This window comes from Pseudopodoces humilis, chromosome 2 (assembly GCF_049639895.1).
Source record: "Pseudopodoces humilis isolate 2021_Gansu_Grassland_sample_001 chromosome 2, ASM4963989v1, whole genome shotgun sequence".
Taxonomy (NCBI): Eukaryota; Metazoa; Chordata; class Aves; order Passeriformes; family Paridae; genus Pseudopodoces; species Pseudopodoces humilis.
The window spans coordinates 93,097,622-93,378,020 of NC_142201.1; the positions used below are offsets into that span (position 1 = coordinate 93,097,622).

General features: G+C 44.9%; 10 protein-coding genes across 15 annotated transcripts; 3 read left to right on the forward strand and 7 right to left on the reverse strand.

Moving 5' to 3' along the window:
- Positions 1-11,853: 11,853 nt before the first annotated feature.
- On the reverse strand, positions 11,854-19,882 carry CLDND1 (claudin domain containing 1). Its single transcript, XM_005523919.3, has 6 exons — positions 19,798-19,882; positions 19,232-19,411; positions 15,022-15,320; positions 13,700-13,807; positions 13,197-13,334; positions 11,854-13,101 (listed from the first exon to the last, which is right to left on the reverse strand). The coding sequence occupies exons 3-6, from the start codon at positions 15,308-15,310 to the stop codon at positions 12,881-12,883; spliced, it is 756 nt and encodes a 251-aa protein (XP_005523976.2). The 5' UTR covers positions 15,311-15,320; positions 19,232-19,411; positions 19,798-19,882; the 3' UTR covers positions 11,854-12,880.
- Positions 19,883-27,146: 7,264 nt separating this feature from the next.
- Positions 27,147-28,311, forward strand: GPR15 (G protein-coupled receptor 15). Its single transcript, XM_005523921.3, has one exon. The coding sequence runs from the start codon at positions 27,147-27,149 to the stop codon at positions 28,245-28,247; it is 1,101 nt and encodes a 366-aa protein (XP_005523978.2). The 3' UTR covers positions 28,248-28,311.
- Positions 28,312-41,344: 13,033 nt separating this feature from the next.
- LOC102112063 (apovitellenin-1-like) lies at positions 41,345-42,659 on the reverse strand. Its single transcript, XM_005523922.3, has 3 exons — positions 42,599-42,659; positions 42,099-42,258; positions 41,345-41,444 (listed from the first exon to the last, which is right to left on the reverse strand). The coding sequence occupies exons 1-3, from the start codon at positions 42,657-42,659 to the stop codon at positions 41,345-41,347; spliced, it is 321 nt and encodes a 106-aa protein (XP_005523979.1).
- A 3,271-nt stretch (positions 42,660-45,930) lies between these two features.
- ILDR1 (immunoglobulin like domain containing receptor 1) lies at positions 45,931-63,773 on the reverse strand. The gene is made up of 8 exons (XM_014253489.2): positions 63,698-63,773; positions 60,632-60,802; positions 58,511-58,660; positions 57,777-57,896; positions 57,488-57,634; positions 53,074-53,205; positions 51,276-52,081; positions 45,931-50,130 (listed from the first exon to the last, which is right to left on the reverse strand). Exons 1-8 carry the CDS (start codon positions 63,750-63,752, stop codon positions 50,089-50,091), a joined length of 1,623 nt encoding a protein of 540 aa, XP_014108964.2. The 5' UTR covers positions 63,753-63,773; the 3' UTR covers positions 45,931-50,088.
- A 5,640-nt stretch (positions 63,774-69,413) lies between these two features.
- CFAP44 (cilia and flagella associated protein 44) lies at positions 69,414-106,804 on the forward strand. The gene is made up of 33 exons (XM_088051245.1): positions 69,414-69,497; positions 71,145-71,322; positions 72,335-72,497; positions 73,447-73,549; positions 73,871-74,087; positions 75,511-75,625; positions 76,130-76,294; positions 77,376-77,531; positions 78,112-78,159; positions 78,958-79,057; positions 80,293-80,387; positions 82,033-82,239; positions 83,160-83,270; positions 84,914-85,066; positions 86,815-87,033; positions 87,460-87,602; positions 88,483-88,753; positions 90,670-90,725; positions 91,149-91,311; positions 91,648-91,778; positions 92,673-92,890; positions 93,268-93,433; positions 94,741-94,918; positions 95,962-96,447; positions 97,927-98,130; positions 98,576-98,771; positions 99,759-99,869; positions 101,338-101,468; positions 102,589-102,705; positions 103,280-103,481; positions 104,157-104,317; positions 105,034-105,168; positions 105,654-106,804. The coding sequence occupies exons 1-33, from the start codon at positions 69,455-69,457 to the stop codon at positions 105,888-105,890; spliced, it is 5,379 nt and encodes a 1,792-aa protein (XP_087907371.1). The 5' UTR covers positions 69,414-69,454; the 3' UTR covers positions 105,891-106,804.
- Positions 106,805-106,977: 173 nt separating this feature from the next.
- BOC (BOC cell adhesion associated, oncogene regulated) lies at positions 106,978-161,340 on the reverse strand. Of its 4 annotated transcripts, none has more exons than XM_088051248.1 (19): positions 161,083-161,340; positions 130,084-130,251; positions 129,438-129,716; positions 121,628-121,774; positions 121,190-121,333; positions 120,484-120,777; positions 119,413-119,685; positions 118,569-118,867; positions 115,721-115,880; positions 115,015-115,125; positions 113,614-113,820; positions 112,599-112,780; positions 111,360-111,465; positions 111,052-111,174; positions 110,179-110,400; positions 109,566-109,792; positions 108,918-108,997; positions 108,098-108,291; positions 106,978-107,764 (listed from the first exon to the last, which is right to left on the reverse strand). In XM_088051248.1, exons 2-19 carry the CDS (start codon positions 130,166-130,168, stop codon positions 107,580-107,582), a joined length of 3,318 nt encoding a protein of 1,105 aa, XP_087907374.1. In that variant the 5' UTR covers positions 130,169-130,251; positions 161,083-161,340; the 3' UTR covers positions 106,978-107,579. The 4 variants fall into 4 exon arrangements, with proteins under 4 accessions (XP_087907374.1, XP_087907372.1, XP_087907373.1 ...); XM_088051246.1 differs by lacking the exon at positions 161,083-161,340 and adding an exon at positions 136,214-136,335 and having other exon boundaries at positions 106,979-107,764; positions 115,721-115,883; XM_088051247.1 differs by lacking the exon at positions 161,083-161,340 and adding an exon at positions 133,584-133,606 and having other exon boundaries at positions 106,979-107,764; positions 115,721-115,883.
- A 64,311-nt stretch (positions 161,341-225,651) lies between these two features.
- Positions 225,652-242,623, reverse strand: LOC102100857 (protein spire homolog 1-like). 2 transcript variants are annotated; one of them, XM_088051702.1, is made up of 16 exons: positions 242,327-242,623; positions 241,469-241,500; positions 240,884-241,048; positions 240,010-240,135; positions 239,663-239,728; positions 236,645-236,806; positions 234,416-234,484; positions 233,815-233,941; positions 233,246-233,370; positions 231,968-232,043; positions 231,268-231,419; positions 230,045-230,176; positions 228,667-228,731; positions 227,792-227,819; positions 227,241-227,383; positions 225,652-226,064 (listed from the first exon to the last, which is right to left on the reverse strand). In XM_088051702.1, exons 1-16 carry the CDS (start codon positions 242,565-242,567, stop codon positions 225,893-225,895), a joined length of 1,881 nt encoding a protein of 626 aa, XP_087907828.1. In that variant the 5' UTR covers positions 242,568-242,623; the 3' UTR covers positions 225,652-225,892. The 2 variants fall into 2 exon arrangements, with proteins under 2 accessions (XP_087907828.1, XP_087907827.1); XM_088051701.1 differs by having other exon boundaries at positions 231,968-232,073.
- Positions 242,624-242,774: 151 nt separating this feature from the next.
- RMP64 (ribonuclease MRP subunit p64) lies at positions 242,775-249,874 on the forward strand. Of its 2 annotated transcripts, none has more exons than XM_088052019.1 (10): positions 242,775-242,816; positions 243,663-243,930; positions 244,163-244,317; positions 245,107-245,183; positions 245,267-245,422; positions 245,766-245,843; positions 246,707-247,068; positions 247,737-247,798; positions 248,221-248,471; positions 248,932-249,874. In XM_088052019.1, exons 2-10 carry the CDS (start codon positions 243,681-243,683, stop codon positions 249,326-249,328), a joined length of 1,788 nt encoding a protein of 595 aa, XP_087908145.1. In that variant the 5' UTR covers positions 242,775-242,816; positions 243,663-243,680; the 3' UTR covers positions 249,329-249,874. The 2 variants fall into 2 exon arrangements, with proteins under 2 accessions (XP_087908145.1, XP_005524090.2); XM_005524033.3 differs by having other exon boundaries at positions 245,291-245,422.
- A 144-nt stretch (positions 249,875-250,018) lies between these two features.
- On the reverse strand, positions 250,019-252,314 carry TAF13 (TATA-box binding protein associated factor 13). Its single transcript, XM_005523924.2, has 4 exons — positions 252,257-252,314; positions 252,023-252,101; positions 251,472-251,569; positions 250,019-250,660 (listed from the first exon to the last, which is right to left on the reverse strand). The coding sequence occupies exons 1-4, from the start codon at positions 252,281-252,283 to the stop codon at positions 250,490-250,492; spliced, it is 375 nt and encodes a 124-aa protein (XP_005523981.1). The 5' UTR covers positions 252,284-252,314; the 3' UTR covers positions 250,019-250,489.
- A 1,431-nt stretch (positions 252,315-253,745) lies between these two features.
- On the reverse strand, positions 253,746-258,583 carry GTPBP8 (GTP binding protein 8). Its single transcript, XM_088052105.1, is given in 7 exon segments — positions 253,746-255,145; positions 255,730-255,853; positions 256,293-256,411; positions 256,821-256,920; positions 257,267-257,397; positions 257,883-257,981; positions 258,290-258,583. Coding segments are annotated over 6 exon segments (828 nt in total). The 3' UTR covers positions 253,746-255,145; positions 255,730-255,768.
- Between the last annotated feature and the right edge of the window lie 21,816 nt (positions 258,584-280,399).

A 280,399-nucleotide genomic window follows, 5' to 3' on the forward strand; every position in this document is an offset into this window, starting at 1 on the left:
AAGCCCCCAGCCCCACAGAGAACTCAATTTTCAGTCAAGCTACCTCTTTTATATTCACCAAATAATTCAGGTGAGGCATTTTGATTATGACTTCACATAGCCTTTTGGTTACAGGTATAGGAAATATTCAACCTGTCTTGCCCTCTTGCCTGTTTCTTATGTCAGACATAGTACTTACAGAAAATTTAGGACTGCACTGAAGGACACAGTGTATTTATAATTTTAAGTGCTAATGTATGATTAGAATGCTGCTGGTTGTGAGGTGGTGGAAAGAGATAACACGCTGTGCCTGATGAAATGTCTTATCACTCCATGGATGCCAGTCATCACTTGGGAGTTCAGGAGTTCACCCAGTTCCCAGCACACCAAGAAACTGCCTGCCATAAGAATGTTTGAATAGTTAGCAGAAAAAAGATCTGCAATGATAAATTGGGTAAATTAATGTAGAGTGTGGCCTTCTAGGCTGGGCAGCAAAGAGTAGGTCAACTCGATAGCCCTAGTTAAAACGGCTATGTTCTACTTCAGTGCATTTTCTCACAGTCTAGACACTCACCCTTCCCACCTCGCTCCACTATATGTTTGGAACTTGCATATTTTGTCTCATTTTGCATCTTGTTCCTATCCATGTATATCCCACTGGACATCAAGTCCCTGATTTCTATCACTGTATATTTGCACAGCAAGCAGCATCCATCGCTGCCTGAAGGCATTCTTGTCATTCTGAACAGCTCTGATATGTGTTGCAATCAGCTCCTGAACTTTCTGACATAAGACATATTGAAGGTTTCATTATCTTCATAAGCAAAACTATATTGGATACTCAGTCCATTTGGGACGTATGAGAAGATGAAGCTTCTCTTTTCTCCAGGCAGAAGAATGAGTGTGAACAATAGTAAAGCTTGTGCCACTTCTTTGCCTACTCATAGTTTCTCTCTGACTTCTGCCTGGAAATTAGGTCAGGGGAAACTTCACTGATATTTACCCCTACTTCTGTTGGATTGAGGATACAGATTTTTTTTTGGTTCTCAAACTCTTCTGCTGGGCAGCCAGTATATTACAGTGACAAGAGCTCCAAACATGCGCTTTTTTTGTGAGGACTTTCTGCCCATTACTCCAACCTGTCAAGGTCTACACAGCCCTCTGGAGTATTGGCCACTCCTGAACTCCTTCCAGCTTTATGTTATCAGTGAGCTTTCTGAGGAGGCCTCTGTCCCTTCACCCAAGTAATTTACGATGAAGTTAAGCAATACTAGGCCCAGTACTGGGGGACACCACTAGTGATCGCCAATTAGACCCTGTGCCACTGATTACAACCCTCTGGATTGTGCTGTTCATCCAGTTCAATCCACCTCACTGTGCCCTCATCCAGTCCACACTCCCTGCGTTTGCCTCTGAGGATCCTGTGAGAGACAGTGTCAAAAGCCTTGCTGAAGTCAAAGTAGACAATATCCCCTGCTCCCCCCTCATCCTCATCTCAATGCTTCACTGTAGAACACAATCAGGTCGGTGAAGCATGATTTACCTTTAGTGAATCCATGTTGACTTCTGATCTTCTTTTCATCCATGCGAATAGAGATATCTCCAGAGTGAGGTGCTCCATTACCTTGCCAGGGATTGAGGCACTGGTCAGCTGGTTCCTTGGCTTTATGTACAAGGATTCTGTCTATTTACCATTTTCTTCTATTACTTTAGAAATACAGCTTATTGTAGGATTTTTTTTCTTCAAATAAAATTCAGTCAAGCTCTGCTGCACTGAATGACACAAGCAGTCTAATTCTTGGAGTAACTTATCCAGAAGATGTTACTTGTTTTGTTTCCAAAACATTAGATTTTTCTGCAGTTTTGCTAGAGTAAAGCCAAAATCACATGCATGCTCTTCCACTAGCAATTGTTTTGTCTGTAGATTTACTGAGGGCATTGCTTGCCACTTGTTCAGCAAGTTTAACTGTAAATATATATATCCATCAATCAAAACATATCTCTCAGTAATTGCTATATATCCTGATATTTTAACCTTTATATTTTCCTTGGCATTGCAGTTTGGCTTTCCCTGGCAGAGTGATAGTTAGGCCACTGTTTAGTTTAAATTTGGCTTGGCAAGTTTGCTATCCTCTCTTGCACAGCGCTGAGCACGTCTTCACACATTCCAACCATTGCCAAGTTATGTGTTTGTTTGGTGCTTTGTTTACTGTTCGTACAGAGAGTATTTTTTCTGAGACTACTGCTGAATTAATTTTTGCTTATCAGCTTATGTTAACGCCAGATATGACCAAAATATTGTTTTCTGAGTCACATCTTATTTTCTTCAAAAGAAAATATTTCTCTCATTTTCGTCTCTGAAGACCTTTTCTGGCTACAGTTACTGTACTTGGCTAGTAAAACAAGATTTCTGGATTTGCATTTTGTACTACCTACGTGTGGTGAGAAGTGCCAAGACTGATATTTTGCCCATGGCTGTAATTGTGTACTTGAGCGTTTATTTTAACTTGTATATTCAAGGCTCAGTTGTGCTATTTGCTCACTTTTCTCTGTAACATCCTACAAAGCTTTAACTGGAAGCCTAATAATAACAGGCTTTCTGAAAAAGTAGGGATTGGAAATGTTCAAGTGGCTGACACTTTCCCTTCACCTTTCACCTAATATTTTTGTAGGTCTTCATAGGATAATGCCTCAGACAAAGTAAATTTGTCGACCTTGAAGCAGTCTGACATTCTACAAAGCAGTATAATTCTAGAGATTAAAAGTGTTGATGCAGTTATCTCTGGGGAGACAGTTCTCTTACTAAGATTTTCTTTGCCTCAAAAACAAAGAAAACCTCAAAGCAAAGCAAACCCCATGTGCTGAAAGCCACAATGTGGTTTCAAAACAAATTCCCTATACCACAGAGTCTAGGCAAGCAACAAAGTCCCAAAGCCTCTCCTTATTTTTTCTGTAAGTGTAGGGCAACATGTTGAAACAAAATCTTAAAATTTTATTTAAAACCCTTAAGTATGTGATCAACTCTGGTTTTACCAGAGTTGAACTCCCAGTATTTTCTCATAAGTTTTGAACACAAAACCTATTACATCAGCGTCACAGACCCAAAGTACCCAACGCTTGTGGCACTGAGATGCTAGAAACTCTCTTCAGATTTGATTATTTCCAGTTGGACCAGCTCTTCTCTCCATGGGCTTACCTGCTCATGATTTTAATGTTTTCCTCTTGTTTGCTAAATTTTGTCACTATGAGAAGATTTGTGCAGCTTTCAACAACAGAGCTGGAAACAGTTCAAAGGACTCATCTGAGTCACACATTAGAAAGAATTTTCATTAAAATATAAAGACACAGAGAACAAAGGGGAGCTCAAGAATGAAGCACACAATGACTTCAGATAGGGCAGAATCTCTGTTAGAAGAACAGTATGATGAGAAACAAGTTATTTCCTATTTGAAAGAGAATTCTGTCTTAGAAATTTGTGAAAAGAAAAATCTGTAACAAAGAAACCTTGCTTAAAAACATAATTTCAGAGGTAAATTCCAAAGAAGTTTGTCTAGAAACTGCTGATGAGTACTTCTGTGTGAACAAGATGAAGAAGAATACTATCTCAGAACAGATATGACTGTGTCACTAGTATGAAGCTGTCTGCTTTCCTGCAAGGCCAGAAGGAATATCAGCTTTATTATTTACAGTTCAGACTTACTTTCCAAATTTTGCTTTTGTTTAGTTCTCTATCACCTCTAATTTCTGATGCTTTCCTTCAATCACTTTCAGTCTGACTCAGCATAATAAATATTAAAAAGATATCTCACTGCATATCAAACATCTGTCTTTATTAATGACAAACTTTTAATGTAACTCCCTATGAACTACTCCAGCAATGCCTAAGAGACAGCACTTTTGGGCTACAAATACTGTGTGGTCTCATTTCAGCCCTACAGGAAATGCCATAAATGGGGCAGGAATATGGTGAAATGTATCATGTAGAGTCAAACAGAGCTGCTTCATTTAAAGCAAATGACAAGATTTCTTAGAATGCTGCACAAAGGTTCCAGACAGTTATATATCAATTACTGTGAATTTTACAGACCAGGTCTGCATGGCATCACTCAAATGTCTGCAAGATTTCAAGGCTAGTCTGTTTGTTCTAAATCCAGGAGAGCAAACCTCAGAGCATTACTTTCATGTTTTGCAAAATCGCCTAAAAAAGTCTAGATACCTAATACCTGTCATCGAATAACGGTGACATCAGGGATTAAAAATGGGTAAAATAACCATGAACTGTCACCTAGACAAAAGATTATTCTGCTTAGAACATCTTAGTATGCACTCAGATGCCACCTTCAATAGAGGCACCAACAGTGTCCCTGTCCTCCATGAAGTTCCTTTGCAAGAAACAGAACCAGTATTTCAGCATCTCTGGCTTGAACGGGACAAGAAATCCTAAAGGGGAAAGAAGGACAACATCATAAATGCATAGATATCATAGTTTCCTCATGTTTGTTTCACTGAGCAACTAAACTAAATAAGACCCAAATTAAACACATCTCAAACAAATACAATCTGAGATTTTAGGAAACACTTATGTGACTTTTTGGAACACATCTTGAGACAGTGTCTCAGGTAAAATAAGTAATTGAATCTTCACCAAATTTCACAACACTCATTTGAGGGCCCATGTTCAATCAGAAGTTTTGGTATTTGTATTTCACAAATAATTCTGTGATAGAATAAAGAAAGTCCCACAGAAATTATGTCTTTCTAACACTCGATAGATGAATTCTTGGGTAGATGATGCATCTTCCTGGAGATGGCTTGGATGAGGAGATATAATCATCTCCACCCAGTACCAAGGATGCTGAGACTGAATTTTTTTCTGTCCATCAGCTTAGTGCTCCTCTACTACAGACTGTTTAACTCCTGTCCTCTCACCACTGGATCTGAACAACTACCAGCAATTGTCTGTATTAGTTTCCTTTGTAAAAAATGTCACCCGGCCCACCCAAAAAGTCATTCCTTCCCTCTCTTGTAGGTTATGGTTTCTAAAAGTTCTAGAGGTGCTGTTCACTCCTCTTAGGATACCCCCAGCTATTGCACCTTCAACACACAATGCCAGTTAAGGCTGAATGTGGTCAAGTGAAGAACAATTATTTCCTGCATCTTTTACACATATCCCAATTTACTATGCCCCAAAATAGGAAACCTAAAGAAAACATCATCTTTGTCTGAAATTCAACTTTCTGAATCTTCATTTTCAGTGACTTTCTCTGTCCACTTCTCATTGATTCAGCTAACCCTCATAATTTTTTATTAAGCTGGGGAGCTTGAAATCTGTGACATCTTTGTTGAAAACATTCCTTGCAAAGATGACTCCTATAATTTCTAGAAATTCTACCGGTAAACCTAAAAAATACCTGCAATAGAGGAAAAACCCAAGCTAAACATATGATACAGCTGCTGAAAAATGGGGGGGAAACAATCCCTACTGTCTTTATCTGTAGACCAGAATCTTTGCATTGTGTATGACACCACCATGCTGATTTTCTCTAAAGCTCCAACAGTTGATCTCTGTTTCCTTAACAGCTTGTTGAACACCACCAATGCCTATGGATCAAGCAGCTATGAGCTGCCTGCTGGCATCTCCTGGGGTGAAGATGACCCAGGGCAAGGAGTGTATCAGAAGCAGAGAGCCCAGACTGTACAATGCAAATATTTTACTGCAAATTAAGCTCTTATTTCTCATTGTGTAAACACAGGATACAGAGAGCTTACACTGTAAACCGAGCACCTGGCAGAGCAGAGCCAACAGCATTCAGGCCATGGTAAATTGAGTGCCAGTGGCTGCAGTTGTCTGCTCTAACATGTGCCTCTGCCTCACATTTCCAATTAGCTGGTTGTAGCCTTCCAGAGGCACCCAGCTGGGTGTGGAATGAGGATGCAGACAGATTTAAGGTCTTCCAAGATGATGCCTCTGAAGTGAGTAGCTAGTTTATTTATTGTGGTGAAAGAGAAAGAACACAGAGGGGACAATCAGTGAGGGGATATACAGGAGCTGGGAGAAGGAAGCAAGGAGACACAGAAGGGGAGTAACAAGTTTGCCACTTGGATGATGGCACTCCTGTCAGGTCACAAAGGCAGCTGAAGGTAAAGCACACTTATCTGCTGCAAAACAGGTTTGGTTTCATCTCCCCACAAAGCTGCACACTTGCTTGTGCTCCCAGCAGAGGACAGCCCTGGCTGCTCCAGCCTCCCCTTCAACCCCTGGCAGGCGCACAAAAGAAATCCCAGAGTGTGGTCCACACTGTCCATCCCTCACATCACTGGTGCAGCTGTCCCAGTGCTGTTCCCAGCAGGTCTGCGGCAGCTCAAGCAGAATGGTGAAGCTGCTCCAGAACCTGGGACACGCTCTCCAGGGCTGCTCATGTCCCACTGCAGCCTGAGCCAATTCAGCAGCTTCTCCTGCCTCACCTCCCAGTTGTGCACTGGGACACTGGGGCCAGCAGCACTGCACTACTGACACTGCTCGTGACATCCTCCTTAGCTGTGGATGGGTAACCACATCCCAGAACTCCAAGACCTTTAGTGAACCCCAGCAGTCCCAGCACTGGGCAGACACCGTGGTTCTACACCACAGCTGTTGTTTTGTGTCAACGTCAAAATGCAAATCAAGGCTAGCTGGTTGAATGGGTCACTTCAGCACAAGACAAAAGAGATCTGTTTGCAAAAGAAACTAGTGCTACAGCCCCAGAAAGCAGATGTGATTTGTGGGCAAGAACCCCACCCCTTTCTTAATCAAAGCAATTTTATGAGGGCTGGAGAAATTACTTGAGTAAAGTCACTGGGACCACAGAACCACCTACACAAGCAGTTTGTTTAAATTAGGAAATTAGCAGTGGGTGAGGGAGCACTGTCCAGTGCAAGGCTGAGACCCAGGTAGGATTTGGAAAGTCTGTGGCACCAGCTCTCCAGCATCTGCTATCTAAATCACCAGCATGCAGGAAAGCCCTGGCAGAGTTGAGGAACCACAGAAAATTAGCACCCAGTCTGCACTGACAGTCCAGCACTCTCCTGCTCTCACCGAGACAGTGTTCCAAAATCCACCAACCCAGTGATTCAATCAACAATGAAATCAACATTAAACACTTCAGGTGGCCACCTTTGGTGCTCTTAGATGTGTTTGCCACAGGCAAATCCTGTGAAAATGAGAAAGGTTCTCAGGGAATTCACATAGAAACCAATTAATGTAAAAAGACATTGTCATGGTCACTTAGCCAACAGTGCCAGCTACCTGGCTCTGTAGAGAAATTTCCCAAAAAAATGAAATCACCTAAAGGTGCAAGCTGTACTTGGCCTCGGAGGATGAAAAAGAGTCCAAAATTCACTGCAGTGCTGACTCTGTAGCTCAGTCCAAGAGCACAAATACTGATGGCACATGGTGGCTGGACACTGCTGGGACAGGCTCTCATCACACTTGCCTGACACAGAGCAAACGACATTCAATACTAACACAACCAATGCAACTCCCCATGGCTGAGCTTCCAAAATATAATATTCAAAAACGTTTTAATGTAAGAGAGACTTTAAAAGAGGCACATGAAAGAAGTGAGGAAGGTGAGGAAAAAAAAGAGTATTAAAAAAAATCCCTAACTTTATTTAAAAAGGATTCTGATTAACAATTCTCATTAAACAAAAGATGCTATCTTGAAGATTTCCAATCTTCACCTCAGGAAGCCCAATGCAAAAAGAGATGCTTGGACGCCCTACAAAAATCAGCCATTATCTTTACCCTTGTCTGTACACAGAAAGCATGGAGCAGAGACATCTGACACTCATGGCTCTTATCTGAGGAATAAATAAAACAATGCCCCTGGCTATTTTTAAAAGGTGTAAATTCAGAAGGAAGGAGGAGACAAAGGAGCGGAATATATTATTACTTTCAGGTTTTTTTTCAGTGCTCATTGGTTTGTACAAAGGCTTGGCATGTATCAGTAGGCACACAAGTGCTTGTTAAGTGTTAATTTTGCATATGGCTGTTATTGCCATAATCCAGACATCTGTACAATCTCCCAGTTATGGAGGATCCACTCTTCCACTTCTACATATCTGACCCATGACCTTAACAAAGGCCTCGTTTGGCACTCTCCAGTCCTGAAAGCTGTAGTTTAAAAACATAGGGCAATATTCTCCAGCAATAGGAAAGTCATGAGCACGCATGCAAACTTTTGATCCTTTCCTATTCAAAACCAGTTTATAAAGTTCTATAGCACAAACTAGCTATTCCTGAGGAAATGAGAAAAAAAAACAGCTTCAAAATGTCATCCTCTCAGCTGAGACACACAATTCACTCAAGCAGGAAATACACACAAATAGGGGTGGATAGTTAGTCTGAGATGTAATGATAACAAGCTGCTGACATTTCAGAATTTTCCTTTCAATGACAGGTGCTGGCTGAGTACACACAATGCTAGAAAGTGGGAGTTTTTCAGAAGTCATTGTCTTGAATCACATGACATTGCAAGAGACTGACTGCAAGCTGGTACACAACTTGGTGCCAGCCCTATGCAGCAAAAATCAGAAAACAAAAAAACCCAACCAAAATCCAAAGACCTTTCTCAAGAAAAAACTTCAGAACATTTTAGATGAGGAGAGAGGAGGCATTCATTATCACCATAGCAAAGACTGCAAAAGACCTGCTTTGAGGAAAGGATCACCAGGCCAGCATGATCCAGAAGGAAAACCAGATCAAGACAAAAGACAGTTTTTGGCATGACAAGATTTAGGAGGTCCTCTTGGGTCATCCCAAACTCTCCTACCACTTGTACCCAAAATACATCATTACTTTTTTATGTGGCAAACTGTCCTCTTTACACAATAAACCAGTATTTTGTGTCTGCTCTATACTCCTTTTTATTTCCTTACTTTTTCATTAAAGTAAGGAAATGGGATTGACTGTTCTGTTTTCAGCCATCTCTAATACCAGCAGGAGCTCTTCTTACAGACACAGTAATAAACCTCTTCTTGGCAGCTTCATTGATCAGTCCCTTCTCAGAACTGCTGGAGCATGGGGAGAGAATGGGGAAAACATTCATTTGAAGAAAAGGAGTAAGAGGCAGCTACCTAGACTAAAAACTTTATTGATGTGCGAAGCTTTCTGCTAGTCTTGCTTTCCCAGAAGTTTCAGAGTTGGCAGGAAAACAAACCCAAGCCTGTGAGGAAGAAACAACATCATACAGTAGCATGTTTGAAATGCAGCTTGCTGAGCTCAGATTTGGGGGACAGAACCTTTAGGAGCTTCTCATAAGCACAAGAGGACAATTCACCCACTTAAGTCACCACTGTGACTGAGCTGTGAGTGGTGCAGGAGCAGCAGCTGGCCTTTGCTATCCTGACTACACAATACCACATGGGGAGTTCATGCTGGAGGCCTGGGAGTTTGCTCCCATGTAGTGCCAAGAGTCCTCAGTTCTTACGCTCATTCCAGATTCCTCCTCTTGTTTTTCCTTTTCCTTTGATATCCCTTCTATTCACTTTCACCAGTCCATACAATAGTGCTGTGCCTTAAGTTGTGCCAAGGGAAATTTAGGTTGGACATTAGGAAAAAGCTCTTCACGGAAAGAGTGATAAAATACTGGAATGGTCTGCCTAAGGAAGTGGTGGAGTCACCATCCCTGGACGTGTTTAAAAAAAGACTGGATAGGGCACTTTGTGCCATGGTTTAGTTGAGGTATTGGTTGGACTCGATGACCTTGAAGGTCTCTTCCAACCCAGTGATTCTGTGATTCTGTGTTAGAGGTATGTGCCATTTTCCCTGGACACACAGACACATAATAGCCACTTTTTTCCACCTCTTTTCATCTGACCATATCTGCCCCATCCCTACCTTCAGCACTGAACCAGTACCAGCAAACATTCCATGATCAGACCACAAAAGACTGAGGAACACAACTATGGCCTTTTATCCTCCTGAGTCAAAGCAATTCTTGCTTTTTTGAGCAAGGGTGTCTGCATTTGCACATATGTATGTGACCACAAACATACACATATGCCTCAAGTTCCTCTTGAATGCAGCCTCTGAATGAGGCATGAGGCTCTGTCAGCGTGAAGGGCCTGTGTTACACTCTGTGTCTCATTGTTAGTGTGCTTAATCACCTTTTTTACAGAATTAACTAATCCTCAGTATCTCCTCTGTTGTTCTGTCCTCCAATGCCATTTACTGGACCCAAGCCAGCAGTCCAAGAATTCTTCTTGTTCCCTTTTGCTCACCTTGAGCAAAACACACAGCAAAATAGCAATACACAGATCCACCACCCCAAACAGGAAGGGCCAGCCCTCTTTCTGGGCCAGATTTGCCTCTCACCAAAATCCACTCTGATGGAGAAATCTTTACACAAGGGCAAAACAGAAAATAACCCCCACCAAATCTGAGAGGTGACCCTCATTTTAGTTAAAATGGTCCAAACTAGGGCCCAATTAAAACCTCTTCATTTCTGGGCAGAGAAAACCAGAAATGCCACAGGCACAGACACAAGCAGGCAATCTTAGTTTTGCTGTTACTTAAAAGAAAGAACTGACAGCACCTCTAACATCCCCTTTTCTCCCTATAACAATTCTTTTGGCAGCAAGAAAGCCAACATTTGAAAACTGAGATTTACACGTCAGAAAAATAAGTGTCCCATACAAGAGGAGAGAGTGAGGGCATGGGATTTCCATTGTTCAGATTAAAATCACACAATACAATTATTCTGCCAGCTCCTGAAAAAAAAAAGAAAGAAACCCCATAAACTGTACTAGATAAAATCAGCAGCAGTGTTTCCTCTCAAACTGCAGAACAGCAACTTCAGTCCTTTTGACCCAAGCTGAGGCTTGCGTGCCCTAGTAATTCTAGCAAATGAGGAACATGACAAGCTGAACAGTTAGGCCTTATCTATCTAAGTCAGGATAATTACTCTGAAAAAGCACCCTATCAGTACAGATCAGGCAGCACAGATTTTCATTTACTCTCAGATACTGCACAAAAGTACCACACCCCCTCTCACGAGGTTACAACTGGCCCCAGACATTGTAGGGAAGGAAAGAGGCTGTTTAAGGATGAAAAATAAAAAATTACTCAACAGCAGGAGAAAGAGGATTATCTTGAATGGCCTGCCACTGCTTTTTCAGTGACTCTGGTTTTCATCATCATCATCTTTGTTTTGTTTTTTTTTTTTTTTTGTAAAGGCTCCAATGATGACAATAGAAGAGCCCTATCACACACTTGAGAAAAAAAACCAAAAGAAATTACACAAGCAGTTATACCTGATCTTCAGGGAAATCATGATTAGGGCTGTTTGCTGACCCAGCAAACATAGCTTGGGTAGAAACACCTATGGAAAAAAAAAAAAGCAAAAAGGCACAATAGAAAAACAGCCATGAGATAAAAATGCCTCTTTCTGTGTCATTCTCATCAACCAGTATCCCACAGAATCCTTGCCATCACTTGTTTTGTCAGGAAGTATTTCTCCTAAGGCATATTTCTTTTATTAAACCTGGAGTAAGGAAACAAGGTGAGTTAAGGCCTCAGAATTAAGCAGTTCAGTCTTGGAACACTGTTTTCTAGATATGACATGTCACCCAGTCTGGCTAGAATTACAGTAATTTAGAATAAATGTAACATTTTTGAACTAATTAGAAATTATGGGATGTTGTGACCACCAATGATGAGGAGAAAATTTAAAATTAGCAGGAGCTCAAGAATTTAGTTTAAAAAATCCAATCTAAGGTCATTGTTTCTGGTGACATTTCCATGAAAACAGAGTGATCTAGACACTGGTTATTCTTTCCCCAAGTAAAATCCACTCTAGATAATTCCCTCACCCTGCCATCAGATTCATGCAATGCTGAAAATTTCCGAGTCTTTATTATTACTATTATTATTATTTAATTTAAACAAGACGGGAAAAGAGCAGCACCATTTAAAAAAACCCTTTTGTGTGATACACAAGTAAAACAAGTGAGGTTTAAAAAAAGTTAAGTTTATATATGTATATATACACACATACACTGAACCAAATTAAAACCAAAAAACTTGTGAGGAGGTCATTTTCAACAAGAGAAAAGAAAGCCTTATTCCACATCAAGCAAAAGCACCACAAATTAAGATTAGAGTGCACAATCACATGTAGTGCAGATACCAAACTAGCCTGGGTCCTGGAAGCAGTGGAGCTACAGCAGGACAGAGCTCCACGACGGCCATCTTATCCCACTCCTTGGCAGAAGCAAATGCAGTGTCCCTTCAGGAGAGTGTGCTTACAGGCACTGCCACAGGGGCCTTCTCTGCCTCCAGCAGTTTTGGGTAGAAAAACCACAAAACACAGCAAACTAGTGAGGATAGGACACCCAGAGCTGAGCTACAGACTGATTTAGCTAACGTGTTTCCAGAACAGAGGTTTCTGAACTCCCCCATCTCTCTTGGGTGCTCCCTGTAGGTACTGCCTGCTTCAGTCACACAGCAGACAGCTCTTGATTAGGTATTATTTGTGCACTGAGGTTCCTATTCCTGCGTACCTGCACCTCTTCTTGTCTCTCTTCCACCCCACTTCTATTTCCTCCAGGCTGACAGGGTAATAAAATTAGGAAGAGGCATGTACACCTAACTAAGGGGAACTGTCAACAACCAAACGTAGCTTAAAAAATAATAACAATTCTTAAAAAAACCCAATTAAAAAACCTGTTCAAGTTCTGCAGACTTCTGGCAGGCTTTGGTCATTTAGCCCAGAGGTCTTTGTCTTCAGGGCCTGCAGGCTAAATTGTCTTGACTGGCAAGAAGCATGCAGTACATGATAAAACTCTGACTAAAAGAAAAAAGTAGTAAGGGCTGGTGGACAAGAGGCTCTAACATGGAAAGCCCAGAGTGCAGTAGCAGCAGTTACGCCACACGGTAGGCTTTCAGGAGGGTGAATTCCTTCCTGTTGGTGCGAGCTGCCCAGATGAAAAGAGCAGCTGCCATGAACTGCAAAGGTGCTGACACACAGGCGAGGCAGAAGGACCAGCCGAATTCACCCCTCACATCCTCCGGCAGAGGCAGCTTCCTATGGAGCAGCTCAATCCCAGCTACATAGCAGCCAACGAGGCCCAGCGTGCACAGCCCTGGGGAAGGAAGCAGCAAAGCAGTGAGCTGACCCACGGAGAGAGTGCTCCAGGGGTACTCCTGAGCTTCTGGAGGAGGATGGCAGGACACTTACCTGCTAGGAAATGCAGGACTCCGGTGGCAATGGCTGGGTAAAGGCTGCGACAGGCACAAGCACAGAGCCCAATCAGAGCCCCAAAGCACATGAGGCCAATGCTGACAAAGGGCAGGAGAAACTGCAATCGCCACAGATCTGCATGTGAAAGAAACAAACAAGTCAAATTTGCTAAAGATTGGCTAGAAAAAGGTCTCCTGCCATCTTACATTCCCTTCTACCCTGCTGTTTCTGTTTCGTCAGACATTCTAGCTTCATAGTCAAAGACTCAATTGAAACAGAAATAACCTAATTTAACTCACACATCCCTATACTGCATTCATAGGCAAAACCCTTGCTAACACATCTATGTCTTCCTTTTAAACTTTGACCTACTGCCAACTGTAATAATAAATGGTGAGCAAGACCAAGAAAGACAGAAGCTTTCCTCACTAGTGACTGAATTTGAGAAACAACTTCTTTTAACTCTACTTGTTATCTGCCAAATAATGAAAGACACTTACAAGTCCGATTCAAATCCGTGCCACTGTTGTGATTTCCAGGCTCTATGTACTTTTCTACAAACTGATCAGAGAGGGAGAAACTGATGCAGTTTGTAGTCATATCAGTTTCTGGGGGTGGAAAATAAGAAAAAAATTGTCGTTAGATGTCTCTCCCCAACCTTCCTTCTCCCCTTTCAAACTCTCCTTTCCCAATTTGAGCTTGGAAGTTCCTCGGAATGCCATTTGTAAAAAAAAATACCTCTCCAAACAGATCTGCAGATGCTTTCCCATGATGTAGTTGGCACTATGTGTCTGTTATGAGGTGCTGCACTAAGGGATAGCATCCCAACAGGCAGAATCTTCAAGCTTCCCTGGATTATCCAAAGCTAATTGTGCCATGTGTAACAGAATAGCAAAGTAATGTGGTGGCATATGATGCTCAACTATGTTGTCACATATTCTTGAGCTCAGGGTTTCCTAACTAAGGTGTGCTTATCTTCATATGCAGAATGTGGTCTTGTACTAACAGTCAAATCAAAAATGGGACAGAAAGGCCTATTTAAAGAACATGAAGGATTTGCTTCTTTACACTAAGCTTCTACCTCAGATTTTACTTTGAGAATACTACTGAGCAGAACTGGTTGAAGTGTCTTCCAAAGTAAATATTTTCATGAGAGGGAAAAAAAAAAAAAAACCTATTTCATGTATGTCTTTTTCTCCACAAAATGTAGTTGAAAGTACATACTTAAGAGGGTTCAAAATTAAGGAGTTCACACATGGAGTAAGTACCCAAAATTGACTTTGAAGCAGTTAAAATAGTTGTTTACCTCACATTTTATCCCCCAACAATTAAAAAAGATAATACAAATATTTCATTCTGTATCTATTCAAAGAAGCCAAGGTGTGCTGATGCAATGATGGGATATTTGTGACATGAACAAAGTGAATGACTAGCTAAAAGGAATGAATGCCTCCTTGATAAAGTAGTGTCTTTATTCCATTGCTGGATCCCAGGATCTATCCTAAAAAGACAGTAACTGGTAGAACAACTATAAATATATCCCCAACTGGACAGCTGAGGCAAAATAAAAATCAAGCTTGTAAGACTAAATTTAGATCAAGTATCATGTCTCAAAACCAGAAACTGCAGCACTGACAGCCACAGACCATTCTGCCCTTTGCTTCTTTAAAAATCTGCACTGTCTTTATTAAAAATCCAACTTACCAAAACAAAAGCTAGAAATAAGCCTTCTGGAGGAACAAAATGGCACGAATCTGTTCTGAGGAAGTTAGCACACAGCACCCCAGGGAATCTAGGGAAATGATAATTGCTCTGGAGGTACCTGGTGGGCTGTACCAGTGAGAGTTTTTGGGTACAGTGATGCACCTCCGCCACAATCCAACCGTGCCGTTGCACCGGAAGAGCGCATCTGTGTACGTCTTCTCATCCGCATCTTTGCTGACAAACTCCTCCCAGATGATTCTACTGGCTTCACTAACGTTCTCGGCTGGGGACAGGGTGTGGTACTCGTACCAGAAGTCGGTGCCAATGGAGGCTGCCATGTAGATGGTGGAGATGAGGCTGAGCACGCAGGCGATCACCAGTGCTGTAGCAAACCGGTTATCCATCATGGCGCCCTTGCTGGGAACACAGGGACAAGTGAGCAACGCTTCTGGAAGTGTTATCCCAGTGGTGCCATACCTGGGACATCAGCCCCCTTCTGCAAGGTCCCCTCAGGATATGCACGCCTTCCTTGTCCTACCTGCTAGAATCAAAGGACCACTGAGCAAATCTACAGGGCTGGCCAGCACTCACAGGATCTGCGAATTCCGAGTAGGGATAATATCCTGGAGTGTGCTCTCCCAGGCACACTGCACTGGCTGCTCGCCCTGAAACAGCAACTGACAGAACAACACCAACTCGTCCCCAAAGATGACACAGCTCGCTGCCATTCGTGATCCTGATTGTAGGGAACGTCAGAGACTCCATCCACAACGCCCAGGAAGAAGACTTAGCTTTCCTTAAGAGATTACCAAGGGTAGAAGTTATTTTTAGCCTGCCACCCCATACGGCTTTCACAGCTTGTGTTTACAGCAAAGATAAGAACCACAGCCATGATGAAAAAGCCCTTCCAAGCTGCTCACAAAGGACAGCCGTGCCAAGGTGCTGGAATGCCTTTAGGGAAGAGAGAAATGTATCTAGGCACTAGAGACAGAACATGAAGGAAGCACTAGAAGACAAGTTTGGAAATCATAATAAATACAACAATAATGCCACAATAATATACCATGGTATTTTTGAAAACCTAGAACAATGCAGGGGGTGCCCTGTTCCATGGGAACAATGTGACAAAACTGAAAGGCCTTCATATGTTCCCGCAAGGATTTGGCTCTGTGTCCCTCTCTTAGAGGTCTTTTATGCCCTCCTTTGTGGGGTTGTGCTCCCAAATGGCATAGATTCAGGGTCAAAGGAGGCATGGGGAAAAGACAAATACCATGACTTTAATGAGTAACCGATTGGTAATATAAGAAATGTTTTGTGGCTGCAATACACCAGAGGACTCCTCTCAGATGCCAGTTGTTCTCATGCACTTTCTGTGCTTGATTAAATGTATGGATGATTATGAATCAGGCTTGAGGCACTTGCCAGAAAAAAAAAAAAAAAGAAACAGGCTCAGCAGCTAAAGGTAGGCTGGTGGCAGGAGCAACTATCTAATCAGCTCTTGTCTAATGCTTACTCTACCTCCCTTCTCCCACACACTTCGATCAAAATATTTTGGTCTACTTTCTTTGCAACTGAAGGAACCGCAACTGGAAACAGCCAGTGCCTTAAACCTCAACATTCACAAGGAAAAAACAGTGAAGTGCCTCAAGTCAGACTTGTCAGCAATAAATTATGAACTAAGAAACAAACTACAAATTCAAGAAGGGAATTTCGAAGGCATCAATGTTTGCTGTTAACAATACCATTCTTATTTCTTTTCCTCTCCATCTGTGCCTCTATTTGTCTGAAACTGGCTAACAAGGAGGAGAAATTATGTGTTCTCATATCATTTCCTATGCTTCATTTCCATGTTAAATGAAGCACACTCTGCAATATCCATCCTTGAACTGCATCCTTTGCGATGAGAAAGAATAGAACTGATTTGTGGTGAACTGACAAAAAACATCCACTTAAAGCACTGCAAAGTTTGCAAACCACAACTGTACTTAAATAATAATCTACAAGCTGTGAACTTGTATAAGATAATAGAAATATTGAGAGGGAGAACACATTGTATCCAGGTTTATTTATATAGAAAACGTAGAAGCAAGCCCAGACTTGGTAGCAAATTCTCTGTGCAGTGTTTAATTCCTGTAATTATGTACTTCCACTCTCCTTCAATATCCCAGCACCTTGCTCCAGGTACACAGGATATGGGATAGAAGAGCAAATTGCTGTATACATCTGACCTCAACATCCAGCCCTACTGAGTTAACTGAGGGATCCCCACCCCTTCACACAGCCCCCGAAGCAAACAGGGCAAGTGGCACTTGCAGGGCCAATGCTCCCACCCAGCTGAGCTCAGAGCTGAGCAGATCACTCAGAGCAAGCAGCAGAACAGGCTGCTGAGCAGGCTGGTCTGGATTTTCCACGATATTGCAATCACATCTAATGCAAGAGGAACCCTTTGCAACAGACTCCTCTCTTTAGAAAGGGCTCTCTCTGGGTGGAAGGATCACAACAACCCACAAGCTCCATCCCCAGAGCAGTGTGAAAAAGAATGTAACCAGAACATCATTGGGCCACTGATCTGCTGTCACTACCTTTCAATATAAATGCTGACAGTGACAAAGCCCTACCAAATTTATAACTAACACAGAGAAAACAAAAGAACTGGCCCAAAAATCTTACTTTCAGCTACATATCCCTGGTGCCACGTGCAGAACACTGGTGCTGGCAGTATCCCTACCAGATCACCATCAAAAAACAACCACACACTTCTGGACCAGCCTTCTGTGTGCTGGCATGCTGTGAACACGGCAGAGTCGACGTCAGCAGGCAACTAAAAACAGTTCATAAGCAAAATGAAGGCTTAATCACCAAACAGCAAATTGCCCAGTCATTATCCACTTGGTAAAAGGGACATGGAAACCTACTGACACTCAATCCTTGTCATGTAACTGCAGGCATAGGCAGAGAGCAGCCAAGGGGGCTAGAGATCCCCAAAATCTATTGTGTGGCTTTGTGTGGCATTTGTCCCAAAATGACTTTCAGTACGGACATGACAGTGACAAGGCAAGAGTGGGCCCCCAATTCCTTACAATAAAGGTTCCCTCAGTGCTTCTGCCTAACACTTCAACTACTTACAGAAAAGATGAAGAACTCTACAACACTTCATGCAAAGCTTGAACCAGTTTTTCCTGCCAGTGGAGTAGATTTGACTACCCTGCCCATCCACTGTGCATATCCACTGCATCTTCATTTACAGGAGACACACTCCCCCTTAAATGAGGTGTCCTTTCCAAAGAGAGAAGCATCCTGCCAGCCCCAGGCTGAGCTCAAAGGGAGCAGTGGGCACAGTCGGTAAGAAATAGCTACCAGAGAAGTCCATGAAGTAACACACTGAGTGTTTATGGGATTCATGCCATGCTCTGCAAAAGATTCTGTGCAGAACAATGTGTAGGAGGTGCTTTAGAATAAACTTACTTATGAAAAAATAACATCAGTACTACTAAAGATTACACTAATTATAAAGACATAAAGATTGACAACAAATAAAAATGCTTTTTATCCACAGGCTGTCAACAAGAGGCTTCATTGTTTTAACAGGTTCGTTCATATAGCTCTGACAGCACGTTTTTGTCTAACAGGAGAAGCTATTTCAGGCAAGTTACAGCTGAAACTAAGCTATGCAACAAATTTAAGATAACACTAGGTGATTGTAAACAGGCAAAAGTGCTTAATGAGATACTGCAGTTTTATTCATTTTTTAAAATAAGTGAGACACATAAAGTTTTTTAAAATTTTCAAAAAAGAAAATCTTTGAAAAAAGCTCAAGAAAGAGAATGTAAAGGCCAAACCGGAAGCAATACTCAACAGAATGACTAGATTGCACGCAGTTCAAAGAAGGGAAAAACAAAGGGGACAAGTCAGTAGAGTCGGGGAAGAAAAAATAGAAACAAAGAACAGAACAAAAACAAGTATTCTGGCAAAACATCAACTCTAGGACTGAAGACTGAACAGTCTTTGTAAGAAGTTACTGTACCATGGTAGAAGGGAATACAAAAACATGCATATTTTTATCTTGTTGCTGCGGTCACCCCTTTCAGCCAGCAGTGGGGTCACCACATTTAAAAAACTCCTTCTACATGACATCACAAAAGAGTCCCTGCTGCATTCGCCAGCATTCTCTCGGCAAATATACTAGCAATCAAAAAGGGATTAGGCAGAAGGCCTACAAGAAAGTGCATATATGGGGAGGGGGCTGGACACAGCACCAAGATGGACTGTCCATTCGATATTCAGGGTAACAAAAGGTTAGGAAAGATTGCTACCAAGCACTTTTTTACCTTCAGAGATGCTCAGAGTCCCTCAGAACACACAGCTCCGATGATTCCAGGTCTCTTCAGAGGCACCGTGCTGTTTGTGTCCTGTGGCCAGCGGGGAGCATGAAAGGCAAACTTCCCTTTTCTGCCCTGACTGTTCCATTCATTCAGCTTTTTCCACACTGCCAGTTCACAACAAGGGATCTACAAGCAAAGAGCAAACCGAATGACTGGACATCATCATTTTACTCTGACATACCTTCACAGACGTCTCCTAGTGCTATCATTAACATTAAAAAAAAAAAAAAATTAAAAAAAGAAAAAAGATAAGATAGAGAGGGGAAATTACTTGAAAAGCCCTCAGGCCACGAGCACCTGTCCCTGCAGGCCAGCCCAGCACAGGGCCGGGCCAGCCGGGCATCCCCACGGAGCGCGACCGCCCCCGGGGGTCTGGTGCCTCCCAGGCGCCAGCCCCAGCGCGGGAGGCCGACAGCAAACCCGAAGGGAGCATCCCGAGCCCTCAGCCCCGTCCCCCGCCTCAGCCCCAAATGCCCTGAGCGCCTGCTCGGCGGGCCCGGCCCGGCACCCACCGCCCATCGCCGCCGCCTCGCACCCGGCCGGGCCCCGCTTCCGCCCGCCGCGCCCGCCGGCGCGGGGCACGCTGGGTGATGTAGTCCTGCCGCCCTTTCCGGAGGCGCCGGCAGCCCCGGGGAGCCCTTTCCAGTGGCTCATCGGCCTGGCTGTGGGGAAATTCCTGCTTGTCCAGCCTCAGCCTCACCGGCACCCTGTCCTCTCCTCCTGTCGCTGTTTGGCTGAGAGAAGAGGCTGATCCCCACCTGGCTACACACTCCTTTCTAGTTCTGTTTCTCTTGGTTGCTTGTGAAAAACGGGGACGTGACAGCCCGGCTGAATGACTCGAGAAAACACCAATTAAGGGGAAAAAAAAAAAAAAAAAATCCAGGAAAAATTGCAAAAATTGGCAACGCTGGCTCCATGCCCCAAACTGGCCGTTTCCCTCCATCCCTGGTACAGAAAACCACGGAAATTACAAGACGACTCTTAAGAGTGGTTAATAACTCCCCTGGCTTAGAGACCAGCCCAGCCAGTCTTGGTTTTTACAAAACTCCAAAGCAAATATTCAGAAGAAAAACCCCAGAAACATCCGAGGCTTTCACATCTCTGAGGACTTCTGGGGAATTATCCCGACCAACTCCTCCAGGAAAAAGCCAGGAAGCATTTTTGCAGTAAGGTCAGAGACTAGGATGTAAAGGTGAAAGCAGTCATAGAAGAAACTTACTGGGTTTGATGCAACATTAATTTTTTAATTAAAAAAATTAGAAATTGCATTTAATTTAAGAAATTTCTGTCTATTTGTCCCACTTTCTGCGTCATGGAGTTTTCTCACCCCCACCTTATAATGTGACTGTCTACAAAGACATAATTTGGGATCTGTGTGGGGTTTATCCTGGACTCTAAAATACTTGACATCTTTATCGATGGCCTGGAAGAAAGCAGAGTATTGCTGATAAACCTCACAGATGACACGAGAGAAGGGTAAATAATGACATGGAGAAGGCACTGGGACAGGGTGACCTGATCATGTCCTAGCTGGGGCAAGCAAACACGCGTTTCAATAAGGTCATCGGTGAGCTCATTAATTTAAAAGCAAGGACTGGAGGCTGTACTTACCTGACATAAGACTTTATCCTGGGAAATGCAAAATGAAAAGGAAAAATGTTGATGAAGTACCAACTGACAAGATGTGGCCCCCCAAAAACCCCTCCAAGTTTCCTGTAACCTCAGATGTACAAACTGAGAAATCACAAGGAGGAAAGAAGTATCACATCTAGAATTGCTGCTGGCTCTGACATAGCATGTCTAGTTTTGATACCTTGACAAAGTAGAGATAAACCTGAAAAGGGATACGAAACTCACCGAGCAATTAGAAAACCTCTCTCAATATCACAGAATGTCAGTCAATCTTATTTATAGAAACTTATTTAAGGGGTTAATTTACTGAACTAATGACTTGCAAGATTATTAAATACATGTATTAGCAATAGGGAAGGGAAAAAAAAATCAGGAACTTCTTTCTGTATACCTGGAAAAGCTATCAAAGGTGGAAGTCAGAAAACATTAAAAGAAAAAAAAGTCAACAAAACCCGTGTGTATCTCAGAATCTGAGTCATTTACTGTAAAGTGCAGCGAATTATTCAACACTGGCATGTCTTCAGTTTTTCTCCTAAAAGATCTAATTTCATAAACATGAAAATCAATTCTGAAAAACTTTGCAGCCATTACTGCTTCCATTATTAAATTAGGCTACAGTGGCCTCTTCTTTTTCCTAATCTGCCCTGATCAATATGAAGTGTGCAGCTGCTCAAAAGCAACCAGAGCGAAGAACTATATTTTCATTTCATTTATTTAAAATCAAATACTCTCTACAGATTTCACCTGGATTTTTTTTTTTTTCTGGAAAAACACCCTTCCATATAGTAAAAGTAACCCAATAAAACATTACAAGTGAACGCACAGGGTGATTCCTTGCCAACAACTCTTTTTTCTCTCCCTTTCGCACCTCCTCAGTGTGCCTCAGCAGAACCACTGGTTGATCAGTTTAGTTACACAACAGGATCAGCTGGGAAGGTCTTAAAAGTAAAAGTTTGCTTTACTGTGCGCAGGAAAGCACAAAGGGAATAATGCTGAGAGCTGTAGAATAAATGCTGTTCCTGCTTTTTGCAAAAGTGAAATTTCTTTGATAGCAGACCTGGATCAAGAAGAGCATTACTAACTTCTCAGGCACTGACAGAGAGTTTAACATCAGAGTGCTGCAAACAAAACAAACAAAACCAAAACCCCAATATGTTGCAAAAATAATTAAATTGTTTAGTACTAAATATCTGTAATTTTAATTCTCACAATCTAAGGAAATAAATAAACATTTGTGGGAGGTGGCACCATCTGCATTAAATGAAGCTGAAAAGGACAAAAAAACAACAAAACCTACTTCATATATCACATTCACATCAGGAGTTACTGATTCAGACCTGAAAAATGTATTCAAAAGTCTGCCCGTTTTTTTCCAAAACTACTAGTTAATTAACAAGATGTCACCTCCCCCAACAAATATTCTCTTTGCAATAGTAAAAAGGGTGGTTTTAGTTTTAGGCACCATCTATGAGCATTTTACACAGCCTGAGTCAGCAGGAAAACCCTTTGACTCACCTCAGACCTCTTTACACAGTTTGCCTGGTTTTATTTCTGCCTTCTTTATTTTTCTTTAATATTTTGTGGCCCAGGACGCAGTAGTATAATTTTCACAGACAGAAAACCTTTTAGATGTGTTCCCAAAGATCATGAATAGCACTGGGGCATTATAATGATTCTCATCATCTATGTCAGTAGTCTCCAAACTTTTTAATCATGTACCTTGTCAGTAAAAACTTTTTGAGCAGGCACCCCTATTAAATGTGTTTTTTTTAGAATTATGTACATGTACTACAGCACCAATATATGATTTGTACATTATAAAACATACACAAAAATATAAATTAAAAAAGGATGAAATAAATGGCAAGAAACAATAATCAATATTTTAAAATTAAATGTACAAAAATATTTTCTTCCTGCACTGCATTTTGTAAGCCACTGCTCTCAGCATGAAACTATTTCAGTCTATCATGATGCATTGTCTCAGTGCCCACAATTGTACCTGAATAAGTTCCACCCTTTCCTCTTTGTTGAGGGATGAAACTTCCATTGGTTAGCATTTATGTGGTTGCCTCTGAGCCTGCCTTCAACTAGCCATAGCACAATAGGGCAGTTTCAGCCAATTTAATGAGGGGTTTTTGATTTTTTTCTTTTTTAATTAGGTCTGTTTTTACATGGATTTTTAAGTAAAATAATTCAGAAACGACTACACTTTATTTTACAGCTGAATGAACCTCTGTCCTCCTCAGCATTTATCACTATTAATAATTTACAGATATGCAGCTTATTTTATCTAGATGCCTGTGCTTATATTAAAGTGCATGTACAAGCTGGAATAAAATGACATTTAAGCTATCAGTAAAAGAGTGTAAAATAACAACAACAAAGAAAAAAGAAAAAAAAATCCCAAAAACCCAAACCCACACCTTGCTACCTGAAATGCTTCAATTGCAGATGTTTTAAGGTGGTGTGTGTAAGAAAGAAAATCAGCAGCACTGCCTACTTCCTGTGCAGATATTTTCCCCACAAATTACGTGACTACCTACCATAATGCATGTATCACAGGCAGGACAGAAGTGTGAACAAAGACATGAAAGCTTTTCCCTTGCTGCTGTTGGAAATACCTCCATGTTCCTACGAGGAAGATTAAGGAATGATGCAAACTCTGACCTGGCGGATCTCACAGGTGCATTTGAGAGAGGCAGAACCATCAGAAAAATGCACAATTTAAAGCAGATCTGGCCAAATGCAGGGCCACCATCACAGTACCTGCTCTGAATGTCTGGTTACAAAAGTTAAGTTGGTTCTCAGGTCCAAAACTACTCAGCACCCAGAAGTGTCATTTTTTCAGAGCTGAGTCAGGGGCTGGACAAGATGGGTGTCCCAAATGGAAGAACATACACCTGAGCCAAAACAGTAGCTGGTTGCTTCAGCAGAAAATTTTTTTGGAGAAAAGGGTTTACATGTATCTGGTGAAGCCTGGGAGGAGCAAAATGCTGTGGAAATAGCAGAGTAGTCTGAGGAGAGGATGGAGTCTGTCCTCCTGAGCTTTCTGGAATATCTGTGCAGGAGTGTTATGAGAGGAATTTCCATGTACTCAGTATTTTTGATAGCTTGGCTCTGTCTCAGGAAAGAGAGCTGTGGGAAGAGTAAGACCCTGCATGATGCCCTAAGTGAATCACTATCACATAAAAACATCCCAGACTACTGACAAACATGCCTGCTGCTGCTCAACTCGGATAATTACAGATCACTTTATTATTCACAGCAGTGCTTTAGATTATCTTCGCAAATCTTCTGCCCGGATAAGGAAGTGTCACATGTGGAATATGGCAACATGCAGTGACATCCCTAAGTCTGCTTAGAGCATTTAAGAAACGCAGAGCAAATTCAGGAGAGCAGAGTTGGTCCCTGTTGGAAAAGGTTTACTATTAAATTTTTTATTTTAGTGAGTAGGGTTATTAATCTAAAGAGAAACGACATAGTCAGGAACCACAAACAGGAATACACAGACATATACTTACCTTTATGATGCCTTTAAGCTTTTTAAAGTTACTCACTTTTTTGTTTGCTCTGAGATGGAGAGGGGAAGGAGTGAATTTCAAGGAGTATGAAGTAGCTTGCAATGGAGGGAAGAGAATCTGTATCTGATTCCGAGATTTGTATCTGATTTCTAAAGCTTGTAAATGCTTGTAAGCAGTTGTTCTCTAGCTGCAGAGGAAAATGACACATAGATCCACCTTTGCAAGAGAGGCAGAAGTAGTGCAGATTTGGCTGTAGGGTTCAGCTGGTCTCCTGCTCTAGTACTAATGGAAAGAGAATGCCTCTGTTTTCCAGTGCTTCTTGGAAAAAAACCCAAACAAAACAAAACTAAAACACATTCCTTGAAGCAACAATAAGCAAAGATCACACAAAATTCACCTCTGCACTGAATTTATCAAACATTGTTTTTGTAAAGAATAAGATACTTGGGCAATTTTACGTAAGTCTTGGCTGAAAACTCAGTATATTCCTTGTTCTCTTCAGATGGTGAGAGGATGATTTTTAGCCTGTGTTTTCTTGCAGGTTTACACTTGATGTCACTTGCATGCAAGTAACAATGTCCTCAACACAACCTGATTTTAGGAGTTTTAAGAGTTTGGTTCTGTGATTCCTTCTCCCAGCTTTGCCAGGGAAGAAATAAGCTGTCACATAAATCCACACTGGCTGACCACTGATGAGTGTCTCACAAAGACAAAGACTTGCAGTAACAGTACCTACTCACTTTAATCACCACAGAAGAGACTTTTACATTTCATTGAAAATAAGAATTGTGTTTTAGGTAATCAGGTGCAGGAGATTACTTCTAGAATAACAACGAGGCATTTTTCAAATCTATGGAGTTTTTTTAACCCTGATTCATGAGTGAACTAGCTAAACAGGGTCACTGCCTCTTACTTAGAAGAGGATATAATAATTTCTAGGATGAGCACTTACAACCCACTTTGAGATGGCAGGAAGATGATTTTTAGCCTGTTATTCATTATAGGTTCACATTTATGTCTGTGGCATACAAATCAATCATCTTAGCCAGGATGTTTTTATACGCCTTGATCCTTTTTCAGAGTTTGTGATGGCTGAATTATACTCACTAAGTTAATGTTTACACATTCCATAAAAGTAGTCAGCTAGAGTCCACTAGTGCCCTACAGATAGGACAGCAGTTGTGTAAAAGTGGGTGCTTATTAGATATCAGCATACCTACACATGAGACAGTGCCCACCTAAATTCCCTCCCATCCAGCAGCCAGTCGTTTTACAGCAGTTTCTGCTTTTCAAGGTGCCTGGAACTCTACCAGGCACCTGCTGCACAGGAGCACATCACCTGAGCACTTGGGAGAGTGAATTTGAGTGCACCCAGACTGCACTGGAGGGACTAACTAGCTGTGCATGCAGTTTGGAGTTGCTCCTTGCATGCGAAGGCATGCACAGATGCAATCTGTCTGCCCAGGGATGGAGCACGCACCAGGAGGCGATTTCCTCAAAGCTTTGAGAATCCTGGAGGCCTGCCTGGTCTGTGAACATGCTGGTGGGAGGGAGAGGAAGGAGAAAATGAGCTTACTTTTAGAAGAGAGGAAGGATGATGAAGACCAATAGTGCAGGTTTCAAATTAGTATGCGCTGACAAAGCTGTAATGAATTCAGTAGTTTTAAAAATGAGAATTTCTGTTTGATTTATGCATTGCTGAAAGGGCTGTCTGTAAGGTAAGTCACAGCTGGAGTAATACTGATACTGCAAACGAAAGATGAAGGAAATCAGAGCTCATTAAGACAAGCGAGTGCTGTATATAAGAACAGCTCAAGAGCCTTATAGGCTGTGCAGCCAGAAGGAAAAGGAACAAACTACTGCTCTGGAGTCCAGGACTGTGGATGATAAGGAATACTGTGTGGGGGATGGAAGCGTCGAGTTTCAAATGCCAGAAGAATATACAACACATTGAAAAACTGTTCTCGAAGTTTCTAATACATTCCTAAAGTTGGATGTGGAGAGTCCAGATCTAGGGGAATTGGTGGGGCTGCAGGGCAGGAGGTGGCACTGGCAGGGCAGCCAAGAACCTGGGCCTGATAAAGAACAACCAGCTACAGGGCGGAATGGATATAGGAGTTCTAAATGCTTCTCCCTATATATATGCATATGAGAGAATTACTTTCAAACAGAAAACAATCATGAATAGTCAAGTAAAGTAAAAACCTCCAAGCCTCAGGAAAGTCAGACTTGCCCTGACAAGCAATTTATATAAAATGTTTTGACTATAGATAAAGGTTGAGGCACCCAAATTCACTGTTCTTGGGGTTCTTATAAGCTGGTACAATCTCAAATTTCTTCAAACTACCAATATACTTTCCTAAAAAAAAGTTCAGAATCTCAAAAAATGCCTTCCCTCCACCTGAAAGAAAAGCAAAACCTGAAGCCGGAAAATGCAAAATGGAGATAGACTCAGTAAAACTAAACCTGATTTTTATAAAAGCCACACACATTTATTCTGAAGGCAGGGTTTTGACTAATCAGATACCCTTGTTGCTTGTTCATTGCCTGTGCAGTTGGTTCAAAGTGTACAAATTACCTCCCCACAAAACCACTTTTCTCCTCCTCCCCCCTCTCCCCCTCCTCCCCGCTCACTGATATAATATTTTTAAAGAAGACCTGGAAGGGCAGGGTAGGGGAAGCTCAGAGCCTCCCTCAGAGAGAGGATGAGGACAGCTGGGTCAGAAATGGAACTCCCTCAGCTGTCATCCACGGCTGCAGTCACCTTCAACTATGATTACTACTACGATGACCAGTGCCAGCACCAGCACCTGCAACATATGTCTGTTTTCCTCCCTATCCTTTATAGTGCCGTGTTCCTGGTGGGCATTGTTGGCAACTCAATCCTGATAGTGGCCTTGGTCTTCAAGCAACGGGTCCAGAGGCTGATTGACATCTTCATCGTCAACCTCGCTGCATCTGACTTCATCTTCCTCATCACTCTTCCTTTCTGGGTGGACATGGAGGTGTCAGACGAGAGCTGGAGGGTAGGATCTTTCCTCTGCAAAGCCAGTTCCTATGTCATCTCAGTCAACATGTACTGCAGCATCCTGCTCCTCACCTGTATGAGTGCTGACCGCTACCTCGCTATCATGCACCCCTCTATCGCACGGCGGATCAGGACAAGAGCCTATTCCAGAGCACTCTGCATCTGTGTCTGGTTATTATCCTGCTGCTTAGGGATGCCAACCCTTTTGTCCAGAGAACTGAGGAAGCAATACGGAAAGACTTACTGCACAGACAAAGCCATGACAGAAGTCAAACTGATCATGTCACTGATGCTTTTAATCCTGGCCTTCTTCTTCCCACTGTTAAGTATCTTAACCTTTTACTGCTCCATCACCAAGAGACTCTGTGTGCACTATCAGAAGGCTGGGAAACGTGATAAGAAACTGAGAAAATCCATCAAGATCGTCTTCATTGTAGTGGCAGCATTTGTTGTCTCCTGGGTTCCTTACAATCTTTTCAAGCTTATGGCCATCCTTTTGCAACTCCTAAAGCAGCCTGACTGTTTTACTGGCACCGTTGCCCAGCTGGGCATAAAGGTGAGCAGCCCTTTTGCTTTTGCCAATAGCTGTGCCAACCCTTTCATTTACTTTTGCTTTGACAACTACATCCGCAGAGCCATGCTCCAGTGCCTGTGCCCATGGGTGAAAATCAGCAGCAACAGCTCTGAAACCCTGGACACCAACTTGAGCCATTCCTTATCCAATTTCGTGGCAGGGGAGTTTGCCACCAGGAAGAGGAAGCGCTCTGTGTCCCTCTAACTTTGAGCTGGGACTGCGGAGGAAGGAACTTTTTCCCCAGAGATGGCAGAAAAAGAAAAAGAGAAACGAGCAACAGAGACAGGTGCTTCAGGTGAGAGGGGTGTTGCTTCCTTTTAAATGCAGATAGATGGAATAGGAAACCTTAACCACAGAATTACTTCACTTGCTGTGACCATGCACAGTGTAAATGTGAAACCGTCATACCAAGAAATAGCTACAAATGCTCGTGCTGGAACCCCAGTACAAGTGCTACAAACTAGAGAAAAGAGCCATCTGATTCAGTCAAGGCCTCTCCGAGACAAGCTTTGAACTAATGTGTATACAGGTTTTTATTCTGTGAAAGAAAAGCAACCTGAGTGTTTCTTTTTGGTTCCTAGCTTGCCCACAAATTATTCACAATGCCCCCAAACCAACCCGATCAATTCTGGGGTTTTGGAGGTTTTTTGAACTTAGAAATCCAATATTTTAATGAATTTGTGTGTTAACATAACTCGAGTCTTGTGCATTTTAAGTCTCAGCTTTTTATTACAGCATTAAATTCTTTAATTTTAATCATAATAATTAAAGTGATTAGCTGCTCAGATTTCAGAAAAAAACAGAACTTGAAGACAGAGAAATCAGGAGACAAGCAAAACTTTGCCTTTAACCTTTCTCTTAAAGAAAAGAAGACCAACAAAAGCACACTTGTGCTTTTTAAGACATTTTTGCGGACCTGACACAATTTCTGATTGCTTGGGTCAGAGCTGAAGAGTCACTGCTTTTTACTACGTGAAAGGACACAGTGAGTTCTGGAGTGAAAGGTTACACACATGCAAACCTGCAAAAAGGCTTCAAAGGGAAGACAGCTATGTCAGCTAACACAGCTCATGAAAAAACTGTCTGGACAGCAGAGAAAAAAAAACCCTGGAGACTGGACAATGGAAGTGGTATCCCTCCGAATGTGTACATTCACTATGGTTTTTCTTTTCGCACCTCTGTATTTTCTAAACATCTGTAAATGGGAATAACTACAGAGCGTTACAAATAAATCCTGGTATTTGCATTTTGTATTGAACCTTGCTGAAGAGTTGAGCTGTTTAATGTCTGTAGAGAAACATGGGCGCACCTCACGCGAGGGCAGCGCAAAGCTAGAAACCAAGGTGTGCATATCTTGCCCAGTTCCCCGGCCAGTTCCACACTGGACCACTGGCTAGCAGAGCAGATGGAGAGCTGGCTCTCCTCTCAGGGGAGGCAGAAGTGTCTTTCAGCAATTGCTGGTGTCAGAATGCTCTCTGGGATACTGAGATACACACCTGAGCTAAAATGGGGGTATCACAGAGACACTCACAGGCTTTTTGCTCTCCCCTCCCTTCACTGCATGTGTTTATTTCCTTCCTCACTACCTCTTCTAAAAGATTTGGTTTTTCTTCCTCCACATGACAGACCTTCCCTCCCACCCCCACCTAACTGCCAAACTCCTTTTTCAGGCTGACAGCTGCACGAAGAGCATCAACTGTTCCCAGACCTGCCAGTGCTTGAGAATGAAACCAGTGTCAGTTCCAATTTTAAAGTTATAAATGTTTAAATTTATTTGCAGTAATATTCAGAAACTGCTGTCTCTTCTCAATCTTTTATCTTCCTTCTACCTTTACAAGTGTATACAAGGGGACCCTTTTTGTTTCCAGAAAAATAAGCCCAAGATTTGCATTTCAACTAAGATATGAATTTTATTATAGAAAAAAATCAGTAAATCAGACTTGCTCATTATTTCCTCAATCCCAGCCCAAAGCACTGCAATATTTGGAATATATCCTATCTGCAAGACTTGAAATAATTCTGGTTAGAGCTGCCTGTTTCTTTCTTTCTTTTTTTTTAATACTTCAAAATACCAGATCAAATTGGAAAAATGACTAAGGAACTCCACCAAGATCTCATGCCTAAAGCTTTAGTTTATGGAAAATAACAAATAAACTTGGTAAGTATTGCCAGGCTTGAGAAGAATCAAATATAAATGGCACAGCAAATGCTCCACATAAACAACGAAATAAAATATACAAGAGGCAACTAATTCAGCAAAGGTAAACTCTCCAGATTAATTCAGACTTCCATCCAAATTAGTGTAACTTATTTTCTTAAGAACTGCAGGTCATTTGACGCTTTCATGACATGGTAAATATTCTTTTCAATCTTTAATTTTTTTTTTAAAGGAAGATGTTTGAACAGCTTTACTTCAGAAACTTTTACTATTCCATCTTAACATTTATTATCTGTTTGTTGGCACTAACATATCTTAGGATGATACCAAAATTATTGTGGTTGAAAGTATTTAATGTGGTAGGCTTGAATAATGTAACACGATGCCTATTTTATCTATGTTAAAAGAATTGAATGACAGTAAGTTGGTTTGCTATGTAAAATGGAAATAGTGCAATTCTGATATGACACCTGCCAAAGACCTTGGCAAGTAATTTCGATTGGGCTTTTTTCCCCAGAACATTTATTATTTTAAAATAAATTCAGTATGACTGCAGCTAATAAATATGGTTTGGCTTTTTGTAATCTAACTTCCACTTTCATTGTCATGAAAAAGTAGTAAGGCATTACTAGAAAGTTTGTCAGAGGGTCTGAATGGAAACATTCATCTGCCGATCCCATAAACCTTTTCATTATTTCAGAGATGCTTTTATATTAGAATTAGAATTAAATCAAGACCTTTTGAGGTTTTTAATGAAAACAGCTACACCACCAGTACTGCTCCCTGGTTGGCACACTTTCTTGAGGTGTGCACAATCAAAGTTGAAGTGCCTTTGCTTCTTGACATAAATCAGGATCCTGTTAGATACATCTCTTGCTCTCCATTTTGGCTTGAATGAATCAGCAATTTTCAGAAATAAAATATTTCATCTCAACACAAATCAAAATTGAACGCAGATCTGATGCTTGCTTAAATAGGCAAAGAATTTTTGCAACCTTAATTCCAGCAGCAGGTGTGCTAACACTGACAACAGCACCACAGCTAAATGCAACTTTGAGCTGCAGAGGACTGAGGAGAAAGTCACACAGGGAATAGCTTCAGACCCAGAATAAGCAGGGCAAACTTGCAGCCCTCAAAACAAGAAAGGTGGTACAGTCACTGTGCAGACTGACCCTCCACAGGTACTGCAGTGAGGATTGGCTCCTGGAAGCCAAGAGGAAAACTTCCACTGACTTAGATGCATCCAGATTTCATCTGCAGCTTGTCATGGCTCCTTCAGACTGGTGGGATGAAAAGCCCCTCTCAGCAGGTCTGTGCCTCAGGTTTCTAACAGGGTAGACTACAAAAAGAACATTTCCTGACTTTGCAACGATGTTGCAATGATATATTTGTCGACTGCTGCACAGGAGCGTGTCATTGGCAAAAGAAGGTTGGGGTTTTTCCCTCGGGTGCTTGCAGGGCATATTGTACAAGGAGAAGTCATCTCCTGGGTGGGGACACTGACATGTACTCCTAACAGATACACAGCTACTGCAGGAATACTTTGTTATCCCTGTGGGATCATGTACATTCATGAGGTCAGCAGGAACTTGTGAGTAGATTTGCAAGCTGTGAGCACAAATCATTTCCATGTCCCAAAATTTCTAACAGGAACACTTGGACTCAATGCCCTTGGAGGTCTTTCCCAATCTAAATTATACTATGATTCTTCTCTGGCTTAAAATGCTTCACCCAGTTAAGGAGCACAGCAAGCGAAGAACAGAAAGCAGAGAGCCACAATCCTGCAATGGAAAATCCATCACCTCAGGCTATTTTCCAAAAATGTCATCATTCTGTATATTGTCAGAGAAAGGAAGACCAGTTCATGAACAGGAACAAAGAAAGAGTTACCTAAATTCACAGTGGATGGAAACATGCACTGGTGATGCATTAAATGGCCTCAGAAGTAATTACAATGCTCCCAAATGTCACACACAGAGGTGGCTGAGAACCCCTAGAAAACCAGAAAGGGCCCATGCTATCTCACCTAACATTTTAGTATTATACCACAAAGCCTGCAATTAGTTCACTCTAGGTCTCAATAACAACCCAAGCAGCTGCTCAGTTTGCCGGTGCAGGTGTTCATTATGCTGCTGGAGTCTTGCTGCAATGACAAGAGGTTTTGGAATAGTCTCACTAAATGACAGAGGGCCCAGACGTCTGGGCAGCTAAGACTTGAGTTCATCATGAAGTAAAAGAATGCAAAATATGGGAGATGGGAGAGCAAGTGGATTGGAAACCAACAGCCTTCAAGAAGAAAGGCAGTCTTCCACCTCTGAGCTGGTAAAAAAATCCTGCCAAAGGCCAGGCTGCTTGTGTTGATACTTTTTTTTTAAATATGAGTTGAAATGCAGGGGTTTTTTTCCCAGTTCACCTCACTTATGTTCCTGTAACATATTGCAGCAGCTTTGGAAATTGAGGCCACTTGTCATGGTTTGAGAGCACCCAGCACTATCAGTAACAATCATCTAAATAATGCATTGTGACCAAAATACATATTTTCAAACTTCAAAACAGTTTCATTATTAGTAAGAGACCACATTCTTAGTCAGAATCTCCCACTAAGTCTAGTAAGTGAACATATATCCTCTGTTGTTTACTTCTCACATTTTCTAGAGTACATGGGATTTCACAAGAGGCATCTCAGCAACAGATCTCAAAAAAGAAAAGGCAAATGTTTCTCTTAAAATTTGGACTGCATTTAGCTGCTTTGGGGACTAGAGTAAGTCACAGGGAAGGTAAGGTGAGAATCCTATCTCAAAGAAAATGCTTCTCACAAGGTTAATTCAGAGGCTTCCATTTGTATTAGCTTCAGACCCTTTGCAAAGCACTGATATCCAGAAAAGGTGAATACTCACTTTCTAAACAGCAAATCCTTCAAAAGTGAAGTGGATTTAATAATACTAGGAAATAACTGGATGCATCCAAATGTTACTAGTCAATGCTGAAAAAACACAAAGCAACAACCTTCTGTCTTTTACTGCGCAATGGAGTCCCCAGAATCTGATGTCCTCTTTCTTTCTACACATATAAAACTAGTTAATATGAATATAAACGAACAGCTGTTTCTCAAAGAATGCCCTTTCTTTAACCCTCATTTTGAGGCAAAGAAAACCAAACTGTGAAACTGTGTGGCATCTGCTCAGAGAATGAAACTTGGTCAGTGGTTTTAAAATCCATTCAGATTTTCAGTCTAGCTTTAAAACTTTTATGCAAAATGTCCAAAAAGTCAGACTTGAAATGCAAAGAGCAACTTTTGCACTGGGAAACACCTTGTATAAATAAATACAGCACAAATGTTTGCCATATGTAGTACTGTGCACCTGATCTGACCACTCATGTGACTTCCCTCTATGCACTGCCTAAACAAGTGTGAGACTACAACCACCATTTCCCCTGCCACCCACTCCTCACCCCCTCTCCTCTGGGAACTGCAGAAACTTCTACCCGTGCCTCACACAGAGAAAATGTGCAAACCATTACAAAAATTAAAATAAAAAATAAAGAGAGAGAGAAAAGAGACGTGCATATTTGGTTTTGCCTCTGTTTGAACCTGTGGGAGTTACTCACCATGGGTACTTTCACACCACCTAAAAGGTGTTGCAAGTAAGAGCAGAAGCTTGGCAGCTTTCAAGAAACACATATACCTACATGAACTTCTGCTCTCCTTGTAACCAGACAGGACACTATGGATAGAGGGGTGCTGAGAAGCAGAGAGGGCAACAAATGCACCGAAAAGTGCAGTGACATACCCAAAACCTCAGCTCTAGATAGGGTGTCAGATACTATAAAATCTAGTCAAAGAACATGGTACTTCCGACCACTTAGGAATACACTCAAGTAATTGAAAAGCTTTTTCAGATATCTCACCAGAAGAGAGAAGAAGGCTTTGGAAAAACCTAGAGTAAACAAAGAGAATAAACCTTGAACAAACCTTATAATCCCCTGGCTTCCAGGACTCGTGTTTTGGCAACTGCATTGATGGTGCTGTGACACACACTTTTGCACAGCCACTTAAGAGGCTTGTGACCTTCCTCAGGCTATTAAAAATGTCTGAAAACCCTGCTGATTCATAAAGGAGAGGTAACCCTCCTACTCTTCTAATTTTTAAGTACTTGTGCAACTAGACTAATGATGCTTATAGGTCCTTACTTCCACTGTTGTCCAGATAAATACTAATTCAAGTCAGTATGGAAACTGCTGGTTTTGTTGAAAATTAACTGGAATTTTCTATTACTAACTTCAAGAAAGCTGGGGTTTGGCTGAATGATGAGACAAAAAGCCTAACTGACAGACTACCTACCCAGTAGTTAACCCAGCTGGATCAGTGTGTCTATTAGAATTCATGATGATGATTCATCTCCAAAAGCTCTGAAGACCCATGAAATTCGTAATTCTGTGGCCTCACATAGAGAGAGGAGCCATCCAAATAAGTGTTCCCAGCTGTGCTGCTGGACTAGGTTTCCTGATGCTGCTGGCTGCACCTTCCTTAAAGTGCCTTTAAGCAACTTGTATCAAGAGCAGGGCAAGGTCACGGTGATTTAGGGATCTCTGTTCTCTGCTTTAGGCATCTCTGTTCACTGCTCTTCTTCTGTGGCTGTAAGGACAGGATAAACTGTAGTGTAAAAATGCAACAGCTGACGTGTCTGCTAACAGCTCTAGGAGAACTACCAGGGTTTGACATGGTATGTCTCACATTCATGGAGAGGACAAATAGTGACATGCATCTTCTTCCTTTTCATCTGAAAAAAGCAAGCCTGTGTTCTGACTCATGCTCTAACAAGTGGCATTACCAGCACAGCTGGAGAAAACTGCAGGAAATCATCTGGTTCACTAAGAACAAACACTTAACAGATTATTTTTCACATGTATCTGTCAAAACATGTAGCCATTCATTATCCTCAGAACTCACAAAATTCACTGAAAATCATGAAATGCCATGCAAATCTATTCAGAGATTCCTTTTACTTGCTTTTGAACTTGTAGGTTTACTCTTTAACCACATGCTTTCCTTGCACACACTGGAAAGGAAACAAACATTGCTTTAAAAGGAAAGCTGAAGAGTTTTGAGGATTTAAAAACCTATTAGCATCACACATAGTCCACTCAGGGAACAGACATGCTGCCACATACCAATTTAGGTGCTTCAAAACCAGGTTTTTTATTTACTCAGTTATTTAAGTCAGGTCTGAGATTTGATTCATCAGGGGAGTCAGTCATAGACCCTGGCACCCTATGGGAGCAAATGCATGTCGAGAACTGAAGTACTTTCTGCATTCAAGCTCCATATTTTGATTTTATGTGTTATGACATGAATCTGCAATGTCTGCATCAGCTGCCAGCCCTCTGTGGTAGATAGCTGCCAATGAGATGCCCAAAAACTTCTAACAGTGCCTACTGTTCTTGTCTTTTGTCTTTTGATACAAGAATTTTTCTCCAGGTTTACAAATGACAATTGCCTGCACCATATTTCTAACACTGTACGTGAGCTGGCAGAAATTACTGACCTATGGTGAGTCAATTCAACAGGGAAATATTCCTTTTCCTCTCTCCTTCACCCCCACAGTGAACCCTCCACAATAATATATGATGGAGCAAAAGGCACTTACAATTGAAGTAGAAAATTTTTAAACCTAACTGCTACTAAGAAGTCCCCAGAAGAAGGATGGAATTTATATGAACAAAGGATGTTTTTAGAAACAAGGATGTTAATCAGATTAATGACTGTTTCAGATGAAGCATTGCTTCTCAATAAATAGTAAAGTATTATGTATATGCATGTTGATTTTATATAATAGATCTTTATTTTTCTGGGGTATGAAAGTACTCTTTGGAAAAATGGGTATCTCCAAATAAAATTATCATTTTCTCCCTCCAGCAAAATCTACCAGTTATTTTTACAAAATAGGACTTCTATCAAGTAAATCTTATCATTAGAATAATAAAAGCTCTTTTGAAATCTAAAAACCACAAGCCTTCTCCTGACCAGAAAAGGCTTAATTAGTTACTTACTTACATAATTGTATGTAGCTCCAACTATTTTTGCCACCCAAAAAGAAGAAATAGGAGACTTCCCACTTTCATGCTGAGCAAAGCAGCTCAGAAATACGGGGTGACCTGAAAGGCTGAATTAGCCAACAGCCACAGTGGCAGTTTAACTGACAAAAGGCAGAATTAAACTAAGGACAAAATAGCCTGTGGCTATTAACAAGGTTTGATTTATGTGGGTTTCCTTCCTTAAAAAAAAAAAACCACCAAAAAAACAAAAACCAAAAAAAACCTAATCAAAAACCACAAAAAAAAAAAAAAACCAACAAAACTTTGGATTTAATTGACCACGACTGAAAACAGATTACTCCTGCAGGTCACACAGCCACGTTGGCTGTTTACAGTTGTGTGCCCTGCAAGAATCAAAGCTGATCTGAGCACGGCATTTGGAAGCTGCTGGTGAAGGGAATGTTACCTGGGAGGGGCTGTGCTCCACTCCAAATGGAGAAATCCTTCACCGGCAGGGCTTGTAACATCAGGCACCCCAGAGAAATGCAAGAGACAATGAGGCCTTTGGAAAGAAGAGAAAATGTTACAATCAGGAGATTATAATCATCTTGAAGTACGTTTTCTAAGCAGTGAACTTAATCCACTTGTTTTCAAACACTGGGTCACTCACACATTTCCCCTCACATCTGACGTTTTTGTTTCTCAAGTGAGCTGAGAATAAAACAGCCCCAAACTCAACATCTGAACCCACTTACCAAGGATGCTACAGTAAACCTGGAGATAGGAAACTGTGAATATAAATGTGAATATGAACGATCTGTGCTCTTCACTGACACGTACAGCAGCTGTACTTGTAAATATTTCTTCTGTTAAGATATTCAGCAATCAGTGCAACTCGGGGTTGATAACAAATGTTCATTAAACCATTTCCAGATACACTCCCATATGGCAGTGAACAGGTTCTTCTTCTCCCACGAGGCACAGGGTGTTCCTGGTGCTGTGGTGGACATTGAACACCACCATGTTACGGCACTGGGAAACTTTATTAAAGCAGTTTTGTCGCAGCTACTGTCAAAACAGTTAGCTTGGAGTTGTGCTGCAATTTTCTAGGTTTTTGAATAGCAAACCCAGAAACACTTTAAGAAACTTTTCACAAAGAAATGCTTTGATAAGTGGCCTGGTCGCATATCACCCCTAAATCTAAACATAAACAAATCTGCAACATAGGATCATATAACGCGGCACACCCTTTCTCCCCCACAAATAATTGTGTCTGCAAAGCACAGCGTGGTCACTACACACCGAGGCTAAAGGAGCCCCCATCTCTGGGGTGAGCACGCAGGTAAGCGAGAAAACACATGCGAAAAACTTTCTGTGTCTTATGGAAACAACATTCGAACCCTCCCCACCCAACCCCGGCCGAGCTGCAGCCTCTCGACCCCAAGCCGAACGCGCTCCCCGTTCCACGGGGTCAGGCGGCCAGCGGGGCGGGATTTACCTGTCCCAGCCTCACCACAGAGTGGGATTATGGCCGTGAAACCTCTCCTCCCTTCCTTCAGCCACTCCTGCCCGACTCCCGCCTCCCCGAGCATCTCCTGCGGGGCTGGGGAGCCCTTGTCCTCCGCAGGACGAGGGAGGGCGCCGGGAGGACGCGGGGGATGAGGGGACCCGGCGGCATCGCGTGCGAAGCGGCGGCGGCGGCGGTGCCGCTCTGAGTCAGCGGAGGCACCGCGGGCGGGGAGCGGAGGGGAGCGGGGGAGAGCCGGGGAGAGCCGGGGAGAGCGGAGGGGAGCGGAGGGGAGCGGGATCTGACTAATCCCGGCCGCCCGCCCGGCACGCAAGGCGTCCCCCGAGCCCCTCCGGAGGGAGCGCTGCCCCGCAGCCACCCGCTGCATCCTTGTGCCTTTTTTTCCTTACGGACTTCTCGTACCCATGCGCACGCCAGGGCCCCGTTTGTGATTTTGGCATTTACGTTTAAAAGCTGGGAAAGCCTCTTTGGCAAAAGTCCTTGGGGGAAGGACAGAACCATCAGAAGGATGAACGTGTCAGCTCTGCGCCTTAGCGCGCGTCCAGCATCTCAGCTCCTTCCCCTCGCTGTGCCTGCCCGCACGGCCCTCACCAGAGGACAAAAACTGCGGTACCCTGAGATGGAATGTCTGTGTGTGTGTGTGGGGGGGTGAGTACCAGCCATTAGTTTCAAATATTTTACAAGACTTTTTCCAGTGCTTGCCTTCTCAAACATCCTGCGCTGGGCTTTCCGCTGCTGGAGGAACTTGGGCTGTCCGTCAAAAAGGACAGCAGCCACTGCTCAAAGCAGCACAGAGCCCGAGGTGTTCATTCCCTTAGCATTAATTAGTGATTTTTCCGAGTGTTGAAGAGGTGAGGGGAGCTAGAAAGTGTAAAAGCTATCAACACTCTGAGACACTGAAAATGGTGTAAAGTACCCCATAATAAATACTCTGCAAGAAACGGTGTTTTTTTGCAGAAATCATGAACACACAAAGGGTTATTCCCCCAGAAACAAGAGAAACCTGACATTTCTTAAGATTTCATTTTAATTGACTCAGTTGAACCAGTGACACCACAAGCTTTTCCAAATCTGCAAAGTGAATGATAATTACTCAACAAGAAAGTTTCTATGACATGAGTCTCACTGAAACGAATGCTTCACTTACATAGCCTCTCCAAGAATCTTGAAACACTCAGTGAACTCTGCAACAGACATCACTTCAGAAGTGATTTCTGTATATATTTTAAAAAGAAATTACAGATTAACTTGTTTATTCCAACTGAAAATTGAGAGTAGGTATGAAATATTTTAACACTGAGAGATAAAATGACGCTCTCATTACATGTCCCATGAATTTGCCCCAGGGTCCTTTCTGGGATAAAAATCTTCTTTTTACCTTTACACAATCCCAGCCTGAATGCTGTCTCAGCTGCTATTTTCTATCTTAAAGGATGCCAGTAACACCAGGGGCAGTGGAAGGTTGCCTACTTTGCTCTTCATAGGTTGCCCCACATTGTAGATTGTACAAGAGATTAACTATCTGGAATGTTTTCTACTTATTTTTTTCAAGTGTGAAAATGCATAGATAACTAACTACATGATCAGGAGATTGAGTACAAACAAACACAGAGATCTGCAGTCTGATTCTGTTTTGCCCATCTGCTAAAATCAGACATCAAACTGCTAAACAGGATTCATCTAGCTTGGGTTTTCTGGAGGTTACATTACAAAGAAGCAAACGGATATAAATAAATGCATTTAACAAAATGTCAACTTATGTTAAGTTTTAGTGCAGAATTCATACCAGCTACTGCACTGCTCCAGCTCTGCAGTGGTACAGTACAGAAATGCCACTGGGTTGCATTGGTGAAGTCACGCAACAGGTTCAAAATGCAACACTTTCCAAACTTTTTCTACTCTTTTTGGCAGTGCATACAAGTAGCTAGAAAAGGCTGAAGCACATTGTTCCAGAACACCAAATTCTTAAGAACACATTCAGGCTCTTTCAAATGACTCATGACTTTCACTCTTTCAGAAAGAAATACTTTTGAAGTGCCAGAAGAACAAAGTCTATTCTGAGAAAATTACTCCTTGGCATAAGAGGGGATTTAAGTCGCAGGGCTTCTCCTTATAAGTGTTATATTTGGGGAAAAAAAACCCAACCACTGAACAGACACATGCAAAGCAAGCAGGAAGGAATTCATCCCTGTACCAAAAGAGCTAGAGGTCCTGGATTTTTCATGTGGTAAATGGTCTTATCAGCCAAAACTTCTGCTTTTCTGAATCTCCTCCTAAATACTGGTGCATTTACATAATACATGTGCATTTACATATGTAATACATATCTCCACCATTCATTGTGGCTGGAGAAGCACAGACTAAGGGAAACAAGCAGCAATGAATAAAACCTGCAAAACAGCTCTGCAGAAGTGGTGAAGCCACTGGAGATGGAAGAACTTGCTGCTCTGCATGGGGTCACTGATCTCAATGTGATTGCACATGGCAAAAAGGAGCTGCTGGGACAAAGAAAATGGAAGATGAGGGGATTTTATACCAGGCAAGTGGTTAAGTACAAGCTCATAGCTCATCTGACTGATAATTAAAGAAACAAAACAAAACAACAAAATAATGGGCTTGCTTTAGTCTCTGCCACGGTCTCCCACTGCGATTTCAGAAAAATTGCCTACTTGTTTCTGCTTGCTTATGAGAAAGAAGATGGATTCCTTTGTCCACTGTGGGCACCTGGGCTGATGCAGTTACACAGGATTGATGAGGACCTGCTAGGTCTTCATGCACAGCACTGGACATAGGTGTTCCTCTCATAAATTGGTCAAGATAGTGAGAAATTTTCCACTCATTTCTCTTTTGGAAAAGCTCATTAGTAGCCTCTCTGGCTGGCCAATGAAACACACTTCCTAAGTCCTGTTTAGGTTGATGGACAGTTTAATTTAGTGGCACTTGTTTTCCCAAATTGTCTGAAATCTTCAGACACGTGATACAGGTGCACCTACTTGCTTCCTACCTAACCAAGGAGCACAGTCACTTGCACAATCAATTGTGGCTGCTCTGGAAGATGCTCAGGTAGTGCCTCCTCCACCCAAGAAGAATCTGAGCTTGGTTAAAAGTGCCTGAACACTCAGGGTTTCTTAGCATTGCCTGCAAAAACTTCTTGTGACTCACAGCTACATTCTCAGCAGAATGGGAGCCAAGGTGAGTCAGATTCCGTAACTGTCAATACAAACAAGAAACTTAAGGAAGTGTAACAACCAACATTTTTTTTATTAGAGGGGCAATGGCCAAGCCATTCAGGAGGAATTAATTTTCAAGATTTGGCTACAGAAGAGCTCTACAATCTCTATATTGCCTTCCCCATGCTCAGCCGCTTGATTTTTTTTTTCTGGGGAAGCTTCAGCAGATGCCTTCAGCAGACGCCTTCCATCTTTTGGTCTTTGAAGGTGGGTTCCCTCTAGTGGCATTAAGAGGAGCATCGATTCTGCCTTACTGACTGATCTTGGTCCGTAGGAGGGGCAGGGGGAAAGAGGACACTGCAGGGTGTTACACACTCACATCAGGAAACACTGACTTGTCTTCATTTGGCTAATAGCCTAGGACTTTTGTGTACCACAGGTTCTTTATTTTTTCAATCAGCTGTTCAAACATTATACTGACTTTAGTTGCTTCTTTGGCGATTCTCTGTCTGCAGGAGACAACAGAGAGTGTGGTAAGATACGTAAGTATGTGAGTAAGTACATAAGTAACATCTGCCGTAGTTACCACCCTGCCTGTCTCTGAGAGTGCAGAGCTCCTCAGCAGTCCTAGAGGGGTTTTCCTCAGAAGACAAGAATAGGCAGTACATGCTTGCCATGAGTTACATGAAACTGTCTCTAGGCTGATCATGCTTTTCCTTTTGTGAGGAAACTCATTCCTCTGCCTTGAGCAAGACCTATGCACAGCTAGAGACTGTTCTGTGATTTGCATCAAGTGATGCTGGCACACTGAATACTCAGCCCCTCACAGCACTGCAGCACCCTTCCAAAGGAGCTGATTCCCCACCAGCCAGCAGCCCCTTCCCTCACTACCCACGGATAAAGAGCAGTACCCGCCATCCCTGTGAACACTGTCACATACAATGCACCTCCCTGGGAAGAGCTTGTGCTTTCACAGGAGACCATATCACCTCACCCCACCTTCCAGCACCTTGCTCCCTTGTTATATCAGGCTTTGGTTGCTGATTAATTCCCCCTCTGATCTGCCCATATAGACAGTTGATTAATCTATTCTTTCCCCCACACCTCCCTCTCCCTTTTCACACATGGCTGTTGGAATGTTAGTACAGAGAAGTTTTCCGTACCTGGCCGCAATAACTGTTGGGCTCTGGACAGTATCCAACAGGAACTGACTGACTTTGGGGGACACTTTGTTCACAGCTTCATAGAAGTAAGATGCAACAGTCTCAGGGATGGCCAGCAAGTCACGACGGTCTCTCTCAAAGATGGACTTTGACTGCACTTCTGAGAAAAAAAAGGCAAAACCCCATGAGGCTTCTCATGCCACTTGTGTCTCTGGTATCTTCCCCTAGGTGCAGGGGAAGAGATTTGAAATTCAGAACTTCTCCCAGAATTCGCTCCAGCAGCATCCAGTATTTAAGTCATAGACCTTCCATGGCAGAGTATTTTCACCAAGTATGGGCAGTTTTCATGCTAGATCTCTACTGACTTGTTCCCCGCTGCCAAGCAGTGTGCATTCGTGGTGTCCAGCTGAATTATTTGGCTTCAGTCCCACTTCATGATATGTGAGAACCTGTAGAGCTGAGTTTTGTCTCAGGGAAACAGTAAAGCTTTTCAGACTTACCAGGGAGAGTGGTGCTAAGGAGCAGAATCAGAGCTATCACCAATGCCCTGGACTGCAGCATGGTTTGAGTACCAGTTCTGCTCTCTACGCAGAGAGACCTGCAGGAATCAGCATACAATGTTTGGGTTGTTTTCAGAGAAATAAAACATGGTGGTTAAACACCAGATTTTTGCCACAAACCTAGCCAATAAACAAAGACAAGAACAGAAAGATCATGGTGCATTTTCTCTGAAGAAGTGAGGAAAAGGCAGTATGAAAATAAAGGTATCCTTTTCTTTGTATAATCGCAAATATCCACAATAATAACTTTCAGAGCTCAAAGAAATATGGGCAGCTAAAGCTAGTTCTTTTATATGACAGCTAAAATCCCGCTTCAGCACATGAACAAACCAGTAAAAGTGCCAGAGGTCAGAATAAGTTTCCTACATGCTTAAGTACAACTGAAATATTCATACTGTGGGATTTCTTCATTTGATTTGTTTTGGTAAATTGCTCTAAAGAACATTGTGCTAGTTAGTACAACACATACGATAATCATCTTCGTGACCCAGTGATCTGAGTACTTTGTCTTGCTTTAGTTGAGGAAAGTCACAAGTAGATAACTAGGTTCCTTTGTCTTTTTCACTCTGGTATTAATGCAGCAGACTGTAGCCTCAGCAGAACAAGTTTCCAAAAGCGAGCGACTGCAAAATTTAGCTTCAGCTGATTTCCCTAATTTTTGTCTTTTAAAAAAGTCAGACTTGGAGAACTGAAAATTTCCTTGGTACTCTGAAAATACCACATTAAATAGAAACAAGCTTTCAAACATGCTGCACTAAAAAAAAGTGTTTAGAAACTAAAATTGATTTATGCTCCCAATTAGAGGGCTGCATCACTCAGAGCAATGTGAAGAAAACATTGAACATAGGAATGCAATGGAAAAATAGGCTGAAAGTCTATTTATATGTGAATGCTTTGCTAAATCCTGTACCAGGTGGTTACAAGTCAATGTTCCTTCTTATCCCACAGTAAGGAGATTTCCATCCATTTTTATTTCCTTCTGTTACAGATTACCTACCACCCAGTTCATTAGATGTTTGCACAGTTGCTCCTTTATTACCTTCCCTTGATTCTTAATCCCAGAGCCAGTTTCTCTCCATGTACACAAAAGGCAGAAATTTGCTTTGCAGGAGCACGGACAGGTGCTCTTACCTGCTTTAGAACCTGCAGTCTTTGTGGTGAAGGCACCTGGGAAAAGGTAATGTATCTCCCAACACTTGAATTCTGCAAGTCCCACCATGGGCTTGACCCTTCTATGAGTGTCTTACGGAGCATCCATCACTCAGCTTCAGAGCAGGTGACCCCAGGTACTGCCACCCTCCTCTATTTCCACACCATTCCTGGCCATGGAGCGTGAGAAGGGCTCACAATTTGGTTTGTAGTAGGAGATGGGGCAAACTAGAAGACTACCTCCACTCAGTTGTCTATGATCTAGGTACACCAGTCACAAAGTCCATGCCACCCAAACAGAGAGTTCAGCTCTTACCTGTCCTGCTTTCTCTCTTTCTCAGGCCCAAGCTGAGGTAGGTGCTCATCTGAGACCCCAGCATTTATGCAGAGCTAATATAGTGGTAGCAAGGGATCAAAGGTCCTGCTTTGTTTCCCCATGTGCTCTTTTGCAAGCACATCCAGCTCAGTGGGACAGACAAGAAGTGGTGGAGGACTCTGGACCTGTTATTGAGATTTGGTAATGGAGGGTCAGTCTGACCTGAGCCCAAGAGATGTGGAAGGCAGCTTCTGGGTCACTGAGACCCCTACTTTTCCAGGCAAACCATGTCATGGAGGCCCCTTTCATAAACTGACCGAACTCCACATTAATAATAGCTAGAGATGGACTAAATTTTGCTCCCACTCTTCCTGTGCTCTAATGCCACTGCTCTGACCATTGGCATTTACCTGCAGCTGTTACAGCAGTTTCCTCTCCATTTACAGCAAATGCATTAACCAAATGGTGCACAGAGGTGTGCACCCCTCTCCCACTTCTTTCCCCATGACCAACTGTTTTTGCACAGGATGACTAGATGAGAATACACCTGAGACAGCTGTCAAAACTTACCAGGAGGAACACCCAGCTACGGGATCCCCAGCCCAAGAAACACAGAGCCGTTAGAGCGGATCCAGACGGGCACAAAAAATGATCGTGGGGTTGGAACACTTCTCCCATGGGGAAAGGCTGAAAGAACTGGGGCTGTTCAGCCTAGAGAGAAGGCTCCAGGGACATCTTATTGCAGCTTTTCAATACTTAAAGGGTTCTTGTAAGAACACAAAGACTTGACCAAAGCTTGTATTGACAGGAGAAAGGGAAACAGGTTTAAATTGAAAGAGGGTAGATTTAGATTGGATGCAAGAAAGAATTCTTTACTGTGAGGGAAGTGAGACAGTGGAACAGGTTGTTCAGAGAAGTTTTGGACGCTGGAAGTATTCAAGGCCAGGTTGGATGCGGCTTTGAGCAACCTGGTGTAGTGGAAGGTATCCCTGCCTAAGGCAGGGGCAGGGTGGATGAGATGACCTTGTAAGGTCCCTTCCAATGCAAACCATTCTTAAGATTCTATGGTAACCTCTTCCGAGGCTCCCCAGTCCCAGTCAGAAAGTGGCTGCGCTGCTGCTGTAGGGAACGTTTTCTCATAGCTTGTGGTCCAAGCGGCCCTTGGGTCTCCAGTAGGTCCTGTCACCTGTTTTTGGCACATGCAGCCAGGGGTAGGAGACAGAAAGGCTGCAACACTGAACTACAAAGGGTGCCAGCTGGGGGAATGGGAGGACAGAAATTGGGCCTACTGTGTGAGACCCAACAGATTTCCATTCTCACGTCAACCACTTGTTTATTGGGTGACTCTTGCATGTGGCAAGTGTGAAAAGCTCAACCAGTACCTTCATTTATCAGCCAAACAAGATTTCTAGAGGACTTTTCCTCTCACAGTGCTCCAAGTGCTTTAGAACCAAACAGTAAGTGTTCTTGTTTTACAGACATGGCAGCCAAGCTACAATGAGTCACATCATTGAAGAGGGCTGACAGTGGTTTCCAAACATTCTTCCACTCTCTAGGTTTTTATCCAAATGATCTTTTTTCTCAGAAAAATAAAGAAAAATAAGTCTCCCAAAATAAGAAGAAAAAAAAATCCCACATACAAGCAAACCATTTTGCATTTTTGTCCAATAAAATAACAGCAGAAGATTCTTACTGATGTGTAAAAAAGTTAACTCAAGAAATAAGAACAGAGACTTTTCAGTTCTACTTCTGGTGCAAACACTAAAAAGCAATTTATGGTCTAGGAAGAATACACTAGAGCAACTGGTTAAAAGTTCTCTTATATTTCAATTACACATTAGACAGTCATTGAAGACAATCTACACATGTATTATCTTCTTTTACAGCTGGAATAACATTCAGAAGACCAGCACAAGGCACATCATAGGCATTAAACTTAGCAGAAACAGGAATGAACAGTCATTACTTGGAGGGGTTAATTTAAGATAACTTCAAGTGTCATTTCTTTCTTATGTCAGGTCAACAAATGGGAGGCTCTAAGATGATGTTTTAAACTGATGTGCTGCAGGAGGTAGTAACAGAAGGGACTTAGCTGCCCTGTGTGGCAATTCATACTGCTAGAGCTTTGCATTGCAGGTGTTACACAAGGCAAGTTCCCAGTCCTGAAGTCAGTCTAACTTTAGGCAGTGCTATCATGAATACAATCCCAGAGATAGCAGCTGGGCGTTTCAGCACTTTCTAGTGCCAAACAGGCACTTGCCAAGACCGCAGATCAATGATTGCACAGAAGCAGCCCTTGCTCCCCGTTCCTGGAATGGCATTCCAGAATGGCAGGGCGCTCTGCAAATAAGCAAGAAAGCCAGATATTGCAAGTACTTTCTTAATCAAAGAAAAAATCACACGATTCTTTATCTCTCTTATGCATCTCTGGTCTGAGGTAGAAAGCAGCTGACTGTAGCATGGGTGACCTTATCTGGCCCTGCATGGCATGGTCACTTACTCATTACATTATTTTAAATCAGGGTAACACTGGTGGCTATGAAAGCTCTTTATCTGCGACAAAAGATTCATTCTTTGGGGGTAAGGTATTTTTCTTGTTCTTCTGGCATGAACGGAAGAACAAAAATCTAGAATAGCAATATCTTCCATATGTGAAATATTCAACTTTTTCCATCACAAATGGGCTGAGATATGAAAATCAGCTCTTTGGAATGGCTAAAAAATTAAGCATGAATAAATTGCAATGTAAAAAGAATGGGGCTAGGATATTTCCTACTGTTATTTCTTTCAGTGTGCTGTATTGGAGCTGTTCACTCTCTCTCTTAAAAAGTCAAAGACCCTGTGATCTTACAGGAAAAGGGTCCACGTTGTATTGTACAATGCTGCCACAATGGGTTTCATTTATAGCCAATTAAAATCAGAAATAAGCATCTAAGGCAGAGCCCATTTCCTTCCCACTTTTCTTTCTGCTTGCAGTTGTAAAGCACAAAAAGATAGATTTCCTCTGTCATTATTTCACAGCCCACCAACTGGTGCTTTATGAACCACAGTGGTCCGCAGACCAGTAAGCCTGGTATAATTTCTGCTTCCCCGCTGGATCACCCAATCTGCTTCTGTCACAATTTAAGAAGTTACAGAATTAACACAGAGATACAATCAATTTTCCCTGAAGAGTTTTGTTTAACGTTTCTATAAACATGAACAAAGTCACTGAAGAGGAAATCGAATATGATATAGATAAAACCCTTCAGACTTCACAATTTGTGAATTGTGTTCAGAAATCTACAATTAGTCACCCTAGCTCAATTATGGGGACTACAGGACCAAAGAAAGATGGAGGGCTCCTTCACAGGATGGATATAAAAAAGCACCACTTCTGCTGTTGGTGTGCTCATACTCCAGCAGCTCCAATACCTACTCCTGTTACAGAGTCATCTTGCAGTGAGTGGCTTCTTGCTCTTGGGAAAACTTGCTGGATACGTGTTGGCTTGTACACATTTGAATGTGAAGGAAAGTGAACTCCTTCCATGCAACTATCTTGGAATCTCACTGTGTGTCTCAAATAGTCTCTACTCTTTGATGGAGAAAGAGGCAGCCCTTTCCTGAAGCCTGGACATTTGGGCTAGGACAGGAAAAAGTTGTCTTGCATAATGTATGAACCTATTGGAGGCACAACGAAGAGTCAAATTCCAAGTTACCAATTCAGCTTCCAAGGGTAGAATCTGCAGGGCCCTGGAAATCTGCTAAAAGTCAGCAGAAGGTAAATATCTAATAACATGTAAACTGGTTGCTAGTTTTGGAAGAAGCAGCCCCATATAATTTTCTGTCATTGCAGTCATCATAAATGCCTCTTAACTAATAAAAATAATCCATCATACAAAAAGGTGGTTCATAAAATCTTAAGCATGTTACAAAATTAGAAAAAAATGATCCACAGACAGTGGCTGATAGATACAAGAGCGATCCTAGCTTTGCAAGTTCTGCAAACACAATTCCCTGTATTTCAAACGTGACTCATGGGTCAATTCACACTGTTCAGTCTGGGCCTAATGCAGACAAGCACAATGCTAATTACAGCCCTCCTTTCTTGAATTAAAACATTGGAGTCAGTCTTTTAGCTCTTTTTTTTTTTAATTTTTGTGATAGCCATCAACAGTAAGAAAGAGACCCTCTGTCTTCAAAAAGTAGGCCTCCAGTGCTGAAACAAAGTCAACCAGAGAAGGTCCTTGGTCCTCCTACTTTATCTCCATAGGCAGGAATTAGAAATAAGCATGTTCAGCCAAGAAACTGTAGGAAGATGAGCACTCTGACTAGCCCTCATTTGACCAGCAACTACACTGGAAGCTAGAACCACTTGTTCAAAGTGTGATGTTTCCCATCATTGTCAAAAGAAAAAAAAAAAAAGAAAAAAAAGGTGGAGAAAGTGAAAGTCTCTCCACGTTTTCCAGGGAAAAGCATAAGCACATCAGTAATTAGGACATTAAAAACCAAACAGTAGCAAGTGTAACAGTAGCAAGTAGCAAGCCATGTGGGACAGGCTAGGAAATAAGATAGGCAAGACAGTCATTGGTACTGGCCAATCTCCAGTGCCTCTGGGTTACAAAAAAATTCACAAGATTCTCCAAAAGCTCCTCACCAACCAGAGTCTCTTACATCCAAGAAGCGCCTCTGGCAAGACAGCTTCCCGTGGAAGCAGCCAGCATCCACAGAACTCCTCTTTCTCCAGCACATTTTAAATTAAAACAGTGGATTAATCTCATCAAGCAGAAATGACAAGTTCTCCTTCACAACTGGTCTCAAAGCATGGAGAAATTCTGTATTGTAGTGTCAGGGTGGGAACTGAGGAAATCCTACAATCCAGCTCCAGATCAGATGCACCACACATGCAGGGTTGGTCAGGGTAAAGATCAAGTAAAAATGGTGACTATAAGACTTCCCTAGAGCCCTTTATCCCATCCCATGTATATGATACATGGCATGGAGAGGAAAGGGAGAATATAAAATATATGGAAAAAAGTACATGGCTTAGGCAAGATATATTCACCAAAACCATGCTTACTTGAGCTGAAGGAAATTCTGCTCCATGGTATAAAGAAGAGTAGTCATACTTTGCTCAGTCCTTGTAGGGAAGGACAAACCTTGATAAATTTAAGTTTACAAATAAATTCAATTCTGGATGAAAGGCTAGAACAAGTATCTTTTAAGGCACTAAGGTCTAGGCTCAAAGAAGAACAGGTTCTTTCAGTCAGTAAAGAGCAGATAAGCTGGCAATTTGCAGACATGCCAGTGAGACATCATTAAGGCACTCAACATTCTTCCAACACTGTGATCCTCCTGTTTGGGAGAGAGGCTTAGTGGGGACAAAAGGACACAACTGTCCCAGCTATGCTGAGCAGCCAGGCAGAAGCAACAAACATTACACATTCTGAGGTACAACAAAGGGCCTTAGAAAGATGTTGTGCCTCCCTCCACAAAGCTCCCAGGGCACTGGATCAGATGACCTCCAGAGGCCGCTTCCAATATAAATTTTTCTACTGTCTTGTGATTTTACAACTCTGTGAACATTGGAACCTTCCTCCGGTAACTGGTGTGCAAAGTACCAGCATTCTACAGGCTGGGCTCCCTGCAGTGCCACGACACTTAACAGAGAGAACTGGTATCTCTCTTTAAAGATTGGGAATACACTGTTTAGTGAACAAATCTGCTGTTTCTACTAAAATGTTTTCAACAAACCTCAGCCCATTAGAACTTAGCCCAACCTAAATTTCCAAATCACAGCAATAAAAATAGGTTATGTATGGCTTTCATGGCACTAGACAAATATTCTTCAGAGTTGTAAGCCTAAGGGGAAGCTGCTTCATCTGTTTTATTGCTGTTTGTCTGTTCAATCAAAAGCAGCCATCCCAACCTAAACAGAAAAACTAGGAGGAGTCCAGTGGGAATCTTAGTTCTTCCAGTATTGACATCAAATGACTATGCTTCTTCCACTGTAGGAACTTCCTCTGTCCTGCAAGAGAAAATAAAAGATTCAGGAATGAGGAATGATGAATGAAAATCCTATGTCTTCCTACCTGCTCTGAGCACCACAACAAAAATCATTCATACATGTACACATTCCATCTGGAACCAGAATTACACTTCCACAACACAGAAGGGAAAATGGTAACGTGCAACATGCAGCCCCTCAAAATACTCCCACCTTGTAAAATTCTGCATATGTGTGATAAGGGACACTTAACATTTTTTGATTTAAAAGAATCTCCATTTTTTCAGGGGGAATACACTGTCTAATTTGGAGATTAGCAATTGGATATGAAGCTTTTCAGACTTAGGTTGCTACCTGAAGTCTAATCCCAGCGTGAACTGACAAGAAGAGCTGTGAACAGTAGCTGTTCACTGCCCACATAATGTATGTTCAGCTCTCAGGAGTCCCAACAAGGGAGTCAGCCTCTTCTACCTGGCCTGGAGAATGTCACATTTTTCATCCATGCCACCCATGACCTTAAAGCCGATTTCATGTAGCTTTAGCCATCGTACCTGGATGTTTTCCCATATGTGCCATCTTAAAAATATTATGCACTTTTTAAAAGAAATCAGAAATAAACCAACACCTGCAGAACAGCTGGTTACAGAGGGATGGATGCTGCTGCCAAGTCTGGAAGTGCTTTCTCCCCAGTCAGTACCAGAACATCTATTTTAACACCAATATATACACAGAATCCCAAAAGCCTCCGGATGTGGACAAGAATATAACATGTCACCCTGTAGGGGACATAACTGATTTCAGAATCACTGAATCACAGCATCATTTGGGTTGGAAGGGACCTTAAAGATCACTTGGTTCCAACTCCCCCACCCTGGACAGGGACACCTGCCACTAAACCAGATTGCTCAGGGCCCCACCCAACTTGGCATTGAACACTTCCAGGGATTTGACTTTTTACTTTGCCCCTGAACACACTACCTCCAGGCAATGCCTGTCAGAAGGCAGGTACTCAGCAGCCTCTTCATAACCATGCTGTGCAGAGCACGCCTTCCTCCTTGGCCTCTTTTTGAAAGACAACAGACTACAGAAGGTAGAAAACACTCCCTCTCAATCCCTGAACCCCACCTTTTCCCTTAGATGGGAAATCACAAAGACAGCTGACTCACCGAGCGGGTCCCTGCACTGCTTTTGTGCTTCTTGTCCTGAGCTGGGATGATTTCTAAGGAGCGGTAACTGGGGGGTTTCTCTTCTGGCCACTCCCGGGACCTGCGGTTCCTCCGCCTGCGGTTTGACACCGGGACACGGACCTGCTCCTCTGAGGAGCTCCACGAGCCCCTGCGAGAAGATGGGGGGGAGTAGCTGTGTCGCCTCTGGCCAGAGTAATTGCTCCTCCCAGCATGGTGCTCATATTCTCGCCTTCCCCCGGGCTCCTGCCTCCCACCACGATGGTGGCTGGAGCGCTCCTTGGTCTCCTCTGGATAGAAACTGCTGCTGCTCTTGCCCCTCTCAGCCTGGCGTGGGGGTGACACATCCCGTCTGGAGTGCTGGGGCCTGCCATTGTAGCCACCTGTCCTCTGCCTCTGAGGATGATCCTCTCTCTGTCTGTCCCAAGGCTCCTGACTGTAGCTGGAATGAGAATCCCCACTGGAAGGCAAGGGCCACCTCCGGTTTTCCCTTCTGTCCTCTGCTGCGGAGTCCCAGGGCCTGGGGGTGCGGGCAGCTCTGTGTGGCCGTGAGGAGCTGCTGCTGCCATGGATGGAGGAGATGTGGTCGGTAAGAGGAGGTGGCAGGATGTCGGAGCCCAGCGAGGACAGCAAGCTGGGCTGCACAGCCTGCCGCTGGTGGGGAGGCGCCCGTGGCTGGGACACATTCAGGTTTTGGATTTCAGACTCCAGATAGTCCAGAACACCGCTCTTATGGGAAAGCTGGGCTTGTGGCTGCACCAGTGCAAGACTGTTCTGTAGAGATACATCTAAGGATAAAAGCACAGGAGAACACAGAAAGTCAAGAGAAAACACTGAAGGCCCTTCTGCACTCATGATCCTGGCTGAGTTGCTTCTCTTCTCTTGCTCCACCTCACTGCAAGAGCTGTCTCAGGCACCACAACCAGACCAAATGAGGTATGGTGCAAAGAGTAGTAACTAAGAAGCTGTAGCATGATCTAACATGTTTTAGGCAGTACAGGGGTAAGCTTCCAGCATACCTGGAAATATAGTCTGTGTATTTAAAGGAACACTTTTTCCTACAGCACTGATATCATATTTTATTTAAAGATAATCAGAGAAAGACCATAATGTTTCCTTTCGCATTTCATTGAACCAGAAGAAATACTGCAAAAGAAAATGAAAATAAAAAAAAAGAAATTTTTATATGTATGCACACATACACACACACACACATCTATGTACAGATATAAACAACAAATGGAGAAGAAAATTCTTCCTGGTTCATTAAAGAGTCCTTCATTTTTTGCTGCACGCAGGCTAGATCTGTTGCACAGAAGGCAGTTTGCCCTTAATCATTTGAAGACTAGACATTTGATAAGAACTCAAACAAACTGCACCTCACTTGTCATGTCAGTTTTGGCTATAAGGAGTTGACCGTGACCAGCACAGCAGAACAAAGAGACAGTACCCTCCTCTGCCACACAAAGCAAGATAAGCTGGGTATATTTACCCTGCAGTCCCTGGGGTGTAGCACAGATACACCTTAGTTAGTGTTAAACTGCTTCACCCAGCACTGAGCCCAGCAAGACAATTAGGATACCAGGCTGTTTTTATGCACCAAGACAAGTTTTTGGTGAGCTGCAGGTATGTCAGAGCTGTTCTTCTAGATTTGCAGTCATGCTAGGAACATCCTTCTCTCCTTTCTGGTAGAGAGGCTAAAGCCTCAATGCTGAACTTCCTTAAGAAGTTACCTGTTTCTCATCTTGACTTCCCTCTGAAATGATGCCCATGGTCTCACCTTGTTGCAGCAGAGGGTTCAGCTGGTAAGAGGAAAGTTTTGAGTTCCTGTCACCAGCTCCGTAGAACATGTTGGGTGATAACCAAGGTGCAAGTGCCTGAGCCCGCTTCATGAACTGGTGCCGTTCCAGTACTGTAAAAGAAAAAGCAAGCTTACAGCACCTGTCCAGAGGGCACAATTTGCAGATCACATACCATTTTGCTTCACAGGCTGTAGCCTTTGGATACAGGAAGCTCAAAAAATTAAAATCTCTCTTCACCCTATAACAAAGGTAAATCAGAGCACAGGAAATTCCAATGCAAAGTTGTACATCTTCAAAAAAGTACCTAAAACAGAAGAAAAGCTTTACTGCCTAGCATTCTGATTCCAGTCCCAACAACTGGGAACAAATTACACTATGATTAAGTATGCAGCACATAACTAAGTTAAGACTTCTACTTGCCCTGTCTTTATGAGTAGAGCTGCAGAAAGGTGAGAAATAATGTTTCATACATCAAGACATGCGACAATTTTCTCTCTCTCAAAGTTCTTTCACCTCATCACTGGTCCTTTTCTCTTCTGGCTTCGATTTCCCACTAAATGAGACCTTTCCTTGCAACCATTATATGGGTTCCGTCCAGATCATATTTTCCACTCTACACTCCATTATTTTTTCTCTGTTTCACAAAGAGGGCACTCAGAGGTGCACTGTTCAGCTTTTCCCTTTCTAGTCTTTTGACCACTCTTCTTGTCACTCCATAATTTATCTCAGAATGACGGCTAAAATTAAATCCCCTTAGACAGTGTGGTCAAAGTGGTGAACAAACTAAATTTCCTGTTCTCAACAGCAATTTCCAGTGTGAAACAGTGGAAATTTCTCTCTTTCACAGGGTTTCCACCACTGCTAACTCCAGACCCCTATTAGTGGGGTCAGACTCCAATTTCACTTCCTTTTTTTCAGCATTTCTATCTCATCCCCTCAACACAGACAAGCTCACTTGTCTTCAATCCATAGCTCATTGCTGCCTCATTTGGGGAAATACCTAAAACATCTTACAGAAACTTAACTTTGTCTACCACAAACAATCAAAACTTAAGTTTAGAAGCAAGTAAATTCTGCAGGTCCCTGACCTGACAAAACCTGGTTTGTCTGTTATTACTAGCTGAAGCTTTTCAGCAACAGTGCCTTTAAAAATTTCTCTTTTATGGCTTTCCTTGAGTTTCAGAAGTCACAGACTTTTACTGCAGCCTCCTGTCTGGTCAGGCATGAACAAAACATTACAGTTCAAGAAACAGATAGGAATATAATTGCCTTTGAGACTTTCACCCCTCTGATCAATCTGGCTGAAGCTGGCTGATGAAATTAAAAGCTATTGGAGGGAAAGAGACAAGGGATAGACAGACAAGTTGACTGCATAAGATTTGCTTCTTTAAGAAACCAGGCTACAGCTAAGCTCCAATTAATTCTGTCCCCTGGGTTCACTGCAGTAGGCAGCATTTAGACTGCATGCCCTGTGGGACTGAGCTCTCCACTTTAGATAGCACTCCAGTTACTAAACATGTCCTCCTTCAGCTGTTTCACTGGATTTATCCAGAGCACCACTTGCAGCAAAAGAGGGACTGACCATGCCTCTTAACACATCCTTCCTTTTCTCCACACTTCGTGAAGCTCCACTTGATTCTTCACTGCAAACTCCCTTCCCCTCCCCAGTCTGGTTTCAACCAGAGGGAACTACAAAGCTGGAAACTTCAGGGGTTTTAATCCTAATAATCTCAGTATCCTCAAAGCTGCGTGGTCTGAGGTAGCAGCTGCCAAGAACTTTATGTCAAACTTGATTCCTTTTTTTTTTTTTTTTTCCCCCAAGGGATATCCTTTCAGTTTACATTTCAAATTTAGAGAATGAGAGAACAGGAATACAAAGAAAAGGAATAAACAGAAGGGGAAGGCCTTATTTCTCCTTCTCCCATTCCTCCAGTTATTACCTTGAGAATGTCCTAGAGCTTGCTGAGTGCATGTCCTAGGGGTTTTGACCTTGGTCTTTGCCTGAGGAGTAAGAGGTCCAGCACCTGTGGGCACACCTGCTTGGCATCCTCTTAAGGTAGGAAGGCTGTCACTAGGACCACAGTCATCCTGTCCCTGTCATCTTCTGATCTCTCCCTACAGCTTAACAAATCCAGAATTAGCCTTGGTCTTCCTTCATTACCATCAGCCCTTCTTCCTTCCCCAGATACTCTGCCTTCCAATTTGAATCCAATATATACTCTGATTTCCCATCTGTCAAACAGAAGTTAGAGATCTTTTTAAAGTGAACATATTTATCTGAGGAAGGTCAGATTCACCCTAATTCCAAAACTCCTACCCCATTTTGCCAGAAAGTTGTGTTGCTCCCTCCAGTTATTCTCTGCTGGAAAAATCTGTTCTTCACCTTTGACAGACTTCAACAGCTGCTGGGCCAATTATAAAAATAAAATATTTTGCAACTTAGTGAGACCCAGGTGCAAGTATATCCTATTTTTCCTTGATTCATTACTGGAAGAAGTCCACAGCAGAAAAGGAACAAATAGGAACAGTAGGAGGTCATATGTATATTTACTCCATTGGGCTTTTTTCAGAGCTTTCCACGGGGAATGTAATTGGCTTGCTCCTGGGGCATGTCTAATATTTCTGTACATCAATCCTGAATTACTCAAACATTGCACTCCTTTTATTGCTCGCTTCAAACCCATGCTCGTTAACGGTGTGATTCACAGCACCAGGGATTATCCTGCCTCACTGGCTCCTGTGATTGTTCAGCAGATCCACGCTGTCCTCTAGTGGCCGACGATGGGGAAGGAAGCACCCACACTCGCCCTGTGATCTACACAGGTGAGGATTTCTGCCTTCTCTTCAGCTGTGTGGAATGTTATTCCTCAGCACTGTTTCAAAGATGTCCCCTGAATCTATCTTCCTGTGTTTTGCAAGGCCTCCAGTTCATTTCTTGGAGTGCCAATAGGATAAGTCAGAGGGAGGTTGTCGTAAAGAGAAGGTGTATTAGTGGAGAGGAACAGGCACATGGATCCCTTACAAAACAGATAAAGAGGGCAGGCATCTTGGATGGAAATTACAGACACAGAATCCAGCATCCAGTCAAGGAGGCTGGACTTGTCTGTACCTTCTCTCATGAACATGGAGAGGTTTAGAGAACCCTACAAGAATCCCTCCTCTTTAACAGGAGGCAGGAAATAACAGCAGCAGTCTGGGGTGAGCTATAATCTGCAGCACAGAAAAACAGAAAGGAGCTCACACAAACTCTGAACCTCTTTTTTGCTGAGAACTAGGAATTCTGGAGGTGTAAGTCTCTCATCTCCATCACCTCTCTCCCCCTTCACAGAAACTGATTTTTCTGCCAGATTTCCACAGCCTCCTCAACACTACACATTTTACATGACAACCTGTAAAGCCTCCAATGTTTAGTTTTGGGTTTAGCAATAAAAGGGATGTTCTGTTCACTCTTTGCAAGGGCTAAGCAAATTCAACTTAAATCTAAAACTCTCACAGCTTACTAACACCCAAGCTAATAACTAAATAGCTGCTTTGAAAGTAAAGGTAAATCTGAAACACAGCTCCTTCTTCATAAATCCTCTCCTTGTAGCACCTGGGGAAGAACCTGGTGATTTCAATGATAAATAAACTTATTTGTTGTATTTTGTTATTGTCAGACTGTGTAAGGTTCAGGGGGACTAGTCTAGTTGTTGCTAACCAAGGTTCAGTTACAGGAATGCAGAGGTTATATGAAATTAACAGCCAAAACTCAAACATTAGCCTTATTAAAAGAACAGGATCTGTAGAAATTTTATTACTGATAAAAGCAAATGCAACAAAGTTTCTTTTTACCCTCAAAACTTCAGAATGCACTTGCAAGGCTGACCAGCAGAGAGACCATCTTTCTCCACTTTCACTTTCTTCCCCAAAGAAAACCAAACAAAACCTTTTCCTAGTAGAAGGAGCAGCTCTGAAGAAAAGGTGCAGATAAAAAAAATCCAATTTTTATGAATTTCTTCTCAGAGCAACATACTAGTTTGGAGACTAGTACCAAGGCATTTGCTTGCCTTTCTCACACACACAGGCATATGAACCACAAGACAGGAAACAAAGTCCTGAGCTACTCAGACAAGGGAACTGATTGTGCCCTGGATGGTGTGAGAGAAGCTGGTAACAAGGTATGAGTGAGGAGAAACTTGACAGCTGGACACAGAGGAGCAAGATAGATTCCATGTATCCAAAATCCCCCCTCTAATTTCAGATTAGCTGGTCATGGAGGTCACACTGGCCAAAGAAATGTCTCAGTTTATATGGATGCTGAACAAAAGAGAGAAAGTGGAGCTCAGCAAGCTCCCAGACAAACTTCTGTCTTGACAGAAGCCAAAAATGGATGCACATTTGCTCAAACCTCACCTTTCTGATTACAGCAGCACCGTGTTGGACAGCAGCCACACTGGATGTGGCAGCAGCAATACTGGGGGCAGCACTGGCACCAGCATATCCCAATCAGCAGAAGGAGGAGAAGGCCACCGAGAATGATGAGGAGTACTGTGAGCCAGTCTGTGGGGAAAAAGGAGAGAGAAAAAGGATTGATCCTAATATATCTGGCCATGGTAGCTTACTGAGCACCTCTCCACTGCTGGAGATGTCTTGGGGTGAAGAACAGGAGGAGATATCTTGGCAACAAAGCACAGGCACTTACGGAGAACAATCAGCTTAACTTCTTTGTCTGCATCACCTGAGGTATCTCCTGGTGCTTCCACAGCGCAGTAGTACATGCCGTGGTCCCACCACATGACCTCACTGATGACAAGATCTGCTCCTATGGGAGAGGGACTGAGAGGTCAGTGGGATATTTGCAGCTGACAGACACCACGTTCAGGCTCCATCTGAAAAGAGCTCTCTGCCTGCAGGAGACACAGAGTACTGCATCTCCCCTCTTCCCAAGCATAGCTATCACCTTCAAACAATCTCACTGGAGTACGCTGACAACTCCTACAAAGAGCATTCACTACCAGTCCATGTTTTCTGTGTTGCTGGAAGCCAACCCTACTGGTTTTGGAACACAGATCACTATCCCTCTTAGGTCAGCAATCCCAATGGCTCTTCTGGCAGGAGCAGTATCTATTGCTCCACGGACAGCAGGGAGCATATAACACACCTGGACAATTATGTAATACTTGGAAGAATGTACTGTTTTCTAGCTTCTGAGCTCCTCAGCTCAGTTATGCTCTTCAGCAAAATGCTCTGGCATCCTCAGCTCGGCCTTAGGTTGTAGTGCCTCCAACACCCTCAGGCCAGCTGGGGACACTGCTCTTATTCCATTACCATGTGCAGTATATAAGCTACAGATTACATTAACCATGCTCTCTTCACTTAGCAGACCCAGATATTGGATAGTTCCTGAGTTCACTGCCTGCCTGGGAGGTCACTCACGGTTCTGAATGGTGATCTTTCGCTGCTGGTAGTCGATGCCCAGCACAGGGTCCTTCTGCCCAAATTTCTGGATGACAATGCGCACCTTCCGCTGGCTGTCATTGCAGTCGTTAGAGGGGTCCTGGCCAAGGGCTAAACCAGCCTGGTATGCTACAAACACATATCATCAGAGATGTCAGAAGTTATTTCAAAAGACCAGTTTCTATCGTCTTGTGAGCAGCAGAGAAATTCTTGAGTACATTGTGTGCAATTGTTTTGGTTTAGTAATACAAACCATGACTTCAAACCAGTAAGTTGCTTTGGAGTACTCAAAAGCAAACAGAGGTAGAGCCACAGGAATGGCAGAGATTTTGAGAATGCATGAGCTGCAGAGGAGATGCCTTTCCATACTCATGACTGAAGTAGAAAGAAGCTAATGATAGTAGACTGGAAGGCAGCTCCTAGTATGAAGCTGAAAGAAAAGTCATAAAACACCCAGGAGTACTAGAACTAAAACAAAAGGGTGTTTATCTACCAAACAAAATCTCCAGACATATGTGAACTGCTCTATGGATTGTATCCCTTTCCCTCCTGTATCCTATTACATGTTGTGGAGCTCATAAAGACAGAAAATAATCCATCATTTGATTCCAGCTAAGGATTAAATGTAAAGACACAAGAGAATTACTGGAGGACTAGAGGCAATTTCTGTACAATACTTTTTTGACAGACTCACATCATAAACCAACATCGACTTTCCAAGTATTTAGCTGAGGTTTGGGGAAATGGCTGATTCAGTCAGCATATTCTGTGAAGAGCTCACAGTGAAGAGAGATGAGGACAAAGCTTGTCAAAGGCTCTTTCACTGCCATACCTAAAATGGAGCATGAAGTCCCTTTTGGGGACTATTAGCTTGAGCCTGGGCTAAAATCACTCACATTTTGCTGGGATCAGCTGAGCCAGGGACCCACCTGCTTGGGGACCAGGCTGTAGAGAACTTGGTAGCATGCCTACCCAACCCATCCAGACTGCACAAAAGAGAGTTTGGCCACCAAGTCCCCACTGTGAGCTTAGTTCTAAGTGTACACTTATGCTATGGCTGGCTACCTAAATATTCTGCAGGGTTTACAAAAAACAGAACAGAGCAGAATAGTTCATCTGGCAGGGACACACAAAGGTTACCAAGTCCAACTGTCCAATCATTTCATGATTATCTAAAATGTAAAGCAGTACACTACTGATGTAGTACTGAGCCATTCCTACACAACCTATCACTGGATACCAGGCAGAGGAAATCAGCACCTCTCTTTTCACTTCCCCTTCTCAAGAAGCTGTAGAGAGCAATGATGTCACCCCTCAGTCTCCTTTTTCCTGAACTAGACAAGCCCAATGTTCTTAGCTGCTCCTCACAGAATGTGTCTTCCAGGCCTTCTATCAATCAGCATTGTTGCCCTCCTCTGGATGCATTCAAGTACCTCAATATCCTTAAATCCTGGGACCCAGAACCACATACAGTACTCCAAGTGGGGCCACACCAACACTAAATGTAGAGGAATAATAACCTTTCTGGACCAAGTGGTTATCCTGGGATGCAGTTTATGTACCATATTGAACACCCCTGAATTAAGGCTGCCCGCAACAGAATGTCAGCACATGAAATGCTCCTGCTCCCACCACTACTAAACATTATTTAGAAGCCTTCATGCCCTTCAAAAAGCATGTGTTTCTTCTATTTCCTAAAATCAGTAACACCTGGTCACAGGTATCCAGCTCCAAGCACAGGTCTCCCATTGAATCCTTAAGCCCACTTGTTGCAGGGCCCTTGCTTTCAAACATGCTGAAGCCTAAGATGGGGCTGCCAAGATTGGCTTGTGTCAACCACAGCTGAACTGCCCTGTATTCTGAGTTGATGACAAGGAGGACAAAATAGCTGCTTTGGATGGGATTTCTACAATCTCATAAGGCCTTGACATTTCAAAGGAAATCACAGACATGACCTGCATTTCCTTGGAGTTCAAGGAAATGTCACCACCTGGTTTTTGCATAGGAAGGGGTCAAAAGCCTGTACTACCCCAGTGAATCTACTTTCCCCTTTCTTCCCACTTGAAGGGGGATTCCTTGGAAGACAAGCCTGACACTTACAGGCTGAGTAGTAGTCAAAGATGGGGTCCTTGCAGAAGGATTTGAAGCGCCAGGTCACCACCACGTCCTGCAGCTGTGCTGAGGTGCTATAGTCACACTTGAGGATGACAGTCGCAAATAAGGTGGTGTAACGCTCAACATCCTGCACTGTCACCAGGAGGGAGAGGCAGCCTGCAAACAAGAACACAGGAAGCCGTCAGCCCACAGACTCCCCAGGCCTCCTATCACACCATCTGCACCACACCAATGGCCCAAGTACATCTCCTTTGGCCCCGTCCAGGACCTGCACCTACAGACCTCCCAGCCCCTCTGGTGAAGTTATCCAGGGTTACAAATCCTGGTTAGAACATGACCACATCTTTCCCTGACACAAGAAAGCTTCATTGGCTCACCTTAATTATTTTCTCCAAAGCATGAGTAACCATTATGAAACGCATCACTCTGTGCTCTCCTTCTGCATGGGGAAAATTGTCCCAGAAGCACATGGGACAGGACACCCTCAGCTTTTAATCCTAATCAGAAAAGTTTTGCAGGGCCATGTGTTTGTATAAACACCAAATGAATTTTATCAAGGTCTTGCTCAGACACTCATCAGAATGTTATCTAGTGGTGACCAGGATTAAGACAATACAACTCTCAGGTTGTAGCACTGTAGTTAATTGTTTATCACCACTTCAGAACAGCACACATCAATTACTACCTTTTATCCTTTTAAATGAAGCTATCATTATGTATTTGTTATATACTCATCATAACAACCTCCACAGCACTTTCCATCCAAGTAGCTGCACACACTCAGGGAGGTTTTACAAAGTTTCCCATAAGCTATACCATAGTTCAGCTATACTCCAGAAACATATTTATCTTATTTAAACCTTGATAGTACAGTAAGTTGTGCTTGTCGTTAACAATAGCAAAGTTATCACCAGTTGCCTTTGATAAGGGAATACAAACAGTGAAGGGCAAGTGTGGGATGCCCTCTTTGGAATATATGCCAGAGAACCAGGCAGGGATTGCAGCACTGTACTAGTTGCTTCTTAACTGCGGAGCATGGCAGCAGAAAAGTCAGGAAGAAAAGTGGGATGCTTGAAGGTACCAACTGTACAGGTCTCCATGAACCAACACTCGATTTTTATCATATATTCAAAGATTTTCCCTCTAGTCCATGTTTTCAGGATGAGAGCAAGAGAACAAGTTGCTACTACTATGTAGTAACATCTGGACCACAACTGCAAACATCATTCTTTGTCAAGCATCATTCAGTGTCCTCTTAGGCTGCCACCTCAACACTACATTCCAGGCAAATACAAGCTCACACAGTTTCCACACTGGAGAAGATGCTGCAGAGGTGCATGCTGCCTCAACAAGTCATTCTGCAGTAGGGTATTGTCAATGTAGTACTTGCTCAGCTTCTGGTTAGAAATGGCACTCCTTGTCAGCCAACTGAATTCACAGGCAGAGCAAACTCATTTGCCTTAAGAATACCACACAAACAGAGAGGGCCAGGGAAACCCCTGAACCCAAGGCTTTTCTGAAAAATAAGATATACGCACATGCACTTAAACACAAAAAAAACTAGCAGCTGTGCAAGCCTCTAGATAAAACAAGTTTATTACAATGCTGTAGCATGGCAAGGTCCAGACCACTGACAGGTAGTTACAGCTGCTCTTATTTAAAAGCACTGTAGTTCAACACATCTTGTTTCAGCTTTCATTGTGAAATAGCTGACTCTAGGGCCTTATTGCAGAAAATCACAAGAAACCAATTCAAACTCTCAAGATCAGCAAAACCTTGATCTCAGTGTCAATTAAATGAGACCCCATATGAATTATGAGTTGTCAAAGCTCATGGGAACAGAATGTTTTCCATGGATTTCCTACAACAGCATCTCTCTGACAAGAATAAAACATCCAAAATCACTGTGTGCTTTTTACTAACAAAACCCACATCTCTTTATGGAAGGGATGCTTACTCACTCTGTTCTTCAAAACAGCCAGAGTTGAAGGGGAAGTTCCTTATTTTCTAAAGAGGTTGAAAACCTACTGTTCCTCCCAGCAAAGAGTAAGATGTTGCTGCATGTCCAGTGTTTCCCATTAACTTCCAAGAAAACTGAAAAGTTGTGAAATTAGGGCTGGACTGCATTACTCCACTGCAGGACACTATCTTTCTTATCTTGATTGGAAAGAACAAATATGGACACCACCAATCTACTAAGTTTTGGCTACATCTATGGCTTCGAAGTGAAGACACGAACCTCTGGACCCCGTGTAGCCAAGTTTTGGCTAGAGCATCTTCCAGGAACACAGCTGTCAAGCAAGACAATAAACAAGCATAGCCTCCATTCTTTTTTGCTTCCTTCACTGGTTCTCCGTGAAAAACCGAACTTCAGTATTTAAAGCCAGATTATCAGCCAAGACCCAGGCATCCAAGAAGCGAAATGATCGCTTTACTTCCAAGAGAAGGTTAGAAGTCAAGCAGCCTGCAAAGCCTGGCAGAGAGAACTCTGCTGGCTGAAGGCTGCCCGTGGGCAGGGAGGCGAGCTCCTGCCCCCCACTCGAGCAGGTGCTCAGCAGGTGCAGCAGCACTGCAGCTACCCCAGAAATCCTCAACAGGTTGTGGCTGCTGAGCCCGCAGCAAAAGCTGGGGTGGGCGCTTGCGAGAGGCCAAGGGGGATCCCCCCGTGTCCGTGCCCAGCGGCCGGGTCCCAGCCGAGCTGGCAGCATGCGACCGATACTGGAGGCTGCCAGGAAGCAGGAGGCCACTTCCTCCTGGGAGAGAGGTCAGCCGCACCTTCGGGGAGCGAAACTCGTCTCCGCACGGCTTCGTACCGAGCTCGGGAGAGCCCCGCGGGCGGGAAAGGGCACCGGGGGGGAACAGCTCCCGCCCGGACCGGGCCGCCCTTTCCCCTCACCGCGGGGCCGCCGCCGCTCTCCAACCCCGCGGCACCTTAACCGAGGGCGAAACCCGAGGGTGCCTCCCAAGTCCCGGCCCCTGCGCCGCGGGGCTGTCCCGGGGCAGGGCGGGCCGGGGGCCCGGAGGGGGCCGTAAGCCCCGGGCCGCACTCACCGGCCGGCAGCCAGGCCAGCAGCAGCGCCCACCGGCAGCGCCCGCGCGGGGCCATGGCGCCCTCTCCTCCTCCTCCTCCTCCTCCTCCTCCTCCTCCTCCGCCCGGGGACGTCGCGCCCACTGTCCCTCCCCTTCCGTGGCACCTGTCCCTGGGCCGGGCGCTGCCGCCGGCTGCAGTCCCCTCCCTCTGTACCTGCACCCTCCGCCCGAACGCCAGACAAAATACCAGCCGGCAGCTTCAAGAACTGCTTTATATACACATGCACATACACATACACATACACATACACATACGCATACGCATACGCATACGCATACGCATACACATACACATACGCATACACATACACATATACACACACACACACATATATTTTTATATATATATGTAAAAAGAAAAAATATATATCTCAAAACATGTATTTATTATATCAATATATTATATATATGTATGTATGTATGTATGTATGTATCTATGTCCTGAGCACACAGGTGCATGGGAAGTTACCCGAGCTGCGCCGCCCGGGGCAGCGCGCCCCAAGCGAAGGGCGCACGGGAGCGCACGACAAAGACTGCGGGCGGGAAGAACGTCTGGGGAATTCACGGAATCACAGAATCGGTTCGGTTGGAAAAGATCTCCGAGACCATCCAGTCCAGCCTGTGACCGAACACCGCTGTGTCAATTGGACCAGGGCACTGAGTGCCTCGTCCAGTCTTAAACACCTCCGGGGACCGTGACCCCATCACCTTCCTGGGCAGCCCACTCCAATATCTAATCATCTCTTCTGTGAAGAAATTCTTCTTGATGTCCAACCTAAACCTCCTCTGGCGCAGCTCAAGACTGTCTCCTCCAGACCCGTCACTAATTTAATTTTCCCGCTGAGGTCTGAAAGGACCTCAACCGTGGCCAAAGCAGAAGTTACTTTAAAGAAAAAACCCGAACAACCCAAAGTAAAACAACCAGCAGCCCCCGCAATTGGCCCGGTAGCGCCGCGGACCCGCCTGCTGGCTCCGCTCCCGGGGCGCTTGCGGTTGCCTGGAGACCGGAGCTCGGCGGCGGAGCGGGCCCAGGTACCGGGGCTGAGGGGAGGCCGCGGCCGCTCCGGGCCCAGGTACCGGGGCTGAGGGGAGGCCGCGGCCGCTCCGGGGACAGCCGCCCCCGGCGGGCCCGCTGGTGCTGTGAGTTGTTCCCGGTAGCCCCTCTCCTCACGCCTCCCGGGGCCTCTCTGTGCCCGCACCCTTCCCATGGCCCCGCTGGGGCTTCCTCTCCCCTGCTCGCCCTGCGGAGCGCCAGGTGTCCCTCGCCTGCCCTCTGCTATCCCCTCTACACAGGAATGAAATGTCCTACAGCAGGGATACACTGTCCCGTACTGCATCTGAAATGTGGGACCTTTTGGGTTTTCTTTGCCATGTGTGAGGCAGTTAACTTTATTGCCTGTTGCATTTGTGGTACTACTCTCATACTCATTTTTATGATTTTTCTTTATGCTGTAAGTTAATAAGTAACTGGTGATGTCACCTGCCCTTATTTCTGTGTAGTAAAAGCCTGGTAACCTTTATTCACAGGGCAGGCTTTAATAGACTTAAAACTTTTGCTTGCATGTTGTAGAGCTAGGATATGTGGATCATACAGAGGGCTACTTTAGGTGTAAGACTGTAAATTAGAGTTAGATTTATTTCTCCTAATGAAATAGGAAAATACTTTGCATTTGTGCAACATAGTAATAATGAGAAGATCAATAGCAGGGCTCTGCTCTACTCTTTTCTCTCTCTGATGAGGGAGAAGAGAGACAATGGGGCTATGATAGAGATAATGTGTCTAGATCCTGCTTTGTAGCTTTATCCTTGCTGTCTCTGTCTCTGACTAGTAAATAATTTATATACTGAACTGCTGTGAGAATTGCTCTCTTCTATTATTCTCCTTGCTCTCAAGTCTTCTAGCTGTTATAAGAGCAGCCATATTCTCTAGTATTTCTTTTTTCTTCCTTGGGATCTTGGGTTGATTGCCTAAACTGACTTTTATTACTAATTTTCTAGTGCTGATGGATAGTGATATACACACAGCACTGCTTTCTATGCCTGATTGACACTCTGCTATTTTTCTTTCTGTATATAAACACTATAAGACTTCATTTTTTTAATGAAAGTGAGTTTTGCAAGACTCTCCTCTTTGCCCGTTTTGCACTCATCAGTGGCCCAGTAAATTGTTGATGTACTTTGATGTGGTCTGAAGGCAGAAAGGAGTGCTGAGAGAGATGTTCAATGGTCTGCTGTTTTTCAAACACAAATGAAAGATTCAGAAAAAAATGCTGAGGAGACCATATTTGAAAGTCAGCTAAAGAAACAGGTCTTGGCAGATGGGAAGAAACCTGAGACATCCAAAGCAGAGCTAGACTTGAGGAAGATGCTGAAGAGATGATAAGTATGGAGTTCCTCATGGCAGACACCTCTCACAATACCCGAATGCTGCACCTGTGTTTTAGACGAGTGCTACCCCCAGGTCAGAAAGAGCAGAGAGTGCAGCGTGGAAGGCTCGCAGTGCAGTGCTAAGAGGAGTCAGGATTGGAAATCCTGGGACAAACTGAGTTCCTTCATGTGGAATGAAAACAATTGAAGGAATAGCACAATCTCTTCTGAAAGAAAGGCCAAATGTCTTTCTTTTCTTTCTTTCTTTCTTTCCTGAATTCCACCAGTGTGTAAAGCTTTTCTACAAAAAAAATTAACACATTTTGGAATGAGCCAAAAAAATAAAATCCTGCAGAAGTAGCACGATATAGACATAATTTTTAATCTCTTGCTTACTGCTGGTACTTTTAGCATTGCAGTTTTATTCTGTGGTAACAGTTCCCTAATTCTACATAAACTGAATTAGCGGTCAGAACCGATGAGCACTCTTGTGTGGATGTAAAATCTGATAGGTGATGTCATTTAAACACATTTAAACAGTTAATGGTGGGGCAGAAACAGCTTAAAATAACTGTTAGATATGTTCTGTTTTCTAAAGTAAAACTGTAGGCTGCATTTTGATCATTATTTGATTTCATGTATTTTATGCAGTTGAAGTGTCAGTCACAGGGTTTATGAAGGCAAGAACTGCATTTATGAGGCTTACACATTTAAACCTCTTTTTTTCTGGAAAGAAGAAAAGTGTAGGATGACAAAATAGAAAGTGGTGTCATCTCACTGAATTTGTTTATATGTTAGCAAATAAACACCCATTTGATTTAATTATGCTGTATTTTGAATAAATGAGACAGTTGTCTGACATGAGAAATCACTTAATGTCCAAATTTACTGAGAATTTTTGAGAGACCTCCATATGTAAAGATTTTGTGTGGCAACAAAATTGACAAAAAAAATTTTAGTTCTGACATAACTGAAGTAATATACCTGAATGAACACATTTCTCCATTCTGTGGCTTTTGAGAACATAGCTAAGAAAAAGGCAATTTGAAAGAAAATGGGACTTTGCTGAAATTCCCAGCTTGTAGCACTGTCCACTGAAATAAGGATAACCTGAATTCAGTCCTGACTTGGAATGAGTTCCTGAGTTCATGGAAATAATGGAACTGATGTGGATCTGGTACAATATTTCAAGTCAGTGTCTTGATTTATTAGGACTAGGAGGAAAATATATTGCCCTGGCCAGGCAGTGGCAGAAAAATGATGACTGCTAACTTGTTTTTTACTTGCTAGACTTGTCACACAAATTCTACTTATCACTCTCTCAGTTTTCAGTATCAAAAGGTTTAAATCTTTCTGATTTAGGAAATCTGTTGCAAAAAGACCTACCAACTCTCCCCAGGAAAATAAAATCAGCATTCAGAGAGATACATGCCTTTGTCATGGTGAGCAGGCGCAAGAGTTTTCTGGATTAGCCAATTCATGAAACCCAGAATCTTCAGCCAAAGTAGACGTGCTACCCCCTTGAGCCTCTTCTGAGTCCTTAAATTCAAAATTTGCTTTGGCACAGTGCTTGAATGCCATCACAAAAGTGTGCGCAGTGGACATTACAGTGTCTTTCTTTAACTAGAACCCAGATATCAGCACAAGCAGAAATGTTCATATCCTCTTTCAGCCTAAAGCATTTTCCAGATAGGAATTAATTTATAATGAAAACTATGATAGTTTTAATTTTTAGAAGATAAATGATTGTTAATTAGTTACAATAATTTGAAATCTTATAGCTCTTTTCTCTGTGGATATCAAAACACTTCGCTAAGATGGGTAAGTATTATTATCTAATTTTTCACAGGAGATAACCGAGACAGCCAGAGGTGAAATGGCTGATACAAATTGTACACGTCATTAGTGGGTTTGGAATTAGAATTCAGGTCTCTGAACACTCCACTATCTATTTATGCAAATAGTCTATAACTATTTCTTCAACTTCAGTGATATCAGTTGTGTTACCCCATTAAAAACTCATGAACTTCATTTAAATATATCGAGATCTATTGCAATTGTTTTATTTTCATTTGTTTTCTCAATGTAAAACTTTCTGCTTGTCTATTTTCAAGTTTTTCTCAGCACTCCTAAGGGATAAAAGCTCATTTGGAATTCATACATAAAATTATGCAGGAAAATCAGATTCTGGCAGATTCTCAGAACTTTTGGATGAAGATTGGCTATATAACAACAAGAATGACGTCTGAAATATTTTTTTGTCCTCCTCGTCCTTCTTGTGGATGGCATTACATTAGGACACTTTGCGTTTCCTGAAATATCAGAAAATTCTGAAATTCCTCAAAATATTTTTTCCAAATGGATTCTGATCCAAAGCTGGAAACAGGAAATGCATTTTTAGGGACTTCTTTGTGGTATCAAAGTCATGATCACAAATGGAGATTTTCTGGGATCCTGCCCATATTTCTTATTCTGAGTATTCATGTTTCTTTATATACAACTGAATTTTCTGATTTAAGATAGTTTTTTTTAATGCTGTAGTATTGGTACAGAGTTGCTCCAATGTGCAGTTTAAGGTGTTTCATTTGGAAATGGAGAACACATATGAAATCAAAGGCAAAACAAAATATAAAGAAAGAGCAATGCTTATGCTTTTTTCCTTCTTTTTGTGACTTTTGTAAAAATGGTCAATGTGTTTGGTTTTCATATTACAAATTTATATGACAAACTTTCCACTTCAGAGGACAATAGTAACAAATGAAAATTTTAGCACCCTGAAAAAATGGTCTGAAAGATGAAAATCATGTGAGGAAGGGGTGCTATTAAGCTATTTATTTTTTTTTTAATTGTGTTAACTTTTAAAATTTGTTTTCCATTATCATAGTGTTTTGAAGAAAGTCCTTTTCTCTTAAAGATTCATCTCTCTTGCTTTTCATTTTAAGATATTAGGTGAGCTTAGCATGTCTGTCTCTGGATATTTTTGTCAAGTCCAACACAAGGTGAAGGAATAGCCTTCTTGTCTCAAAAGCAGATCTTATATCCCAGAATATTAACGAGAAACTCAACACATTTAAATCATGTCAGCTCCCACCATTACACAGTATTTAGATTAAAGTCTTGCTGTACCAATTCATTCAGAGCCTGGAGTCCTAAAGCCAATTAATTCACTCTACAAAGTAGGACATATCTTTAGATTATCCATATTTGTGTACAGGCAGAAGACAAATAGCATCTTTGGGGATCCCAAAGCATTTGAGAGGAAACGAAAATGGTCAAAATGGCAAATAAAGGCAACAATACTAAAGGTTTGTCTTTACCACTGCCAGGGAGTGCGGACATCCATCTTTTCCAATGGAAGAGGAACCAGAAGAAGATGCAGAGTCAGATTCCAGTGGTGAGTATTTCCCCATTACAGCGTGATTTCAGTATTGAACCTACAGTAACTTCTGGCTTCTTCCACCACTCACCCCTTTCTTACTTCATCTCCAGTTCCTGCTCTGGGTGTTGTCAGATTTTATTTTTACTCTGATCATAGTGAAGTTCTGGACTAAGAACTGTGCCTGCTGTTCCTGCTGTGCCTCAGCTCTCAAAGTCATTCCCCTGAAAATTTCTGTGGCTTAGACTTGTCTCTGTAGCTAATACTGAAATCAGCTTTTTAACTCCACAGACTCTTTCAGTCAGAGGACAGTATTTTTTTTTTTAACATATTTTTCATCTTGGAATGCCTGTCCAGTGACTATTTCAGGTGTCCTGCATGCCATCTAACACACTAGAACCAGGCAGCATGAATAACAAATCCACTTTGGAAGGATTTTTTGATGCATTGCTGCATCACTTTTGGCATTTGTTTGGTCTTCCTATTACACCTTTTGTTCTGTTATAGGATGTGTTTGTTTCTTTCCTTCCCCTAAGTTTTAAATTACTCTTTCTTGGAATCAAACTTCTCCTTACACTTAATGCTAAACAGCAGGAAGTCTGTTGTTGGACAGAGGAGTTTCTTTTATTACTACAGAACTATATATTTATTTAATATGTCATATATTAACAAATTAGTCAAAGGATTTAATATCTAAGACGGTGATCCTAATTATACTTTGCAAAAGAAAACAAAACAAAGTGTTTAGAAGGAATCATCAACTGCAGAGGAACAGAATGAAGAAGGGGAGCAAGTGGAATCAGATATTGAGAGCATTGCTGAGAACTGGTGTCCACTGAGATGTTGGCACAAACTTGAAACCCCCAGTACTTTCTAGTTTTCATTGTTTTACTGTTATTGTTAGGAACAGCCTAATAACCTCAGACTGTAATCAGTTACAGCGATGGAGTATTTCTGCTCGCTTTCAGTTGGCTTAACTTTGCTCTTTGTCTGGCTGGTCTCTGACCCCTTTGTTTGTTTCTCATGAAACAAAGAGTCAGATGAGAGAAAAGAGTCAGAATAGCATGAAATGCTTACAAAATGGATTTAACCTGAGATAACCAACTGGTAACTACTTTTAATGAGTGCTTAGGACTAGTTGGAAATTGCAATCCAGTGAGGAGCTACACTCAGCCACACATTAGCAGTTTGCTTTCTTGAGGGCAGCAGTGTCTTGTGCTGGTCCATTGTATGTGGTTTTAAGAATCCTATTGTGTAACGATGTGCATTCAATAGCTACTGAAAAGAGACACTTTAAAATTTGTTTGGTTTCTGAAGTGGAGATCTAAATATCAAACAAACCTCAACTGAACTGCTTTGGTAAGTCTTAAAATTTTGAAGCTAGTATTTTTCAAATGGTCTCAAAATTTTTCTTGTTTAAATTCTTCAGTTTTGAATATTTACAATGTAGTTTTTAAAAGCCTGAGGGAGTATTTCTTGCAGACTGTTCCAGGACAAGTAGTTGCTAAGACATAGCACCCTTGTTTTGAGCTATGAAGTATTGATTGCTCTGTCAAAGGGGACAAAGAATTGTGACTTCCTCCCTTTTATGATTTGGTGAAAATATCAGCAACTAACCCAAATTGTACGGTTAATATGAATTTCTTTTATGTTCCCACTTCTGAGGTGAAGATATCACTTCTGACGAAGAAGATGATAGTGAAGTATCCTCAAAATCACAGAAAAGGCCTGAGGAGGAAAAGAAGAAAATCCCAGAAACCTTCTTCTACACATATGAGGATGTGTATTCAGGACCATATGCCACTGATGACACTGAGATATCTACTGACCTTCTTACTTTTAAGTATCCTTTCTGTTGAGCTTGTGCAAATTCAAAGCAAATGATATTTAATGTATATTCTCAAAATTGTATTGGTGAAATTTGGAGTAGTTTCTGTGGCATTAGTGGGATACCTTTGGTTGAGACACAGATAAAAATCCTGGCCAGTTATGGTTCTGGGTGAACTTAAGTGTTGTCTTGACCTCATAAATATTTATTTATGGTAGTGCTTACTATCATAAGTACTTCTGTAGAACTAGATCATGGAGACGCTAATGTGACCAGGCAGAAGACTGGCATAAGAATACGCCCTGCAAAGCTCTCCATTTCTCTTTAGCCACACTGGTGTTCCTCAAGAAGCTGAGGAGAGGGCAGAAGAGCTCCTGTATACCTTGTAATGGAGAAGTGGGAAAGGACCCACGTAGATTTGTATTCTGGTACTTGGAAGATCTAAACTGGTAGAATGAAGGAAGCGGTGCCCATCAGTTAATAGCTACAATAAACTTTTTGGTAGGTATGGTCAGGTAGGGTAGGATACGATATGTGACTTTTATATACGCTGGTGGTTTTCTCTGCACAGTTCAATTGCTGTTGAAGACTGGATTTTCCCTTTTTTACATCTGATTGTAAACAATTAAGAAGTGAGCTTGGAAACTTGCTTGGTTTGATCTCATCTGTAGAACAGTTCCTGATAATCTGATGCACATCTTTTACATTTTGTCTGAAAAGAGAACACAGACAAAATACTTATTTCTTGCAGCTCCAAATGATCCAGTAGAAGCAAGAGGTGTACCCATAGTGGAGATGAAAAGATAGGATATGAACTTTAGAAGGCTTTTACTTGTGCCTTCCTTTCAGTTATAGAGTCAAGATATGTTTTACTTTCACTGTATACTGAAGAAAATTATCTCCTGCCATCAGGCTTAGTCACTAGTTTCAGTATTCCCATGTCAGTTTCAGTTTAAGCATTTTTATCCACTTAGTAAACTGTCTAGAAAGCCAGTGTCTAATCTTTTCCTTATTGGACTGTTCCCAGACATTCTTTTGGATATGACTGTACCAGACCTGTAAACCTGATGATAATGGATAGACATACTGTGGGGTATATAGCAGGAAACCAGGTGGTGCTCCAGAACCTCAGAACAAAGTATCAGAAATACGTCCGGAGCAGCCGTGGCGGTGGAATTGGGTTTATCACAGTATGGCTTTTCTTTCTTGTTTAAGAACTTTAGTTGCTTTCTGGGAAAAAAATGTTTGCTTGGTTGTGATTGCCAGATATGGGAGACTTATACAGTTGCACATGCATATACATAAGAAAGAATGGTATTGATTAAAGGAATGTGTGGACCATGCAGCACGGGCTTCTCAACCCATCAGTATAATTGGCAGAGAACTAGTATCGGCACACCTTAGTTCCAGGCTCAGTTAACTCTAAAAGGACTGTCAAGTCCAGCTGGAATTAATTTTTAGCACTTTTACATTCTTATTTAAATCTCTTGGCTCATATAAATTATTTTTTTTTTTAACACTTCATCTGTCCTAATCACAACTGATACTAATATAGAATCTTACTTATCAAGAGCTTGGAATCTCAAGTTCTTTCATTTGGAAATAGAGAGTTCTGTCTCTGAATTTGAAGCACCTTACCATCTGAAAGCTCTGCCATCTCTCAGTTTCACTGCACATGAGTGAGGCTTTCAGACTACCAGCCTCAGAATGTCCTGCTTCATTGTAAGCAGCCTTTTCTGGGGAATCAGTGTACATTTTTACACCTTCAGAGTAGTGTCATTCAGGATGGCTTTTCTGCAGCTGTCTGCTGAAAGTAGATGGCTGCTGACACAAATGCTGCTATGGAAAGATTAGCTAGTGGGTTAAGTGAGGTAGGAATAATAAAAGGATGCATCACAAAGCAGATGGTTTCACCGTTTGTCATGATTCTGCAATATATGTGTGATATACCATTTTGTGTGCATAGTGGTTTCATTCCAATATTGAGCAATGGATTGGCAGTTTTTCAGAATAAATGCAATCTAGTATTTATGGCAATATGTTTTGACTAATGAGCGAGTGAATACAATAACTCAATAACTAGCAGGATAAAGACAAAGGTGTTATTACAGCATGCAACAGGACTTCTGCTTTTTCAAGGCACATCCTGATAAGGAGTACTTTGCAGTAGGAGAAAAAGGAATAAAGCCAAACATTGTCATCTACACATATCCTTCGGTGAGGCCCTACAGAATACTGAGAGGTAGTGTAAAAAGTTCTATTTTCATTTTATGCAGATGGACTAGTGTTTAAAGATCCCAGCAGATGGAGTACTGTATCATTTTTAGTTTAGAAGGAAATAGACTCTTTTGGTCCTTCCCAGCAAAAATAGAAAACACTGGTTTCAAGCTTTTTCATTATTACATGGGAAGAAACTTTAATTTGATAGAGATAGCCAACCTAAAGCCATTACCTATTAAAAAAAATAATTTCAGTGAAAGTTGAGCTCCTTCTGAGTAGATTTTTTTGTGTTGTTTCTACCTCTTTCCTGTGCATGTGTGTTGGGGCTTGTACATTTCTTTAGGTGGAACAGAAGTAGCCTATGTTTTTGGTGATTTCAACCGTACTGGCACTTTGCTGGCCAGTGTTGGGAGCAGCCCTGACTACATGTTGACTATCTGGGACTGGAAGCAAGAAGAGACTCTGTTGAGGTCAAAAGCTTTTGCACAGGATGTTTACAAGGTCATGTTTTCTGCTGAGAATGAAGAGCATCTAACTACAGCTGGATCAGGACACATCAGGTATGTTTGCTGATTAGGATTAATACAATAACACCTCTGCAGTCATAATACATAGGAGATGACTAACAAGAATGTGTCATTAGCAAACATGTACCAATGAGAAATGCTATTTTACCTGACCCTTACAATTACAAAAATGAGGAATTTCAAATCCTTCAGCCAGTGAAACAAATCCTTCAATATCTCCGCTCTCCAAATAGGATGATACTTGATGTTAAATGTCAGCACCTCTGGCTCCATTCTTGTAATTTCAACAATCACTGGGAAGGAATAATGAAAAATACTTAAATATACATGTCTTCTAGCTGGTAGCATAGGATATATGCCTTCTGTGCCTTCTGGGCTTTCTACCTTTAATTTCTTGAGCTCATCTGCTCTTTGGACAGCCATTAGATCTGGTTGCCAACAGAAACCCTCTGATCAAACCAAAAGCCTATAAAAGATGTTTCTATACTTTCCCTTCCCTTATAAGTTCATGGGTCCTTTTATAGAAAAGGGCCAAACACCCAATGGCTTTAAACTTTCTTTTTGTGTTCTGTGTTTATCCAGTACTCAAATGTTAACACAGCAGAGACTTATGCTGTGAGTGGTATTCTGTTGTAATAAAAATCATATCTTTAAAATTATAACACATCTAAATTTTCTTTGAATTTTAATGGGGAAATCTGAGATTTGCTTTAAAGTTTGGCTGCAAGGTGGGTCTGAAATAGCAAATGATTTATTTAGACACAGAACAAGTGAGGTTTAGAGGCATTATTTATGGAAATCTAACAAAACGAAATCTCTTATAAACTTTCTTTTGAGCAAAATACTACAAATAAACTCTGAAATAGCTTTTATTACATGATAAATGTGACCTTTCACCCAAATGTGGACTCAAGTTACAATTTCCAACAGTTATCTTAAAAGTAATGTCTCCTGCACACGCAGGAGACACTAATATTTAAGATAAAATCTTTGGCTCAGTGAGATTGAAAGTACAGTTTAAGTCCACAATGGATGGATGGATGATATTAAGTGAAAACCTCAGTCCCTTGGATTTACAAAACTGAGCATCATAAACTCCACTGCAAGAATAAAGTAGGTATCCCTAACTGTGTGTATGGGTTGTAGCTGGAAGAATGTAGCTGTGGATTTTACACTTCTTAATTTTAAATAGTAGTTTAATCTTCATTCTTCCTATTCCAAATTATTTTCCTAGCATTTTCATAGGAGTAGTATAGGGGAGTGTTTGTGTAGTTGTAAAGCTTTATGTCATATTCCAAAGAAAATACCCCAAGTTCTCCTGCTTAAAAGAGTAATACATGAGCAGCCCTTGCTTCATGGCAAGGCATGCCTGGTGAGAGTATTGCAATGTCTATGAGGAACTGAACAGTGATTAGGAAATCTTGTATCAGAGAGTGGTGTGTTTTTGTGTATTCAGGTTCTGGAAGATGGCTCTCACACTTACTGGTCTCAAGTTACAAGGAGCTTTGGGCAGGTTTGGAAAAACAGCAGTGTCTGACATTTTAGGTTTTGTGGAGCTGCCTGATGGGAAGGTAAGTAAGAAAAAGTGACAAAAAGAAACAATATTATGTAGCCTTTAAGGCTTTGTAAAAGTCTGCTTTGTAAATTAGTGAGTAACTATTTGCTTTAAAATGGTTTTAATCAGGCCCATGATGCAGTGTTCTGAGAAGAAAATATTGCCATCAATTTGCCCAAATCCTGACTTGTTTTGTAATAACTGGAAAATAGTTAGTGTTGTAATTCACAGAGAAATATCTGTGTTGGCTTAGAGCTGAGTGTCTTCTAATGTGAAAACATTAGTATACAGAAATACAAAGAGATTGTTGGTCCTAATCTTCAACCATTTCAGTGCATGCAAATTATGTCACATTGCTAAAATGTTGAACCTACTCCCCTTTACATCTTTCTTGCAAATGTTTGTACTTTGCCATTGATTTCATACTTTCATGGAAGGAAGTCACAAATGTTAACTGGCTTCTTGCCTATATTTCTGCATGATTACATGCAGGTGCTTATGTACTTCATTTTTATTGAAGGTTGTCTCAGGAACTGAGTGGGGCAATTTGCTGCTTTGGGAAGGTGGTCTCATTAAAGTAGAGCTCTGTCAAGTTGGACACAAGCCCTGTCACGAGGGCCCTGTCAGCCAGTTAGTTTTTGATGAAGGAGACCTTTACTCTGTCGGAAAAGATGGTGTCATTCGGGTGAGTTTTTCTTTTGCTCTGCCTTTAGGTGTGCAAATGTATGGTCAGCAGGTAAATGTTGAGAATTTCCTTTACCAGGCTTTTGGAGGAAATTTTGGAGTGCAGTTTCTTTCTGAAAATTATTTTTTAGAAGAAAGCAAATAAGAGCTCATCTCCGCAATGTACATGTTTGAATTGGATAGCATGGCATGCAGTTTGCTTTTTCTAATAGTAATAAATAAATCAGCTTTTACTTTAGTAAATCAAAATAATCTTCAGTGGTTTTCTAACAGCTTTGTTCTTGATAGCATTCTAACATTTTATCATTTTCAGGCCTATTAACACATGGTGTTAACTAAAAGATAAATAATAAACTACAGGAATATTTGAAATTAATTTTCTGAGTGTTTAAAAGCTCAGATTATTAATGCTAAAATGACACAAATTAACTAGCATCTCAGAGATACATATCCTGAAATAGGGGAAAATTAAAAAAAAAAAAAAAAAGTATCCTGAAGGATTAACAAATAGTTCTATAAATTAAGGTCAAAATGTTTTCTTTAGGCATTCCTACCACACTCTGTTCTCACCTGTCAATGATCAACCATTTTGCAATCTTATTTCCCCCCTCTTTAAGGGAGGACATGATGTGTCTTCTGATGTGTGAAATGACCCAGATAATCAATGGAGAACTGGAGGAGGGTTTCAAACACTGTTATTGTTACTTTCTGTTTTATGGCTGGTGTTATCCCCTTAGGAAAATTCACTTGATTATAAACATGCTAACTGATATGTTGTCCTTTTCTACAGAGCAGAACATAGAAGGGTTAGAATTCCCGTTATTTTGTGCTGCCTCAGTATGAGCCATGCTGAGAGCTCACAGATACAATAATTCTGCATAGTTCTGAAGCTGCCATGTATAGCTCTGCTAGTGTCAGGGTGAATTGAAGCTCCTGTCACTGTTCTAAGTTATGTTCAGAGCAGTGATTTTGCTTTCTTAAAATTTTGATTTTCCATATTTATTGTGTATGAAAACAACCTGGCCTTATGAATAAAAGCTTTTTTTTGTGCTTTTATTTTCTGTGCTTCCAATGCCATGAAGATGTGGAACTTTGAGGTAGTAGATACTGCTGATCCTGTGGATGCCACAGGGTTAATGGAGATGGAGCCTATGAATGAACTTTGGCTTGGCAAGAATGTTAGCCTGAATTTCATAACAAAAATTCATGACCGTGAACATCCCTTTTGGTATGCTCAGGTAAGACACACTCAGGTACATGCATTCCTGTGGAGAAACACAAAATGAGGGAGGTGATGGTAAGTAACAGCAGGAGTCCATTACAAACCAGTGTGTTTCTTTTTGGAAGAATTCAGTCTTCTTCTAGATGTATAGAAAATCATCTTCTTTTCTACCTACCTACCTACACTGAAACAGGCTTTCTAGAGAGGTGGTTTAAGTTCCAAGTTCAGTGTTTAAGAGGCATGTAATAGAAGCCCTTAATAGTATACTTTAACTTTTGGTCAGGCCTGAAGTGATCAGGCAATTGGACAGGATGATCCTTGCAGGTCCCTTCCAACTCAATTATGCTATGTTATACTGTGCTGTAGTGTACAGCAATGTGTGAGACTCTGACATAAGAATAGCAGAATGCCAAAACATATTGTCCAAGTTCTATTACCTTAAAGTGATGGATGGGATTCATAAGACCAACATCACTGAGTTCAGTAATTTCTGTTTCACAATGATAATCATTAAGGAGTTTTTAAGAAGTTACCATGTGCAGTTTTATTTCCAAATTGAGTCTGAAAATATTCAATTAATGTTTATTCTTCTTCAGGATACAAATGGAGCAATATGGAAGTTGGATTTGACTTTTTCAAATATGGTAATTTTGCTTTTTTTTTTTCCTTCTGATTTCTTCAGTTCATTTGCAATATTCAATTGCAATTGAATAATTACAGTCCTGTAACTACACTGGTGGCATCAGGAATGAAATTTGTGTTTTATGAAGTTGCGCGGTAGAAAATTGTAGCATTGAAACATGTATTTTATTTCATAAAAATTTTCAAATGTAATTGATTGTAATGATTGTGCAGAAATAAAGAGGAATTTGATTTTTGATCCCTGAAATTTCAGCTGCCAGATTCAAGTTACTTTCAAGGACTTTGATTCTGATAAACTGGTAATGAAAGTTGCATGGATGCAGGAAGTAAGTTCAAGGAGTGTTGGTACATCCTCTATAGATAGGTATTTGAACCAATCCTTTCTGTAGTCTTTAAATGACAGAGAGAACTAGGAAAAAAACAAGGAGAAGATTAAATACACTTGAAGAGTTTTATCCTGCTGTTAACTAGTGTTATTGCTGGAAATGTTTTTTATGGAGAAATAGATGAGAGAGGTGAAAAAGGGAGCATTTAATTTTTGCTCTGGAACATAATAAAGTAAATAGGAAAAATCCCTTGCAGGGAATAACATTCTAATGTGAAAAGTAAAATATGTTCCAAGAACTTTTATTACTTTATGGTAAATAAAAGATGCATACAATACAAACTAATTAAAAAAAAAAATATAGCAAAGTCTGTAATTCCTTGGATGATGAAATTTTTTTCCAGGCAGCATAAGCCCAAACTGGAGAGCACAAGTGTGCAATGCAGCAGAATTTCTGTTCTGTTTTGTGCTGCAGACCCACGACCCAGAGCGTGTGTGTACCTTCCACTCTGGGAGGATCGAGGCCATCGGTGTCTCTCCCTTTACATGCCTGATGGCCACCACAGCTCTTGACCGTAAGTACACTGGTCCTTTCCTCTCATGCCACTGCCGTTATCGGTTTTGAAGGGCAATGATCCTTGGTTTGGAGCTACTCTGTTTGGTGTCTGTGCATTTGCTCTTGCAAAGTCTCTTCACACACAATTGTTCTTCCTGGGATCAGTTCTTTTAACAGTGAAGGCAAATCATTAATGTTTTGAAACAGTACATTACGACTGCTTCATCTTAAAAATCTGGTATTTTAGCAACAGACATTTTTAATTGGAATCTTTGTAAATTGTTTGTTCTGAGGGAATGGCTGGAAAGGTGAGACATCTGGTTTGAGTAACAGCACTTGTATTCAGTGCTGGGGTTTAAAAAGTATCGGGACTTTTATCTTGTAAAGAATACATACACCTCCAGCATTGTGTAAGCCATTGCAAATATCAGTGTTTGTGCCTTTCTTAGAAAATGCAATAGCTATTATGCACTCAACAACAGATAACAAGTAATTACAGACATACTCATTTAACTTGTCTAAATATTGCTGTTTAGGCCTCTCACTGTTAGCTTTATTGTGCCTTGAAAGAACTACTGGCCAGAATACTAACAATGTCATTTACACTGTTCAGAGAACACTACAAGGTCTTTTAATTCAATTCTTGTCAGTACTGTCTTGTAATTTGTCTGTGTTATACAATGCACATATTCTTCTAGCCTGAAGACAAACTCCTACCAGTTGAGCAAATGACATTTCACACGTATGCCAGTTGGAATGGAATTTTATGCAATCAGTATGTGTGCCTATGAATCTGTTTATTTTCCCACTGATGAAATTGGAGCTTTTGTGGACAATCTCCTGTATTTTCCTCCCTTCAAATGCTTTCCTCCCTAGGCAGTCCCAAGTAGTAGCCTGTCATCTTTTCCTATGTTGGCAGTACAGACTTTCCTTAGAATATGCCACAATTCTGTGCTCACTTGAAAATTACATGTGGATTGTCAGCCTGGGACTTCCTATTACAACCCTCAGCCTCAAGAATTCTTGGTTCTGTATAAGTTGAAGAGTGAAGAGATCATGTATTTTGTTCATGACCGTCATGCTAGCTGTCGTACTCTGTAACCATCAGTCATCTTTCCAGTGTGTTTTAATTTTCCAAATTAAAACACACATTTAATCCAGATTTGAATTCAAATAAATAGACATTTCTCCATAAATCCTAACATGTAATTGACATTGCAATAAATAAATCCTTACTGTCTCCTTTCCACACAGGGACAGTGCGCATCTATGATTTTGGCAGCAACAGCCAACTGAGTGTAATCAAGTTTAAGCAGGGAGGAACGGCACTGACATGGGCACCGGCTGTTGTGAGTTTTTCCTAGCATGTTAGCAAAAATTCATCAAGGAGCCTATGAGCCTGCCCCCATCCAGGAAGCTGCTCACCACACAGGGCATTAGAGGTCACTTGTTAGGCCATGGTGGAATTTACTGTAGCAGGATGTATGTATAAGTTTGTGGGGTAGTATGTTTGTATATAGTACGGGAAAAGTTTAACTTCACTATTGGTTATCAGGTATCCTACTTGGTGGCTTCCTAGGATTTTAAAATCAAATCTCATTGTGCAGTATGGGAAGTAGTCTGAGTTTGTAGACTAACAGCTTGTATTTAACCCACACAGAGCAATTGTCGATTAGCATGAGTTAGTTAAAACATTTTGAAATGACAGCCCAGACAAATCACAAACATTTGGAGATAAATCATTAAAAAGTGTTGCCAGAACTGATCATTTGTGGAGTGTGGAGTCTATCACTTTTAGACATATTTGCTAATTTTAATTAAAATAGTGTCTAGTTATGTTCTTGAGAAAACACAGCAAGCCTGGTGGGTTAATTACAAGCAAATTTAGGAGGAAAATAATTACTTGAATGTTCAAGGTGAGGGTTCCACTGGGAGAGTGCCTTTATTTTATAAAAATATAATTCTGGCAATGCAGGCTTTCGGAGATGCTGTTAAGCGGTGACCTGTACCTTCATGAGGTAAGCTGTCTGCCGCAATAAACAGCATCACAAAACTGACTCTCTTCAGTTTTACAAAAATTGTTACTAAGCACAATCTGAAAAACAAAGGGTACTTAGTCTATCCATCTGCATTAAACATTGCGTTAGATATTTGGTCACAGTTTAAAATGTGAAATGTATTTTAAAATCTGTGCTATTAGTCTAAGTAAACTTAGTCCAACATACTTTAAAAAATCTGTATACCATAATCTCCTCATAGGCAAGCTAGCAGTATATTTGTTAGATAAGTGAACACCGACAAGTCAGCTTGTAATTGACTTCAAGACACTCAAATGACAAATGTCAGCTTAATCCACAAGTCCAGCTATATCCATCTAAAGCACAGGCCTGTTTCTGCTAACCTTTATCACAGTTCAAGATTGTCTTAATTGTTAGCAATTGGCTTACCTATGGGACTTATGGTAAAGACTCCTCCTTTCCATCTCAAGTAGCAGTCCCTGTTGACTCCTGTACTTTATATGGAGTCAGCCAGATCCAAGCCTGTGCCCTTCTTTAAAAGCCTGTGATTTCTTCAAAAATCATACTTAGGTTTGGTGCCCCATATTATATTCAGGGTAATATAATTCCTGTTTTTGAGTTCTAACTCTTCTGCTTAAGAAGGTACTGATATACCTTTATGTCAGTATGAATTACCTCTTCCTCAGGCATTACAACCACATCCTCATTAACATCTTCAGTTACAATGGCATGTTATCACTAAAAAGAAACCAACACAATCCAACCCAAAAAATAGGCTCAAATCCTCTGTCTTCTTTTATGGTACCATATTAGAGAGAATAAACAACATTTCACATGTATGAAAAACTCTTTGTGCTTTAGCGACAGCTCCATGTAAGGTGAGTTTAAAGGTAAACAATGGAGCATGTGCCATATGGATTATTCTTCTAAGCTCTCAGATGTACACTGTGATTTTTTTTCTTCACTTCACTTAAAGGTAAATCCTGAAGGAGGTCTGATTGCTGTGGGGTTTGAAGATGGTGTTGTCCGCTTAATTGAGGTTTATGATCCCAAAATGCTGCCTGGTCATGGAGAACAGGCCAGTGAAAGTGTAGAGATAAATCTGAAACAAGTTTTCAAACCTCATGCTGCTGCAGTGACAGCCCTGGCATATGAACAAAAGGGAGATGTGTTTGCCACAGGGGTATGTGTCATTTAGTTTGGTTGTTTTTATTAAACCACAAATGTAGAGCCTTTTAAATAGATAAGGTAAAGCTTGTTTACTGACAACACAGGTTTGCTTCTGTTGCTGTTGATTGCTTGTTGTAGTTCTCTGTGCTGGGAGAAGGATCTGTTTGCACTCACATCTGTTTTTCTGATGGAAAGCAACCATGCAATTCACACAGTTCATTTTGTGAATTACTGGACTGTTTAGTGTGAATTCTGTAATCCCCTTTGAAGGTGGATTTGGTTCATTTTGGAATTAGTTCAGTAGGATCTTGGAATTAGTAAAAGCAAGTCGTTGATACATCACATTGGCAGCAATCCAGCTGCTACCCGGCACTGCCTGGCCTTACCACAGGGTCAGTCAGTCCGTCAGTCAGTCATTATGTCTAGTAGTCTTTGAGATGGTTTCCAGTTAATGTGGTGTCTCTTTTTAAAAGCTAGTCCTTAGCCATGATCAGTGCATGTGCTGTTACGTGTTCATTGTGCTGAATTGGCATGTGTTTCATTTAATGTGGGATTTAAGCTACAATGAATCACGTTGTGTACCAGTTCTGGATTTTCTTGTTATCTGGGGAAATCAGCTTGTGCTGCCTTATTGGAAAAATCAGGACTGAGCCTGAGGTTTAAAGGAGCTCCTGGGGCAATGGGCAGAAAGCCCTGGGGATTTGTGGCTGGGGATGCCTTGGGAGGCCCATGAGAACATTTAATAGCTATGGGTGCAACATGTTTCTTGGAGCAACGTGGACAGGATTTTTATTTCCTCCCAGTAATCATCATGGAAATCCTAAATTTCCATGTTTAAACACAAAAAAAAAAATTGAAGTATTTGCTTATGTCAAAAAGTGCTTAGAGTCTTTTGTATTTTTGGTCAGCTTTGATTTGTTTGTTTTTCCTCAGAGTAAAGACAGAACAGTTTTCTTTTTTGTTATTGAGGACAAATACAAGCCAATTGGATTCATCTGTGTCCCTGGACCTGTACAGGCATTACAGTGGTCCCCACCTTCTCATGTGAGTAATGCATATTTGTTTTCTTTCCTTCCCAGCCGTGATAATATATCATTTTAAAGAGAATTTCCAGTGAAAACAGATGAAAATCCATGACTCTAGTCATGGCCTCCATAGACAATACAAATAATGTTTTGCTACTTTGTTCTTCATGCTTCAGTATGACAGATTCTAAAAGGTTCTCTGTAGCTGTAGCTCTGGTTCAGACACAGTGGACATATTCTGAGTTTTGGATAATGCAAACCACAAGATTTTGGTATGCTTTCTGAACCCTTGACTTGAGGAAACAATCTTATTCCTTAGCTTTTGAGAGGTCTGATTCTCTTTGACAGAGAAGTTATTTGGGTGTTACTGTCTGTGACTCTTGCCCATATTAAAACAGGCTTTTGAAAAGCTTTTTGAGGACATTAAGAAAGATTTTGGGTGCTTCTTGAAATTCATATTCTGTATTTGAAATGTGGCAGGACATACTAAAATAGGTTTTTGCTAATATTTAAAAGTGTTCTAGGGTGAGGGTAACATCTGAAATTTTGTTTGGTCCAGTATCCTTATTTAGAGGAGAGACTGTTCATTATATTTAGATGCTAGCAAGATATATTTTACAGGTGCATAGTGGCAAAGTGTTGGTATTTTCACTTGTTAATTTGAGCTGCTGAAGACTGGCAAAAGAAGTCTTGTTGGTATGAATTATATCTTACTGCAGAAACAGCAGATCTTGATCTGACAGTTGCAGTTTGAGTCCTTTCCTTGAAGGCAAGGTACTCCTCCTTAGTAAAAAATCACCCATTGTGTCTTGGATATGTTAGATTCTGCCTGAATAATTTTCTCTACAAGTATCTGGCCTCCATTGCTAGATAAGAACACTTCCTTAACACAGTGCCAGCAACTGAGTGTCACACTACTTTATTTTTGTTTGTTTTAAAGAGGCATTGGTGATTAAATACATTTAATGAATGCATTTTTAAACTGAGATCCTATAGACACAGAAAACATATTCCTAGTTAGGGTTTCCATAGCAACTGTAATATGCCCTCTACACATTTTAATGATGGGTCAGATAAAATAAGCCTCTCTCTTTTCTCCAGATAGCTTATGAAAATTGAAACTAAATACAGACTTTTCTTTTAAAATCTCAAAACACTGAATAATTATTACCCTCACTTCACCTATTCTTAACTTCACATTTTAAAGGACTTGTCAGGTACCAGCAAAAAACAAACAAACTGAAAAGTAAGTAGCATTTGGCAAGACTCTAAGCCAAGTATTGATGATATGAAGGATTTATTAGTGTGAAAATAAATGAAATTATCAGCCCAAAACCTACTAACTCTTGGGTTGAATCCGTCTTTTAATTTAACCAAATTTCCAAAATATCATCATGCTTCTATCAAGTTAAGCAGTGTCAGAATTATAGCTGGTTTGGACACAGCAAGGATTTCTTCAATTCCTTAGCTTTGCCTAGCATAAAAGAAGCTCACTGATTTCTGATGTCCATTTAAAAGTGTCCATAGAAATAAGGGCACAGGTAAGTGTGGCTGGAGTTGGGCTTTGTGTCTGTGCATCTGCCTAACTATTTTTTCCTCCCATTTGTCTCAATTCCACTTACACATCTGCCCTATATATGTATTCTTTGTGTTTTAACACAGGACAAGAGCACGCTGCTCATTCTTTGTGAGAATGGCTTTGCTGTCCAGGTTTCTGCCCCTCTCCCAGGAATGCAGGATGCAATGACCACCTATCACATAACAAACCTGCCAACACAGTACTTCCATTTTTATAGTATTAAATCCCGAATCAAGGTAAAAAACTCTCCTGTGGCAGAATTTCATCTTCTTCATTGTGCCAGGTGATCAAACTACCCAAGAGTTTCTAGTCCCTGTGTTTCATCACAGGGTTTTTGCTAAGCTCCTTGAAAGGGAATGCCAGGAAGAAGCCATTTGTGGCTTGAAATTACAAGTTGTTTTTGGTTTATTCAAACCTCAATGACTCTGAAAGCAGGATGTATATTTTGATTATATTTAGAAGACAGCATTAGAGAAAGGGAAAGCTATTAGTGCATTAGTTCTTAAAATATTTTAATTTTGGTAATTTTCACTAAAATAATATTTCTTGTGGTTGATGTTGGCCCTATAGGATATTCTTTCAATAGTTACAAAACCCCCAGGTAGTCACCTTGAAGCAAACATGAAACATACCTCTTTTTTTAGCAGTATTTATGACTTTTAAAAAATGTTTTAATTTTAAAAGTATTAATTTAATTTCTGAATGACACTATTTAAAAAAAAAAAAAGTGGGGCCAAAGGAAAAGAGTTGTGCCAACTCACAGCTATGGTTAGTTTTGTGAAACTGAAAAGCAAGCTGATGCTAGGCTAAGAAAGAGAACTCCAGTGAGCAGGCTCTCAGTTCCATACTCTGTCCACTACAATCCAATAGCCTCTCTGGTTCTGTTGTTATTCTGTGATTTCTCTGCCTTTTCTGTTAACTGCTCCTGTATTACTGAATGCCAGGCAAAGCTTCATTTCATGTTATTATTTGGAGGAAGTCAGCATTCAGGAGAAAGATTTCTAGGTGTTTTTTCACAGCAGTATCTGTAAGAATGATCACAAAGCATGCATATGAAAGGAAAGATTAAAATAATATGTGTAGAGTTTTGTTGGTTTTCTTGTTTATTTGTTGGTTTGTTGGTTTTGTTTTGTTTTTTAGTCAAATGAGAAGAATAATGTTGAGAAACACTCTAAATCACTAAAGATAAAAAATGTTTCTACAGAGAGAAAGAATATTAATGGCTCTCTTTTTCCTCTGGAAATAGATCAATAATTAATAAGTTACAACAAGGATGTTTTAATGCAAGGAAAGATTTCTCACAGTGAGGGTGGTGAAGCTCTAAAGTAGCTTTTATAGTCTGTAGTTTCCTAGAACTGGAGATTTTTTTAAAAGTAAATCAGACAAAGATCAGTTGATAATATTCAAGGGTTTTCTGGTTTGGCTATCTAATATCTTCTTAGGAAGCTACTATTTTAGAGAATGTTTGATACTTGTTTATACTACAGTAGGCTTGAATGGAAGAGAGTTTTAAAGGTTTGATAAATTTTTCCTTCACTGTTCAGAAGAACTTAAGTCCATTATAGCTTCTCTCTTTTGCTCTATACCAGTGATGCACTAGAACTTGAGTTCAGCTTTCCAGTGTTTTTCTTTGTCCAGGGCAGGCAGGGGACAAGATTTAGAATTTCTGCAGGAGTAAGCATAGTGGTGAAGATTTGGAATAATCTCTCTGAGGAAATGTTGACATCTGCTTGTCATTCAGAGTTATTTCTTTTTCAAAGGAGCAAGAGTAAATACTTCAGAGGAGGGAAATGGGGGCATTTCACTGGAGAGTCCCATGAAGTCTGGTTGATCTCTACTAAGTTGACAGGAAAGAGATTTCTGTAGATATTCTGTATGTATAATGCCAGGACCCCCTTGGATTTCATTTATCAGACTCTCTCAGTCAGTGATGTGTGGAATGCCTTCGTTTCGTGTCTCAGTGTTTCTCTGCTTGTTGTAATAGCTGGAAGAGGAGATTGCACGGAGAGAGAAAGTAAAGCAGGAGAAGGAGAAAGCAAGGCTTGAATGGATAAAGCAGCAAAAGGAGATGGGACTTGAGGTAGAAGAAACTGAAGAGGAAGAACCTGAGGAAGAGCCATTGCCAGCTATCTACATACCAGAGGAGCCCAGTCCCATCCTCTGTGGCTTTTATTCAGCACCAGGAAAATTTTGGCTTTCCTTGGTAAATCAGTTTTTACTTCATGTTGTTGAAGTAGAATTTCCCTTTGAAACTTGTCATCCCTAGGACATTGAATTCCTTTCATCCTTGACAGTTTCAGTGCTTTTTGTGAAATAAACTAGTAGTATCACTCCGATGCAGATTGTTTAATAGATTTCTATTAGGTGCCCTGAATGGGCACAAAGACTGAGCTGTTCCCTCACAAGCAGAAGGTGTAATTTTAACATAGTGGTAGAATGGTTTGTAAAGCCAGTGTTCATGACAGACTTCTGTCTGTGGATAAATAAGATCTCTAGGTGTTTGGAAGTAGCATTTTCTAACCTATCACAGATCCTTAAGAAAGAAAGAATTATTCTGAAATTTGCATTTACCTGGTCAGCTGCCTCAGTTTTCTTGTCAACATTTCTTTATGGTCCTTCTATTCTTCAGGGTGGGTACGATTCAGGGTTTCTCTATCATTGCGAATTCTCATGTGATGGTGAAGAAGACCCTGAGAAGAGGAAAGATGAACCCTTTGAATTGATTCCTATGGAGAACACCAATGACAATCCCATTCACCAAATCTCCTTCTGGTAAAAAATTACACTGTAATGTAACAAATAGCTCTGGGATAAAGCTTGATGAAATTGAACTTGGAAGGAAGGAGTGTATGCTCCTTTGTCCCTTTTAAATTGTGGCTCAGCTCTGGTATGCACAAACTGTCTGTGGTTTTCCTGGCATTGAGTTTCACTTAAAATTCCTAGTGGACATAGCTGGGCCATGTGTCTGACAGAATAATTTTAAAAGACCTTCAAAGATGAAAAAAGAGGGATTTCTGAGCAAGTACTGACTCGAACTCAACCACGCTAGACTGTAGAACTCCGGGAGAATCCTTAGAACTCCCTGCGTATAGTATTCACCAGAACAGCAGTTCTTTATTATAGTTAACAGAGAATTAGAACATGTAGTGGACAGTCTACCCCTCTTGTGCTAAGAATATAGGCTTCTCAGGACATTCTGTGAACTGTATGAATGGAAAGGCTGGATTCTTTTCAGACTTCCAGTATTAGGTTCCCTGTAAGAGTAGGCATGTTCTGCATCAGAAGGAGACAGGTTTAATTCAGGCTTTAATCTACTGCTGGCTTAGCTTCATTCACCACCATCTGTACTAAATGGGGAGCAGGGAGAAAAGTCTGCTTTTCTAGTTTTTGACTTGGTGTCTGTTTCACTGCCCATCTCAGGGCAGTGAGACTAGTACTAAGATACCTAGGAAGTGCTGGAATGTTTGTGAGTAGCCAGTTAGCTGAAAAACATGTCATAGTAGAATCACAAATACTTTAAATGGTCCAAATACTTTGCTTTCAGCTTCCAAACTTGGGAAAGTGATTTCTGTTAAGCTAGATTAGCTCTTTTAATATTTTGAGCTTGCTTATTAGAAGTTGTTGCTATTGCTGTTTCTTGTTTATTTAACAGTACCAGCAACCCCCTGATGTTCTGTGGGATGCAGGATGGCTCGCTGCGTGCTTATCCTCTCAGTGATAAAGACCTCTCAGTGGATTCCCTGAAGGACTACTGGTACCTGAATGTACATGACAATGATAATGGGCAGATCCGAGGGATCTGTTGTAGTCATGATGATGGGTATCTGATTACCTGTGGTGGAGATGGAAACATTTTTACATTTGAGCTCTGGTCAGAGGAAGAGCTTCCCAAAGAGCTAAAGGTCATAATACCCCCTCCTAGGGTAAGTTGCTACCCTCTTTCACTGAATTAGGCCAGTTTGGTATGAAATTACCCAGATAGGCAAACATAGTTCAATTATTTTTTTAAAGATCTTTCATAGCAAAAGCCGAAGCTTCCCAAACTATTTAGAAGAACATCTCTTGCAAAACATTCTTTAATAAATGGGCTCTGGGATTGCACTGTTCCTTCTTGGTGTTTTGTGTTTTTGTCCAAATAAACATAGTATGTGTTATTCATATGTAATGTTCTACCAGTGCTTTCCCATGCGAAGGTGTAGTCATGCATATTCCTGGAATGAAAGAATTGCAAGGATTTCTCTAATTTCAGTAAAGTATGATTCTGCTCTGAATGGGGATTCTAGAAATTGTATTGGAGAATGCCAAATATGTAGTTTCTCCATACATCTAGCACCATTCATCTAAAATTCACAATGGATTTTTTACATTTGCAAAAACAACACGATGCTGATCCCGTTGCTCTTTCACTCTTGGACAGTGTTAGTAGTAATGAATTTACAGGTGTCCTGTACTCACTGCAGAGCTGATCGTCTTCTAGCATGTTTGAACAGATTGCACTGGAACTCAGAAGCAGTTCTACTGATAATGCACAAGAAGAGGGATGTCAGCTCCTCTTCTGAAAATGCTCAGACTTTATTGAATTTTTAAAGTCTTAAGAGTGTCTGAATTAAATAAATATAACTTGAAAGAAGCAGTGAGAGCTGTTGAGTAAAGAAGTGCCATTGTGCACAATAAATATTACAGCAGACATACATTCAGTAGAATTTTAAAATCTTGACAGTGTCAACATAAAACAAATTAAACTTTTAAATATGTTTTAATAGTGGTTGGTAACTACATTTTGAAGGATGCTTGGCAGCAGAGACAGAGGAAATTGTGATTTTTGGTCATTCAGCTAGATTGTTCATGACTAGTTGGAATTCTTTACCAGTATAACAAGAATATATAGCACTGAGAATAGAGGCAGAGTTATTTTCTATGAGTGGATGATTAGAACCTTTGATATCAGAGTCTTGATAACTCCAGTATTACAAGAAGCGATTAATATACAATTAAAAAGCATGTATACAGATTTATAGTTCTGAATATGTAAGTAGCTCTATATAAAGACCTTTATGGTCATTCTATTGTTCAGGCTAACAACATTGCTTAATGACCATCCTAATAGAGTTTTTCCACTGCCAAAGTATATCTTCATTAAATATCTATTCTAGTTTTAAGTCATGTGGAAGATTTTTAAAATTCTGTCTTCATTAAACTTAATGAGATTCTTAGAGAATTAAATACAAATCATCTGAAACTAATTGAGTTAAATTACAGATCAATTAAGTACAACTAAATTGTTGGGTGATAGTCCCCCCTCTTTTTTCAGAGCATGATTGCCTAGGGAAATGAGGCTTGTGCTATTGCAATGTCCATCCATCTGTCATTCTTCACAGCTAATAATTGTGAATCCATTACACAGTCAGCAAAAGCCAACCAGATTAATTACAGATGTAGCTTGGAATTAGCCCATGACACACTGATTCTTGTCAATGTGCCAGTGAGGGGAGACAAGAGTATTGGGCTGGCAGGTAGGGAACTAAAGATGTTATGGGGCAGAGTGAAGTTAGGACAAGTAATGATGTAATGATTTATGCCACTGGGGAGGTCATAGGATTTGTGTTCTCTGTCCCTAAGAACTATGTTTCATTAGCTCTTTTACATATAAACCAGCTTCAATGTTTTTTCTGCTTGAAACATTACAAAGTAATATTTAAGACCCAGATAATAATATTGAAAATAAAGATTTCTCTTTGGTGATAGGTGGTGGGAGCTCTGTCTTAATGTTTATAAAAGCTTTATTGTCTGTTGAAACTATAACTTCTTGTTTAAAGACAAGACAATGTTTTTACTCCAGAGTGGTCTTGAGAAGGAGAAGGCTACTGAAGACATCAAGGATCCTGATGCCTACACGTAAGAGATGCTTAGATAATGATGAAAGAAGATTTTCAAGTGTTGGTAGCTCTTTTCTCAGCCTATGTATTTCTTTTTGCCTACAAAGTGGAGGGACAAATTGATCACCCTGAATTTGGGTAATTTCTTTGTGAAACACATTCTCCATTCATCTCTCCATTTCATCTATTTTTCTCTGGCAGTAATTCAAATATTATACTATGAGGCAGTTAACTTCAGACTACAGAGACAACAGAAGGTCAAAGCCTCTTGATGTTAGGAGTGTACAAATATACAGGAAGATGATTCCTTTCTAACTCACCTTAAGAACCATTGAATTCACTGGGAATTTAAGACTATCAAGGAAATCTAAAAGGTCATATAAACTGTAATCTTTCCTCTCTTGCATTGAGCTAACACCATTTCATTTTAATGTATTTTCAGTATTGAGGAATACAAGCAGAAAAAGGAGTATGAACGGAAAATGAACGAAGCTGAAGATAAGAAAAATAAGAAAAGACAGGAGTTAAGTGCCCTGAGACAAGACTTTGTTTTTCTCCTTCAAAAGAATCAGGAGTTGCCTAAGCACATGCAGTTGCATGGAGAGGTACACTTGGCTTTTATGAGGGTCATTTACTTTTACAGGCATCTTCTTCTAAAATGTTGCTACATATCATGTTGGGGTTAAAGATGTCCAATGCTTTGGATTAAGGTAGTTTTAAGAATATATGAATTGCTGGGACTTCTGAATTACAGCTGAATCACAGCTGATGATTTGTGCCAATTAAGAAGCACGGGAAAAAATGTGGTTCTCTGTGGAGATAACTTCTGCAGTATAGGACAGTGTTGATGTGCATGCAACTGTGGCACCTAGGTAAAAATATTTATTATCAAGACCTAGTAGCCAAAATTATGTGATACTGGGTTTTCCATCTTCCTGTAGGAGTTTGAGATGGACCGTAGGATCTTTGAAGAGCTGGATAGGCAGACACTACAGAGAATCCAGTTGGTGCAAAAGGAGTTGGCTTGGGAGCACGAGAAACAATTGATTGGACTGCAGAAACTACAAGCACAGTAATTACCACTTCTCTTCTACTTCTCTCCCTGACCTTCCATGGGGCTTATTGTCTATGAAGTTCTATCTCCCACAAGGAAAAAGGACATTTGTTCTCTCTCTCATATAATCAGTATTTCATCTGTTCTGTTATGATTCTGTTCTTATTTTACTTGAAACATACATGAGAGTATTTGCTCATATTTATGTGTAATTACTTCTGTTGAATCTTTGGTAAAAATGCAGATAGTCAAATGAAGGAAATTACCTCATTCTGATTCACTTCTATATGAAGAAAGCTGGTTGAGACTCTTTGCCTGGGGTTTTGCCAGTAAGTTCAATAAGAACCAAGAACTCTTACTGAAATGTTGAAAAACAACCTGTGAAGTGAACACCTGTTTTTAAGACATGTTGTGTGTCTGTCAGATATTTTAACATCATTGCTTTTACAATGTTCTCTATACAATTTGAAGTTGTGAAAGAAACTTTCTCAGGAACACAGGTTTAAGCATGAGGTGCATTTTGAGTTGGTTTTCATAAAATAAATACACAATAAAAAAAACACCTTAGGCACACAGAGTTTGTGACTGGGAAAAAGGATAGAATGACCATGTTTTTAATCAGTCCTTAATGGAAGATGGAAGTTACTGTCATGAAAATCCTGATGTAAGTTTCAAAATTGGGAAAGGTCTTTATGTGTTTATTCTTGAGCATCTCCATTCCTGGATTGGATAGAAGTCAATAGATAGTGTCAGATGTCATCATGCTATGCAATTACTTACCGACTTGTGGATTTACATCTAATGATTGCATGTGCAATAAGTACACTACACTATTCATGCCCTTTTGGTCAAGGGAAACTGGTATATTGTGCCCACTGACACCAGATGGTTTTGTGTAATTTGGGATTCCAGGTTTCAGGACCCTCTGGAATTTACTTACACTGTTCATGCTATGCAAAGCAATCATCAGATTTCCACCTACAGCCTTCTAACAGTGTCTGAGAAATACGCCCAAGATAAGAAACACGGGGGCAGCAAGTGGGCAGTACTTAAAAAGAAGTGGACAGCATTTAAAGAGACAGAACAAGCAAAAGAAAAGATCCCCAAAAAGAAAAGACATCTGCATAGAGGTAATGATAACCATTTAAATCTTTCAGTAATATGCTTTCTGTCTTTTATCTCAGTTTGTTTTCCTGAGTCCAAGATAACGAAATACATGTGTAGGTGCAGGTAAAGAAATATAGCTGTGATGTCTTTTTTAGTACTAACATACAAACACTCGTACATAGTTTTCCATTATTAGATCAATTTCAACAATTGTCTGTCAGCCCCATGGGTAGAATGTGACTAAAAGTCAAGTCAAAGAACCTGAATACTTTCAGAACATCCACTACAATGGAACTATCCTGATTTACATTAGTTCTACAGTTGTCTGAGAGAGTTTCCAGTAGCTGGAACTACTGTGCTGGGTGGTATTGCATCTTCACATGGTTATTTTTTGTTTCAGAAAGTGTAGTTTTTGAAAGTGAGACTGAAATGCTGGAGACACCAGAGGTCCGAAAGCAAACCACGCGTTATATAGAAAGCAGACGTGAGAAAATCAGAAGACTTGTTGAGAAATATGATGCACTGAAAGCCAAGATCATGAAGAGGAGGGCAGAGTGGAATGAATTGTGAGTCTTGAACTGGACTCTGTTCTCTTTAGGTTCTGCTTCTTGTCTGAGGACAAGTAATGCTATTTGAGCTGTCATTTGGCACTATAATCTCTCTGCTTAGGTTTTTATATTCTTAAGGGTTATAATTAGAACAGGTGAATTTTCATGTATCTCTAAGTCTCAAGAGTGCATTAGAATATATTTAGTTTCTATGGTTCCTCTAAAATATTATCAAATTTGAATTCAGCTAGGTAGCTGCATTTTCAGAGAGGGATTAAAATGTGTCTAAATTGATCATGACTGAGAGACACCTATGCCATTACAGTCAACTCTTACTGAATCCTGCCAGCCCTACATGGAGCAGACACTGTAACAGCTGGGTTAGGTCAGCAGTCTTGCCATCTCAGCCATTATGTGAGTGTTTGTGATATGCCTTTGTGCTCCATGCTGGTCTTTATCCTGAGAGGCAAGAAAGGGGGACAGGACATCTTTTACAGAATCATAGAATATCCTGAGCTGAAGGGGACCCACAAGGATCATCAAAATCCAAGTCCTGTCCCTGCACATGGCAGCCTCAAGAGTCACACCCCATGCCTGAGAGCATTGCCCAAACACTCCTTGAGCTCTGCCAGGCTTGGTGCTGTGACCACTTCCCTGGGGAGCCTGTTCCAGGGCCCAGCCACCCTCTGGGTGAAGAACCTTTTCCAAATATCAAACCTAAGTCATAACTTTGAATGACCTCTTTTTCAAGCCTGGTTTGGATGGGGCTTTGGGTGACCTGGTCCAGTGGAAGGTGCCCCTGTCCATGGTAGGGGCACTGGAACAATATGATCTTTAAGGTCCCTTATAATGCAAACCATTCTATGCTCATAGAAGTACAGAAGTTCTTCCTTAGGAGATGAAAGGCAGGGAATGGGGCCAGTGTGGAGTCAGAATACAAAGCTTTTAAGGTTATTGAGTGTTTAACAACGTAGAGTAGGATCAGGTATTCTGTGCTAAGGGCTGGTAGATAGTTGATGTGTGGCTCCCTGAAACTGATAGCAGCATGTACTCGCTTACTCAGAACTCAGTCTGAGTGTGAAGGTTTAAACTTTCCCATGGCAGAGCTATGTTTTAAGAGCTCTTAGGGGGAAAAAAAAATCTGGGATTTTCATTAAAACGTGCAAAGATAGTCTTTCCAAAGTAGCCATTCTTTTCTGAAAGAGATACATTACTCTTTCACTTCCCAAACTTTGCTGCACAAGTCAGAAGGTGTGAAATGACTGAATGACTGTTCATTTGTATGCCTTCTGTCTTGAAGTTCAGCTTTATTTTTTTCCTACCAGATACAAAAGCAAACCTAGAGTTAACTTTGAGAATCCCAGAGATACTGAGGAGATCAAAGAAGCACAGAAGAATATAGGATGTTACAGGCTGAAGACTGCCACTAACTACACACTCACTGAAGATGATCGTATAAGCACTAAAAAGAAGATGATTCAGCTTGCAACCCTGGAAAACTTGGTATGTAAAACTATGTATATTGCCCCATTTTTGGGGAAAGTGAGGATAGTGTATTAATCACTGAAGAAGTTTTTTGAAAGGAATTCAAAGTGAGTGTGGGAATTGGCATTGAAGGACAGATGGTTGTTTTGAGTAAGATTTAGTTAAAAATCAGCCCTTCTCTTGTGAACTGTTTTGTGCTTCACCAAACCCAGACCTGAATCAATCCATGGTGGCTTTTTAAAAATGAGGAGAATTTACCTTCTCTAGTACTTCAGCAGGAGCACCTGTCTTTTTAATTATAAGTCTTACAATCTAGTAAAATACTGAGCTAAATAGCCCCTGCCATGAAATACCTTTACAAAAACAGGGATGAGAGCAAGTACAAGTGTTCTAGTGTGGCCTCTGTATTTGCACTTTGGCAATCACTCCTTCTGGAATTGGAATCTTCCTGAGAAACCAGGTCTTTTGGAGGCACCTTGCTATAGTAGGACTCCTACAGTTACTGCACATATTTTAACCACGAAGACACAATAAGTTCAAATGTTGTGCAGTATCTTTGTTGCTTTCCTTGTGACTTCTTTCTCCCCATCCTTCTCATAGGAATGGTTTTTCATTGTATTTGGCTGGAGTGCAAAAGAGTGACACTAGATAACTTTGACAGTGAGGTCTAAGCATTACTGAAGCAATGCTGCGAGTCTCGGGGGATTTGTTGGATCATTTTAGTCTCATGCTTGGGCTTCAGCACTTCACTGTAGTGCTGATGTTACCAGATTTCCAGTGATTAACCTAATTTATTAGGACAAACAAAGGGAATAGTTCTTGTCATAAATTCTGGGTTTATACAGATGAGGAATTGCAGTTTCTTCAGGTGGGTGGTGTATTATTTTATTTTATAAAGATAAGTTTCTGCCAAGAATATTAATCACATTCAGTAAAAAGAGTCAATTCATACAGTGTCCCTTTACCACAAAATAATTAGTAATCCTAATGTTAGCCTTCTTGAGTTGGGTAAGACTATTCCTGTAGTGGAGAATCCTACTAAAATTGTTTTTCCTTTGCAGATCCATAGGATGAAAGTGAACATGAACAAAGAGATTGTGTCTTTGCGGGATCTCAAGGTTTCCATTATTGATGAAATCAAGAATTTAGTGAAGGAAGTGAAATCCATACAGGCACGCTTAGATGTATCAGAACATCTCCCTATTCCCCCGATCCCTCAGTTACATCCAGATGAGGTTCCTGAAAAAATAGTTGAATACAACAGTGATGTCCTCCTAAAGTTCAAAGAGGAGCAGGAGGCCAAGGCAAAGCTCAAGGAGCCATTGGAAGGGTGTCCCTCATTTCGCGCATTTAGGCACGTGCTTCTTCAAACTCCTCCAGTGGAAGAGGGTGACCCCATGGCACAGGCTGGAGATGCATCAGCTGTGGTCACAGAGGAGCAGCAGGCTTTTGTGATGGAGAAGGCAGAGCCAACAGAAATGGAACTGGAAATTTTAAAGAGGGAGAAGATAAAAAATCTATACTTGCAGGAGACCTTGATTAAAAAGGTAGGAAACTGAAAGTTATTTTTGTCAGATTAAAAAAATCCCAAAACCCAAAACAAACAAACCACACCACCCACTGCATCATAAGTGAAACAAAATCACCTTCTGTTTCAGGATTGCAGTGGGTCTTGCCTTTCCGCAGTCCAGGAAAATGCTAACTGTTGCACATTTACAGTGTAAATCAGTATAAATCCATAACTATATCCTGTGTTCTGACTATTATCACTTGAAAAACAGATCTTAGATTTCTTATTGATTGTGCTATGATCCTAGTAGCAAAAAAGAAACCCAAAACCAAACCAAAACCCCAAAAAAACAAAAAAACAAATGTTAGACATAACTTGAAAAATTACAGAGTTAAAAAAGCAGCATCACTACAATTTTGTAGATTCATGTTTTCAACTCTTAAAAAATTGTAGTCTCAACCTTCTAGTCCAAAAAATACTTTGTAGGATTAGAAAAGGTATAAAAGAGAGTAACCAAAATGCTTAGTCATGGAAAAGATTCTTTAAAAGGTACATCTAAGTGGATAAAGTATCTTTGGCCTGCAAAAAGGGCAACTGAAATGGTTTTAGAGATGTGATAAAATTCTGAATAAAATAGAAAAGGGGAGTGGGAATCATCTCTTAAAAGGAGAGATACCAGATGAAATGGTCACATAGAAAGCTTGAAGCATGCAAATGAAAATAATTTTCCTATCCAACAATAAGCTAAAACTTTGGAACTCAGTGCTAGGATGTGTGAGAAGCTATGATTTGATAGTGTGGGAAAAAAATCCATTCAAAGCTGTTGAACACAAGCATACTGCTTCAAGCTCAGGATGCTCCTAGTTTAGAGAGTTTAGGAGGGTACAGAGAGCAGTATACCAGAGGTGTGCCACAGTTCACTTGTTTGCTCCATTTCTTAGCATCTCTCCTCTAATTTCTGCTACTGGGCATTGATTTTTTGCTCTGCCTCAACACACACACCTTTGTGTTTATGTGTGTGAAGGTTTTGAGGGAATACCCAAATTCTGCTGTGAACATCACACACCTGTAAGTTAATGTTGGCAGCTGCTAGTACTTGTTTAGCTGTAAATGTCTAAGGGAAGAGCTGGCAGCTATTTCAAAATGAGTCTTTCAAAGCAGAAGAGTTATTTATTGATGCATCTTTGACTGTTACATAAACTGCTGTAAACATTCAAGGCATCGCTACAGATGTAGTGTAAGTCTCTAAAGAGTAAAATACTTCAGGGATGGAGGGGGTGCAGTGAAAGATTTCTGTGAAGCTCTGGTGATTCTTTTGCTATTGTGGTGAGAACAAAGACACATTTGGGATTAACTTTGTCTTTCTAAGTGCATCAGTACCCTCTAGGAAATGGCATGTCTGAGTTGTTGATTTGGCAGAGAGAATTTTTCCCTTCTGCTCCTTTCTCTAGCGTTGCATGTTTAACTGCACTGGTAATACTTTTCCTGTCCGTGATTTGACACTCCTTTGCTCCAGATCAACACACTGGTGATCAACTTTGATGCTGAACTTCGCCTTTTGCGGCACCAGAAGCTGAAAATGGATATGCAGCTGAAAAGTGCTGATCTGCGCTGCATCACATGCTGTGAAGAGCTGCTTATCCTGAAGAAACTTGAGATACATGAGGACCTTCTTGAGGAGCAAATTGGTGCCCTCATTAATGAACAGGAGGACATGCAAGTAAGTAGGCCACGTGTAGCATTAATTTAAATTTAACAGTACCATTAATGCATGGCTTGAAACAAAAGCAAACCATAAAGTAAATGGTGGCATCCCTTGGCTTTGTTTTAGCACCGATCCCGTGACTAGTGCTAAATTTTGAAAAACAAGAAACTCTTGATAATCAGCCTACTAGGATGGCCACTTCTAACTTTCAATACTTAATTTTTTAATAATCTTAACATTTGAATTTTAATAGATCCTTCATGATATGGCATAAGTGACTAATCACATACTTTAAGAACATACTCCTATGAAATGTTCTTAATGGAATGGATGCTTAATTGAACCATAGGTTTCATCAAGAGAGAAAGACAAGTTTTGCATTTCCAGATCTTCACAGATGCATCCTATATACAGATACATGGGTTGTACCTTTAACTGAAGTAGTTTTTTGTTTGTTTAGTCAAAATTGAAGAGCTACCTTGCACAAATAGAAGATAGAAAATTTGAGATTGTAATGCTTCAGGAACGTGAGAAAGCTCTTTATGCCAGCTTTGAAGCATCCCTTGGAGAAGACAATGAATTTGCTGATTTTCTGACCAATCTTTTGAAGCAGGAAGTTGAGTATGTGGAAAAAGAAGAAGTAGGAAGAGAAGCAGGTTGGAGATTTTGTTCTTTTTGCTTTATGGATTTGTTTTACTTATTTCCATGTGGTCAAGTACACGTGTCTCAGTCTAGCTGGAGCCCTGAGTACACACAACACTCCAGTCAGTTCAAAAACCCTATGAACAGATTTGTTTATAGACTGACAATGTGTTCTGTGGCCATCATCTTGAATGATAACAATGATGTAATCCAGTTTCTAACATGACTGCAGTTGGTCTGATAACAGCTCCTGCAATTTACATTCTGTAAGTCATTACTGAGGACTGATAATTGGTAAGAGGAAGAGGCACAGCTTTAAATAGGTGCTTCCTATGCTGTACCAATGGGAGCAATGGATAAGTGATTAGTCTGTCACATTCATGACATTCTGCTCTAATCTGTCTATTGACTAATGAGAGATCATAAACCTAATCTGCAATCATCTATTAGTCACAGGACTGACCATATTACAAAAGAATTTAATTTGTCTTAGTGACTCAGTTTTAAGCTGTTAAAGCTAGGCAGTCTTACTGAGCTAAAATACTTGTGCTCTCTCTGACTTGGCTTTTGATTTCAAGTGGGACATGATTACCAAAAAGCGAAGACAGTGGTGGTGCTTTTATGACAGATTTGTGCTTCCATATTCTACTTGGTTAATTAATCTCTGTATCAGAATGGTAAACTCACACTGCTTAAGTTCCTAACACATATAAAAAGAGAAAATATATTGAAGTTAAGTCCTAATAACATGGGCTGTACCTGTATCTGTTCTACTTCTAGGTGATATCGCTCTGTCTCTCTGTTTTCCCCTCCTCTTTTTTCTGTTTTCCTTTCTGTGAAAACATTGCATCAGATCAATGCAATAGGCACAAGGTGCCTGGATTCACATATCACCAGAATGATCTTTCATGGGTTACTGGGCTTGTGTTCACCAGCACATTGGCATAATGCATAGCTGGTGGGTCTGGGCTGTTTTGCAAGCCAGTCTCTGTTTCTTTCAGATAAAGAAAATGAGAATGAAGAGAAGGATGATGAAAAACCTGACCTAAAGACTGATGAAGAAAATTGTAGATCTGAAGATGTAGCCTTTGGTGACTCCATTTGCCCAGAAGGTACCTATGCTGTTATTTCCTTGTGTTAATTAGTTGTTTAGGTTTGGGACAACATCATGTGTTTGAAAAGAAAACACAGATTTTTTTAATTATTCACTGCATGCTAAAGTCATGAAGGGCTGGAATGTGTGTACCCCTCCTGTGTGCAGCATTTTTCCCCAGGAAACTTTGGTCAAGATAATAAAGCCGTTGGTAGTGTAGACTACCCTAATTAAAAAAGCTTGGAAAAATAAAACTTAGCTAAGCAGTAAGAATGGATTATTTTGTGTAAAGAAGCATTCACCATTTCATGGCTGTTATCTGGAGAGAAAAGGATCCTCTCTGGAGTGGAGCAGTGACAAGGCTGTAGCTGCTCTCTGGAAACCAGCTGCCTGGCCTGGCTGGATCCCTCCCTGTTCAGGGAAATTCTGAGGGGATCCTCATGCTGTTAATTGAAGCTCTTTGTTACCACCTCGTGGATTTATGCAGCAATTGCCTGTTGCTAGGCTGCTCTGAAAAGTTAGGAGCTTTACTTTGCAAAATCCTCTTCATTTGTGCATTCAAAAGAGGCAACCAACCTTTCTCCCTCTTTTTCCTTTGTACGAGCTTAGCTAATTCAGGATGTTGTTTTTTAAAAAAATCTTTGAGTGATGTGTCAATGACAGTGTAACAGCACTGCTTCATTTTCAAGTTCGAACTTACCAAAAATCCACCTTCCTTTTTTTTTAAATTGTATTTTCAAATCATTTCCACAAATTTATTTTTTTATTAACTCCTCGTTCATCTCATTTTTCAATGGAATGTTGGGAAGAAATAAAGATTTTTACTTCTGAGTTAAAAAGTCCAAATTGCTAATTTAACAAGGAAATTACATGTTGCATCAGGCTCTTCATATTTGTCTCTTTATGTAGAATTTTTTTTCCTTTATTGGGCTCTCTTTTTTATTATTATGCCTGCTGATTTGGGCATAATTATGCACTTGTTTAGCATTACTGAAATCACAGTATTAGATAGAAATTCACAGATCTTCCTTACCACAACACAGTTTCTATGAAATACAGCTTTGTTTACCAATAGAGCTATAAATTATCCCTGCAGCAAGTTCATCATTTATAGTGAAGGGTGCTATGGAGAAACAACTATGTGCTCACATAATTGAAGATTTTACTGCAACATGTATTAATTACTGGGACTGCATTGCTTACAAAAGCTAATTTTTGAGCACTTGGCTTTAGTGCTGGCTTTGATGCATTTAATGTGACTTCTGGAAACAGACTGAATGTAAATAAGAAAAAAATCCATCCAAGACATTCACCTGGTCATGGAGGCCCATGGGTTTATGCTTAAGGAAGCTCTAGGGAACCAAACCCATGGTGTTATTATGTGGAATGCTGGGAATGTGCACTGCAGGAGAAGGTACCAGCTCTACCCAGTAACTCCAGTACAGTCACAGCAAAAGTAAGCTCTTCTTTGACCCTTTCCCTCTCAGGCTGCAGTGAGGATCTCTTCTTGAACACCATCCAGCTCCGGCAGCAGCGGATAGGCATTGAGAAAGCTTTAGAAGAGGAGAAGAAAGTTGCTGCTGACCTCAAAAAGGAATATAATGCCTTGGCCTTAAAGGTATTGTACTGTTTTCTCAGAAAGCATCATCATGTTAAATGTAGTGCTAGTGATTAGTGCTAGTCTGAGATCTAAAAACAAAATCCTAACCCTCTGAGAGGTGTCCATTTGGGAAGCGATACCTGTGGTAGCACAGAGGCAGGAGGCAGCTCGACATGGGTCACCTGTTCTCCTGAAAAGGGTAAATCAAATGGATCCAACCTTAGCTTTCATGGGGCTGGATCCAGGCTCTAGGTGCAGTTCCTTCCCAGTTGTCTAGCCTTGTGCAGCAGCAGGAACTGGATTCTCTGGTTCAGATGAAACATGCAGTATGGTCTGGCCTATCCTCTGTGGGTGTGCATGGCAACAGCAATTGAATAATACTTACCCTAATGCAAATCCAGGTTAAAATAAATGCATAAAAATTCTATTCTACCATCTATTTATTTTGCTTTATTTTCCATCACTCTTTGTCACAGGTAATCACTGAATAAACTCTTTTGGTACAAATTTTCCATTTTGCTTTTTTGAACTCCTGCATTCATTAAGAAATTTGATTTGTATTAATTAAAAAATATTTTATTTTGAAGGGTTATCTGGAAGAGAGAGTGTGGTACCAAAATAACATTATGCAAGTCTTGCACTTTTTTTGTCTCAAAAATGTTCCATCAAGCATGCTTAACATACAACATTTTTTAGATTTTAAAGGCTTTCCTAAGTGCCAGCTGCCACATATTCACCCTGGGGTATGACATTTGAGTCTGAATTGTTTCTTTCTCATGCAGAATCAATAAGCATTTCCAGGCATAACACAATAAAAATTATCATGCAGGCTCTGTAGATCTACAAGTGTTTTTAGACGCTAAACAAAGCAGCTGTCTCTTGATACATACAGGGCTTCTCTAAGGAGGCATTCACGAGTGTATGTGTGTGCAGAGGTTTTCAGGTTAAAATCTTGCTTGAATATTTGTAGATGATCCTTGGGTTTGCCTGTGAAACTCACCTATCATATGTAGTTTAAAAAAAAGCATATTTTTATATACTTCTTTCTCTTTGGATCAGGAACTCTAACAGAACCTTGTTGCCTTATGTATTCTCAGTATCACAGGATTTTGTTTGTCCACAATTTGTCTTTCTGCAGGCAAAAGAAGTAGATACCAGTCTGGACACAGCAAACAGGGAACTGGAGGCCTTTCAGTGGGAAAAGCTGCACAGGCTGAATGAGCTGTATGTAGTTGTACCTTTGAGACTCCATCAGGTAATTCAAGATGTTGTGCATCTGCATGTGCAGAGTGGCCTGTGTACATCTAAACAATGGTGTTACTGCTCTTTGGGGCGCTTAGTTCATTATTCACTATGGTCTCCTGGGAGGAAAGTGCTGTTAACTGAACTTCATGCTGCTAATTCCTCTAGAATTCCCTTTTTTTCCCCTTCTCCTGTACTGACAGAAACGAAGTAAGGACAGGCAGGCTGGCCCATTGCTGAAATGTGTATAGTCTTTAACTGCTGTATAAGTTTGGCCATCAGGTCTATACCTACTGATATTCTCCTGGGGAAAAAAAAACTAAACACCCCCCCCCCCAAGAAAAGCAAATCAAAAAAGCCCTGAAAACTATTGAAACTAATGGGAATTCTTCCCAACTGAATAGTTCCAGCTTGGATGCAATACATTAATTTACACAATTCCCTGGCCCAAAAAAAGAGTTGTGCCCATGCGTAGTATTAACTCACTCACTAGTTCTCTATTGCTCACACATTTGTTATAAAGAGACATCTCCATCACCCTTAATAAGTAAAGCCAGCCATGCTTATTTTTCTGTCTGGTTTTGCAGGTGCTGTGCTTGGTTGATGGGGAGATGCCCCGTGACTTCTCCCATACTTTAGTATTTACCAACGAGTCCTTGCAGTACCTGAAGAAGAGAATTGTGGACCTACGTAATGAAAAGATAATGCAAAGAGAGACCCATAAGAAGGCCAAGGAGCAACATAAGCAGCTTCTCCAGGACAAAAAGGAGATGGAGATGGAGATTCAACGTGAGTGACAGAGACTCTGAGCAACACAGCATTGCTAATGTTCCTTCTGTCCCTCTCACTGGGTGTGGGTAACTCACCATGCCTGTCTCCATACTCACACAGACGTTACAGAGGGTTACTTCAGAAAATAGAACAGATCAAGTGGACTGTTTTGATGGAATAGCAGTTCTCCAGCACTGCAGAGTCATCAGGCTGTGCAACATAATTTGGGAACTTAGTATAAGGAGAGCTGATTGAGAGGAGTCACTGGAAGTCTGGACACATTTGCTATTTCTGCTTGTAAACCAGAACTCCTAGGGGAAAAGTAGCTTTTTCTGGCCATTTCCTCCCCTTTGTAACATCTGAAGAAGGAAACAAGCCCTATTCAAAACACTTCCCAAAGAACCAAACATAAAGCTGTGTCTAGCACCACTAGACATGCAGAGGCCCTATAGAGCCTGTGGTGTGAGACAGGCTTACTAGGACTGGTTTAGAGTGTGGCTTAGTGACCAGACAAGCATGATCATGAGCAAGGACAAATGGTATGACTCAGCTGTGAGCTCTGTGTGGTTTTGTGTGAATTTTTTATTACACAGCAGATACCAAAAAGCTCAGACAAAAAGCTGGGGTAAGGCAGAAATTCTTCTAAACCCGTGAATGACAGTGCTGCCATTTGTGCCAATGTCCCTCTGTTAGAATTGGAGGAGAGGTGCAATCTTCTGCTGATGGAGAAGTTTGGTCGGCTGGTTGATTTTGAAGCAGTTCAAGCCCACTCTGTTAATATACCCATGGAGCAGATGAAAGTGAGAATAATGGAGAAGGAGTATGAGCATTTCATGGAGCTCAAAGAATGGGAGGTAAGCAGCAGGAAGGGAGGGAGACACACGTGATGATCTCTTAACCCTAAGTTTCCTTGTGGGGCTAAAAAGTTACACTGAAATCTTTTGTGAACATGTTCATGTTTGATTTTTTTTCACTTGTCCTTAATAGACCATAGTGTTCCACTTGAATTTCCCATCATCATTCCTACCTCTGCTCCAGTTGCTGTTGCACATCCTATTTTTCACAGAGGTAGTTGATCTCTGTTTTGCTTTCTTCAAACACATTGTCCTACTTCATTCCCTACGTGAAGCTCTTGTGGAGTGCTTTTCTCTGGTTCTCAGGTGGCGTTCAGCACCTCCTGCCCTCTCTCAGTGCTTTTAGTGACAAACTGAGTACAGGGCAGGCTGTGGCTCATGCCTGGGGTGCCAATCTGTGCAGTCTGAAAAGTTCATGTCTCCATTTGGTGGGGCCTAAGGCTCAGCTGCTGTGGTGCAAGCAGGCAACATGCTTATGCTGCCCTTACAGAAGAGCTTTCTTTTTCCCACACTTTTGCCTTTTTACTTGGGCATTTGTACTTTAAATATATTAAAAACAAAAAGATGAGATTGCATTAAAGGTACTGTGGGATCAGGTGGTGTGACAGGATCAGTCTGTTGTTTACCTGTGACATTTACATTGTGCCTACTGCTTCTTCCCCACTCCACACTTTTTGTGCTCTCTCATCCCAGATCAACTTTTTACACCTTTCTAGGAAAGAATTGTAGTCCTGCAGCATCAGCTAGCGAAGCTGACAAGGGAAAACACCAGCAAGCTGCACCAGATGAACAGGTTTTGCCATGAAAAGCATCAGCTCGAAACTGAGCTGGAATCACTGACAACTGGTCAGGTGAGCCTTTTAGCCTCTTAGGTTTGGGACTGTTCAGAAATGGGTAAGGGATCATCTGGCCTTCACCAGTTCCTTGGTCTCACATCCTGCTCTGCAGTCAGCAGTTTAGGCTAGGAGTGGGACAGGATGGATTGCTTCATACCTTAGCACCTCTGTTATTTCTTACTTAGCTGCTTTCTAGGACTGAAACAAACTCAATTCTAATTAAAATATGCCTTGAAGGAATGAAAAGAATATTCCTTTGTTACATGTAAACAGTCATATTACTGTCATGTAACAGCATTACAACGAGAAGTGGATTTACTGCTCTGTACCATGAAGTAAGTCTAAGTTAGTGAACCTTCAGTCTTCCACATACTTCTGACTAAGGTGTGGAGAAGTCATGGATATGTCCTGGCTCTTGGAAAGCTTCACTTTACCTACTTGAAATAAATTTCCACTGTTCATTCTCCATGTTTTATAGGAGCCATTTTTTTCCTCCACAGGGTGGAGAATTTGAGAGCACCCAAAATGCTGACATCAAAGAGACAGCCAGGCTGGAATCACAGCTCACACAGATAACTTGTGAGGTGGCCTTTCTGAGACAGGCAATCAGCCAGAATAGACTGGATGTAAAAGAACTCACTTCCCTTAGGAGAAAAGGTGGGCGCCTCTTACCACAGGACTCTGACACTCCAACTTCCTCTTCAGAAATAGTCACTAACAATCCAAGTCACCCTTAAAATTAACTGTGGCAGCAGTCATGCTTGGAGGTGCAAAATTAATTGGTTTTGGCTATCCAGGGGTTTAGTTGTAAGGGGTTACATTTGTTTTTTCTATCAAAACATGACTGTAACATATATGGAATAAAAAATAGCAAATGAAACTACTAAATACTGTTATCAGTCCATTGCAGAGGGTTGTACTGGACAAGGTGCCCTTTGTGCGTCCACGTGTGTGCATTATGTCTGTCTACTCTTCAAACAAGTGGCTGTTGAAAGCGGGTTTGAAGTTTCACAGCAGCAAATAGTTTGGTACCTTGTTCTCAAAAATGGTGAAATTAGTCTGCCTCAAGCAAGCATTGGCAGTGGCCCTGCTGGCCAGGAGAAAGCACAGGGGCCTTTCTCCTCAGGGCAGGATGTAGCATTTACCTAGCCAGGAGGAGGATGTAACAATGCAAAGTCAGCCTGTAATTCCACTGGCCTGATCAGTGAGAGGGCCAAGCTCTGTGTGTTTTCAGGTGTTGCACTTTTTTGCCTCTCATTTGGTGTGGTGGCAGCATGTGATCATTTACAGCACTTACCCTGTCTTGACTTTAAAATCTTCCTTCAGCCTCAGGGTGGAGTGGGTTGTGTTCTCCCCATGCAAGGCTCTTGAGGTGCTAATTTTTAATTGAATAAATTAAACAATCTCCAGCTGCTCTTGCTGCTCCTCCCCACTCCCCACCTCTTGCCACAGGTCTTTGTGTCTCTGTCTGGTGTATGCTCAGCAGGGCTCCAGCCATATCCCAGCCAGGGACAAGAACTTCCTGCTGGTCCCAGCACAAGCCTGTGAATGGTGTTTGTGCAGGCTGCCTTTACAGGGGATCCTTGCTGAGGAACATACTGGGTGCTGGGAGCTCTTGTACAGCTACAGGTTGTGCCCTGGGAGGTGGGAAATGCCTGGAGCCCCAGGAGAAGGGCTGTGAACTGGCACCAAAGCCCTTGCCTAACAAAGAGCAAGGACATCCAGTGGCAGCTGGGTAACCAGACAGCCAGAGGCTCAGCTGGAGACAGGGAACAAGAAGACCCCAGACTAAGTGTCACCAGTGACTATTTGGAAAATTCTAACTGCAGAAAAAGTGTCACCTTTCCCCAGGTGTCCTGCTTGCTGTACATCTGCAAGTGTAAAAGAAAGAGAAGGCTCATTATGTGTGAGGAGTTAGCATAAAGCCAGGCACAGCAAAGACTAAAGCCTTTATTTTAGATGTTAAAGCGTGGATTTGTCTTTACAGATAGGCAGCTGCAGATGGCATGTATGTGAAAGGTTGTTTAAGTTGATCAGGCAGAGTGCATAACTCCAGTCCATTCACAGGAGTGTGTTCATGGAACAAACCTTCCTGGGTGGGGAGAGGAAAAGACCTTTTTGACAGCATTATTTGTTGTGAAGCCCTCTAGGCTGGAAGAGGGTGGTGGCAGCTCTGTTTGGACCCATGTCCCGCCGTGTCCCTTGTCCAGCTGTCTCCATTGTGTGCTCTGATGCTGCCACTGAGAGCTGTTGCCTTGTTTCCTGTGACCTTGCTGAGGATGCCTTCTGTCTCCATAGCATTATAAAAGGCACATATACATCTATATACAAGTGCATAAATATATAAATAGGGGTGTTATACAAAAATAAATACCCTTTATCTTTCTCTCTTTAGAATAAGTCTTTTGCAAAAGGCAGCTTGGTCCCTAGCTGGTGGGAGGATGAGTCTCTGAGGGTCTCAGTGGTGGAGGGCTGCTGTTCAGATGTCTTGGTAGGTCCTGACCCAAAGCTGTGATCGCTGGATTCTGGGCATGGAGATCTCCTCTGGACTGGCAGCAATCTAGTCTTTCTACCTCTTCAACTGGCACTAGGCCTAAGCAGCATGGGCTTCCTGAGGGAGAAAGGAGCAAGAAATTAATCCAGTGCACACTGGAATGAGAGATGCTGTGGGAGGTTTCAAGTCAATAGCTCACTTTATGGCAGGGGGTGGGCTCTGATCAAAGAGGAAGATCTGCATTCTGAAAGTCTGTGTGGGAATTTGATGCCATGATCACACAAAACAAGTCTGACCTGCACTACAGGGGTGGATCAATGAATTAGGTCCTAGGGAGATGGATTCACATCACTTGAACATGAGCTATCAGAAAGGCTCTGCAGTGAGATCTCCCTTCAAGAGCAGCCTAAAACGATGAGATGGAGGCATGGAGTTTTTCAAACCACTGACCTTGGTGGAAGAGGGTATCCCGTCGAGCATCCAGGCTAGGGCCTCCCACTTTGCTTCCCATCACTGGATGATGGAGGCCAACAAAGTGCTCTTGAAGGTGAGGACAGTCATCTTGTGGGTGAAGAAGCTGGTGAGTGGAGTCATCTGGGAGACTGTAGAGGAAAGAGCTGTCTTCTGTTCTGGAGCTGGGCAATCTGGGGAAGCAGGCAGAGAGGTTTAGGGCTGTTTACCAGATCTTTCCTCCTTGAAAGATATAACTCGTGTCATGTCTCAGCCAGCTCATCAATGCTGTGACACAGAACATTCCTAAATGAGGGGAAGTGCAGAAACGGGGATGTACCTGTGGGATGGGAATGAGGTGATGTGGGACCTGGTATCCATGATCCAACAGCTCATGAGTGCCACAGGAACCAGAAGGAATAGTACCTCACAGGGAGCATGGTAATGAAGATGTCTGAACAGTGAGACACTAAGCACTAACAACTGGACAGTGGGCAGATTCTGGGGCAGCTCTTTATCAGCATCAATCAAAGATGTTTGCTTCTCTCATCCTGCTTTTCAGTCTCCAACTTAGAAACAGGAGGAGGAAAAGGGGATGGAGGGGAATAGGTCTTGGCCACCTCTACAATTAAATTATTCCTTCCTGAAATCCTAAGAGGAATGAGTTGTGTGAAGAGAATTTAGACCAAGGTGTCTAGTGCTGGGGCATGGATTTGTTTCCCAAGAGTTGGGAGACAGGAGTGTATTGAGGGCAGGCTTTTGAGAGCACGTGGGTCCCAGTGGATTGTTCCACCCTCCCTCTCCACACGCCAGGACTAACCTGGAGGGCTGGTAGTCTTGCTGGGCACTCCCATTCTGCAGCACTCTTGCCTGCAGCAAGGCGTTGGTCTCCTCCTGTGACTGGAAGGAGAGAGAAGGATTCTTAGCAGACCAATGGCACACAGCAGCATTAAGATGCAGGTGCTGATCTGAGTCTGAGCCCTGGGGCAGACTTCTGAAGTTCTTACAGCAGAAGGCAGAAAAAGCTGAAACTCTTTTGCTACTGAGGGCAGTGGAACTGAGCACTGAAAAACTCACTTTACACTTAGTGCTGAATGAGTGGGGGATAAGCAATTTACAGTCTCAGCTCTGGCACTGCCTGTTACCCTTTTACAGAGTCCTCAGCACTGTCAGTCCCTGTGACCTTTGCTCAGGGGACACAGGAACCATTCCCATGAGTGTTGCCTTTTCTCACTGCCTCCTCCATACTTAAGAGGCTCAAGAAAACACCCTATCACCAGTGTTTTGGAGACCTTCCTGTTCCCCACTTGTCTGACTTTTCTACAAAGGGGAAATCTCTTTTGGGAAGCCAGCCTTGCCACTTCTACATGCTGCAAAATGTGCCAGCCACATCTGGAGAAGCCCTCTCACTGCAAGTGTGGCCTCCAGCTCATGACAAACCAGCTCTTGATCCCAGGTGTGGGCTCACCTGTGGCACTTCATCTGGGCTGTAATCTCGGGGCTTGGTGCTTGTGTACCCCACTCCTGCAGAGGCACAGATGCCATTCAGATGTGCCCTGCTGGCATAGGGCTGCCCATTAACAAAGGGATGTCCATTGGCACGAGGAGCAGAGATGCCTCTCAGTGGCACCATGGTGTACTGGCAGGATGACACCAGCAGCCCAGCTCCTGGGAAGCTCATGTCAATGGTTTGTTCTGCAGAGGGAAGGAAAAGAAAGTCTGAGGCAAAAATGAGAGGTAAAGTCAAGCTTGTTGAAGCTCAGCATGTATAGGGTTAGGCTGTCCTATCAGGCAGACATTTTGGCACCCAAAGCACTCTTGGACATAAATGGTGAAAAGGGGCCCTTTTCCCCTAGTCCCAGAGGTTCCTTTGCAACAAGGCAAGCAGAACAAGGGACAAACAGTGGCCTTTGTCTTCATGGCATTCCACAGGACATCTGAGACTTGCCCTCTGTACACCCCTTCCCTGCTTCCCAGAATTCCCTCACATTTTGGATGTTTGATGCAACTACACCCAAGGTCAGATTTAATCCCCAGGCAAACCATATCCTGTAAATTAGCCTGCAAGAAACAGCCCTTACTCTGCTTGGACCAAGCTCTCCAAAGGCAAAAGGGGATGAAAGCCACGATGAGGAGTACGATGGATCCCAGTACAACGCCTACAATCAAGTATGGCAAGTCGCTGGAACGAGCCACCATGGCTCCTGTCCCCAGGCCACTGTGCCCACCACTGAGTGGGGGACGCTGCTGAGGGGGCACTGTGGAGGGTGGAAGACGACCTGGCAGACCAAGAGACTTCCGAGCTGTGGAAGGAAGAGAGAGAGAGAATGTTAGACAGGGACATGGCAGATGGCACAGCAGTCCAGGGATGTTTATGGTGCTGTGGAGTGGCCAGACTTGTATGATGGCTTTGAAGGAGCACTCCTGGATGACAGGATTCCTAGGCTGATGCATATGGCAGTACAGAAAAGGCCTCTGTGCTTGGCTCACAGCTTTGCCAGATCTGCTTTTGGGCTGATCAAGCAAAACCAAAACCAAAGAGGTTCTCCAAAGCACACACTTGGACTTAATGCTGTTGCTGTCATGACAGTGCAGCTGCTTGAAAGACAACAAGGAGCCTGCTTCTAAAGCAACACAGAGTTCAGTACAGCAAGGGAAAGTCAGCCCTTCTGCTTCCAGTCACCACCTCTGTGATAGGAAAACAAAAGGTAACTGCTGCTCTGAGAGGCAGCAATGGACTCTGCACAAGGGGTGAGTACACAGACCAGTCACACTGATCAACAGCACAGATGAGCCTGTGTCTCTCTTCTCTCCAGTGCTGCCTCCACCACTTTTCTGGAGCTTGGGTGATGCACTGTCAAGCAGGGATGGTTCCTGCCCCGCTGTGCTCTGACAGCTGCAGGCAGGGAAGGCAGCAGGCTGTCTTCCCAGAGCTGTCCCAGGAAGCTGCTTACCTTTGGTTTCACAGATCATCACGTTGCTGAACTCGCTTTCGCCTCCCTCATTGAAGCACTGCATCTTAATGTCATACGAGGTCTCTGGCTGCAGGTGGCTGATGGAGTGCCAGTACCGATCTCCTGAGGAGGGAACAAACACATGGAGCTCTTAACTTCCTCAGGGAACAGGCAGCTGGCCCAGCTCTGCAGCAGTGCCCAGTAAAGTAGCCTTGACAGCCACTGCCTTTTGTGCACAGGGCTCCTTTTGGCTGTGCTGTCTTCCTGTAGGGACCAGGGTCTGGGACCAGTCTCTCCATTTCTCCTACCTTCCACCACGTCCTTCTTGTAGTCGCTGTCATTGTCACTGTCAGTGGGGCGGTAGTAGATATAAAATCCATGGATGGGAGTGTTGTTGTTGCTGGCTGGGATGTACTGCAGAGAATGGGAGGGAGAGCAGAAATTAGCAGAGATGTCCATGCTTGTATTGTAGTAGGTGAAGAGCAGCTGGGGTAAATGGGATGGGACAGGACGATAACCTAGCACAGGAATCTTCCTCATGTTGACATTGGCTGCACAATAAAAGCTTTTCTACAGAAGCTCAGTGCTACTTTCTACTCCTCAAGCTTCTCTCAGGTAACAGACAAGCTGTGAATTTGGGCCTGTCACTCCAGCCATCCAGTGCTCTGCTCCCTCTCAGCAACCACAGCCAATGATTCAGAGGAAAAAAAAGTCTTTAACAACAGTGACTCAGCTGGGCAAGCACACCATCATCTTGACTCCGGTAGGCTCACGGCTTCCAGACAAACTGGGTCTTGCCACAAACTGGTTGCTGCAGGAGCTTTGTGTTTCTGAAGACAGTTCTTTTCCTCCCCCACACCCAGGGCAGTACCGTCCCAGCTCTGTGTGTTCTTGCTGTCTTTCACCCAGTGTTTTATCAGCTACTGTTTGAGTTCAAATGAACAGCTGCGCCCATCCTGCGCTGTGGCATTTTCTGGCTAGAAGCAGCTAGGAGAGGAGAGCAATGCATCCCTCTGAATAAGCTCTAAGCTGTTGAAAACACTTCAGCCCAAATCTGGGCTTGTGATCCAAAAGATCCTACTCCTAAAAATCCTCTGGAGTGGACTGTTGTAAATGATTATCAGCATTACGTCATCATTTGTTTCCCACCAAATGAGAGTGAAGGATGTATCTGCTGGAAAATACTAGGAGAGAGAGAGGTGCTAATGGATTCCAGAAGACTGGCCAGGAGAGCAAGCAGCTACCCAATGCATTGTTCAGCTGTGCTTATTGAACAAAATGGTCGAGAGCCCATGGTTATGCACTGAAATCTTCCTGTATACAGGATTGGATTCAGATGGAAAGGGTTTCCTAGGCTTTCTGACTTCCCACCCAGTTATGTGTCCCAAGCCCAGTCCTCCTTTGATGGAGGCAGCTGTTGGGTCCCAGATCCATTTGTGCTGGTGACAGGCTCCAGTGTGGTAACCTGGAGGAGATGTAAGCTGGGAAAGGAGCACCGTGGCACCTGGCTCCTCCCCTGCAGCGCTCTCCACCCCCACAAACCTTACCATCCACTTGAGCATGATGGTGGTCTCGTTGATGGCGTCCGTGAAGGTGATGTAGGGCCCGGCCACGGGGCGCTCGTAGACGCGGTTGCTGTAGCCAGACACCACGTACGGCCGAGACGCTGCGCTGGGCTCGCTCTCTCCCAGGATGTTCAGCGCCCGGACACGGAATTTATAGGATGTGCCTGTGGGGAAAATGGGAAATAAAGCAGTTGCAGGGATTGGAGTTTTCCAACATTTCTGCTGTCAGCATAGCCCTGACTGTGAAGAGGGGCTACACCTCCAGATGGCAGAGAGCCTACAGCAAGTCTGTTGTGGAAGTACAAACACTGAATGAATTTCAGCCATATCCTAGATGGAGCCTGTTTTTAGTTACCTTCCCCAGTTCCTGTCTGGATGGTCCAAAGGTCAGATAGCAGTTTTGCAAGTTGTACAGGGGGTTAAGAAATGCCTGAAGGGATATTCTGACCTGAAAGCAGGTAAGGAAACCCCTTAGGAAAGGCATTCTTCCTCTACTCCATGAGAATCATGTACATAAACATCAGTTCAAAGCTCAAAGCCTACATAGTTTTTACCCAAACTTCATTTTACTGATAGTAAAATAAGTGGGATAGTTATGCTCCCCTTTTAAGCCGTCCAGCTCAGTGATGAAATCTTTTCTCATGTGAATTGCAATGGGATTTGTGTGCCCATCTGTCTTGCCTGTGGCTAAGGAAAGTTCTGTCCTGTCTTGTAAAAGGCAAAACCAAATGCCTTTAGTAACTGTATCCTGTAATACAGAAAAGCATGCCTAAGCCTCCCTGAGGGAGGTCAAACCTATGCTGGTCTCTGCAGCTGGAGAAATTGGAGAAGCATCTGCAGCTTTTTCCCCACGCACCTAAGGCAGGACTCAGGGAAGCTTTGTTTTGCACACGCATGCCAGGGCTGAACAGGATGTGACAGACGGTTAACCATCCTACAGGGACCCTGCAGCTTTCCTACAGACCTCCAGGAAACAGGGAGGAGAGCACCTGCCTACCTTTCTCCAGGCCTGGGATTTCCACAGAGAGGCGAGAGGGAGGAATGTCCCTGGTGGCCAGGACCCAGTCTCCCAACTTCTTCAATTTCTTATACTCCACGCGGAAAGACTGGATGGGGAACCCACCATTCCCACGGGGGATCCAGGTCACATACACAGATGTCTCTGATGCCATGGAGATGGTTGGACGGTCTGGTGCCTCTGGAGCTGCAAGGGACCCAGAAGGATTTCAGGATGTGAAATGTATTCTTCTCACCCTGTCTGTAGCTCAGAGATATGTGGGTGAAAGACTACCTGCATTGCACCCAGCCACATGCTCTGCAACTCCTGAATGCTCTCTTCCTTCTGCCTCTTCATTAGAGCTGGCACCCCCAAATCCTCATGCCTTTCAGTTTGTGCCCACAAGCACCTTTTACTCCTGCTTGCATCTTGCTCCTTTTCCACTCCCAGCTCAAGTAGGATGAGACAAGGTTTGAGCTGTGATCACCCATCATGGGGAGGGAAGCAGTGAGAGCGGTGGATGCAGGGCTGGAGATGGAGCAAAAACCCTGGGTGAGTGAGCAGGGGGAGGAGACTGGTGCTGGGGACAACCAAGTGTAGGAGATGGACATAGGAGAGATTGAAAAGAAACAGCTGAGAAGGAAATAAGGAGAAGTTCTGAACTGTGGAAATGCAATTTGACAGGAAAACAATCAAAAGATGTGAGGGAAAGAGATGAATGGAGCTATGGATATGAAAATAAAGACGACGAATAAGTATGGGGGAGACTGAAGGATGGGACTTCACAGGAGCAGGACTGAAGAAGAAAATTTCACAGAAATTATAAAGGCAATAGTAGTGATAGAGACAAGCTGTGAAACAACAAATTAGATTGACCAGTAAGGATCTGATGCTTCTCCAGTGCTGCAAGATACCCAAATGAAGCACTCTGCACCACTAGAAGGGGAACTAATTGCCCCTAGCCAGAGCCTGGCTGAGAAAGGAGGATGCCAGGACATGCAGGCACTTGGTCCCCGTTCCTCCCTTACACTCCATCAGCACTCAGTGGTGCAGTGCAGTTTTTTGTTCCTGTGCCTCACACATTCACAGATTCACAGAAAGAAAGGGCTTTCTGAACCCTCCATGTGCAACTCAGCAAGTGTCAGAGAGGTGCTGTAACATCCTTGCAATAAAGGTGGGGCCAGGCAGTGGGATTTGCCTGCTCTCCAGGACTGTCTGCCCAGAGCAGTAGCAGGGGTGTCTAAGAAGGACCTCTCCTTGTCAGAAGCTACAAACCACCCATCCAGCACTGCATTCTTGATTTATTTATCCAGCAGAGACTTCAACTTGGCATGGCCTGGCCACTCACAAAAGACCCAGCATCCCTCACCCTCCCCACTGCCAGTTCAGGGAGGGCCTTACGGGACAGACGGCTGTTGTCGGCCTGGTTACTGCTCTGAGTGCTCGTGCCTGGGTCATCCCTCTGGATCTGCTGCTCTTTGCTGGCAACAATCTCTGGCTTTGGGCGCCGGCCTGTGCAGAAGGGAGAGGTGGCATCAGTAACACTGAGAGATGCACTCAGAATTAACTTTTGCTGGGATGACGAAAGCAAATATTCCCAGACAGGATACTGAGGTAAGTACTTCCTGGACTCTTAACAGCCCTAGGGGCTCAAAGCATTCAACCTGCTGGCAGGAACTAAAACTAAAGCAGCAGATTTCTTAAGAGATCCCCCTCATATTCTATTTTCTACAACTTTTAACTGGTTTTCTTGAAACGTGGCTAAATTTCTGTCTCCAGGCAGAGGATATATTGACCTCTTGACAACCTCTTGATCTTTATGCTAGATCCATTTTCTACAGTATTGCAGGTGTTCAACTGAGACACCAAGGGAAGAAGGGACTTCTTCAAACCCACACAGAGGATGGGCTGGAATTTTCCCCATACTACCCTCCACTTTCCCTCGTGACAGTTGTTCTAAGCTGAGGGCAGATGGGTTTCCAGAGCAGAAACACTCCCATTGTCCTAAGGCTGGTGCCTTGTGCCTCAAGGCTGGGACAGGATGTTTCAGAGGGGCCCTCCCCTGACTCAGAGCAAAGGGGAGCCCAGGGAAAGGTCTGCCCTTTACCGGTGCGGAAGGTCACCATGGCCGTCTGTCCCTCGCCAGCGCAGTTGTGAGCAGCCATCTCCACCTCGTAGAGGCTCCCAGGGTCCAGCCTGGTGAGGGTCAGGCGGTGCTGCGAGGCTGGGACATCCCTCACGGCCCAGCTGTCCGAGGCGTTGGTGACCTGCTGAGAGACCAATGCAGGCGTTGCAGAGCTTGGGGCAGGCTGGGCTGCTTGTGGGCACTGAGCTCAGAAACTTTATTAGTAAGTTCTAATTAATCTACCATCTACCTTCCCTTTCCTCTCTGCAAAGGAGGGAGATGTTTCCAGCCTGATTTTGCAAAGCAATTCAGATGTAAGCAGGACAACTCACCCAAGCCCCAGAGTGTTTTCTTGACCCTAGGGTTCAGTCAGCCCTGTTCTGTCCTCTGGCTCCCTTTGACACCACCACCCCTCAATGTGTGTAAGTCTCCAGAGTGGGCTTGCCCCACAAAATGCAGCAATAGCCACAGGACTGAGCTGCTTTAGGAGCCAAATCTCTCCAGCAGCCCAGCTACTGAGCTGCTCGTTTAAATACTGGCCATTTCCATGGAATGAGGTACCCAGACACAACTTTGTTTTACTGAGTTTTATACTGCCTCACCCCTGGCACTTTGGGGCTGAAATGAAGAACCATGATGCTGGAGCAAAGGTTTCTGCAGGGAAGAGATTGTGTATTTGCCATAGCCCTCAGAAAAGCTTGGAAATACAGTTTGTTTTTTGGTGATACCCTGATGCCCCAGGCAGAGGGGGAAGGGGAGGTGGAACTTTTCTCCTTCTCCCCAGCTGCAAAGATAATATTTTTGCAGGCAAATAGGCAGGACACTGAAGTGACCCGGTGCCGAAAGGAACATTAGTAATGTAGGCAATGCAACAGAACGGAAATGCCAAGACTCTGCTGTATCATTCATCTTCTCCAAGCGTTTGACACTGACTGATTAATGCCTGCCTCATTTTATTTTTATTCCTGAGCCTGCAAAGTTGTTAGTCCAGGGAGGGGAGCCCTAAAGGCTTCTAATATCTAGGAAGGGAAAAGAGTAATTCTTAAGAAACAAAAATAAGGGCTGCATGGCATCTGACTGCTTGCAGGCTGCTGAGAGTGTAGGGGCAGTGTGGAACAGGGTGAAAAGAGACATTCACAGATATTTTCTAGAGAAGCAGCAGAACTTTGCCCCGTACAAATGTAGGTCTCCTGTCAGTAGGTCTAACTTTCCTTACAGCCATCTTCTACACAAAGAGCCTTTTCTTTTGTTGCTGAATTGATTCCTTCCCTCTCCACACACATGCTTTTCCAGTCAGAAATGTCAAAACCAGATCATTATATAACTTGATCCTAAGGATCTTGGATAGAAAGAGACTCTTTCTAAACAATTTTAAGGGTTATTGGGACTAATTCCTTTCCACACAATCCTTAAGCATCCCAAGAAAGAGTCTCCAGCTGAGAATTTGGACTACACTGAAAACATATTACTGCAAACTGCAGTGACCCATGGTGACCTTCACTGCCCCACGGCCCCTTCCAGGTGACGCGCTGAAAAACAAATCAAATATGGACAAACTCCAAGGCTGCAAGTTAAAATCACAAGCAGAATTGGTAGTTACATGATACACCACTGGGGAATAAATCTCTTCTTGGCAGACAACCAGAGCCAATAGTCTGGGGATGCTTTTGGCATCTTTGTTTTTTATTTAAGCTTGCCCCATTGTGTTCCTGTGCTGGCATCTTCTGCCTTTGTTTTAAAGGGCTCTTTAAAGAGAAGGTTAGCTGAAATCCCCATCTTACATTTTTTTAGAAAGAAATCAAGGATTGTAACAGTCTTCTGTTACACTATATTTTCACAAAAACACAATTCTAGAAACATAGATACATATGTTCATATGTACTTGAAAACAGTGCCTTGCAGTGGCTGGGAATCCCAAACATGCAGTCTGACATGTTTTTGGAATATATTCAAACCCTCTGGGATCTGAGACAAAACCTGCCTCTCTACTGCAATTCCCTGCCTACCCAAAGGAAAGAAAAGCAGCAGACAAATAAATTCAAGCCCTTTCTTCCACTTATCCCCAGCAAAACGGGAAGAGATACTTTAGACCTCAAAAGCAGAATTTTTCCCTCAACAATGTTTCACCATTTAAAGAAACTGCTGGGCTACAGCTGTGCCTGCCCTGTGTCTGTGGTGCCATGAAGCACCTCGGAGGAGCTCTTGTGCTCCAGCAGGATTTGGCTGTGCACCACCCCATATGCTCACACTGTGCCACCTGCAAGTGATGTACTCACAGTGCACTGCCCCCCAGCTTTAAACTGGGGGAAAAGGATCTTCCCAGAGGATTTAGCATGGCTATGACAACTCTTTGCTGGCTCCTCACACACACTGAGCATGGGCACTTCAGTGCTGCTGAGCAGGGTAGGCACACACAGCAGAGAGGCTGCTGCCCTGTGTCCTGTAGCCCAAGCTGTTCAAGGCAGAGGTGCCCCCTTGGCATGTGCCAAGACAAAAGCATTCCAGAGCAAGTCATTGTGCAACCTGCCCTCGGGGCTTCCTACCTGTGCAAGCACACAACTGAGAACTGGACCTGGAAGCTACTGGAGAAGTGTGTATACTCTGCAGACAGGCACTGCCACTGGGCTCTTCCTGGACAGCTCAGCAAACCACCTGTATCCATCACACCTCAACAGGCTGAGGCTGCAGCTCAGGAGATCCCACTAACCAGTGCCACCAGTGAGTGATGGGTGCCCCTGCCCCAACGCACCGTGAAACGTGTGGGTGAGGCCACCAGCCCGCCCATGGAATGGCGCAGAGGGAAGATGGGAGCAGGGCAAAACAGTGATACCTTGCGATGCTTCACCACGTAATAGAGGATGGGGGCTCTGCTGTCAGGCCGGGGTCTCCACACCAGGTCATAGCTGTCCGTCTTGGATGTCCGTGGAGAACTGAGGATGATGGGGGCTTCGGCTGGAGTCACCAGCTCCTTGTTGGCTGTACACTGTGGAGATGCTGCTAGAGGGGTTGTCTCAGGCTTTGGCAGTCCAGCTTTATCCAAGGGCAGCTTTAAGGTGCTGTCCCTGGAAGGTGGAGTTGGAGGCTGAGCCGAGTCCGGCTGGGCATCTCGCCCGGGGTTGAGTGGAGCTCCTGGAAAACAAGGTGTCACAGCAGGGTAAGTGCCCATTCCAGTCTGTGGTTAAGGCAGAGCTGCGAGCCCCTTGTGCAGTGCTGCCTGCTGTGCCACTCAAAGAAGTGTTGGCAACAATCCCTCCTTCCCCTGCTATAAACCACAGGGGTCCCTGTCTCTCGGAAGCCCCTCTTAACCCTGTGTAAGTTCAACAGGGTCCAAGGAATCAGGCAGTAACTCTTTTACCCCAGGTGAATTCAGTTTTTAAGCTCTTGCTCAGTTCAAGTTCAGAGGCAGAGCTAAGCCATGGGGTGAGGCACTGCCCCCAGATGTCTTATGTCTCTTGTGTAGAGATTGCCCAAATGTGCACACATGGCCCCACCCTTAGAAGCAAAACTGGTGTCACGTGCTCTCACAGGGAGACACAGAGACCTCAGGCACAACAGCACATGCAGCGTAGGTTAAATAGGAAGCAGGAGCAACACACGGACTTTCTTCCCCTGCTTCCCCTTGTCCTGTGTGTTAGGCTGTGACTGAACGGCCATGACTTTGGAGAGGGGCTTACCTGGCCGGGCTGTCCTCAGCTGCACCATGGCTTGGGCACTGCCCACCTCGTTCTCGGCCATGCACTGGTAGATGCCCTCATCCTCGGGCCCCACGCTGAGCAGCCGCAGCGCCCGGCGCGACAGCCGCAGCCGGTGGCTGCCCGACAGTGGCACCGCGTTGCGCAGCCACATCACCGAGGGCTGCGGGTTCCCTCGCACCTTGCACGTGAACTTGGCGCTCTGGCCCCAGGGAATGATCTGCTGGGACAGCTCCATGGTGACCTCCGGGGGTTCTGTGTGAGGGACAAACACAGACTGCTGAGCGCCGCTTGGCTGGGAGCACGGCACGGTCATGGCTTTGCACTTCCCTCTCTGGCAGGGATGAGAGCAGAGTGATGGATTCTTTCCTACACTAAAGTCCCACTCCCTTTGTGGGGGCCCACATGGGTCTGCTTCAATGCCCCTCCCCTTCAGCATCCACATAAACTGCAAAGAGAGGTAGCCCAAGGCCATCTGCCCTCTCACATGACATCAGATATCTACAAGTCTCATTTTTCTGAGCTGAAATGCAACTCTGCAAAGATTGTGCTTGTGCCATAACAACACATCGGCATCTGATGAAATGCAGTCCATGAAACGTGGGCTTAGCCTCCCCTAAAAATTGTGAGAATGGGACGTGTGGTAGAAATATCTAAGGTGTAGTATCCCTTATGTTTTCTGCTCCACAGAGAGCTCCCCTGCAAAACAGAACAAAACCAAGACACTCCAATGTCTTCCTTGTGCCAATGTCAAAAATATGTCTAAAAAGCAACCAGGCTTCCACTAGAAAGTATTAGAACAAAAGCAGTGCCACAAATGACAGGAGAAGAGCTTCTGCAGAGGAAAGGAGGATCCATCATCTCCAGCCCACGGTGGGAGCTAAGAAGGAGGAACTACTACCCAGTTCCTGGAAATTGGAACCACAAGCAGGAGTTTGCATCACATTGTGGTTTGTCCAGGGAGGGGGAGAGTGCTTCAGTGCTAGTATCTTCCCCTAGAAGAAGAGGAGATGTCCAAGCCCTTCCTGAAACAATGGCTCCAGCAGCACTCACCAAACACCTGCACGTTGTAGAAGATGAACGCAGCCCCGGCCTCCCCAACGCCATTGTCAGCCGTGCAGCTGTAGGTGCCCGAGTCCTCCTCGCTCGTGGGGTCGATCAGGAGGTTGCTGAGCAGGAAGCGCGTCTTGTTGTAGGCGGAGACTCCAGAGCCATCCTTGGCCCAGGTGACCCGCGGTGGGGGGATCCCGCTGGCCACACACTCCAGAATGAGGCTCTGGCCCTTGGTGACAATGATGGTCTGAGCCTCAGGAGGGTAGATTATCCGGGCTGCCTCTGCTGTGGAGCCTGAAGAGATGGAGGAAGGAGGTGTGTGGGAAGGAAGGTGGCGGGTGCGAGAGCACCCTGTGCAGTGGGTAGGTAGGGATAATGGTAAGGCACACTGTTTTCCTGTGCTGGGGCAGGTAAATGGCAATGCAGGACAAGAGGGACATTCTGTAAGGGTTCTGTGCACACAGCAAAGCCACCTTGCCAAAGGGCTAAGGACCTTTTCCCATCTACCACCAAGAAAAAATCGTAAGGAAATATAGCAATGCCAGGGCTGCATACACATAATCCAAGAGCAGACCTTGGGGCCTTCTGCTGCTGGAAAGGAGTTTTCTCAGCTCCTCGTTCTCGTTCTCACACAGAAAACCAGCTGTGACAGCACTGCTCAGTGCCCCCAGTGCTGGAGATGTGCAGTGAAGGGAGAATGGCTTACGTCTCACACGGAGCCTCTCACTGGAGACTGAAGTTTTCACCTCCTGTGTCACGGGGTTGTAGGCAGCACATTTGTAAGTCCCCTCATCCTCCTGGCTGGCATTAACAATCTGAAGGTTCCCAGATGGCATGATAAGATAATTGTCTGTAGTGAAAGAAGAGAAAGTGCCACACAGTCACAAGATATGCCCCTGTCCAGCCTCCTGGAAGACAGGCAGTGTCCTGAAGAAAAGGTGGACGAGAGGGAAAGAAAAAGCCATGATGTCCCAGGCAGCACAGACATCAGGGAGACCATGCCAGGGACCCTAAACTGACTTGTGCTCAGAGAGCTGGCAAAGGGACAAGGAGGCAGCAGTTAGAGACAGCTACTGCTGGTAAGGAAGGGCGAAACCAAGGGTCCTGTGACAGAACCTGTTGGGACAGACCCCTGTGCACTCACCTCGGGAGGCCTCCAGCCACTCCTGCTTCACACTGTAGCGGACCTGAGCCTTGGGGTGACTTTCAGGCAGGTCACAGGCAATCACGGCTGTGTTCCCTTCATCCACCTCAATCACATGCTGGCCATCAAACTTGAAATCTTTGAGATCTGCGAAGGGAGCAAAAGACAAGGCATCTCAGTGGTTGGTGAAACATCTCAGTGTCAGCTCATCCTCTTCCCATGAACTCAGGGCTGTTTCAGTGTGGTACCGGCAGAGGACTGCTCTGACCCCAGCAGCTAGGGAAACTGGCTTGATTTCACAGTTTGGTTTTTGTTTTTCCTCCTTTTTCCTACGAAATGAGTAACTTAAAACACAGCTTCTGGAGAAACTGCCTCCTCCAGGACTGGGAAACTGGGTGTGAAAAATCCTGGCCTGAGAGCAAAAAATAAGCCAACTTACTGCAGCAGTGAAGGGCAGCCAAAAGCGGTCCTTCTGCCGCCTACTATTTCACACATGGCTGCTACTGAGAAGCTGACTTTGTAGTCATAACTCAGGGAGCCCAGCCTGCTTCAAGAGTGTACAGATGCCAGGTGTGAGGAAGTGCGTGATGCCCCCTGAGCTCCTCTCACACCTGAGAAATCACTGTCTCTGCTCCCAGCACTCTTGCTCCCATCAAATATCTCACAGCTGAAAGCTGGTTAACCATGATGCTTCACATGTGCCCAAGCTACAGTTAGAAGAACAGGGACTTGCAAGGAAAACCAGCTCCTCCTCTACATGGCACAGCTGGTCCTTCCCCAAAGCAGCTGTGAAAACCCTGTCCCACCACACCCCTCTGCCCAAGCTGTGATGGAAGTTCCCACTCTGGCTGGGCTGATGTGGGTAGCAGGTCTGGAAGCACAGGAACTAAGAGGAAGGGATACCTGGCTTTTTGTTTTCTTTTCCCTGTGTTTTTTAAAGCAGGAGGAGAGGACTGCAGTGAAACCCCGCAGATCTGGCAGGGCAGGGAGCATGCCAACCTGGCCCCACCCCAGCAAACTTTCCAGAGAGGAAACTGGTTTCCATTCTCTCTGCGCATGATGGCAAATATTGCCAAGGCACTGCAAGATGGAAGTTAGTCTCAGACAGCCTGTGTTGTGAGGGAGGAGGTTTTGTGCCAGGAAAAAGTCCCTCACATGCATTTTTACAATGCTGCACACCAGCCCAGATGACCCCTAGTGCAAATGGCACATCCCGCAGTTGGTTGTTGTCCCAGGTGACAAGTCAGGGTGTCACATCGAGGCTCAGGTTGGTGCCTCTTCCCAGGACTAACAGATCTCCTGAATGGCACGCCATTAAATCTGGATGAAACCACATTTCCTTTGCAAAACCCCACTCTAAGGCAGTGTGTTGCATCTGCAGCCACTGCATGGCCACGTGCTGTCGACAGCTCCCTCGCCCCTAGAAACCCATCCCAGGACGTGGCACCCGTGACCTCGGGCAGTTTGGGGAGCCGGGGGGCAGCAGGAGGGCTGGCAGGCGGCAGGCAGCCTCCCTTGGCAGCCCCAGCCAGCAGAAAAATGTGGGGTTTGTTCTCTGGGAAATGCAGCAGTGCTCCAAGAGCTAAAGACAACTCTGGCTCCAAGCTTCTCCCACCCACAGTCATGGAAAAGTGACATGAAATTTCTCAAGCAGACTTTCTGATTAAAGCAAGATCCTTTATGGAGTTTAAATAAAAACCAGCTCTCTTGGCAAGGCATCGAGAAAGCCTCCCCGAGCGCGGTGCGGAGGGGCTGCTGGGCGGCTGCTGGGGGAGCCAGCGGTCCCGGGCCCAGATCTGAGGGAAGGGGAGGAGGTTGAGAAGAAAAGGGGAGGTTTTGCAATGTCATAAAAATGATTTGCAATGAACATGCTTAATACTTCTGGAATTTCTTGGCATTGTTCAATTAAAAAAAATAATAAAAAGAAGGAATAGGGGTGAACTTCAGAAATGTGATTAATCCTTTAAGACAAGCTGAGGAAGGGAGCCATGTTTCCACTGGATATTAAAGCCAGATGAAAGTTAACTCTTAACTTGTGAAAAGCTGGCAGTGCCTCACGCTCCTCCTCCAATGAAAGTTATTGCTGGGGAGGGGAAGGATGATGGATATTTTCTCCTCTTTGCTTTTTATATTTGATCAAGGAATAAAATAGTGAGAGCCATAGAAATGGAAAGAGGTGGAGAAGTGGCGAAAGCCCAGTGTCTGCCTGCCCGCATTGCCCATGTTTCTCCGATCAACAAAATATAAACGAGCATCGGGAAAATTAATGTGCGCCTTGGTGGTCTGGATTCATCACAGCCAAATTAAGATTTTGGAGCCAAGGCATAGGCTCCAGCAGTGCTGGCAGGGATCTGAACACACACACTTACATGAGCACGTGTACATGCACACACATCCTGAAGAGAAGGGGCCCAAGAGCCTGGAAAAAGAGCAGACCCAAGGTTCTGGCATAGCAGAGCCATCTTGAAGATGGAAAATGATGACCCTGTGCCAGGGCTGCCCCTGGGATGACTGTGGGCTGGGCAGACATGGGGAACTCTCATATGCAGCCCCCCAGATGGTGGCTCAGCCCACATCTCACATCTGTGGGTGCTGTAGCCCCACAGTAGGGAGGAGAACCTGCAGCTCTTCCTGCAGCTCTTCCCTCAGCCCAGAAGTGAGGGACAAGGGGTAAAACTGGGGATAGAGGGGGAAAGAACAGAGGGAAGACATCCTGGGATGGCTGGGGGAGCAAGGACCAGGTACCTCTGGAGAAGCAGAGTGAAACTGGCAGAGAGAGGAAAAATAGCAGAACTGGGACAAACTACTTTCTTATATGCCAAGTGTACGAGCTTCCTGCCAAACTACTCTCCTAAATTCCTGCTTCCCCACAGAGAACAAGACTGGTTTATTTGCCAGTGGATTTTGGCCACTGGCGATCTCAACTGCCCCACTCACCACTGGTATGGGCATGTAGAGCCATCCTTTAGCACTGATGGGTCAGCCAGAGCTGGTGAGGGGTGATCAGGGTCACCCCTGTCCCCCTCTGTGCAGGGGACAAGCTCCCCTGCACACATCCTGTTGCATTTGGCCCCAGCACAGCAAAACAGAGGACTCAGTGCCAAGCTGGGACAACCAGCTTTGTCCTAAGGGGCTCAAACAAGGTGTCCCTGAGTTGCAGGGGGACCCTGCATGTCCCCTCCAGCAGGGAGGGGTGGAGGAGAGGACCCATGCCAGGGGGATATGCAGCACTCGCCTCTTCAGCTGCCCAGCCAGCAGCAGCCAGACTCCACATCTAACACGCAATTTGCACCAGAGTCTAACAACCACTGCAGCTAGGAGAAACCACATCCCCTCTCACTGGCTGGGTTTTCCTTCTCATATGGCTGCACCCAGTGTGCCAGCCCATGTTCTTGTCCTTAGAAGACATGCCTGACCACAGTGAAGCAAGTCCTCATCTAGCAGCCATTGTCCAGGAGGTGCTGCGGACAGACAGACTGAGCACTGCCAATCCCAGCCATGCTGGGATAAGAGGGTACTTCCCCCCACCCCCTCCTGCTTTTTTTCCCTTTTTTTGTTTAGGAGGGAGTGCAACCAAAGGCCATTGCTCGTGTCCATCTGCAGCCAGCTCTGAGGCACGATGGGGTGAACTGGGCTGTGGGGAGGGTCAGCCCTGCAGCCCTGCTGCTGTCACCGGGGAGGGAAACCAGCTGAATCCCAGGGCTGGGGGCCAAGCAACGAGGCAGGCGAGACAGACCCGATTAAATGAATGGGAGACCATAAATAACTTCGGAGAAGAAGCAATATTAAAAAAAATTATGGCCCCCAAGGTAAAAGTTCTCCCTGCCATAGGGAGGAGTGAAAGAGGGAAGAGAGGGAGCCTTGAGAAAGGGAATAGGCAGAAATGGGGTCCTCCAGCCTGGGGGCAGGCACCTTCCACTATTCCCCCCTCAGCTGTGAGAGCAGCCTAGGGCTATGGCTCTCACTCCCCATCCAGCCAGTACTGCAGGAGTCTGGGCACTGGTGCTGTCATTACCAGATTCCTCCCACCCTGCTGAGACAGGCACAGCCCCACAGACTCCTGCCTACTGACACCCCCCCAGCACATGTCCCCCACCACACCTCAGCCCCACTCCCCATTTCACGGTCCTCATGCCACAGCTCTGCTGGCTCACAAAACACCACCTGTGTTTTCCTTCTCTCCCCTCCTCACATTGCCTCTTCCCCTGGGGCCAGAGTCCCTGTGCCTGCTCTACAAATACTTTTCCAACAGGCAGCCTTCCCCTTCCATCCCTCTTGCCATTGCCTCTGGGGAGTATCAGTGGAGAGGCCCGGGTGAAGGAAAATGAATGGGGCTGTCTTCAGAAAGCAGCTGCAAATTCCTGGGGATGTCCAGCCCGACCCCGTGCAGGGTCACTGCCCGCAAGCACCACATGCTGAGGCCCAGCTTCCTACACGTGCTGCCACAAGGCCGAGGACTGACCTCACCCATGGCACTGATGGAGGGAACAGGGCAATCAGCCTCCCTTGCCCACAGCATTCTCATGACACAGGTACCTGCAATCTTACACCCCTGGGCCACAGGGACACTGGAATGGATGGAGTTTCTTTGCTGCACTCCTCATCTATTTTTCTGTTTTGTTTTCAAACATCACGTCTATCCAGGTCAGGCTTGCCCCTGTGTTTGCTACACTGATTTTTTCTATGCATACAGATGAGTGCTGGGAGTTACACAGCTCCCATTACCTCTCCTCATCAGCTTTGCTCCAGCCCTGCACTTCAGCTGCCCCTGCAAGCTCCACAAAGAGCTCCTGACCTCCCAAGCCGCTGGCTGTTACAGGACCAGCCCTCAGCACCATGTACAAATCCCTGGTGGAATTACTTGGCATCACCAGAGCCCCCTGCAGCCATGTCTTCTACATACAGCTCCTATACTCAGGAGAGGGGCTGGGGCAGGGCTTTCTGGCAGTATGGCAACTTTGCTACCTAGAATCAGGCACAGAAAATGTCTCTCTCTTCTTTGCAGCTGTCATTCATATGAAGGCTTAAAGCCTGGCTCGGAAAACCAGGAATATTCCTGTTTTATCCATACAGTCCCAGACTGCAGTGCTTGGGGCCTGCAGGGCTGATCTTGTGCACCACATTCAGGCCAGCAGTGATCAGCAGGTGACCGACATTGATATGCCAAGGTTGTGTGGAGCACCAGCTCAGCTCTAACAGGACTCAAAAGTGCCCAAGTAATGCCTGAAGTGCTGCTCCCTTTGACACTTTATGAAATCTTTCCCTTCTGCAAATCCCCCCCTCCCCCCCCACCTCTTGGATATACAACAGCTACTTTATCTCTGCTGGAGAAATTAAATGCAAATTTCAACCAGCTCTCTGAGTCAGGGGGAAGAGAGATGGCCTGTGCATCACTGTGCTGCAGATGAGAGAAGGAGGTATCAGTCCCACGGCTACACTGTGGCTGCCAGCACTGCAGCTATGGTTGTCTGCTTGCTGACTGTCAGCAAAGCACAGCTGGCCCCAAGGGACTGGGCACACAGAGCCTGGGGCACTCCAGAGTGTCTCCTTCAAAGAAGACAAAAAGAAAGGAGGGGAAATAGCCTAAAAGTTGGCCAGATGATGTTACCTACAACTCCTCAAAACCTAGCAAGTCACTTCTTCCAATGACTCCAGGTCCTCTTCCAAAATCAACCTAAGCCTTGAAAATATTTCCATTGCCCTCCTTCCCCCCACTGCTTTAATTCACACATTCCAGTTTCACTTTCCCCCTGCCACCCCAAAATAATTTTTGGATGGAACTAAGACTTTCAGAGGGTTTTCTTTCAGCCCTGAAGGTTATCTGGAGGAGATATATAAACTGCAATGCTGACCTGCCAAGGCTTTCCTCTCACCACGGTCACCACTGAATCAGCTCTGAGCAAGGTTCTGTAGAGGAGGTCTGAAGCAGGAGAGAAAGCCCAGGGCACAGCTGCTACCATAGCTTTCAAACTCAGTCCCATCACCAGTGGTGCTCCCTGTTCTTTCAGAGCACTGCAACACCACTGCTGCAAGCAGCCTCCAGCCCATAAACATGAGACTGGTTATTTGAACCCCTCCAAAAGGTTCTCCTCCCACATCTTTACTGGGACATACCATCTCTTCACTCACTGACTTCTAAGTCTTCCCCGCCTGGGTGCTATCACCTGAGGCTATCCAGGTGTGTGGGATACAGCCTCTGCCATCTCCAGCTACCCCTGAGGATGAGGGACCCATGCAGCACAGCACAGGGGTTTTCCACAGTGGATTTGTAGCTTGATCATCCAACCTCTGGCTCCAGTTTTGTGAGCTCCACTGAATGGTGCTCCTGACTTCCTCTCAGAAGTGTGTTTGCCACGACAGGGACCACAGCAATGGCCAGGTCCTTCTTTTGCATGCACATCCCCACTTGCAATCCAGTAGGCAAAGGTGATTTGGCTCCTGGAGAGGGCTGATGCACTACTCAGTGGTTTTGATTTGTTCTGAAGGACGTGGTGGGGCCTTCTGGTGCTTCAGGACCTGTCTCCCATCCACCACTGATGCTAGACTGAAGTCTAGCAGATATGTCAGACATCTTTTTCCCAGGAGATAGAGCTGGTGGTGGTGGGCTGGGGTGTGAGTAAAAAAAGAAAAGGAGGTCAGCTAAGCAGGAGCTGATCAGGCTGAGGAGCTGTGCACACCCTACTCTCCTAAATGCAAACCATGCCCTTGGTAATCCCATCCACCTCTCCCCTCCTCTCCTTCTCTCTATCAGGCCACCAGCACACACAGCCCCCTTTCTGCTCTGGAATGTGTTCTCCGAAACTTAATCTCAGCATGAGGCTCAAGCCAAATCCCCTGACAGATTCGGCCCCGTGACAACCCCCTCCCACCCTGCCTGGGAGTTCAGCAACTCTCCTTGCTTTCCCTGGCCTCCTCCTCCTCCCACCCGGCCTTGGCCTAAACATTTCACTCCTGATTAATGTATCAGTGACAAGCCAATAGTTCTTGGCTTTAAAGCAAAGCCAGGCCCCACTTTGCACAAACATCTTCACTTCTTCATTTTCTTAAGACTTACCCCCAAACTCCCTTTTTCTGGGAAAGATGAAGCCTTTTCTACACTCAGGGGCTGTCACTGCAAGGCAGTGGCAGCCTCCTCTGCACACAGTTGCTCCACCAAACACCATGTGGATTTCTGAGAAGGTGGGGCTCTCCACTGCTTTCTCAGATGTATCCAAATACAGCACCTTCTGGCCAAATACACACAACATCTGGCCAAAACCAGGCGCTTGTAAGAAAAATTGCCCACCTAAAACACCTCTGGCCACACACACGTCTCCCAATGCCAGAGGGCAGCAGCGAGGAGCTCATAAGCAAAGGAATAGGAGCGAAGTCCCTTGCTCAGAGCTGTGTCTCAGGAAGGCACACACTGACCCTGTGCTGGCAGCAGTCCTGCAGCAGCCCCAGCAGCAGTTGGGCCATCAGCACCAGCAGGTACTATTTATGAATAATGACTCCATCATTAAGTCAGGAACCAGAAGAGGCAGCCTGACTGTCAGGAAACCACACACACAAACCCCATGGCTCAGGGATCACCTGGTCTTGCAAAAACTTCTCCCTGCAGGACAGGTCTGCAGCCTACCACACAGCAGGAGGACAGCTTGGGTCAGACTGGGTCACACCATGTCAGCCAGTCCACAATCAAAAATGCTACAGAAGGGCCTACACCAAAGGAGTCATCCCAGCACGAACAAGCAAGAATGGATGAGCCTCTCAAGATGTGTGAGTGATGGCCCAAGCAAGCAAGGGCTGTCAGAGAACTGAAGCTACTCACTAGCTAAGGTGACCACTGCAGGGACACTGGCAATGACTCCTTCAGGCACACGAGCGATGCACTGGTATCTCCCCACAGTGCGGTTGTTGAGAGCCGTGATGATGAGCTTCCCTCGCTCCACGTGGATACCCAGCATCTCGTCTGATCCAGCCAGCTCCTTCCCGTTCAGTCTCCACGTGAGGTTCACTCGGGGGGGATCCACCACACAGCCCAGGCTGACTGGGCCCCCAAGTTTTTGGACAATAGAAGCAGGATGCACTGTGACCTGCAGAGATTCACCTGCACAGAGGGGAAAAAATGGGAATATGAAAGCTCTGTCAGACTCAGCAATAGAAAGGGCAGAGGAAAAAGCTGCAGTGCTGTACATTTTGCATCATCCACAGCCTCTCCTTGTGTTGCACCATCCCCTTGACTCCTCACACACCCACCCTAATTTTTAGAGATGTACACCAGCTTAATTTCTTTGGCACCGCCTGAGAGAAATGTTCCACTCCAAATGTGTCTCCTCCTCTGGAGGAGGGTTTGAACCTAGACCTTTGGGCAAGGCTGCTCAGGGAACAGCAGAGAGAGGATGCCTGTGTCCTTGAGGTGTGGCTATGCTAAACAGCATTGAGACAAACAGGAATTGGTAAGAAAAGACACTCACTCAGTTTGGCAAAACAGCTGGCAGCCGCAAGCATGAGGCAAGGGATGGGGGACATGGGCCTCTTCCTTCCACGTGTCATTGCCATCCCATGCGGTGTGAGCTGGGGCGCCCAGGGAAGGGTCCCATAAGCTGCCTCAGGGGATGCAGTGGATCTGTGGCAGTGGATTCCTGCAGATGACAAGAGACACGATGGATGAAACCCTCAGGCTTCCTTCTGCTTTCCAGCCCTGCCTGGCTTCTCTACCAACATCCCTAAACTGCCACAGATTCACCGAGCCAGTGGCTTGAGGAGACTACAGATGCTGATGCAAGCATTTCTCTTCTCCAGCCTCTCCCCCAGGCATGGCTGGGAGTCTCCCAAGACATCCCGTCTTCAGTACACATGCACACAGACACACACTCCTCATTTCATACTTGGCACAGTGAATGACAGTGATGCACACCAGGACATTTTCAGGAGCAAAACACAAACATTTCCAACAAAGTGTCACTGAAGATATCCACTGAGTGCTGCTGCCACTTCTTGGCTATGTCTGGAATACATTCTATTTTAAACACTAAAGTAAAAGAGCAATACAAGTCCATTCTAACTAAGACACACAACCTACGAAAATACTTTAGATTAACTGTTCTGCCTGAAACACACCACCTATTTTAAGTCTACACAAACCACAGGTCCATATTTGAAAGCATCAACTAGCCCCAGAAAACTAAAAATGTAAGGCCACCTTACACCTCACAACCCAGGTTGCTGTGAAGAGCTGCACACTGCCGCAGCTTTGAAGACTCATGAACAAACACTAAAACAGACAAGCCAGGTCAGGGGATTAAAGACCTCAGTAGGTGCCTCAAGAGACACCTCAAATGTCAGACTGAATTCATCTTTAATCAAGGGCAAAAGGCTGAAGTCAAGAGGAGATTTCCCTCTACTGGCACCGTAATGCAGCTATAGGATTTGGAGCTCCCTTCAGCTGTAGCACTAAGATGACCTGCAAGTCTTAGGGCACTGCAGAATTGCTCTTGTGGCTTGTCTACAGGGAAGAAGCAAGGGACAGACCCAAAGCAGCCATGACAGCCAGCCCAAACAGCCCAAACTGCCTGCTCCCCCTGCAGCAATCAGCTCATTAGCCACAATCACCATCCTCAGGAGCACCTGACTCTGCCTACTTCCACCATGGTCACTGTTTGAGCCATCAACTGCTTGAGCATGTGCTCTCCATACCCATCTCAGCCAAAAAGAGGGCACAAGTCCCATCAAGCATAACCCCCCAAAATTAAACCTCCTAACTCCTGAATTAAGGACTGACACATACTCCTCCTGAGATGCTTGATGAGTTGTGCAAGGCAAGGCTGATTACTACTAGCAAGGAAATCACAGCATTTGGGTAAATATCATTAAGCTACTCTCAAATGACTTTGCTTGGCTTTTGGTGACAGCAAAGGTGCAGAAGTGCAGCACAGCAGGGCAATGTCCATGGCCAGCCATGCTGAGGTCCACATCGTGACAGCAAGAATCCAGCAGGTTGTTTTGCCTCTCTGCAAATTGGGCTGTCCTTCTGACAGCCTCACAAGCTCTCTTCCCCCCACATCCCAGAGCTCTACTTGAAGGAGAAGTCATGGAAGAGACATTCATATAAAGTTGAGAAGAGAGAAGAAACGCCTCTTCTGAGCTGGGGATTTCAAAAGGAAGAAACACCAAGTAAAGCGACATGCTGCTGGAGTTTTGGAAAGGCCACAAAGAGCATCTTTACATGGCCCTTTGCAGGCCAGCATCAGTTCGGTGCACTAGCTGGACCAGAAGGCTCTACACAAGGCAGCTATTTCCAGGAGTTACACAGTCATGGGGAGAGTGGCTGTGAGGCCAAGATGACAAGCCCTGCTGAGAGGCAGAATAAGTCAAGCTTGGCATGGCCCAATGCGGCTTTCAGGCACCAAGAAGCATGGACAGAGCTCAGACATTGGGCATATACTGGAGGCACCCAGAGAGAACAGCTAGGCCATACTCCAGCTACTGCAGGCCACAGCCCTGTTGCATGTGAAAAAGCCTTTGGGGTATCCTCCAGTGCGAAAGAGACAAGACAGCAATTTCCCTCCCACACACCTCATCCTTCTTGGTATTCACTCCCCTCACCTGAGAAGAATCTCAAAATTTCCCCCACCAACCAGCACATAGCATCTTACAAGATACTTGAGCGACTGACTTGGAGACCCATCTGAGTTGCTCAAGTTTATTTCTCCACGTAAGGCAGCCACCAAAGCACCCTTCATTATGCCACAGCCACCATGGGAAGTCACCACCGACGATGGCTGTAAAAGTGTCCTGGGTCTGTCCATACCAGAACATGCAGTGTTGGCACCACTGCTGATGTACAAGTTAAGGTCTCACTTATTACACTCACCGGGAAAAGACTTTGAGGTAGTTCAGGCTTAAAAACACCTCACACCCTAAGGTTTACTGCACATGGAAAGCCTTTCCCTGATGTAGAAGAAACATTTTGGGGTAGGACTTACTGTCTGGTTCCTCAGTGTTGGAAGACTTTGGAGAAAAGCTGACTCATTCCCCCTATCTGGATGGGTTTGGCAGCAGGATGGAAAAATGTTGGACAGAAAGGAACTGCTCCCTGAAGCCTGAGCTGAGGGAAGGGATAGGCAAAGACGTTCCCAACCAGACCTCCCTGCAGCTCTGCATAGCACAGAGCCCCTGGCCAGAAGAGCGAAGCTGAAGACGCAGAACTGTGCATGAGACCCTTCGTGAGCTAGGACCACCCAGGCACATCGATGCAATGACTGAACTGGCTGCCCCCAGGTCTGTGAAAAGACGAAGAGCAATAGGTGGGGAGAAAAAGAGGGGAGCTCAAAAAATTTGGCTACAGCACTGGGCAGATTGAACAGTACTGAGCAGAGAATGAAGAGAGAAGGTGTGTTGCAACAAGTGTGTGTATGGTACCTCCCCAAACCTCCAGGCAAGAGTACGAGCTCTAAATAGGGACATGTGGCCATTTCTTTCACAGCTGAGTGAAGTACAAAAAGTAAATGGCCAGCATAAAAATAATGAGGAAAATGAATGAAAACATCAATTCCAAAAGAACTATTAGGATCCAGGGCCAGATTTTGAAACTCTCAGCTTCCACAATTGAAGCCAGATTTTCAAAAGCATTCAGTTCTTGACATGCTGAGCTCTCCTGAATAGGCAACCAACTTATTTCGATGCCTAAATTGGAGCTGACCTCTTTTGAAAATGCTGCCCTTAAGCAGCCTGCAATCGTGCAAAGCAAGGAACTTTATTAATCAGGCAGCTTTCGATCTGCCTCATGTCCCTGCCAGCAGCACCAGAGTGGACTGCAGTGGGAGAGAAGGCAGAGGTGGGGAGTAGAGCAGACCCCAGGCACTCCAGCTGGCTTCCTAGAGGTGGTGGTCCCAGGCAGGGGCTGCACTGGGGGCTGCAGGGCTGCAGCATGACAGGGTCCTGCTCTGCTGCCTCCCCTCCCCAAGGCAGGTACCTTGTCAGGTGCCCCTGGTTGCCAAGACTTCTGCAGCCACCACCAACACCAGCCTTGACAGCTCCAGCTTAATTGCTATCTAGGAAAAGAAAGAGTTAAAGTAATTTAAAGAGCTTCAAGAAGGAGCAAAAACAAATAAACAAAAAATATATATTTGTTTATTTTAAATTCTTTCCTGCCAGGTTAAAATAACAATTTCCTGTCGGTGGAGCTCTAAGTCCCTTTCAGACAGCCCAGTAAATCAAAAGAGGGGCCATTAAGAGAAGAAAATTAACGAGAGCTTAATCAGTTAAGGAGGGGTGGTGGGGGTGTAAAATCTGTCGGCTCAGCTTCCCAGCACACACCTAAGGCCAGCGAGGCCCCTGCCTGCAGCCCCAGCTGTGCTGTGGTGATGGAGGGCACTGCAAAGGCAGCGGAGCAAGAAAGGAAAACCAGAGGTGAAAATATAAAAGGCAAGAAAGGCCCGCGCCTGCGTGGGGGGGTGACAAAGCTCGAAAGGAAAAAGGGATTTGAATTAAGCACAGGCCGCAGGAGAGGTGTTTGCTGATTAGAAACTGAAGGTTTTACTGAGGAAATGCAGCTCACAGCCCCAAGCCCCCTCCTGCTTAACAAGGGCCAGCCAAGCAGCCCTTGTTAGTGCCACACTGCCTGTAATTTACAAGGCTCCCAAATAGGAACCAGCCTGTGCCCCAGCTCTGGGACAGCATCCCGGCACCACACATCCCGGCTCCACCAGCAGGCACGGGAATGTGCAGGCAAAAAGGGAGCTGGGCAAAGTCACCGATGCACATGGCAGCAGTCCGGGGTTGTGTCAGGCAGATGGACCTTGGGAACTTCTTCCTGCAAGGGATGAACAGTGGGAAGGGGTAGGGACTGCTCTGCATACAGCGGGAAAGGCTGCAGCAACTTCAGTCCAGCGACCAGCTGGGGACACCCTGGGTGACTCTGGAGAATTCACTGCAGCTGCTCTCTGTTTCCAGCGGGTCAAGTAGGGACAGTGATACCCCCAGCTCTCTGTTTCATACATTGAGACCTCAGCTCTTCAGAAAAAGAAATGTCTTACACGGTAGTATGGGCCAATTTTACTTGTAATCATTAGTTTTTAATACAAGACAGTACTTTTTCCCCCACAAAGCAAAAACCACTGAAAAAGAAAATGTGAAAGAGAAAAGAGCAACAGTACCCCTTTATTTTACAAATTGAGGAATCTGAGGGCTAGAAGAGGAAGCCAACCTGGCTCTTGGTAATCCAGTAAAGCAGTGGCAGGCAGGGCTGGAAGTCAAAAGCTCTCTGACTGGAACCTCCATCCCATCAAGCAAGCTGTTCTTAGATCCCAAATATTTTCCATCCCCTCTGAAAAATCCCACTGTACAACTATATAATCCTCTAGCCACAAAAATACTGTCCAGGGTGACATACCTGAGCAGATCAGCTTCAAAGTCCCTGCATGATTCCTGGGTATAGATAGCAATCTGGGCATCCCTGACTGCTTCTCCCCAGCCCATCAAACAGTAACATCCCACAGGGCAAAATTAACCTCTACCTAACGTCCCCAATTCGAAGTATTCATTTCACACTGTTAAAGTTATGCTCATTTTCTCTGAAACAGTTTGGGAAAAGGACAGGTTGATGCAGGACAGAAGCTCCCTCTCCCACAGCACAGCATGGGGATGGGTGTGCAGGTGCCATAGGGAGTGGCAGGATCCCAAATGGGAAGTGGCTGGTATCAGGAGAGGACAGAAAGGCAGAACCCAATTTTACACCACCATGTCCGAAGTCAAGGAGGCAGCACAGTGGAAATAGGGATAAAAGCTTCCCTGATTTTCCCCTCTGTAGCACTGAGAGCTGCTGATTTCAGAGTGCATTAGCTCTTTTACCATAACCCTTGACTAACTGTATGAAGTGCTCCCCTCCTCCCTTTTTTAAAGTGATTAGGCAAAAAAGACTCTCTTAGTGGCTGCTTGTGAGCTCAGAGAGTCCATCAAAAAGCCACAACAGAGAAAGCCTGGGATAAATTCATGCTCATAGTCAGAAGGAAAATATCCAGAATAAAACCTGGCATGGCACAACCGGGTGACCCTAAAAAAGAATTACAATTTTAATTCAAGCAAGTCCTGAGCAACAGACACCTCTTTAAAAAGATAAATTAAAATTGCAGGTAAAACATCTCTTTTCCTTGAACAGAATTGCTCATGCAAAGCAAACCAGCAACAAACCAAACCAGCAACATCTTTGTAACATTTTTGTCTTCCTCAAGATGAAGCTACTTCCCTGAGCAGTTTCTTTCCACAACAGCTCGCAGCACCACCAGGGAGAGGACTGGGCATGCTGGCTTTGAATTAGCAACAGGATGCAAAGCCTTCTCATAGCCTGACTTTTGCTCACATCCCTGAGGACCCAGTGCCTGCAGTTTTTGGCACCTCTCCATCCAACAGCTCCTCTGAACTGAGTGCCACTTTCCAGCTGGCATTAATCAGGCTGACTTTGCTGAGACCCAGCAAACCCCCTCATGTTGGCATTTTGTCAGCCAGCAAGCATGAGGCTGCTTGAAGAACGAAACGCCACTCTCATACCTGCTGTGGGCTCCCCAGTGTCACCGTGGTGGTGGCACCACAGCGAGCGTGGCTCACCTTGGGCACTGCCTGTGGCATGGTGGTCCCACGGTGGTTGGACCTGCCAGCCAGGGACAGCTCTAGTGCAGGTGGGCCACGGATGCAAGGATGGCCTTGCCTCACAGGATACACGTCTTTTTTTCCACAGTTACCAGGAGAGGAGCCTTGTGCTAAAACAGAGTATACACACTGGCTTTTGCTGCCCCTTGGTGTGCCCTGAAAGCAGCTCCAGTCCTTGAAAAGACAAGGCTAAAGCATAAGAAAAAAAGAAAACTCACGTCCTTTCTTCAATATCATGCTCCCCCCATGCCCTAGACACTTAATTTCCCTCCTCCCCCCCCACCCCCCCACCACCCCGGGCTTCCCCCTCCATTCTGAGTAAATTCAATTTGACAACCCTGCTAATTGGATAAACGCTGCTCCGTACGCTCCTTTAAGGCTGCCCGCTTTTCTCTCCTTGTTTTTGGAGGGCGATTGTGGCTGTTCTTTAACATGAATTCCATCTGCTTTATTTCTCCTCTGCCCATTCAAGACCCCTCCTGAATATGTATGAGGGGCTGCGCCCCCCCACCCCCTTTCTCCTCCATCCCACCTCCCTCCCTCATCACCCCCCACCCCTCTCCCTGCCCTCTCCCATTGCCCGGGACAATAACCCCCCAAATGCCCCCTTCTCCCACCCGGGCCCTTTCTGCTTTAGATAAACACAGGCAGTGTCAAGTGTGAGGAGGAGGGGGGAAGGATGGGGTTCAACTGCCAGTCAAGCCTCGGGCCCTCAATGAAGCCCGGAGGCCTACCCTAATCTGCTGCATGCTTGCCATATGGGAGCTGTGTTGCCCTGGGAAACACTAACAGGCAGAACGGAGCTTAATAGAGTCCATATTCATTGTAATGCAGTGAAATGGCTCGAGGGACTATTGCCCCTTGGGTCTGTTTTCATTCTTCTGTTCCCCCTTTCTTTTCTCTCTCTCTCTCTCTTTTTTTTTTTTTTAATAAATTTTTTTTCCTCCCCTCCTTCTCCCCCTCCCTTTTTTTTTTCCCTGTTTTTTTTTTTCTTTTTTTTTTTTTTTTTTTCCTTTCTTCCTTTCAAAAGGACGAAGTCCCTGGAGAGCTCTAATCTGGAGAGGCTGGGGGCTCCCCGAAGGGCTGGCCAGCCGACGGGGCAGGAGCGGGAAGGGGGAAGGGAGTGGGTGGAGGTGTTTAGGGAGGCGAAGGAGAGGTGGAGGGCAAGAGGAAAGTAGTAACTAATAAGCATGCAGCCGGCCAGCTGTCAAGATGCTGACAATACTGCTCCGGGCGCAAAGAGCCCGACAGGCAGCGCTGGCACGGAGCTGGTGCAGGGTCCTCTCGGGAAGAGCCTGCCTCCCCTAAGAGCCTCCCCGAACGCGGCACAAGCGGCAAAAGAAAAAAAAGAAAAGGAAAAAAAAAAGGAAAAAAGGAGAAGGGCGCAGATGGAGCGTGCTGCACAGCCTCTTCAGAAACAAAGTGCACCTAGGAAACAGATGTTGTTGCTGCAACAAGCCTGGGACTGCTGGCTGCTCTCTGGCTCCTTCTCCCAAGTGCGTGCAGGGAGAAAGTGGCACTGGAGCAGCTGCCAGGGCTGCCCCCGTGGCTGGGACATGCTGCCTCTCCCATTAAAACCTTTCAGTCCAGCTTCACTCCCAAACTGGGAGAGCTGCCACAGTTTTAGACCAACTTTTCCTCTGCACTCTCCATCTTTCTCCTTCTTGATCCACCTGTTGACTCTCCTGCCTAACAGCTAAGGTCCCAGTTCCGAGAGCTGAGGAATCCTGAAAGGGGTGTACATCTGCAGCACTTTATGGAAGGGTGCAGGTCCTGCATTCAGGGGCTTGATCTTCAAATATTAGAGAACCAGCAGAATTGCTGCTATCAAGGTCATGCAAGATCAAGGCCCCACAGAGGTGCAGCTCAACCTACTCTCTTGCCAAGGCAAGGAAAAAAGGGTCAGGATCCCCTTGAAAACCACGTCAGTGTAGTCACACACTTGTGATGAGTTATCTGCTCTGGAGTGTTTTCAGTGTTCCTCACAGTTGCTACAAACTCAGCTGATGGTGCAGCAACAAACTCTTGCTTTTTTGAGGCTTTACTATGAGACAACACTGAATCTTCACAGTAAGAAATGTTTCAGATGCAGCAGGAAAAGGGTCACTCACTGATATCAGTATGATGTGAAAGCACACCTTCAGTCTGAGGAGCAAGGGATATAGTGCACTGTATTACTAGGCTGAAGCATTCTATCCCTTGCCATATGAAAACAACACTCGCTTTATCATTCCCATCACAACTAAAGCCGGAGATCAGTGTCAATGCAATCAGAGCTGCAGGCAGATGCCGCACAAAACACAGAGGAAGAACAATCCCATGTCCTCTAGACTTCACACTAGTGTGTAGAAGAGAGTTGCTTTAGGACGCTTGATACAAACATTAACAAAACTTATCTGTCTATACCTTTTTGCTCTTTGGACAAAGAGGAAAAGCATGTAATGGAGAGCTGGGAAGAAGTGAGAGTGTAGAAGTGAGCAAGAAAAGCCCAGGGAATGACTCTGCTGGCAACTGATGCAGTGGGACCCATAGGATGGGTGGTGAGTGCCAGCTGATGCAGCTGGCTCTGGTCTGGCATGCTGAATCCTACATCAACATGAGCCAGGCCTCAGGTTGTTCCCTCCCTGCCAGCAGCTGCAGTGGAGGAGGGCGCAGGGAGCAATGGGCAGTTCTCACCAGGAGCTGTCATCACACAGGCACAGATGTGCCTGTGGGTAGTTTACATTACTCAAGGAACTGCTTTTGTTTTTCCCTTCTCATCCTTTGCAAACAAAAAAACCCCAAACCTTGAAATCTGATGTTGAGAGTCTAATTGCCTCTTGGGTTAGGGAGAGGTCAGGGAGAAGGCAGGCCTGGCAGATGCAGGGAAAGTGACGCCAGGCAAAAGCCCTCAGAGATACTAAAGGCAAGTGTGGAATAAAGGCGAGAGAAAAGAAAAAGTAGGAAAAATAAATTTAGGTGAGAGGGTCAAGAAAGAAGAAATAGAGGAGCTGGGATTTTGGCAGATTTCCTTCTGTTGCATTTGTCCCCACTGCTTCAGGGCAGTGCCACAGCCCACCTGCCACATGTGTATCCATGCTCAAGTCCTTGTCCCATTTTCCTCTGAGCAGCGGCTGTCACAGCATCACCTCTCAAGCAATTCTCTCTCCCCAGCTGACACTCTTCCACTTAATTTAAATGTGGCCCACTCAGAACAGCAGGAAAACCATTCCTGCTGTCCACCAGGAACTCCTTGCTGCTCTAAGACACAAAAGCTTAATCAACAGATACACTCCCACAGTATGCCCTGCTCACAGTGAAACAGCGTTTTTCCACGGGGATCCCAAACAGGATGCTCTTCTCCAAAGCTGTTTTCTCTCTGCATTGCTTCCCCAGCAGCTCTTGGGGAACACACACAGCCAACTCTCGCTCCCTGACTACAGGACATCAAGATGTTAACCAGAACAACCATTTTGTTACTAATGTGGCAGTAACGCTAAAAAACCCCAAATCCTAGGCTACCTAATATCACCCTATGGCCTCTCTGCAGCCAGAGCAGTGGTCAAGAATGGGAAGGAAGACCACAAATCATGGCAAAGGTGTGACATGGAGCTGCCCTGAAAAGACCCATCTCCATTTTATTGTTTCTGTCACGTGATGGGGTCAAGCTTGCAACAGGACAGACAATAAATATCCCAGCATCCATTCAGGCTGGTAGCCACCAGCTGAAACACTCCTCTCTCTGTATAATATAAACCAAAGCACAGAGGAGTGGTGGACAAACCCCACCAGTCAGCATCTGCATGGAGCACAGCAGGAGTGCTTGGGGAGCAAGCCCATTTCAGTGCTTGTCAGCTACAGCCACCTGCAAACTGAGACTCAGAAGCTCTTGTTCACAGAGTAGATCACAAGACAGAGACAGCAGCTATGGATGCTTTTTAAGAGCAGCCCACATCTTCATATGCTTAAACATGAGCCTATCTTTAAGCACCAAATTAAAAAAAATAAATAAAAATCAAAATGATCTTTGTCTAGGAACAATAGAAAAATCTTGTCCATGTCCAATTAGAAACAGTAATAGAGTGAAACAAATACACAAATAAAAAAAACAAACCACAAACCAGAAAAGTCTGCAGGAACTGCCAGTGACACTGTTAAGCCTTCCTTGGGGGAAGCTGCTATGGGGAAATTTTCCTGTTGGCAGAGCAAAGACTTGGGAAGCTTTGCTAGGCTCTGAACCTTCTTCCAGGGTGTACTTGAAGAGCAAGGGTGCCTAGAACTGTTGCAGCAAAACTGACCAAGCTTATCATAAACATCCTGAGCCAGTGGCACAGGAGAAATACCTGATAAAACAACAGAGGACTTGATTCTACTGCCACCAAAATCAGCCTGATCTTTGCCATGACTTCAATGGGAGCAGGCCCAGAAACTGCATTAACAAGCACAAGGCTAGTTTAACACAGTTGACATCAAAATCCAGAAGAGCACACAAAAGAGACAGGACAAAGTACTTGCCAGTAACGTCAATACAAAGTTTAATCCCCAGATGGCTGGCTTTTAGAGACATCCCCATCACCACCATAAAGAGAAACTGCCTTCTAGTTTGCACTCCTTTCAGCAATGACTTGTTGCTGGGATGCAAAAGAGCACAAGCCCATTTTTCTTGTCCTTTGAAGATGGCATTTAAAAGCTGCGGAATTTTTTCTTTCTTTCATAAATTTGGGAATAAATGGGAGGTTTTACTCTCCATAGCTGTCATTAAACTGCTTTTCACTAACAATACTAATTTTTGTTATGGGAGCAGGTCAAAAGCCTCTAGAACTCTCTGCTTGGATAAATTTCCCCTGGAAGACATGTCACTACTCCAGAAAACACAAGAGGAAGCTCAAGGCTAGCAAAACAAAGGGACAGAAATGACTGTCCATAGAAAATGCTCTGGCTTGTGCCAAATGCCTAAGGTGGGGTGCAGGGATTCGCACCGAGTGCCAGAATCCAGATGGGCTGAGCCAGAGCCCTGCTTTGTGCCATGATCAGCAGCTGCCACACTGCTCCAAAACCCCACAGGGCCCACCTCGAGGTGAAAAAATCACAGGGGACACACTCAAGTGGGGTCTCGGGACAAGTGACAGACTTCCCCTCTTCCCAGAGATGAAGAGCAGAGTGTTGTATTGTTTAGGCTTTTTTAAAGGTTGCGTTTGCATGTGATTTTCCCCATTTATCATCAGAACAATAAGCGCGCCTTTCCAAAAATGATGGTCCCGTTGAGGACAGTGAGCCAAACATGGCAGGAGATGAAGCAAGACCTCAGGTCGCCTTCCATAGACAGATGGGCAGGGCTGGCATATGGTTTCTCTCTCTGACAAGGGGATGCTCCGTAACAAAAGGATGGCAAAATGCTGCAGCCTCAGAGCCTGGGAAGGGAGGCTCACCTGCCTGTGCCCCAGCCAGCTCCTAGGACACACTGGCAAATGCTACAGCCACGCTCATCAAGCAGTAGTGCCCGTGATGGCTGGGCACAGCACAGACCTCCACTGGCTCCCCCACTTGTCGCTGCTGCCCATTCACACTCGAGCCCACGCTAAAACCACGAGCTCAGAGCCGAAGGCCCCTCCCCAGGCCTTTCACACAACAAGCATCAGCAGCAATTCCAGCTGTAAAGTTTGCTTTCCTTGACGCACGGTTTACTTTCTCCATTCCCCCGCATCCCACCCCTGCCACTTACCCCTCACTCCAAAAGGGCTCTCTCAAACAGGCTTAAGCTTTAAACAAATAAGGGCTTGGCAAGCAGCAGCCTGCTCCCGTTTCCCTCCCCACCAGCCCTGATCTCCCCCCGCCGCCTCCACCTCTGAGCCGCGGTGCAAGCGGAGCTGGCGAGCGCCGCGCAGGCATAGAAAACAAACACGTGGAGCAGAGCCAGCTGTGAAGTTGGATTTGGCATACACTGTTTGCAGAATGAATAAAAGCACATGGGAGAAGAGGGAATGGGAGAAGGGGGACAGAGTGGGGAGCTGGGGGTGCCCTGGGCTCAAAGGGAGAGTGTGACTCCGTTGCAAAGCCCTGGCACATGCCCGCTGGAGGGTCTTGTGCCCTGCGTGGAAGTGGAGGGGGGCACAGTCCTACAGCCACATTTCCTGAGATATTTGGCATCACACTTCCCCACCCCTTTCCTAGCGAGCTGGACTGTTTTTGCATGTGCTTGCCCTCCCTCCCAGGCAAAAATTAGTGTGTTCTGATGTAAGATGTGAAAAATAAATGCACTTTTACCCCCCGGGGCATGCAATTCTCCTCCTTTCTTTCTTTAGGGTTTCTGTTTCCCATGCACATTATGCTCCAGGGCCCCACAGCACAGGAAACCCTGACCCAACTGCCCCATCACCTAGGCTGAAATGACATATACTGAAGGTCCACATTTACACTAATCCCCCTCCCAACTGTCCCTTTCTTGGAAGGGTTTCAGACAAAATATCCCTCCTCTTAAACCCGAGCTCCCAGGAGATGTTAGCTCGGGTATTATTTATTATTCTGCCCTCATCAGTCTGGTCTAGCCATGGGAATGGCACTGGAAGGCTTTAGGAATAGATCACCTATGGCCTTACATCAACACTGGATCCATGCAGGTTTTCCTCCCTCTCCCAGGCATCTCCAAGCAAAATGAAAGAGAAACACATACACTCTGACTGGTTTGGGGCAGAATCCAGCGATTTGACATGGTTTGCTTGTGGTTTCCACCCAAAACCATGAACCAGCCCAGGTTTGCTTGGAAGGTCCTCAGCTGTGTTTGGAGGCTGTAAGAAAGGCAGCAGTGTCCTACCTGGTCTGGTCTTGGACCTTGTCCAAAACAGGTCAGCAGCTGGTTGGATTAACAGCCCGGCCTGACCACCCAGACACCTGCAGTCATATTTTCACAAGTGTCATTAGCACCCCTGAAACACAGTAAGAACTTTACCCTCTCCAGGCCAGTGGTGAACACTTGCCCCTCAGCATCGCTCCAAACCACCAAACTGACAACAGGAGACAGTATTTGGATAGTTTTCTTCCTGAGAACTACATTATGGACCCCTGATCATAGCCAAGGAAGGTAACTTACCTTAGAGAAATATTGCAATTGCTTTTTTGTTCTTGGGTGGAATTTATTGAGATACCAAAATAGCCATGGATCACTGCAAATAAAGCATTGCTCAAAATCAACCATCCCACTCAGATTTCTTTCCCTTTTGGAGGCAAGTTAGCAAGACAGAGAGGGATAGAAAGTCATGGTCTTGGAGGTTATGACACTGGATTTCTGGATTCACCTCCTCTATTGGACAAAATATACCCCTACCCTGTGTCTCAGTTTTCCAGGCTGCAAAAAAAAGGAACAGCAAACTCCAGCAGGTACAAGCAATAACGAGATGAACATGAGTCAGATAATTTCAGATTCTCATATGAAAGGTGCTAGACAGGTATGTAGTGTTATTATCTGTACTGCTTCCTGGTAGCCCCAGGAATTTTTGGATTAGTGAAATACAGATGCCAGCATCTTGGGGATACTGCCTCAGTAACTGAACCAAGCAGGGAGGGGCATGCTGACTGCAACAAGGGGAAAATATGAATTTGCACCACACACAAAATATTGTGGTTAAGGGAGACAGAGAGATACCACTGACAACAGAGAGCAGGATAATTCATTGGGGTTTGTCAGACTAAACTTTCTGTAATCAGAGACTGCAGGGAAAGTGTTTGTCAAGCAAACATTTAACATCCAGCTGCCAAGAACTAAGTAAACAGAGAAGGAGAAGTAGCAGATCCAATGTGGCACCATTTGCAAATACCCCACAATCAGCAGTCACAAGCCAACTGAGCCCATCAGCAGGCACTAGCAAAGCCAAGGGGATGAACTCCTGCAGGAAGACCCACCACCAGGATGGACAAACAATGGGCAATTCACACCTTCAAAATGTTTTCATCCACAACGGGATTTGCAGAACTGGGCAGGTGTGAGTACAGCAGTCTGTGTGGGTTCAGTGGACACCTTCCTGCACCACACACATGCAGTCACCTGGGTCCAGGCTGAAAGTCCTCCAAGATAGCGAGCAAAACCCCACAGCTCTGGTACCATGCATTTTAGTCCCACTTTACCTAAAAGCCTGCAGTGGTATTTATTGTGCTTATGAGGAGCCAGAGACCAGGGCCAAAGATCTGAGGGCAAGCCAGCTGATCGCAGCCCTGAAGCCAAGGGTGCCTGGTGGTGTTGGGAAGTGAGGGGAAACACTGGTCTCTGCTTCCCACCTAAGTGCCTATCCATCAGTCAGTGCTTCCCTCCCATGGTTCACAAGACTGCTGGAAAGGGTACCTGGATGACTTAAGGGATCCAAGAAAATGGATGAAAAATAAGCAAGTTTAGACATTCTGTGCAGTAAGACATGCACATGGAACTTCCAACCAGGTCTGCTGACATCCATGGGAAAGCATTCAATATTGAACGTGTCAAAAATAAAGCTGAAACCCATCGCAGGCAATCCTACACGTGCATCTTTTGTCTACATGCCCCTGTTCTTCTACGCTTCATCCCAACAAAGATACCAGAGTGGCATTATACACATTTCCTATAGATCAGACGTCTCTTGGCTGTCTGAAAGAATGTATACGAGACACAGGGCATGTTTCAAGGCTAGCACTGGATGCATCACTTCTCTGTCAGTCACTGGCCATGGATGCACCCACAGTAGTGTTGGTATAACCATTCCTTGGCATGTTTGTGGCCAGCTGCATTCTGCACAAGTGATCAAAAACTGTCATGCTGCAGCCAAAGGTGCTGGGAAGAGGAAGTTTGTGGTTCTGCAGCCCAAAATTACCGACACCTTTGTACCTAGACTGTATTTATGTTCAGGAGGTTCACAGAGGGGTTAGGAAAGCTGTCATCCTCCTAGCTAGAGAAGGACTGTGAGCGATCAAAGGGCCAGAGAGGCTGCTGATCCTACAGAAGAAGAGACTTGCTGGTCTAGTTGTGGTAAATAGTGACTCTGTCTGAGTTGACACAAAAGGACTTGATGCATTTTATGCATACAGTATTGGTTCACTACAACTCTGAGGGAATAGGGTGGCCTTTCACAGGACAGCCCCATCCAGATTTGAAAGGCTGAACCTCCATACTAAAAACAGTCCAGTACTACAGACAAAAACCCTTGTGGTTTTTTCATCAGGAGATGAATGACCTTCTTTAGAGTCCTGACCTAAGGGCTCCAAGTATTTACAACCTGGAAGAGATATTAATGAAGAGGCAGAGTTGCTTTAACTTTCCCTTCTCTGCTCCCCTCCTGCATCCTCACCCTCAACAGCCTTTGGGCAGTTAAATCAGCAGCCTACACACATGATGCAGTATTTAAGGCCCAAGGAGCTATAAATACAGCACTAAATACATGCCTATAGAGGTTTTCCACACCCCATACCCTCCAAACTCACAATTTTCTCACGACTGGCTCAAAACAGAGAGGAGGAACCAGTGGTATAACTAGTCAGTGGTCCCCAGCAGAACCACAAGATACCTGGGGCTTGCTGCTGCTGCAGTCCCAGCAGCGTCAGGGCTCCTTTGGTCACAGAACAAGGTGTTTCCCAAGCATCATAAGGCAAAAGTGCTCTCTATCCCGCAATGGATAGAAGCAGAGTTCAGCAGCATCACAAATCCAACCAGGTGCTTCTGGCAGGGCAGGAGATAGCACAGCAGTCCTAACCCCTGTAAGGAACACGCTGATCTCATTTTCCCAACAGCAATCGCACTAGTGTTGGACCCTCACTCATAAACAAATGTAGACTGATCATCCACTCATTAGGGTTTCCAACAGGAGAACAAGCACCTCAGACTGTTGACAGCATTTAGTTACAATGGCAGACTTTGGCTTGAGACCATTTACATCACCTGGGCCACATAACACAACAGCACCCCACTTCTGGTCCAGGCTCTTGCTGTTTTCCTGGATGGCAGAAGCGGGTCAACAAAGGGTTAAACCTGGTATAGCCTCCAAAATCACATTTTGCTTTCTGAAGCAAGAACATCTTTGGCAGGGTCCCCATCTGGGAAATGACATCCCGTCCCCCCTCGCTTCCCCTCTTCTCCCCCTGAACGCAGAACAAAGCGCTGCACTGCCCAACATGCTCCTCCACTGTTTTCATCTTGGTCCAAATGCTTCTTGCGTTTCAACTTCTGCCAAAATGAAATGCATAAAAAAATATAAAAAAGGCATGTGTGGGACAGGGGGAAAGGAAACAGAGAGTAGAGGGAAGTCATTAAAATCAAATCTTGATTAGCTACCAGTGGTGGAAAAAGGAAACAGGGGAGAGGAGATTTTTCTGTTGTGATATGCATCTTGAAGCTGAAGCCAGTAGGCCCAGAGGAGACAAGACTTCTCCACACAATCTTCCACCTGGGACCAAAACTAACATGCTTTGTCTTTCCAGTCTACCATGTGCCATGCCATCATCATCAGAGGAAGAGGTATCTGCTTCCTCAAAACAATTTCTGCCAGTCACCACACACATTTTTGACCACTCTCACAGCTGTAGCTCTCACCGAGTTCCTGCACCCAGCACTGAGCCCTGCTGGCACAGGGCTGGAGGACACAGCACAGCTGGCCTGCCCTTTCCACCTTCATACCAAACACAAAGGTTTGGCCAGTGCAAAGCCATAGGGAGTCCTAGAGGAAATGAGCTTGGAAAAGATGGCTTGTGCATGCTTTGTGGATGGGCTAGATGGGCCAGATGAAGAGTCCCAGACTGGCTCTGTCTCCCAAAAAGACAGACAGAAAAAATAATTTTAAAAAAATGCATTGGCTAAAGAAGCATTTAAAAGCCAAACAAAAAACCCAGTCTGGTTTGTAGTCTGTAATAGCTGAACCCAGGGACACACAGAGCATGTTTTTTGTTCCTTCAGTACAAAAGCCCTTGATTTCCCCTCCTCCTCATTCCAGCATTTCCCCATCGGGGGTGTCAGAGACAGTTCAAGGCCTCCCAGTGTTTCAGACAAAACTGGGTCTTGCTGTCCTGAGAACAAGTGGCTGGGGTCTAAGAGAACTGAGGAGATTTGGGGAGCTCAAGAGCTATGCAGACTAAACCTGTTGCCTCTGGAGGACGGCCAAATGGTTACTCTCCAGCATCCCCATGACCTGCCACAGGCCAGTGCTTCCCTCCAGGGTTTGGTTTCCCAAGGTGTGACTTTGGCTCGAAGGCTGCATGGCTAGGCCACTTGAATTCCCCAGGGCTTGACTGTGCTACAGATGGTGCTCTGCAGCATGTCAAAGAGAAGCAGAGATTAACTCCTTTTTTAAGTATCTCATTACTGTTATATTTTTAAACACAGCTGGTTGAAAATTTTTCAGCAAAGCCATAAATAAATAAATACTTTGAGGAAATTTCCTGTGATCTGAAAACTTTACTGACTGGTCTAGCCTTTATCAGATTATGTTCCCTCTCCAGAATGCATAAACTCCACTTGCTTCTGCTTTCTCTCCTATAAGGACCAAATCCATTGAAACATCAATAAAATATCAAGATTTCACTGCCTGTACTGTTTGATACTTAACAACCAGCCTCCTGACCAGCACAGCAATCACATATTCATTGTTGTCCCACCTGGTGATTTTTAGTTTTCCTTGTAATCAGAGGTGTTACCCGCCAAAACTCAAAGTTCCACACATTAAAAATGTATCTCCCCTGTCTGCAAAACACCTCTTTTCCTGCTCCTCAGGAGAGAGATGGCAGAACACAATCAGCTGGGAATCTCATGTCTCTGATAGTCTTTCTTCTTTCAGACATCATCCCGCTAGCTTGGTTTAGAAAGCAGTTTCTACAGCTGAGGACAACAGTCAAAATCACCATCTGTCATGACATCCTACATAAAATAAATAAGAAAGACAACACAACCCACTACCTCCTATTAGCAGACTGTTAAGGAAAGCAAACAATCACCCACTTCTGAAGAAGCCCAAGACAGGAGGAGCATTTCTCTTCCAGTCGGTCCCTGCCTGCCCGTGGCAGACAAAGCCTGTTTAGTAGTGTCTGTGCAAGACCCTGCTATTACATAAATAGCAAATAAAGTTCAGCTGAGAAAAGGTGCCCCAAGCATGAGGCTCTGAGCATGGAGCAATGGAAATGCTTGCTCCAGAAAGGCTGCCTTTCTACAGGACTTCTCATTTTAACAGGATGGTTCCCATTTAAACTCTCTTCATCCTTGAAAGAGCTCCCAGCCTCCTTACCCAAATGCTAACCCACTCCTTGTAGCCCAAAAAAGGAAATAAATTCATGAACAAATCATTTCCAGTACTTTTTTTCCAGGCTATTGTTATGTGACTGCATTTGGAAGTAAGGGAGAAAAAACCAAACACATGACTGTGGTCAGAGTCTGGCCTAGAATAGGGGAAGGGAAAAAAACCCAAAAACCTCAAACCCCAAACCCAACCCTTGTTTCATTAGTTTAGTCATTTTTGGAGAAAACTGTAAGCAGTAAAGAGACCAGGAATAAACACTGACACCAGCTCCTGGGCTTTGGAGGTGACAAAAGGATATTCTAATCTGTTCTTCATCTATCAATGTACTCTGATCAGCCCAAGACATTTTTAAAACCTAAGTCTAATATGCTAATATACTAATGAGGAAGAAGCCAACCTCATCTTCTGTTGCAAAGGACTAAGAAGCTTTTGTGTTGTGAATTGCTTTATCATTTTAGAATGTCTTTTCAATGCAGAAATCACCTTCACTTGAGAGGTATTAGCAAATGTTTCACAGAAAAGATCAGATCGTCTTCTCCAAAGACTCACCCAGCAGTGTTCTGGGAGGACACAGCAAACCCCTGACATTTGCTTGTCTGCCAGGAAAAATATGGATTTTCGAAAAATCCTTTTATTACTGTCCAGTAAATGTACATAAGGAGTATGAGATTATTGTACAGAGACTGCTTTAAGAACTCAGGTGCTCTGCAAAAGCCATCCTCTGCCTCAAGGACATTTATCCCTAATTGCTTACAGGGACTGTCAGCACTTTCTTTGAGAAGGGAAATCTGTGCCTGTCCCACAGCACTAAATACCCCCAGAAAAACCTTTCACTGTTCAGTGCAAAGTCATCTGTAGATTAGCTCAGGCAGTACCTACCCTTCAAATTACATTAAGTACTGCCACTTGCTACAGACCACAAGTGCAGCATTAGAAGTGGGAAGGAGTAAGGTCTTTCCCCTCCCTCTAGCAACTGTGAAAACTCACCTATCTAAGGGACAATCTCAGAATTACCATTAGGGAAATTTTTCACTGTTTCTTACCCTGGGAAATACCATAAACTCTTTCAGGAAGAGAAGCACTCAGTTTTGTGAAGATGCTGCTCCATGATCTTAGATCCAGTTCTGCAGCTGGCACACTCTGCCCTGGGATGGCTAAAACAAGATGTTCTCATATAGTCCCATTCACACCGTGCTGCAGGATTTAATAATTCCTCATGAAAGAGGTAAGCTATATAAACACAAAATGTTACAATGGGACAAAAAGCAGCTTCAAGAATTCTCTCTGCAAGCCCAGCAGGGAAACAATTATAATTTCCCTCTGCATTTCTTGCCAGCTGAAGTTTTTCTGTTTCTCTGCTTTACTTTGCTGATAACAAACATCTGTTGGGAGCATCCCACCCTGTGCAAGAGAGGAACATATCCATCACAGCCTTCAGGGCTCTGTACTCAAGCAAAGCCTCTGTATATCCACCTCTGTTACAGCCACAGATAAACCTCTGCTGGTCTTACCTATCAACTACAAAATTCTTCCATGGAAAATTAGTCCTTTTTTTGCAGCCCACAAGTAGTTCAAATAGTTATGGAGACCTTCAGAAAAAACACAATGAGCCTCTAGCAGAGATGATCTCTCGAGGTCCCCCATATATGCCTAAGGATCTTTATTTTAGGATCTTCCTCCCCAGTTCTTACCTACCATCAGCTCTTACCCACATATTTCTTCAGCAGAAAGCTCTAGAAGCCCAAATCAGCAGGCTCCAAGATAAAGCTGACCATCTGTGGCTCATTAACATCTCACTGAGCCTTTTTGGCCTGGTTCCTACATGCCCCTTGCAGATGCTGGCACGTCAGCACATGCCGTGTCCGCTGCTTCTCTGCCTGCCTGCAAGGAGACAGGTCAGCATAAAACCCTCCCAGCCTGCAAAATGCGGTGAGATCAGAAACGCTGGTGGGGACTTGAAAACGTTGCCTTTGAACCCTCAAGACCCAATGCACCAGCTGAGGGGAAAGAAGGGAAGGAGAGACATGGATCTCATTTGGAGGACGGTGTTTCTCCAGAATAACCTGTGGGGAGGCAGCAGCCCTGCCTGTGTCTGCAGGCAGCCACCGTGCCCGGGCAAGGGTTCCACAGACCCGCTCCGACACGCAGCGCGCTGCACTTGCCTCGGGTCGGCGAGGGCTGGGAGCATCTCTGCAGCAGTGGGCTGGTGCCTGGGGAGGCACCCCTAGTTGTTCCTTATCAGCCTTCCCCAAAACAAGTAAGGGCAGGGGCATCCAGGATATGGCCCAACAAGCCTTTCTCAGCCCCAGCAACTGCTGCTGGCAGCACTAGGACCTCAGGCAGAGGAGGAGAAATTAAAGCCAGAAAACAGGGAGAAAAGGGGGTGCAAGGACCTGGCAGAGGCACCCACATCCTTTGGGAGGCAGCATGCACCCAGGGAACAGGGGCACACTAGAATCCTCAGCTGCAATCCTGTTCTCCCTTCTCACTGCGAGGTCTGAGGCAAAACTGAAAGGGAGCTGTGTGCTGGGAGAGAGGAAGAGATTATTCTCAGTAAGCATAAGGAGGGATGGGTGGCACAAACCCATTTTTTAACACCTTTTCCATCCTATGCCCTGTCTAATTCAGCTGGACAGCAGTGAAGGCAGCAGCTATGTTGGGGCCTCTTCGCAGTCCTTCATGCACAGGGAGTGACCTGGAATCAACGGAGAAGAAAAAGCCCTTACTGTGCAGCTGTCTGACATCTCCCACCACTCTTCCACTCCCAAGGCACTGACTGCAAGGGCACAAAGACCTCATCCGATATCTCTTCTATAATTCAATTATTTAGCTTGCAGAGAGCAGATCAAAACATTTGCCAAATGGAGGAGTCCTACTACAGATAGGCTCCTCTTCCTGCAGAGTACAGCAGAGTCACCTCTTCACTTAGACACAAAGAGCCTCTGGCAACAGAGTGCCTTAAAAACAATATGTTTCAAAGCATTCCTCTGAGCAAAAAGCCTCTCACTGCAGTTCAGGCTGTTACTCAGACAGCAGTAGGGCACAGCCATGAGCAGCCCCTCAAGACAGTTTGCCTGCAGCTTTTTGCAAACAGATACCAGAAGAAGATGCATCTGAATCCCCACCTGCTCCCCTAAACAGTGCTCTAAGTCAGACAAGAAAGGAAGAGGAAAGAACCTGCCCAGGATTCACTGAAGCAATCCTATCCTCCTTGGGAGATAGCTCCCAGTTAATGCATTACGCCAGGTTTTGCTCATGTCCTGCCGTTGGTGTCAACACAGCTGCTCCCTACTGAGCTACCTGTGCCTGAAGGGGTCAGGTATGTCCCCAGACACGTGTTCAATGTGGTCAGGAAGAGCAACTCTTTGCAACCCTGCTGTTCCTGCACCTCCTTACAGTGTAAGATACCTCTCTGCTGACCTGAACATCTCCTCTTGCACCTGGGCACAATACAAGCCATGGACTTGGCTTTAGCAGCATCTGTTAGAGCTTATTCTTGGCTTATGCACTGAAAGGCAATGCCTCCAGAGCAGGAGAAGCACAGTCCCAGATCCCCTGTGGAAAGAAGGCACACAATATTTATGTAATGGTACTGTTTAACTTGAGATTGCATGCTGCAAGCAAAACACTGTTATTACACTGGCACTTTCCTCTTCCAGCTACCTTTCAAAGCACGATGCCGCAGCTGAAAACTGGCTGACAGCAGAGAACTAAAGACAAAACTGGCTCCTTTCCTTTCCCTTCAGCCACAAGCTCTTGCTCTCCAGCTCTGCAAGACCCACTGCCTGCCCCAATGTAAGGCAGGCACAGGAGCAGGATACTGCCAACACCACCTGCAGTGCCAAGTGCCCCTTTGGGAAACCACTCATTGGAGCACATGTAGCCACCGATGTGAGCTGAGGGCTAAGGAAGATGAGACTCTGCTATGGAGAACTCTCAGCTTCAAGGTTGACAACTTTCAATCAAGGTTTAGTGACACTCAACTTTGACCTCTTCTGAGCAGGGCAGGGTGGAGGATGGAGCATGAGACTGAGTATCAGGCATCATGGGCTCTGCACTCAGCTCCAGTCCTGACCTGCCAAGTCACTCCAAGGCACGTGTCCTTTTCATGTTCTGGTTTTATCTTCTCTTCCACATTTGCCTCACTGTTTTGAATGGTGATGTAGGAACAGTCTCCCACTACAAGTTAACATGGTATCTACCATAGCTGTGTCCCAACCTTGGTTAAAACTTGTAGACACAGCTGTAATACAAATAATAATTTAGGTTTTGGAATATGGTGATGGGGGAAGATGGCATAGCAGGCCTTTCTCAGGCCTTCATCCAGAGAGTCAAGAAACCTGTACTTCAGTGCTGAAGCTATGCTAAAACTGGGTTATACTCACATTTTTGTGGCTGATGAAATTTGCACTTGTTTGCTTGGTCACTAGTTTGGGAAATATTTTTAAAGGTGGTTCTTTCAAGTGGTTCAGAGGTTAGGGACGTCCAAAGCTACCCCTGGGGAGATTATAGGGTCAGGCATCAATGATAAACACAGCCTGCCACTTGCTCTTGATGTCATTCTCTTTGTGCTCCTATTCCCTTCTACCCAAACCTGCAGCCCAGGCAACTGTGAGGAAAACAGGACAACTGTATATTTAGCAATTGTGTTCCTGCCTAAATTGTTACATGCTGTAAGCAGCAGATCCTTCCTTCCAGAAAAGACCACAGGCTTCATGATGCTGTCAGCAGGATCCCACAGCCCGTTCTGCACGTTTGGCACCAGGCAAGCACAGCCAGCTCTAGTGGAAGCAGGGGTACACTGGTGCCTGTCCTGTGAGACACAGGGCTGGCTTGTCCTGCTGTAGCCATGTAAACCAAATCACTCCTCCCTAAGGCTTCCTGAAACTGGCTCCATATCTCCCTACAAAGAGGTGTGTAGAGTCAGCAAACACACCCAGGCTCCAGCAGCTCCAGCTCTGTACCTTGGTAGTGACCTCCCTTTCTCAGCATCCATCATCAAACTAATGGGCTGCATGGTCATCCAGCATAGTTGATCATGATCCCAAGACCTTCTTCCTCTCTGCTGCTTGGGCAGCCACCTCTGACAGCATCTGGAGCCGGGGTGACAACAGCTGAACTACTTTTGCAACATTTACAGAACCTCAGGCACCCAGAGCAGCAAGGTCCTCAAAGTCAACCAGTCCTTGCATGGCCCTGGACTCTTCCTCTACAGCATTACAGAGGTGTTCAGGCACAAGGTGGCATGGAACCAGGAGCTCAGCTCCTCATCTGCTGGAAAGCAAACATGTTTTCCCTTCAGGACACTCCCAGACACCCCAAAGGCAAAGTCAGAGTGACAAAAGGTAACGATGGACACATCTAAAGCAGCTGGTGTGCCTCTCTGAGGAGCTCTTCATGTACCAGCTTCTCACGGGCTTGTTTCACCCTACAAGCCTCCAGCTGCAGAAATGCCTGACAGCCACAAGCCTGATACCCTGCTTGGCCAGCTGAAGGGTAGGGAGGTCCCCAAGTGGACTCCAGAGCTAGTAGATATCAACCCCTGCTCCTGCAAGGGTCCCACAGCTCTGCTGTGGTCTGGCTGGCCAAGCCCAGAAGAAGTTAATAATGGGGTGCTCCTCACTGGATTCAAACCCCACTACAACTGGGTAATTGGGGACATCTTGCTCTCCTTCTGCCAAGATGACTCTGGCTTAGAAACTGCATTTCAAGTGCTTGCAAGCCAGGATATGCCTGAATAGCCGCTTACGAAACGGGATCCACTTCCATGCAGTAGTGGGTGGTCAGGATTAATCCAGGCAGCACTGGTGACAGTGGGACCGTCCCATAAACCCACCAAGTGTGACCCTGTCCTGAAAAGTGGGGACAGGAGCTGGTCTCAGTGCACAAGTCTCACTGACTCTCTACCGCATCATCAAAGTCAGCCCAGGTGCTTTTGAAATATCCCACCCAGCACGTTCCTGAGAACATCTCTTGACACTGGGACTCAAACCCAACCCTTCAATCTGACAGTGCTTGGGTCTGTTAAACAAGCAGCTTTCTTCTGGAGAAATAAAACACAGAAAGCTTATGCCCATCACCATTCAGGGGCCCCAAAGAAATCTCTGGCTGACAGCAGCAGGATCTAAAACAGCTGGACCAGACAGTCCTTTTTACCATCCATGGCCAACAAATAGCAGGAATCTTCCTGCTCCAGAGGGGACTGCCATCCAGAGAAGCAATGAGAATGCTCTCCACATCAGCTACAGCTCATGGAGCAACTTGGGACAGAAGGCACTAGATTAAATTTCTCCAGCATCCAGAACACTACTGGCTTCCAAATAATTCTCTAGTTGTGTGCGTGCAAGCACAAGAATCCTCGCCCCATGACCTGTCTTTGTGCCAGCATATTCCCAGTGCTGTGACTCTCTAGGGACAAGGCCCATACTTGTATTCAATCTCGGCTTTGGCTCCCAAACACTAAGGTTTCAGATTATGTTTTAAAAAACATTTTCTCTGGCAACTGGGCTGTTAATGGATGTGATGTTTTTGCTCTCGCCTCCTCCCCACCTTTAAAAGCTTGGCACTAAAGGGCTTCTTTGAAGATAAGGCCAAATTTTCAGTTTAAGGGGAGGAACTTCATAAAGTAGATTTGAAGGGATGGAGAGGAGGAGGGGGAAAATAAAAAAAACAACCAACCCTGGAGCCACTTTGCCTGTTGAGATGTACACTGTACAGCACATAGGATTACAATGGCCTCTCTGTGCCACCACTGGCTGGAGCCAGAAGTTTGCTGCAGCTGCACTGCTGCTACCTACATGAGGCTCCCCAAGGGTCATGCTCAGAGAGGGCCTTTGCTAGAGCTGCACACCAGTCTGCCCTCCAAACCAAAAACATCCCACAGCCCCCTAGAGAGCCCACATCCACCCAGCAAGCAGGGGCACACGTCCTCAGGGGCAAACAGGAGCCACCTGCCCACTGGGCTTCAGTGCCATGGGAGGCTCTCTGCTAAGGGTTCCTCTTCCAAGAGGTTTTTTGAGGGCCAGCAAATCTATGGTCTCTCTTGATCTCCAGCAGACCTATCCTCAACACCACAAGGAGGCAGGGAAGTGCCATTTAGTTTTGCAGGTGGAGAGCTGAGGCAAAGAACAACTTGCCCCATCTTGGGGGGAAATCTGTGGTGTAGAGGAGAATCAAACGCAGCTGCCCTCGCATCCCAGGCTTGCACCCTAACACACTGACATCAATAAGCAAGGTGGCTGCTCTCCCTAGAAGTACCAGGATAAATCAAAGTGGCATGATAAATTATCAGAAAAATATGAATTTTGCAAATAAATGCTGTATTCCAGGGCAATGTATCTATATTTGAAATGTATTTTCTCAAAGATTACCTCAATATGTTTGTATTACCACAGGCTTTCCAAACCACACTAAACTCAACACATTAATTCACAGGGCTCTGTCTAACTTGTCTTTCTGTCAACTAAAAGAGAAATAAAAAGTAACCTCATTCTGGTATTTGAAAGCTGACAACACAGTTCTGACAGGGATCTTTACACTCTTTTCCCCTGCACTCATGATTTAAAGAACAGCAGAAGGGCCTGATGCACAGTCTTCAGATATACAAGCTTGTTCAGACTCGCTGACATTACAGCCAGAGAACACATCACTGCATTTGGCAGGGCCCTGGGTCTATGGCTGTGCATGAAAGTACAACCTGCTAGCTAATCCCTCTGCCAGAGTGGACCTGAGAGACCCAAAATGGCATTGCTCCTGCAGGGCTTGGGGTGAAAGATTTACTGCCTATGGCAGGCACCGAAGTTAATGAAAAATGACTGCTTTCCAAAACACCATCTGGCTTTTTCACACACAGACATAGAGACACTGCAGCCCAAAACCTCTGCAAACTTGACAACGGTGGGTTTCCATAGGGGCAACACGGTGTGGCGTGGTGTGGTGTGGATTCTGCCCTGCAAGCCTCCAACACTCTGCACAGGCACAAGACGCAGTTGCCATCCTCACATCTAATGGCTGCTCAGGGAAGATGACTGGACACAGGGCAGCAGCCTCCCAAGAGCAGCTGAACAGAAAGCAAGGATAAAGTCTGGCTCTCACCTCTGTGCTGGCACACTGCCCACAAGGAGGGCAAAGAAGCTCAAGCACGTCCTACACGCCTCCTGACGCACATTTCTCTCCATCGATGCCACTAGAGCCAAAATAAATTGGCACTGCCTCTTACTCAAGAGCTTCTACAACACACAATGGCAGCCCTCAGAGCCCCTCACAGGCACCCAGTCCAGGTGCTCTGCTACCAGCCCCACCAGGCAGAGCTGAGCCTCCCATCCCATTTGTCCTTTTGCAGGGGAAAGAGGCCATTTTAATAAAAGGAGCATGTAACATCCCCAGGGCAGGGATCTGTTGCTCCATGTTTAAGCAGAAAGCTCTGCACCGCCCGCAGCAGCTCTAGGACTGTGTAAGCATCAAGTGGTTTCTTTTCCCTGCAATAAATATCCTTCTGAGCTTTTCAGCCAACTTGCTTCCACTGCATCCATACTCCTTTTGTCTTAGCTTCCCATGGACACTCAGACAGCTGTGTTGCTGGAGCACACACTCCTGTGGAGAGATTTTAGAAGACTTAGGCACAAATATGCATACAAAGCAAATTTTGAAAGCTCCCCATTCTGCACGCATTCCCTCCAGAGAACCAGCTTCAAGCACTGTGTTCAGCCAATGAAGCAGCAGATATGATGTCGTATGATTCGGAGCCAAGAGGAACTAAACCCAGTATCAGGAAAAAGATGCATGCGATACCTTACGTTCAACAATTACCCAAAGTACATTTAGAAACCCAAAAGATGATATTCACCCCCATTCTACCTAAGGACCTGCAATTCATTTAGTCATTATTTGCTTTAAATTGTTCTTGTGGCCTAGGAACTGGAATACATAACAACCTCTTAAACTGAGACTGACCACAGGAGCACCAGAACAACCAGCAGCAGGTTTTTTCCCTCAGGATGTTTTCAGTCTAACCAGAAACAGGAAGTCTCCAAAGATTTTGCAAGAGAACTTTTTCCTTGTAGGATATCCCATCCTAACTGCAGAATTCACACTGCAGATTTTTAGCCCGGAAGGTAATGGTTTAAACCCAGAGATTTGCAAGCCTTGGTCTGTAACAAGCCAGCAGTAATATATCAAAGTCACCCCTGCACATTAAAGAAGTCCAAGGGAATTGTGCCTCATGTCTCTGAGGCACTCGGCATCAGATATTAAAATGAACAACCCACCGTTATTTACTGCCAAAGGAACTTCTGTTAACCTGGAGTTACCTTGGCCTACTGCTGTTGCAACACCTTGCAGGCTGCACGACTAAACTGAGCCCAGCTCAGCTCAAGTCCCTGAAAACCCACCTGCAGGCCAATGTGGGCTAAAACAACCAGTATGGTCCCAAACACACTCCTGTCATTGCTCCCCTGCTTCATGAGGCACACAGGGCGGGGTGCTGGGAGACAGACGGTCTGTCTTTGCCGGGGAAAAGAGTGATTATGGAAGCACAGAAGTGCCTCTCCAGCCCTGTAGCAGTCCCGAGGAGGCTCAGCACAGCAGAGAGGGTCCTCCCCAGTACACCTGAGTTCTCCTCTGAGAGACATGAGGGTGGGTACAGGCCAGTTGGCAAGAGCCAACACAGACAGCAGTATCTGCCTGGCTTCCCAGCGCTCAACCCATCAGCACGGGGTCCAGTTCCATTTTCTGTAAGGGAACAGTAAGGCACAGGGCCGTGGAGAAAATTCAAGCTCACAATAGGGCATGTGCATGGACTGAAGACCCAGCCCAAACACCTCCACTTCTGAACACACGCTTCCAACTGAAGTGCCTTTCCATCCTGTCACCTGTGCTCCCTCCCACAGCCCAGGTAGAAGAAGCAATAGTTGTTTTTTTACCTATGCTTGTTATCAGATTGCAAGGTTTCTGTGCTCCTAAGGGCAGGTAGTTCAGGAACAGACCAGGAAAAACTGGCAGGTAGATCTGGTGAAGTTTCAGTCAAGTGTGTCAGTAACAATGACAAGGAACTACAAAAATTCAGGTCTGCCCTAAATGAGCAACTTTTCTTAACTCAGGAAAGGAAGCTTCTCCTCTGCAGCACTGGGGAGTATGGGGACAAAGCAGGCTGCTTGCTTCATAGCCCTGCCCATGATGCTTCTTGAGCATTCCTCTTTGGCAGGAGGCTCCAGCTGGCTCCCACAGAGGCAATTCTGCTGGCCCTAGTCAGCCAGGAGGAGCTGTACTAGCTTCATGAAGGTATTGCAGGGCTTCCAGGTTGGTAGCCTGTTGGTTGAAGATTTGGAGGGATCTGTCTGCTGTTAGTTTTGAGGACACAGCAGAATTTCAAGCAGTGAAGTGCACTGAGCAATGATTCACCTGTCCTTCAGTGGAGCAAAACTCCAAGCCAGGAGTCTCATATTCTGAGGGCTGGAAAGACCTCTGCAAACACCAGACACTGTGTTTCACCTTGCAGTCTCGAAGAACCTCTCACCCTGTGATTCTGAATCATGTCAGTAGAAGGCACAGAAAAGCTGCTTTCTCCAGACTGCAGGGATGCACAGAACTCATACAACTTACATGCTAGTTTGGAACACACACATGCAGAATCATGCAGCTCCAAGGCTTCTTCATTGCGCCAAGCAGAGAAGAAATGCGTGGATTCGGGTACTTGTAGTGGGATATCTCTCAAATAAAGGTCCTGGGGGTGTGTGTGTGTACAAGTGGGAGAAAACTGAAGTTGCCTTTCCCATCTGCACAGGACCTCTGTGCACCCTTCAGATGAACCTGCCTCACATTCCCCAGCAGGAAGCAGGGAGGACTGCACTGTATCTGACTTCAACCCTCACAGCAAACACCTATTGGGACCTCTTCTGCTTGGTACATGCAGGATGAGTCCCTGTAACTGTATCTGAAGGGGAGGATTAAGAAAAGGACATGGAACAAAACCCCATTTACTTCTTGTAAGAGAATATCATGCACCCAGCAGGGAGCTCACAGCTCTTCCTAATTGTCCTATTTACTTCAGAAGATCCCCACATGACTCCTAGCAGCATGAGAATTTATTTCACCTTCATTTCTTCACGTCACTTAAATAAACAGAACAAATCTTCACTGCAAACCCATGATGTGTTTCTGCTGAAATCCCTCCCCAAGACATGAACCTCAATATTCAACCCATTAATTTAAAGTGACTGCTATGTAAGTACACAGGCATAAATACGGAGGAACCCTCCTCTTAATTGTAGGCACACTGAGTCAATTAGTTTCAAAAGAAAACAAAGATAAAATTCTACTTACAAAATGCCCACATTCTTCTAATATTTTCCACTGTAGTTTTTTAGCCCATGGGAAAAGAAATTTTAATGGCAGATTCCAAATGAACATATCAAAAAGACACTATGGTAGCAATGTAGAAATTAAGAGAATTGGGCACCAAGAAAAACATTTAAGACATGCTGGGAATTACATGCGGGTGCTGAGTGTGTGTATGGATTCCTGTTATCCCACTCACATAATGCTGCAGAGAGGTCAAGAGAGTTTCTTTAAAACAAACAAGGACAAAAAAGCCCAACTTTAATAGACATGAACTGCCTTTCACACAATGCCAGTGAAATAACACTTGGGGTACCAGAATAAGTTTGGGAAATGCTGAAAGACAGATTTGTATTAAGTACCTTCTGCCAGCCAGGGGTATTGGTAAAAGCCTATTATTTTCCAAAGTATTAGTATCTTCAGAGCACTTGAAAAAGTGTTGTTTGGACATGGCTACAAATTCAGCATCCCAGTTTCTTCCCAACACATTTTCTATTTACAGTCACCATGCAATGATATGCCAAAGTTGCAGTCCAAGCAGGGAGGCACGCATGCACAAATCCCACAACATCCTACTGCCGGGCAGATTACTTCCCCTGACCCAAATCACTCCTCATCCTTACACCAGGGTTAGAAACTCCACAGTCACAAAAAAGGACAAAAATTCTACTGACAGACAGACTACCCACCCCCGCTTTTCTTAGCAACAGCAGCCCCTTCACAGAGCACACACCGAAATGCCTTCGCATCTGCCAGAGACAGCTCTTGCCTGTAAACTCCCAGCAGCTTTTGACAAGAGTTGGAGCAATGGAGGATGGATCTGCGGCTTACTTTGCACAGCTTCTCCTCGTCCCTCACTGCTCACCGTGCCTCCTCGCCCGGCCGCCAGTGAGGACCAGGCTGCTGGGGAAGTTGCAGGCGAGCCCTGGAGGACCGCGGAGCGTGTGAGTGCCCTGGGCCCTCCATTAGCTCTGGCCGAGCCGCCGAGAAGGAAGAGCTGGAGGGAAACATCCGAGCCCCCCACATCTCACCTGCCTGAGCGAAAAACAAGCCCCGTCCCGGTGGGGACCAGAGGGTCTCCAGTACTCCCTTGTCACGTCTCCTGCATCCCTAGGCAGAACCCCTTCCTCACATCCCCACAGCAACTTCCCGAACTCTGCCGCTGCCTGAAGCTGACTGGGGCGAAAGCCCTGCGCCCCATCGCCCGCCGCCACCGTGCGTCCTCCCGGCCCCTCGCCAGGGCCACCAGGCCCGGGCCCCTTCTCTTTCACTCACCGCGGTCTCCAGTGGAGCAGGCGGGGGGAAACACAAAGATGCCCCAAACGAAGGGAAGCAACAAAGAGGCTTAACTCCAGGAGCTGGGAACTTCCAGGCCGGATCTGCGGGGAATTCACTACACACACACGCGCGCGCGCGCGCACATACACAGAAGTAGGGGGAAAAAAAGAGAGAGAAAAAGAAGGGGAAAAGCCTGGTTTGGGGGGAAGGGGAAAGTGAGGGGGCCCTTGGTTTGGGGGTGGTGGTTGTGCTTTTTCTGCGGGTAGGCGCTGGGGATGGGGGACCGCGCTGAGCTTCAGGCGCGGTGGGAGGAGGAGGAGGAGGAGGAGGAGAAGGAGGAGGAGGAGGAGGGAAGAGGCGCCGGGATGCGGGAAGCCAGACCCTCCATACGGGAGACGGCTTTTGGATGACTGAACTCCTAAACAATTCCCTGCTCCGGCTACTCCTGCCCCAAGAGCCTCCCTCCTTCCCCTCCCCCTGAGGAGGAGGGAAGAAGAGGAGGAGCCAGAGGAGGGAGAAAACTCTAAGTAAAACCCCTTCCCCAAAGCCAGGCAGCGGCCGAGCCCCATCCCCGTCTCCCCATCCCCGCGAAGCGGGAGCCGCGGGCCCCCAGGGCCGCTCCCGGGCCGGCGGAAGTGGGAAAGTTGGGAGGAAAAGTTGGTTGTTGTGGGCGGGGGGAGGCGGCCCCGCCGGCCCGGCGTGAGGGGCGAGGGGCGCGGGCTCCTGGGCTGGCACCGCAGGCTGGAGCGGCACCGGGAGCTCACTGGTGCGGCCACCCCGCGCCACCCTCGGCCGGCATCGGTTGTAATAAATACCAGAAAGATGAAAAGGTCTTTTCTTCCAACCATCCCTTCCTAGCAGGTGCTTGCTCTCACGGAGAGTGTCTCGGGGACAAATTCTCAGGAGAAGCAGTGACACCGCTCCCTGAGATTAAACCTCACCACTTCCTCCTCTCTGCGTCTCCCTGCACCAAAGAGTGAATTCACGCCTAAAAACTTAAATTTACCCGGAGGTGCAGGGAAATCTTCAGTCTTTCAAGGCCCGTCAGTAAAGATAATCTTGAAACAAATCTGTCACTGAAAGGTCAGGATAGGTTTCTCACATTTTTGCCATATACAGAAGACCATAGATGACAAACATGATCTGTAGTTTCTAAATGTGAAGTCCTTCAGTCTTCAAAGAAGAAAGAGTTGCAGTTTTTCATCATGTCATCATTGGGTTTCAGAGTTATTCCTGCTTAGTGGCACTTTAGGAGAGTTCTGATCTCCTGGCTTACTCATTTCCCATGAGGACGATGCAAAGGATTTAGTGTTTTCAATTTGTGTTTGGGGTTTTTACTCCCTTGGTTTATTACGTGGGTACTGAAAATATTAAAATTGATTTTTCTGTAGGTTTTTTTGAGTTCCAACCGAGCGTGTGTTGATGGCTTCTTCAACTTTGGTTTCAATGGGTAAGCTTATCAGGTTGAACACAAACTTCCCTCCTCTGAAATGTTAACTTTGCTTTCTAATTATCTTTTAAAGAATTGTTTCCAAGATTCCAACTTTTTCCTTATATTACTCAGTAACACACTCCTCAGGTGCTAAATCCATGTGTAGACACCTCACTAAGTGGCCTAATTTTTACAAGTGCTAAGACCTCTAGCACCTGCCTTGTCTGAAAAATGCTGGTTTCCTAATTTAAAGCAGTCGTAAATTCTCCTAAATTAAAGCAGGAATTGAATTAGCCCTGACTAGTTTTAGGCTTACAGAGGTGGGAAGAAAAAGGTGAGGGAGCAGAATTAGAGCTACGTTGTGCAAAGAAGTGCCCCAGGGCTTGTTAAACAGTATGAAAGAAAAGATTGCAGCCCTGCAGGATTACATTCCCTGTTTATCCCTGGGGCTGAGGGAATAGATGGATGCAGCAGTGCCCTTCATATGCTGTTCTTCTCACCTGCCTCCCAAAAGAAATGCCTTGGGACAAAGCAGGGTGCTGGTTTGTGCAGCCACGTCCCCTTGGCATCCCGGCACAAGCCAGTGGCAGTCCTGCTCTCGGGAAGTGCTGTTGTTGCTATACTGGGGATGCCTGCTCTAGGCTGGCATGCCTTTGTTTCAAACTCCCCGCCAGAATCGGGTTCTGGACGCCACAGGCCTGTCTGAAGCTCGAAAGTAGCGCAAAAGCCAAAACCCCCTCATTAACCTCAGTTCCTCAGGCATAAGGAAACTTTTCCTCTGGGCATTGACCAAGCACAGCCTATAGCTGGGGGGTGGGGGTGTCCCATCTCCTTCTGGAGATGCCAGAGCCCCCCTGATCCTTGGCTACCAATTTGCCCATATTGGCCCTGTCCCTCTCTGATCCCAGACAAAATTCCCACTGCTGCTGCTGTCGGATGCAAAGGCTTCTCCTTGGGGCCGCTGAAACTCCAGCTGTTTGATATTGTGAGGAGCAAGGCAGGGGGCACAGAGGGACTCCGCATGAAAGGGCGAGCTCAAAGGAAACCGGACCCTGGCATGTCGGCACGATACTCAGTGGGTAACAGGCTCAGTTAAATTTGCTCATTCAGCCAGCTAAGAGGGAGAGTTTTCTCATCTGTCCTGCTATGTTTAATTCATCCACACATGCCTCCCAATTACAGCAGGAGTAATAAACAGAAAGGGATATTGGGGGTGGGGGGAAGTCAGCCAGGCCCCAGCCACCAAACCAAACCCTGAGAAAATGTGAGCTGCATGCTGCTGGGGTTTCCTCTCCTGGGAGCAGCTCATCACCACCTCTGGCACTGAGTCCTTACAAATTTTAGCCCAGTTGCATACCTGAGTTTTGTTGTTTTGTCTGCTTTTCTCCAGAAACGTACATTGCAGGAGGTGTGTTGAAGAGTGCTGCTTTAGGTATACCATGTCTGCTGCCTGAGTTAGGCAGAACTCAGTAAAAATCACCATGGTATCCCTGCCTCCATGAAGGCTCCCAGGCTCACCACCAGGTTCCTCTAGCTCTGCATTTTTGCAAAAATGAAAAGTGAATGAGGAGAATTGCACTGTGAGGCAAAGACAAGATGGATAAAATGCTCCCTCATAGAGTGAGTTCAAAGCTGTCTGGCCATGTTGTTGGAAATTCAAGAAAAGTTTGTAGAAGGATGGATGAGGAATTGATGGCTAGCTGGTGGCCATAGTCCAAAGTGACCAGAAAGTCATCTTGTGTACTGTGTAGAGGAGAGGGGAAACACTCACATTATGAAGGGATGTGAATGGGAAGCCCCCAGTTCAAAGGAGCTTCAGCATGAGTTTTACTTTGTTTACCCTCTTGTAAAGCTATTTGTTACTTCGATAATCCATAGGAAATGGGATCATTTCTCTCCGACATGTCAAATTAAATAAACAAATAAAACCTTGTTTGGCTGGTGAGAAGCTTAGAAAGGAAAGTGTATTTGTATAGGGATTCAGGAACTAAGCATCTTTCAGGAGCAGAAGATTAGGAAAGAAATCAGAGAAACAAAGGGGGAAGTGATTCAGTCATCAGAACTCAGAGAGCCAAATTAAAGAGGGGGGTGGGATGAAAGGACAAGAGATAGGACCTGCCTATATTAGGAAATCTCTGCTGGCGTAAACTAAACCAACTTGATGTCAGTTTAGTTTTACCACTAGGGTCCAAGTCAGGGACATAGACTTGGTTGTGACAAGCTCATCCTGATGTCAGACAGAAGTATCATACATTCACTGGTGTTTCTTTTATTTCCGAATATATACATTACCCCTCATGCACAAACACAAGCATACACAAGGGATAACATATGTATTTTGAAATAAAAAATCACAGTGAACCAGTGCTAGCTTTTCTCTCTGAGAGAGGGGCTAGCAGCAAGATAGTTTTATTAGTACTGTTCCTGTTTCAGACATGATAAAAACAATATAAAAGAAACACAGCCCCACAGAAGTATCATTCTCTCTTTTTTTTTTTGCAGTGATACATATATTGGTATAAAACATATATATTGGTGTAAAATGTGTTATATATGGGTACAGCTGTGCCTGTTCTATGCCACATACACACAGGGGATGTTGTAAAGAACTACCATTCTGTTTGTAGTCAGGTCACTGATAGGAAATATTTAGAGAGTTAGTGGGCTCCCAATCCTATGAGAAGATTTGGTTCAGGTCCATTTGTTTCCTTGTCTTAAAATGTTCAGGGATCAGCAGTCAGAGAGATCCTCTTGTGTTTGGCAAGTGTTTACAACGTCACTGAACATTTTGAGTAGAAGGACAGGGTCTTTAAGAAAATGTTAACAGGAAATTATCAAAGGCAATGGGTATAACTTTTTGCCTGAGTAAGGAGGTCAGACAAATGCCCTAAATAAATAGCCTTTCCAACTCATCCCCTCTAGAATCCTGCTTTCCTTCCTCAGAACTTAGCAACTATTCTCCTACAGTTTAAAACTCTTGCAGTGAAGGCAAATAATAAACCATTTTTGTGACCATGACCACACACCTCACTCACTGTCAGTGCTGGATGTGGGAAGTCCTGAGACCAGGTACAAGGGCACCATGAACCTGATATGTGCAGAAAGAGGTAGGACATGCTCTCCTGCCTTTGGGTTCACTGCCAAAATCCATCTCAGAATAGCAATAAGAAATGCTCCCCTGATGGTCAGGATGTAAAACCAAGACCATGCATATCATCTTTTGCAGTGACAGTGTTGCTCTGTGCTGTTAAATAGGCATTGTGTTTTATCCAGAGACAGGGATATTTCAGTGGGAAGCAAGCTTATTCTCATCCTTGAGTGGGAAATTATTTGGGAACTTTTGGATGCATGTACAGTGGATAGACAGGACAGTAAAGTAGTTCACCCTTCCAAGTGGAGATGGGAACTTGGGCAGTAGGTGCTGAACATAGGTCTTTCATGGGTAAAATAAATTAGATTGAATGGATCACTTCAAATGAACGTTATGAATCTCAAATTGGAGGAGATGTTTTAGCATATGCATTCAAATCATATGTATGTACATAAAACTGCAGCATCACCACCTCTTTAAGAATCAGTTTAGGGTTTTTTTTGTGTGTGTGCACCCCTTCAGCTGGAAATCATGGCAGAGGGCAGGATGTTTTAGTGGAGTTTCCCAGGTGGCTTTGACTGATCCTTTCCCACTGGTATCCATTTTTAGCTTCGTAGAGGTTTGTTGGAAAAAGCAGGTTTTTTCTTCTGTGAGATTTGTTTTCTCTGTGGAGTCTCTGCATGGAAACCTGGTGCTACAGTAGTTGATGGGAATCTTATTCCCATCAGTACAGACTCCACTTGGTTTAGGATTTCACACTTTTTATGATTCTCTAATCTTTAGTAGGTTGTTGCAGGTTTACAGACAACAGTGAAGATGGGGAGGCATCTTAAAGGTGTTCCAGGTTAATGCTGAAGACTGAAAAGATCCCTTTAGGTGGAGTGTAGTCCCTGGGTCATTACACCTGTGGGAAATAGCTACCTGTCATGTCTGTCAACAAGGGAGCTTACCTTTTAAGGAACACAGATCTCCCTTTACATCACATTCTCTCTTTGTTGTTTCTTTATTTATTCACCTTTTATTCACCTATAATCTCTCTTCCCTTACCATTTTCCCACACACCTGTTGCATTCCTGTCCTTCTTTTTCACTGCTTAAAGCTTGTGCTTACCCTGTCCTCTGCAACAGCCCTCAAACCAGTCCTTAACTTCAGGAAGTGAAAAGCCTGGGGGTCCCCAGTTTCCCGGGCCCCCACTAGCCCTGCATCTGTCCCTGTGCCCCCCAACACCCCCCCTCCCATCCATCGCCCACATCCTGAGCATGAAAGCCAGCCGGATTAATCCAGCACAGAGCACATTGTGTGTGAGTCATGACAGGCTCACTAAGGCGTGCAGTGCTGATAAAAGGCAGCTCTGATGGGCTCTGTCAGGGATCCTGGAGAAACAGCGTGGAAAAAATCTGCTAACCCACATCCCAGCCTGGCAGCCGGGGCCTGGAGACAGCCAGGCACCGAAGGGAGCGCGGGGAAGGGGTCCTGATCCAGGCTCAGCCTGTGGGGAAGCCCCTGGTCCCAGGCATGAGCTGGTGCTTCCTGGGCTCATCCAAAAGCTCATGAAGCCAGGGGAGGGCTGATGCAAGCCTCTAGGTTGTGAGGCTGGACCTTGGGATAACCTCCCTCTCCCCAGCTGACCATCTGGCCAAAGGACATTCCTGATCCCCAATGGCAGTGGTGTCACTCTCCTTAAACCTACCTTCTCCTGCTCTGTCCTAGTGGCTAGCTCTGTTAGGAGAGCCCAAAGGAGACTGCTCTTGTCTAACTTGGAGGACATGTCTCTGGAAACAGTGTTGTCTTACCAACCTGCACTTTCCCATTATTTGTTCCTCATTTTTCATATGACCCTTTAACATCATCTTCCTCAGTATCTTCAACTCTCTGCTGTTAAGCCTTGTGGACACTGATGTTTGAGCCATTATGAGTCCCTCTCCTTGCAAGCAATGCCAGGCTATGCATTGCTTGTCTACAGTATCCTCTTAATACTCTCCTCTCTGCTAGGATATGGTGTCCATGGAATACCTTCACCCTACTGCAATCTGGAGACTCAGGCAAAGGCAAAAAGGGAAAGAGCTGGTCTTACAGCTCCGTGCCTCTGGCCATATATGCCCTGCTTTGTCTTTTCATTAGGCTGTGCACAAATACACTTTTACTGGAGGACAGCAGAGCACCTACCAGTCATTTATTCAAAACTTTAGGAACTTGTCTTCTCTCAAAAGAAAGAATCACGGCTGATGCCAAGGCCATGGTGCTCAGGAATTTACAGCCTCTGAGAACAAGGGTTTAGGTGAACTTTAAAAGGCTATATAACTTAGTGTTTCTGATCCTTTTTTAATCCAAAGAACAAACTAACCTTTCAGGGAGGAAAAAAAAATCCACACATTCTTTGGTGGCGTGATACGATGCAGCAGCCAGCGGTTATAGGCAAATAAAAATCAGGCAAAGCTTTGAAATTCTTAATTTTTCATTTCTACCAGCTGCTTTTATTTCTTGCCATTTCATTTGAGTGCATGTGTTAGATATTGCATGAGGCATGACTTTATGGGTGGGAATTTGGAGAGGGATGCTGTAATCCACTTGCAGACTGCCTTCTGAAGTCTTGCAAGACACCAGTGCTCAAAATACTCCCATTCCAGTCTGCCTGCTGCGTGCCAGACCATGCTGAACACAAAACCCATTTAATCCCCTTTTCTGACTGATGTAAGCCATACCTAGAAGCATCTTGTGGAAGGCAGAGCACTTGGCTTAGGGAATGGATGTCAGCTGTAATCTTTTCTCTACAACTTAAATTTTACTCTCGTATACTTCATTCCATTACTTCTGATTCTAATATTTTTGGACCACCCCTGCTTAGCATTTACATGTCTTTAATCCTCTCTGTTGTCAGACAGATAAACTGGGTCTGGGCCCAATTCTCCCTCAGTTAGCTGGGTGTAAATGTCTCTGAATTCACACCAGCTAGATGCAATGTAACATGAGAAGTGTGTGAGGCCCTTCATTCTGTCATCCTCCCCTCATAAATCAGCTCCCACCGCAGCACCTGAAGTCATTTTCATAAGACCAAATAAAGTATGCATGGTTTTGTCAAGAGTCTAGGGAGATCAAATGGTCTCAGAAGGTTTGGTGTTCCCTGCAGTGCTGCAGGCAGCTCGGCCAGGGTTGCTGGGTGTGAGGACCATGTACAGCATGGCTCAGCACCAGGAGGGCTTGTGGAAGGGGGATGTTAAGCCACCAGAGAAATCGTAGTTGTGTCTGCTTGTTGCAGTATGAACCCAGTTGGAGAACCGTGGATAACCATGTTTCCATTTCATCTCAGCTGAAGACAGAGCCAGTTTACCTGCCCAAGAGGTTTCAATTTATGCTAGCTTTTTGGTAGTGAAACTTTCCCATAAGACTGAACTTCTAAGCAGCATATTTTGGTGGCCCTTTCTACAGTGTCTCTTGTGTGAGCTGGAACAAGAATGAAATTCCCTCCCACCCAAGTGACTTGTGCAGCTCCTTGCCTGTGTCTCATGATGAGAGAGACAAAGCCAGTATGTCCCTGGCAGCTCTTACAGTGGCTGTTTGAGGTATGAGCCAAATATTGGTCCCAGCACTGTACTATGACTCTAAACACACGACACTAGGCAGCACCAAAACTGCTGGGCACAGTTGTGCCACGGTGAGTACACCATGTCCCTCACTGCCACTGCCACTCAGCATGTCCTTATCCTTTCCCACACAGAGACAGTAATGTCCCTGGCACAGGAGCAAGAGGAGGGACTGGAGGCAGATCGCTTTATGTGCTTTCAGAGGTATAATGTCTACAGGGTCATACTGCATTCCAAAAACGTGAGAAATGGAGGAGGTAGAGCTGGATTAGAGGTACCTGCACATGAAGAAGGTAGAGCAAATAGCAGTCCTGATAGAGCAAAGTCACCTTTTGCTGCTGTTCCTTGGAGATGTGCTTCTTGTAGGGTACCTCACATTTTCTAATCTGGCACCGAATTTTTCTTCCTAGACTGCATCTAAAAATTTTTACCAACTAAAAGCCAGACCTAGATGTCTGCCTCCTGCTCAGAGGGCAACAGCCTTCCAATAGGTGTGTGGCTGCTTGGCTCCCTGTATAGGAAGTACAACACTGGTGTAAAACACAGGACAGCTCGGCCAGTGTAGTTCTTGATACCACCATTATAATCACTGCAAAAATAAATATACCTTTCGCCAAGAGATATTTGTGTCAAAAAATATATTTTTAAAATAATATATTTGGGGGAAATCAGAAGCTACCTTGCTTTCTGATAAACAAGTTTGGCTGGTGTCCTCCAGAGCTGTGATTTTCTAAGGACCCTGAATGAGATTAATTTCCTTATTGAAGCTCAGTGGGATTTGGGGGGTGGGGTGTGTGATTCTTCTCTTCCTTGAATATTCAAGCAAGTATTCCTCAGACATCTCTCTTCTGCTTGTCACTCTTTGCCCTGTTTGTTTGTTTTTTGCACTTCTCACAGCCCAGACAAGGCAAACAGGCCAGTCTATTGTTGGTGTGCATCTCTTTCACTGCAAGATTTGTTTATGTCTTAGCACAGTGATGCAATATTTGGGTTGAACGCTTCAAGGGGAAATGTTTATAGAACTAAAAAAATATTTCCATTTGATTTGTTTATAGGAAGTTTTTTCTTGTGGTCTTGAGTTTTGAAAAGGCCTTTGCATGTTTTCTTTTCCGCCTCCCCCACTCCCCCTCTGTGGATTTGAAGTTTGGTGCCAAATTCAGTCATGATAATGCCATGACTGACTCTTTAGGTATTTCTATCATGCTCAGCACTATACCACTGGAGTATCTTCATCCTGGCCTCCTAGATCTTCTCAACAGCATTATCCTTCTTACATGCTGAGGTTTCCAAAGCTTCTTGGCAGAGCTGAGGGTTTTCCAGCCCCACAGTCCAACAGCTCCTCTTTGTTCCTGAATTATCTCTGACCTGAGCCGGCCCTCAGGCAGGGCAGGCTACACTAACAGAGGAGAGTTGGAAGAGTTAAATGGGAACATTGCTTAGAAGGAAAAACAAAAGAGTAATAGGAAAGGCATCTTTGTGTGACCGAGGCTTAACCGAAACCAGGCCTTCTCCCTCTGCCTCAGCCAGGAAAATAAGGGAGTACGTGCAGGCAGCCACCGGCAGAGCGTGCACGGGTGTCCTCCTCTGCCTCCAAGGATGGAGGCCAGGCACAGCCACCCACGGCCTGAGGGAGGGCAGACACTTGCTCATGTGGCACCCCCAGGGCACAGCACGGGTGCGCTTCCCGACACCCTGGCAGTCCCATCCTTTATCGTGCATCTGCTCCCCCCTTTCTGCCCCTCTCCCATCTAGGTGGTGTGTGACACCCAGAGGAGGTTCCCACATGCTGTTGTGCACTATCCTCCAGGCATGGTGCATCTGCTCTTTGTGAAACACTGAGTACCACTGCCTCCTTGTCACACTGGGTCAGTGAACAAGAATGCTGAAAGGATGGATGTCACTGTTTCTACCATCCCTAACTTTGGCAACAGCTTGCAAGCAAGAGGCATAGGTGGGGCTGGAGGAGGCACAAGTTTTCTCTCATGCCTTGCAGTTTTGCCTCTGTATAAAAATCAGAGGGAACACTCACAGGATCCTTCCAGCCACTGTCCTTCTAATCTAACCCAGCATCATCCATTGCCAGTCTCCATTCTCTTGACAGGATAAGCCATCACCACCTTTACCTTGTACCTGCCGGGGTAACCAGCAGAGAACAGAATATAACAACATGTGCCCAACACTTTGAACCAACAAATTTCATCAGCCCTCAACAAGGCACTCCCACACCTATGTCACCAGTTTCAGGGCTGGAAATCTTCAGAATATGGCTGGCCCCCAGGTAGAGCTCACTTTCCATGTGAGCTCATTAACCAGCAGGGCCTCATAGACCACTGTCTGGCAACAGCTGGTGTAGGAAAAATTACTGTTAGAGATGTTTCCAGATACTTCCAGCTGCTGCCTGCACAGAAGTAACATGAGATCACTGGCTCAGAGGAATCCTTGGCTTCCCCAGCCCCTGGCCATCAGCAGGTGGCCCCTGGAAGTGGAATGGCCTGTGCATGCTGTGGCAAGGGGGACCTGGCATGTGGGCATGGCAGTCATACACAGATGAATAAATAAAAGCCTGCCCCCTTGCTTTGCTGGCTGCTGGGCTCTCCTGCGAGAGGTGTCTGGGATCGGTGTTTGGTTTTTTCCTCGGAAAGTTCCCAGTTCAGCTCACACTGAGACATGGCACAGAGCCATGCCAGCCACCTGCTGCCAGCAGCACCCCCATCTCCCTCAGGGTTCTGTGTGCCACCAGACTGCTCGGTCACCACAGAGGGACCCAGGACAGACCCCAGATCCCCCACTCCCACACTGCCTTCTCCCCAAAGCTGAGATCCATCAGTAAGGAAAAGCAAAGGTAATGAACAGGCTGGCTTCAGTTCTATCACTCTGAGAGTCACTTTTTCTAATGGTCAGTAATATTGGAATTGTAATCCCTCCATGACAGAGACACATTCTGTGACAGCATCGTTGTGCCTGTGAAAGAGCAGGAATTTTCTGCGAGCACAATAGCCGCACTTCGGGTATGTTTGCTCTATCCTGTTGTTTGGGACTGAGATTGCCCAAGAGGCACAGCCTCCTGTGCATCCATGCACCCAGACTGTAGCCTGGAGCAATCTGGCAAGAGAGCAGGGAATGGCTTGGGTCTCTGCTGAGAGCAATGCCAAGGTTTTCCTAAAAGTTGTCTACAATGCTGAGTGAAAAAAACTAAGGCAAATATATTTTGTGCAGAATCCTGGTCTTGATGAGAACTATTTTATCTGGGGACTGTGTCTCCCACACAAACAGGCTGTGATAACTAATACCTGGTAGTCTATGTCAGCTCTTCACACGTAAGACAGGCACCACATCACCATGTTATCAGGGATTTTAATGCACTGGGAGCCAGATGGAAGGCAAATTAGACCAAGTCCACTTACAGACACCATAACCACAAGCCTTTATTCATGGGGGAAAACCAGGAGAGATATCACCCACAAGCTGTGGTTAAGTGCAGATCTTCATGCCATCTCGGTACCTTCTTGGACATGATAACCACATCCTCCAGGAGGGAAGGTCTATGGGTGACACCAGCTTGGTACAGTAACTGTGTCCCCCACAGATGGTTATTGCACGTGTGTTGCTGTCAGATGCCTGATGTCTGTTCCTAGGAGTGGTAGAAATAGCTTATTTATTCTGTTTGGCATCTATATCCATTCCCTCTTCTCCTCCCAACCCATAATCCCTCCCCCAAACACCAAGCTAATGCCTTCCAGATGAGGTGCTAGAAGCTGCTAATTGCACCCGGATCCGTCCTGATTTGTGCTTCAGTCAGCAAGGCACCTCGCTAATGGATCTGAGACTTGGCAGTGGGCCTGGGACCAGTGTCAAAGGAAATGGATGAGAGGGAAGGAGAGAGCAGAGGGTTAGAGGGAGAGCAGCGAGACCCAGAAAGGAAAACGATCCCTCCTCCTCACAGCAAGGGGCCGAACACTGATAAGGGCTTGTGGTTGTCCTCCGAGGTTGGTGGTCGAGTGTGGGATGGCAGGCGGCAGAGGCATGTTGCCTTCTCCCGTCAGAGAGCCCACGCCTGTGCTGGGGTACTGCTCCCTGCTCCTTAACCTTGCACTGGGGCAGCAAGGCACACCTGGGCTTTATCACTTCACAGACTGGTCAGGGCTTAAGCTCTTCTGATGGGAAGCTGGGACCCCAGAGCTGGGAGCCAGCTGGGGGCTGATGCTGAGCCGTGGCTCCCTGTTGATCCAGAGCATCTGTCTCACATTCCTGGTGGGTTCCAGGAGAAGAGGAGCCAGCTGGGGTGACTGGATGTGGATCAGAGGTGGAGAGGAGAGAAAACAAGAGGGAAGGGGGTTGGGGAGGTGATAGCAGGCAGGATAAGAAGAGACCTAGAGAGGAAATAGAATAGTGAGTACCACAAATGGAAAAAGCAAGGGGCAGAAGTGGAAAGACAAGAAGGAGAAGTGAAGGCTGAAGAATAAGGAGATGGTGTATAACATGTTGTTCTTGCTCCTGTACAGCCACACTGTGGCCTGGAGAGGCTGTACTAGCAGTCAGACAGGGCTGCAGCCTCTCTGAGAGCCCCAAAGGGAACTGTGCATGTTCTCCTGCATGGCAGCCCTGGGACCTTGCTGCAGACCCTCAGGGATGGAAAACTTCCTATCAACACGTAAATGTCTAGGGACTATTCCTCAATGTCTCACCAGGCTTAACTGCCTGAGGACAGGTCTGTTTCTGGACATGTGGATAACATTAACACAAAGAGACTTTGCTTCGGCATCTCAGCCTGGGCCTGAGAACAAGGTTGTTGCTAAGTTCTTGGGAGTTAGCTTAAGGGTGGCATGGAGAAACCTCTTTTCTGTGTGCTGGAGAGCCCCAGGAGAACTGGGAGTGGTTCCTCTCTGTTTTGAGATACCTCTTCAGGATTAAATCCAGTGTCTTCCCCAAATGGAGTTTATTACACTCATTTTACTGGTGGAGAAAAGTGAAGTAACGTTGCCTTGGGTTCCACAAAGAATCCAGGTCCCACCTGGGAGAGGACTTGTGGTTGTCAGTCAGGGGCTATTTGCTCTGCTACACCATGAAGGTCTAGCATGAAGAACCAGCAGAGCCATGAAATTGTCAGAGAGGGAAGGAAGGTTCAAGGGCAGAAGTGCTCCAGATAACTGGGAACAGAGAATATGTTTAAACCCACACCAGTGATCTGGATAGATGGGCACTTGGTCTCAGCAAATCCTCTTCATTGAAAAAAACCCCAAAACCGGGGAACACTGGGGTGGAAGGAAGCCTGCAGCTGTCAGGAAGGCCCTGGAGCTGTGTTGCAGCATCAAGTAATCAGCATGATAATCCTGGGAAAGATGCTCCAGGTGGAAAGGTGCCAAGCTGAAAGTGGAAACAGGACAACCAGAAGCAACCAACTGCAATGGGAACCCAGTTGGTTGGAACTGGTAAGACACTGTGCTAAAATGCCTTTGGCTCTGAGTCCCATTTTCATCAACTTTGCAATTCTTGGCAAAGATGGGAGGGAGTTTCCACTAGACTGTGATTCATTTAGTGAAATTTGATCATGGCCAGCAGGGGAGGGAAGTAGACAGACAGACTGACAGAGAGACTGTACTTTGAGAAGAGGAGGCAAGACTGTCAGGCCTCTGCAGAAAGGGCAGAAAGAGACCTGTTCTGTCTGATAGGAATCTTGGTGGGCAATCTTATGGGGGAAGGGGTAAGGAAGTAGAAGAGCAAACTAATTACAGACATTGTGTGTGCTTGGATGAGCCTACAGACTGATTAACTCATGTCTCCGAAGCACTTGGAGATGGAAACCAGTTAATTATCCTTATTAATTTTTCCCCTTTTGTGCTCCTAGTTATTTTTGGAGACCATTCTAAGCACAATGCACCACCCAGGTGTTGGCTGCCCCAAAACCCATTGGAATTCCCTATTTGTCTTTGGCTTTCCTTACACAAAGGACAAAACAGTCCCAATGAGAGTGATTCCTTCCTCCTAAAATAAGGACAAATAAAGAAAAGAAGAAAAAAACAAAAAAAAATATCCCATGCTCAAAAAAAAAAATATATCCCATGCCCAAATCGCATCACACTTGCCTGTTTGTGTACCTCTGGGGGGCCAAAGGCAAGGGGGATGCCTGTCTCTGAACTCATCAGTGCCTTGGGATATTGTCAGGTCAGTATCCAGGTACACAGAAAACAAAATTATACTTGCTCTGCAGCTTGTTGCAGAACAATTAGGACTTAGATTTAGCTTCTTTCCAATTCTCTTGTTGTGGGTATCTACCAAAGGACACCAAGGAAAACACTTGTGAATATCCTGAGGCCATTTCAGAAAACAAAAGCATTTCAGGCTTTGGGAGTGCAGTAGGAGAAGTTATTTTTCGATGGAAACCACAGAAAAACCTGGTCTTTAATTTAATCTGCCCCTTCCCTCATTCCTAGATAGAGGACATGGCCACTGGATGACATGTGAGCTGTTACCTTCTAACATCTATGACCTTTTGGTTGCTTGGAGAACTGAGGAAGAAGCCTCAAAATACTTAGATGTGAATGAGGACGCTTTGGGATTGAGGATTTGGGGGCAGACCATGTTTTTGCACCCGCGGTCGGTATGTAGGCAAAGTGCTGGCAGCACCCAGCAGCCTGTGCCCCAGGAGATGGGCCACAGCCTGATGTACCGCTGGATCCATGTGGGAATGGGCATGCCCCACAGCCGACAGTGTTCCTCACTGGCTCTGTGTGCCCAAATGCTGCCTCAGCCTTGGCTGCTTGCTTCAGGGTGAGGGGGTCATGCAGCGGTGTTCTGGACTTCAGGTGCTGCCCTCCCAGGGCTTCCTGGGCAGCTCTGCAAGAAGCCCCCCAAGAGAAATCTTGGAAAAGTCTGGCTTTGGAGAAATGCCAAGGCCCTTTTCTTCCCCTTCTTCCAATTTCTTGCTGCCTGGGGTCCAGGCACACCCTGGACAGCCAGGTGGGAAGCCACAGTCCAAGAAGTGGAGAATTAACAAGTTTTCACTGCTGTGCCAAAGCATTAAATGCTGGGAAACCAGACCATGCGCACCATGTTAAAATAAAGGGAGAGCTGAAGACTTCCAGACCATGACAGGTTTGATCTAGCTTGTTTATTTTTTGGCAGGAGGGACTGAATGAGGCCACGGCAGGGATCGAGCATGTGTTGAATGTGCCAGAGAGAGCACATCTCCTCCAAGTCAGCTGCATTCTGTCTGCTTGCACACGTGGCCCACCAGACCCATTATGATGCTGTGCTTTGCCTGGTGGGCTGAATGCAGGAACCAGGTTCATTGCAATGTGATTTATGAATCCTCTCTGAGGTCCCATCTTTTTCCTCCTCCTCCTCTTCCTTTTGGGGACTTGGGGATTTGGTTGGTTTGGGGATTGGTTTTTTAAAAATAAAGACCACTTGAAGTTCATTTAAGGCAGAACCCCTTGATTTACAGTGCTTTGGTTTCAGAAGCGAAATACTTTAGTGGGGGGAAGAAGCCATTTAAGTTTTTGAGTATTTTTTTGCCCTGTTACACCTCAGCCTCTCTGCAAGGACACCAAGCATGCTGTGGTACAACACCAGCACTTGTCTGGTGCTGAGAATGACCAGCATCAGTTTGGGCCACAGGTGCTCTGTCAGAGTTTTCTCAAGCAAGGAGTTGATCCATCAAGAGAGAAATCACTCTGCTGTGCTGCATCTATATGAGATGTGTCTGCTGAGATCTTGGAACCCAGCAAGTTTTCACCAAAACCCAGGATTTTCACCAAGATACAAGAAGTGGAGTTTCAGATCTACAGAACAGAGCTGAATGAAACTGAAGGACAGCTGTCAGTAAGGGAAAATTAGGAGCATGGCTTGAATTCCCATTCTTTAAGGAGCCAAAACTGATTGTGGTTTTTTTTTTTCCCTGAAGTCCAGGTTTAGCTTAACTGAAAACTAGATCTATTTGTTTCTTTTTATTGCAGCACATCCTAGCCTAAATATCTGTCATCTGCACTTTCCACACTTTTTATAAGTGAGAAATTAAGTGGTCAGATACACACTAAATTATGAAAAAAGCACACCCACACTCAGGTAATTTATTTGGGTCTCTCAATACCATTTTAACAGAAATTCTGAATGTCCAGGAAAGCACCACTGATAAAACCTATGTGGATCTCTTGCACTGTAAGAAAACCACCAGATAACAAAACCTTCTGCTAAACCCATCTAGTGATACAGCTCGGAGTGCCTCGCTATGCTGGGAAATCAGAGACTCAATTTCAACAGCTAGTGCCACCAAATGAGTCAAAACCTCCAGAGTAACTTTATTCCTACAGTTCTGTGAGCAAGTCATGCATGCTTTACCAAGAGTATGCATGACAACTTCAGAGCAAGTGGGGGCTGCTGGCTCCTAAGTGGTGTCAAAATACTGCCATGAGGCACTACATTACTCAGCATTCAAGGGTCAAAACCAGAATCCACTGGGAAAAGCAATTTGTGCCTATAAAAATCCCCACACTCAGACTTTTTTTTGGCCACTGGGGCACCAGCAAAAACTGGAGTGCTGCTCAGGACCTTATTCAGGGCACAGGTGATGGAGAATGGTTTCCACTTCTCGCCATTTGCCCTGGAAAGAGAAGCGTTGAGAGGGGATGTAGACAAAGGCTAGCAGCACGGTCAGGGGAAGAGAGTGCCTATCGGGAGGCAGGAGACTGTTGATTTATTTTGCCCAGTGAAATGCAGACTGAGAATGGATATGATTGTTCTTGGTAAACACATCAGAAGGATAAGCACCAGGGAGGGAGCAGAGCTATTTAAACCTTGGAACAATGTTGGCACGAGAACAAGTGGGCATGCTCCAGCCAGGAATAAATTGAGACTGGAAATAAAAAGAATGGTTTAAGCCTCAGAGCTGTCAAGTTCTTGAAGAGTCTTCTAATTGGGGTAGTGGGAGAATCTTAAAACTTATTAGGATTGTTTGGATCTCCACATTTGTGCGGAAGATTGCACGATGTGATTGCTGACAATAGCAAGGGCCAAGACATGGTAAAATAGGAGATTCCTTCCAGCACTACATCCCTACTGCGAAGCACTTGGGATTGATTTGTTTCTCATGTGTCTATGTTAAGGCAGGAGAGCTGCAGGATCCTTTCCCATCCAGCCCTGCGGGGAGATTGTTGGCAAGCCAGTTGCAAGCAAGGAGATGAGGATACATTCTCAGATGGCTGAAGATGATATGATGGTTGCTACTAATGAGCTGTGAGGAGAAACATGTCTCTTGTCCCAGGAGGAAGGTTGCAGGCATCGCAGCAGGGAAGAAACAAACAGCAGAGGGAAAGAGCTGAAATTCCAGAGGAGAAAACCAAGTGCAGGCATTTTCTCATTAGAGAGCAGGAGGCTTCATGTGTTCTTTGTCTTTTCAAAGGCAACAGAAGTTGAACAATAACCAGGGAAAATTTACAAAACCTATTCTGTCATTTGGAGCTGAGGCAGCTCTGCCACAAGCTGTAAGATCAGCTGTGCCATTTAGGCCATGAGTCAGTCTCAGAAAAACCATGGGTTTATGCAGTCATATACATTTTTCTCTTCTTAAGGAGCCCTTCTTTGTCTACTAACCACCCAAATGCGTGGTCCTCCTTGTTAGAGCCCACTGCTCCTTTCAGCTTCTCCCAGCAGAAACTGGAAGTTTCCACAGTGCTTGAAGCTTGTGGCAAACTTTGGCAATCTCACATGGTCCACCCCACACAGGATCTGAGGTATGGAGCAAGGTGGCTCCTGACCTGTGGGAGGTCCCACAATGCAGAAGCTCCACAGCAAGAAGTGACAGCTCTGGAAGCTCCAGGCAAGGAGGAATCACCTAGGAAGTAGCTGCCTCAGGCTTGAAATCACTTGTCTGTGCTCAGTGTGAACGAGAAAATTTGCTGGCCAAAAGAATCACTGTGCAAGGCAGAGGGATAAGACTGGGGTGCCCTGGGCAAAGACTGAGAGATATGTCTTCTCTTGCACCTGGGATGCTTCACCTCTCAGCCCTGTTGTGTTTCCCCAGGACGGTGTCTCCAAGCTCTCGGTGGGCTTACATATGCTAAACCCAGCAGTCTTACATGTGGCAGCTCAGAAGAGAGGGTGCTGACAAACTGTCCAGCAAAGTAATTCCTCTTATCCTCCAAGACCAGTGGCACCTGGGCAAAATGGGAATGCCACAGCTCTCAGCTGCTCCTATGAAACCTCTCAGCCTCCCACTGCAGATAATCCAACCCCGTTTGAATCTTGGCCTCCCTTAGTTGCAGCCAAGCAGATGGAAGGGCTCGTGGTTGGGAAACAGCACCTTTCTCATCCTTGGGGATCCCACCAGAGACAATGGGGGAATGAAAATCTGAGCAATATTTCAGTGGGTTTGTAAAAAAGAATAAATGTTACAGCAGCTGGTTAATGCATACCCTTCCACATGAGCGTGATGAGATTGAGTTCTAAATTCCTTTTCTTTCGTTCACTGCACGCACACATGCAAATTCCCTCCCTTCTCCTTAGGAAACTGAAAGAAAGGAAAAGCAATAATAAAATATTTCAGATGAGAGAGAAAGAATTCTCCATGATTGAGAACATTTAATGGGAACCAGCTGCCTGAGCAAGACCAAAGGCTGATCCTGCTGGGGGGTTGTTGACAGTGTCACTTTCCATAGGTACCTGCTGAGGAAAAGGGAGGGATGCTCAGGAGACAGCACAGAGGAGGAGGAAGGTGAAGGAATGCTCTGCATAGTGTTTTACCTCCACGCAGCCCTGTCTCCCCCTTTCCTTTTTTTCAAGAGACTATCCAAGCGCTTGGAGAAGCGCTATGGCAGGACAAAACAAGAAAGCATGAGTGAGTGTGGTGCGAGCATGTGGGTGGCTGTATCTGAGCAAAGGAGGGTGGGTGGAAGAAAGGAAAGAGAAGCCCAAAAGTTCGGTACATGAAACAAAAGCCAAGGCTGTCTCTCTGCTCCCCTTCCTGTTCTTCCTTGCAACCAGACAGCTGCAATTAAGATGTAACTGATACACTGAGAGCTGGTCCCTCGTGCTGGTGCTCCTTCACCTCCATGGTGGCAACAATGCCAGGCATGAACCCTGCGGTGCAGAGCTGCTGTGTGACTACCAAACCCAGCCAGAGCAGCCAAACCTTGCCAGAGCAACCTGCAGGACAAGGAATTTTAGTGGTGTGAAATGTGGGCTGCTTCCAAGTTCCCCTTTCTCCTGTGGGGAATAACTGTCTGCATGGACCTGCCCGTGCTGCCAACTATGTGTTCATGAGGTGGTGGGACCTGACTCATGTCCTGCTCTGTCTGTGGCCCCAACCCCTCTGGAAAGAGCCCTTACTCCTGCAGAACCTGGTGCACCACTTGCAACTGGCCCAGCACCCTGATCTTGACCCAAGCCCATCATTCAGGGTCCCACTTTTTGAAAGATGCATTTAGTCCTATCCCTGTACCCGGGGATATTCACTGCCTGTAAAAAAACTACATAGATCAGCATCAGGAAAGTTTGTCAGCTTGTCCCCTGAACAGTGACACTTGTGTAGATCAGGGCTTCAAGAGTACAGAAGGTTGGAGCAAACATTTACACATTGAAAAACATAATATGAATTGGGTGATGTACTCTGAGGGAAATAGTGGTATGGAAATATAGTGCTTCGTTGGGCCACCTACTAATTCTTGATATGAAAATCACCTTTCAACTAGAAGAGTTAGGTCCTGTTGGCAATGTTGGCTCAGCTTTTCCAGGTCTCTGTACTCTGTTTTCCATGATTTCTGTTCAGAGCCTTTGATGGAATTGTACCTCTCAAGAGTTTCCTCAAAAGCCATGAACCACAATGCCCCCTTCCTCCAAATCAGGAGTAAAGGCCATCATGACGCATCATGCACTCCACTCTACATACTTTAATCAAGTGGGTTTGTGCCAACTTTGGAGCTCCAAGGATTTTATACTTTCCCACCGCAGGAGAAAGTTCCACCCAGTTCCGGATATTTTACTGGTTCAAACAGGCAAGGACAGTCAGGGGAAATGCCAAGGGAGTCAGCGCATGTACCCTATGTTCTGCTCTCTGAACACCTGAGATGTCAGGGTTTAACGAGACAGCACCCACAGACCCTGCTCCTCTCCAGGAGGCCTCTGGCACCTCCATGGTGTTTGTTTTGTCAGGCTGATGCAAACCCCATCTTGGCTGACACTTTGACACAGACTGTTGGATCTCAGCACAGCCGTAGCTGCAGCTGCAGGCTGGTGACAGCACTACCTGTTGCAGAGATCTGAGGAGGAGACATGGTAACAGTCTAGTGCTGAGAAGAGGGAATGTGCTAGCAAGCTGTGGCATGGATCTGATTTTCCATTCAATAATCCCATGGTAACTCAAGAAGATGGTAAATTGCAACTGCAACAGCTCACTAGCAGCCTAACATTTCCTCATGGTGCTCCTGAGGTGTGGAAAGATCTCTGCAGAGTGAGGCCCGTGAAGGGGGGAAGCGTGCAGAAAAAGTTTTGGAGAATTGCCCTGCAGCCTCCTTCACCATTACCCTTCCTCTCAGCAGTGTGCAGCCCCCTTCTTTTCGGTTCAGTGCACTCGTGTGGGGGCCCACAGCCACAGAGGCAGGAGCCGCTCCTTCTTCACCTATAACTTTATCTGCCGCTTTTCTTTCCAAAGGAAGCTGCAGTTAAACCCCAGGCTCCAGTGCAAGGAAGGTTTCCAGGCTTGGCTGTCCCTCCCCATGGGCAATGCAGCCTGAGCGCCAGGCTCTTGCCACAGATCCCCTGCTGCTCCCTAGGACTGAGTGGGACCACCGCCAGTTTACATTAGCAGCCAAGTGGCCATCTGGTACAAAGGCAAAATATGATTATTATGTTTGGGTGCACGCAGTCTTTGATGTAGTGCCCAAAGGTAACAATAAAGTATTATTAAGTTTTTCCAATTATGTGGATCGTGACAATACTATGACAAGACTGTTGGAAACAACCTTCAAAATGAGGTGTGGGAGGCCAGCAACACCCAGCCACATGTTGCTTCTTAATCCTAGCCCCACTGACATTCATGAAACTTCAGCTGGTGTAAGGGATACGTGCCACAGCTGCTGAGGATGCGAGCTCCTGCCCCAGGGCAGCCTCAGCAAGGGGCTTTTAGCAGAATTCAGGAGATGAGGACTCTACCCTTAGCAAGCCCATGTTGCTGCCCCGCACATCGGCCTCAACCAAGTCTTGCATCCTCCTCGCACCTCAGTTTCCCCCTCCCGGAGACAGATATGGATCAGTTCCTCTCACATGCTGCTGAGCATCCTCCCTCTCTCTGCTTCCTCCCTAACCTCCCTCCCTTTTTAATCAGGATTTGTATGTGGGTTTCCAGGCTTCCTGGCTGTCCCGTCTCCTCTTTCTCCTGCACTGCTTTGATGTTAATTGTCTCCAGGGCTGGAGCGCTCCTTGGCTGATTAAGTCCAAGAGTCCTCCCTGGTTTTGTTGACCCATGAATGGGGGCCTCTTCAGTGCTCAGTGGAGTGCGGGCTCATTGCCCCTCCTCCTTCCCCCCATTCGGTTTGATGGATTAATCGTGCTGTGTAAAGGAAAGTGGGGTGGGAGGGGAAACTGAAGCAGCGGGAAAGGGGGGGAAGGACGACGGGAGAAAGGGAGCAAGAAAGAGAAGGACCTTCGGCAAATGCTCGACTGCCCTTGCTTAAAATAACACCGTTTATTTAAGCAGGTCAGGCACACAATGGCTTGAGAGGGGCTGCTACTCAGATCATGGGACCCTGCGTATGCTGAGTAAGAGGCTGGAGAGGGTGTTAGCCAAACTCTGAAAGCTAGTCTGTTCTTACTCGATGTCTCCATCTCCCCCCAACACACACACACACACACGCACACGCACACACACGCACACGCACACGCACACGCACACATACACACGCACATGCACACATACACACGCACATGCACACACGCACACACGTACTTGCACCTCCTCTTCTTCTCTCTCCCCTTCAGAGACTGGAGTCCTTTGCCTTTTTGCCAGTGGCAGAGCCAGGAATGGAGGGGCTCTGAGAGAAAAAGGGGGCTCCAGCCACTGCCCTGGACCTGCTATCCTGGTGGGGCAGCCAGGAGAGGAGAGGCTGCTGGCCCTAGGGAGTGGGCTCCCAAAAGAGTCTGTGGTGAAACAGATGCCAGCATTTCAGAAAGACTTGTCCCTCATCCCTAGCTGCCCCTGCTGCCTTGCTGAGGGCCTAACTGCTCCTGCTGAGGCACAGGGTATATGCAAAGCTTTTGGTAGAAAAACATGTCTCCTGCTTCTTTTTTGAGAAAAAAATTGTTTTTATTCAGAGGTGAGATTTGAATAGCTAGGGCAAAAATAGCAGTATCAGTGTCAGCTGGCTGAGTGGTCTGCTGACTGTATTAGACTTGGTCTTTGCTCCATCTCGGATATAGTACACCTCTCCATGGGCATGTCCACAATGCAGCCTTGCTTGTGGTCTGCAGCATTCCTTGGTGTAGCAGTCCTTTGCCTCTTCATTCTGTCCCATCTAGGGACATCTTAGTCCCTTCTCAGCAGGGATGGCCAAAGCAGGTGTCAGGAGGCAAGGGGGAGCCTCACAAGTATCCTGGCCCAGGCTGTCTGCATTGTCACTTGCAAGTTGCTCTGGTCTCTGCTCTCTGGTCTCTGGCCAGTGCCAGCAGCCACCTTCCCCTGAGCAAGATTGACCCAGTCCTAAACACATGTACGAGAAATCCCAGAGTGACTGCAGTGGATGCCTCTCCCTTCCCCACCTCCCCCTGCTCCAACCTCCCATGTTGCTCCCATGATCCATAACAAATGCAGAGTCAGGCTCAGGAAATGAAAAGGCTCTTCCCAAGAGGGACCTGTGCAATTTTCCAGCCTCTCCCTCCACTGCTGCCTCCCCTTCTCCATCCCCCCTGCCCCAGTTTTCCCTGGCTGATGGCAGCAAAGGGCCGCTGATGTTGGCAGGGTGCTGCCGGCTGCCTGGCAGGCTCTCCCGGACAGCCTGCCAGGCTTTTCAGGGCTCATTCTCACTTTCCAGAGGCTGGAAGTGCAGAGCAGGAGACAGGCTGCCTTGGCAGCCGCACTGTTTCCAAACATTGAAAGGCAGAGAGAGAAAAGTCTGCTTCTCCCGGCTCACCAAAGCCACCACCACCATGGATGCTGGCCAAGTCCGCCCAAAAATAACCGCGGTGCTACCGGACACACGTGCTTGTCGGGGACAAAGCAGGACAATGCACCCCAGGGCAGCAGGGATGGAGCAGAGCAGGGCGGAAGAACTTGGGGCTTTTTCCTCCATCCCCTCTCTCACCAAGTAAAGCTGCCTGTGTTGTCCCAGCAGTGCTAGTCAATAGCGACCAGGGGCATCTCTCTCAGTTTGTTTTCACAAGAGGGTTCCAGCCAGTACAGCCCAGAATAGCTGCAAATTGTCTTTTCCCAGCTGGGAACACCTTACTTCCCACTGTGCTCACACGTGTGAAAGACAGCGTGGCCGGCATTGTGGTATAGGTGACCCTACAGCCCAGGGCTGCAGTTGCCTGAAGATCTCCCTCACCTCCAACTCCACCTCCAGGACATGTGAAATCTGCTGGGATTGTCCCTCACTCCAGCAGCTGTGATCACAACTGGTCCACCCAGATGTGACTGCAGCGCATAATTAACAAGTGGACTAAGGAAAAGGTGTGACTGGCACGAAAGAGTGACTCTGGCCTCTTGGGAATGTCTCTCCAGCTGTACTGCCCAGTTTCAGGACAGGGGGGTAGGTGCTTTTCATCCATCAGCCCCTGGACAAGCACACTGATGCCTCCAGATCAGCATGTGGCACACCAGGTCCTTTCCACATTCCCATGTCCACTACTTTCAGTATAGACACCAAGTCTATATATCATCTTTGGAAGCAATTCTGGGGCTCCCCTCCAAGTGTAATCCAGATGCATTTGGTGTCATGCAGATATCCTCTGCTCATAAAGATACCTGCCATGTGTTTCTGCTTGAAACAGGAGAAGTGAGAGGAGATGTAAAACCAGATGTGTGATCCCAGGCACTCTCTTCCTTCCTGCTGTGGCCAAGACATGTCCCGGCCACAGCTGGAGGGTCAGCACAGACAAAATATCCAAGTTCCTCTCTTGGCAGGAGGTCGAGGGTGACTGGAAAAGCAAAGCTCTATTTTACCAGCAGGAAAAGGCAAAGTCCTGAATGTTTCCACAGGCTGGAAGAGGCTCCACCAGCCCAAGCTGTCCATGAAGCTGTAACACAGCTTCTCTCCAGCCCGTGCACTCGCTAAGTGTTTCTTGGTGGGGGAAAACTGATCACAGCCAAAGGCTGAACAACAGTCTTTGCTAAGTTTGACAGATATGCTGGGACACCTCACTTCCATAAAAATAGGGAAGAACTAAGCAGGAGGTTGGGTGTTTCTTATCCCTGCAGACAAGGCTCCTTTTCTTTAAGTCAAAATAATTCAGCAAAAGTGATGTCAATTTGCTAAATGTTTCAGGTGACCCAGAGTTTTGGGGTTAGGCACAAAAAATCTTACCCCAAGAAAACTGTTTCAGCTGAAACAATTTTCCTTGCTCTAAATCAAGGGAGTTGGGGCTTTTTTTTTTCTTTTTTTTCTTTTTTTTTTTTTTTTTGTGGGAGGAAGAGTGTTTAAAGAGGCTTTGGCTCAGTGAATCTCAGTCCCAGCAGATACATACTTGTTTGTCTATTTACAATCGGGACAATCCAAACCCGTTAGCAGATGTAACTGAGTTAAGACATGAACATCAATTTAGAAAACAATATGAACCATCATTTGTAAGAAAGGCTTCGAGGCGAAATCCAAGTAATTGATATCATAAATCCCTCAAGACATTATTATGGGATATTTGTCACCTCAGAAAAATGCAGTATCCCCTGCTTACATGCCTGCACCTACTTTTGAGGCATAACTTCGGACATTCATAGTTCAAATGTCAATGTGTAAGCTAAGGCAGACATTATTTGGCATTTCTTCTCCTCCCGAGGTGTTTCAAAGAGTATTTGCCAGATCTCTGAGAAACTGCTAAGTGCTGAAGCTGCAGTGAATGATGTTTTAATTTGGTCTGAGGGCTCAAAAGAACATCTTGAAAGACTTAGACAAGTTTTAAAGAGAGTATGAGAAAGAGACTTAAAATTGAGCTATAAAAAAAGCCCAGTATCTGATGTAATAAGTTATTTAAATGAGGCATAAATTGAGCAAAGATGGTGCAACTGGTAATGTGCATAAAATGTTGAAATGTTTAGCTCTGCAAAACAGAGTAGAATTGTGACAATTTATGGAGATGATAAGCTGGTTTTGACAAAATTAATTCCAAATGCTCAGGGAGGGTCTGATTTTGCAAGGTGGCGAGCATTTATTTTTTTTCCTCTCATCCAGAACAACACTCAAACACATGCTTGGTCATGCTGACTTGGCTTGTTTGCTTCTGGGGTGGGATGCCACACAACACAAGGCTCAGGAAACGTCATGTCTTTATGCTGTAATGGGGACCCAAGGAGCCTGTGAGGGAGCCCTCATTTCACTCACCCTCCATCTCTGCTCCACAGGTATAAAACAGGCACAGGTTTCTTTGCTTGGTTTGTTGGCTTGGTTTTTGTTTGGTTTGGTGTTTTGTTTTTTTTCACAGCAGTTTTGGAAATCAAACATCTGCTGGTGAGGAGGTTTGCTGGGATGCTGTTCCAGAGGGGATCAGCAGCAGGATGCAGAATGGAGGTGGTCAAATGGCAAAGGAGCCATCGCAGCAGGGAGGGTGACATGGCTGAAGGGGACACCTCACACATGTGGGACACAGCCTTGGCATCTGAGAGGGAAAGAGAATTGGGAAAGCCAATTCCCAATAGCTGAGCCCTTCCCGAGGCAAACCATCACAGCCTCCTTCACTAGAGCACTTAACACATGTAGTGTCCCCACTGCCACTGCTGCCACCTCCTCCTCCCCAGCTCAGGGCTGGGATGGCTCATGCCTTGTCAGAGTCCTGAGAGGTTACTTTTCACACAGAATCAAGCACACATATGTATGATTGCTAGAAAGAAAAACAACTTTTAAGAATGAACCTGCAGAAAAGGGGAAAAATAACCCAAACAAATCCTCATTCCTTACAGCATTACTTATAGTGCAGGCATGCACGAGGGCAAGAGGGTGTTTAAGAGGAGACAAGGTCTCCCTAACAAGAGGGACTCCTCCCTCGACCCAGGTTTTTCTGAAATTGTTTTCCTCCAAGCAGCACATCACAATACCATCTTCTCCCTCCTCCCCTCCTCCCTGGCCCAGGTTATAAAATAACGAGTTTCTTGTTATTCTTGTTATTGCTGAATGGCAGAGGTCTGGAGCCCTGTGAAGGGAAGGGGGCAGCCTAATTAGGGAAACGAGAGCCATCCTTAATGAGCACTTCTGACTAGGTGGGGATTTAAAGAAAAAGGAGGGGGCAGGGGGGAGAGAGGTCAATTCGTACAGCTTTCTCTTCCCTACCCCCAGCTCCCACCCCTGCCCTCCCCGCCTCCCTGTAAACCTACCGCAGTTTGGGGTCTGAGCATGGGGGCTTCTCTATATCATTATTGGTTATTAAACTATATTTTCCTGTTTTTCCTGACTTCATAGAGGGTTTATTTCATTTCACCTCCTTTGCTAATTTTCTCCTGTGAAGGTATGTCAAGTGTTTGACTGTTCCCGTCCATGGACCTTATGGTGTCCCTGGGAGTGCTCTGGAGACCCTTCTGGTTGATGTCTCATCAACAGGGTGGTGCCTGAGCAGAAGTGACAGACAGTTGTACCAAAATCTCCCAGCAATCCCCAGAATGGTCTGCTGGGTGTGCAAAACCTGCTAGATCTGTGCATTGAATTGCTCTGCATTCATGCTCCACAGATCACCAATGTGGTTCCATTTGTGATTCCTCTGGACTGTGCAGACAGTATTGATGCCCCCACCTATGGAAGCAAAAACTGGGCTGTACTTGCATGTGTGGGCGCAGCAGATGCAGCTTTCCAGCTAGATCTGTCACAGGTGGGTGATCACTGGGGCAGACAGCACAGCCTGGCCATCAACACTTGAGATGTCCCAGATGTGATTCTGGTACCCTGTAATTCAGGGTTAGTTGCTTGCTCCATTCTCCCTTAGCAGGAATAAGCCTCTTGAGTTCCCCTGAGTTCATCCCTTCCTATATGTACATTGGCAGGAGCTGAAAGCCCCGTGTGTGGAAATTCAATTGCAGAAACTTTCTCATTCCACACCCAATTTGTTGGATTTCTCTCCTGTTCTGCTTTCCCTCGCTCTGCCTGAGCTGTAACCAAACGCCCCCGCTCTCCGCGAGGCTTCATCTCTGGAGCTCTCTGTGCCGCGGCGCGGCGTCTCCTCCGTCTGTCCGAGGGACACGGCAGATAGAGCAGGTTGCCAGGCTCACCCCATCTCAGCAGATGGCCAGGGGTGTCTCCCAGGGCCTGAGGCTCAGAGGGGCCCTGGCAGAGGCTGGGAGCACACAGGGATGACTGGGTTTCTCTTTGCCAGCCTTGTCCTCCTGAACGTGCCCTGAGTCGGCATTAGGCTGTCACCTCCAGCAACTCCTGTGATGTTATTTGCAAAGATCTGTCAGAATCCATGCCCAGTTAAATCATCACATGCTGAAATGCTTAAACAGGCTTCCAAGGAGCAAGCTTGCAGCCAGAAGCGTGGGAGGAACGTAGTCTGACAGAAAGGAAATAAGCAGGGAACATTTTACCCATAAAAGCACTTTGCTTTCTCTTTGCTTCATAAATCAGCTTTCTCTGATCTCATCCAAAAAAAGGCAGTTAATTCCCCACTTCTCCCTGCCTGGGAGATGTATTCTTTTCTGTATTTGGATCTTGCCTCAGAGAAATTAAGAGACCTAATTGTTTCCACTGCTCCCTCCAAAATCGGGGAACAAAATAACATCAGAACTAAGGCCCTGGGCCACACCTCCCAAGGTGCCAGGCTCTTTCCTTTGGGAGGCAGCGCTCTCTCCCCACCTGCAAGAGCCAGGTTTCCTGCAGGGGTCCCTGAACCTGGGGACGTTCCTGTCAGCCAGCACCCAGCACCTGGCACTGAAAGCTCTGGCCTAAGCATCACTGCCAAAGGCCAGGTAGAGCCAGATGAGGAGTGAGCACCCTGCTCTTTTGGGGAAGAAGTCACTAATGGGGTATTCTTGCTGCCTGCGGTGGAGCAGGTCAGGCGGATAATTATTCACCAGCAGGAGTAAAAGATTTAATCAGCCAGTAGTGCATGGCCCCAGAGTAAAGACCTGTGCACAGCCATGCAGATTCCCTTCGTGTACTGAGCACACTGCATTCCTCCAAGCCTACCAGAAATGTGGCTTTTTATCAGATCCATTTCTTTTCTCTGTTTATAGCTTGAGGACGCCAGGGCCCCTCTGGACTATAGTTTGAACTAATTTAGCTTTTTTTGTGGGTGAATTCCTTGGATTACCAAGAAAGTCGTGGCACAAGGGCCGGTTCCTGTCTATTCCTGCCCTGACATGCAGGCTCACTGGTACTCTCTCCTAGCAGAAATGACCACACATCTCCAAAACAGATCGTCTTGACTTTACTGCTGCTTCTGATGACCAAATAAGAACAGAAAAAATAAAATAAATTTGACTTCCATTGCTGGGTAGAGAGGATGTGCTCAGCTTGCACTCTGTTATTCTATTGATTCATGCTTTCTCTGCCTTGCCAGAGGCACTTTACCCTATGCACTTTTTGGTTATTCTATAGGAAAGCAAAAAAATTCAAAGAAAATGTGGGGAGAGAGGAGAAAGGGGCATTTCTGAAGCAGTGGTGTTTCACAGGGAGGCTGTAAAAACCAATGGCATCAGATGAGCACCACCAAACAAGCGAAAGGCTGAATTACAAGCTGAAGGAAATGTGCATCTTGAAATAAAAGCATCCCTTCCTCAAGCTGTTCCCCAACAGCTGTCTCACTGGAGGTCTGCCTCTTTACATTTCATCCATCTTAAGTCAAATACACTCAACTGGTGCCAAATTATGGCAGGGGACAGCATGCCCCTAAGTGTCTAAAAACATGCAGCTGTCCCTCAGGAGGTCTGACATTAACACTGACAGGGAGAGGATGTTCCCCTGGCATCCTCATGGCCCTGCCATGGTGCTCAGATGTCAGGACATGCTCCAGCAGCAGAGATCTACCTCCTCTGGTGGTTTGCCGAGTTGTCCAGCATGGAGCTGTGGTTACTGTCGGTATGAGAGAAACCCATTAACAATGTGTTACCCAGGGCCTTTGCGCAGTGTTTTTCTAACAAGACAAAGTTTCCACAGCTTGTGGGGAGTGATTTTAATAGAAAATTAAACCACTGTTTCTTCTTCATCCCAATATAATGTTGCCAGGTTGCTCGCTCTTTGGTTCCCTACCCTTTCTGGGCTCTGGCAACGCCTATAGAAGTACAGAAAATCTCTGCTACATTTCTAATTTCTGTCTATTATAATGAGAGAGAAACACGATGAGTGTGATGTTCACTTTAAGGGAGTTTTATGACTGCCACTGACCCTCCCTGAGACTGAGCTGGCACACTGTGCTTTAGAAACACAGTGATGGGCAGTGGATTGTTGGCAGGAGCTTGACATCCGCTCTGGCCCGAGAGCCCCAGGTTTGCCTGGCTCTGCTCACAGGAGGTTCACCACTGTGTGGGAACTCTGGGCAAACACTCCCCCATCTGCAAACCAAGCAGATGCAGAGCTCAGAGATCACCCCACTGCACCCAGAGATTGATTTTGCTGGACTTAGGACAAAGACAAGGAACTGGCTCACTAATGCTCTGACAGCACTGTAACTCCTGGGCTAGGAGCCTCAAGCATAGCCTCACAGGGATATAAATGACCAGGCTATAATTGACCACCACAATAGTCATTAAATCTGCATTCACAGACCACCAGGTCAGGGAAACCATTTCTTAAATGTGTGTCCATGTTTAATGTTCTGAGGTGGAGCACTTGCTGGCTTCATTTTTCTGTCTGATTTTTCTTTTTTCCCTCATGAAAAAAAAAGCTCATTTTCTCCCCAGCATGGAATGAATCCTAACAGCCAAACCTCAGCATTTTTCCACAGAGTGTAAGCCTTGTTTTGCAGCCAGCCAAGGAGTGAGTGGAGCTCAAGCTGGGTGTGTGGAGGCAGGTGAAGGTACAGGGAGAGTCTGCACATGCACAGCAGGTGCACAGAAGTGTGAAGAGAGGGAAAGCATGGATGCCATAACATTGGGTACATGACATGCTTGCACATATGTGCAAGGGTACATACACACACACACACATGCATATATAGATGCATATTCATTTTTGTGAATATCTGCCCGAGAGGGCCCTGGGTGTGCAGGTCTGTGCAGAATTGGGTATGCAGAAGTGCTCCCTGGCTCCTCTCTCAGTTTAAATTCTTGGCAGGAGAATGGGGAGAGTCACTGAAAAGCCTCATTTTCTGTGCTGGGTTTTTCTGAGGGTCTGGGCTGTAGGCTGCTCTGAGCCTTCCTCTTGTACCTGCTTTCAGAACCTGTTTTGCTTTCTAACTTTACTTGCATTTGCTATTTCTTCCTTTCCCTCTTTCTGGCTCCTTTTCTGTTATTCCTTCATCTCATGTTTCCTCCCTCTTCCACTTCTAAAATGTTTTTCTCCCTCCCTTTCATTTCTCCCTTCTGTTCCTCTCTTTCTAGGTCTCTCCTCTCATTCCTCCCACGCTGGCATCCTCTCATTTCTCTGCCTCCCTCTGCTCCCCCACCCTTGCTCTCCATCCTGCCTTTCCCTCACTCTCCTGTCTCACATGCTTTTGTTTTCCCTTCCCTCTCCCCCTCTGCTCGGCCTCTCTCCCCTCTTCTCTCCCTCCCGCTTCCTCACTCCCTTCTCTCTCTGAAATAAACTTCCCCGTGTGAAGCCCCTGGCCACCTTCCAGCCTCTGGTGAGATGAAGGGGTCCCTGGCATACACTCAGCTCTGTGCTCCATAGGGCATTGTAACCACTGGTACCAAGGCTATAAAATCTTTAGTGTCTCTAGGAAAGATGACTGTAAATTCTTCAGAAGTCCCACCATGGGTGTAAAGATTCTCCCCCCCCACCTCTCCCCTCCTTCCCCGGGCCTCTGTGAAAGGAGCTGTGTAGTAAAGCAAGGGGCTCACTCCTCCCCTTTGCTAAAGCTCCAGCTCTGATCAAGATTTCAGCAGAGCATGGCTCTTCCCATTGACTTCAAGAGGAGATTTCAGTACCCTGCAGAGCAGAGAAGCCGTTCTCGCCGCTCTTTTGGTCACTTAGGTATTTGACTTTATAAACATGATTAAAAAATGCTAAGAAAGCATTGAAGAGAGGAAGGCCTCCCCTCTAAATGTTGAGCAAACAGAAACACACAAAGCATTGTTCAGCTCTGAAAGATGAACCAGCTTCGAGCCAGCAAGGGAGTGTGGGGAAAGCAGGCAGTGCATTAAAAATAGGTTAATTCTCACATATTACGGATTTGCTGGAAGATCCCAAAGGGTGTTTGATCTTTTTTTAAAACTGCTTTCCAACCTGATGAACACCAAGCAGATATTCTCAGGGATATTCAGCAGGGAATTTAGACCAGGTTTAGCAGAGGTAGCACAGATTCCAGCTTTTGGCCCCGGGGACCTGTGTTTAGCAAGAGTCAGACCTGGTTACTGACAGGCTGGTGGGTGGATGGGATTTGGATGTGCAGAAGGCCATCATGACACTTTTTTATCTAACACATGAATTTCCTGGTGCTTGTAACAGGAAGAGGGAGCACAGGGTTGCCATGCGAAGAGCCATATAGCAAAAGCTTTTTGGGACTCCCATACCATGCACAAAACATACCCATCCCATGCTCCCAGTCACTGCCAGCCCCAGAGCAGGACATCCCCCTGGCACTGCCATATGGAGAAGGTGCAGCAGAGACAACGTGATGGCCATGGAGAATCTACAAGGTGCAACAGCCTCAGCAGAAGGAGCCTGACTTGTCTGCATAATTCTCATTTTCAGTGTGAAAAACTTGACAGTCTTGCAAACACGGGGCTCATCCTTCCCAATGGGCTGTACTTTGGCATGTGGCAGGGGTGGTAAATTCCCTAAAAGGCTTCCAGGTTGGTGCTGGGGATAACAATCCCATGTTTACGTTCTCTAGACTGTGGGCCAAGTTCATTTCAAAAAATACAGGATGAGGAATTCAGGGCATTCGTATTCTCATCAATTACTGTCCACAGTGTGTATCATGAAGGGGAAGCACTGAGGGGAAATGGGGTGGCAGGATGGTGTGTGTAGGAGTGCCCATGACTGCAGCAGAGGCAGAGGGGGAAAAGTGGGCCGTGGGAAGGGGCTTTGACAAAATTGCATCTGTGAAAACTAATGGAGAATTTTGCAGCTGAGGGGTGCTGTGAAGTTGGCAGAGCCTTGTAGAAGACCATCCAAAGCACCTGGCTCTTTGGTTGCTGTTCAAATAGCAGATTTGCCCAAAATGGAGGATAGCATTGAGTGGAAGTTGCATGGCTCTTTTGTTCTGCTTCTCCCTTTTGCTTCCCTTTGCCAAGACCTGCTCCCCACGCTTCCTGCTGGAGAACTGCAAAGCCGTTTCCCACCTCCCCACTTAACTGCAGACAGCTACAGACAGCTCCTTTCATCTTCCTTTGCAGCCTTCTCCTCCTCCTCCTCCTGGGGTGCTTTAAGCATAGCCAAGCTTCCTCTCCAGTTATTGTTACTTTCACAGCCTCTTCCGAGCTTTTGGTGTTTCTGACCTGTTGTTTCCCTGGCATTGTGGGGATCAGCTCCACTGGGTCATCTCTGGCACTCCACTAGTATGCCAGTGCCTCCAGCCCTGCTGAAACCTGATGTGCTTGGCCCATTGTACAGCAGAGGGCATGGACATGCCCCACTTGTTCAGCCCTGGTGGTCTGCTGTCTGGGTCCTGGTGAGCACCATAACAAGAGTGCAGACAACAGGATCTAGGATTTATTCCCAGCTATGCTACATTTAAAAGTAGGATGCTCTGGATTGAGCCACATCTTTATCTGTGCCTCAGTTTCCCCAGGCAGAAAACGGTACATACTCCGACTGGTTTTGGCAATTGATCTCATAGTTAGGTATCTCCTGATGCATGCCTGATGGCCTCCTTCTCTTGATGAGCTCCTGCAGTTTGAAGCAGAGATGTCCTGATCTGAAAAAGCCTAGGTGTGCCAAGCCAAAACAAAGAGGGAAAGGTGTGTACCTGGGTGTTAATACTAATTATCTTTTAATTAGGGGTGTCACAAAGTGACATCAGTGTGGTGTCAGACACAAACCTCCAGCGGCTGATGTGGGGGACATGGCAGTCAGTCTGAGGCTGGGACTGGCTGGTGAGACCATGCAAAAACCAGGACGGTTGTCCCTCGTGTGGGGGAACTCATAGCTAACCAATGAGACAAAGGGAGCTGGCCAGGGAGGAGGGAAGGGGTCATGGGGCCAGGAGAAGAGTGGAGTGATAGCCCTGGGGTACCACGTGGGGTGACAGCCTCCAGGCTGGGTGCAGTCCCATGAGAAGATTGGGGTGTGTGGCGGGGCGGGGGGGGTGAGGAAATTGAAAGCCCCCTCTGTGGTTCACTGCCAGCTCTGCCCCAATGTTTAGCCCAGGACATGTGCTGACCTGGGGGAGGAAAAGAGGTGCTGCAGGTTACAGCCTTCTTCATCCTCCAGCAAATCCATCCTTTGGGTTTGCTCCATAGAGTCCCTGCTTGCCAGATATTTCAGCCTTGGAGAGAAGGTGCAGGAGGAGGAGGGAGGATTCAGGTGGCAGCATTTGTTCTGTGTCCTCCCAGTGGCCCTGAAACCCTCCAAACCTCATTTTTCAATAGGCCACCAAAACAACCACTAGATGTTTAATGACTTTCGATCTCTCCTGCCCCAGACTGGCTTTGAAACAGTGACTCAGATGCCAAAGTCCCAGTAGCGAAGTGGCTTTTTAATGACACAACTTGAGCTCGAATTCCAGGCACAGGGGAGGCTTTGACACTGCTGTTTGTTTTCTTATTGGAGAAGTTCAAGAGAAGCTCAAGGCTTAAAAGCAAACCCTTGAAAGCAAAGCATTCCTAATCACATAAAAGTGTCTGCGCAGGCCAGGGCTGAAGAGGGGGCTTGTGACTTTAATCTTTGCATATCCCTTTCTTTCTTCAAGCATCTCTCCCTCTCACAGAGGGGACACACACACGCACACACAAAACTCTCCTCAACGCCAATAGTATAATGCTCCAGGAGAGGAAAGAGGAGGAAGAGGAGGAGGAGGAAGCCAGCCCGCCTGCCTGCCCCCATGCTGAGCCTGAGCAGACTTTGTGAGAAAGCTTCTCTCCATCTGCAGCCCAGCCCGGTGGGAGTCAATTAATTCTGAATAACCTAAACCGACAGAGGTATTTGCATTCACAACCTGACTGATGACCGTATAAAATTGATTTATGAATTGAAGTACTTTCCCTCCCCTTATCCCCAATTCAAGCCATAATTGATTATATGTGCTGCAGCGAAATTAAAGAAAGGAAAATTAAAAAAAAAGAAAAAAGGGAGGCTCCACAGACGCTCCTCTATATTCTCAAGGTTTCCCGGGATTAGCCGATCTATTCATCACTTATTTTTTTTTTTATTTAAAAAGTTGCTTCCTTTACCCTCTTCACCAACTTCTCCCCCCGCCCCCTCCCCTTCATCTCTGCCCCTCACCATCACCTCTCAGCCCAGGCAACAACACAGAGGGTCGTACCTCAGGAGAGATGGTGGGAGGCACAGAACCCCCTCAGCAACATTCCCACAGTGTGGCAGCGAGGCGAGAAGCCTGACACCCTTCCAGGGCAGAACAGACCCTTCCAAAAGGAGACGGAGCCTAAACTGCAAATCCTCAACACAACACTGTCCGAAGGTCCAGTTTAACTTGCTGCCTTGTGACTGCTGCACTGTAGACCTCTGTGGGGTGGGGAATTCACTTGGCCCTTCCAATCAGTCATTTCTTATTAAAGAGATGCTTTCTTATACTCATGCAATGCTCATACAATGCCCTCCATGACCTAGGGAGAAGGGTTGTATGAAATCAGGTATTATTGGGCAAGATCTGCTTGCCCAATGTCAATAGGAAACGGAATAGAAATCTTGTTGGATGCAGTTGAATGATGCGACTCCACAGATTTTCTCCCAGCACTTTAGTATTTTGAGCTGAATCCATAAGCATGAGAACTGATGACCCTTTTAATCTTTTTTCCCCCTCATTATCCACCTACTCCACCCTATCTGTCATCCCATTTTCATTATCTACTCATTGTTTTTCTTCCCATTTTACATGTGGGAACACAGAGAAGCGGACTGGTGGTGGCAACATAGGTCACCTATTAGTCCTGCTCTCTTTTTCTTTGCTTCTTTCTAAATAAATTTCCCCCTCCATTTTTAAGGAATGGATATGTCCTCTTATTTCTTTTCTCTTGAGTGGGAAGAGATAAACAAAAACCTGGTATAGCTCACCCCATGTATAATTTCACTAAAACTCATTTTCCTGGAGTGCTCTGTAAAGCTCACAGACCTCTTGAGCATGTAAGTACAACTTCATATCACTTTGTGCAGTTGCAATGCTTATTGGTCCACTTCCTTTAGGAAAGTATTTAAACCAAATCTTTCAAGCATCTGCACACAGCTCAGCAATGCCAACTGCATTCCACCAAGGAAGAAAGACCGTGATCTAAACGAGGCAAGGCAGGGATTTGGAGCTTGCCCATTCCTAGTGTCTACAGGTCTCTACAACCTACACAAAGTTGTCTCTCTCTATTTGGGTAAAACTGAGAAGAAGAAAAGGGCTCAAGTCAAACAAGACCACTTCCCTTAATTGTTCAGAAAGGCCTTCAGCAAGGTGCTTGTCCAGGGACTCTTGTGTGGCAGCTATGACGCTACCATGGAGTTCAAGGAGAAACCACTCTGGTTTTCTCAAGGAGAAACTTCTCTAAAAGGACGAGGCAGGGCAGGCAGGGAGGCAGTGCTGTGCAGGGATCCAGCTGTGCCTCCTCCGCCACAGCTGCTTGCCTGCCCCTCACGTCCCCGTCCCCCACTGCCTAACGCCTTTGTCCTGCTCTGGGGCCATTTCCCTAAAAGTTCAGTTTTGCAGGTGTCTGACCTCATTGTGCTGGGAACAAGGGGAAGGCTGGGGGAAGGGGGCTCTGTGTAATTAAAGCCAAAAGCCCTATGCAGTGCTGGAAAGCTGAACCTTAACTGGCATCTCACATCTCTGATGGAGGCTCTTGGGAAAAGCTTCAGAGCAGAAAGCTTCAGAGCAGTATTCAGGAGATACTGCCAAAAATCACAGCAGACCCAGGAGGCAGCACTCCATATCCCAGTGGTCAAACTCCGTGTAGAATAAAACCCACTTCACAGCAAACAAGGTCTTTAGGCTGCAGCCTGGGACATAATGTGGGAAAAAGCTGCCTCTGCTTCAAAAATCCACAAGGTCCCGCTTCTGGAAAATGGTGCTGTGTCCACCCCACCTGTCAGCTCTGATGTGAGGTGCACAGCCAGGCTCTGCAATGATCTGTGGCCTCCTCATAGCTGCAAGGCTTGTCAGACATTTGCTGTGCACGGAGGATGTCTTGCACCCTTAGGTAACATGAGGAGTAAATGCATTGTCCTGGCTCTGGGGGTGTCCTCCAAACAAGCCTCCCATTTCAAAAAGCAGCAGCTCCAGGGTGCAACAAGGGGCACTGCATGTGGGCTGGGCTTTCTCACCGAGAATGCCTGTTCAAATTAACCTGATAATAAAGACTGTCTGTCTCTTGAGGAGCTGAGAGCCAGCAGTGCCATGAGCAACGCAGGAACTCCGGAGCCAGCAGACAGCAGAGGATGAAGGCTGCTCCTACACTCATGTCTCATCTGGGAGCTGCAGACCAAAATCTGTAATTCTTTCATGCCAGGCTAGGGCACTGAGCTCTGAGACGGGGAGCCAGTGACACAGAGTGGAGGTGGGCAGCAGCCCTGGCAGGGGAGGGCACTGCCCAGATCCCACATCTACCCGGCTCCCTCCCATCTCCACCACAAGGAGTCTCGCAGATGTCAGCCCCGACAAAAGCACGCAAATGGGAGGGACGTCAGCGCAGATTTACATCCAGAGGTCGACATGTCCTGAGTGGTAAACGGGTGGACAAAGAAGTTAATCGAGGAGTCAAAAAGGGCAACCTGAAGAGCAGCGGCAGCTGGGAATGTGGAAGCAGAAATCAAGGCAATTAGCAGGAAAAAAAGAGGGAGAGTTTTGCATGCCTTTCTGATTTTTCCACATGGAAAGAACAACGCTGTATTATCTGAAACCGAATTATTTTTACTGTCAGCTGAGAGAGAGCAATCAGTAGGTTTGAACTGATGCCTCTGCCAGCAGTCACAGTCTTTCTTCCCACACAAACCAGCGACCCCACTGCAGACAAAAGAGCTGCCTGACATTCCAGAGCTCGCAGGGGGAGAGCAGTGCCATCCCTGCTCACACCTGCACTGACAGGCTCAGCTATCACTTATCTGCTGCGACAACGTGTGGAAGCATCCATCAGAAACCTGACATTGGTTCCACTCTGGGTGCTCTCATGGAGCCTAAAGATGGTCGGAGCAGCCCAGAGCCCGCAGTGCAACTATCACAAGCAGCAACAGGTCACTGCAGCCTGCAGCCAGGCAGGCATTTCTGAACTATTGTTCAGGGTACAGACTAAGGTCATGTTCCCTTTTAAGCTAAGTCAATCTTTTTACTGAGTTCATTGGGAGCTTGGGCTCAAGCCAGCGGTTACTGGATGGACCAAACATCATCTTTCAGAGCTCAGACAGAGCTGTATTGGCCCTGGTGGTGTTTGGGAAATGGAGAAATGAACGCCATCACCCATGTGACTGAAAACAAACCAGAAAAAACAAGTTTCAAAAATATTGACAAATATGCTATAATAATAATAGTAATAGTAATAGTAATACTTTTCTCTACCTCTTTAAGAAAAACCCCAACAACACAAGGAACTGCTTTTCCGGTTAGTCAAGGAATTCTCCTCTTTCAATTGCACAAATTGATCAGCCATCTCTTAATACCATTAATTCAAATGAGCAGAGACACTAGCCAGCTGCTGGATGGGTACCAGAGAGGCTGGATGCTCTCAGCAAGCCCAATCACCTGCCCAGGGCTTGCCCTGCTCTCTGCATTTAACATGCTCACTCAAGCTTCATGGAGAAACCTTACCACACTGACCTATTGCTAAGCTAAATGTTTATCACTCCCAGGAAATCTAGCTCCCTTTTCCTGCAGTGTATAACCCACAGGCAGCAGAAAGAGTGAGGACTCATCGCTTCAACCACAGCATGAACAGTTTTGGGTACTGGAGTACTTCCAAGGGCCTCTGGACTTGACCTGGGAGATAGCTGGGCACCTCTCTCTTTTGGCCTAGAGCTGGGCAATTAGCCTTGCTCAGCCAGCAGACCTGTGAGGATCTGTCTTTCCTATGCTGTATTGCCACACATAGGATTGAGCAAAAACACAGCATCTACTTAAGTGAGGCAAATACAGAATGAAAAATGCATTTTGCCAAATGCCTGGGAGCTATTGACTGGCTGAATCCAAGCATTTTTTGCATAGGGCCTAGTTAAAATAAAGAGACAAAGGACTGTGGCAAAGAAAAAAAAAAGTGGCTACTGGTCAGATACAAGTCATTTAGCTCAATATAAACATAATTGTGTATCATTCTGGGGTCTTTATAACACAGAAGGTCAGGCTAGCTGGTCTAATGATGTCTTTTGGCCTTCACACTTAAGAACTGATGCCCTATCTTTCAAACATTCACTTTCTCTCTCAAAAACTGGGTGCAGATTTGGTCTAAAATATAAGTGTCCCTTGTTGCCACTACAGTTTTGCTGGGCTTGTTTGTTAGTTGCACCCTTGCCCAGCTGCCTTGGGAGCTGTTTCTTCTACACTTGTCCCCATTTGGTCGCTTCTGTTATTGAATTCCAAAATGACAAACCCCGGAGAAATGCAAGCAGTTAATTTATTTCTTTCTTTCCAGCTGTAAATGTGCAAATACTTTTATCAGAGATTGTTTCTTAAAATGTCACAGACAATGGGTCATTTTTGCATGAGTCAAGGCAAAAACATAAAAATGTCTCCCGGACAATATTTTGTCTGTGACGCTGGGACATGTTTGTGCAACTGGCTTCAGGACAATAAAAAAAATAATTACAAATTAATTAATTAATTAAATAATTAAATAAATAAATAAAATTTAGCCTTTCTTCTGGTGGGTATCCTCAGGAAGGAGTAGGAATGACCAGAGGGACAAAGCTGCCAGGTTACGCCTGGGAGGGAGGATTTCTTTGCCCGCTCCCCAAGCCCAGAAAGAACACAGCAGGGGTTTTGTTTCTCGAAGCTGCAGCTCGGCGGCCGTGCCGGCGGGTCACATTTTACTGTCTGGGCCAGGGCAGAATGAAAAGCAGAGATTTAGTTTCCCGATGGCCCTGGCTTTACATCCAGCCCCCAGCCAGCTCCCGGCTGGCAGCGCCGATGCCCGCGGAGAGCGCGGGGACCTGGCGCGGTTTGGGGCTTTTTCCTCCCTCCCCCGGCCCTTTTCTCTGGGAGAGCCTCACTTCTGCAGGGCTTCTCCCTGCGGCTGCCCCCTGCCCGGCATCCCTCACCTCGCCACAAAACAGCCACACACACGCCCGCACGCACTGCGGGCAGGCACAAAGGCTTTCAAAGCCGCCCTTTATATCCCCCCACAGCTGCCCGCGCAGCCCCTGCTCCAGCGCTCGCCCAGCAAGGATGCGTATTCTTCGGCTCCCAAAGGCCCCCATTGCTGTCAATTAGTTACGGGACGCCACCGGGATTCAAGGCTGACAGCTCCGGCAAAGCAGGAGAAATGGACTCAGTGGGGAGCGAGGGGGCCTGCCCTCTTTCTTTCCCCCCGCCCCGCGTCTTTCTCCCCACAAGAAATACCTTTCTCAGCGAGGCTTTTCAAGCCGCCCCCCAGCCCCACCGCCCGCGCCTGCATGCAGGGGCATGCACGTAGAGGGATGCGCGGCGCCGAGAGATGCCAAACGCGCTGTGAAAGGGGCGCCGGGGACAGCCGACCTGCCCACCTAGGGGCTCATCAATATCTCTCTGTGTTTCTTCCCCGCCTTCGTCCTGGTCTCCAGTTACAAATCCCCCGTCTCTCAGCTCCCCGGGATGAACGTAACATCTTATTTCTCCTCGGCTTTCCCACCCAGGCTGGCTTGCTAGAAGGGGAGGGAGGGGACAAGGTTAAAACACGACTCTGCAACAAGTGTGGGTTTCACTTGGCAGCGTTCTGTCTGTCGCTTCTGGGGATGCTCAGCTCATGTCCCTGTGTGTAACCTGGAGTGTAACCCAGCAAGCTCACAGAGAATGGGGGAGTGAAGCCAGGAGGGGGATGCTGACCCGGTGATTTCACGGCAAACGTCGGTGCTATGAGATTTAGGAAAGAAACAAAGGCTGTAATGGTTTGGGAGTGAATGACCTCTTTAGCCAGACCGTGGAAATAAGATATATTTCAAGAGAAGGCATTCCCACGCTTTCAGCCCCGATATTTGGTATGGAAGAAAATCCAATCCAGGCATTGGCTTTGGTGATTTGAAATGGGATGTGTTTCATGTGAACTCCAGCTTTGGCTCCTGTCATAAATTCCAGTTAGAAATGGGGATCACTCACTCCTAACTCAGTCTTTATGTTTGCATCTTTCCTAGATAATTGGATAATTTGGAGGTTCTTATGCCAGCTGTGGATTTGGCCCAGCCAAAGTAGTCTCTCTGTGGATCAAAGAGGGAAAACAAAACAATATTTAGATAATTTTTTCCTCATCTCTGCTATGGGTTGTTTGTGTGTCCCCTGTCAAGCCACTTCATCATGCACCCACCCCGAGCCACGAGCAGCTTCCTTTACTGTCCCATCACATCTCCTGCCTGGAGGCACAGCTAAGTCTGGGTGACCGCATTTCACACGCCTTCTTGGGCTCAGGCAATCCTTTCATCTGAAACACTTGAAGATAAGAGCAGCTCAGATTCAATTTCTTGGACCAAAATCTTCCCCTGAAGTTTGGATCCTGAACTAGTCCCAACCCAGAAAAAACACAATCTTTTGGTCTGGCTGCATCTGAAGGCTCCAGCTCAAGCCCACACGGCAGTCTTGCACAAACAGCCCATCTCAAGAGATTTCTGCTTCCTGGAGAGATGAAATCTTTCAGAAACAGTGTAAGAAGAGATTTCAAATCCCTAGGAAAAAATCCTCCCCTCAGCTCCCACCCACATCTTGGCATTGATGTGGAACCATGGACCCTTGCCTAATTCAAAATCAGATTTATACAACAAGCTCTGGGCTGTTACAGTGGAAATCAGAAACCTTCACTCGCAGTGGGAATGGACATCCTTGAAGGCCAGCAGAAGATGTTGGGAGAGTTGTGCGTGGCTTAAATTGGGTGTGAGCTCTTCTTTTTGTGCTGTGGGGGCTGGAGAGGGAACAAGGCAGCAAAATAACTTGTTACAAAAGGCAGATGTGGTAAATAGTTCACAGGAGAGGCTGACAGCATTCCCAGGCCACTGGAGGAATAAGCTGTCCAAGGAATGGCTTCTAAATGAAACAGCCTCCATGCAGTTTCTGCATCAGGACAAAGGATAGGTTTATTTTGGATGTGCTAGTAAAACTGCTGTCTGCGAGCCATAAGGTCATACAGCTAAGGTCTGGCTGCTGTCTGGTGAGGAAGCATTCCTCTGGGCCTCCTCTGTCAGCGTGCAAGTGCAGGCCTTGTAAAAAAGAATAATACATTCCCCATTCCCCTACAGAGCAGTATGGCAATGAGTGAACTCAGCACAAGGAGTTTGAGCCTACTTGTGCTGCCGCTGAAAGGGTTATTCACAGACAGAGCGCTCAGCATCAAAACGCTCTGTATCCTGAGCAAGGCATCGGTGATGGCCAAGGATCTGTCAGACGATGGCACATGAGAAATGCACTGATCATGTCTTATATGGTTTCCTCATGCACAGCAAGGCAGAAGAAACCCTGTAATCGTGATGGCACCCGATGGCTGCCCCGTTGATAAACCATCAAAACATAAGAGAGTCCGAAAAAATGGAGTGCGTCTGAAAAGGTGAATTCTCTTTTCCATCTTCTGACATGATTCTGGTCCATGTTACTGTTGATGGTATGTTACATATTTTACAGACAGCCTGAGAAGGCACTGGCTTCCATAGCCGTTAAATCCACAGCTTGTGACTTTTGCTTTGCTCCTACAACCATGTACAATGATCACACATAGCTCATTTAAAACAAACTGTGCTAGAAAGGAAAAGTTCAAGGGATTTGTGTTTGGCACATGAGCGTTGAGCCACATTGACTTCTGGGCCATGGACCTCAACGTGCCAAGCAAAAAGCAGTAATAATGAGAAAGGCTGAGCTGGAAACACCAAGGGACGTCTCATAAATAATGGAAATGCATTAGCAGCACCGAGGTGGGAGGTGGGCGGAAGATGATGATGAAGGGGGGATGGTTAAGAGTGGCCAACGAGGAGAGTGGATCTCACACAGTGCTTCCTGGGAGGCCACTTGGGTCATGGGCGTTCTCATCAGGCTGACAAAGAATGTCAGGGCGTGAAAAAGTTAAAGTAGTCACTTTAATTAACACCTCTTCACTGCGTGAGACAAGAAGCTACCTCTCCTCTCCAGGCCTCCTTTGCCATGCGCCCTATAGAGCTCTCATACCTGAGCTGCCGAAAACAGCCTCTGGTGAGAGGTGCTTGTCACCAGGTCTAAGTGCATCACTGACAGAGTCAAGAGGTTCAGCTCACCACCTCGAGGTGTGAGCAGGTAACAAACCGGCAGGGTTTTCTGCTGCAGTCAGTGTTGGGGAAGTAGTCAGGAAAAGGTGAAAGCAATCTGGGATAAAATCCTCCCAGAAATGCTGGCTGTCTTCCATCTTGCATGCTAATGCTGAAACACGAGTTCCTCAGGCAGGGATGAAAGGAAAACCTCTCGTATCACACAGGACCCTTGGGACTGGGATGGGGGAGTAGGAGGATTTGAGGCAAGAAAAAAGATCTTTCTCCTCCTTTACATTCCCATTAGCACTGAGCACCACACTGGAAGAAAAAGGTTTGATGTCACAACACCAAAGTGCTCTCCCTAGTTCTGAAGGAGATAGAGGCCTACAGGAAAGATCCTACCAGTCAGCACCCCAGTGAGATGGAGAATTCCACTGGTCCTGCTTGGGCACGTAAAAGAGACTTTTACCATTTGCTTTAGTTTGCAGAATGGGAGAAACTGCACCAAGTGAATGAGTTAAATCTTCCTGAAAGGTGAATGTTAATCCAGGTTTTGATGAAAAGTTTTGTGGTCTGCATTGGACTAGTCTGTTGTGGTGCTCTCTCCTGAGACACCCTATGGATTTACTTCCCAGTTTCATCAGATGGGCAGTAGGGGCCTGATTTGCCCTCAGCTTAAGACTTGTAGCTCTGATTAAAATACACAACTGTGAGAGATGAATCCTGTGTTTCAGAAATGCCCAGTTTAGTGGGAAAGGCTGCCCAGACAGCTCCGCCTGATCTAAAGCATTTGAGGAGTGTCCTCACCTGGGAAAGGGTTCTGGGATGATGAGCCAGAGTTAAAAGAGCAGAGTTCAGACCCTGGCAGATTCTCTTCTGGGTGACCTTTTGGAAATTCCTTGGCCAAGGACAGTATTTCATATTCCCCAGCTGTTGTAGCCAGTGCTGGTTATACCCAACCGGCTGTAGTCTCAGCTGGTCATAACCCCGGGGAGCTGGGAGTGTGGTAGAATAGCAGTGTTTCAGCATCTCAGACACTGCATGTTGCAGACTGGGGCACTCCAGCAACCGAGTGGAGATGCATGTGGGCACTGGAAATGCCATCCTGCATGAGCTCTGGGCGTAATAAACACAGCAGTGATACTGGGCTGCAGAGCTTACAAACAAACAAACAAAAGCTCTCCTTTCCATTGCTGACACAAAGAACTTTTTATTGCAAAACTAGGCAGGAAGATAGCTTTTGCACTTTGTGAGCTCAAGGCTCCTTTCAAAACCTTTCCCACTTTTATGCTATCTACCACAAGAAGTTAAAATCTGAAAAATCAATGTTGCAAACTAACAATCTTTTCTTTTTTTTTTTTTTTTTTTTTTTTTCTCCATATAGACTTCTGTGGCTTAACACCCTTTGATCCAAGAGATGAATCTGTTCCTCCAAGGCTGCTGGTACACAATGTGCTGTCCAGTTTGCAGTCTTTCTCCCACCCTCCGACTAGTGAGGGTCAGCCTCAATTGCTCTGACCCATTTGACATGCCATGACTCATGACTTCCCCTGCAGCAGACACAGCAGAAGATTTTATTTCATTGGTCCTTTGGCACCTAAGGAACAGCCCCTCCACGGGCACATGCATCTGTCAGGTCTCCCCCAAATCTCTGCTCCTGTCAGTCCATGCATGCCTGTGTCTGCATCTTGAAGGCATCAGGCATCCCGGGCTGGCAGGCAGCCCCTCCTGGTGCCGGTGAGGGTTGCAGGAACAGGTGTGGATGCCGAGGGATATTTAATGCCACATGGCTTAATCTGGAAAGGTTTGAAGTCTGGACAACCCACCCTACGGTGTGCAATTTAAAAAGGCACGATCTCCCGGGTTCTTCCAAGGAGCGATTTGATCTACAGGCACCTCAAGGGAGAGAGAGAGTCCTGATATCAAAGGGTTCTTTAATCTGGCAGAAAAGGGCATTTATGAGAACCAGCTGCCAGCAGTTGAGGCCAGACGAATCCAGACTGAAAATCAAGGTGCACGTTTTCAACTGTGAAAGTAATTAATCTGTAGGGCACATTGCCTAGAAGGCCAGCGGTGGCTCGGTCACCGGCAGGCCTGAAATCAGGACCAGATGTTTTCCTGGAAGAGATGACATCACCTAGCCAGGGACGGCAGGCTCAGGGAAGGAACCGTGCAGGGCCAAGCTGGAAAGTCACAGTTGCTGCCACTGCCACCAGCCTTACATCCCCTGCTCCATGAAGGAATGTGTTTTTATTATATACATATACACATGTATATGTGTAGCTTCACACGTACAGCCCCAGTTGGCATAGACCAGCCTGCCTCCAGCCAAAGGTCTGCTCTGTACACTCTATTTATTTACCCATTTCAATCTTATAGAGCTGCACAACCGCCTGGCCTGAGCTCAGGGGCCAAAGTCTCCACTGGGAGATTCGACTGGGCAATAGGACTGGGGGAAGGGGAGAGCAGCTGGGCTCCTGCTCACCTGGTGGGAGGGATGCCTGCCATTGCCTGCCTTACCCCCCTGCCCATGAAGGTTCCTTTCTTCAGGCCAGTGCTGCCTCACAGTGCCTTGAGTGTTGCTTAGAGCCTCCATTGAAAATCAGTGGATTGGGCAAAATCCCATATTCACCCTTCCTTCCCTGGCCCCAGCCCTCCTTGGCTGAACTGGAGCCCAGATGTCAAAAGAAAACAAACAAACAAAAAAACAACCTAAAAACCACAGACACGTGTTCAAAAAAACCCACAAAAAACCAAATAAACAAACAAAAACAGAAGAAGGAAAAAAGAAGAACATAAAAAAGCAAACCCCAACTCTCCCTGCTGCCAACAATGACAAGAAACAGGCCCTGGGCCCTATGGTTAATGGCATCAGCAGAGGGACCCTACTTGTCTGGCTGACTCCCTTGCTGCCAGCCCCCTTCCTGCCCAAGCTCCTGGTGTTGCTACATCTGTGCTCCTCTTTCTCCCCCTCCTCCTCCATTTTTTCCCAGGTTAACAAGTGTTCTCTGTTATAGCTGTGGTCTGACATTCCATCGTGCTTTTTGCCTTTTGTATGGCAGCAAGGGCTGTTTGCTTGGGGCAGAGGGAACATGGGTGCAATTTAGCCTTGCACAGGTCGGTGCCTCTCTGCGTTGGCAGTGGAACACAAGGAATGGATGCAGCTTGTGCTCCAGGGCTGAGCAACACAATGTTGATGGGCTGGGGAGAGGAGGAGGGGAGGGGGTGAGTCAAAAGAGCCTCCTGAATCGATGGGAAATAATATGAAAGGGAAGCTCTGGCAGACATGGGACGACCCAGATGGACAAAGTGCAGTGAGGCAGCTTAGTTAATGGGCTGCATTAAAATTAAACAGAGACAGTGTTCATTTTCCAAGCAGCACAGTGACCGCAGAAGGGTTTCGTGGCCCCTGTGGGAAGGTGGTGTGAAACAAAACCAGGGAAAACCTTTCCCTCCTGCCCCATCCTCAGCAGGTGTAAACTGGGACAGCCCTGCTGTCCTCCCCCTGCCTGGGTTAACACAAGCCAGCTCCCACCATCCCTACCACCAGCCTGCATTTCCATAAAAGGGATGATGATCTTGTCAATGTTGCTGTAAATCTGGATTTTTTTGTACGTGGTCGCAGCTCTCAGAGAGGTGACAGCCGCTTACCAGCTGGTCACCAGCACAAGGAAGGACCTGAGCAGTCTGCAAGACCAAGTCAAGCTTTAAAGAGGAGGACGATAATAAAATGCATCCCTCCCCACTCCCACCCCTGTCAGGAGGAGGATTTATACTCCTCCTTACAAAGGACTAAAAGTAGTAATTTAGGTTGTGCTTCAGCAAAGCACCTGCTTAATTGCTCGGTTACTCCACGGCGGCTGGAGCTACTGGAGCACATGGCTAAGAACATGCTTAGAGGCGCCGCTGGGTAGGAATAAACTTAATTATATGCTTAAACTTAAAGAGATGTTTAAACACCTTGCTAAATCATGGCCTTGCACCTGAGGAAAGTGAAAGGGAAAAGCTGACAAAGCAGAAGAGAAGAGCAGCTTTTGGAACAATGAACCATTTTAGGTTCTCCATTCTGCAGTTAATGAAGATGAATGAAAATCCTTGTTACTTGCTGACTGAAAATTAAATGATCAGCCACTGAGAAAGAGCAGTGTGGTGATGTATTACACAACTGAATACCTTTAACTGGCAAGAAATATGTACATTTTCCTGTATCTTTCTTCCTGTTTCTTCCTTATATTGACTAGGATATGAAGCATAAGTCTTTGTTCAGAAAGGCACAGTAATGTTTGATTTCCATTCGGCGTACCTCAAAACCATTAACCAAGATGTCAGTGCAGATCAGGGCCCCCTGAGCAAATTTACTACTCTTCATATAAAAAGCAACCAGGCCATTTAACCAAGTTAAATGGTTTGGGACTGGTAGCCCCAAACCCTCATGGGATGTACTGTAGGAAAACTCCCAAAACAGCCTGTCTTTGGCACTGCAAGCTGTAATTGCTCAGCCCCTTGTGGTGTTCCCACTTGAAAGAAGCCAAAGAAGGCAGCAGCAATGCCCACAACCTGTCCTGCAAGGTGTATCAGCACCAGGAAGGTGGGTCAAGCTCCCTCCTCTGTGCGTGGCTGAGCTGTTGTGACTGTCACCGAGAGGCACTAGTCAGGATGCAGCTCTTGTCATGGGAATATTTGCTCCCATAAGAGCAAAACTCTCTCCCAAAGAGAGTCTGGAAGACACAAATATGACTTTTCTGCACTCCTCTTGAATTGCCATTGTTTGGACATGATTTAGGAGACATGTTGATTGCCCACGATGATGGACTCACAGAAAATAACTATGCAAGGAACATAAATTACTGGGAATTTTTTTACCTTTAGGAAAAGTAACTCTCTCAGCTCAGCTTCACAGTTCTTTATTTCAGAGGCAAATAATTCTCTACAAATAAGCAGAAAGAGATCCCAAATTTGCATAGCATGCAGGCATCTGGGATGAAAGTGAAGGGCTTTCCTCAAGCTTCGCAGGGAGGACTGTCATGGCAGCCCTTTCTGAGGACATCTATTTCATAAACAATACATTTTTGAGAAATGTTAATTACTTTGGAAATGCAGTCCAGAAAAGAAGAAAGATGAGCTATAAACATTGTCCTCCCTCAATTCATGGACCAAGGCTTCAGGTGTGCCTTTTTCACCGACACATAAGGCCCCTGAGTGATCTGCTTTAACAGATGTCTTTAGATATCTAAGAAATGTCACATCTAAATCAAAAATATTAACAGCCCCAAAGAATGTTTTTGCACATGAATTAACAAATATCTGTCTCTCTCTCCCTCTCTTAGGGCTGGATAGATCTGTGTTACCAAGATAACACCAAACTATACTCGTATACCTGCAGCAACATACAGGCATGATCCCAGCTGGATCGATACCACATTGAGTCTCTGGAGCAGCAGAGCTGCAGGAAATCTTCCATACATGCTTAGTGAGCCCACAAGCTGGGGATAAGTTATGGTTGGCTGAGTGGATGATTTGGTGGAAGAAATAACATGGGATATGCCAGAAGCTGGAGGGTCTCAAGAGGTGGCAGGAGACAATCAAAGCCAGATAGTGACAGCATGCTCATGGCTTTGGGACAAAAGGTTAACTCTTCACTTAACCAATTCCGCCTATAAAATACTGTGTAAATAAATAGTAGCTGCATGCAATGTCTTATATTTGCTGCTCTTCACAGAATTGTGGAATCACAGAATGGTTTGAGTTGGAAGGGATTTTAAGGCTCCTTCAGTTCCACCACCCTACCATGGGCCAGGATACCTTCTACTAGACCAAGCTGCTCCAAGCCCCATCCATCCTGGCTCCAAATGAAGGCCACGAGGATGGTGAAAGGTCTGGAGGGAAGCCTTTGAGGAGCAGCTGAGGTCACTTTGTTTTTTCGACCTGGAGGAGACTGAGGGGAGACTTCATAGCAGGTACAACCTCCTGGTGAGGGGAGGAGGAGGGGCAGGCACTGATCTCTTCATTCCTGTGACCAGTGAAAGGACTCAAGGAAACAAGATGCAGCTGAGTCAGGAGATGTTTCGGCTGGATATCAGGAAAAGGTTTTTCATCCAGGGGGTAGCTGGATACTGGAACAGGCTCCCCAGAGAAGTGGTCACAGCACCAAGCTTGACAGAGTTCAAGAAGTGTTTGGACAATGCTGTCAGGCACGGGGTGTGATTCTTGGTGTGTGCTATGCAGGGCAGGAGTTGGACTTGATGGTCCTTGTGGGTCCCTTCTAACTCAGCACATTCTATGGTTTTATGTGGCAAGAGTTGCCTGCCACCCTTGACTCCCTCAGGCTTAAACTCGGACACTCTTGGGAAGTTGGAAGTTAAAGCTAAGGGAAGAACGTTAAGGGTGTGGCAGTGCAAACAAACTCACTGACGGGGCTGAACACCTCTGCACAACTCCCTGGCATGGCTCCTGCTAAAATGTCAGAGCAACAAGTACCTGCAGCTGGAAGGCAGCATGGCACCTGATGCTCTCCTTTCATTTTTGTGCCTGTGGGCTTGTTCTTTGTCCCTCCAGATCATACCAAAACAAAATCCTCCTCTTCAGTACTTCAGGGCCTTCGAGTCTGCCCATGTCCCAGGCCCCCACTAGCCCTGCATCTGTCCCTGTGCCCCCCAACACCCCCCCTCCCATCCGTCGCCCACATCCTGAGCATGAAAGCCAGCCGGATTAATCCGGCACAGAGCACATTGTGTGTGAGTCATGACAGGCTCACTAAGGCGTGCAGTGCTGATAAAAGGCAGCTCTGATGGGCTCTGTCAGGGATCCCGGAGAAACAGCGTGGAAAAAATCTGCTAACCCACATCCCAGCCTGGCAGCCGGGGCCTGGAGACAGCCAGGCACCGAAGGGAGCGCGGGGAAGGGGTCCTGATCCAGGCTCAGCCTGTGGGGAAGCCCCTGGTCCCAGGCATGAGCTGGTGCTTCCTGAAGCTCTTGGGTCATCCAAGAGTTTGTGGGACCAGAGGAGGGCTGGTGCAAGCCCCCAGGTCCTGAGGCTGGACCTTGGGATAACCTCCCTCTCACCAGTTGGCCAGGATATTTCAGGCATTTATGAAGCCATATAAAGGGCAGTCTGCCTGATCCTTCTGTGGATCTTTCTGCCTGAAACTTCCCTTTGGATCATCTCAGTTCAGTTTCTCACAACTGTGGACCACAAGGTAGCTTTTTTTTCCTCAATCCTTTGCGCTTAGCAGTGCTGCTCCCAGAGGACCAGCAGGAGAGACCATGGCCCAGCAATTCCCAATGGCCTCTGGTGTGCTGCAAAACTGCCTCATAAACCACCAGGAACCTGTGGTGTGTGAAATCCTGCTACAAGCAGGTGTGTAGCTCACTGTAACACTGTCCCAAAAGGTTAACAACTGTGTTTGCTGCAAAAAGGGTTTGGCCCCAAGCCCCAGGCGATTCAACAGCTTGCCTGACCACAGAACTGGAGATAATAGGGACCACAGCATCAGGGATATTGCAGAGAAATCAGGATAACATTTATGTGCACCACTGAGCTGGGAGGAGTTGCAGCCATGGGGTCTGTGTGGAGGGGAAGGCAGCAGCAGCAGATTTCAAAACAATCTAGATAAATTGGAGAATTTGTCTCAAATCAGCAGGATGGAAATCACACAAGAGCGAGTGCAAAATACCACAGTGAGGTGTTGGAACTCAAATGCAAAATGGGGACTAATTGGATAAAGAGCACTGCTGCAGGAAAGGCTCCCAGGATTGCAAAGAAAAAATTAGTCAACACTGTCATGCTGTTTCAAAACAGGCAAGTCTCTTGATGGGACCCATTAATGAGAGATTCACAGGGCAGGCATAGGAGAAAATGACTGTGCTGCAGTTGGCCCTGAGGACGCTGGGCACAGCACTCTCCAAACTGGGTAAACAAACTGGGGAGCCCTCTGAGGTGTAGGAGCAAGCTCCACAAAAGCTTTGGAAAACATAATCTATGAGGGAAGATTGAAAGAATTGGGTTTGTTTAGTCTGGAGAAGAGAAAACTAAGAGGGAGCATTAAGAGCCCTTCAATGCATAAGGGTTTGTCCTAATGACTGCAAAGTCCAAGGAAGGAGCATGAGGAGAACTGGGGCTGGTTTGCAGCAAATATTTAGTCCAACAAAACAATAATAGGGAAACTTTGGAGCAGATGAGGGACACTGCAGGTTCTCATTTATGGATGCAATGTAAGTGGAGCTGGAGATGCACTTGTCAGGAAGGGTTCAGGTATAACAAATCTTGCTTCAGAAGATGAGGACATCTTTGACACCATAACCAAGCACTCAGTGCTGCACTCCTTCCCTGTCCTGCTCCCCAAGTGAACCTGCAACTTTAATTACAGCCCCTTTCTGACCTCCAGCGAGACAAGGGAATAGGGTTACTCCAAGGAGAAAGCTGTAAAGTGATCATCCACGTCCCTTGCCTCCCCACTCCATTTGCCATGCATGTACCAAATAAATTATTATACCCATCCCAAGGACCTTACTGTCTAAATAGATGGGACAGAGGAAAATTGCTGCTCAGTAAGAGACGTGGAGGCTACAGAGGAGTGTATCAGCAACAGCTGAGAGAAAGAGACCTCTTTAACCTGGAGGAAAAAAGGGAATCCTGGATCTGGGGGAATTTACTTGCAGTATTCAGTTAGCTAAAGGAAGTTAAAGAGAAGACAAAGCCAGGCTGCTCTTGGAGGGGGCCAGTGAAAGAACAAGAAAAAGCAGGCACAGGTTGCAATTAGAGAAATATTCATAGAAGCTAAGGAAAAAAATTTTGTCTGGAAGGATATTTCATCATCGGAACAGGTTTCACAGTGAGATTGTGAAATCTCTATCCTTGGGGATCTTCAAAATTGAACTGGACAGAGTCCTGGACAACACAACCTAAACAACACAAACTGTTGAAAACAGCCTTGCTGTGAGTGTGGGCTAAAGTTGGAGTTTGCCAAAGTCCTGTCTCACCTGAGGTGTTCTATGACAGGTATACTGTACCACAGAAGCTACTATGCACCTGAGCCCTGCCACTGGTGTTTCATACAGGGTCCTCTCTGCCACACTGGACCCTCTTCATACAGGCGTTTCTGCCCCTTTCCTCCATGAGCCTTTCTTTGGTCTTTGTGTTCTCCAAAGCTGAATCCCCACGGTTCACATCAGGCCCCAAGACAACGTAAAGCCCAATGTAATAACAACATTTCTTGACAATGATTCACAACAATAGCTACCACCCAAGTTCTTGGCTTGTTGTGTAGCCCAATAGCTAATGGCATTCAGTTCAACCCAACATTATCTGCACCTCCACCCCCTCCCACTCCAGTTCCAGAGCCTGGCCAGCAGCGAGCCCATGCTGTTCCTATTTGCAAACCTTAAGCACTCTGGCTGCTGCTTGGAATGAGGAGGGAGCACTTGGAGATGAACTTTTAGCACTGCAAATTCTAGGGATGGCTGAAGTCCTTGCTTGTCTGTCACTGATTTATTGATGCTTCCCTAATTGTGGAATGCCAACCATACATGGAGATCTGCAGAAAGAAAGGACTTGGATTGAAGGAAAGAGAGGTCATTGCAGGCAAATCAGACGCAGGCACCAAGAAATTGTTTTGTTTTGTTTTCTGTGCTGCTGCAATGAATGTAATAAATGTGCATCTGCTGAGCTGTTTCTACTGACAGAGTTTTTCCTTGTTTCAGATTTGGCCTTAACTCTTATTACTAATCCTAATTTGCAGTGATCTGCCCAGGAGGAGTATGCGTGCATACGTATCAGAGAGGGAGAGGCAGTGCTTATTCCCAAAACAGATATTTTGTTCAACCTCTGCCAGCCAGTTTTTGGATGGAAGAATTTTTTTCCTTCATTCTCACAGTGTAAGCATGGATTTGAAAATGATCCATAGAAATAAGATTTAATGAGCCTGTTGACATAGTAATACACCAAAATGACAAACAAATAGATAAAAAAATCACAGAGACTTTCTCTAGACTTTCTTCTCTACAAATGTGGGTTCTTTTTTTATTTGGAGTTCATCTATAGGAAACACTAGAGAACAACATTTGCTAATTTTATAGACTGCAATCTATAACAGTTCTTTGTGTACCACTCTAGCACACATCTTTTGTGCCTTTTTCTCTTCCCTCTCTTGAGATGAAGCAGAGCTCAGGTTCAGCAGCCAGCATCTGTCACTGATTACAGCAGCTTAAGGTTTTACCTCTGAGGAGCAGAGGGGGAGCACACTGGGGTCCCCGTGTGTAACTGCACACTACTCTGCTCTGGCACTTCACCCCATATGCTGTCACTCCTCCCTTCCAGATTTGCTCTTCCAGACCTCCTCAAATCAGCCTTCTCCCCCATTAGCCCTCTTCATACATCATGCCCACAAGACAGATCCTGTTGATCTGTCCCATCCCAGTACCAGAGCTGAACAGATCTGACTTGATGGCACACCAGAGAAAATGGCAGTTTGCTTTATACTTTGGGTTAATCAGACTAACCCAGCACTTTGAATCTAGCCTGCTGTGGCATGGCCAAATGCAGAACCCATATTAGGCTCTACAGCAGACAGGCTGTCGTTGGATTGAGGTCTCTGAGTCATGCTATTGAAGCCACACTCGTGGCGAAGCATTTTATTAATAACTTTTGTTGCAGAACTTTATCCCAACAGTCCAAAAATGGTACTACTCATAATTGCACTTAGATCTTGAGCATGGGGTTGTAATTTATTTATGTCAAGTGGGTTTGGGTTGCTTTTTTTTTTTTCCTATTTTAAACTTCCTTCACTGTAAACTGAAGGCTTGTTCCTGCCCTGCTTCAGTTGCTGTAATACAGCTCTTTTTACTGACACAGGTTTTTCCCAGATGTGCAGACCTGAGGGTTAGTTCTAGTTCAGGTCTAGGACAAGTTGGCTAACAGAAGCCAGATAAGGTGGAGACAGCAGGTCACAGCACAGCTGACCAGAGCAGAGATTCGACAGAGCTCAAGACACATTGGTTTGAGTATGGCTGGAGCTGAGGAGGCTCTAAGAAAGAAACAGCTTCTTGCAGCACAGCAGCAGCAGGCTGTGGGTGGCAAAGTCTGTGTAGCACCTTCCTGCACTAAACTTGGACCTAGTCTCTGGAAATCTCTCACATTCCCCTGGCAACAGATTCACTTTCCAAAACAAAATTAACTCAAACAGAACCATTTCCTATGAATGAAGTCGGGATGGAACATAAAACCCAGGCAGGGAAATATAGATGTGTGACATACTTGAAGCAGCAGAGAGAATGATTTCATGCAGCATCCGGCTGACTGGTAAAGAGTCAGCTGCCCGGAGGAGAAAGCCATTAACACACAAACACATTTTATGCTGGCCAAGGTGAGAAAGGAAGGGCTGTAGGTACTGAGGTGACAGCTACTTCAGGATCAAAGGAGAAGGCTGAGAGGAAACTGTAAAACTAACTTCAGATCTGTGTGGGGGAGGCTGTGTGAACAGAGGGGAAAACTTAATTAAATGTGGCAAACAATGACTATATTTTCTGGGAAAGGAGCAGCAATGATTTCACTTCCAAGACACTACACCTGAGCAAACATTATCCAAAGCTGGCTTCAACTAGGACTTCAGTGCCAGTATGGTAATGCAGATGTAACCTTGACTTTGAAGGGTAAGAAAAGTAACTGAGTGGGGAGACTTTAGTTTGCCAGTGGTCCTCAGTATTCCTTCCCTCTCCTATGGAGTAGCTGGAATGGATAATTGCTGGGCATGGCAGGAGGTGTGGCTATCTTATTCATGCCAATAATTTCTGACAAGGCCTAAAAAAAGAGAAAGAAAGAAGATGGCACCAGTGCTGTGGTGTGTGGCCCAGAACTTCTGCCAGGTGAAATTCTTAAGCTAATGCAGCTCAGGGAGAAAACAGGAGCATCAGCAGGAGAGGGAGGCCTACAGGTCACCAGGTGTGGGCCTTCTGACAAGTGTCTTGCAAACCATCAAGTCAGGAAGCAACTAGCAGACTTCAAGGGATTTTTTTGCACCCACCTACATGCTGAGCTAGGCAGGCAGCAAGACAGGTTGTGCCCAAGCAAGCTCTACACCAGTGCAGAGGAAGGAATATAAGCACAAGAAAAGAATAGATTGACTAGAATGCCACTGTTGACCTTAAGCATAAAGAAGACATGATATACAGAATGAAATCTAGGCTGATTTACTAAGAATTAATATAAAAGCATAGCAAAAGCCAGGGAAGTTAAAATCAAGAAGTCTTTGGGAAAAAAAAAAAAAAAGAAAAAAAAAGAGGTAGATGTAGAATTATAGGCTAATTAATTCAATTTCAATTACAGGAAAAAAACATGGAATTAGAATGAAAAAAGCTATTTGTAAGAAACTGGAATGTAATGGGATGAGTAACAACCAATACTAGCTTCATAGTCTGGTCTTGAAAAACCCATCTAATTTCCTTTTAAAACAAGCAGACAGACCTCACAGGCCACTAAGGAGAAGCAGATGTCAATATCTTGACTCGAGTGGGTCCTTTTACAGTGTCTTGCATGAAATTCTCATAAACCAGGAAGGAATGTGTGGTCTATCTACTGCAGAGCAGACACAGCACCGGTACTCAGGAGGCTGTGAGCTGGACTTCACTCTCCACAGACAGGAATTGATTGAACAGAGGTGTACAGGTCTCTGTCTCCAACTGCAATCTTTTGGTGACTTGGACTGTGGACCAGAAGAAAGATGATTGAATTTGCAGAATGCCCAAAGCTGGAAGGATTTGTAGGGACATCAAAGATAGGATTAGAATTTTTTTTAAAAAGCAAACAATGGCCTGACAAATTCAAGATACCATCAGGGGAAAAAAATGAAAGGATGTAGTAGGAATACATGTGAGGGTCCAAACTGAGGAATAACTGACTGCACAAATATGGACATGGAACTACTGGAGCTAAGGTTTAGGGCTAGGATTAGGGTTAAGGTTAGGATTAAGGTTTAACGCAGATTAAAACCCAAAATGTTTGTCATCAGTGCCATACTCTTGGAAAAAGAAAAGAAAAAGAGAAAAAAAAAAGTGGGCTAAATAAATACAATCCAGACAAAACCAAGAAGGACCATCAGAGTCTAGAGAATATGATCTGGGAGGAAAATCTGAAAGTCTTGGTAAAGCTCCCTAAAGGGAGAGCTTCAAGAACATTGGATAGGTGTCAGGAATTACAGCAGTGTCCTGCCTCAGGGGTTTGGAGAGGAACCAGAGATTTGGGTTCAGGCTGCATCTCTCCTGGGGGAGCTGAGGGGGAGGGGTGGGAAGGGCCCACTGTATGTGGAAGCTCTTGCTAGGAGTATTCACTAAGACAGAAAGAGGGGAATACTAGGATGTTTCTCTTTCCTCCTTCTTCAGTCTGCCCCCCAAAACTTCCTTTTCCCTCTGCACAGGGCCTATTTCCACTTGCTTCCCTTGCAGTCCCTCACCTGCAGCAGGTGTCACTGAGACTTCTGCACTTCTCCAGCTGCTGCTGAATGCCTCAGGATCAGGAGGCACCCATCCAGACCAACTTTGTCCTGGGAAAGTGAAGGATGCAAGGCTAGATGGGAGAGCACTGAAAACCCTGGAGGTAGGGCTTGCTGCTCCCAGTGCCACTGGAGAGATGGGGTGAGGAAGCAGCTATTGCTGCTGCAGAAGGAAGCTGCCTGCAGCCAGCATCACCTGTGGTGACAGGAATGGAGGTGCAGGAGGTGAGACACCAGTGATTCGCCTTCATGGTCAATGTCACCACCAGTGCCTGTCTCCTCTGGACTAAGCAAAGAGAATTGATGGCAGGTCTGGCACCCAAGCACTGCCCGTGCTGCCTGTGCCTTAGGGCACGTTACACATCTCAGCGTGAGAAGCTGTCCCCCAGTAGTCAGGCAGACGTCAAAGCCAAACTGCACCTCTAGCCTGATCTCAGCAGGGTTCCTACCCTGGCTACACGGCAGCAGTGTCAACAGAGGATGATGCTTTGGGACCTTTGAATTGTGTTTCTGTTATTTGGGATCAGAATTTAATTGTTCCCCATTGACACAATGGTACAGACCCAGCTTTTCAGCTGGTAAGTGCCAGCTGAATCACTTGAGACTGCATGTATATGCTATACACTAGGACCTACAGCACACTCTTAAAAACCCCAGCAGTGAATGGAAAGCTAGTCCCTTAAATATTCAGCTTTAATAAGGATTCTGATGATCAATAGAAAACTTGGAATAAGACTTTCAGCTAGTGCAAACTGGTTGATTTAGATTTTGAAAGTAACAGTGCCAACACATCAACAAAGCAACCTGGCCCTATGAGCTCATAAAATCCAATCTAAAATATTTACTTTCAAATAAAGATTTGTTGTGTTTTCCCAGCCTTCTGAGTGTTCACAGGTTATTCGTTCAATGGCAGTTTCATGTGCACTGCTAATTATTGCTAATAATCATTTGGCACTGCAGTAGCAATTCATCAGAAATGCACTTGTTAGTACATTAGCCTTCTCTTTCCTTGTGTATTTTTACTGGCAAAACCCATCTCTGAGTATTTATTTTCATTCAGCTCAACGTTGGTGGTACACACAGAAGGACCAGGAGCTGCCCTAAAAGCTGCTATGTGCAGCATGCTATATTCCTATGGGTCAAGGACTCTCCTAATGTCAATCAGCATTAAAAACAGAGGGAGACACAATGTTATCACAAATGTAGGAGCCTCACCAAATAGTCTTTGCCCCACACTCCTGCCTTCCAGGCTATGTCCAGAGCGTGTGGCATAGCCCCTCCCACTTCACCCTTGGCACCAAGCACTGTACACTTTGCTACCATGTGGTTCGTGAGCCTCGACTCCTGTTGAGTCCCCATCCCCTCGGCGAGGATTCTCTCCCTGTGTGCCAGGGCCAACAAGCACCTTCAGCCAAACCCCAGTGCAGCCAGGGAGAAGTGACAAATGCTTTCTTGGTGGCAGAAGCAGCCCCATTGTCAGAAATCAGAAGAATAATTTCCTGGTTACAGTAGCCTTCAGATACATTGATCCAACTTCAACCCCCAAATAAAACAATGGGAGTGATATACTGTTGCGGTGACTGAGCACTCGAGAGCAGGAATGCAGCCCCCAGAGGCACGACACAAGGACTTGAAGAGGTTGGCTGTATTTTCTTCCACTTAAAACTGGGAGAGGTGAATAGCTGGTGAAAGTGGGGAGGAGATTGATGGCTTTGGAAACTGCAAGGCTCTCTCGCTATGTGGGACAGCTTTGGTAGAGAGTCAGCTTTAAGCCTGACCTTGCCCTCCCTGACCTGTCAGTAACCTCAACCCTGACCTTGGAAGGACCATCCTTCTCCCTGGGGAAGAACAGTTTGGGGAACAGTGAGAAAACATGAGTGGTGATCATGTCAAGACTTTTATTTTTTGGGAGAAGACAGGCTGTGAGGCATGCAGAAGCCTGATGTCCTTCTCATGCTTTGGTATTCAAGGTGCAGGAAACCTTGTGGTGCTCACACAGCATTAGCTCCAAACGTGGTCTGTCTCATTACACTTCTGCATGGAGTGCCTTCCTGTCTGCTCTGCTGAATCCCCCTCTTCATTGCATTTTGGATGCCATCACAGCAGTCAGACCACATCCCTGATGGAATTTATTGAGTCTCTCCTTCTTCAAAAGTCATCAAGATTCAAACCAGGCTCTTTCCAGACCCAGATATTTCAGCAGCATGAGCCCCAAACCCATCTTGTAGCTCTCTGCTTCCCCCTGCAAGGTCACCCCTTCCTTTGGAGCTGCCTCCCTGCTGCTTTCCCTTTCTCATAACCAGCCATCCTTCACCGTGCTGTGTCTATAAAACACTCAGTAGACACGGCAGCCGAGGGGGAGGGACCGAGGGGCTGGTGGAAGCCACTCAGATTTCACATTTATTTAACAGCCGTGGCTGTGCTTGTTTGATTTATCTTCACACATACGTTTGACAGATATGGTCTCATAAAAACTCCACAGAGTAAAAACAGCAGAAAGGCCTGCAGCCATACTGCGTCAGCATTCCGTCTGGCTCCAGCTCCAGAGCTAAGCACAGATCAAGCTCACTGCAGCTGGCAGCACCCCTCACTTGGGAAACTTTTGAGTTTGCAATACCTGAAATGCAGAGTACTTAAGTGTAGCTGGTCCTGAGGTTCCCAGGTGTCTGGGCAAAAAATGAAAAAGGTCATGATTTTCTCTTACCTTGAAAAATCCTGCTGAATTTCACATAAATTGCTTTGTGCAAATAAATTTACATTTAAGTGGCTAATCTCATCCTTTCCCCAAATCCTGCGGGATACAGCAGCATTCAGAATATCTTGAGAAAGTTATGATTTTTATAGCACTTCCAAAAACACCTCTCCCAAACTGTAGCAGTTCAGGAGTAAGCTTGCTTCATCCTTTCCTTGCAAGGGCCTTATAAGCTTGCTCTATTAATTTGCTTAAAAAATTTAAGTCGTATTTAATGAGTCAGATTCATACTGTTGTGATTCTGACAATACATTTTCACTGGAGCAGAATTGTAAAATTTGTGCACAAAGCAGCTACTATATAGTTTGGGATATAGGCTCCACAAGAGCACAACCCACTTCAACATATGCATATTTCACAGTGTTTTTTTAAAAGGGGAGCACACCTGAAACTCTCATTCCCAGCATCAAGAGAGGCAAAGTGAAATAGCTGTAAATAAAGTCCCTGGCGTGCTAGCGTTGCTCAAAGGTAGGACTCCAGCTGCATTCAGGTGGCGTTTTATTACGTGTATAAATTACAGCCCCGCCACGTCTGGGAGCTGGCAGCCTGGTCTGGAAGAAGGAGCTCAGAGCCGAGAGTGAAAGGCCCTGTGTTCCAACCTGCTGCTGTGGTGGCCACTCTGTTTCTTTATATGTTACTCACACGTATGAAATAAAGTTCTTAACGCTTGTCATGCGGTGATCTTGCTCTGTTAACAAAAGCAAATGTGAAGGCCTCTGTATCGGGCCCACAATTATCTTGGCTGGTTAAAACTACTGGATAAGATTAGTGGGAGAAATTGGGACTGCTTCTCTGTGGGCAGATATTTGCAGTATTTGAGATATTCTCTCATTGGGGATGATTTTTCTCAGCTATAGAAATGTCATCTTTTCTGGTTCAGGTAAATAACTAAGGAGTATGCAACAAAGGTTTGGAAACCTCATATTTTCCTGACCACAGATAACCTGTTTTGGTTTATGGCTATCACCTGTATTGCTGATCTCCTAGCTCTGATCCTCATGGTGCCATACTCACACAGTTTTTATGGTCACACTAAGCAGGGTCACCCTCCCACACTCCATACATGCAGTTCAGTGCCTGGTAGAGAGTTATTTTTCAAAGGAGAGGACTTTCAGGCAGTGATTACCTCTCTCCTTTGGGACAGTTTTTCCCAGCTATGGAAATACCATCTTTTCTGTTTAAAGCAAAAGACTCAGAAATTGCAGACATGCTGCCTTCAGGACACACTCACCAGCTCTCCTGTTTTCCAACAGCATTGATCAAGGAGCAGATGCTGCTCATCACAGCCTGACATTTTCTCTCCCTCTTTGTTGTTGGCAGATGAAAAATGTAATTCACCTCCATTAGTAACTTCAGGGAGCCCAGCCCCAGGGCCAAATTCAGTCTTCTTTCAGGAGTCTGAGCCATTTGAAGAGAGATAATTTGTGGATAATGTGTTAATTATAGTACCTGTTGTTGTACACATTGCTACACAGAAGTGCCACACACCCTGGGCAGTGTCTGGGCTTGGACACTCAAACCTTATCATAAAACCATATAATTTTTAAGGTTAGAAAAGACCTCTAAGATCATGGAGTCCAACTATTAATCTAGCAGCACCACCACTACTAAACCATGACCTCAAGTGCCACATCCACAGGGTTTTTTGAACACTTTCACGGATAGTGACTGCCACTTCCCTGGGCAGCCTATTCCAGGGCTAAACAACCCTTTCAGTGAAAAACTTTTTCCTCATACCCAATCTAAACCTCTCCTTGTGATCTCCTCTTGTCCTGTTACTTGTTACCTGGGAGAGGAGACTGGCCCCCACCTGGCTACAGCCTCCTTCTGGTAGTTCTAAAGAGTGATAAGGTCTTCTCTGAGCCTCCTTTTCTCCAGGCTAAATACCCCTGCGTCACTCAGCTGTTCCTCATAGGAATTGTGCTCCAGACCCCTGTGACAAACCAACTGTGAAGGCCCATGGTCTGTCATGATGCCTTTCAAAAACAGGCCAGCCTTGGCCAGAGGCAGGGCAAGACAAAACTGCCTCAGAAGGCTGCAGGCAACATGGAAAGGAAAGTCCCTGGAGCGCACCAAATGAAATACCCACATGTGAGACTTGGCTGTCTCAGGAAGGGGGACCATATCTCCTGCATATAAATGCAGAAAATGAGGGCACCCTCACACTGATGGCATAGCCACCAATATGCAGCATTTCTATCCCTTCTTTTTTATCACGTGCAGCTACAGAGTCACAAGGAAGGTACTGACAGGCAGTCCAGGAATTCAGCTGCTGGTTTGCTATGCAGGACTTGGGAGCTGGAGGGCGAAAGTGATGCATGGAAATTAAGTTAATTTTAAACCGCAGGCAAGAGAAGAGACTTGCTAGCAGTTACTTAAGAGAAGCTGCTGACTGTTTAAATACCATTAAGAAGATTAATGTCAGCCCACAGAACCACTGAAAAATTAGGGCTGAAAGGGACCTTGAAAGGTCAGACCAGTCCATTCCACTAACCCAAGCAGGATCACCTAAACCTCGGACATCCCTGACAGATGTTGCTTAACTTGATCTTAAAGCTCTCCACTCCCTAGGCAGTCTATTCTTTATTATCCCTGTCATTAGAAAGTTTTTTCTAACATCTAAATTGAGCCTTTCCTGCTGTGACTTAAACCTTCTTTTTTTCTCTCCTCTTCTCCATCACAGACAAGGAGCAATGATTATGCCTTTTTATGTGCTTAAGACCTTCAGCTCTATCCTCCTTTGGGTTAGAGAATTTCAGTTCTTTCAGGCTTCCCTGGTAGGTAATGGTTTCTCCATTTCCGCTTGTTCTCCTTGCTCTCTGCTGGGCTGGATCCAATTACACCACATCTCCCCTTAACTTATTTTCCATCACCTCAACACCATGACATAGCTGACTTGCATTCAGCTTTTGATCCTTTTCCTGAAGAATTGCTACTTAACCCATCACTCCCTCCTCTGTACTCTGGGAGTTCATATTGTTGCTCAAGTGTATGACCTTCCACTTCTCCTTATTCAACTGCCTCCTGTTTCTTCCAGACCATTTCCCCAATTTGCCCACAGAGTTTTCAACTCTAATCCTGCCCAACACTACATCTATGGTTTTATTTCATGTGTAAAATGAAAGCCTTTATGTTTATCCTTAATAACAAAACACAACAAAAAATTAAGCTAAACTGAATCAGATGGAGGGTGAAAACCCCACTCAAAGCCAGCTTCAACCTGGACAAGAAGATGCTGGCAGTAGTGCCCTGGGTGAAGTTATTCAAGCAGGTTTGTACAAAGTGACCTCAGCCACTCCTCACTCATAAGGCTTTCCCTCCAGACACTTCACCATCCTTCTTTGGAAGTGCTCAAGGCCAGACTGGATAGGCTGGAGCAACCTGACCTAGTGGAAGGTGTCCCATGGCACAGGGTTGGAATGTTCTTTAAGGACCCTTCCAACCCAAGCCATTCTGTGATTCTACCGGAGCACGTTTCCCCAGCTGGTTTCAAACAGCAGACACAAGACTACTCTGAGAGCCGCATGATGTTACTGCAGTCAGGCCTCTCCCCTCCACCTAAAACCTCCTTTTTGTGTTGCTGTGTCTCTGTCCCTTTGACCCTTGCGCCCTCACCTTCCCCCTCAGCCTCTCCACTGCTGTCACCCTGCATGCCAGTGGACCTTCCCTGGCTTGGGGAAGTTCCATGGGGAGGAAAAAATTAAATAAAAATAAACGAGGGCGGTAAAATCTGTGTTGCTTTTGAGGTAAGTGCATGTTGTTTTTGAGGTAAGTCTCAGCTATTTTTGAGAGCCCCATTTTGCCGCCGCGGCTCTGGGCGGCGCGGCCCGCGGCTGGCCCCTGGCGGACAGGAGGTGTCCCGGCTCAGCCGGGATGAGGAAGGCGCAGATGTCCCTCGGGCACAGGGGACACGACAGGGGTTTTACCGCCACTGGCCCGTGGCCACTGCAACCACTGGCGCTGAGAGGAACGCTGGGACCAGCAGCTATCCCACCAGCATGCTAGTTTAGGGAAGGCTGCCCCTTAGCACAAACTCCTCCCCCCCACTTTGCCTGTCCGTTCTGCGAGTGAGGGCATTTCATCACCCCTGTCACGGTCACAAAGTAGGGAAAGGCAGTGAAACAAGCCCATGTGACCCCACAACAGATGTGCAAGAGACAGAACAAAGAACTACCTTTGGTCCACAGGTGAACTCAAGTCTATCTCAATGTCATACAGCCACCTCTCCCTGCTGCCGCACCCAGGCTCCGAGCAGCATTTTGACCTTACACGTTACTCAAAGCAGGATGATCTCAGCTCATTTCTGGCTCTGCCTAAACTATCTCACTCAGCAAGCGTCCCAGAGCACCTCATGCCCCTGGCCCCACACTGTGCCCATCCTGCCAGCAAGCGCACCTGTGGCTTGGCTGCCATTCCCTGCAGCCTGCAAGGAGCCCACCTGCCTGATAAGGATGTGCCTTCCAGCAGCACCAGCGATTGGCACACACAGGAGGGGACCTGGGCAGGCAGGCTGCACCCCTCCTAGTTGACTGAAGGACGAGGAACACTTGAACGTGCTCCAAAAGGAAGCTCAGGCTCCAGCTTCCCCACATTCATTTACTTGCAGAGCTTGCCCAAACCTGAAAGTAGGGATCAGCTTGCAGACAGGCAGCTGGGAGGAAGCAGAGTCAGGCCAGTGCAAGTCAGCTGGAGGTATTGACCCTTCTGGCAGTTTGGATGCAGACCTTGGGCTCAGCTTAAACATGTCTTTCTTCCCTTCTCCTCTATCTAGAACTGGCCCTTCCCAGCCATTATTTTCTTCAGCATGACTCATTCCAGCTACAAGTCCATTCAACATTGTCTATCCAGGCCCTGCAAAACTCACCAAGGCGAACTCCATCAGGCCCTACATCCCTTCCATACAGGCAATTCCTGGGGACAAAAAAAAAAAAATGTACTATCCACTATCTCATTTTTTGTTTTAAATACACAAAAAAACCCTATGGAAGATTGAAATAGTCCAGTTTATTCCAGGGCAAAGGCTTAAGGCCAAGACAATGAGCAAGAATCTCCCAAGAACAACTCTCTGCTCTTCAGGTGATGACAGCATTGAGAGGTACTTCTGTGAGAAAGCTCTGGTACCAAAGCATGATAGTGCACAGAAAAAAAAATCAAAACAAGCTCTCTAAATCAAATCTGCTTCCTAATGTAGGCAGAAAGAGCAGACAGAGCAGCTATCACTGCAATTGTACATGTAGCAAAGCTGTGAGCTTTAAGTGCTATGAGTAGTCAGGAAGGAGTGTTTGCAAAATGCAGGGTGTGATGTGATCACATAACTGAGAGCTCCACTTTCCAAGCCTCTTGCAAATGGGGGTTTTTGGTTAAAAGTTTCCCTGTGCTCAGTACATTGGATGAAGTCTGCTCAGCAATGAATGCAAAAAGTGCCACAGAACAATGACAGCTGCAGGTGCAAAGAAAGAAATGCTAGACGCCTGATAGTGCTTCAACATTTATTTTCCCCAAGACACATAAAAAGAATTAAAACAGTTCTAAAACCCACAAAGCCTTAGAATACTTCACAATACAGAAATGCTAACTGTGCTTCCTGCTTAGACTAACCAGCAGGGAGGTCTTCCATTCAGGCCTTTATGTCAGTAGGTGCATAAAACTGTTTCATTTATTTCAGGTACATAACAAGTGACAGGAGAAATGTATAGTAGAATCATTCCAGTTTGGCTCAAGCCCAGGAAATTCTCCTGAGAGGGATGCTGTGCTGTTGACTGGAAGCCACATTCAACAGGTATTGCTCACACCATGTACAGATGTCTGCAGTCAGCCAGTCTGCCGTGGTTGCTGTGTAACAGCACCGGGGCTGTACTAGGCCATGTGGCTCCAAAACAACGGGTACACTAGAGGGGCAGAGAGAAAAACAAAAGCAGGAAAGCTGACCCATGTTTCTGTTAGAGGGCATGGTGCTCTTCCATCTTCTCCCAGGCTGCTAAGTGATTTAGCCAAATGCATAGGTTCAAAAGAGCCATCAGCACCACTTAGGAAGGCTAAAAAGCACCAGAACAGCTTCATTTACTGATACCTTCTCTCTACTGACAGTATATCAGCTAAAGGGCTAATGGATATCTGTGTATGGTCCAAGGTTATGGCTGCATCCTCACGCAGTAGGACTTTTTTTGCCATCCTGCATTATGACAGTAATGTAGTCACTCAGGCCTTTTCTGCAGCACTTGCATTACAACACAGACCAAACCATTGCCTGCCCCATGCAGTTAACTTCAGTAATGAATACTACTCCTAATTTTTGGCAACTTTTTTTTTTTTTTGAAGTACCAGCCTTAGAACCAGAAACTACTGTGTCTTTATTCTGGCTACATTAAAGAATGGTTTCACAGGAAGAAAGAAAAGGTACCAGTTTGCCCAGTAGAAAATTTAACTGCTTTGGAAAAAAAAAAGAAAACATAAAGAAGAGATAATGTATGTTTTCAGTCCTGTAATATTGCACTTATATGCACGTTGTCTTTTTCACCCATAACTGTCAAAATCTCTTTTTGGAATAATTCATTTTCAGGGGACAAAAAGGAAAGTGTCTTTATGTGTGTAGAGGGACTGAGAAACCATTTGTGGCTTCACTGTTCAGTCAGTTACACCTGAGCCACAATTAGGATATTTCATGTCTAGGTAGAAAGGGGCTACTCCTCGGTTGTAGTGACAGACCTCTAGCTATGGGGGATAGAATGTGATGGGGTCTGGAAATTGTCATACTATGAAACTATTGCAAGGAACCTTCTATATCTAGGCTAATATGGACACTTCTAAATCCATGTCACAAACCTGATAGTTAAAACAGAAAACATATTTCAGAGCATCTACACTTTCTCCCTTTGGGTCACCTAAAATCCACAATACTTCCAGAAAACTGTGGGCTAGTTAGATCAGTGGCTAAAAACCAGCCATTCGACAGAATATTCAGCTGACCAGCCCAATATTATACTACTGTCTGCATTTTGTAGCTTTGTGTAAATAACTGGTGACATCTTTCAAGGTAAAAAAAGAACAACCCTCTCCCAGCTTACCCAAAATACTGCCGGTGCTGTATTTCACGTAGCAACTCGGAACTCTTCTGCTCTTGAATAGCTGGATCCTCCTCTCTGGATAGTCTCAAAAATTTTAGGAATTGAAGTGGGAGATGCAAACACATTCTGAATGGCATGGACATCTAGAATCACAACACAAGTCACCTGAGTTCTCAGGGAAACACATCTTCCTTCTTAGCAGGACACTTTGCATGCCATGCAATTGATTTATTAGTGCACTTAAAAGGTAGACATTAATGCAATGAACTTTCTGACCCTTGGATAAATAGAGCCCAGTGTAATCCCAACCACTTCACACAGGATGAAAGAAAGAAGAACCAGAGCTGTTTTAGTTGAGTATGACAAGAGATCTGTGTCACCATGGCTACTTTTACACCTCACACTATTCCCTCTTCTATTTTCTTAGAAACAAGCTAGAGGGTAGTTTTGAGATATCAGTAGGATGAGGGAAAGCTTCTTATGACTAAGTGAGGAGGAGGGAAAGCAGAAAATGTAAAAATCCCATATGCTGTTGTAAAGACTAGACTTGCCTTAACACAGCAGTCACAGCAGACAACCCTGAAAGAAAAAAAACTCTCCAGCGTTATCATTTGATTAAAGCTCAGTAGATACCAAGATTGCAGCTACAGGGGGCATTCCCAAGTAAGTCTGAATTCATAATTGTGGCAGAATCACTTGATGGCAAAGTGAGCAAGCTGAGAATTCCACTATTCAGTTTGCCAGCCTTCCTATTTCTGGCAGTTTAAACAATTTGAAATGTGTCAACATCCATAGCTTCAAGGCTTTATCTGCAAATGCTCATTACACTTCACCCAGCACTACCACCAGACAGTTGCTCAATTTCCAGTGGTTGTTTACTTGCTGCTTATAATCAATTCAGTGCCTCACAACTGCTTCAAATAGATGTAAAGTGAGCCTTAATGAGCCTGAAGTTCCTCTCTCACTCTCCCATGAACAGAAAGCCTCTGACAAATAAGTGGATACAAGTAGGCTCGACTCCTTTCCCAGTCACAAGGACTGGAGTTTTCTTTTTCATTCCTCAACAGAAGATTCTGGTGTAGACACTCTCCCAGAACCTGTTCAAGCCCTTGGCTGAAGCTAGAGTACACCTTTAGAGCAAAATGCAGAGGGTGATCTCAGAGAAACTAATTTAATACTAGCACAGGAAATTTGGCTATTGCTGACTTAATATTAAGAGTTAAAACTGAGATACTACTTCAGAGACAAGATTTTTCACATCCTCCCCAGCTGTAGATACTTCAGCCCGGCTTGTGCAGCAAGGCAAAGCTGAAGGGCTCAGCAACCTGTTCCTATCCAGTAATACAAGTGATGAATACTGAGAATTCCCAGCACTGTTCTTTCATTCTTTTCTCCCTCCTCATTCAGTCCTTTTGTACCAGCTCACCTGCTGCAGAGGTAACAGTTGTAAGGCCACTTAAGAAACATCTGCTTATGGCAGCTGAAACAGATCTGTGGAAAGGAAAGTTATTTGTGAATGCAAATGGGAAACATCTTTGTACCAAGAGTATCCACTGCCTGCCAAAAAGCAAGCACGTAAACAAACCTTCTAAAGGCTTTAGATTCATATACAACAACAGAGGTCCAACAAAGAATATCAAAGACACAGGAATTAAAAGCTAAAAAGGCAAAAATATTCTTACTTGTAGGCCACTGTTTTTATAATGCAGAGGTTTGGGGCAGCTGCCAGACAACAGGAGTTTAAAAAAAGGCTCTTGAGCAAACAATAGCTGTATTGTGCAAGAGTGTAACAGTAGCTAGTTAGAGAGGGAAGAAGAGAGACATTCTTTGAGGTAGACTGCAGCAATCCCAAAGAGATTAAATCAGGGCAAATTTGAATTCAATCCTGAAGCAAAAAATGAGTCATACGGAAGCTGATGAGTCGCTTGAACTTTATAAAAAAAACCCACATTCATACACAGCTAGCAGTCAGAAGTGATATTATCTTGAGAAGCAGAACTTGAGAAAGCTAAAAAAACAGCAGTGGGTAAGAAAGCTATTTTAGAATAGTCATAGAACAGGCAAGTTAAAGCAGGGTCAGTAAGGTGAGAAGAAAACAAGGATTCAGTCTCAGGAGCATCAGATACCTTGTGGAAGTAGCATGGCTCTGCTAGTAGAACCTTTGACTCTGTCCATACTGCTAAATAAATGAGGGCAAAAAAAATGACCCAAAAGCCAAGAAGAACAGACTTCCTCACATCTGTGTTGCAAAGGGCCTGTACTCAGGACATCTGCTCTGGAGGGGTGGTTGCCACACCCCCTCTAAAGGAGACTTGGGGATAAACCAGAAGTCGAGAAACATGAACAACCAACAGCCCTGAGCTATACAGCTCCTTCCCTGTCCCCCCATCTCCCCCACCTTCACGTCCACTTGGCAAGGTGGGACAGCACAACTCGGATGTGGGAGCCTGAGTCAAGCACCTTTGTTTCACTGTTTAGGAGTACCAAATCCCAACTATTTACTTTGGGATTTCAGAGCTGACCAATGGTCATGACAGTCAGCTCCCCTTGCACGGAAATCAGACAAGAAGCAACAAGCAAAGGCTGAGCTACTTTCTAGGCAACTTACACAGCTTAAACTAGATTAGAAGCCATCACCACACAAATACTAAAAAAATTTTCCAGCCTAGGGCCAAATTCAGATCAGCTGTTATGAATAGGATAAGTTGAGGCAGAGAATGCCTCAAGTTCAGCACTGAGGGCCATGAAACCAACCAGCTTTTGAAAAGGCAAGGGCAGCATGAAGACAAGGAGGAGAAACATACCTTTGCTCTTGGAAAGACACCATCACTACCTCCTTGGAATAGGCCTTGCCCTTCCAGCACCATCATTGCATATCTGGTTCCAATCAGCTCAGCAATGGTTGGCGATGGCCACTTGGTAGGAATGGGACAGTCCTATTGAAGGACAGAAGTTAAACATCAGATAAAGATGAAGAAAGGAGCTATTTGGGGAGGTCATCTCAAAACTGGGTCCCAAAGGATCAGGAGCATTTTTCTCCAAAACCCCATTTTGCTTGTGACCGGGAGTTACCAGGTGACTCTGACAATACTAGCAGAGAAACTACTACAGGTAGGTGAGTGGTTGCTACAGTTTTCAAGATTACTTGGAGACATTTTATCCTTTGGAGCAGGCCACAGAACAGATGCCACCCTGGCCTCTCCTGGATACAAAAATCCCTTTCTACAGCACAACACTCTCTTGCCCTTCTCTTTCCCCAAGACCTGCTGGCCCCATACAAATGGAAGCTGTGGTCTCATGGTCAGCAAGGAGAGACAGCTGTGCTTTAATCCCCAACACACCTGCATCCCCCACCACACTGCTGAACAAAGACGCATCAAAGAGGTCAGTCAGAGACTTGCCAAGGTGGGGCAAGGAGGGATGCAGAAGGAAAGAGAGACATGGGCACAACACACCTTGACAGGGCAGAAGAAGGTGAGGCCATAATTCAAAGGGTTGCACAGAAGCACAGAGACCCCATTATTTCTCCCACAACCATAATTCAGAGCCTGATAACTTCAGTTCTATATATATTATACATTTAAAAGTCACTGAAAATACTGTGCTATCCACATTTTGTTAACTACTTATTGCCCTTTACTGCAGCTTAAAAGATACTTGTGAGCATATCAGAATCTAGAGAGAAGGAAGGGACATGAAGAAAGCAGGATATTCCCACTCTCAGTTACAGTCTGCTTGAGGAAGCCTTGATGGACACTTTCAAGTCATGTCATGGTATTTTTCTCTTCTAGTATAAGAAATAACTTTATTTCATATCATTCAAAGGGGAAAGCCACAAGAACATTACAGCTTCCAGTCTTCTCTTAAGATGTCTCCAAGGAGAGAATAATATACCAGCTTCAGATGGGTATACCTTCTGTCCCAAGACAAAAACCACAGAGCATGCCTACTGCTTTCATAAGGATCAAGGCACAAGTCATTACCAGATATATCAGACCAGGGCTGCTTGCTGACATGTTGGACTTACAAGTTGCTTGCTTTGAAGGCCTCTCTCTAAAGATCTGGACCTTCCTCTGTAAGGAGGCACCTGCTGTTGGCCAGTGCTCAGGAAACACTTAGGCTTAATGTCTCCTGGTGTGGGTGCACTCATGGGAGGAGACATGCAATTTGCAGTGAGACCTGGATAGGAGGAGAGAGTTTTAGGGTGCAGAAAACCCACTGTCAGGTTCTGAGCATTCACCCTGAAAGCTGGACACTCAAGAGCACTACACTGCCTTCTGAAGGTAGCAAGGCTTACATCTCTCCCCCTCCAACCCATCTGCTCAGATCACAGAAAAAGCAGAGGTTAGAGAAATTATGCTTGTCAGTAGGCACTGATGAGGCTTCATTAGCACCATTTAGTTTAATAAAATGAAATGCTGCACTTTCCACTTGAATATTCAAACCACTCATTTAGCTTTTACTGCAAATTCCAGTCAGGCCTTTGGGAACATGCAATCATTGTTTTGAAGCTGCAGGAGCTACACAAGCTTCAGTCAACTGCAGAGAAATTATTTTCTAAGGGCACCTCCTCAGACTCTTTATTTAGCATTGGAACTTCTCCTGCAAAGTATCTTCAGGTGATTAAAGAAGTGTACACTGAGCCCAGCCCAAGGGTTTGGGAATCCACCAGGCCACTGTCTGTACTTTGTCACCTGGTTTAGATGTGCAGCCAGAAGTGCACTGACCTGTGCTGATGCAGGATACTCCTGATAGCTTGGTAGAAGGAAGGCAGGTGCTGGCAGGCAGCTTTGGAATGGTTTCCTGTAGACCAGAGGAGAGGATGTTCATAATCTGCATGTAAGAGACACCAAGGCCACTTCATTAGAAGTACTGCTGCCTAACAAAACCCAGGACACCCATGACTGATCAGAAATGTTCAAGGCTCAGCCAGAAGTGGAGCAGAGAGAAAAATCAATGGAGCACACTTAGAAACTTTCTATTTCTTCTTGGAATATAAAGGTAGTTCCCCCTGCACTCCACAGCCAGGAAATTCTAGCCAAGTTAGTGAAGTTTCCAATTCACCTGTTCTCTCTCTTGCCCAAGTCCAATAGTAGGTACTAGCACTAAAGTTTCATCTGTTCAGGAACCAACCTTGGAAAATCCTCCCCACACAACCCATGGAATGCATTGGAACCATTTTCTTGGCTCCAGCTCACATGTAGCAACACTGCAGAGCAGTTCAAGAGACTGTGACTAACGCAGCTCATTACCTCAACTCAAACCCAATGCTTTATCTCAACAGTATTGTTTCTACCTTGCATAGGAAAGCAGAAAACAAATTTGATTATACTAGTATTCATATAAAGGTCCTTCTAGTTTAGCAGTAATACATCAACCACAGGGCTCTCAAATGCTGAACATTCCTACAAGTAGCTCAGACTGGGGCAAATATAGCTAAGATTTTCTGCTTTTATAATTCATATTTGTCTTCCTCAGTTAGGCAACTGCATTTCACACAGAAATATTTACAGAAAACAGATTCCTGTTTGTATGCCAGAGCATCTGTGCTAGACACGATGTGTTAGGGCTTAAGTTCTGTTCCACAGAATTTCAGAATATGCTCAGACTGAATCCCAGAACCAAGCAGTCAAGCTTTTCATGACAGAGCCAGGAGTTAAAGAACCCAAAGACTGTATTGTGATTTACTGAAGAACAGTGCTCCCAAAATAACTCCACAGACAGACAAATGGGAATTTACCCATCAAGTTCCTTCCTCAAAATACATCATAAAATTTTCCTTCCATGAGCTAATATACCACATGAAATCAAAATACATCAATACATGAAATGAGCTTCTGTAGAGGAAAGGACTTCAGTGAACCCACTAGTACCACATTTGTTCACTTTTCAGACAAGATTTCCTACACCAAGATTTGTTCCCTTCCAGACCATGTATATGCTTGCAGCTCTAATTCCTGAAGTATGCATGCCTCTCCATAGTCCTTTCACCTAAAGCTCCTCACCTGAGCTCCTGCTCCCAGCTGCTGTGTTTTAGTGTTGGTAATTTTAAACTCAGTACTGGCATCTTGGAGATGCAAGATATTGTTGTTTGGAGAGTTCAAGGCAGTATTTGATGCCTCAAGCATTTCTGCAGGGGAGAGAGAGAACAAAAAACCACATACTCACAGACTAAATGAGATAGAGCTGGGACAAGAAAACTACAAATTTGATACCCACACATTGGAATTTGAGATTTAGCCTGGCTTTGTCCCGGTAGTTACATAATCTTTTATTCTTAAGTGATGGTCAAAATCCTGTAATTTCACTTAGTGGACAGACAAATTTGAACATCCATAAAAAGAAGGGCAAGTTGAAATATCATTGAGTCTTAATAAGCCACAAACAGATTTTTTAGAAATAACTATTCTTATACCATACCACCTCTATCACACAAAATTTGTATTCCTCCCCACCCTTTACACTACAAATGTTATTGAAAATGTAAGTGGGCTTTCATTTCCAAGGACATCTATTATTTTTAGCCAATGCTGACTTCAGTTGCTAGCTTGCTAGGTCACTCTCTAGCAGATACCTTTGGGCCTGCTCCTCTTTTCCTGTGCTGCTGCCTGAAGCTTTGGTGGTTGCTTTATTTCTGCCATGAGCTGTTCATGCCACCTGGGCTCCAGTGGCACACGCTGTTTCAGCTTCACCTTCAACATCTACAGGCAAAGCATAGCACCACAAAGAGCCATTGGACAGAGCAAGGAGACCAGTGGTGACTGGAAAACTGCATCAGCAATGGCACTGTTTTACAAGTGCTTGTCACCCAAGAAGGCACTGGGCCCTGCACATGAGACAGGCTTCAGCACTATGCTTAGTATAATACTTTAGCAACTCTCAAATTTGAAATCAAGAACTCCAGGAGCTCTTTCAAGACCATAAAATGTTGCAAATTAAAGAAGCAGTGGAGGAAGTAGGAAGATCATTCTTTCTTCTACAAAGATGTCAACTCCCATTTTTCTAATACCATGTTTGGCAGGAGGGTCTATTCAAAAGTTAGGTATGGTTAATATAACCCCCTTCCAAATACAAACCAGTAGCTAAGGTATTAGCTTTATATTCCTTCAAAGTGTCCTGTTATCTCCAGAATTACCTTGTTTTGCTATCATCAGATGCAGCACCAGGTCACCTACCGGCTTTAGATGAGGCTTGAGAGCAGCTACATCAACTATGGAGGCCCTGCGCTTTTGTTCGACAGTCACCTGAAAGAGCAGAAATGATGCTTAAGAAATAGCTCTTACTCTGCTCCTTGTACACTCTGCCATTCAGTGGCACAGTGAAGGATACAAGTCAGGATTTGGGAACAGGGGAGGTGGGAAAAGCGTTAATAAATGAAACAAAAAAGAACAAACAAAATCACACCTCAAAAAAAAAAAACAGCCCCAAACAAACACCCACCCTGCCCCCAGAACAAAACAAGGAGTTGGGAAGTGCAGAATAATGACATTTCCTTATATGGGGTTTTGGTAGGGAAAGATTTGCCCGTGGCAAACCAGAGGCAATCAGAAGTACTGCACAGCCCTTAGAGGCTTGCACAAGGAGCACAAAGCCTTCTAGCCCCAACAGCTCACGAACTGCTCTGAGAAGCAGCGAGAAAACGCTGTACTCAGTGTCAGGAGTAATCCTAACAAGCACCATGGTCACATCATATTCATCAGTAAGAGCTCGGCTCCAGGGAGGAGAGCAATTGAACGGGTTAACAAGACTGTAACAAGAACTTTAGCAGCAGGCAGCTGTATGTGTAAGCTAGAGTCCCAGAGAATGGCTTACAGCCGGACATAAACTAGGAACAATAGCAAGATAGAATTGCAGAGATATTCATGTGAAGCACCAAGCTCTGAGCTTGCTGCGTAGGGAAGAACTGACAAAAAAGTCAATTGCACATGCACGCCTTTAGCTGCCTTGTTCACTTACTCGCATTTCGAGGCTATGCCATTTCCTTTCACTTGTGTATACAACTTCAGAACACGTGGGAGTGCAGGTAGAACAACACTACAGCTCCCCACAGTAGCTGTGCTTTCATTCATTTGCAAATTAGACCACTGTTTGCTAGAGGAGCTTTAAAACAGCTTTGCAGATGGGGAAATCCTAGTTTAAGAGCCCTCACAAAGACCTGAGCAGTAGCACTCTGCTTTCTTTCAGCATTTCTGACTACTACTTTTCAAACATGTTTGTGCTTCTCGCGGACCAAAGAAAAAGTTACCAAAAAGGAAAAAGAGAAAAATAAAAAAATAAAAAAAAAAAGAAAAAAGAAGAAAAAAAAAAAAGAAAATCAAGACCCAGATCATCCTGCCACCTTGTGTTACAGTTCTGTACTGCACAGTGCATTGACACACATTACATTGCATGTAAAAACTAGCTATGATGCACTGTCTCCTTACCAATACTATTAATTTACATAACCATCAAGATTACATCTCCAAACACATGACATAGCATTACCTGGAGGCTGGAGCCACAGTCAAGCCAAGCAAGAGCTGGGATTTTGCAGAGGTGCACGGTTTAGCTGAAGCTTTTAAACCTGCTGAACTCTAGCAGCACCAACAAAGAGGAAAAAAGGCTGATGTCTAGTGCAGTATGCAAAATTTTCACTTTTTGTAACACCACTCTTTATTACAAGAGGAGTTGTGTCTCATCTTCTGCCAAGGCGTCTTTTGCAAAGCACGCCAATGCCACAAGGCCTTGTGCCAATGTTTTAGATCTGCTCATCATTCCCAGTTCAAGCTGCAGCAAGCAAAGAGCATCACAAGCCTTTAGAGACACCCCAGACGTTTTTGTATCTGGTCATCTTCACCAACCAAGTGGTGAAGGTGGAAGTCTCTGACCCTCCCTGTGAGTGGCTCAACATTTTTTACCCTGACTAAATTCCTGCAGTAGCTGAGTGCACTGCCCAAAGGCCTCTGCCTGAGGCAGAGAACTGTCTCAAAAGTGCTTCTGCACTTGCATACACTCCACAGCATCTGGGAAGGCAAAGCAAGAAGATGCCAGGCACAGCTGAAGGAAGGCCACAAGTGTCCAAGGTGGAAAGCACAAGGAAACAAGAGTATGTTCCATGAAACTGTTGTGCACAGAGCAGAATAACTGCTGCAGGGAAGTCAGTGGTTGACCCTGGAGGGAGAAGAGGTTTACTATGCTGATTCACAAAACTGTGGCTACTCCTGACTTAAAAAATTACTAGAAACTAAGTATTTGGGTGGACAAACAGGGTAATCTAACACTGAGCTGCAGCTGAGAACGCCAGACTGCTGAACTTCAATGTACCTTTGAAAAAATGCCTTTGGAAAAGAGGTCTCAACACATACTGCTCAGAAACAAAGCAGAGTGGATGTTTTCAAAGTTGTCTGTTGACTCCAGTCACTCACCTTGCGCAGGGTGTACCTCTTCTGCTGAATGTCATCCAAAAGCATCTCATAGGGAGAGCGAATATGTTCTTTTGGAGACACACAACGCTGTGGTCGCTCGGCAGCCTTGCGCAGCCTCACACCAGTCTGCAGCTCACAGATGACATTGGGCCACAGGGATGCCTTGGAGAAACCAGCAAGGACCAAGTCAGTAGCTGGCTAGAACTCGTGGAGCAGCATCCCCTCCTCCCTCCATGTCACAGGGCACACTCAGCAGCTGAAGTCATTCAGAAACACAGAACTGTGTCCTTAACACGCCCTTCTACTCACTTCCAGATCAGAGTGCAGTACCTAAGCAGAGAATTACTTTTCTTTGCAGAAGTTAACTTACAACTCATAGCTGGCTCACCAGGCTCATTCCCAAAATTTGTCATTAACTTTATGGATGTACTTCAGCAAAATACAGCTTTTGCTGCCAGGTAAATAAATAGACCTATTTTCTTTCTGCAAGTGCTCCAGGTGCCAGAGTGCTTTCATATGACTGGATCCTAGGAAACACTGGGAATGAAATCCCAAATCACCATTAAAATCCTCCAGATTCTCAGAAAACCAGGGGCTGAGGTGTCCAGAAACAAAAGAGGAAGACAAGTAGACAGGGGATCTTAACAGAAGCGTAGGTTTGCCATCTCAGCCTAGAGACAAGCTAAAAACCCTGACATCTGCTCATCCTGTTTCTGTACTAGTATCTGAGGATGTTCAGGCATGCAGTATAGCCCAACACAAGTTAAAGACAGGGAAAAAAGTAATCAACTCAATAGCATGTTTAGACAACATTGTAATGGAAGTGCTAAATCAACAGCTTATCTGGATCCCAGTGGCAAATTGAGCAAGAACAAGTCATTGTATTATAAACAGTGAAAGGGAAGCAAAACATTTTAGAAAACTGCCTCAGAACAAAGTATCTGACTTAGGCTTCTCTCTCTTTTCTACTTACAGCATGAAGCATCATCTCTCTACTTATCCCTTCAGATATCTTGGTATAATACCAGAAGAGTCTTATGCAAGCTCTGACTGATGGCTGCCTTCAAGAAGACATATTTTTGCTGGATTGTTCTAGCCTGGATTTGGTAGTCATACCTCAACTCCAGAAAACTAGAACTCTCAAAGAATGACCAAACTTGCTATATCTCCTAGACTACATTTAATACTGTGTAGGAGAGCACACAGAAGTCTCTGGGCAAACTCATCAGTACTAGAGACTTTTGAAATAGCTTATCCTGAGACATTTGCACTTCATAGAGTTGCGTTTCACATGGTGATGGGACCTGATGGAGAGACATGACCTGAAGAGAGATTTCTGTATTGTAATATTGCCACATAAGTTTGGGGACAAGAATTGCCTTCAGCTGACCATTTCAGAGCAACTTACACACCCAAAACATTTTTCAGATGTTCCATTATCACTCATGCTTTTATTCCCTTACTGACTGGATCACTGCAATTATTCTATTTTTGCCATCCCACGTGTTGTCAAAAGCCACCTAAACTTTCCACAACCTATGCAGTACAACACAAAATGTTACAACACTCTAAACCCATTACCTTGAGTTCAACAGGTGAGCACTAAGACAGCTGTGTTTCTTATAGGTCTCACTGCTTAGATTTCAAGGTGGAGATCAACTTGGGACATGTACAGATAGGCTCTTCTGAAATTGTACAGCACTTCACAGTATCTGTGATCTGACCACAGGCTGTGGTCTGCATTTCAGAAGTTCTGTTTTGCATGAAAAAGTGTGGTACATGGAGCACTTTAGCTGCTTAGCACCACTCAAGACATCAGCTCTAACCTGTGGGATCCTAGAGAAACTGGCATCCTGGTTATTTTAAACTCAAGAGATTGTCAGAGCAGTGCAATCAACTGGTGCTTAGGGACTTGAAAACCAGAGGCAGAGGATTCACAACAGACATCCAGCTTTTGGAATTCATGCCTCCTGAAGGAGCAGAGGCCAAATACACTGGCCTTCAGGCCACACGGCAAAGCCCATGTATTTATTCATGTATTCCCTGCAGAAAAGAGCTATAGCAGTTGATGAGTTTGTGGTTTGAGATAGCTTGCCAGTTTATTTTAATAGATCACAAAATTGAGAATATGCCCAAACACACATTTCACAAACATTTTCATACAAATAGTTTGAGCACGCTTCAAAGCAAGTGCTATTTAGACAAAGGGAGCAAGTCCACAAGTCTCTTGGGGCTTGCTGTTTGTCTCCACAGACTCCAGACTACAGAGCGTTTGTTTATGCTGGGCAGAGCTCCAGCCTGAAGAGCTATTTGTTTCTGATTGAGCCCTGACTGTGTAGGGCCTTGAAAAAAAGCACAGTAAGTTGCCTTCCCTGCCCCAAACACAGTCCAACATCTATGGAAGCACAGAAGGCAAAGACAAGAAAGGCAGTGCACGGAAGGTAGGAGTGAAATCTCACCCTCCTTCACTCACAAAGATGGACACTGCTACTGGCCTTCAGTCCCTGCCAGTCCTGACCAACAGAGACACCACATAATAAAGGTGAACTAGTCCACCCCAGGATTACCAACAACAGAAGAGTTTTCTGGGAGCTTTCATTCCAGCTATGAGAAAGGAACAGATTGCTTTTGGCAGGTGTCAGTTCCTGCCAAGAGCTGGAATTTAGGGCTCATTTGTGGGAAGAAACAGCCTGTGTAACTACTTGTGGGCATTCACTCCAAAGACTGCCTCCAACTTCATTTTTAGAAGTGGTTTAAGTTGGCCCACAAAGACAATCTTTGGGTAGAACAGAAGTCCACGTGAGGTTGACATATGAAATAGCTTAACTTCAAGTTCACTCCCCGGCTTGTTTTGCAAACAAGTCTTTAACTACTCAGGCTCCTGAACAGCCTAAGAAGTTTAATTTTTGTTCAAGCTCTATTTTTCATAGAAGAATCAATGCAAAGCCTCAGAAAGCTAACCCTGACCAAAAAAAAACCCAAAACAGTCCCCCGTAATGAAGAAAATAAATCTCTTACACCACGGGTTTTCTTCTTTTGAATGGGATTTTCCAACCAATCTTCCACATCCATTTTTCTCAGTCTCTGAGAAAAGCAAGCACATGAGGTCATCACTTTACACTCTTCAGTGATCTCCTATCTATCCAGCATAAATTACTAACGTTTATCTGAAAAGCCTAGAAGCTCCAAACACCTAAACTTTCAAATGCTACAATAAATAAAAATGGTCCAGAGACAGCAGCTATTCACATTGTGAAAACAGAACTTAATCCAGGTACTCCATTTCTAGTGCAATGAGAATGTTACTTTAGAACTTGGTGAGTGAAGGTAGAGGGAATAGCAGCTAATAGGTAATCTAAACATACCTCTTTGGAGGTCTGGATGATGGTCACAAGCTTTTGAAGTTCTACATATTCAGTAAACAGACTCCTACAGGTCATTTCATAATGGCTGGTAGCCTCAGAAGGCCTGGACAAGTGCTCCTCACAGGCCTGAAAGAAGTGCAGTGATTAAAAAAAGATGAAATTAAAAAAATAAAAACAAACATGGTGGGATGGGATAAAGCAAGATTCTGTTTCTTCAATCCATGGTTAAAAATCATCTTCTTCACTGCCCCTTTATATTTTTTTTTCTATTGCAGATACAGAGGAACAAAGAGGAAGATGTTCAATATTTTATGTACAATAATGGAAGTAGCTGTGTAATTTGTATATCTCATTTTCACTAAGGCGTGCTTTGAAATGAGCACCTGAAAAGGGAAGCCTCCAGTTCAAAGAACAACAATCCACAGCAAATGGAATCAGTTGCCCTGATCAAGGGATCCCATCCAAAGGGATGGGAAGTTTCTCATACCTTTAAATTATGGCTGAGAGAAAAATATCTGTTTGAGACATTCAAATCCCAGACTTTGCAGAAGCCAAATACTATGGAAAATTATTTTCTTTCAGTATCCATAGTGTTATAGGTATTGATTTTGGAGACTGTGTACAGAAGGACTTTGTAGACACAGCTGTGGGAGAGGCATACTCAGTCTTCCTTCTTAATTCTTTTCCATGGGCACTTACAAACATCTCAAATGATTCTGCCTTTTCTCTCTAATGGGAAAAGGCAAATGTTCCCTCTCTGTCCTCCATCAGCACATCCAGCTTTTTCCCCGAAATGGTCTTGCCTCTTGGTCAACAGCACTGTTCCATCAACTCCTCTAAAGCTGCAATGTTTACTAAGGGGAAAGAAGGAAACCTTGATAACATCCTGCAGGGTGACTGGTGGTTCTGTTGCCTTGTCATTCAGTTTCAACATGAGGCACAGCAGTTTCTCCAAAGGCTCACTCAGTTCTCGCTCCACTTGGCTGTCGATTCCCCAGTCCAGGGCTTCATAGATCACCACTCCCAAGTACTCCAACAGCTGCAGACAGAGACCAAGGAAGCAGTGCAGCACAAAGCATTATGGAGAACATCACAGCTCTTACTTTCCAGCCATTCCCTCCTCTGCTTCTGAAGACTGAGCACATCTCTCAGGGTGGGAAATACTACCCCTTTAAGCTGATTTCAAGTTTTTAAATGGCCTTAACTGGCATCCCTAAGATATCTGTTATTAGGACAAAAAGACAACATCTGTGCACATTGTTTCCCAGTCCCATTGTCTTACTTGAGCTCAGTCAAGTATTTTGTTTCTTTTTCCAGGTTGCAGGGGAGTCATTCTCACAGGGCACAGAAAATTTAAGCACCTTGATAGTTTCCCAAGACGTCTGCATCTCCTGAGCAGGCCTTCTACTACAACAGGATTATATCTGCACACACAACGAAGGAAAAGACACAGGCTTACCTTGTCCTCTGATTGCTGAATGCTGCCAACATCTGAAAGGGAAAAAACAAGGGTCAGGGAAAAAGACAGCTGTAAGGGCATTGATAAACAGTTTCCAGAACCCTTTTCAAGAGAGTGGAACAGGAAGCATTGTTTTTAATAAGGTAACTAACTCCTCTGACAAAAGTCAGTCCCACCTGGGGAAAATAGGTGGGCCAGTATTTGGGCAGTCCTGGAAAACAACACAGGAGACTCATGTTATTGTGAGTTTTAGCCCAAAGTAACTGCTGCTGCATTTTGTTGTTTGCTAATTGATATCTAACCTCCAGGGAAGGCACAGAATCTTCTTTACTACCCACTCTAGTCTCTGAAGAATTAGCCTAGCACTAACCTCTGCTGCAGCCCAACCCAGCCCTGCGTAATACAGAGTTATTACTACTTGGTGGTTACACATAGTGACCAAAAAAGGGGAAAGTATCAGTCATAAATCTGCTGTGACAGTTACCATAACAAAGGAACCTTACACTGGAAGATGAACAGAGCAGTATACATAACAAAGCCTCAGACTATTTATTTCAAATAACATAAATGGTAGAAGGCTTTCATCACAGCTATTCCCTAAAACCAAATGACTCCGTATAGCACTACTAGAGAAATTAGTAGATCATACATCTGTATTGCCACTCATCTACAGTCCTGTAAAATGAAACACAGGCAGAAGAGCTTCAGGACAACATATATAGGAGAGGGGAAAAGGAAAAAATAAAAAAACACAAACAAAAAAAAACCCAGAGGAAAATAAATTTCCCCTACTCTGTCCTCACATTTCAGCCTGTTATGGAAACAACTCTTAGCATCTGCAGATACCTATGCTCTTACCAGACTTGTGGTAGACCTTGAAGGAAGCAGTACCATCAGCATGGATAAAGATGCTCCCAGAACCTTTTATGAACACAGAACGGAGAGGTGTGCACAGCCCCTGAGCCACCTGCTCTATTTTTCTGCAACACTGAAAGCAGATAGCCCAGGCTTGCTCCTCGCTTACAGGATGTTCAAAACACCTCAGAAGGTCAGCTAGGGAGACCTTTGTTATCCTCTGCTCACACCCTGGAGGTTCCATTTTTCCTTTCACCTATAAACTCCACTCTTAGCCTAAGGAGCTTGAAACTCCCTTTATCCAGGCTGGTCAAGTGCTCACAGCAGCTTTTTATCAGTTCTACCTCTCAATTTGCTCTTATCTCTCTTCCCTACAGGTGCAACCATTAATGCAAATTTTTGCTCTTTTTAAAGGGACATGACTTTATCTGTATTTGTATGAGATTTCTTAAAAGCATAGAGTAAGTGTACGACAAAATGGAATCAAGAGAAGGTAAGAGTGTACAAAATTGTGCTTAATTTAACTCCCTTGTTTCTAACAAATATATTAATTGCACCAATGTTTTCAACTAGGGAAATTCAGCTTCAGGGAGGGAAAGAGGCAAGAAATGTCTTGTACTTGAGGGAAGACAACTCAGAACGCAACCAAAATAATTTTGATAGGAAACTATTCCAATAACACTAATAAATTACAGCAATCAACTCCATGGGGCACCTGCAGTGGCTCCCTGCCATAACAAATTCCAACAGCAGGGGCTGTGACATGGAGCGATCGGGATAGCCAGGCGGGTACCTGGGCGTGGGTCCTTTCTTGGTTAGAACGCCGATATCCCAGAATCACAGGATCAATTGGGTGGGAAAAGACCTCTGAGATCATTGAGTCCAACCTGTGACCGAACACCAGCGTCAGCTACACCTGGCACCGAGTGCCACGTCCGCTCTTTCCTTAAACACCCTCAAGGACGGTGACTCCATCACCTCCCTGGACAGTCCGTTCCAATGTCTGAGCACCCCTTCTTTGAAGAAATGCTTCATAATGTCCAACCTGAACCTTCCCTGGTGCATCTTAAGATTACATCCTCTAGTCCGGATGTGAATTGCTTCTGGTTTGAAGCCAATCCCGCAGCTTTTCCAGCTCTTTGAGGGTTGCGTGTGACATGGGAAGGCACAGCTGCGGGGCTGGGGACTGGGGTCACCCCCGGAGCACCCCGGCGCCGCCTCACGGAGCAGCTCGGCTGCTGCTGCGCTGCCTCCCAAGGGCCTCCCAAGGCACACAATGGGGAATCGCCAGGTTTAGAAAGTGTGAATAACATTTATTTACATTTACATTTATTTACAGTGATTTCCCTTCCTGCTTATGGCATTTGGGAACACAGAGCGTCGGCGCCAAGCCCCGGGCCACGACCCACCCCCGCGGGGTGACTTGGTCCGGTCCGCGACTCTCCCCTCCCGGATGGTGCCGCCCACGCCGGGGCTCGCCGTGCGCAGCGGGAAGATGGCGGCGCTCAGGGCGGCATGGGCCGGGCGGGACGTGCCCTGGAACCGGCTGGACGTGCTCTGGCCCGCCAACAGCGCCACGGTGCCGCTGTCGGCCCAGCACCCCGCAGGTCCCGGCGCGGTGCCGAGGGGGGTGGGGGGTGTTTGAAGCCTCTCCCGGGTGTTTGCGGTGTGTGGTCTGTCGGTGGGAGCCGGAGGAACGGCCGGAGCGGCGGCGGGCGCTGAGGCGGTGCCCGGTGCTGGAGCCCGGCGCTCAGGCGGTGCCCGGTGCTGGAGCCCGGCGCTGAGGCGGTGCCCGGTGCTGGTGCCCGGCGCTCAGGCGGTCCCTGGTCTCGCCCGCAGTGAGGTTGCTGACGGCGCTGCGGCGGCGCTGCGATATCGCTGGGAAGCGGCTGTCGGGGCCGGGCCTGGCTGCCGAGGGACGCGTCCTGCGCTCCGTGCTCTACGCGTACCACAGCAGGCTGCTGCGGCACCGGCCCTACCTGGCCCTGCAGCAGGTGAGCACCAACCCCACCTGGGCGGCAGGGACCCAGCACCTGGGTACTCCCGGCCCCCAGTCACCATTCCCCCAAAAGCCTTTGGAGTAGCAGTTTGCACCCAGAGCATCGTGCAAAAAAAATTTGGGAACAGGTGCGTTTTTGTTCTCTCACAGTTGAGCCTAGTGGGTTTCTTAGCTCTGTGCAGCAAGTGCAATTTCCATTTTCCAGCCCTGGTCTCTGATACTCATACTGAGACCTGAAGTAGGTACCATTCCATACCTTTGAATATATGAATAATACAGGGACATAATTCTCAACTAAACTTAATAATGGGAGGGAAGAATAATAATAATTTTATCCTACTTATTTCATGCTTTCTGTTCTAAGAAGAAAAGTGAACACCTTGCCAGTTTTCCTGGAAAGGGGTTGTCAGCATCTTCAAATAACTGTTTTGAAATGGAGCAGGAATGGTGCTTACCTTCTAGATTTGTTTATGTGTTTTCCTTCTTGACATCCAGTAGTAAAGGCCCTTGTATACAGCAGGGAAATCGTGCAGCACTAATTAAACATGGCCAACTCCAGTTCTTCACTTAATTCTATATTAAGTGGAGTACAGTAGAGTGATGAAGGGATGTTTTTCATCATAGTGCAGATACAGAAATGTCCCAGAATGTCCCATCACACAAACCTGCAGTGTGGGCTGTTAAACTGATAAGGAGAAGGTGTCATTTAATCTAGTGACAGTTCTTAGACCAGGGGACTGAGTCTTTCAAAATACCACTCAAAAGAAGTTTTCTTTTCTCCTAGGTAGAGCAATGTTTGAAGCGCCTATGGAAAATGAATTTGGTGGGCTGCCTGGAAACTCTGGTAGGACTGATTCCCAAGTAAGTGTCATGATGCCATATCTTGTACTATCCATTAACTCAATCTGCAGAGGTAAAGGAAGAGGATGCTAGATCATAACCAGCTCTTCATCCCTTTATCAACACAGGAAAAATGCATCTGAAGCCCACGCAGAGTGCTTGGTTCCCAGCCAACCTGTGCTGGAAACAGTGGCTTTGAAGGTGTTGGGAGGCTGCAAGCTCATACTACGTCTCCTGGATTGTTGCTGTAAAGCTTTTCTGTATCCTTTTTTCACCACAAAAACATTGTTAGAGTTCATCAGTAGCACCTCATGAGACCAAAACCAGGTCTCGTGGTGGCCCTGTACTGCTGATGAACTGAACTGTGCAATTCATACGTGCAACTGGAAGCTTCTTTGATAGCCAAGACCTTTTCCACTTATTATGTAGGAACCTCAGGCTGTTTGGCTGGCAGCTGTTCTGGCCTTGAGCAATCCAAAGTTTGGATACTCATCTCCCAGATTATTCCAGGATATCGCCTTGTGAATTGCCTCTAGTTGGTGTGTTCAGCAAGTCTCATTACATGCTGTTTATTTTTTTAACCTTAACTGCTGTAATCTTCAGCTTGTCCATTAAACACCTCTGCTCAGAGGAATTCATACTCCTGAATACTGTGGCTTCGGGGCTACTGAGCCGGCTCTGGTTTGTGTGTTCAAAAGTCTGTCTTGTTTGTGTCTGTCTGTTTGATGTGCCTGTCAGAGAGAAGGGCTTGTAATTAGCCCTTGCTGCTAAGGGAGTTTCATTCAGTTGGGAGAAGGAAAAGGGAGGGTCCCTCCATGCCTTTGGACCTGATTCTAGCACCTGCAGAGTTGTACAAGAGAGACTTCTTAAACGCTCTTATGGACAGCTTTGTTCCTGCATCTTAGCAAACTGTATGTAGCTCTAATGAAACCACAGTGTTAGTGTCAGCCTGCCACAAACACCTGGTACTTCCTGCAGCGAGGAGTAAGTCCTGCCTCATAAATAGTTGAAATTTCATGCTGAAATGGAAAGGTTTGGATAAACGTGTTCTATTACACTGCTGAGTTTTCCACGGAAAATGGGTGTTCTGGTCTGAGAGAATAACTGCTGTCTGTAGCTGAAGGAGTAAAAACATTGTTAGAACAACTTTCTTTGGCACAAGAAATCCTGTGTCTCCAGAAAACTTAGAGCAGGCAATTGTGTGGTATCAGGCCTGAGTTGGTGCAGGGTGATTTTGTGGGAAGATCTCATGGCTCCTTGGATGTGACCCAAGAACCTGATAGGTCCCAAGTGTGACACTCAGCAAAACTCTACGGAAGCACAGGGGCTCCTGATCAGGAATTTACTAGTTAAGTCACTCCTGCATTTTGATCTGGAACAGTTCCTTAAAGCTCACACTTAAGAAAAGCAGGGTGATGGAGTTAAAAAAGGTGAATTTGTACTGAGGGGAAACAGGAGAAGGGCAGCTGAGCTGAAAGTAGTTGTTCTGTGAGCATCATATTTTGCTAGAGGAGACTCCATTCCTTTTTGTCCTCTGTTTTCAGGATTCAGTACAGGTGTGTATTGCAGACCCTCACATCCTTGTACGATGATTTGTCGACAATGCTTCATCTGGTATCTGAGACCCAACAGACCCCTTATATCAAGGGGTTTACCTTCCCTTCTGATATCTATAACTTCCTTGGAGTTAACATATCTTCTGAGGCAAAGAAGCAACAGGCTAAAATGTTTACAACAAAAAAATCTACCAGCTGGATGACGAAGCTCTGCCCAGCAATGCCAGAGGCAGTATCCAAGGTTGGGAAGAAGAGAAAATCTGAGACCTGTATAAGTGCCATGAAAGACTGTAGCACCCCATGTGCTGTGGACATTGGAGAGAGAGTGGTGGCGCCCACAGCCAGGAGAGGTAAAGCCTTGTGCCAATGTAATGGTTTCTGACATCTCAGAGACTGACTGCAACTTCTATCCAACAGGGCTAAGCACTTCTACCCACAGTGTGGTTCTAGTACAAACTCCCTGTCCTTGCAAGAAGTGAATGCTGCATGTGCCCTTGCCTTTGTAAAGCTGTGGATAATGTCAGTATCATGATTTTTGGGGGGGTTTCTTTTAAACAGGATAGAGTCTGGAGAGAAGCAGGTAATGAATGCAGTACACAGATCCTGAAAATAGTTATTTGTACTTTCCTGCTTTTGCATAGCTAAGAAGTTATGGGCAGTGTCTGCAGTCCATACAAGAGTAGGTAAGGCTGTAGGTACAGGATGCAAATGTCCTGTGCTTGCTGGTTCTGAACTGTGCTCAAATCTTCCTGTGCAGTCAGGGCTATGGCCAGTGACTGCAGCCATCTACATGTTTGTGTGAAGCTTTTACCCATTAAATTCTCCTTTGCAGACATCTGTAAAGCTCTGTATGCTCTTCATTCCCTGACAGCTGCAGTGCACAATGATTGTAGTCCCCTTGAGTTTGCCTGGAAATGTTGAGTACAGATGTGAGCCTGCTGAGAGCTCTATGGCATCTCTGTGCACAGAAATAAAACTATCTTAGTGTTGTAATGGGAACTCTCCTCTCTCTCTGTAGGGAAGCACCCAGGGTTTGATGTGAAGAGTTTGCTTAGGCCAGCCAGACATCCAGCACAAGAGGTTTGTATGGTATTGTTTTACATGCTGGGTTGGTGGTTTGTATTTTAAAGATTCTAACACTTGAAACACAATATCCCTGATGGAAAATGTCCTCTTGTCTTATTTTTGCTTGTCTAACAAGTCAGGTTAGTGTGGAAGCTTTGCACAGAAAATCAGTCACTACTTATTTCTGCTTAGAAATTTGGGCATTTGTTGGTTTGTCAAGTGAAAGGACCAGAGAGCAAATCAGTAGTAGACAGGAATACAAATCGTAAATATCTGCCTCTTCTTTTTGTATTCCACTAAACAAGACTGCTCTTCCCTTTTCTCCTTAGAAAATGAGGGATATTCTCACAAAAATCCCTGTGTCCTGCTCCCTTCCAGCAGAAAGGATCAGACAAGTCACCTTTTTAAAACACTATTTCTGTTCCTGTTTGTTTCAGGCTCTAAGCATTGCATCAACACCTTTTAAAGCAAAGTCATCACCACTTTCATCTCGGATAGCAAAATCACAGCACACTGGATCTCTTGTACAGATGATTCAAACAGCTGCATCATTTGGGGAGCTGTCAGAAGCACTCAGAAAAGCTATTCTTTGGTGCAAAAACAACAAATTCAAATCAGAAGCTTATTTTCTGCGTAACAAGTTGTTGAAAAGCAACCGGCTGCACCATGTGGAGGCTCAAGGATGCAGGTAGTTTTGCATGAGTGTGGGATTTCTGAGTCTAACACTTTATATTTCAGTATTATGTATTATGCTATAGTATAGTGAAATAAAGTGGTCTATGCCATGCTTTTAAAACTCAGGATGACTAGTTCAGGTTACTGTGTACTCTGACCATGAGCATTCTGTTTAGCTTCAGTGACTTGTGATTTAAAAATGACTTAAAAGGCTAAAAAATGTACAATACTTGAGAGGGAAGATGAAGATGCAGCTTAATCATCTGCATGTTTTATGGTAACAACTGTATGAGGCAAGGGTTGTCTTCATTCAGACTGTCTTGCCTACTTTTGTACAAGGTGCTGTTCTGTTTCCTTGGTATTATGAAGAAAATTATAGGAGACGGGTAATAACGAAATCTCTCCAAACTCCAAATGAAATAACTCTTTAGTAGCTGATAAAGTTCTGTTTTGTGCACTTTGCTCCCCTTAAGCCTGAAGAAGAAGCTGCACTGTGTCAAAACGTCTGTCCGTAAATATCTCCTGTACGGGTCACAACGCGCGCGCTGGCCAAGGCAGCACCTCAGGGCACAGCTCTGCCGAAGGAGGATCAGATCATCTGCACTCTTGAAGACAGCTCTAAAGACTGGTGGGCAAAAGCCTCCTAAGCGTTTCAGGGTCTGTGAGAACAGTGCATCACTCATCCTCCCAGCTTACCAGGATGGGTCTCTGAATCAGGAAGAACATTCCAGCATTGATACAGGACCTGTCAGACTAAGCACAACAGGGAACTCTAAGCAGCTGCTGCTGGAAGGAAGCCCTGGCCCTGTATGGAAAGACCTTGCTGAGAACACAGATATTGATTCTATCTTTGCAACAATAGGTGTCTGACCCTGGACTTGAAGGAGGAAAGAGGTCAAGTCATTCTATTTTTTTGTTTTGTTTTGTTTTTAAGTAAACCCCTCTGAACCCTAATGGTGTATCAGTAAATGACATCCTGAATTCTGTTAAGAAAGTAACAACCATTTTATTATGTTTTTGTAAAACAGCTTTTTTTTTATTGGCTGATTTTTATATTTTTAAGGGTGTTCCAAATAATCAAAGTGTTAAGATGTTCGAAGTGTGAAAGTGTTCAAGGGTGTTCCAAATAAGAATAGTCTCTGTCCTTTTACCTACCCTTGTCCAGAAACAGTGACTTTGTTACCCTTACTCAATGTCCCCTCTCTATTGCCTGACCACACTTTAAATACTGCTGTCAAATCCACAGTGCATATAGTTCCCATCCATGGCAGAAAGGCTGCAGCTGATCACTCACTGCTGCTTTGGACAAAAGACTTACCAACACCTTTCCAAAGGTTCTTTAAACCTTTCCTTCTGTGCCGCTTGTAAAGGGGGACAGCCCTGATGTGCAGTCTTGTTGCTGTTTCAGCATTTGTTATGCTTGTCCTGAAATGAGGAGTTAACTGAACCTACTTTCCCTGAGCTGTTCCAGAAGTAGGGAAAAGCACATCTGTGGCCTGCAACAATAACCCTGTATTACCCACCTTCTGTGAATTAATCAATGTACATTCAGTTATGAAATGTGGGCACAAATTTATGTTTTATTCAAAAAGCATATACAGAGCAAAGAGCACAACTTTGATACTAGTTTGGGCCTAAGGTCTTTATACAGATAACCAAGATCCATTTTCAGGGTTTCCTGTCACAAGAATACCCAGTCACAGCTGAAACAATTTTAGAGAGTCATGAACCATTAGACCTTGAGCCATCTGATTCAACATAGGCCTACTTCAAACAGACTCCTGCTATTGCAGGAATTTTTAGAGCTCTTTTTTTCATTTCATCAAATGGTATAAAAAGACCTAAGTATACCACATACAATCAGGTAACATTTCAGCTGCTTGAATACTTCTCAGCAAAGGCTGGGAGTGAGGGCAAACATCCCAGCAGTGATCTCCATCCTGAAAAATCGTTCCAAACTACATGCACAATCTTCCTTCTTACTGGGCAGCAGGTGCCCAAATAATGCCCCAGTGCAGCTTGTGTACAGAATCAAGACCCATAGTTTGCTTCATCAAAAGCCTTTCTGGCTCGTTTCAGTTCTTCATTCATAGTTAGGAGGTCTTTAACTCTGGCAAACTTCCGGGGGTCCTTGCGTATTAGAAAGACAATGTCCTCAACCTGTACCCGACCCTGCCGCCCAATGGACATGGCCTTGTGTGTCTGTTAGAGAGGAAAAAAATAGTCAGCAGCATTCCTTTGCCACGTTTTTAAACTCTCAGTTCCACTTTATTTCCTGTCATTCTATAATAAAAAAGCAAGCACTTGCAGGTTCTGGGCACCATCATCCTAGTCACAAGAGAGCTTCCCAGTAAACCATGGACTTACGCTGCTGTCCCCAGCTGTCTGTCACACCCCAAACGTAATCACTATATATACATCACATAATGGTATCAAAACTAAGGCCAGATTACACATAGGACACCTAGCCTGCAGAATGGCTGAAGTTTAGGCACAACTTGGAAGCAATATAAGGTAACCATATCAGAGGACAGTGTAGGGTATTTTGATAAGGATAGGAAATACCAGCCTTTCAAAAGAAAGGGGAATGTTCATGTACTTAGAAAGGGTGTCCAGGTCTAGAAGAGAAATGGCCTCCGGCCCAAGAACGCATTTCTTTTGTAGGACAGAACTAAGTTCCCATCCATGTACAGACACTGGGCAAACACAAAAAGTTGACAGACTTTCAAATCTGAGCCTTCTGTCAGCAGTTACGCCGCAGTGAACCCCAAAGGTGGGTATTTCCCCTCCTACAATAGTTAACTGCTACTTAAAGACTTCAGCATTCTAAATTCACATGGAGCAAGATGCATAAATTTTGCTTTAATCTTGGAAAAACAAAATCCAAGTTTATCCTACTAATGCCATGAGTTGGGGCCTGGGATAATGCAGTATTTGAGTCAGAGATATTTAGCTTCAGAAAGCTAAAGTTCTGGTGAGGATGTTTTGACCGTGCCATCTAGAGCTGACTTACCATTTCAGTGATAAATTCTATTACCAGGTCCTCAAGAATGTCCACTGATTCTGTGTAAGGGTTCTGGTCGTCCCCAAATCCATACATCATGCACCTTACTGCACAAAGAAACACTCAGCATGAGGCTTCTTTCATCCAGTCAGTGCTGCACACATCTAGTTCGAGCTCACCAGCCTGCACATTCCTGCACCAGGACGGCACTCGTCTGTCAGGCACGACAACTCTTGAGGAAACATAAAGGAAATAAACAGAAGCCAACAAAAGGCCTGTAGGGATAGGAGCTGTACATACAGAAAAGCGTGTCGGAGGACAAGCTCTCTGAATATTCATTCAGGCTGCAAAGCACTGCACAGTGACAGTGCAGCTGACTTTGGGCACAGCTAGGTTCAGAGGATGCACTAGCAATATTTTTGAGGGGGTCTACATGGCAGATTTCTGCAATTGCAGCCAAGGAACATTACGAAAGCCGCTGTTTTGCTAAGGAGAAGTGAGTTTTGGGACCCTACGGCTGTCAGCTTGGGGTTTCAGCTGAGTGGCCCGGCCCGACTCACGCTCTTTGGAGAACAGCCTCTTCCTCCTGCCCTGCCCGCCGTCCAGGCTCCCGCCGGCGTCCTCCGCATCCTCCTCGAACTACACGGGCACAGCGAGGGGAGGCCGCGGTCAGCGCCCGTCTGGCCCCGGCCCCTTCGCGCCGCGCCCCCGCCCGCGGCCGGGCTGTGGATGCCCGGGAAGGGCGGCCGGGCTGTGGATGCCCGGGAAGGAAGGGCAGCCCCTCCGGCACTCACCGGCGCGTCCTCCTCCTCATCCGCCATGGCTGCCCGGCGGCCCGGAACAGCTTGCGCGGCCCGGCCCCGCCCCGCGGCCCCGCCGAGCTGCGCCGGGCGGGAGGGGCCGTGCTGCCCGGGCCCAGGGCAGCGCGGGGCCGCCGTGGGCAGCCTCTGGAGACCCTCCCCAATCCTGGATGTGACAGTCGCTATTGGATGGTCAGATCGGGATAGCGTGCTTTGAATGTGAGCTCGGGCGGTGTCTGTTAACCCCTCTGCTCGTAAGAGGGTCAGCCACGAGGTCAGAAAGGGTGTCGGTGGTGTCTTTTCACCCTTTCAAAGGGTGTCGGTTTGCTCGGTTGGCAGGGGCTTTTCCTTCCCTTCATCAAGGCACACTTGCCCATGTTCACAGAATGTAAAGGAGTTGGAATAATGGCCCTTAAAGATCATCTAATCCCACCCCCCCCCCCCCCCCCCGCCATGGACACGGACACCTCCCACTAGACCAGGTTGCCCAAAGTAAGTTCCCTTTCGGTTTGTACCCATTCCCCCTTGCCCTATCACTGCAGTTCCTGATGAGGTCCTCTCTGGCTGCTCTTTAGTCCCCTTTCACATACTGGAAGATTGTTAGGGAGGTTTCCACTTTCTGGACAGCCCCAACTCTCTCAGCTTGTCTTTGTAGGGAAGGTGCTCCAATCCTCTTATTTCATACAGTTGCTGTCCGCCCTTTTCCTCCAGGCCTACCCTTGCATATGCCCACTGTTCCCCCCAGCTTGGTGCCCTAGGCACGTTTGATAGCAATGCACCTCCTCCAGATTACACATAAAGATGTTAAACTGGACACATTCCAGAATGGATCCTTGCTGAGTTCCACCTGTAACTGCCATGCAGCTGGAGTATGACCCACTGGCTTCTATGCTCTGAGCTCGATTATTCCACCAGTTTTTACTGACATACCAGGGCACCTGCCCAGACTGCAATATTCTAATTTTGGACACAGTTGCAAAAATACTGCCTTTGTAGTGTCAGGGTTATGGCGACAGACCAGACCAAACACAAGACACAACAGAGGAAGAAAATGGATAAAGTACTGCTAAAAGACCAGGGAAGATGCACAAGGTGAAATCTTTTCCACGGAAGCTAATATTGAACATAATTTCTGTAAATAACAGCTGTAGAAGAGGCAAAGATTTACCAGGTAATGACAGAAGCCTTAAGTGAAGCTTATGCACTGCAAACAACTAAAGACATTTTAATGTAAAACTCAATTTAAAACTGAAATGAGCTCTACTGTATTAGAATGCTGCCAAGCCCACTCACCACCCATCAATAATGGGGGGAAAGAAAAGGGAGATATTTTGTGTCCCTGGCCTGAGAAAGTGCAGCTCTGCAGTGCAGAACATCTGCAACTCAGCTGGTTCCTTAAGAACATGGCAAAAACAAAGTTCATTAGCGTGTCAAGACACCTGCTTACCCAAAGCTTGTTTGCACAAAGGCATTTAAATATAAGTTTTACTGTTTAGGGAGAGGACTTGATTTTATTTAGTTTTGTCACAGGGGCACTGTCACACTCAAATCAAACTGCAGTGTTCTCTCCTGCAAACAGCTGAGCAAAATGCAATAGTTATTCCGGTATTTGAAACACTTCTGAACAGAACCAAGATGTGTCCAGAGGTAAAGCTGGAGAAGATGGTACCTAAATAGATGAGTACCTTCTCTTCTGGAGAAGATGGTTCCTAATGTTCCATGCACACACATCCAGTTTGTTTATACAAATGGATTAACTGGATGTGTTTAATGTACTTAAGTGGTTAATAAAAGACTTCCCAGCACTGTAAGGGGTAGTAATGTAATGTAAGGGCTTTTCATCTGAAGTGGGACTAAAAGCAGAACTGCACATTTTTACATATTCAGGGTTATTTTCAGAGGCTCTTCAGTCAAGGCTGAGGCCCTGAAACCTATAGCCTTGATGAGACTGATGTTTTTAGAAGATCCTGGTTTTAAGATACTACGAAAAGACCCTTCATAAAGTGTTCACTTTCACCTGTTACATCTGTATAGCTACTACTGCATTTCTAGGATCATGCATCCCTTAGGCTCGTTTGCTCTGCAGCATTTTGGGATTAGATATAAAATATTAACAGAATTACAAGTTTGATCACTAAGATGCAGAAGCTAGAGAGCCACATTTACTGCAGTTCTCACATTCTCCTCTTCTTACATGTATGCTGAAAACAGATCTTGTCTCATGTCTAGTGTGTTACAAGAAATTGCATAGTGAGAGAAAGTGGTATTTCTAGTCCTTTTGCACTGTCGGAGTGGTTTAGAAAAGAACTTTCCTTTCTTGAGGTTTAAACACCTAATGCTAGTAAGTTGACAACTGCACAACCACATTTGGCCACATTAAGACATGACAAAAATTGAGTGCCAGGGTTTGACAAGCACTTCATAGCTTCAGACTAAGTTCCCCTGCATGAGTGCTGCTATTGATGGCTGTCCTTTTGTCCAGTTCTGCCTTGTAACTGGACAGTTTCAGTTTCTAGGTGCTTCTACACAGACACAGCTGCTGTGGGACACAGTTCCCCTAAAGAGTACAGGACACATCAGCGTTGTGCTTCAGCTGCCAGGATGGAGCCAACACAGATCATGGATGGTGTGCCTCAGATCTGGCAATTCATCCAACTGGAGCTGCAGAAATTCATGCTGGATCTCAAAACAGAAGGTGGATGCAGCACTGACTTATGACAGTGTGCAAGACAGGGCTCCTCTAGATGTCAGTCTTTTATTCCACTCTGTTTCAAGCCAACACTCATGGAAAAGCAGTTCCTATTAAAGATGTGTTCTTTCCTTCATCCTTGTGGAACAGGGGCAGCTCAATGTTTACAAGAAAGGCACATTATCCTGCTGCACCTACTGAACACAGGACACAAAAGAGTTACAAAAGGAAAATACACAAGATATCAAACACCTTCACAGACAACAGGCAGGCTGCTTCCACTCTGCATGGCCTTAGAGCAGGTAGGTTGCACAGGAGGTAGTTTTTGGCCCCCCTGCTATCCCAACCCCAACCTAACTCAGCTGAGAGAAGTAAACCTCTGTGTATCTTTCAGTTCAACTGGGCAATACAGTTTGCTTAATGTTAGAGCTGTAGTTTTTCTTTCCTAGATTAAATGCCTCTTTATTTACATTACTAGACAGTCTCCAGTATCCTAAATATAGCAGAGGTTAGGCATGGAGTAGTAGATTTTTGAGAAAATGCTGTATTAAAACTTCCCTTCTCTATGGAGGTTCCCTACATTTTTCTCCTTAGCACAATCATGTGGGTTTTATGAAACAGTTTTATAGCAGCTTGGATTAATTCACACTGCAAACTTCCTGAACTGATGAACTTAATAAAGCAAAAAATTAGCTTTATAAATACTAATTTATTCAAAACTACCAGACAGTAACTTGTGTTATTTACAACAAAAACCCCAGACCTCTGGTTTTGGTACCTTTTATTCCTGATGAGCCAAGCAGATCAACAGGTCTTTTCAGCTGGCCTCTACAGTGGGCAGGTTTCCAGTAACATGGGCTACAAAACACCTGAGCAAGTGAACCCCTGAGAACTCCACAGAACTGTGGAAACAGAGGCATAGATGTTCAGTGCCAGATATTGCTGTGTCTTGGAGTAATAAGGGCAAACAGCCACTGGCTATGTTCAATTACAGATCCCGCAGTACACCTTGGGAAGAGCCTGCACTTTGGCTATGTAACCCAACAATTACAGCTGTCACTGTTACCAGAACTCCAAACAAAATGTCAAAGCCTGCTACCATGCAGCGCAAGGACTGCTGCCCCACTTTGAGAAAGGCCAAAGGAAGAAGCACCCTTGGATATAAACTTCACTCACTTGAAGAGGGGAGAAGGAAAGGGACATTTCCCCATCAGCAGCCCACCCTTTATTCTTGGGGCACAGAGAGGTGCTTCCTCTAGAGCAGACAGACTTGTTTTAGGTATCTTGCCCTACTGAACTCATCACCAGAAAGGGAACAGCAGCAGTGGAGACAAGCTTTACCTGACCAGGAACAGCTGAGGAAAGCATCCCTGAGTGCTCTCCTTTACAAACTCCTGGATCTCCAGTACATTCTTTAACAATACTCCTCTGGAAGCTCGGTCAATTTTTGTTAACACCATCTGCATGTGGAAAGGGAGGATTAAAAGAAGAAAGATTATTTTGCTGCTAACCTGGCACATCTGTAAGAGTCCTAGACAATCTTACAAAGCAGTCTGAAAGCTCTGGTCATATGTAGGGGGAAAAACAGTCTAGCATAGTTCACCAAAACACTTCTATGGCCTGTATAAGGAGTGGGCTTTTTCAAGCTGCTCAAGCTGAGTATTGAAAAAAAAATCTATTTTTAAACCACACAAAAACCCCTTAAATCCCACTGGTCTCCCTCAACACACTATAAACCTATTTTATAAACAATAAAGGGTGTAGGGTTACTGTTTAGGTAGGTCAACTTGCATAAGCTCTGGTGGAGGGTACACACCTTTCTAGATTACCTGTACCTTATAACCAACCCAAGAATGGAGCATTGCCTACCACATAAGGAATCCCAAACTCTTCCAGCATCTCTACTGCAATGTGATCTGTTTTCTGGAGTCCAACTACACCATCAACTAATAGGAAAGTCCTCTTCAAGCTGCCAGAAATACAAGCAACAGTAATTGTCACCATTATTTCATGCCTGCTCTGCTACTTCCAAATTCATAAGCAAAACCAAGTAACATGGGATCTGGGGACAGGATGAGCCAAGAAGAGCCATGCATGGAAACAGGGTCAGCATGGAGCAGTACCTCAATCTTTCCTGCTGTTTTGATATGTCTGAGCATGAATGGGTGACGCTGTAGAAGCTTCCAGGGAAACGATGTCAGAACTAATAGATGGAAGCAGCTACCCCTCTACATTTTCTCCCCTCATTACATGACACTTTATAGGGGTGTCTGTCTGGCTCTCCCTGTGCTGTGAGGTACAGGTAGGTCCCTTACTTGTGCCGTTCCTGCAGATAGGCCTCCACCATCTCAACAAAGTCCTGCGGGGCGCGATAGCCATATCCTGGCATATCCACCAGAGTAAAGTACTTCCCTACTTTGAAGAAATTCATCTTCTTGGTGTGGCCCTGAAGAGAGGATTTAGACAAGATGAAGTAGAGGGGTGGTTTTGAAAAAAGCTGCTTTAAGCAATGTACTAGGAGATGCTCTGCAAAATATCTCTACCAGACCCCTGCTCCCACAGAATGCTTTAACTGCCCAGTCTCCTACTTGTGTAGCAATCCTACATGGCTGTATCCATAAAACAGACTAGAAGTACTTTAATGGGTCTCTGAGCTTGGTTCTTCTCAAAAGGCTTTACAGCATACCTGCTCAGGTTGTGCAGCTCCTTTGTCTGCCTGAAGAGCTAGGCTGGGCTCCTTCTATCTCTTCCTGGGCTAGAGCAAGGCCAGTGCTAGCCATGAGGATGGCTACCAGAGCTGGCACTTACTTTTTGTCATTTCAGGCTAGTCAAGGGCTTCTCAGCCCTACCCTCTGGACTGATACCAGCTTATGACCCTGTCGTGGTTTAAAAGCCAGACCCAAAGGGAGGGAAGCTAAAAACGTCACTCACGGGAGTTTTTGACACTCTAACTTCCACTTCTGGAGCCAGTGAAAACAAGGCCCGGATTAAAGATGATTTCCCCACATTGCTTCGGCCGATGAAGCACACCTGCAGGGGGAGAGGCAGAGAGGGCACATCTACACCTACTCACCTCTCGCTGCCGCCAGGCCTGGTCATTTCCCAGCCCGTGCTGCCAGTGGTGTCCTGTGCCACGGGCATGTCAGGCTGCCTAGCTGCACAACGGGGAGCAACAACAAATAAGCGATTTTTGACAAAGCAGCAGGAAGTGCCCCGGATATGGCGCGGCGCAGACACAGCTGCACAACCACCCCTTTACCCGCGCAGCTCAGCCCAGCCCGGGGTGGCCCGGCCGGGGGAAGCCGCTGTGCCGGCCGAGCGGGCAGCGCTCGCCTGACCTCGGGCAGGGCGGGCGGCGGGGCATGGTCCATGCGCACGGCGGAGCTCACGTAGTCGATGGGGTGCCCGCGGTCGGACCTGAAGAGCGCCTCGGCGCGCTGCAGGGCGGCCAGCCCGGGCTGGAAGAGGCGGAACCGCGCCGTGTCGGTGCCGGGCGCCAGGTGCCGCTCCAGCTTCTGCAGCGGGAACACGATGGCGCGGTGGCGTCACCGCCCCAGCCGCAGCACCTGGGACAGGGCGGCCAGCGGCGGCGAGGCCCGGCCCGCCGCACCGCCCGCCCGCGGCAGCAGCATCCCGGCGGCTGCAGGCGGCACTCGGCCGGCCCCGGAAGGCGGCGGGCGGGACAGCGGGGCGGGACAGCGGGGCGGGACAGCGGGGCGGGACAGCGGGGCGGGACAGCGGGGCGGGACAGCGGGGCGGGACAGCGGGGCGGGACAGCGGGGCGGGACAGCGGGGCGCACCCGGCTGCCCCCACCCAGGCCGGGGTTGTCAGGGCCCGCTACGGCGTGTCCGCCCGCAGGCCGCACGGAGCACCGCGAGCTGCGGGTGCTGCCCGGGCCCGGCTCTTCATAGAATCACAGAATGGGCTGAGTTGGAAGGGCCACACAGGGATCATCAAATCCAGCTCCTGACCCTGCACAGCACTATCCCCAAATCAAACCATATGCCTGAGAGTGTTGTCCTAACCTTGCCAGGCTTGGTGCTGTGCCCACTTCCCTGTTCCAGTGCCCAGCCACCCTCTGGGTGCTGTTCCTAATATCCAACCTAAACCTCCCCGACACAATTTCAGGCCGTTCCCTCGGGTCCTGTCACTGATCAGTACCTGTGCTTCCTCTCACCCTCGCAAGGAAGTTCCAGACTGCAATGAGGTCTATCCTCAGTCTTCTCCAGGCTGAACAGACCTCAGTTCCTCCTCATATGGCTTCCCCTCAAGGCCCTTCTCCATCCTCATTACCCTGCTTTGGACGGTCTTTAATAGCTTTATATCCTTCTTATGTTGTGACCAAACTATACACAATATTCAAGGTGAGGCTGACAATCCCCTCCCCTGCCCGGCTGTGATGCTGTGCCTGATGCCCCCAGGACAGGGTTGGCTCTCCTGGCTCCAGGGCACTGCTGGCTCACATTCAACTTCCCACAGACCAGGGACCCTCAGGTCCCTTTCCATGGCACTGTTTTCCAACATCTCATTCCCCAGTCTGTCCATACATCCAGGGTTGCCCCATGCAAGGTACAGAATCTGGTACTTTCCCTTGTTCAATTTCATATGGTTGGTGATTGCCCAGTTCTTTTATTTATCAAGGTCTCTCTGCAGGGCCTCTGCTCCCAATTCTGTATCATCTCTTCAGCTCTGTCTTACATGTGTTCTCAGGCCAAGCCCAGTCACACTCTGGAGCTGCTGAGGGCTCCTTGTGCTGATGCCCTGTTTGGCCAGGGAGTGGGGCAAAGCAGCCCTGTCCCATAGCACCATCCACCTCCTGGCTGCAGCCACCAGCTTTCCAAGTGGTCATATGATAAGTAAAAAAATTAAGTAATTTCAGAAAAAAAAAATCCATTTCTTCAAGGAGAACTATGTAGAGGTCAGCTCTATTTTGAATAAAATAAACCCAAACCAACCACAAAACTGTTGGGACCTGTGTTCACACTATAGTAAGAAGACTCCTGAAGTTTTGCTACTTAGTTGATATGTACCAGAGTGCTGTTTTCCTATCAAAAAACCACATAACACTTTTTACATTGTTCTCCTTCATGACTACAATTCACAGGGCTGTAAAACCACAGAAATAAATGTATGTCCTTGAAAAATTTCAGCTTGAAAGTACTGCAATTTTAACACCATCAAATGAAAGTAAACATCAGTTTCTTTATATAAGTAATACATGTAAATATCCTTATGTTCAACCTTGTATCAGGCCAGCCTGGACATCCTGTGGAGCACTGCCTTTCCTTTGAGACAAGACCCCTTTTTCTTCCCTAGTCTCAGCCCTCTGTTTAAAGCCCTGTAGGTCTGGATGGTTTAATTACTACAATGAATAGATTCAAGGCCAGGAAGAACTGTTAGAAAATAACAGAGGCTATATCCCACTTTCTTTGTATTAAACTCAGTTACAAAGCTATAGGCAGAGAATTTCGATCCCTTAAGAAAAGGGCAGGCAACAACATACATATTTCAGAGATAGCTTTGAGTATTTTGTAGTATGACAAACTTCTATTGAAACCCATAAGCTGCTTCTCAAATTTATGATCAGTGAAAGTGGTTAACAGTGAGAGGTAAATGGTGTAAACCTAGAGAAAAACCCCTGTATTTTACCTCAGTCCTGTAAATTAAGTCCTCTTAAAACCTGCTTTGTTTCACAGCAAGACAGAGCTCAAATGTGCGTAGCTCAGGACAGACTACAATCACTGTCTGCTACATGCATACTTAGCACTCTTCTGAGTGCTTCCAAAGAAATCTGTAGATGACTTTTATTTGTCTCCAAACCAGTTTGGAACCTACAGGGCAGGCCTCTCTCTTGCCACTGCCTATGGCACAAAAACTTATAAATGCAGAAAAAAAAAGGCAAAACTTCTCAAGAATTACTTCAGGAACACCACTAATCTTTTTTTTGGGGGGGAGCATTAAAGCAGCAACCTAACTGAATTGAAATCTGTGGTGAATCTATTAACAGAAAAAACACACTGGCCAGAGAGAGAGGCATGTTCCTAAACACACCAGCAGGCAGATTTCCCCATTTCTATGCCAAATTGTGACACATGTAGCAGAACAAGTGCTTTTAGCTACTTTTGCCCAAGTCTCACACAGCTCACAGCTGCAGGCAGCAGACTTGCCTGTTTCAAATGACCCTGCAGTAGTTACCCCTGCCAGGCACACGTTCTGTAGCACATTACACCCAGAACAGCCAGCCAGACACAGAAGGGAAGGCAGCAGAGAAACCAGTCGGCCCATTTAACACCACATCTGCAGGTGTGATGATGGGAACAGAAGTGCCCAGTTCACAGGCTGGGGTCCTGCCACTAATTAAGTCTCTCTTTTTAATGTGACTACATAGGTGGCAGGAACAAATTAAGGTGGTATAGGAACTTTTGAATACTTCTAATTATAGCAGGGGGTGGGATAAACAAGAGCATCCAGTAAACACACATCTAAAACCTGGAGACTGGAACTGTAAATTTTAGTGGAAGGTGGTTTTTTTTTTCTTCTCTGGACCAAACTGCAGTCTAGGTTCTTTGGGGGCAGACCATATGAAGATGGAAAATGGCATGTTACTGTGGATAGAGCTGGTAAATTACCAACATTTAAGCCTGCTTTGTATCTCCCCTGAAAGATTCTACTTTCTATTGTGCATGTTATTGCTAAACATCAGGCATTCACACTGACATTGCCTATGGCTCGTAACTGTGGCGGCAGATGTCTCTTTTCGGTTGCTGGTTATGTAGTTCAAATGTTAGGGAATTACTACAAAAGTAATTTAGTCCACATTAAAAACTCTGACAATCATTCCTTTGGAGTTTGAAAGAGGGATCTATGACCATTGACACTGACCTAAATCCCAAACAATAGTCAAGAGCATGGAGCTGGAAGGAAGTGGCAACACCAGTTGTCTTGTCTGGTCTGATCTTGTCTATCCAGCATTGTGAGACAGGTCAAAGCATCATTCATTTCAGATATCTGTCGGAGAAGAGTAGATGCAAGACCAGCTGGAGATGGAGTTCTGGCAGAGCAGTGAGGTGCATTTGGGACGGTTGGTTCAGGTCCTGTGAACCAAACCCAGCTGAGGTCTTGAGTTTCATTTCCACCAAGAGAAGCGTGGACCAAATATTGTCACCAGGAAGCATGCTGGAAAGGACAGGGTGAACACACCAGCCTGCCTGCTTTCTTTTGTGACATCAACAGCACGAGTGACTGTGTCTGAATCTGTGCTTCCGCTTAAAGTACATCTTATCTTCTCACTTGAAAGGTGGTTTAGAAACTAGAGTTACTAGGATATGGAATTTTAAAGGCTAAATTATTTGTATAAAATGCTAAGAAGCTTTGCATTTTCCTCTATGCAAACTACGCGATTTGGGGCAGGAAGAAATGTCTCTGGGCACAAGAAGGAATTCAAGGCCACAGATGTCTCAAGGGCTGGATATTCTGAGATATTAACAAAAAATAGTTGAAATTTTTAAAATACTCATACACATTAGTGAAAAATATTTTTTTAAAGGTTGTATAGTAAAGTAATGAAAGAGAGACTCATCATTGTTCATGTGGCAGGTAACACTGCTAGTCCCAGCTGAAGAGACCACTGGTTTTACAGAACTGAAATTCTCTTTTTAATATCCATGTTAAATTTGACGTGGTTTTTTTTTCCCCTGGACAAACTGACAACATCAATACTAGGAAATAAACAGCGAACATGTCTGACAGTTAAATGTTTTGGGGTTTTTGACTGTTAAGTAAAAAGAAAAAGAGCTTTTTAAGGTGAGTGCTGTTGCTTGCTTTGAGCAGGAGAAGAAGAAAGCACAGCTATCACGTGGGTCCTGACAAAAACCCTCATAGCAGCAGAAACATCAGCAGCAGCAGCATGAAGCCCATCTTTGCAAAACACTGCTTTCTCGGGGGCTGAACCACTAATGACCATTAGCAACTTGCTCTGAAATGTCCAGGAGGGCAGCTGTAGTGGTTTAGATTTGCCAATTTGAGTTTCCTGGCCAATGCACCAAATAATGTAGTGGGTTTTAGCCCTGGCTAAAATCACCGGGGTACTTACTCATTTTTTGCTGTGAGATATGGATTAGGAGAAGGGCAAAACAGACTTAAAACTTAAAAGGAATAATGAAACTTTATTAACAGGACTACAAGAATAAGAAACCAGAATAAAACCTTCAGAAACCTTTCCTCCCCCTACCCAACTTTTTTCTTTCCCATCTGGAGTAGAGATAAAATTTGGAATGTTAAAGCAGTACCAACTGTACAATAGTCTTTTCATCAGTCTTTGTAGGGAGAGAGATGGCATTGTCATGCCATGGAAAGTTCTCCACAAGAAATAGTTCTTTCATGGCTTTTCATTTTTATGAATAGCAGCCGCTCGGGCAAAAATTCTGCCATCCTGCCATCTCCTCCCATTTTCACAGCCCTCCTAGAGGTGTGTCTATGAGCCTAAATGCAGCTAAAACCAGAATTTGTTATGTCTGTTATGGGGGGTGCAGGGGGAGGCTAAGTCACTCTTCCGGAGGTGTGATGTACATCCAGAGTCATAAACAACATAAAGGAAACAGGATGTCATGCAGTTGTTCATGGTGGTTGTGAGCTATGAATTCAACTAAAACAGGGTCTCAGAACACAGAAGCCTTCTGAGCTGAGACAGAAACAGTCTAACAGCGAAGGACACTGGAAACCAGCTCCAGGGCTGTGCTGGAGGTGGTTGGAGAACAACCAGGTCCAGCAGCACAGCTGCTTGGATCTGCTGCTCAGGGCACAGCAGTGGTCCTCTTGACACAATACTGTCATGCTGTCTGGCTCCAGTTTTAGTGTTGGACTGAGAGTTTGGGCTTCCAAAACCAAAAAACTCCCACCAATCCTCCCCCTGCCAAATCACCTATGAACAACCTTTCCACTGTCCACAGTCATGCAGTAAGTTGCTATGTTATGGCCAGACTGTAATCCAGAGACTCAAATCCCAAAAGGCTAATTAAAGAAATACCAAATCATTTCCCAGCCATCACTTTGAATATCAGAGATGAGTCAGAATCTTTGGCAAAAAGCCCCTTCCCAAAACCATTGGGCCATTCCCCAAAGTAACTGGACTAGGTTGCATCCCATACAGTAGGGAATTCTCCCCGTTTATCCAGAGTTTTCCTGCCTTAGTTTCTAAAATGACCCTACATTCTCCACGTCCCTGGGTCTGTTATTCGTGATTAAACCCCCAGTGATTAGAACCCCAAAATCTTATGATTTTCATGACTTAAACCATTATTTCATGCTGCTTCTGCCAGCTGGTTCTGAACTACCTTACCCACAGACTGTGTGGTTGAAACTATGGTATGTCTCACAGCATAGGGATCTACATGTGATCTTTGCATCTTGGACTTGCCTTGAAACATGAGTAACGGTTGTTGCACTTCACTGCTAAACCACACAGCACTGAAGCAGAAGCTGTGTTGACCAAGGTGCAGGTTGCTATCTGAGATTGACAGAGTGACTTTTTGGAAAGTATAACTGAAGCAACAAGACATCAGAGATGAGAATTTCATTATATTGCTGCTGTTGTCTTTTCATAAGAAGCATAAACAGAGATTGCCTAACTTTCTCTTTGGACTCACACAGCTTTTTCTTGGAGTCATGTATGGATGCTATGTCTCCTCTCAGCTAAATAGCACCCACTATTTGGGTGAAGGGTGGGGTGAAGGAAGTCGTGGTTGTCTGCCTTCCAGTAGTCCCTCCAGTCATGGGTGTCTTGCATCTGTTTGACCACAAAATGGAAGCCCTTGCAACCACATTTCACACAGCCACGTAAATACATAAATCTGCTCTGACCATAGTCATAGGGGAAGAGTTCTGTTCTTAGAACAGTCAGACAATCATCAACTCATTTCAGCTTGGTGTCTTCAGAGTGTGGGGAGCAAAATATTTTTCTGACAAAATTAAATTCAGTACATTAATTTCCAGGGAGGTTCATCTTACATCTAGGAAAGCTGTCTTTGCTGGTATAAGGCAGGAGTCTTAATTTATGCAAGATCCCTAAAAGTTTTTCCCTAAACTACTACTATCCGTCTTCCCATAAGATTAAGGCACTCTTCTGTCTCTACACAAAATCCCACAGTTCAATGCTCACTTGTATCTGTATATGAATATACTGAGAAACAAAACAGTGGTGCAGAAAAAAACAGCCTTGGCCTAACTGTAGGTGTACTATTATCAGTGGAAAAGAGCTGTAATATAAAAGTACATCATACCTAGCTACCCTCTCTCCCTGTAGGGGAGAAATGATTGCCAGTGCCTTTCAGAGCAAATGTCTTTGTCTATTACATATGTGGGGAAGGACAGAATGGGCAAAACAAGGAATTTTTTGAGAGATTTTGCTTTTAATATGTTGAGCATCCTTTAAGTGGTTAACTAAAAATGTCCTTCCCCTAGTTCCCAATGATAAAATTCTTACTGTGAGTGTTATTGTGTTATTGTGTTTATGTTATTTGAAATAGGTGTTTGCTTGAAATAAACAGAGTTGTTAGGCTGCAAACTGAGCTGTATCTGAACTATACAAATATGTTGTGTAAATCAAATATAGAGTGTAGTGAAACTTGGAGATAATAATCTGAATATTCATGATAGTTACGACTGGTAAACCTAGGAGCTTAAATATTACTTTAATATTAATAGCAAGAGTGACCAGCCCATAGATTGGGTGCTGGAGTGTGTCCAGAACAGGGCTGGTGAAGGGTTTGGAGAGCAAGTCCTGTGAGGAATGGCTGAGGGAGCTGGGGTTGTTCAGTCTGGAGAAGAAAACATTTGGGGGTGACCTTATCACACTCTTCAACTATGTGAAAGGAGGTTGCAGCCAGGTGAGGATTGGGGTTTTCTCCCAGGCAACAAGCCACAGGACAAGAGGACATAGCCTCAAGCTGTGCCACAGGAGGTTCAGGTTGGACATCACAGAGAATTTCTTCATGGAAAGAGTGATTAAACATTGAATTGTACTGTCCAGGGAGGTGGTGGAGTCACTGTCCCTGGAGGTGATGAAGAAACCTCTGGACATGGCAGTCAGTGCCATGGTGTAGCTGACAAGGTGGTGATCAGGTTGGACTCGATGATATTGGAGCTCTTTTCCAACCTAATTCGTTTCATGATTCTGTGCTATGAACTGTAACAGCCATATTACAGTAAGGACTGTGGGGCTGACCCAAATCCCCACCGACACCCACGTAGGAGGATGTGAAGATGACCATGTAGCAACCACTTGGTAATGGAACAGAGAGCCAGTGAAGAGAGAGAAGATCCCAGACCCTGATATTGCTGTGGGTCCAGACTGTCATGTGAGGGATGGGGAATCAGACTGTAAGGGTATAATTGCCCAGGGGTGTCTTTATTCCTGGTCCATCTTTTGAGGTCCCTAGCTTGAGCTGCCAGATGTCATAATTGATCTGTGCCAATAATTCTGCCAAATTTAGATGAGAGCCTTGTGTTAAAAGTCTTGTTAACACCAAGATCTAAGCCAAACATGAAAAATCACACTGGTTAGGCCTTGTTCAAGTTCTGCTATAGACTTGGTCTTCCCACACTAACACTGGGTACAGTGGGCCAGAAGGCTCCTGGGCAGCGAGCAAATACAAGTACCACTTCCTCTCTGCTCACCAATTCTCATCAGAGAAAGCCTCATGCCGGGAAGAAGAACCAGCTCTTCGTAATTGCACTGTGGGGCTCTCAGGAGCAGAGGAAGAGCAATGACTCTGGCTTCAGGATCATGGGCAGGGAATGATGGGCAGCTCACAGCAAGATGGAGGGTGCAAGAAATCCTTCTCACCCACAAAAGCAAGAGCTACTTTGAAAGTTGTCAGGATGAGCATTTGCACCATTGTCCTTCTCACCATCACAGGAGTTACAGCTACTTCTGATGGTACTTTGGCACCACCTCTCTGTTAAGGGCAGGGGAGGAAAAGGCAGGATATCAGAGTGATATATACTCAACTATTTTTTGAGAAAGAAAAGTCTGGTAGAAGGGATCTTTACAAATTGCTGAAGAGACTTTTGGATGGAAAACCAGTAACCTGAAAATCAGACAGGCACAAGGGAAACAGGATTTTGAGATGTACCTAAAAGAGCATCTGTTTCTCTTTAGAGAAGAGTGGATGCTTTCTTCACTGTGTCATCAGCCTCACCAGCCTTATTTCTCTTCTTTCTCTTCTTCCTGGCTGCTCTTTAGCTCTACACCTTCTTTAATAAGTATGCATGGGACACAATACACACAACCCCCTTTGGCCAGTCCAGAGAAGCTAAGAAGGACTTTTTGCACTACTTCAGATTGTGCATGATCACTTCAGTCTGTCACAAGCCCATCAGTCTTGCACATGTTCATGGAGGTATGTCCAAGGAATGGAACAGCTCTGCTGGGGCAGAAGGGGAGGGAGAGGAGTCTACACCTGACTCTTCCTGCTGCCATAAATCATTCAGAAGAAAAAATACAAAGGGAATGGTTAGGGGTTTTCCACGTGATGGAGGGATCTGAATAAAGATTGCCAGGATATGAAGATTAAAGAAGCAGCAAAATAACCATCTGAGCTCAGAGCCAGACTTTTGGTCTGTTTTGTGCTAGGTAAAGAAAGCCAGCTAAGGCAGGGTCGGTATAGAAAGGCAGGAAATATTGCTTGAGAACTGAACAGGTCTGCTGTTCTGGCAGCTTGGCTATTAGTCTGTCTAAGCTAGCCCCTCTGGCACAAGGTACAGTTGCTGCCCTGAATTCCTCTGCAAACACCATAGAGGCAGAACTAACTACTGTCTTTGAGTCACACTTTAGCTCCACTCTGTGCCAGGCAGCTCTCCTTTGGGTGCTGGCTGGAGCATGGCCAGCTCTGTCATGCTCATCTTAGACCACAGACGTGAAGCCTTATGATATTGTGTTTCTCTAAAAAGAAAAGGGAGGAATTCTGGTTTTACACTCCTAGAAACCAAAATTGCATTCCCACAATAGCCTTGTCCTTACACTTACAGTGTTGGTGCCTTGTTTCCTAGGACAACGTGAAACTGATGCAAACTGAGGCAGCTTCCATCTGCAGAGGTGTCTGGGCTTGAGCAGAGTTGAAAGTCCTGTTATGTGTCAGTGATGTGGCCTGCAGCAAGAACTCAGCTGTGCCACAGCTCTCAGAAGGAAGCAAAACATCTACGGTGCAGCCAGTGTACTTGTGCAGAAGCACAGCATGCAGGCTGGATCCTCCCTAAGCCTCTCAGCTCTGTCTTCCACCCTCTCTCTAGTGCAATTACGGGTGCTGTTATCACCCATGCAAGTATCAATGTTTTTCTATAAGGTCAAATCTAACACACATGCAATTGGAAATTAACTCATGTTGTATAAAATGAGGTCATTACATTTCAGGTACATTGTATCCTAGCATTTAAGTAGCATATCTTCTAGGATAAAATAAATCAAGAAAAAAATGTTCGCACGTAATAATTAAGCAGCAACCTTCCCAGGACAACCGCACATGACTGAAGGTAAATTTGAGCATCTCTCATTTTTGCTGTAAAAATTTTGAAGTGTTTTACCATCAGCTACAAAAACAACTAGAAAAGAGAGAATATTTTTGAGTATGAGCAGTTATTTCTGCGCTACATGAAGCATAGAAATTATTCCAGTCCTGTGATCTAAGGCTCACACTAACTTATCTCTTTGCATAATCCAGAGAGCTGCAGCCTGCAGAACACAGCTCTTGAATGTTAATTTCTTTAAACACATCTCACTGGTCCTGTCACAGGGGAACCCTTGAGTTTAATTGTTCATCTGATGACATACTGCCATTGCTAAGCATCTGAACCAAGAAAGAATATTTGTCTAAGGCTGAGTTAGTTTGCATGACAAGTGCAAGGAGGATGAGAGGGCAGAGACCAGAGAAGTCCAAACTGGAAAACACTAGATCTTTGTTGTTCCTTCACTGCTTTTACCCAGGCCTGACCCCACCTCTCAAGCTTTGTGAGCCTCATTTCACATCTGAATCAGCTACTGAAGGAGTCAGGGCCAAAACCCTCATCTAAACATCGGTGATCAAAAAATCCTACTTTTCAGTCTCAGCACAGTAGCCTGTGCAGTAGTATCCAGCTTTATACCTCAGAGGAAATGCTGTGCCACTGCGCTCCCTCTCCTGTGCAGCTTTTCTACCACTGCCTTGCAGCCTCTCACCCTTTCCTGGTACAGCCAATAAACTGGTGTAAATCCCTGCCTGAGGAGGTTTCTGCAGGACACTAGCAGAATGGAGACAATGATTCTGCACAGCACCATGAAACTGCTCCTTTCACATTTGCAGACCCAGCTCCATTCTGTCCATCTGATGACACATGGAGCTGTTTGGTCACAGCAGAGTCTGAATTCTGCAGAGCTGACACACAATGTGAATGCACCCAGAGGTAAGAGCTAGAAGAATAAACAATTCAGAAACTAAAAAAAAGATACTGCTACCTGGAGGCCAGCAAGCAGAAAACCACATGGACTTTAGCTGATACTTGTAGCTGTCCTGGTGTCTGAGTTTCCACAGTTCTCATCAGCTGTGTGCCTGCAATTCATGCTCAGCTCCATCTCTCTCTGCAGCAGCTGAGCAGCTCTGAGCACCTGCCCCTGCAAACCTTCATGCTCAGAGCTTCTTCACTCACAGGCTCGCTCTGGGGTTGGACTGTCCTCAAAGCTGCAGCTCTGCTTGGCTCTCACGGGGTGTGTTGCATACAAAGGGACCACACAGAGAGGGTCATCTCCCTTCCCTCTCTTCACAGACTCCAGAGCAAGTCACAGTTCCAGAGATACCAACAAAGATGTGACCTAGGTCACAGCCACCAGTGTCCACACAGTATTCAGGACACATTCTTTGTGAGCTCCACTTACTGTGTTTCTTTAGCTTTTCTCCAGGCTGGTCAGGTCTCCAGCCAGAAGGAAAAATACTTCACAGCTTTTGTTACAGTTTCCATTCAAATAAGTAATATCTCTCTTTCCTCCGTGAGGGTAAAAGAGATCTGATTTACATACCAGAGTCCACAGGGTTCTGTAACCAGCCTTACCCCTACTCTTTGTTCTATTTACTCCCAAAGCCATCCCAAATCCTTCTGCAGGAGGGAGCAGGCAACAACCTGAGCATTCTGGAGTCAGAGTTTCAGCACAGACTCCTGGGAAACTCCCAGAGCAGATAAGAGCATCTCTCCTTCTTCTCACTGAACACTGGCCTTCTTGCTGGTGTGTTCAGTCCATGATGATGACAAATTTGGTTGGAATGTGCTAGATTGAGTCCATAGCCATGACTGCTGTTCAGCTGTTAGTCAGCACACCCTGGGAGACATTTGGCATTATGGCATTTGTCTTCCCAAGCCACTGTTATGCCTGATGGATCCCTGCTTTCCTGTGGATGGCTGAACACCTGCCCACCAATATAAGGTACTGAATAAATTCCTTGTTTTCCTTTTCTACACATGCAACTTTGTTTTACTATTAAACTGTCTTCTTCTCAACCCACAAGTTTTCTCATTTTTACCCTTCCAGTTCTCTGCTCAATCCCACCTTGGGAAGTAATTAATAAACAAGTGGCTGTCAGGGGGCTTAGTTGCTGGCCAGGGTTAAATCACCAGAACAGAAAAAAAGTGCATGCATTTTTTGGTGGTACTTGTCTTTTTGGTTTGTTTTTTTGTTTGTTTGTTTTTTTTTACTCATACCAGTAGTAAACTAGTGTCTTCCTCAAAAAAAAAACCAAACAAACAAACAACAAACAAACAAAATCCCAAAACAAAATAAAAAAACTAAACCCAAACAAAAAAAATAGCCAAAACCAACTAAAGGAAAAAGGTTCTAACAAATTTAGTGTTGTTGGCAAGAGTGATGCCCCTTGCTATTTCATCCATGGCCCAATGGATTGACCTGTTTAGGAGCTAGGAGCTGTCAGAGCTGGAGGTCAGGGCAATGCACACCAATTGCTTCTTAGTGTTGTCCCCACTGCTGTTGGACACTTGCATCAGGAACAGGCTGCTAATCAGAAGCTCGATGGAAAAACAAAAGAAGAAAATTCATGGTAGGAGCAACAATAATGATATTGGCCTGTGTTATCCAAGAGTTGGAAGTCTTCCAGAAGGACAGAGCCAGTCAGGGGATTGATCTTCAGATTTCCATGTCATGAGGTCACACTGCAAACTCACAGCAGAGAAAGTATCACAATGACCTTTCTTCATCCACTCTTGGAAGAAATGAGGGGAAAGGAGTGAATGTCATAGGGGTTTGGTTTTGGGGCAACAAGTGTCAGGGAGCAGCTTAGGAAAATGTTCATCTTTTATTAGGAAAACAAGAAGCCCCAAATCTATAGGTTTCCAATTATATATCCACACATGCCAGTTGCTCTTGTGTGACTTTTTGGCATGAAGTAAACTGATGATTGCTCTGAGTTTTTTCTCTAAAAAATAGGTAGGCAAAAATTCTTATTATGAAAATCTCATAACTGAAACAGCTCAGAGCAATGTGCATCAAACTGTGCTTTTTGCTGACAAGGAAAGTTGAGGACAGGAGGTTGTTCTGGAGCAGACTGCAGATCCAAGTGGCTGCTTGGGGCTTCTGGCCAGTAGATGCAGGCCAAGTCACATGCCTTCAACAAGGCATTCCAGATTTGGATATCATCCAGATTAACAAAGACATTGGGGAAGACAAGGAGCACCTTTGAAGTGAGAGAAATTGTGCACTTCAGAAAATTAACTGAGTTTACTTCTGTGAGGGTTTATTGGTGTTTCATGCTTTCACAGCAGCACTCTTACTAGTGACAACATGGGCTTCAGCAGTGACTGTGTCATCAAGGTAATAACTGGACCTGCTCTCTACAGCAGGGAGAGCAGGCAATGTTGTGTGCCTTAACCTGAAGGCTTTTGGCATGGTCTCCTACAACCTTCCTGTGGACAAGATGGAAAAGTAAGGGTGAGATAAGTGCACAGTGACATTGATGTACAACTACAGAGCTGGAAATATCTTTATGATAGATGTTGAATTTCTGAATGCCTTAATTTGCTTCAACCAAAAATGCCTTGGAATTAAATATTCAGATTCAACATTTAGAAAGACCTTTGAGTGTTCCCTGAAGTCTATCAACAATAAAAAAATGCACAAAAAAAAAATCCCCGCAATGAATCAAGTACTGTTTTGGCTCAGTTTAAACTCTCTGTCTGCCCTTAAAGATGTGTTGTTATTTGCCTGACATAAGATAGAGATTAAAGAATAGATAGCATATTTTAGAACTGTTGCCTTGGTTTTACATGTAACAAACACACGAGGAAGAACATTGGCAAGTCTATGTAGTCTCATGCACCAAGATATGAATAACCAGATAAAAGAATATATGGAGGCATATCAATAAATGTATTCCCATGCAAATGTAAGAGAAAGGGCATTTTCAGTCCACTTTTGAAGTAGAGAAAATGTTGGAGGTGAAAAGAAGATAATTTCTCCCCCACACTCACACAGATGCTTAATTGTTCTGTATGTCAGCTCATGATGCAGTAGCAAAATATTGTTCTCATGTAGCACCTGGCATTATGCTGGCAAATGCAGTCCTGGATGAATTACTCTCTATGTTAGTCATTCCTAATAATGCTCTGAAGAACTGTACAGCCTGAGACTTGAGACAAATAAAATTGCCATGTAAATCTAGAATCTTGGAGTTATTTTAATTGGATCTGCTTTCATTCCTTCTTCAAGTCTAGCCTTTACCTCACCCTTATTTACAGAAATAAAAGAAACATTGTTGTAGCTCTGGTGAGTTTCCACAGAAAAATAAACCTAGCACAATGGAAGGCACTCAACTGATTTGAATCATTTGAGCTTTACACACACTGTCAGGACCCACCTCATTAACAAGTGTACTGAACATTTCACTCAACTTTGAGTCCAAGCAACTTGGTACAGCCAGGAGCCATCACTAGTCTGGGTCAAAATTGTCCAAGTGCCACAGAGAAGTTGCTCTGGTCCTTCCCTGCTAGGGCCTGCCAGGCTGAGATTGAAGCAGTAACATAATCACTGCAGATGGGGGTATCCAGCCAGAACATGAGAGAAAAGAAAGCAGGAGCAGCTCTTTTAGTAGCTCTTTTCTACCATCCCAGCCACAGGTTTCACTTCTCTCAGGGACAGCGAGGCTCAGCATCGCACCCTGGAACCACAGGATCACAAACAGACTTTGGAGGTTTGCCCATTTGCAGATAACCTGTTCTTGAACTCTCTTGAAGGAGGAAAGAGAGCGCACCTCACACCAGGAGAGGAAACTACTCCAAGTCTCAGCATGGTATCTGTGTCAAGCAAGTGAAAGGCTATCACCAGATCTTCTAACAAAGCTGTTTCCCCTGCAGTTTCTTTTCTCCTACAGACACAGTTTGCCTCAGCTGCAGGTCATTCCAGTGAAGGCCCAGCCACAGATGGTAAAAATAACAAAGTCCCTCATTAGTTCTTTCTTCACAGTCTTTCCCTGTCGTTTGTATACTCTGCCACATTGTGACTAATTACTGACTGTAAAATAATGTACATATGCTAGGCAGTGTTTGGGCCTTTTCTTACTACTTCTAACTGTCTAATTTTTAAATCTTTAATAATGTGAATTTAACATATGACTTTCTTTGCTATTTTTTTCCTATCACCTTCTTGATGTAGTATGTAGTATGTTCACACTAATGGTACAAAGTGAGCAAGGTGTAGGTGGAGCTTCTTGTGAGAAAACAAGCCATTACTTCTAACTTTCCATTACCAAAACAGAGATCAGAAAGTTTCAAGTCTTCCCCTGCCACACATGCTTATTTGCAAGGCAGAAAATCTGTGACCACAGGTTCTTTAAGTTTTACTCAGTGTATCTGTCCATCAGAGGGTTATGAAAAATCCACCCCCATATTTTCAGTGTGTGAGCTCTCCAAAGAGCTCTGTTCTATCTATCCTAAGTTAGCAATACCTTGCTAGGTAAGCACCTCTTAATCTTCATCGTGTTTACTCACACAATAGCACTTCTAATGTGTGTAGGATTAGAGTTAGAAAACTACATGCAATTACCTGCTCAATAGAAAACAGGAAGTCTGAAATATGGAAGAAGGCTGAATTTAGGTTAGGCTACAGAGTGTGACATCTTAATCCAGAGACCCTTTTCTTTCATGCAGTGGGCCTAATGCAAGTCATAGCAGTGGCTTTGGGACCTTCTGCTTAGTGAAATGTGTCACTTCGGAAAGGGCTTAGATTAAAAAGGAGAGGCTGAAAAGTTTTAATCCAAAAAAGACCACCCTTTCACTCAAAAGAAACATGAGTAGGAAGCAAAGCCTTTTAGTCTGGTGAAACTACCATGTTTTTTTCACAAGTGGGCTTTATGCAAGTCCTGTGCAGAATCATGAGTGAGTGCCTGTAGATAGGATGGATAGAGTCAGCTCTTAAGGGTGTGCAACAGTTCCCATTATAAAAGTCTGTTTTCCTCGATTTATAATATTATCAAATTTATGAGTTTGGGCCAGAATTATCTGTGGTAAACATCCTCAGCCCGATTTTTTTTTAATTTATTTTTTCATTTAGATTAATAATTTAATACCATCTTACTCATACCATAAAGTGTGGATAATCTTTCATCTGAAAACCTGTAGCTGTGACATATCTGAGATTTGGTAGTTAATGTTTTGCAGTGTTTGCCTTTCTGTTAGTGCTGAGTCCCCACAAAGGCCTGGCCAGAATTAATCAGGGCACAAAGACTTCATAAGTGTATAATTCATATATGCAGTGCACTATTCACTGAATTTTTCTTCCCAAAGAAGATAGTCATGTATGTTCCTTTCTTCCCAAAATAGCATCCAGAGAATGAAAGCACATGTATAGTCCAGTGCTGCTATAAGATTTTATACCCAGATATGTGGATATTGACCCAGATCCTAGGAATCTTGGCAAAAGCAATTATAGAATTTTGAAACAGAAAGATTACTAAAGACAGGAAGATACCTGTACAAATTAAAATTCAAGCCAATTTTAAGCCTTTAAGTAGGAGCAAAATAAAAACAAAGGGCCTGCCATTTCAGAAAAGGGATATGGAGTGAGAGTGACACAGTCCTAGGTGAGTAACAGGACAGAGAACAAGACCCACTGCATTTCCCAAGTCAGGGGGATTTAGGATTGCTGGATTTGTCATGAGCCTCTGGGGTTCAGAGGAATAGTCCCACAGAAGTATCTCAAGAGGAAACCTGTAACCATGACCATCAAACCAAATCCCAAATACTCATGAAGAGCAGCAAGGAAACTGAGGAAGAGTGACAAACAAGTGCCCCCATTTAGTCCACATGCCCCATGTGGAATGAGCTTGCTTTAGGAACTTGCTTATAAAGTCTGTTCCTGGTAGGTCACATAAGCCTGAAAGAGAAGTCTGTGTGCCAGAAAGGTGACAAGAGTGAAGAGCTGGTAAAAAACATAGTCTAACTTTACCTGTCCTGTGTGGGACAGTAGCTGTCCTGGGAGCCTGTGGCACTGAGATCCTTGGGTTCCACTTTACAGAGGTATTCCACATAGAGACACTTTTCTCAAAAAATGGGTCAAAACCAGCAGAACCAATGGTTGAAGCAGAAAGTCATGGACCAGCCTTTATTTCTGCTTTTTTGTGTGGTGTGACAACACCATGACCAGTGGCAATTACTTCGAGCTGGACCCTATTAGCTATGGATGAGAAAGAGCACTGCACAGTTTCAGTAATGGAATTACATGTGTCCAAAGTCCACATGAAAACCTTCATTTCATTACATATTTAGTATCTCCTTTACTGTCTGGGAGGTCTCAAATCTGCCAGTGAGTGAGCCCTTTGAGAAGGGAGACATTTTAAGGATGCTTTTTCTACAGAGAAGTTCTATGGTTGTTCTTGCTTCTCGGACATATATAAATCAAATTTTTCTTTATAAAAACCAGATGCTATGGATAGGTTTCTTTCCATTTTATTTTGTCCTGCATCAGTGAACCACATGAAATTACAGCCACTGTTGGGAATTATCACAGAAGCCATAATATGTCTGCATTGGTGAAAACCTCTTTGTTTGGGTTTTGTTTTGTTTTTTTTTTAACCTGCCCTGACGTACCAAACTCGTTTCTTATGACCAGAACAAGAATGACCACATCAATGACTAGACACAGCAAGAGGCAGAGACAAACCTGTTACAGTCTGATTTTGGAGATTTTGATATTTCCTGTGCTTGAGACATTTCTTATGCTCTTTCCCTCACAGCCACTCTCTCGTCAGCAGTACATCTGAAGAACACAGACAAAAATAAGATTTCCACCTAATACAGTCAGTAGTTTGACTGTTAGTTAAAAGAAGCTTCTGCACAGCCACATCCGTGTTTTATTAAATATTTGAGAAATTATAAACATACTAAGAGGTACCACCTAGGCATGCAGGTTTATATGTGTGCCTGTGTAGGTAGTAGAGTTTCTAAGCAGTGTAAGCTCTGTTTTTAAAAAAGTGATTTTAAAAATGTTTCTTGAAAAAGAAAAAAAAGCAGTGTGGAATGTAAATCAGCCATCAGAGCCAAGAGAACATTTTCCTTTTGCACTGAGAAGCAGCACAGTAAGCACTTCACAAAACTAGATTGGGGTTGCTATTAGCTCTTTGTGGTAATGCAACTGCATGACTGAAAGCCACAAAAAAATCCTGTAGCAGAAAGCTACACTGCCCTGAATATATATTTTAAATTAATATGAATATCAAGTTTGCAGAGTGAAAGTGGTCTTGCTGGAGCAAAAAGGTGCTTGGTTATTATAAATGGAAGTGCTGATCATGTATCTAAGCAAGTAACTCTCTACCACTCAGGTAAGTCAGGTGGCTGTTTTAGTATTTTGGAGACAGGGAACAAAGGACAGAAACCTAGGATATCCTGTCAGGCCTGCCAGTAATTGCCAGAGAGGGCAGGAGCAAATTGCAATAATAGAGGGTTCTTTCTAGCACAGGTTCTCACTGAGGCAAGTATCCAATGGACAAATCGGCCTGACAAGTGCTCCAAGCTCCCCCAGGCTATGTGATTTTGCTTCTGATTATGCTGAATTTTCCAGAGTATGCATATGGAAGAGGATTGGTAGTTCCCAAGCCTAAGGAGAATGTGCCAGGTGTCCATGACATCTGCTCCATTCCTTGTGTTCTCTTGAAGTACCTGGGAGACCTCAAGTTTTCAAGACATGGGCTCAGAACTCCACTCTTGCTAAAGCCTGAGCACCACTTCACTGGAAAACCATCAACACCACAAACATAAGAAACCATATATTGTTACCATTTTACAGAAGGACTGGGGGAGGCTATGTAATTTTCACATTTTCCGTGCTAAAGAAATAATATGTTTTTTTCTACTAGCTCAGAATAAGAAAAATCTCTCTGATATGAAACATAGACAAGAAGAAACTCCAACCCCATTTGAGCTTTGCTGTAGGGTTTATCAGTCACAAATCAGCCCCATAACAGAGGCAAGGCAAAGAAGGTACAGGAAACCCAGCTCTGCAGAATGACACGGGGTGGAAGCTCCCCAGCTTCAAGAACCTAATAATCAACCAGAATAATGGGGTGTCATGGCACAGAAGTGAAGAGAGAAACATGAGTCTGGTTGCTGAAGATGTACTGCATAACAGTAATCTGGCACAAGCCAGGCTGTATGGAGGAACCATGTGAGACAGAGACAAGATCAGGCCTGAATATTAAGTGCAGAAGCCACTTGTGCCTTGAGTGAGAGGAGCATAAGTGCAATGGGAAAGTCAGACTGTTCTTTGGAACTGCACTTCCAAAGATAAACATGTTCCAGGATAACTGGATGATATGACAGAAAGAGCTGAAGTCCTGAACAGACTTTAGGGAGGAGTGAAAACCTCTGAGAACTCAGTACCAAACTTAAAAAATTTACAATATATCTTATGAACTAAATATTAAACTTCTGAAAACTAAATACCAAATAAATATCACTGCGGACATGGAGTATACACACAGCTTTTCTGCAAGTGCTTAAATAGTTCTAAGAAATGCATCCCTTTGTAAGGTCTTTTTGGTTCAGTGCTGAAAATATGACAAGATTTTGCTTATGGTACTTAAAAGGAAATGGTGTCACCACTCCTCAGTGAGTTCTGCTCACAGCACCACTGCATGGGAGCCTTGAAATCTCATTCAGACACACAATTCTAAGAGCCAATGGAAACTTCTGTCCTCATCTTATCAGTGGTTTAGATACTTCTTCTTTAGAATTAAAAGGAATTTCTGAAGAACTAATGACGTAAGAATGCAACCACCATCCTTTATTGCATTATCAGTGGAGATTTTAGTTACCATTAAAAAGGGTTTTTGTAGTGCCCAGCTTGGCAAAACAGCCATAAGGCTATGAGGTGTCTATCAAGGTTTTCAGACATCCATATATCTGCCTTCATCTGTATTTCTCGCAGTAATGACATTGCAAAAACAGTAACACTACCAGAGTCAGATTTAGCTCCTGTTCACAACAGAGTAAAAGGTCAGAATTTTAATGACAGGAATATCTACTATAAAAGGGAGCTAATAACAAATATAAAGGTGGTTTTTTAAAGTACACATTGCTATTTGTAGGATCATAAAGTGGGCTGTGTGTCACTCATAGCTACCACTGAGCAGGACATCCTTGGTCCAGAGGACTGCATTTAAAGTGCACATAATGCTAGGGCTTCATATGGACTTTGTCAGCATCCAGATTTTTATTCAAAATCAAATTTGAATTTTGCTTCAGTTGGATTATCCTTTGGGTAATAATCAGCCTGGAGAGAACCCTACTTATCTCTCTGCAAAAGGATTTAAAAATCTACAAGTTCTAGACTGACCAACAGTGCAAAAGATCTGGCTGGAATGATCTCAGAGATTTGGAACTGTCTGGTGTCAAATCCTCAGGATAAGATTGCAAATGCTCACAATGCACCTGGTGTAACAAGCAGGCTTGTTGGCCCTTGCTTATTTTTACTGCTACTGGTATTTCAGCTCATGCATATGAACTTTTTCCTATTAAGTAATTTGCTTAGTATCTTTACATTGGTAGTTTATCTTACATTGAATCAAATAGAGTTTATTAATTTCATGTGTTGCCTGATAACGTCATCTAAACACAACATGTTAAGAGACAGGGAAAGCACAAACAACCCTCTAAACCCATGAGTCTCAGCCCATTATGCCAGGAAAAATACTGAATTATGAAACTCCTTCCTGTATGTACCCTGTCACAATAAAAACTGCCTTTGTATTCTGTATTCTGTATTCTGTATTCTGAACTGTATCTGGCCCATTTATGTACACTGAATTGAGAGGCAATTACAAATTCAATGCTTTGTTTGAAAACAACCATTTAAATTACAGCTAGCAAGTACATCAGAGGCAATGTTCCCCTGATTCAGTTCTGCTTGTTTCAGGTCTTATGCCATGGGGTTGAAGCATGAATTCTTAACAATGCTTAAATTTCTAAGTCTTTGGACTTAATGTGAAAAAGATTCTCATCAAATTATATTTTGTCACTTTTCTTATTCTCAAATGTACAGAAGAATAAACTTAACTTACTTTAAAAAGAATCTTCTCAGGAGTCCAAATGGGGGTAAATGTCAGTATGGATTAAAAAAAAATCTAATAAAACTTTTTAATTTGAATATTTAAGACAAAACTGCATATAATGATGACCAATTATTATGCCATACCTATCCAAGCAATTACATTAGGTAAAAATCATACAGTGGTACATTCTTCTGAAGTTTCACAAAAAGTAGACCTTCAAAAATATTTTAACACCACATCACCTTTACCAAATTCTACTGCTTTGAACAAATAAAATCTTGGGCTCTGGGCTGAGTAAAGTATTTCATTCCAATATGTATTTGAAACAGGACAGCATCATCTGGTATGACCACAAGGTGGTGATGAAAGGGTAACTGGAGTGGGTTTTTTAATATGCTAAGATCACTCACAAGTCAAATGTGTGTTATCCCAACTGCCTGATTTTACACACTGAACAATGAGCTAAATAAGGATTAAATATTTTGCTTTATTTTGCTAAATAAGGAAAATAAGGATTATTAGACAACATGTTTTGAAACAGCTGTGAAAGCGACATTTTGGATCTTGGTGAACTCCAGCAAAACCCAGGGGCTAGAACTGAGGAAAAGGGTCCGTTTTCTCCTCTAGAAGAAGCAAAAGACCCATCTCTCAGATCCTGCTGCTACAATCGCTGAAAAGTAGGGTGGAATGTAAATAGAAACAACAGGAGAACTCTGTAACATAGATGGGAGGTTACTTTGAAAGTAATTTCTGGTCTTTCAGTATTTCTGGTGAAACAGAAGCTTGTAACACATTTCCCAGCAGATACATCAAGTAAAGAGAAAAGGTAAATTTACAGATTCTTTCTCACAGACTGCATGGGTGATCAACTTCATCAC

Bases quoted from the DNA above. Each gene is read 5' to 3' on its own strand.
- CLDND1 (XM_005523919.3), bottom strand. From the start codon at position 15,310: ATGATGGATAACCGGTTTGCTACAGCACTGGTGATCGCCTGCGTGCTC. The intron at 13,808-15,021 runs GTACCTCCAGAG...TTCCACCCCCAG, and splicing joins TCACTGGTACAGCCCACCAG to AAACTGATATGACTACAAAC. The intron at 13,102-13,196 runs GTAAGTGTCCTG...TTCCTTCCCCAG, and splicing joins AGTCCTGCATTTCCTAGCAG to GGCTGTGCACGCTGGGCCTC.
- GPR15 (XM_005523921.3), top strand. From the start codon at position 27,147: ATGAGGACAGCTGGGTCAGAAATGGAACTCCCTCAGCTGTCATCCACG.
- LOC102112063 (XM_005523922.3), bottom strand. From the start codon at position 42,659: ATGCTGCAGTCCAGGGCATTGGTGATAGCTCTGATTCTGCTCCTTAGC. The intron at 42,259-42,598 runs GTAAGTCTGAAA...TTTTTTTCTCAG, and splicing joins CCTTAGCACCACTCTCCCTG to AAGTGCAGTCAAAGTCCATC. The intron at 41,445-42,098 runs GTACGGAAAACT...TGTCTCCTGCAG, and splicing joins CCAACAGTTATTGCGGCCAG to ACAGAGAATCGCCAAAGAAG.
- ILDR1 (XM_014253489.2), bottom strand. From the start codon at position 63,752: ATGGCCCCGCGCGGGCGCTGCCGGTGGGCGCTGCTGCTGGCCTGGCTG. The intron at 58,661-60,631 runs GTAAGTGTCAGG...ATGTGTTTGTAG, and splicing joins CTTTGACTACTACTCAGCCT to CATACCAGGCTGGTTTAGCC. The intron at 53,206-57,487 runs GTGAGGTTTGAG...TTTCTTTTACAG, and splicing joins GTGCTGCTGTAATCAGAAAG to TACTGGAACGGCACCAGTTC.
- CFAP44 (XM_088051245.1), top strand. From the start codon at position 69,455: ATGGAAGAGGAACCAGAAGAAGATGCAGAGTCAGATTCCAGTG. The intron at 90,726-91,148 runs GTAAGAGATGCT...ATGTATTTTCAG, and splicing joins AAGGATCCTGATGCCTACAC to TATTGAGGAATACAAGCAGA. The intron at 93,434-94,740 runs GTGAGTCTTGAA...TTTTCCTACCAG, and splicing joins AGGGCAGAGTGGAATGAATT to ATACAAAAGCAAACCTAGAG.
- BOC (XM_088051246.1), bottom strand. From the start codon at position 130,168: ATGGCAATGACACGTGGAAGGAAGAGGCCCATGTCCCCCATCCCTTGC. The intron at 113,821-115,014 runs GTAAGGCCCTCC...GGTCCCTTGCAG, and splicing joins CGACAACAGCCGTCTGTCCC to CTCCAGAGGCACCAGACCGT. The intron at 108,292-108,917 runs GTTAGTCCTGGC...CTGCTTCCCCAG, and splicing joins CAAGACTACCAGCCCTCCAG to ATTGCCCAGCTCCAGAACAG.
- LOC102100857 (XM_088051701.1), bottom strand. From the start codon at position 242,567: ATGGAACCTCCAGGGTGTGAGCAGAGGATAACAAAGGTCTCCCTAGCT. The intron at 234,485-236,644 runs GTGAGTGACTGG...CTGCTCTTTCAG, and splicing joins AGAGGTACACCCTGCGCAAG to GTGACTGTCGAACAAAAGCG. The intron at 227,820-228,666 runs GTGAGCTGGTAC...TTTTTCTTTCAG, and splicing joins AACTGTTACCTCTGCAGCAG to GGTTGTCTGCTGTGACTGCT.
- RMP64 (XM_088052019.1), top strand. From the start codon at position 243,681: ATGGCATTTGGGAACACAGAGCGTCGGCGCCAAGCCCCGGGCCACGAC. The intron at 245,844-246,706 runs GTTTGTGTGTTC...CTCTGTTTTCAG, and splicing joins GGGCTACTGAGCCGGCTCTG to GATTCAGTACAGGTGTGTAT. The intron at 248,472-248,931 runs GTAGTTTTGCAT...GCTCCCCTTAAG, and splicing joins GTGGAGGCTCAAGGATGCAG to CCTGAAGAAGAAGCTGCACT.
- TAF13 (XM_005523924.2), bottom strand. From the start codon at position 252,283: ATGGCGGATGAGGAGGAGGACGCGCCG. The intron at 252,102-252,256 runs GTGAGTGCCGGA...GTGCCCGTGTAG, and splicing joins ATGAGGAGGAGGACGCGCCG to TTCGAGGAGGATGCGGAGGA. The intron at 251,570-252,022 runs GTGAGTCGGGCC...TTCTTTGTGCAG, and splicing joins GAGGCTGTTCTCCAAAGAGC to TAAGGTGCATGATGTATGGA.